The following is a 282065-nucleotide window of genomic DNA, read 5'->3' as shown; positions in this document are numbered from 1 at the left end:
GCAGAGGCACTGGAGGTGAATCTATGGACACTCGGTGACTCTGCAGGGGACTCTCTTTTCCTTCTCTTTCCCTAACAGGAAGAGGCACTTCAGGCAATTTCTGCCGATAGTGAATCTGTCTGCCTTACCGCAGGCAAAAGCAATTTCATGGAATATGACACTGTTTTATTACAATGACTATAAATGTCCCGCATCGGACTTGTCAGCCACAAACGAGCCTGCAGCTGACGTGGACTTTTTACCCCCTCCATAAATCTTCGTCCGCGAAGCCAAGCCAAAGAAAGAAGAAAGAATAAATGTCATCTTGAATCTGTGTGTGAGGACCATGGTCTGGTGAAACATTGTCTTATTATCAAGTTCCACATGAACAATAAGATGATAATGAACTTGACCGATAATAATTTTCTGTTCATTGGTTCTTCTCTTAACTGTCCACCAAAGTCACAAATCGTTCACTTGACACACAAAATGCAAATAAGGCAACTAGTGTCAGCAAGAGTACTGTCTCTCCCGTGTAAGGGAAGAACTTACTCCCAGTCTCCAAAGATGAAGCAAACCATTTCCCTTCTTACTCTGCGCAAGTCAACAATGTATCGGGCCAGGTGTCCTTTCAATATCTCGTCAGATTAGTAGTCTAAAGCCTTTCGTCCTTTCATCGCATGCTTTCTAAAATTTGTGAAGTAACTTGAATTTTTTTTAAAGCCAGAACCAACTCTTCACTTTGACAAGTTAAGCTTAAATAGACATTTCTGAGTGCATACTTTTGGTGTGGCCACCAATGGTTGTCTTTTAAAAAAAGCACAGACTGAAGCCCCCTCATTACATAGCATTAGCCTTGTGAATAAAAGAAAGACAAAAAAAAAATCCATGAGGTGTGATGAAAGGGGATGCAAAAGAGAAGCAGTGATAATGAAAGAGGTTGACAAAGCAAAGGATGTAAGGAATGTTTTATATGGGTGGTTGTTCAGGTGAAACGTACACTGGCATTAAAATAGCAATGGGAGATAACATAAAAAGTAGTTTAACAAAACTGGGTGACATATGTATAACGTTTTATAGTGTGTAAATGAAGATTAAAAAAAGGAGCATTGTTACGGTGAACTTTGCATGACCCAATTCTGATATATGGTTCACTGTGGATTCAACCCCACGTTGCTGGGATGCCAGCTTGGCTGGTTTATCAGTCCTTCCATGGATTTTTTTTTAAGGACAGTAATACTTATGCCCAATGGGAAATATTGCAGGCTTTCTCATCTTATCGCCTCTGTGCAGTCCTCACGAAGATGAAGCAGAACACAGCGCCTCTGGTTCAACACCGACGTCTGGGACAACAGGAACAGTCACATCACCTTCCATTGTGCCGATGTGTGTAAATATGACTGCTGTACGCAACAGAGAGGTTACTGAATTTAGATGGCACAGCAAAGAAGACGTGTTGGTTATGTATCAGATTATAAAGCAGTTGAAGGATCCAAATAGAAATGATATAAAACTGCAGATAATAGAATCTGAAACTAAAACCAAAGTGCTGGAAGAACTCAGCAAATAAAGACTGGGGAGAGAAAGGGGGAAGAATGAGAGGGGACCAATAGACAAAAGGTGCTAATGAATAAGAGGAAAGCTGAGAATTGATTTGGTCTCTGTGGAAAGAGATAGGGTAAAGAGAGAGAGAAAGTAATGAAAGTGTGAGAAACAGAAGTACCTTCACATACAAAAATTGAGAACAAAGAACATTTATTATACAACGATGCAAAGTTGGGTGCTTTCCCCTTACCCTGGGAATACACACACATACTGGGGATCACCCAACTTTTATACAGTTCATTTCAGTGTAGAGGTACCCTCCCCCACCCCTAACATTCTTCTGCCTCCTGGATAAGTTTGGCATTAGACAATCCTGTCTGCCTACGTGCTGTTTCTGTGAACTTAGAGGACCAGGGGGGGGGGGGGTATCCTGTCTGTGTCCCATCATGCAATTGTCCTTATTCACCTGCCTTTGTCCTTATTCACACCTTCCCAACCCTCAGGGCTTACTAACTCATATGCAGAACTTGCTAATTCTGTCTAAGGCTTACTAATTACATATGCTGAACTTGCTGACCTTCTCTAAGGCTAGAAGACCCTTATCTTATTCAGACTAACTTTACTTCCTACATTCTATTATCTACCCTTATCCTATTCATACTGGCTTTATTCATTACACATATTTTCATATTAGTTTTACTCATCTCTCACAATCTTCACTTTTCTTTTAGCTACGCTTTGTGAATTCTCAACTGGAATGTATTATTTGTAAACTTGGTCTTTTTCCCAGCGAGTCAGTAAACGAACTGCAGTCTCAGCATCATCAGACAGCATTTGGGAAACATACATCCTTTGGGTTATAGTGATCTGACGAGGGGTCCGTTGAATTAAATACTGCACACAAGTCTTTAGGCAGGGGAGCACCATAATGGCCAGAATAGTGAGTCCAGCTGCTGTAAGGGCTGTGGGTATCAGACTCCAGTTACCAATAAAAAGTCTGAACCTGGGCATGGGAAGATTTTTGAACCCCTGAAGAAGTGTCTTTAACTGCCTGACCGTTGTGAGCATTGTCCTTAACCAGTCTTTCACAAACGCTGCCTTCAGCAGCCATCGGGTAATCGAGAGCCAGGCGGTTTTGTTGAACTGTGGCTCGTATCTGTCGTCTTTCTTCAACCCATGAATTCAGGGCCATCACTGTCTGTTCGGTGATGATCTCCAAGATTGGAGTTTGATTAAACGATTTAAATGCCAAGCAGCTGTGGTGTTCTGGAGCAGCTTACGTCCCCTTACAGTGGTGGTTCTTAACATTCAAAGGATGATTTACAGGAGACCAAGTTGGGGAGGGGTGTTTCTTGTCACTTAACCTGTGAGTTGCAGCTTGTCTGCGAACATTAGCATAAGTATCACTGAACCTGTGAGTTGCAGCCTGTCTGTGAACATTAGCATATGTATTCACTCCATCTCTGCTACATGTACAATCCTGACTAACATTCTGTCTGTCATTGTCCCACCATCTTCTTTGTGCTATCTCTTTAAAACTCCTCTTTTTAATACCTGTAGAGGCCGAAATACAAATCAAATCTACTCCCCTAGGGCCGTTCTGTTCCCCTGGTCCATGTTGGGATCCTATATTAACCCATACTAAATAAGGTGTGACTATACTCTATACCTGCCCCCTGTCTGCATTCTAAAGGTAAATAATTGTCACCTCTGCTGCCCCTATTCCAGGACTTAATACATTGTGAGCAATTTGGTGATTTCCCAAAAATTGGGAACCAACAAGTAAACAAAACAGCAAATGGTAAAAACAACATTACAGCACTTTTTCCCGGCGTAGTGTAACTTTCAGATCAGAAGGATGAAGGACTGCACGCCAGGTGGAGGGTAGATTATCAATGTCTTTAGTCCGTGGATCAGCAGCTTGTTTAATTCGTTCTATGTGAGTCCATCCCTTTTCTTTCGTTCGCACTGCAGTGTCTGTAATCAAAAGTACACAATAGGGGCCGTCCCAGACAGGTTTTAGTTGGTGATCTTGCCATGCCTCTACATATACCCAATCACCAGATTTAATAAAATGAATAGGATGCTCCAGGGGTGGGTTTTGAGCTAATAAACCCTTCCGTTTTAATTCGTATAGAGAGGCAGAAAGCCCCTTTAAATATTTGGATATGTACTGGTCGTTCGCCTCAGGGGTAGGTGTATTAAAAAGTGACATACAAGGTTCGAGTATACCATCTTTCACCAACTGGTCAATTACTGGCTGCAGCCCCTTTCGGCCAGCCATCGGAATTGGATACTGCTTTCGTCTAATTACTTGCTCAGGATCTTTTAAAGTAACTTGCAGGGGAGGAATATCTTACACCCCTCTATTGCTTCTTTTTGCCCATACTCCAGGATTTATTAGTTCCTGATCCTCCTCGGTTAATATATACAATTGAACCCCGATACCTGATTCCTATGGTCTGGTGCCGATAGCCAATTGGTCCTGTAAATCTCGTCCTAACAAACAAACTCCAGCTTGGGGAACTAGTAGAATGTCCTCCATTACTATCTTCTCTCCCATTTGTATTCTTACATCCCTTAATACAGGGACTGTAAAATCTCTTCCTCCTACTCCCGAAACTATCACTGTGTGAGAGATGGGAAAATTGACCTAAAATTATGAACATGGAAGAAACTAAAGTTCATCAGTAAAATGGCTGAAACCAGTTCAAACAGGATAAGCTTGGGGCTTAGGATGCAGGAAAGCAGAGTCAGCACGATTAACATAAGAATCTTCTAGCCTTTGTGACAAGACCATAGGACTAAGATAAGGAATGGTAAGGTACAATAGAATGTAGGAAGTTGAGGTAGTCTGGATCAGATAAGGGTCTCCTAGCCCTGGACAGAAGTACCAAGTCATACATTTCTAATTAGCTAACCATACACAGATTTATACATATGAAATTAGCCAACCCTAGATAGAATGAGTCAACTCTGCATATCAAGAGACTGTAGCCCAGAGAATCAGGAAGGTGTGAATAAGGACAATGACATGATGGGACACCCACAGGATACCCCCTGGTCCTCCAAGTGTACTGAAACTGCACGTAGGCAGGAAGAATTACCTATGCCAAACCCATCCAGGGGGCAGAAGAATGTAAGGGGGAGGGCATTCTGATACTGAAATTGACTGTATAAAAGTTGGGTGAGCCCCAGTATGTGTGTGTATTCCCAGGGTAAGGGGAAGCACCCAACTTTGCATTGTTGTAGTAATAAATGTTCTTTGTTCTCAATTTTTGTCTCGAGCAATTTCTTTAAAGGTACTTTAATTCCTAACAAATGGGGGCTCGTCCGGGATCACACTCCCTCCACTGACAGAGTGCCCCGACGACGAGAGTAGGTGCACCCCGGCTGATTCAGCTGGACTCACGGGCGACGGGTGGCTGGTCAGTGGAAGAAGCGAGTGATATCCGAGAAGAGGCATTGAGAACAAACGGCGGAAGGACGCGCGCTAGAGCAGTACTGCCAGAACTCGGTAAGAGTATTTTACTTGTTCCTAAGCATGGGAATAGCGGGCAGTAGAGATGAGAGTCCTGACACAGGACGTGACCACCAGATAGCTACGTACAGCCCGCTTGGGTTGATGTTATCTGAGTGGGGCACAGGAAAGACCCGCGGTAAAGACAAACTGACGATGGTCAGGTATTGTTGTAATGAATGGGTAAGATACCCGGTTAAAGGGAGCTCCGTGTACTGGCCAAAATTCGGATCCGAGGATGAATGGATGTGTGAAGCTTTGAACTTATGGCTCTATCAAAACCAGCCAGACAATGTTGAGAGCAGGGAATATGCAGCCTGCTGGCTCAAGGGATCCATTGAACAGCTGGTTTTGAATGAGAAAGAATTCAGGAATAAGAGAGAGGAGGAACCTCTTGTCCCTGAACCACAGGGTTGGGATGTGTTACATTCCCTCCCTCCACCCTATGTTCCTCCTATGCCAACTCCTATCTTTCCTCCCCCTCCTATTGCCTACCCTTCTGCACCTCCCCCTCCTCCTCCCATACCACTAGAGAAGAGAGAGGAGAACCGGAGTGGTATGGTGACTCGCTCACAAAGCGCTCGATTACCACCCCCGTTAACAGTAGAGGTAGAGCATTGTTACTCCGAACAGCGTGAGACCCCTCAGGAAGAAGTGGCAGAACCCTGCGATGTATTCCTCAGGGAACAGGAAAACAAATCAAAGAAACCAGAAATTAGCTGGATGCGACCCCTACGGGAGGTTCCCGTAGGAGAAGGTCTTGGGTTCGTAAATGTGCCCCTGACCAGCACTGAAGTACGTAATTTTAAGAAAGAATTAATCTCCCTGATAGAAGATCCCCAGGGATGTGCCGAACAGTTAGACCAATTTTTGGGACCAAATTTGTATACTTGGGAGGAATTAACAGCCATTTTTAAAACCTTGTTTACCTTAGATGAGCGGGGAATGATCCGACAGGCAGGCATTAAAGCATGGGATAAGGAACACCAAGGGGGACACGAGGCGATCCCTGGAGAAGCCAAATTCCCTCTCACAAAACCTAATTGGGACAAAAATACCAGTGCTGGCCGCACACTGATGGAGGAGTATAGGATAAATTTGATCAGAGGAATCAAGGATTCTGTCCCCAAAGGACAGAACTTTAAAAAAGCCTTTGAGGTTCCCCAAGGTCCTGAGGAGACCCCCTCTGCATTTCTCAATCGACTGCGCACGGCAATTCAACAATACGGGGGTCTCGACATAGAATCCCCAGCAGGGGAACAATTGGTTCTAACGGGTTTCGTTACCAACTCAGCCCCAGACATCCGAAGAAAGTTACAAAAGACAGAAAATTGGCATGAGCAAGGAATTACTCAGTTACTACAGATTGCTCAGAGAGCATTTGTACAGAGGGCAGAGGATAAACAAAAAGGGAAAGCTAAAATTCTATTACAGACAGTTAAAGGAATAGTAGCTGACCACCACCAAAAAGAGGGGAGCCAAGGGTGGGGAGGTGGAGACCCCAGCTGATGGAGGAGTAGAGGAGGATTCCGGGGACGACGTATGCCCCCTAGAAATTTTGGGAAAGATTGGGAAACGGGACCCCTCATTTGTTTTCATTGTAAAAAGGAAGGGCACTTTAAAAAGGAATGCCCACTGCGAGCAATGGACACACATTCCTATGCCTTGATGGAAGCTGATCACGAATAGGGGGGTCACGGTTCTCAATTAATACATACCGTGGGGCTGCAAGGAGAACCGTTAGTTAATTTATGCATAGGACCTCACAGGGATAAGATGACATTTCTGGTCGATTCTGGAGCTGCCCGATCTAGCGTTCTATACCAACCGAAGGGGGTGAAAATAGAAAGGACAGTCACAGTTTCTGGGGTAGGAGGTCGAGACTTTCCAGTCCCAGTATTGCGAGAAGTCAGTATTCAAATGGGAGATAAGATCATAATTGAGGATCTTCTATTACTTCCCCAAGCCGGAGTATGCTTGCTAGGGAGGGATCTACAGGACCAATTGGCTATCGGTACTCGACCTCTACAATCAGGCATTGGAGTTCAATTCTATGTTTTAAACGAAGAAGATCGCAAACTAATAAATCCAAGAGTATGGGCAGGGAAGGGAAATAGAGGAATCCTTGATATTCCTCCGCTACAAGTCACGCTAAAAGATCCTCAACGAATTGTTAGACAGAAACAGTACCCAATTCCGATGGCTGGCCGGAAAGGCTTACAGCCCGTAATTGACCAGTTGATTCAAGACGGTATACTCGAACCCTGTATGTCTCCCTTTAATACCCCGATTTTACCTGTTCAAAAGCCAGACGGCACTTACCGCCTAGTACAGGACATGAGGGAGCTTAACAAATTCATTCTTGCCCGTCACCCGGTTGTACCCAACCCGTATACCATCATGAGTAAAATTGACCCCCATAATCAATGGTTTAGTGTCATTGATTTAAAGGATGCATTCTGGACTTGTCCATTGGCCACAGAAAGCAGAGACATGTTCGCCTTTGAATGGGAGAACCCCTTTACTGGCCGTAAAAACCAATGCCGGTGGACAGTCCTTCCCCAAGGCTTTACCGAATCGCCCAATTTATTTGGTCAAGTCTTAGAGCGGGTATTAGATGAAGCTCCTAAGATAGAAAATTGCCAACTCATACAGTATGTGGATGACTTGCTAATTACTGCAAGAACACAGGAATTAGCTAAAGATTTTACAGTGGCACTTTTAAACTTTCTGGAGAAGAAAGGTCTGAGAGTCAGTGAGTCTAAATTACAATTTGTGCAAACTGAGGTCAAATACTTAGGTCATCTAGTTAGTCAAGGAACCAGGAAAATTAGCCCAGAAAGAATAACTGGTATTATACAGATCCCCCCTCCCAAAAATACTAAAGAACTCAGGAAATTCCTTGGGTTAGTGGGATTCTGTAGAATATGGATAGAGAATTATTCGATTCTGGTCAAATTTCTTTATGATAAGATTTCCAGTATAAGACCCGAAACCCTTGACTGGACGGATGAAGAGATTGAAAAATTCAACTTTGTTAAATGATGCCTAACGAGTGCCCCAGTTTTAGCGTTGCCAGATCTAAACAAAACCTTTGATTTGTACACTAATACCAAAGCTGGAACAGCCACCGGCGTGCTCACACAGAGCAAGGCTGGCTATAGACAACCAGTGGCTTTCCTGTCAAAGCTTTTAGACCCTGTTTGTCGCGGCTGGCCAGAATGTATACAAGCCGTCGCAGCCACTGCAATTTTGGTGGAGGAAGGACGAAAGATTACTTTCGGTGCCCCTATGACAGTGCATACCCCTCATACAGTCCGCAATATTCTATTACAGCGGGCTGGAAGGTGGCTCACGGATTCGAGAATCCTAAAATACGAAACGATATTAATGGACAGCAATGATTTGACCTTAATTACAAACAAAACTCTCAACCCAGCAGCCTTCCTCATCTCCCCAGCTAATGACCAGCCTTTGGACAGTTTAGAACATTCGTGCTCAGAGGTTATCGACTTACAAACAAAAATTAGGGAAGACCTAACCGATGTCCCTTTAACTGAAGGGGAAAAACTGTTTATTGATGGTTCTTCACGTTGTATTGCAGGTACCCGCTATAGCGGGTATAGCGTAGTGGACGGTAAACAGGAACTTGTGATCGAAGCTGGTCGCCTCCCCGGCCATTGATCAGCACAATCCTGTGAGTTATATGCCCTCTGTAGAGCACTCCACGAACTAGAAAACAAGGTAGGAACGATCTACACTGATTCTAAATATGCTTTTGGGGTAGTCCATACCTTCGGTAAGATATGGAAGGAAAGAGGGATGATAACTGGCAAAGGACAAAAGTTAGCTCACGAACAGTTAATCACCCAATCCCTGGAGGCTTTAGCACTCCCGTCCGATATTGCCATTGTACATGTGCGTGGACATCAGACTGGTAACAGTCCTGAAGCTAGAGGAAACAGGCAGGCTGATGCAGCTGCCAAACAGGCGGCATTAGCAGAAAAGATTCATTTATACCAGCTACTACCCACGCCAATAGAGATTAAAAAGAATCCCATCTTTACACGGGAAGAAGAGGTTGCAATGAGAGATCAGGGATTTTGCCAGACTGCCGACGGGTTGTGGTGGACAGTAGACGGACGGCAAGTTATTAACAAAGCCATAGCCCGCCAAATCATAGATCAGTTACATCAACAAACACATTGGGGAACCCAGTCCCTTATAGATGCTTTTACACGTTCCCTTCACTGCCTTGGCATATACAATATTACTAAATCTGCTACTCGATCTTGTCCCATTTGTCAAAGGGTTAATAAGAAATCGATGCGCCAAGTAATACCTGGCGGTCGCGACATTGCCGTTCGCCCGTTCCAGCGCATACAAATAGACTTTACTGAACTTCCTAAGATTGGCATTTACAAATTTCTCCTTGTCATGGTTGATCATTTCACAAGATGGGTTGAAGCTTTTCCTACCCCGAATGATCGTGCCAACACTGTCATCCGAATACTTATTGAATGTGTCATTCCACGATACGGTATGATGCAGACCATTGATTCAGATAGAGGTACGCATTTCACCTCTAAGATTCTACAGGGTGTCTGCAAGAGCTTAGGAATAGAATGGCAACTACATACCCCATGGCATCCCCAAAGTTCGGGGCGAGTCGAACGTATGAATCAAACATTGAAACTCCAACTCACTCGACTTCATGAAGAGACTGGTCTGTCCATGATTAAATCATTGCCGTTAGCGCTGATTAGAATTCGGACAGCACCTCGTAAAGACCTCGCAGTCTCACCGTATGAGATGATGTTTGGACTCCCATTTATGGGATATCACACTGATTCTCCCATTCCTGAAGCTAATGACCAATACATTTCTAAATTTTTACGAGGACTTTCTACTTCCATCCAAGATTTAAAGCAAAAAGGACTCTTAGCCCAAACACCACCCTTAGACTTTCCTATACATTCTATTAAACCTGGTGATTGGGTTTATGTAAAAGCATGGCAAGAAGATCAACTAAAACCTGCCTGGGATGGTCCCTTCTGTGTACTTTTAATTACAGACACCGCAGTAAGAACAAGAGAGAAAGGCTGGACCCACATTCAAAGGGTTAAACCAGCTTCTGAACCACAACACCACGACACACAGATTCAAACCCCAACCTGGCGTGCAGTTCCTCATCCATCAGACCTGAAACTTACACTGCGCCGTGACAAAGTGCCGTAATGTTACTTGTTTTTTTTGATTATTCAGTTATTGTTGTTTTTTATTGCAGTTTTCAATGAGCTTTACATTTATTGTGGTTTTATTCAGTTCTTATTGTATTTTAATGCTGTTTTCAATGAGCTTTACATTTATTGTGCTTTATTCAGTTCTTATTGTATTTTAATGCTGTTTTCAATGAGCTTTACATTTATTGTGGTTAATTCAGTTCTTGTTGTCTTTTATTGCTGTTTTTAATGAGCTTTACATTTATTGTTCATTGTTGTTTACTAATTTTTTTTGGAATATTGTTCGTTAATGTTTTAAGCCCCCCTGGAATAGGGGCAGCAGAGGTTACAATTCAGCTCCTTTAGAATGTAGACAGGGCATAGATTTAATGTATAGTCATAATGGGATATAAGGGATCCCAATACGGACCAGGGGAACTAAACAGCTTTAGTGGAGTACATCTAATTTGTATCATAGCCTACACAGGTATTAGAGACAAGAGTTTTGAGGCGATAGCACAAAGGACATGGTGGGACAAAGACAGACAGAATGGTAGTCAGGATTGTACATGTAGCAGAGAGAGAGAGAGATGATACATATGCTAATGTTAGCAGACAAGCTGCAACACACAGTTAAATCACAAGAAACAATCCCCCCCCAGCTTGGTCACTTTTCATCACCCCATGAAAGGGAGCACCAGTTACCAACAATGTGAGCTGCTTGACACTTTAATATCAGGCTCCAGACAGCCTTCGGAGATCGGTGGCCCTAGGGTGGTTGTAAAATACTAGACCGGGCTGCCCCAGAATCTACTAAAAAGGTCATCTTGTCACTGTGGGGTCCTCTGCTTAAATTTACTAATGGTTCTCCGTGCAGCCCCACGGTGTGTATTGACTGAGAACCGTGACCCCCTCTATTCATAATCTGCTTCCATCAGGGCGTAAGATCGCGTCTCCCTGGCTCACATTGGGCATTCTCTCTTAAAATGTCCCTCCTTTTTACAATAGTAGCAAACTAATGCTCCTGTTTCCCAATTCCTACCAGGAATCTGCCTACATGCTGTTTCTGTGAACTTGGAGGACCAGGGGGGTATCCTGTCTATATCCTATCATGTCATTGTCCTTATTGTCCTTATTCACACCTTCCCAACTCAGGGCTACTAACTCTTATATGCAGAACTTGCTAATTCTGTCTAAGGCTTACTAATTACATATGCAGAACTTGCTGACCTTCTCTAAGGCTAGAAGACCCTTATCTTATTCAGACTAACTTTACTTCCTACATTCTATTATCTACCTTTATTCATACTGGCTTTATTCATTACACATATTTTCATATTAGTTTTACTCATCTCTCACAAAAGGAGACGGGGGGGGGGGGGGGGAAAGATTGGAGGAGTAGGGGGTTTTAATGGAAACTGGAGAAGTTGATGTTAATGCAGAGTGTCCAGACGGAGGATGAGTTATTCCTCCAATTGCCAGGTGGTCTCAGTCTGACAGTGAATGAGAACATGGACAGACATGCTAGCAAGGGAATGGCATGGGAAATTGAAATGGGTGTGCATTGAGAGATCCACACTATTCAGGTGGGCAGAGCCAAGATGCTCAATGAAGCGACCTCCCAGTCTGCACCTCAGATGCAGAGGAGACCACAATGGGAGCATCAGATGCAGTAGATGACCCCTGCAGATTCACAAGAGTTGCTTCACCTGGAAGGACTGTTTGGGGTGGGTGAAAGTGGAACAACTCCTGTGGTCACAGGGGTAGGTGCCAAGGGGCTGATTGGTGAGGACCGAAGAGTGGACAAGGGAGACATGGAGGGAGAGGTCCCTGTGGAAGGCGACTATATATCTGAGATCATGTAGTGGGTGTTGGAAATAGTAGATGGATATGTTAGACATGAAGACTGGTGGGGTGGTCGGTGAGAACAAAGGGAATCTGTCCTTGTTGTGCGTTGGGACGTAATGGGCCAGGGTAGATGTGTGGGTAATGGAGGATATGTGGGTAAGCAGATGGAGGTAGTAGGATCACCACAATGTTTGAAGAAGGTGGACATCTCTAACAATCTGGCATGGAAGACATCGTCCTGGGAGCAGATACAATGGACATGGAGGAATTGAAAGGAATGGAATCCTTACAGGGGACAGAGTGTGAACAGATATAGTTGAGGTAGCAGTGGGAGTAAATGGGTTTGTAGAAGATGTGCCTTGCTCGTGATTGCATTGGCATGGGGATGGGGGGGGGGTTGGCAGGACAGATCTTCACAGATGTTGACACCAAGAAATTTGAAGTTCTTAACCCTTTCTACTGCTGCATCCTCGATGAGGACTGGTTCACTTTCTTCTGATTTCCCCCTCCTGAAGTCTGCTATCGGCTTCTTAGCTTTGCTAACATTGAGTCCAAGGTGATTGTTGTGACAGCCCTCAACAAGTTGATCTATCTCCCTCCTGTACACTTCCTGGTTGCCCTCCATGAATCTGCTGATGACCATGGTGTCATCGGCAAATTTGTAGATAGCATTTGAATTGTGCCCAGCCACTTAGTCATGGGTGTAGAGTGAGTAGAGTAGTGGGCTAAACATGCATCCTGGAGGTGCATCTGCATTGATTGTTAGTGAGGAGATATGGCAGAGGGGGTTGCAGAAGGTTTTGGAGTTTGTTGACCAGCACTGAGGGGATGATGCTGTTGAAAGCTGAGCTCTAGTTGATGGAGAGTAGCCTGATGTATGTGCTGGAGCTGTCTAGGTGATTCAGAGCTGAGTGGAGGCCCAGCGCTATTGCATCTGCTGTGAAGCAATTGTGATGGAAGGCGAATTGCAGTGGGCCTAGATCTTTACTTAGGTATAGGCATTGAGGCAACTCACTTGGCTTTTCTGGTCACCAGTATGATTGAGGTTTCCAATTGTAGCAATGAGAGATTGAAAAAGTCCATGAACACTCCTGCTGGTTAATTAGTACAGATTTTCAGCCAGGTGCGCCATCAAGGCCTGACACCTTGCAGGGGTTCACCCTCCTGAAGGTTGCTCCGCCGGCCACTTTGCATTTGCCAAGCACATGTAGTAACGTGCACCAGTCATACGATGAACAATGACTTAAAAAAGCCAAACTATATTTTAGTTATCTTTACTAGAATGATTGGAAATATTCATTCAACTCTAAGAATTGTAAACACTTTTGATAGTTTATACATTTATAGACAAACGAACAATGAATAAAAGTTGCAAAACATGTTTCATGCAGCAAATATGACATTGTGTACAATAGATACCAACCCAGAACCTTTTGTGCTTTAATGGTTGAATCCATCAAGTCAAGACCATTGTACCCAGAAAGCTGAGTTTACCGCTGGTACTTTATTAACATTTTAATCTTTTATTCTCAACTGCTAACTGTGGTGTTTTTTATACAAGGATATAACTACATACAAAAAGGAATTTTAATTAGTCTCCCTAAATTAAACTGGTGTTGAAAATCCCATTTTCCCTGTAATGCAGTACAGATGGAATACATCTTTGATCTAGCTGACCACTAATGAAAAGCATATCGGCTCTGGGCTTGTTTTCAACATGTGCATTGTTTCAACTGGCCTCAGAATTATTCTCAGCATCTTTTATTCATTATCTGTAGCAACAGGAATTCAGGCCCATATTTTTGTGTATTTATGTCAGCTTAACATTGTGAATGAATAAATAAATCAATGCCTAGCAATTGTACTTCTTCCTTTTTACTTATTCAGAGAGAAAGTTATCTAATTGTTCTTCCAGTAATGCAGGGGATGTCAAACCTACTAGTCCTCAAAAACAGGAGATTGAGACATGCATTAAATGTGCAACTTTTATAAATAAAAATGCTAAACATATACTTGCTACTTCAGTGCATGGGTGTAGAATTAAGCTGGAGCCCTTGCCAGTCTCCATAAGTTAACTAAGTTCATCTTTAGCTGTTCTATAAATGATTGTTAATAATTAACCCATATGAACTGTTTGCCTGCAAATGTCCCGTCACAGCTAGAATGTGCTAAGCATTGCAGTTAGTGCAGCGTTGTTACAGGGCCAGCAACCCAGGTTCGAATCCGCCGCTGCATGCAAGAAGTTTGTACAATCTCCCTGAGCTTGTGTGGGTTTCCCCTAGGGGCTCCAGTTTCCTCCCACCCTCCAAAATCATGCGGGACTTACCGGCGTATTGGGGCAGCATGGGTTCGCAGGCCGGAAGGGTCTGTTACCATGCTGCATCTCTACGGACAGATGGGCAATTTTCATTCAGCCACTTCACTCTCGTCTCAGACTCCCCGTAGATGGAGGCCTGTCTTGTTGTGATGTCTTGGATAAAAAGAGAAAGGAAGTTACCTTTTTTAAAAAACAGAATACTTTTAATTATTTATAGGTTTTCAGTGTTCTTCGTTATCTTTGATATATTTTTTAATTTTAAATGTTTATTTCAATTTAAATACTTTTTTGTAAATGCTAAGAACATTTAAATACAACAAGCGTAAGAAACCTGCAGCAGGAGTAGCCCTGGCCCCTCAAGCCTGCCACCCTCCACAAGATGATATTGACACATGTGACAGTTTATGTTATATTTTATATTGTATATAGATATGTCTGGAAAAACAACCAACTGAAAAACCTCACAAAGATAAGCGTATACAGAGCCGTTGTCATACCCACACTCCTGTTCGGCTCCGAATCATGGGTCCTCTACCGGCACCACCTACGGCTCCTAGAACGCTTCCACCAGCGTTGTCTCCGCTCCATCCTCAACATCCATTGGAGCGCTCACACCCCTAACGTCGAGGTACTCGAGATGGCAGAGGTCGACAGCATCGAGTCCACGCTGCTGAAGATCCAGCTGCGCTGGATGGGTCACGTCTCCAGAATGGAGGACCATCGCCTTCCCAAGATCGTATTATATGGCGAGCTCTCCACTGGCCACCGTGACAGAGGTGCACCAAAGAAAAGGTACAAGGACTGCCTAAAGAAATCTCTTGGTGCCTGCCACATTGACCACCGCCAGTGGGCTGATAACGCCTCAAACCGTGCATCTTGGCGCCTCACAGTTTGGCGGGCAGCAGCCTCCTTTGAAGAAGACCGCAGAGCCCACCTCACTGACAAAAGGCAAAGGAGGAAAAACCCAACACCCAACCCCAACCAACCAATTTTCCCTTGCAACCGCTGCAATCGTGTCTGCCTGTCCCGCATCGGACTGGTCAGCCACAAACGAGCCTGCAGCTGACGTGGACTTTTTACCCCCTCCATAAATCTTCGTCCGCGAAGCCAAGCCAAAGAAAGAAGAACAACTTTAGATCTGTAGGGACGGGATTCCACATTTTAAGCTTTTTTATCCCTTACTTTGAGGTTGAGGTTATCTACAGGAACATTTTAATAAAAGATTCTTCAGCTATTTGCAGCATCACCCACATATTCCACTGCAGATTTTATTGGTAATTACTGCACAAATCAAGCAGCTTCATGAAACCCCACGGGGAGGCTAAGGGTGAGCTTTCATCTTTTCCATGGTGAGCTGTTGCATGTTTACCCAGCAACATGTTGACTCATCTCTTCACAAACATATTAAATGTTAGTAACCACATATCCACAATGAATTCTGACAGTCTTTTAATTTAGAGAGAAAGCACGGTAACAGGCCCTTCTGGTCCATGAGCCTGTGCCACTCAAATACATCCTTGTGGCCAATTAACCTTCTTACCCTATGCATCTTAAGAATGTGGTCAGCACAGTTAGCATAGCGGTAAGTGCAACCCATCCCTGGGTTCGAATCCGGCACTGTCTGTAAGACGTTTGTACAGTCTCCCCGTGTCTGCGTGCATTTCCTCTCACCATTTAAAATGTACCAGTGGTTGTAGGTCAATTGGGGTGGCATGGGCCAAAAGGACATGTTACTGTGCTGCATTTCTAAATTTAAAGTTTAAATTTAAAATCAAAAAAATTAAATTTAAAAACTGAAGCACCTGGACAAAACCTACATGGACACAGGAGGAGGTGCAAGCTCCATACAAGACGGAGTTATATTAAACCCATGACAGTAATAGAGTTGCATTAACTGCTACATTTACCGTGCCACCCTTCTAAGTCCATTTAATAAATGCCCAAATATTGTGGTGGTGTTGGAAACCGCAGTGTTGATAAGGACACAGAGCATGCTCCCTTAATGTTCCACAAATAATACTTTTTATCTCGACCTGATACACATTGCTTCAGCAGCAATTTTTTTAAAAATTGAATTTAGACACACAGCATATAACAGGCCATTTCGGCCCACGAGTCTGCCTGCCCAGTTTACACCCAATTAAACTACATCCCCGGTGCATTTTGAATGGTGGGAGGAAACTGGAGCCCCTGGGGAAAGCCCTCACAGACACAGGGAGAACATACAAACTCCTTACAGACAGCGTGGGATTCGAACCCCTGTCTTGATGGCTGGCGCTGAAAAGGCATTGGGCCAACCATGCCGCCCCCAAGTTATCCAAATATTATCCAAAGGAGAACCAGCTCATCAATATTCTTACTTACATGATTGAGAAGGTAAGCTTAGGAGATAGATTTGTATCCTGGAGTAGTGATCATGTTACAAACTATGCCAAACTGACACAATTACCAAATTACTTCAGACTCAGCTAAACAAGATTGAAATTCAGATGCACTAGAATTCTTGCTGCAGCCAAACAGTTAAGTATATACCAACCATAGTAGTAAAGATTGTTAGCACAATATGTCAGGACAGAAAAAGATAAAACATCAAAAAATATTCACGGTCGCAGTTGATGGAAGAGAAAAGGAGATGTTTCAGTTGTGAAGACAGATTTTTTGGTGGTCCTGGGATAGTTTACGGTTAGGGTAGAAGAGGGAGGTTCAAGAGCCTGATCGTTGTTGGATTAAGAATTTCTGGAACCTGGAGATGCTTGCCTTCTATACCTTCTGCCTGAGGAGAGATTCTGACAGGGTGATGGGGACCCTTTATGATTCTGGCTTCCTTGTTGAGGTGACGGCTCGCATAGCTCTGATGGACTTGGCTAGTTTTGCCAATCTGCATTCTTCTCCATTCTTGGGCACTTGACTTTCCAAACCAAACTGTAATGCAACCTGTCAGTATGCTTTCCACAGTGCACCTGTGGAGATTGGATCGAGTATTCACCGCCATTCCATATCTCCTCTGACTTCTTAGAATAGAAACATTGGTGCGTCTTCACAATTGACTCGATATGCTGGCTCCAGGAATTTGAAGGCACCAAGATGTATTTCTGCCATTGAGAGGTTAAAGTCCGTAAAGTAACTTTATGAGCAAACAGATAGGGAGTATCACATCAGACATAGGCTGGTGGTCAGTAAATGGAGACTAGTTCCACCCACTGTCAATATTCCGGCAGTGCAGGGAGAAGCTGCTTCCACTTTCCACAGCTGCTTCTGTGGGGCAGCAGTTCCTCCCTGCGATGCTGGAGAAACTCTCAGGTGCCACAACATTAATAGAAAGTAAAGGCTCTTCTTTTACATCCTGTTGTGGACATGACGAAATAACCACACAAGTCGTTTTTAGAATGAATCAAAAGGATTTACTCTTCATCCCCCACGCAACCTTTTAAAAACCCGAATCACGTGCTCAACACGCACTGATGTCATCACGCATTGACGTCACATCGCCGGTTCGATGCCTTCTGGGAGTTGTAATGCTGTCACTACAGATGTTGTGTGACCTGCTGAGATTCTCCAGCACTTCTGTGTACTCTGTTGGATCCCAGCCTCTGCATATTTTGTTGTTTACTTCCTCACTTGTTCTCCTGGCTGCACAAGTGAAAGGAAATGGTGAGATCTCTCCTTGCAAAAGCAATGAAAGCCTGAGAAGATTTCACCCGAACAGATTGTGGGAAAATATACTCCAGTGAGGAGTATACCCTAGCCTTAACCCTTTAAAATGTACGGAGGTTAATTGGGGTATCTGGAAAGCACGGGCTGGTGGGCAGGAAGGATTTGTTATTCTTCTGTATATCTACATTTTTAAAAAATTAAAATGCATCTGATTCATTAGTGTCAAAATTTCTGTTACTGTGAACAGTTAAGTGAGTAGAAGATGAACTGATTTCCAAATGCCATAAAGTTAAAGATGCACTTTGGAGCGACCTTTCGCTGTGTTTAAAATATGCTCTATAAATAAATATTCAAAATTCAATTTCAACAGTTTTGTACAATTTTAGAGTGAGATAAAGGGAAGGAGCACCATGCAAAATTTGGGGACCCCAAGAGATTTGAGCTCTCAGATAACTTTGACCAAGGTCTCAGACCTTAATGAGCTTGGTGGGTACAGTCATTGTTAGGAAAGGCAAGGTGGCGCAGATTTCAAACCCTGACTCCTCAAACCTTGTCCCAACAATCAGTAGCCATGGGCTCCTCTAAGCAGCTGCATAACACTCTGAAAATTAGTACATGAAGATATAATTTAAATATAATTGAATAATTGGGGATGATGCTCTGCATCAATCTCACAGCCTGCGGAAAGAAGTTCGAACGCCAACGGCCACTGCTGTGTTCCTTCTGTGCAACACTGACTGCCCCTATTGATTGAAGAAGCAATACCATATAAAGGAAAATGCTTTTCCTCGTACACTTTGTTAGTTAGGAAAATTCTTTCTTCCTAGTCCTTCCAAACCTCCCAGCTGGGCTTGCCTTGTGAAGAAGATGTTGGTTAAAAATGCCTTCTTTAAAAACAGATTTTGGACATCAAGCCCTACAGAGCACCTGATTCTAAATATCGGATATCGTCAAAAATCTACTTTTTAGACCTTTTGAAAGTTATTCATTTTTTTAAAATTTAAACCCAACCAAAGCTAACTCTGTTTCTTATTATGAGTGGATAGGAAATTGGTTGACACAACTTGAGAGAAGATCAGAGCAATCAGGTTCTTCTGATTTCAACTCTCAACCTGTGATCCTCAAGATTGAAATCATTTCAGAAAATGATTTCCCACCTCAATCTATCAATAATGCATTGATCAAACCAACTAATGTAAATTTATACCATCCAATATCTGGAAGGTATACATTTAAATAAGGGAAGAGGATGAAATAATTAAATTTATAATGAGGGTGATTTTGTTGAGGAATATTCTAAATACACGAGCCAAATCAGATTCAGTATTCAAAATCAAATTGAGAGCATTTAAATAAAGAAATCGTTTAAAGATATGTAGGATGAATAGAAATAAGACTGTGTTAATCAGTTTTGAAAGACCTGGCAAGGGTAGTTAAGGCTTTTTCCTGCATGTAATAGTTTTAAAAGTTTAACAAACAGGAGAATAGCAAAACCATACACTTTGTAACACTAAAGTGGGATGGATTAAATGAGTAGTTCTCAATCTTTTTCTTTCCACTCACATACCACTTTAAGTAATCCCTGTGCCATAGGTGCTCTGTGATTAGTAAGGGATGGCTTAAGGTGGTATGTGAGTAGAAAGAAAAAATTTGAAAGCCATTGTTTTAATCGTACCTCATTAACTCGTTATGTGCACAGTTTCATAACTCCAAAGGAAATGGGCCAATGACAATTTTTCTCAAGCCAAATATTTCAGTAACAATTGGGTCTTGAGCAGTGATTCTCAACCTTCCCTTCCCACACACATCCCACCTTAAGCCATCCCTTACTAATCACAGAGCACCTATGGCATAGGGATTACTTAAAGTGGGATGTGAGTGGAAAGGAAAAGGTTGAGAACCACAATTTAAATATCTGGCTATGCCATTAAATAGGATTTTGCAACTATTATGAGGAAAAAAATGTAATATGGTCTAACCACATCGTCTCAACTCCAGCAGGAATGGAACATTTGCTTCCGATCTTACTGCCAATATAGTCTGCTAAATGTGTAAATTCTGGTGGAAGCCAGTCCATTGGAGCTTCTTGACTGTGAGTCAAGACCAAAAACTAAGTTGCTTACAAACTTATTGGCCCTTCAATTTTTCCATATTATGACAAACTTATCAAGTGACGATGGAAACAAAAACAATGCGTGCTGATTCAACATTTCCATGTGGAAAATCGGACGTAAAATGAAAGCTTCTTCCCCTGATCTTCCTGCATTTTATATCTGTTACCTCGTAAAGACACAATTCATTAATGCTGACAACAGCTGGCATTTCATTTGACTCATATTTTATAATTGGTGCTAATGAAGATGGCCATACCATTTGATTGAAAGGCTACTACTTTAATGCATTTCTATTTCTTCGAATTCTTGCTCCATAAATTGTTTTCTTTTAATGGAATGATGTTTTCTCCTCACTGGTTAGTGTCGGGCGATATCAGAATCAGAATCAGGTTGATTGTCCTGACCGTGTGTCATGAAATTTGTTGTTTTGCAGCAACAGTTTAGTGCGTTACAGGTGCAAAAATTCCAATAAGTTCTGAAAATAAATTATTAAGAAATAATTAGTGCAAACAGAAAATAAAAGTGAGGTTGCGTCAAGAGGTTCATTGTCCATTCAGAATTCTGATGGCAGAGGGAAAGAAGCTGTTTCTGTCACCTTAGGCAGGCACTCTTGGTGCCTGCCACATTGACCACCGCCAGTGGGCTGATAACGCCTCAAACCGTGCATCTTGGCGCCTCACAGTTTGGCGGGCAGCAACCTCCTTTGAAGAAGACCGCAGAGCCCACCTCACTGACAAAAGGCAAAGGAGGAAAAACCCAACACCCAACCCCAACCAACCAATTTTCCCTTGCAACCGCTGCAATCGTGTCTGCCTGTCCCGCATCGGACTTGTCAGCCACAAACGAGCCTGCAGCTGACGTGGACTTTTTACCCCCTCCATAAATCTTCGTCCGCGAAGCCAAGCCAAAGAAGAAGAAAGAAGGTGTGAGCATTCAGGCTCCTGGGTAATAACAGTGAGAAAATGGCATGGCCTGGGTAGTGAGATCCTTGATGATAGAGGCTGCTTTCTTGGAGACATGGGCAGAGGGCAGAGGGGCTAGAGACAGGGCTACAGCTTTGAAGTGGTATGATCTGACCTGTGATACCCCAAAATTCTATTACAGGTTGAGAAGATGCCACTGACATCTCACCAGATATAAGCTTCATATGAATTTGGCTTCTGCAGTCCCATTAACATCAAGTGTAAATTCTGACTGTTTGGTGCCACGGCTTCAGTTGACCAGTTTTACTTCTAAACTTCACAATTTGAGTGAATGATTTAACTGAGGTGAGAGATGTCTTGACAGCATAAAACCACAATAGGGGACATTCATTATTGGACCAGATTATGCTGCAAACATTTGCCTTCACCTGAAGTAGGATTTGCAGTCAATAATTAAAGTGGTCTTCAAGCCTGCATTCACCTTCCATCCAAATGCCCATCTAAGGAGGAAGAACTAGAGTGTAAAGGGTGGAGATTTTTTTAAATATATTGCAAGAAGATAAAAAGGCAGAAAAGACTGAGATTCTTTTGAAAAGGCAGCAAAAGACAATATTTGATTCTCTCCCCATGAGATAAACAGATACTGCAATGGAAGAACAGCAGAGAGCTTTCAAGATGTCAGGCTCACTAAATAATATTGGATTGAAATATGCAATCAAGAAGTTGGGTGACAGTATTTGGATAGTATTTGGTGGACTGTGCAGCATCAGGGACTGTGGGTTATAGAGATCAGAAACAGCAGAATGGTTAGCACTGGTGCTTCACGGCCCCAAGAAACCTGAGTTCAATCCTGACCTTCTGTTCACCTTTGCTTCCCTGGTTTCACCCCCTCCACCCACCACCACCCCCACCTCAAAAACAACCTTGCAATAACGTGTTCAATTCTGGTCACCTCATTACAGGAAGGATGTGGAAGCTTTGGAGAGGGTGCAGAGGAGATTTACCAAGATGTTACCTGGATTGGAGAAAGTGTCTAATGATGCAAGGTTAACAGAGGTAGGGCTTTTCGCTTTGGAGCAAAGAAGGATGAGAGGTGACCGAATGGAGGTCTACAAGATGATGACAGGGTGGACAGCCAACACCTTTTCCACAGGAAAACAGTAGCAAACACCAGAGGACACCTGTATAAGCTGAGGGGAGGAAGGTTTAGGGGAGGCGTACATTTTTTACATGGAGCGTAGTGGGAGTCTGCAATGCATTGTCAGGGAAGTGGTGGAGGGTCGTACAGTAGAGACATTTAAAGGTCTCTGAGACAAACACATGGAAGAAATTAAAATAGATGATTATGGGGATGAGGTAGGAAGGTTTCAATCAATGGTTTTCAAACTCTCTTTCCACTCACATACCACCTTAAGTAATCTCTATGCCAAAAGTGCTCTGTGATTAGTAAGGGATTACTTAAGGTGGTATGTGAGTGGGGAAAAAAGGTTGAGAACCTTTGCTCTAGACCAGTGGTTCCCAACCTTTTGTATGCCCCGCACCCCTAAAAAAATTTAATATGTTCTTGCACCCCTTAAAGTAATAATATATTTAAGAATAAAGGTGAAGGTGACCAAAACAAATATGTATAATCAATTTTTAATAATATATAAACAAAAATGAAATATATGGAAAAGAAAAAATATTACAACAAATTAAAAGTTGCATAAACCCTACAAAAAAATTAAATTTCATCCACGTATGAAATTTCTTTAGAAAAATTAAAGAACTAATATTCAAATGTCCATAAGCCAATTTAAATTTAATGACTCTTTTATTCCTGTTTATTGCTTAAGAGTTTTTCAAAATGTGGCACTTTGTTGTTGATAGCAGTCCGCACGTCTGCCTGTGCACCCAAGCGATTTCTAGATTTTGTCTTGATTGACAAAAGGGCACTAAATCCTGATTCGCGTTAGGTATGTCGTTGCGAATGGGATGAGCCCAGTTAGTGCTTTTTCACAAAGTCTTGGAAACATGTCCATGGCCGAACACCAATATTGTTCCAAAGTTTTGCTTTCAAACTGTAGTTCAAGAACACGATTTGTGTGCAGTTCAATAAGATCTTCCTTCAGCTCTTCATCACCCGACATATTATCCAAATTGAAGGAGTAGGGATTTATTAAAAAAAAATGAAATGCTATCACAGACTGAAGAACTGGGGCACAGGCTGAATGGCCGGGACACAGGCTGAGGGGCTGGAACACAGGCTGAAGGGCTGGGGCACAGAGTGAAAGGCTGGGACACAGGGTGAAGGGCTGAGACACAGGCTGAGGGACCGGGACACAGGCTGAGGGTTCGGGACATAGGCTGAGGGTTCGGGACATAGGCTGAGGGTTCGGGACATAGGCTGAGGGTTCGGGACATAGGCTGAGGGGCTGGGACACAGGCTGAGGAGTCAGGTCACAGGCTGAAGGGCTTATTTACATGTTGTGTGACGGTCTGTTGCTGCTGTTGTTAATCACCCATTCTCCAGCCAGATCACCTAGTCATCTAGTCTTTGCGATATAAAGGCAGATGGCTGGTCAGACCAATCTGAGCTCAGGACCCCTCCAAGTTCAAGTTTAGGTTTATTATCAACCAGTCAAAACAGCATTTCTCCACCTCACAGTGGCCACACACAACACATAGTGCATAATAATCACATATGTACAATAAGTATAATTTAAACTAAATATTTATAAATATTTTGGAATGATTTCCTCAGTTGCAGGATACTGTTCATCATTCTCACAGCCTGTGAAAAGAAGCTGTTTCCCAACCTGGCTGTTTTCACACAGGTGACAGGGGCCAAGGGATGTCGCGACACCATTTGCTCTTGATTCTCAAACTTCTCTGTTCCTCTTTCCCTCCTCCATTCTTTTATTGGCTACTGAGCAAGATGATCCTATGCTTTTTCCCTGTGGTGCGTGTCAATTTTGAGACTCTTCAGGTGTGTTCACAAAGTCTTTGAATCCCTTTTTCTGCCCTCAGTCGGCTCTCCATCAAGTTTTGTTATCCTGTCATCAGACATTCTTCTAACACGTCCTGCCCATCTGATGTGTGATTCTTTCAACACTTTGTCGATACTGGACCGACTTGTCTGGGGCAGAGTCTGTGTGTCTGAAATCTGCCCACTTGATCTGAAGTATTCCCTAGAGGCAGGTCACGCGGTAACATTAATCTCTCACGATATGAGTCTCAGCTGCACGGACATTTCTTCTTCGCAATCCACCTGTCGGTTGTAATCTATTTCTCTGGACCTTGGGCAACAGTCTCCTGGAAACTCCTGGCAAAGTATTGAAGTTTTCAAATAGAAATGTTCAATTATATCTATAAGCATCTTAACAATTGTGAGCCCTTAAATTCCACTTTCACTTTTTTTCCAGTAGATTAGAGATTATATGGAATGTTAAGTAAACTAAAAGATAAAATAAAAATGCTGGTTCTGTGAATTTTAAGCAATGGATGATTGTAAAATACTGCAGATACTTTATAAATAAAAACATTGAACAACAAATCACAGCCAACTGCAGCTGAGCAGATGGAATAAAAAAGGTCTGGAGTGGGTGAAATTTGGTATTGGGTCCTGCACAAGGTGCAATGGCTCTAGATTTAATTCATCCATTGATTTTCATGCTGTTATCTTCAATGGGAAGAAAGAAAATCAGGAGCTAGTGGAACCTATGATTTAAAGCCCAGTTATTGATCACTATATTTGGCGGCACTCTGCTTTACATTGAGAACTTAGAGAGAAAAAGAACATAATAGAGGGAAAACTGTACAAGATGTGAATCCGAGCACACATATCACTGTATCTGCATATCGCAACTAAATATTCTGCATTGCTGACAACGAACAATTAAAGTCATGCTCATTTGAGAGACTTCAATTTTATTCCAGTTTACAAAGCTTCGAGAATTCGAGCTTCCATTAGGTGGCTCAGTGACCTTTTGCAGGACCTTTTTATTTTGCCTGAGGAAATTGTGTGTGGTTGGCCTCATATGACCTGATCTCCGTAAAAGGTGTTCTGAAATGGTCTATCTCGACCACCAACTAAGAACTCAGTAGTATGTCATTCTATTCCATTGTCACACAGACAAAAACTCAGAACCACCCACCCCCCTACCCGGATAGGTGTGGAGGTATTTTGACCATCCCACATACAGCACTTGCTTCACTACTGTGACAGATTATAGATATGTTTTTGGGAGATAAATTGGGGCAGGGTTTGTTAGAGTAGGTCACATACAAACACTTTAAAACAGATCTTATTTAAAATACTGGAGCTCTGCTCATGCTAGAGAGTCCAGCTCCGAGCCTTTGCAAAAGCTTTGGAGAGTGCCCAAAAGACTTCACTAATGGATTGTTGTTTTAAAAAAAGGCAACAGATGCAAGATCTTGTTGGAGCCGCAGATTGTCTGGAGCTGCTCTAAGAAGGACATGTGGTTTGGCAAGCAGAGAGAGTCAAACAGGTTTTCTCTGAGAGAGAGAGAGAGCGAGAGAGACAGAGAGAGAGACAGAGACAGAGAGAGAGACAGAGACAGAGACAGAGACCACTTCTACAGTGTTACAGTCAGCAACAGCAGCTGGGACTGGAACAGGACAAGCTGACAAGCTTGTGGAAAAACCCCATTTGGAAGACGGTTTGTGAGTGCTTAGTTCAGCCTGGTCAAAGCCCTTATGGTTCTTACAAGAGGAGAGGACTGGCTGTCTAATGTTTCATCAGAAATAAGAGAAACTAAAAGGAACTCTGTGGTGACCTGAAAGAAAGAAGTTATCATCTGGAGAACCTTGAAGGGGCAAGTTTTGTCAGCAAGACACTGAAGTGGCTGGTTAAAAAGGAACAACAAATCTCTCTGAAAACCAACAAGAACCTTCCTGAGCGGTAACCAAAGCAAGCATCAAAGCCTGGTGAACTTCATAAATGTTCAATTCTGGGCACAGTATAAGAATTGGCTGCAACCAGTAAACTTAGAGGAATGAGAAGTGAGATTGGACTGTGAATCAAAGAACTTTTCTGAACTTTGACGCACATCACACACACGTGCATTTAGAATTAGAAGGGGGTTAAGTTAGGTTAGCTAAGTTAAGTGAAAGTGTGATTCTGTTTTCCTGTTTAAAGATCATTAAAAGCAACTTTTGTTTAAGTAACCATTTGTCTTGGTGCATATCTAATGGTGCTCGTAGAATGCGCTGCATCATGAGGGTTCTGCGTGATACTCTCAAGCGATGTTGCCATCGCTCAGGCTTGGGGACAGATCAGAATTTGAAATTGAAAGTATGGTTTTGAATCATCGTAACTTTGAAAAATGGTAAGTTGGACCATCGTAAGGAGGGGAGCACCTGTACAGTTTTGGGCATTTTTTTTGAGAAAAGATGTACTGGCTTTGGAGAGGGTTCAGAAAAGATTTACTAGAATGATACCTGGAATGAGGAATGATTGTCGGCTCTTGGATTGTACTCGTTGGGGTACAGAAGGATGATGGGGGGACCTCATAAGGGCATTTTAATGCTGAAAGGACTGGACCAACTAGATGTGACAAGGATGTTTCTCATGCCAGGAGACTTTTGTACAAGGCATAACTTCAGGATAAAAGGGCATCAATTTAAAGAAGGGATGCAAACATTTTTTTTAGCCGGAGCGTCTTGTTCCATAGGCAGCTGTGGAAGCCAGGTTGTTGGGTGTATTTAAGGCAGAGATTGACAGGTATTTGATTAGTCAGGGCATCAAAGAGAAGGCTGAGGAGTGGGGCTGAGGATGGATTAGCTCATGATTAGAATGGCGAAGCAGACTCAATGGACCTATTTCAGCTCCTATACCTTGTGAACTGTCAGGAATATCCAGTAAGTAAGTAAATCCTCACATTTGATATACATGACAACAAACAATTCAATTCACTTTGGAAATTTTGCAGACATATTTCTTCTCCCATAGTTTAGTAGTCCTTTAATTCTTACCATTTTTTTTAACTATCCAAAGCAAATGGTTCAAACATTCTTAAAGATTTATTTTCAGATGAAAATCTTTTTTTTTTCCTTATCCAGGAATGATTCACCTTTCTTCAGTCTAGGGTCAGTACATTGAAGTTAAAACACATTCTGTACAAATGTTAGCAGTCAAGGCAACTCAGCAGATTTCCAAATTCTTTTAGCTGGAGATTGTTTTCACTGGCTTAGCTTCTTGGGCAAGGTTTGAAATTTATAATCACATGGGAGAAATTCAATCTTCGTGAAATATTAGGAAAACACAGCAGGATTTTTGTGCAGGATTTTATCATTGAGAGTTTACATGCAACAGTTCATGACAATGTACACACAGAAATGTTATCATTAATGTGGTTGAAGCTTAAACAGATTTCGAAGCATTGTCGCTAATGCAGCTTGCTGCAGATCACTGAAGCCAGCATCTTATTTATCCTTGGGTTCATGTGATGTGAGAAACAAGATCAGTGGGCCTGAGAAGCAATGAGCCTGACCAGAAGTTGATTGTGATGAAAGATCTTAATTTGGCCGCGGGGTAAAATGGCAACACATACGCACACGCGCGCGTGCACACACACACACACACACACACACACACACACACATGCAATACATTTGCATTGGACGCAGCTACAGGTCTGGCAATCACCACACACCATGATTCATATAATATAGCAGAAAGATACAGTAAGGGTATGGCCATCACCTTTCGACCCAATGTAGGTATGGCACCTCAATTAGTAAGAAAGAGCAATGATCGATTCACACATGTGCACCACAATAAAGCCCCCCACCCCTTAGTGGCACACACCTTGTAATTGCCTCTCCAGTGTCATCTGGCACTCCATCCTAAAATGGAACTTGCGTTCGTCCTCAGGGAAAGAGAGAGAAGGCCTTTTATTACGGTGAAACTCCACATTAAAGCCGGTTCAAGTATAAAAAAAAAGGTGACATTATCTTTTATGGCGATGAGAACCCTTGTTCCCTTTATGGAGAGCGGAGTTGGGAGCCGGCTTCCAAAGCTGAGGGAGCTGGGGTGAGTGATGCAGTAGCATCGCCCTCCACCGTGACGCCAAACATACATGCCGGGAAGTTAAAGACGGGTCCAGCATTGTGTGTTTTTATTCTATTGACCTGCTGCGTTTCTCCAGCATTTGTGTGTTTTTACTTTAAAAATTGCGTTAGGGTCATTCTGGTGCTCTCTGCCCTCCCCTTTTCATCTGCTTTCAACAACATTCATTTCATGGAAGAGGTAGAGCGACTACTCTCGCCCTTTAAGTGTAACTCCCCCTAGGTGGATGGAAGCTGAAGCGTATTCCAGCAGTCCATTTGCCTTCAGACCTTGTATGGATGGAGGTAAGTGTAGCGATGTAAAGACGAAGAATCTCTGTCTTTACATTCGCCTTTTTTTTCCTCTATAAAAGGGCCAAGAGTGAGCGAGAGAGAGAGAGAGAGAGAGAGAGGGAGCTGCTCCATGTAGACTTTATGCAGCAAATGGCTGGAGGGGCTTGCTCAGGTTTTCCCAAAACAAGGAAGATGATTAAGTGGCGAGGTGGGTGTACATTCAAAGGAGCCAATAACAAGGTGTGCGCCTACCTTGTGAGTGGGCTAATCTTGATTGACATGGGGAAATGGCTTTAGTCCTGCCTGGTCAGATGACCCTCAAGGAGCAAGCACATGGATTATCCTTTGTTCAGAGCAGTTTTCTCTCTGATCTGTTGGATAATTCTCCAGAGAGCAGTCTATTTAAATTGCCATGTCAGTGCAATCATAAAAGAGAATTGGCTTAACACTAGAGTTTAACATGCTGTAAAAATGCCAAAAACACTCAGCAGGACAATCAGTATCGATGGGGAAGCAGTCCTAATGGTGTACATCAAGATTTTCTGAGTGGACATTGACTAAAATACTGATCCTATTTATCCCTCCACAAACATTGCCTGACATGTAATTCCTTCCAGTATTTATTCCAGGTTTTATGTTGGTATAAATCTAGATTTCTGGCCAACCTGGGACTGGAGCATTTCACTGTAAAACTCCATGGACTGAATGACCTCGTATTCGATAACTCTTGTGTTATATTATTGCAAGAATGAATAGAGATCCATTAGTTAGAGAAGGAGGACATTACCATATATACTCATGTAAAACTCCATGGACTGAATGACCTCATATTCGATAAATCTTGTGTTATATTATTGCAAGAATGAATAGAGATCCATTAGTTAGAGAAGGAGGACATTACCATATGTAAAAGTCAATACAGTACAAAAGTCGACCTCCCCTATTTTTGGCCTCAAAATATGGTATATATCGCATGTAAAAGTCGATCCCCCCCCCCCCATCTATTTTTCACCCTGGCCACCTGCTCATCGGAGCTCCGAATGCCTTGAACGAAGACTCTCATCTAGGCCCCAGCTGCCCCCCCATTGGAACTCCCAATGCCTCAAACATTGGCTTACCACCCAATCCCGGCTAGCCAGTCACCCATCGGAATTCCTTGAACAACACAACTACTTACTGTGGTAAAATTTAGTATCCGTGTAACAGTCGTTAAAAAATTGGTTAAAAATGGCCTTAAAAACTTGAATTTTACCTGAGTATATACAGTATTTATAGAGGAACACATGCTGAGATCTTGAGCTGAAAGGACTCATTGGTGAGTAGAAATGGTCGATCAATGGGTCCTCATTCAAATCATTGACTTGCTATTTCTACCCATAGATTTTGCCTGACTCTTTGAGTCCTTCCAGCTTCTCCATGTTGGTTGGTTGTTTGACCTAATTGTACAACATCCCCATAAGTAGACCTTGGGTTCATGCACATGTTTCTCACATACTGATGCCTTCAATGCATTTTTATCTGGGTGGACCACAACAGTGATCATTACTGGGTGACAACTTTGGGATCTGGCCTGGGCTCATCTAATTTGTGATTTACTTTAGTGAAGTTGGCCCTTCCACAAAGTCACTGAATGAAATAATTGATCACCCACTGCCCAGGTCCTGCACTGTACTGGAGCTTTTGGGTACAATCCACAATCTTCAATGAACACACATTAAGTAACTAATGCACTTTGTGCTGGGAGCATAAACAAGATATAATTAAAGTGTTAAGTTAATCCCTGCCCTGTTGTATCTTAAGAGCATAAGAAATAGAAGCAGGAGTCGGCCACCTGGCCTGTTGATCCTGCTCCGCCATTCAATGTGATCATAGCCAATCTGATAATGGGCACATCTCACATCTGCCATTTTCCCCATATCCCTTAATTCCCTGACTATGGATCTATCCAACCTTGTCTCAAATATATTTACTGAGGTAAACGGTTTTGTACTCAGCATCTGCCACAGTCCTCAGGGAAGGCAACCCACACTGCACACCTTTGGTTGGATTGCAATGTGCTCACTGGCCTCTTCATCAACTGTAGTCCAGAGGCTGAACTTCACTCCTGGCCAAGGGTGTGTCTGAGGGAAGAATATCATGTGGGGGGGGGGGGGGGTCCACAAACTGTGGAGGGCCTCTGCATCTCCCCCATCCCTCATCCCCAGCATTTAAAATTCCATAAGCCTTAGGTGCAGAAATAGACTATTCATTCCATCGAGTCTGCCCCGTGATCGAATCATGAGTTGATTCATTGTCCCACTTGGCCCTACTGCCCGGCCTTCTCTCCATAACCTTTGACACCCTGGCTAATCAAGAATCTGTCAATCTCAGTCTTAACTGCATTCAATGACCTGACCTCGTCAACTGCCTGGGGCAACAACTTTCACACAGCTTTCTGGCTGAAGAAATTCTTCTGCATCTTGGTTCTCAGCAGACGGTCTTAAATCCTGAAGTTGTGCCCTCTTGTTGTAGATTGTCCCATCTCCATGGTAGCCTCTTCCTCAGGTATACACAATACTATACTGGGGACAGTTTGTTGGACCCTGACTAGTTTCCCAGCCATTAATACTGAAATAGTGTGGCAGCTGCACACTCTTTGTGGAGTTCCTCAGGCAAGATTCTACATGCAAATCATCTGAACATTGCTTTCGGATAAAGAGTCCTGGACCTGAAATATTAGCTAGTTCTCTTTCCACAGATAGCACCTGGTTTTCCCCAGTGTTTACAATGTTCTTCTATTACATCATTGCTTTCAATGGATTTAGCCTCAAACAATTAAGAAGGATCCAGGTTTGAATGTCCCAGGAGAAGGGGGATCCAGTTTCTTGGCAAGTTTTCCTTCTAGAAAAAGCACATTGTATTTCTTGGCAGCACATCTTCTCTAGTCTGAAAATAAACACAACCAACACTACTGAGACCAGCTTTGTAACTTAAAAAGAAAGCCTTGGAAGCAAGGAAACAAAACACCTTCCAACCCCAGTTCAAAAGGAGAAGGATTTTCCCCTCTCACCTCTGACTGCTAACATGATTAGTCTAGTCCAACATTCAGATTTCACGTTGTTTTCCCCAGGTAAACATGATTCCTCCTGGCTTGAAACTTAAGTTGTAATCTGCTTCAATAATGGGGACCATCCAGTGGCTAACCGTTTTAATTCCATACCCTTTTCCCAGAGCAACATGCCTTTTGCCTTAGCATTGCTTCATGCCCTGCCTAATATCGACTTCTCCAGTTTCCATTAGGCCTCTCTTTCCCTCTCACACACACACTCTCTCTCTCTCCCCCTCCCTATCCCTCTGTCTCCTTTAATCTAGATCCCCACCCACTTCCCTCTCCATTCAAAGCTACTTCTTCTCCCGTCACCTCTCAGCTTTTTTTTCTCTTCTGCTCTCCCACCCCTATCCACCTATGACCCCCCTCGCCTGCTGGCCTGTGCATCTCCCCTGCTCCTTCTTCCCTCCCCTCCTCTCCCCTCCCCACATTTTTATTCAGACTGCCTGATTTTTGCTCCAATCTTGGCGAAGGTCTGAGGCCTGAAATGTTGGTCATATCCCTTTGCTTGCTCTCGCAGGGCTTCCTAAACTTCCTCGGAACCCAGTATGGGAAACATTGTACTAGACTTGACGTGACTGGCTCAGTTTCTCCAGCATTTTTGTGTTGTACACTGTAATCACAGAGCCCGCAGACTTTCCTGTTTAACTTGAAACTTAAGTGCAGCCTTCTGTCTCATCCAGTTTGCTGTCACTCCTTCATCACTGAATACAACTGATTCAATTTTATTTAATGACACAAAATCTGTTCAGGGCTGAAAAATTAATTCAATCTGAAACATGTGTTTCTCTCTCCACAGATGCAGTGAATTGTTGTTTATTGTCACATGTACTAAAAGATACAGTGAAAGCATTTGTTTTGCATACAATTTTTCTTTTTTTTCTGATTTAGTTTCAGATGATCAATATATAACCATATAACAATTTACAGTATGGAAATAGGCCATATCGGCCCTTCTCGCCCACACTGATTTACGTGAACACTAATTCCACCTACCCAGTCCCTTGCCCATAACCCTCCAACCCCCTCACATCTATGTACTCATCAAACCTCCTCTTAAATGATGGAATTGACCCTGCCACAACTACCTCTTCCAGAAAATCATCCACTACAAATATTTCCAGGAATTTAACAAGACACATTAAACCAAATCACAGAATTGCCAAGGAGATGCAAGCCTCCCCTATGTGCCTCTGTCTGTCCATCATCCTTCCTGTTTCATCAATCTCCTGCTGGACCTTGTCTTACCCTTCACCTTGAACTGGCTATCTCCTCTCTCCGTAATCAGTCTACGGGAAGGGTTTCAACTACCCCTCCCCCCTCACAAATGCTACAAAGGATTGCTTTGTAGCTTGCAGGAGCCTAAGAATAGGACTCTATTGGATGTTCTTGCAATCCCACTAGGAAATTGCACCAGATAAATTACAAGGCTAATGGTGGAAGAACACGATCTCAGGCGTGTTTCAAGTTCAGTTGTAAGAACTGTGCAATGGAAGCATGCCAAACTCTTCCCTTTAGGTTCTGAAACTCTGGAGTTTTTTATGTATTCGTTTGAACATTGCTATTGTGTCAGCATTTGTTGACCATCCGAGTTTAAATCATGGGGTCATAGAATTGTACAGAACAGAAACAGGCCAGTTTCAACCTGTCCCTTTAGATTGTACTTGGCCTTTATCTTTCTAAACCCTTCCGCTGCACACATTTGTCTAAATGTCTTTTAAATGTTCATTTATTTATCATCTGTGATGCGCTGTGGTAGCTGCAAGCAGACACAAAACACAAAAGACTGTACTACAGGCTTTATTCTGCTAAAAGTCTGTACACACCAGTTTCAGCTGTGGTGGCTCCTGAGTGACTGGCACAGGAGGGGCCAGCTTAGGCCTATATTCGGGTCGGCTGATTAACAGTCGGCCAGGTAGATTCAGTCCTTAGGTGGTCTTCTTGCAGGTACAGAGATCAACCCCTGCAGTAGACTAGTGGTCATTTCACCACATCATCTGATTTTACAAGTACAACCCGATGAAATAGCAATCTCCAGTCCTTGCTGCAAATATACAAACAGACGTAACACACATACAAACGATTCATATGCACAGTAATTATCAAATCAGAATTAGAGTTTATGATCATGAACATGTCACAAAATTTGTTGTTTTGTGGCAACATCACAGTGTAAACATTGCTATAAGTTACATTTCAAAAATGAACAGTGCAAGATCAAAGAAAGGAAAATGTGAGGCCGTGTCTGTGGTTGATTGTCCATTCAGAAGTCTGATGGGAGAGGGGAAGAAGATGTCCTTATGCAGCTGAGTGCTTGTCTTCAGACTCCTGTACCTTTTTTTTCCACTGGTAGCAGTGTGAAGAGGGCATGCCCTTGGTGGTGGAGGTCCCTGAGGATAGAGGCTGCTTTCTTAAGACACCGTCTTTTGTAGATGTCCTCGATGAAGTGGTGCCTGTGATGTTGTAGGCTGAGTTAACAACTCCCTAGATTGAAGCAACCCGACCAATGCTCTTTTCAGTACATCCAAGGTCAGTCAAGGGGGAGCATCCACGGACATTGTCACCCCACCCCACCCCAAACAAGGTGCTGTGCCCTCCCAAACAGTCGCAGCCATCCCTGGCCATCAGACCCGCCCCCACTCCCTCCCACATCACTAGCATCTAGGTTGATCCACACTAGCGACTCTTCATCTGTCTGCGGCCCCTTCACTAGCGTGCGTCAAGTGTCAGTAGCAGTAGAATGATCGCCCTCATGTACCACGTCAGAGGGGCGGGGGGATAGGTAGTTCCCTGCTAGCAACATCCCCCTCCCGCCCCCACCTCTGAGTGAGCCCCCACTAACATATGTTCTGGCGCTGACCCTGCGTATATCTGTACTTATATATAAATATTATTGTTAAATAGATAGTTGAGTGATGGAGGATTTGTATGAGCAGTTCATCAGTTGTTCAGCTGTCCTCTAACAGCTCCTTCTATTTACGCTTCACCTTTTGTATGAAGAAATCGCTCCTTGGGTCCTTTTAAATCTTTCCACTTTCACCTTAAAGGGATGCCCTCTAGTTTTAGATTTGCCTCCCCTGGGGGTTAAAAAGAAGCAGCATTCACTTTATCTGTGCCCCTCATCATTTGATAAATACTGACATTTGTTCTGAGGTGTGGAGCCTGGCCAATCACATATGGGCCAGACTCATCTGTTACTTTCGCAGCATGTCCAATTAACACCTTCTTGTGAAGTCCTTATAGGCATTCTTCAAACGTTTTTATGCAAATGTACCCAAGGCCTGGACTGACTGGCTTGAGCAGAGTTCTGGCATTTTAAATGAGATCTGTTTTGAATTGTTTATATCTGTAGGTGACCTCAACTAAAAAAAGCTACCTCAATTTACCTCTATCTTTCTTTGGCTTGGCTTCGCGGACGAAGATTTATGGAGGGGGTAAAAAGTCCACGTCAGCTGCAGGCTCGTTTGTGGCTGACCAGTCCGATGCGGGACAGGCAGACACGATTGCAGCGGTTGCAAGGGAAAATTGGTTGGTTGGGGTTGGGTTTTTCCTCCTTTGCCTTTTGTCAGTGAGGTGGGCTCTGCGGTCTTCTTCAAAGGAGGCTGCTGCCCGCCAAACTGTGAGGCGCCAAGATGCACGGTTTGAGGCGTTATCAGCCCACTGGCGGTGGTCAATGTGGCAGGCACCAAGAGATTTCTTTAGGCAGTCCTTGTACCTTTTCTTTGGTGCACCTCTGTCACGGTGGCCAGTGGAGAGCTCGCCATATAATACGATCTTGGGAAGGCGATGGTCCTCCATTCTGGAGACGTGACCCATCCAGCGCAGCTGGATCTTCAGCAGCGTGGACTCGATGCTGTCGACCTCTGCCATCTCGAGTACCTCGACGTTAGGGGTGTGAGCGCTCCAATGGATGTTGAGGATGGAGCGGAGACAACGCTGGTGGAAGCGTTCTAGGAGCCGTAGGTGGTTAAGAGATGATTAAAAGTTTAACTTTTCAGTATTTTTTCTAGTTTCCATTTTTGTATTCTTTCACTCAAATTGAGATTCCCCTCTCAAAAAGACCTTTATTCATTTTCTGTTTTCTTCCACCACTTAAATTTTGTCTTGGATCCTACTGATACAATTAAATTCCATTTGTCCCAAGGCTCTGTAGGTTTGCAGGTGATACTAAGACTGGTGGAGCTAGGAACTGTACAGAAGACTATATATCAGTTAGATATGGGCAGAGACATGGCAGATGGACCAGGAAAGGTGCTACACTTTGGGAGGTTAAATGCAAGGGGCATTTAACAGTTAATGGCGGGCCTCTGGAATCTGAAGTTCAGGTTCATAAATCCCTGAAAGTGGCTAAGTAGATAAGGTGATAAAGGAAGCATATGATTTGCTTCCCTTCAATAGTCATCATTGATTATAAAAGTAAGGAATTTATGTTGCAGCTGTATAAAACTTTAGAGCCTGGTGCAGAGTTCGGATCAACCCATTAAAGGCTTTGGAAAGAGTACATAAGGGATTAACCAAGATCTTGTCTGGATTAGAGGCGAGATACCAGGAGAAGATAGACAAACTTTGGATATTTTCTCTGAATTGAGAGGTGGCCTGTTAGAAATTTATGAGACATTAGGGTAGAGAGCTAGAATCTGCACCCATTTCCTTCCCCCCCCCCCCCCCCCACACATCTTGGAGGACACGTTTAAGGTGAGGGGTGGGTATGTTTAAAGAGAAGTCAAGTTTTTGTCCCCCCCACACAGAGACTGGTAGATACCTAGAGCGGGCTGCTATGAGATACAGTGTTATAGTTTTATGGATAGACAGATGAACATCCAGGGAATGGAGGTTTTGCGGGCCACATGCAAGCCGAAGAGTTTTAATGGAAATTGGGCTTCATTTTGGAACAAACATGGACCGAGGTGTTTGTCTCATGGTCAGTGATCAGCTTGCCCTTGCAGCAATTTCCAGAATAACTGAAGGCATGTTGACAAAGTGGATGGGAAGACATTTCCTCAAGGGAAAGTTAAGAACTGTGGATCACCATTTAAGAACAGGTTTTTGCCTAGTTAAGACAAAGATGGGCAAAATGTTTGCTCTCATAGGGTGACAAGGGATTCTTCAATTGGAGTTGGGAACAGGTTCTGAGGAAGAGAGAGTGAAAGCTAGAAGAAAGGAGAAACAGGGCCAAAATGTCTGTTATACATCTGATGGACACAGCAAATTCCTCCACATTTCTGTCTTTTTAATCCCAGTTTTCAATGTACAGTCTTGGTGCAGAGGACACCGCCCTCTGTGCTGGAACTAGTGAAGTGCATTCCTAGCTTTGGATGGCATGTAGTCATCACAAAATGCATTTTGTTCACCTCTCCTCCTCAACATTCAAATTATCCACATTTGGTTTGCATCAGTGACCATTCCCAAAACAATCACATTTATCCACCCTCAATGCCAATATAGGAAAATTTAAAAAAAAAACTCAAGTTCGGGATGGTGTGGAGTAATTTGTCTACTGGTGGTTATTTGGTCCACTAGCCTCATTATCAAATGCTTTCCAAAGTTGATGTACTCGAGTTTAATACTGAGCTGCCAGCAAACTAACTCAGAGCTGGAGTCAACATGTTCAAGCAACATTATTGTTCCTTCTGATTTCTAGGAAATAGCTTTTGTCATGTTGTTGATCACATCTTACATAGAGGAATGTCCAAGGCAGATCATGGACTCAGCTCAATACCCAAAAGTGCTGGAGAAACTCAGCAGGTCATGCAGCATCTACAGAAAGCAAAGGGTAACCAGCAGTTCTGGACTGAGCCCTTCATAAAGGTAACTCAAGCCCTCCTGAGATAAACAAGGACCTTTTCTGATTAAACAATTGCACTGCCAAAATTCAAAACCTGTGTCAAGTGATGATTTTGGACCAATGCTTTTTGCACATTGATTATAACTTGTGTTGGTTGTTTTTCCAGACTCTTTTGTGTAGTCTTCCAAAGGCGCTATTTGCCTTGGCGAGTCTGTTGTCTATCTCATCTCACAAAGATAAGCGTATACAGAGCCGTTGTCATACCCACACTCCTGTTCGGCTCCGAATCATGGGTCCTCTACCGGCACCACCTACGGCTCCTAGAACGCTTCCACCAGCGTTGTCTCCGCTCCATCCTCAACATCCATTGGAGCGCTCACACCCCTAACGTCGAGGTACTCGAGATGGCAGAGGTCGACAGCATCGAGTCCACGCTGCTGAAGATCCAGCTGCGCTGGATGGGTCACGTCTCCAGAATGGAGGACCATCGCCTTCCCAAGATCGTATTATATGGCGAGCTCTCCACTGGCCACCGTGACAGAGGTGCACCAAAGAAAAGGTACAAGGACTGCCTAAAGAAATCTCTTGGTGCCTGCCACATTGACCACCGCCAGTGGGCTGATAACGCCTCAAACCGTGCATCTTGGCGCCTCACAGTTTGGCGGGCAGCAGCCTCCTTTGAAGAAGACCGCAGAGCCCACCTCACTGACAAAAGGCAAAGGAGGAAAAACCCAACACCCAACCAACCAATTTTCCCTTGCAACCGCTGCAATCGTGTCTGCCTGTCCCGCATCGGACTGGTCAGCCACAAACGAGCCTGCAGCTGACGTGGACTTTTTACCCCCTCCATAAATCTTCGTCCGCGAAGCCAAGCCAAAGAAGAATAACTTGTGTAACCTGCTTGATTATTGTCAGTGTTGTTATCACAATTGTGGATTGCTGAAGTTCCAAAAATTGCTACTTATTCTGTCATATAGTTCAAAAATTGGTTTGGCTGTGAGGAAAGAGATTTGGCTTACAACCTATTATTGGTAGATCCTCTTCAGGGGTTTCTGCTCCATGGCACGTCATGAATTTTGGTTTTGTGATGCAAAAAGACTTCAATGTTTCCATCAAATGAAAAAGAGAATAGGAGAAAGAATATTTTGGACTTAGAGCTTCCTCCACCATATACTATATTCCCCATCCCTTCCATTCAGGAATTTATCCATCTTCTTAAATATATTTAGTGTCCTTGGCTTGGTAGTCTTCTCTTCACAGGTGATGAATTGCTCACCATCCTCTGAAGAAACATTGCCTTATCCCAATCCTAAATCTCTTGCTTTGTAACTGCAGGTTGTAATCCTTCATTCTAGACCCTTCAATCAGAGGGAATATCATCACCGCATCTAGTTTGAACAATGCAGCTTTCTGACAGAACAGACAATCAGATTCCCTCTCAGTCAATCACTCTACTGACTGGATTTAATCTCTCCTCATACATCAGCCCAGCCACCTCAGAAACCAGACTGGTCACTTTGTATGACAAGTATATCCCTTATTGTAGAAGGTCACACCGTTGTGGTTTCACCAAAGCTTGTATAATTATAGCAACTATATAAATTTTGATCCTGATACTTTTAAAAAAGAATATAAATTTAAAAATCAATACAAATACTATATTTTAATATGCACTTTGGACAAGATACCTGCTTGAAACCTTTGATCTTTCAGATGAACACAGATACTAAGTTATGAAATGCTATGTCCAATAATGCAAAAAAGACCCTTGTCAACATAGAAAAGTAATTTATTGGTATCAGAAGCACTGCCTTAAATCAAGAGGCTGTGTCAGAAGGTGCTGCTTTTGTTGTGTTCCAGTCCTTTATTTCCAACGACCACCAACCTTGCCCTTGCCCCGGGCCGATTTTGAACTGCTGTAGTAGTTTGAAAGCAAAAATGTTTTTTCATCAAGGTCTCATTTTACAACAAATGATAAATATAATGCATACTCATTTCATAATATGGAAACAGTTCTTCCATTAAACACATCAAATATTATAATAAACAATATTTTGTGTACAAGTGCTTAATTGCTTTATTACAAGTTACAGGAACAATCATTTAAACAGACCTGCAGTAAATCAATGGGAACAGTATGAAGATCCAAGTTCCACCTTAGAACTGCACCAACTCCCACCTGATGGTTGAACCCCTCATTACTCAGCTTGATGTACAACTCCTGCTGAGGACAGCAGCTGGTTGGTGAATGCTGATCGCCAGGAGGGAATCTCCTTGACAGCAGCGTGAATTTATGAAATTATTTGTGCTCCAGTATAATCATTAAAGTACACTTCATCTTCACTTACACAGTAAAAGAAATATGCAAGAAAAAAATTCAAATAATTGGAATTTAGATTAATAAATTTAAAAGTATCACTGAAGGACATGATGGTTATTACTTCTTGACAATTTAAGATAGCTAAAGGGGAACTGATGGCTCTAAAGCAAGATTATAATTTTTATTTTAGTGGAACTTTCTGCAAGAGCCATACATGTTGTGCATTTATTCATAAATACCAGGCCAACTTGGTTAAACTTTGGTCAGGTCACACTTAGAATACTGTGTGCAATTCTCATTCCCCCATTATAGAAAAATGTGGAGTGTTTGGAAAGGGTACAAAAGAGATTTAAAAGGATGTTGGCCAGGCTAGAGGGCATGAGATACATGGAGAGATTGGACCAACTTAGCTCATTTTCGCTGGAGCTTTGGAGACTGAAGAGTCATCCTATAAAGTATAGAAGAAATACAAGTGGCAGTCATGAAGCAGACAGTTAGAATCTTTCTCCCAGGACAGGCACAGTACACATGAGTTTAAGCTGAGGGGAAGTTTAAAGGAGATATGTGGGGAAAGTAGTTTTTAAAAAACACACATAAATGGTAGATAACTGCCCTTACAATACAAATATTTACATATGCACAATTAATTGAAGTATTGAAAAATCTACACTCAATAATGCACTTCCTGTGTCCGCTACACCCGGTTCTCCGATCAGGATTTCGGAACTCTTATGTATTACACATCACCTTAAGGGACCACGGACAAAAGGGTTTCGAATTTTGGAGGATTTCAGATTTTTGGATAAGGAGGTACTCGACCAGTATAACAGTAGCACTTAATGTGTCCAGATAAAAACACAAAATGCAAGGAATATATATAATCAAGTGGAAGCAGTAGTTTAAGTTGGGCATCATGTTCAGCATGGACATATGGATTGAAGGGGCTGTTCATTTGCTATACTGTTTGATATCCATCAGTCAAGGATTACATATTATAGATATGTCATTCTTTCTTCTTGATTGACGTGAGATGATTGCACCTTTGAATAAAAGTGACTGTTTCATCAGACAACATGAATAATTCCAAATTTTCTAATAACAAGGAATATTAAGACTGTGAATGGTTGTGAAGGTGTAGGTAGGGAGGGGGCAGATGAGGCATGGGCAGGCAATGGGGGAGTGCGGATGAAATTCTAATTCAAAGGTTATGACAAAATCTCATTTGACTTCATCAAAATGGTTGCTGTTTAAATAATATTTTCATCATGGTATTGATTGGGTTCATTTTTAAATACTTTAATATCAACACTGAGACTTTTGGAAATAGGCTTTGTTCCAACTTAGAAATGTGAAAGTAAATAAAGACAGATCTAAAGACCATGAATAGACCATCAAAAACACAAAATAATTTTTAAACCAGTGTTGGAGCTCTCCAACTTGATTTCTTATTTTGTCAGTCTCTGAACAACCCTCATGGAACTGCACTGACTAAAGGCACATGCAACAATCAACTTCAGGTCTAAATGACAGACAGCGATGGCTCCCTTCTGCATTTATTTTGCAACAGTGAAAACAATTTGCACAAAAGGGCTGGAGTTTACCGCTGAGAAGACAAGTGTTGCGATTAGGTGGCCTGCTTCTTGAGTACATAACAGAAAGTTACTGGACTAAAATTACCGAGACAAACTGAGATTTGCTCTTACTTACAATTTCCCCATTTGCTCATGAACCCGGATCTGCAGCAGGCTGATCTGGAAGCAACAATAGGCAGTGAGATTGTGTACTGTCTCCATCTCTGATCTGGTGATTCAGACCCATGTGAACTAAGAAATAGCAATCTGTATACTTCAGTGCAGTGGTCCTTTGTTTCCAACATAACTAAAAAGTACCCAAAATTTAATGAATGGTCTTCAAACTGAAAAGTGCCCAGTTTTGCCAGCTGCAGTTACTTCTTTCAACTGTTGGTGAACTATGCACGATACCACAGTTCATAACCAGAATGAAAGAACCACAAGCATTAGTGACTTGGTCACTAATTCTAGACCAATTTGGAAAGGAACTTGCATTCCTGCAGATCTTTTTGTTACTCCTGGACATCCTAGGGTGCTTTGGAGCCAATGAGTTACTTATCATACATAACCATCGTTGTTGTGTAGAAAAGGCAGTGGGCAAGTTCCTCATAGCATGGTTTGTCCCAACCAAACAGCAAAAGAAAATACTACTTGAAAAATAGCTTTGTTGATTTTGATTGTGACCAGATATTTGGTGAATATACAAATCTGTTAGCAAAAGTCTTTGTATTTTTTCAAGAGTTCCAAAATTTGTGCCATGGTAGTTCTTCTCACTGACATAATAACGATTTCTAGCTGACACAGAACTTTCCATGTAGCTTGTTGTTCAAAAATCTAACAAGATAGCATGAATTATGGCTTAATACACAGTCTCAAGAATCCTAACGCAACAAAGTTAAGATGGGGAAAAAAATTAAATCACTGGTTAAGCATCCACCAGAGATTAGGGGTAAATTCTAGTCCCGGTAAGAGATAGGGCACAAAAAGATTTACACTAGTTACAGCAGGGATAGGAGGCTCAAGGTTAGAGGTTAGAAAAACTGGACATTTTCTTCACAGCAGCTTAAGGAGAGAAGCAATAAAGGGGTCAAAATGTTCTTGCTTGGACAGAATTAAAAGGAAGTTGTAGGCAAGTTTAGTCACCAGAGGACACTGAGTTCCACTGGCAGTTTGTCTTTTAAAATCAATGATTCAGGCAGCATCTAGGACGAGAAAGGAATTGTCGATGATGTGAGTCAAGGCCCTACACTTAGGCCAGAGAGACAGGAAGGATGCATTTCCATGTTAAATCGTGACAACTGGAAATGTACTGTCTGAAAGATGAGAAGTAACAGATTCTACTGGAACTTGGGGGGGAAAATTGATATACTGTACATTAGAAAATTTTACTGGGTGTGAAGAGCAAAGGTGTGACCCCAAGCAGTTTGCCAAATTATGCAGGAATATTAAGGTGAATGGTACGTAATCATTGTTTTCCCATTAACCTGGAGCATTAATGCTGTAGCTCTGAATGAACACATTTTGCTGTTCACAAATAACTAGTGGGAAAGAAAACTCAAGTCAGCAAGAACATTTAAACTCTTCAGGGAGGAAAGCAACAGAGTCATGACGAATGAAAATATAAAAACCTGCAGATGCTGGAAACTTAAAACAAAAACAGAAAACTTTAGAAAAACTTGGTAGGCCAGGAAGTGACTGTGGAAGGTGAAACCAACAACAATTCTGAATCGGAACTGGGACAGAGAGAGATGCAAGTAGTTTCTCATTTGGAGGGAAGGCAAGGATTGTGTGGAAAAAAGGATGTGAAAGGATGTTGAAATGGCTTGTTATCAGGCACAAAAATAGAGCATGTGCAATGAGTTGTGGTACAATTTGCCTGGCAGACTGGACGTAGGTGGGGGTGAGTATTTCAGTTGACCGCAGGCCTCTCAGCCAATGCTATGGTTTTATAATACGACGAAGAATAACTTTGTCACTAACAGATTTGTGTTAATATTAATCTTTAGTTATAAAATATATATATTTTTAGTAAAGGTTGATTTTAGGTGGACAGGGCACATTTGCATTTTACAGACATGACAGACCCTTGTACACTCAGAGAGGGAAGCCATTTTGCGAAGACCACAAAGTCTGCTAAGCCATTGTTCTGCTGTAAGCTTGTTTGCTTCAAAATACTGAAGTGGTTTCTTAATTGAAACTCATTAAAAATTGGTGTTTGCTTAAAAGCATTTGTGTGTACACACAGCATTCTGGGCAGGCAGCTGTTCAAACAAGCAGGGCTTTTAATTCAATGGTCCGCAAACAGGCCAGAGTCCATGGGCTCATACATTTGAAGTGGCTCTGAGTGGCCAGGGATGCTTTTTTAAGCATATATATGTGAAGTGACTTCAAACAGAATAATGTCACGTGTCAATGTGATGAGAATTTTTGAGAGAAACATTACTGGAACCAGAGGCATTTTGACTTCAGAAGAAGTTGACTATCCTGTGAGTAAGACAGGATTGAAATACAATAACCAGAAAAGGTATCGTTACAGGTTACTCCTGGTCAAAGGAGAACACAGAATAAGTGGCTTTTGAAGGAGGAAGACCACTTCTGACTGTCTATAAGAAAGAGAGCAGTTCAACCATGTCCTTTCCTATTTGGGCACTTTGTTTAACCCTTGTCTAGGTTTGTGAAATGATTGTGAAAAAAAATATAGCAACTTCGCTGTCTCTTTGGAAAAGATGACAGATCCATCGTGTGGAACACAGATCCTAAAATGTCAATGCGAGAGAGAGAAAATTGTGTGAAACATTGCTCTGAAAATAACAATTCAAAAGAAATTTGAGAGTTCTAAAGAGGTCTGATGACTTGATGTTTCAACATAATTCATTATTGCTTTTGAGCAACAATTTAGAGAAGTCTGATGCCTCACACGTACTCCATAATTGCTTTTGAACAGCAGTAAGGACTGAATTTCAACACAAAAGATTTCTGAGACTGAACTTTAAAAATCATCTCTTCAGAATTAAGCCTGAAGTGTAATGGTTTTGGTTTTACCACACACGTATCTAAATTTAGAATTAAGTCAGCGGTGTTATATTGTAAAATAATTAATAAAAATTATTTATTTTGAAAATGCCATGGGTCTTGGTAATTTTCCATTGCTGCCAACTTAGTTCGTAACAGTCAGTACCTAACCTGACACAGAAATCACATTTGGTTTGCAAGGGTGACGACAACTGCAAGTTCACTTAAATGGCTGATTTGAACAGGAAATGGTTACAATCACAATTCACTCTTCACCCCAGGTTAAAAGGATCTTTGATGTACATGCAGCTGAAAATGCGAGCATCGTGCTATGGAATTTCTGTGCACTTAAGCCCTTCCATAGCTGACCCTGGATTCATTCATGGAAACTGCAACAGTTACCGTGCCACATGGCTGGTGGGTGATGGCAATGAGATAGAAGTGACACAAAAATGCCCCTAGTGCAGTAAAGCTAAAGTTATTCAACATAACAGAGTCGGTTTTCCTTGAATCCTCTAAAGAATAAATCACATATCAATTGTGAATGGGAAAGCTTGACATTGCTATCCTGTAATTTAGCACAGGATGTGGGGGGGGGGCGGGGGAAGAGAAGGGAGGGGGTGCAAAAAAAACACCAAATGGAAGATTGGGGGGGGGGGGGGGGAAGGAGGAGGACAAATGGTTGGATGCAAGGGTGGGGGGGGGAAGAGGAGAATGATGGCCAGATGGAAGGGGGCAGAGGAGGACAAATAGCTGGACGTGGGGGGTGGGGGAAGAAATTATGGGCGGATACACAGGGGCAGGGAGAAAAATAAAGAATCCACTTACTTCATATTTCTGTCTCTTCATTTTTTCACACAAGTCGAACTTCTCTCCCTCAAGCTGGAGCAACCAATCTACTAGTTCCTTCGCCTTCTCTCTAAGGAGTGACATAATGGAGATAGACAATGTTTACTGTTATTATCTTGGAGCCATATGGACAGCATGCATCAACATCCCAATTCAACAAAATGGAGTTGCAAAAACTTTATCCCATTTGGTCAGAAATGCTCCCAGCAACCCAGTACCTTAAAAAGCAACATTCCAATTTTCTATTTTATCTTATATTTTGAAAGCAGCTACCTCTAGTGTATAATTGAACAAACATAGCTGTCAGCCTAAATGCAAGGAACAGTTAGATAAGCACATTAAATAGATCAGCTAGTACTCTGTAACAGTTAACAAGGAGGTAGCAACTTAGTGGATCTTGTTAGTGCATGCACAGATCTGCAAAATATCACTATCACAAATCTTTTTGCAAATAACCTGTTAATTTCAGGGCTCTTACTTGAGTTTTTCTTCATTAAGGTTCTCGGTATTGAGAGGTTTGCGCCTGTCTGCCAAGATCTTTTTTTTCTTTTCTCGCTCAGTTTGCTTCCTGCCACCTTTCCGGACCTCATTCTATCAGACAGCAATATGACGGTCAATACTTTGAATCAATGTTTGCTCATCCCCTTTTAACTCTCTGCCAATTTACAGAAATCAAGATTTATTCTTTGATATAAATAAATTCATCTAACCCTGTGTTTCACCCATATTTCACTCATGTATATTATGGGAATTACATTCAAGGGTTAAGATGCAACACCCATTACCTTGTGCAGGTAACTTCCATAGTGCAGCGACATATTGGACAGAACCTTCTTCTTCTTGAAATCCTCTTCTACCTTCTTTCGAAGTTCCTCCTCTTCTTTTCTTGCCTTTTCTTCCTACAGAAAATGGATTAGAATATCCCTACGACACACAACTCTTTATTGACTATAGTTTCACCTTTAATAGTACCAAATAAACTCATCCAAAAATTCTATGCAAATAGATCCACAATTTCCTATCCTTCAGGCTGCAATCAGTGAGGATGGATGACAGCACCACCTCCACAATCGTCTTCAACAATTGGGCCTGCTAGGCGTGTACTCAGCCCCTCCTTTACACCCTGCACATCCACAGGTACCACTCCGTCAGTTCACTGATGACATCAGTGTTGTAGGCAAGATCTTTAACAATTACAAATTTGAGTGTAGAAGAGAGATAGAGGGGAGTAGTGCCTTTGTGCCAGGATAACATTTCTCAGTCTAAGGAAGAACAAGGAGCTGGTCATAAACTTTGGGAAGAGGGGTAGAATTCACCTCCTGGTTCACATAATTGGTGAAAAGGTGGAGATTGTAGAAAGCTTTATGTTCTAGTTGACAACCCATCCAGTCATTTGTCCTAGTTCAATCATGTCAACACGATAGCCAAGTCAGTGCATTAGTGAGCCTACTTCTTCAGAAGCCCGAGTACATTTGGCATGTCACCTGCATCCCTTACCAATGGCTATAGATGCACAATTATCCTAGAGTGTATCACTGAGTCATGCAGGAACTGCTTTGCCCAAGACTGGAAGGAACATGGGTTGGGAACAAAACTCAGGTCATCAATAACAAAAACATACCACCTTGGCCACCACATTAAGAGTCTGTGATTCAAGCAACTTACTGCTGCTCGGTTCAGCCGCTCTTTCTCTTTCTCTGCTCGGAATCGCTGTTGTTCTGACCTTTCTGCTCTGCGCTTTTCCTGAAAGTACATTTTTTTATTTTGAAACTGTTATACAGATTGAAGAATCTCCAAGCAAGACATTTCTTAGGTTAGGCAAGTGATATATTGGCCAACAGCTACTGTTCCCAACTAATTGAATAGCAAGAAACATTTTTGATGTGTTGAATTAAACCAAGCCAAGTATCTCCATTTGATTAGGCTATGGTCAGCAATGTGTAGAGAGACACTGTTGTGTGCATGAAGCTTTCCAAAATGGTTCTTCTCCAGAGGTTTCCCAAAGGAACAGAGTTTCCCTTGGCTTCTTCATCGTTAAAGATGTTTAATCATTATCTATAATATGCCACTTTATAGTTCAATATACACAATTTTCTAACAGTTTACAATTCAAGTATATTGGATAAAGAGCACAGTCTGTCCACGAGTGCTGTTGTGCAGAGCAACTGGAAATTTACATTGCTGGAGTGTAGCACATGACAAATTATTTACCAGTTTACGTTTTACAAAGCATCATTGAATTTTTAAACATCAATTATCCAGGGCAGCATTAAGTTGTGTGTTATGAAAATACATTAATCATGGATTTGGGTTGAGTTGATATTTTTGCATAATTTGACATCTAGCACCTGTATTAGAATACAACCAAGACTATGTGATTTAAAAAAAATCCCGTTTTTCTTGGATTCAAACACCCTGTGGGAAAGAAAATGAGGATGATTCAATTCATGGTGTTAACTTGAGTGAGCTATCGCACCAAGCTTTCACATGTAGATTCACGTTTTTGATTCTGTTTGCATTGAAAGTGGCACGATATTGGTGACAATAATTCCCAACACAAACATTGCTGCCATCTGCCCTGGTGTGTCTGCTGGCTTTCTTTTAATCACACTCAATAGTTAAGTACATGTTGCTCATGCAGTGCAGACAGAATTGCTCATCAAATAGCCTTTTGTGCATTGTTTTTTTCTTGCAGGTGTAGTAATATTCTAGCCTCTCAATTGGAAGGTTCTGGTTTCCTGGAGTACAAGGACCCTCCACTTCAGTGGGAATAGGATGCTGCAGGGGGAAAGATTCCCTTTTGACGGGACGCTCAATCAGAAGCTCGCAGCAGAACTCCATAGCCCTATTTAGAAGATGAGCACACAATTTATCCCTGATTTCTTGCCTCTTAATTATTGTCATTCAATGCTCTTAAAGTAATCTGGTATTACCAAATTGTGCAGATTTAAATGACAACCATTTACATAATAGTGCACAGCAGAAAGCCAATTTTCTAGGAAACAAAGAAAAAATATCAAATAATTTTAGATCTTTATAAGAGACTGCATTTTTATAATCTATACGAATCACTGAAATTTCTTGGTCACAAACAGCAAGTTATAAATATAGACTTAAACGTGCAGCAAATACATGTTAGGATTATTCAACATTAGGCTGGTGATAGATCTATCCACTGAACCTTACAATTCTCTCTTTTAGAGCAACAAGTTCCTCTTCTTCCCTCTTTCTTCTCTCAAAATGAGCCTCAATAAGAGCTTGAAGTTCCACAAGATCCTTTTCCATACGCTTCCTCTGGATGTCCTGAAGTTAAAAGGAACAATTTTTTTACATTTTTTTTTTATACAAACAGAGAAGGCAAAGAGCTTCTACAAATACATCATAGAGCAAGTACTTAGAGGGGCTGCAATATGGTATTTCACTCAGCAGGGAGAGAATCTGACAAGTAGGGCCAGTCAGATTTGAAAAATCAAGCTCTTGAATAATGTTTCTGCTTAAAGAGACTTTATAGTCAGGGGAGAGTTTGTAATATAGGTCTTCAGATCCATTTGTTGCTTAGAATAATCTAATAAACATAAAAGAATAATAAATGGGAAAATCGCAAAGACATGCAAAAAAAGAACTGCAATTATCAGAGGTAATGGATTATGCATAATTTGCATCCCTTATTTAAGGAAAGAATGTGCTGGCAATTACAGTAGTTATAAAAGGTTCTCATTCTAATTCCTGGATTGAGAGGGTTGGATCTATCTTCTTTGGAGTTTAGAAGAATGAGAGGTAACCTAATTGAAATATACAAAATTCTGCTAGAACATGAAAGAGCCATCGCTGAGATGTTTCTACTGATAGGGGAAGATCGTTCAAGATTAGGGAGTGTATTTAAAAGTTGCATTAGATCGGTCATGCAAGAAGTATACTTGCATCAAAGTCAACTTTTTCACCATCGGGCATTTTCGGTGCAAGGTTTGGCATAAATAATCTAAAGGCGAGAAAGAGGGAGAGAGAGATTAATTTATCATCAATTTGGATTTATGGAATAGCAATACAGTTAGTATACAAAATTACTGTTGCCAATTTCAGGTTCAAAATACAACAGCAAACAAGTTCTCGCATTCCTTGGAGGTAAACAAGATGGAAAACTGGAGCAACACACAAACTAGCAAGGTGGTTGTAGCCTGTAACATTGATCCTCTATTCAGCAGGGTTTCCCAACCAGGGGTGCTCAATAGCATTCCAGGGGGTGAGAGATAGCATTTCAGTTTTTTTAAAAAAATCCATACTCCTTCAATTTGGATATGTCGGATAATGAAGAGCTGAAGGAAGATCTTATTGAACTGCGCACAAATCGTGTTCTTGAAATACAGTGTGAAAGCAAAACCTTGGAACAATATTGGTGTTCGGCAATGGACACCAAGACTGTGAAAAAGCACTAACTGGGCTCATCCCCTTCGCGACGACATACTTGCGTGAGTCTGGATTTAGTGGCCTTTTGTCAATCAAGACAAAATCTAGAAATCGCTTGGGTGCACAGGCAGACACGCGGATCGCTATCAGCAACAAAGGGCCACGTTTTGAAAAACTCAAGCAATAAATAGGAACAAAAGAGTCATTAAATTTAAATTGGCATATGAACATTTGAACATTAGTTCTTTAATTTTTTTTAAAAAATATTTCATGCATGGATGAAAATTTAATTTTTTTGTAGGGTTTATGCAACTTATAATTTGTTGTAATATTTTTTCTTTTCCACATGTTTCATTTTTGTTTATATATTATTAAAAATTGATTATACAAATTTGTTTTGGTCACCTTCACCTTTATTCTTAAATAAATTATTACTTTAAGGGGTGCAAGAACATATTAAAAATTTTTAGGGGTGTGGGGCATAAAAAAGGTTGGGAACCACTACTTTATTGCTTCCCATGGATGCTGCCTGACCAGCTGAGTTTTATGTGTTGCTCACATTTCCAGAGCATCTTTGCAATTATTCAACATCCTCCTAATATGGCATAATGAGAAAATAAGGAAGCAAGACAATAAAAAGAAAATGATTATAATTGTGGCCAATAGCTAGGTACAGTAAATTAGCTTTAAAGAAAGTCTTAAGGAGGGAGAGGAGAAAAGAAAATGTTTAGGAAAGGTATTCCAGAACTTGATCTTTGCAAGCATGCCCACAGACATGGGGTGAAGGACAACAATCCAGGATTCAAGGTACACAAAGTTCAAGGGCAGTAACAACGACAGGCAAGATGAGGCTAAGGAACTAGAATATCAGAATTTTAAAACTGAAGCATTTGGGGACCATGAGCTACCATGAATTCATGTGCACAACAGGTAATGGGCAAATCTGAAGATGCGATTTTCACCATCAATAGCCAAAATAATAACACTGAATCTGTAACATTATGGAAACATAAGCATGCAGCATTGGCAATAGAGAGGACAGGGCACAACAGCTCATCAAATACTTTAGAAGGCTTTGGTTCAGCTTTTGGTAGATGTCAGGGAGAGGAAATAAATCCTTTGAAGGAGGGTACAGATAGCAACTATGCTATATTGAATACACAATTGGAAGAAATGCTGTTCAGAGGATTAGAGGTCAGATAAGCAGCCTGGCAACAGAGAAAAGGGTCAGAGCACTGATGGCATTATCAATGTACACAAGTTATTTGATGTGGTTTTAGACAGCTGAAAATTAGAGCTGAAGGAAACGCCATCACATTCAAATGGATAATGGAGCCGAGATACTGTGGTATCTCCTGTATTTAACTGTGTTAAAGAATGCATACAGTCATAAAATAAGCAACGTTCCCCCAGTCACAGCACTGCACAGAATTTACTTCCGGAGCAGCTGATGGAACCTTTGCCCTGAATCAGTGTTGTGAATTCGACTTGTACTAGAAGAATCTAAACCTGCTATTGGTATTGAAGGGGTCCCATCTTTTGCACTGAAATGCTAAGGCCCTGCCTGAAATCCTGTGTGGATATTTTAAAATTCTGCAGCACCATTCTAAAGAGGAAGGATGTCCGTCAAAAGGTCCAGCCTTAATTTTTCCTCAGCCTTCATCCCGATCTTACAGTTTATCCCACCACAATCAAGGGGCTTGCTACATACAAACGGACTCTTCAGCAACAAACTCAAATGACTCATTTAAAGACTCTTGCAATACAAGGATTCCTCCCCCCCACCCCCCTCTCTGTGTTGCACAGTTTGTTGATCTTTCTTTCTTGGTTTACGTGTTTATGTCAAGTACAGTTTTTTGCCACTACCAATAAGTGGCAATTCTGCCTCACCTGGAGGAAAAAATAATTTTAGGGATGCATGTGATGAAACAGATTGTAAATCTGATAACAGATTAAAGCAATAAAGGCCCATGTACTCAAAACTTAAGTGTTGATGTTCAGCAAGGACTTGGTGAACTGAGGGAACGGCTTCTGTGCTGTATGACTAACCTGTCAAAACATTTATTCATGTTCTACAGGTGCTAAAATTCATGACTTACTTTGGTTTAGGCTTTGCCTCTTCTGCAACAAAGGGAAAACAAATCAAATAGCATATTAGTGGCCAATTATACAAGATTTTTTTGACAAACAAAACAGCTTTGGATAATTCAAGAATTACAGATGTGTACAGAATTTCTGTGGCGTTATCTTATTTTACAAAGTAGAGATACGATGTTTAGTGAGACCCATAGCTAATGATCAAAGATAATGTACATGATAGACTAATATTCCAGAGGTCATTATAAAGAACAGGAACAAGAGTTCAAATCCCACCGTGAAATTTGAAAATGTAAAAATCAGTTTAAACATTATCCGGAATTGAAAGATATAATCTAGTATTCCTATTGAATTGGCAGAACACTGGACTTCAGCTGCTACAAAGTGCGTGTGCTCTGAAGCTCCTACTTGCTTTCGGCAGCCATTTGGGAGCGACTTGGCTCAATGTACAGGAAGTGAGTTAACAAAAGGAGAAGAGGGTTAAGCCTCTCTAACTCGCTCTTAAAATTAAACCAAGAATTTTGCGATTTTCTTGAACTCTAATTAGATACTAGGGCTAAACATGGCAGTCATACGGAATCTCACACAGTTCCCTGTGCATCTTCACATCTTCTGGTTTCTTTCACTCCTAACAGGGATTCATCATGAGCAAGCACCTCCAGGATAAGTACCATCAGTGGATCTTCCATTGCATTGTAACAACATAACTGGTATTTGCCTTTTCAATACCACCCCATTCAACTGACTTGCTCCACTTTGCCAATTGGTATAACTGCAGACCTGTGTTCTTAAAGAACAAATCAAATCTATGTTATTATGGAACTTATTTAAGTTTATGTGGTAGAGACCACCTTTTACTTGTAAACTTTCAATCCAGAATGTACAGGTAATCCAATGGCCCATTTTGACATGCATCTTTAGGCTTCTTTCAGATGCATTCTACGCTAAGAATGCGCCTGAAGAAGCAGAAGCGGCCCTTTAAGATGCCGTTCAGGTGGCAGCGTTTAATGCGCAACGCTGGCCACCTGAAGGACACAGCCGCACAGGATGCGGCTCTGAGCCCACTCTGGCTCCTGTCCAGTGTCAGCTGTGATCAGCAGCCTGACCCTTTCACATCTGCTTTCAGCCCATTGCATTCAGGTGGCTGGGGAGCCACTGAGCTGAGCTGATTATCCCTCTTGGAGAAGGGTTGCGTAGCTCACCTCAAGAGCACCTCCTGCACATTCAGGTGGCCTCAAAACAACCACATAGTGCCTAAACATGCGGCTTTACATGCAGGGCAATTGGCCACCTGAAAATGCCTTTTGAAACTGTCTAAAAGGGTGAAATGAAACGCTGCATTTTCTACCTTTCAACACCTTCTCATTTCCCCCTTGTATCTAATTAAATCATTTTGATTTAACTTTATATTTAAAAACAAAACTAATTTGATTGAGCAAAACTAAGCACTGAGATTAAGGACTTTTCAAAAATGTTTCGCTCATAGGATTAAAAATTACAATACCTTCCTCTGCTTCTCCTGGTAAAAAGAGAATAAAAACGGTTAGATTGGAAATGTTTTTTTTTTAAAAATCAACTTTAACTATTCTTTCTAGGTGAAAAATAAAATTTCTGAAAGAGCACTGTGGCTAAATTATTGGACTAATATCCAAAGGCCAGGCTCATGGTCTGGAGTTTGCTCAAATTCCATGATTAATCAGCAATACCTTCCTTTCATTTAACGCCCAAGAACCTTCTAATTAAGGGGTTATGCTTGTCTAATAATAATTCCCCATGAAACTGAATCACACCCACTTCTCAACTAAGGAGTTCAAATTTCCACCGCAACTTAGCCAGCTTTCACCTTTAAAAAATTAATCCAGGAAGACAGGAATGTGAATATTATTCTAAATAATGCATAACAGCTATGTGCTCATTAATATCCAGATCAATTCATACCATTGGTGGTCAAGAACCTTAAATTCCTGAGAGTCTTATCTTCTATGTTCTATGTCTATGAGTCAACATCTCAGAGGATCTGTCCTGGAGCCTCCATGTTGATGATACAATCACAAAGAAGGCTCGCCAGCAGCTATACTTTGTGAGGTGTCTGAGCTGTTCAGTATGTCACTGAAGACTTGTAAACTTCTACAGGTGTCCTATGGAGAGCATTCTGGCTAGTTGCATCACTGCCTGGTATGCCAACTCTCAGGACAAGAATAAACTTCAGGGGGTTGTTAACTCGGCCTGCGTCATCACAGGCACCAGACTTCACCCCATCGAGGACATTGACATGAGGTGGTGTCTTTAAAAAAAAAAAAAGACCCCCACCACCAGGCTAGGCTCTCTTCACTCTGCTACCATCAGGGAAAAGGTACAGAAGCCTAAAGTCAAGCACTCAGCGGCACAAAGGCAGCTTCTTCCCTGCTGCATGAGATTCCTGAATAATCAATGAACCACAGACACTGCCACATGTGGATGGTTTCACTATGACGCTGCCACAAAACACCAAATTTTATGACTAGTTCATGACAATAATTTCCAACAATTTTAGATAAGCAACTTAAATTGGCAAACATCCTGCATTCCCAGGCTAAAAAGGTTTCGTGCCAGCACTCCAACACAGTAGCCCTCCTCTCCAGGCAACACTTCCTGATCATACTTTTACATTTGATTCTTAAAACAGGAAACAGATATCAATACCTTTGTCTGCCAATAAAGGACAGGAATACAGTTATGGTTTTCTTAACGTAGGGATGTGTTAAAGCAACAGATCATTTTGGCTCTTTACGTGGATCAAAGGTGTAGATTTTTACATACACACACCATGTTAGACAGTGAAAAACAAATAAGAAAATACCTTGTGGAGGTTCTGCAGGTTGGATGAAGTTTGAAGAAAAAGGGAGAGACGAGTTAAAATCAGGTAAATTGAAAGCAAATTTCAGCTTTTTACTTTTTGTTAAATTTTTTTTTAGAATCATGACACCTGCATTTGCCCGATAAATTCTTGGTGACCAGGCCTCGAACTGCTGCAGTTGCTTGGGTGAAGAAACTCCTACAGCCCCCATGACAATGAAGGGTTAGCAGCACCCTTCCGTCATCTGGCATGTGAGAGCGAAGGATGGTGGATGGCTTGGAGAACCTGTAGTTATGGTGTGTTCATGTGCCTGAAGGCCTCATCTTTCATTGAGGTAGGAGTTGAGCATTTGGGAGATGCTATTGGAAAGTAATGTATTGCTTTTTGTAACTGGTGCACACACAATTTGTCAGAGTTGGCTGGATGATACTGTGATTGTGAGCTTTTTAAAAAGAGTTGTTGAATATGCTCTCATCCAGGCAGGTGGTGAGTATTCCATCACTTTCCTGACTCATGCCTTGCAGATGATGCAAATGCTTTGAGGTGCCAAGAAGTGCGCATTTCCCGCAGGATACCCAGACTCAGAGTTGTTGATGAATGATTTAGCAGAGCTTTTGAATGTTCATGATCGGGGAACCAGGCAATGATAGGTCATTGAACGTCAAGGGAAGGTGGTTGCAATTACTTGCAACGTCAGCTCATGGATGAATTTTGCCTAGTCCTGCATGAACTGAACGTTATACAATCAACAGCAAATACTGTATCTGACCCGAGGATGGAAGGAAGGTCATTGATGAAGCAACCTGAAGATGATGATGGCCAGGACCCTGTCCTATGGTGACATCTTTAGGCTAAGATGATTGACCCCCAAATCACCCCAAACATGACTCCAATCATTGGATTCTTTTCCTCCTCACAACCATTTACTTTAGTTTGACCAGGACTCCTTGGTGCCACCCTTGGCTAAACACAGTCTTCATTTTAAGACCACCTATTCTCTCCTCACATCCTAAAATCAACTCTCTGATTTATTTTTGGAACAAAACTGTGCTGAGAGTTGAAGCTAAAGGATCCCAGACAAACCCAACCCAAATATTAATGGCAGATTATTAGTGCACAAGTCCTACTTGGGGAACCATCAGCAACTCCTTTTCATCATTTTTGAGTGGATGTGGTTGGATTTGTCCAGTTTATTGTGAACTTGACATAACTGGAAAATTTTACACACTTGGCAAATTGTGAAACTACAAAGCAAATCAAATACAGGTAAAACCTTTCAATTCCAAGCCATAACTGGTTTCCTGTGATATTAAAAAGAGCCAAACACATTAAACCATTCATGACTCTCATAGAACTCACTATGTCTCACTTTTTTTTGTCACTATTACATTTCCAAGTTTATTTACTTTTAAAATGCATTTGATTCTACATTTGAATGAAGACTATTTGGAGATCTAGTTACAAAAGGGCCATCTTGCCAAGTCTCCCAGTTCAGGAAATTGGAAGACACTGACCTCAATTATTCAGGTGTTAAAATTGAAAAGAGGGGAAAACATCAAGTCAAATGTTGTGATTTTCGATCATGCAAGAAGGGGAAAGCAACCCCCCATGCCAAAAAAGACAACTTCAAAATGAGCCTGACAAAGTTATACCAGAATCATGGAAAAATGCTGAATATTCATCATTGAATCTGCCAGGAAGATTAACATGGTCTTTCTTTCTAATTAGTGACATACATTTTACTCAAAGACCCACAAGATAGCAGTGTAGGAGCAACATCTTTGTTGTCAAGACACAGTTCAGTTTTCCTGTAATGAATGTGGTGATAAAACTGTGGCCGTGTTGCTAAGAAGCATTCAGTACATGTTCATTGGAGGACTCTACAATGTGGAAAATATAATCCAAAAAGTAGGTTAAGGTAGTGGTTCTTAACCTTTCTCTTTCCACTCACATACCTCTTTAAGTATTCCCTATGCCATAGATGCTCTGTGATTAGTAAGGGATTGCTTATGGTGGTATGTGGGTGGAAAGAAAAAGTTTGAAAACCACTGTTTTAATCGTACCTCATTGACTCATTATGTGCACGGTTTCAGAACTCCAAAGGAAATGGGCCAATGACAATTTTTCTCTAATGAGATATTTCAGTAACAATTGGGACCAGAGCAGTGATTCTCAACCTTCTCTTCCCACTCACATCCCACCTGAAGCAATCCCTTACTAATCAGAGAGCCCCGATGCATAGGGATTACTTGAAGTGGGATATGAGTGGAAAGGAAATGGTTGAGAACCACTGGGTTAATGTTAACAGCTCAGAATTGGTGAAAGGTCAGAATGCACAGAATGCACGTCAAGAGCTTCCTGCAATTTTTAGTATTAAAAAAAAGCTTGAATCTGAAAATTTTGCAACTAAAATGAGGTTAGAGAAAAGCAAATTAATATATATTCCAATATCATTGAAAATTGCAAAATTAAAGCAATGGATGTTATAAGAAAGAATACTTTGAACCATCAGCTGGCCTGCTGTGTCAGCGCAGTATCTTCTGTCAAGGGAATAATAGAAAATAATACAGATAAGGAAAATACTGTGTTTGGTTGACACCAAAACATGCATGAATTTTAAATTTAGATGTACAACATGGTAACAGGTCCATTCAGCCTGTGCCACCCATCAGCACATTTTTTTTGAACGGTGGGAGGAAACCAGAGCCCCCATGGAAAACCCATGCAGACACGAGGAGAACATACAACCTCCTTACGGACGGTGCAGGATTCAAACCCTGCTGTAACAGGGTTAACCATGCCTCTCTGATTAAAATGATGGTTAAGTATAATATATACCAATGCAGTTCTTGAGATGATCCATGCAATCATTATGGAGGGTGCAATAAAACAACTAAAAATTAACTTAAAATGAACAAGCTGATGTTTCTCATTTCTGGCACTGACGGTCGATTTCAACAATTCACAGACATTTTATTAATGACACATTAATACATGAAATGATTTAAAGTTTTCTTTCAACATTCAACTTCTACCTGTGGCAAATAATACATTTCAAAAATGATTAAAAATCTGCAAATATATAGTAAGAATATGGCCACTGATTGAGGATTGGAATGCATTAGAACAATTTCAGAAGGTTGAAAATTAAATATTACCAGAATAGGTATCTCAATAATCCAAGTATGCAATGATTATTTTGTAATGCTAAAAAAAAAGCGAAATAAATGACAAATGATTACATCCAAGGCAAATTCTTTCCTAATACTTACCTTTTTGTTAAGATGAGAACTGTTGGAAAATGTGCGTGAATCCCCATTAAAGTATATAAATACCAGCAAAGCTTTCCTTTAAAATAAGCTCATAACTAAGTATAGTTATTCCAACGATGCTGGTTTTCATTATAGAATAATTTCTTTTTAATTATTTATTTTTATTATATAAAAGATGCTTATAGCTGACTCAAACAGGCATTCCACAGCAGAAAAGGAATTTAATAGAATAATATTTGGAGAAAAAGGGACAAAAAAAAATTGCTATGCGAATAGGGAAAAAAAGTCAGATTTAGTACACACATATTCCCCTACTATATTCAGTATTTTGTGTTCTGCAAACTCCCACAGAATTGTCGTGTTTTCATTTTATTGACTTAGTTCCATCTGTGACGGTTTAAGTTAGGAACGTTGGTCAGAGCACAACGACTTCAATATAGGCCATTCAGCTCCACGCCAGCTCCCAGCAGAGCAACCCCATGATACCCATTCTACCTTTCAAACTTCTTGTTGCTCTGCAATATATACTCCCTCACGTAGTCATCAAGGGAGCAGATTTTCTGTAATACCTCCATTATGGGATTGCATGCAGTAACCGATCAATCTACCACCACATCTCTGGGAGGTCAAGACTGAACCCAAGTCACCAGAGCTGTGAGACAACAAGACCACTGTGACGCCAGCTAGATTAGGAAAACTACTCATCTTACATGAGAGCTGGAGCATACATGTAAACTCGAGTACAAATAGATGCAAATTCAGTTCAATAGGTAATCCAATGAGTAGTGCCTTTCACAAGGCAATGTCCTGTCACATGACCAAATCGTGCTCAGATCACTACAGAATTAACTGGTCATCATGAATCGCATTGACAAATGCCAATTATCAGCATGCAGCCATTGGGAACACTCAACATAGTTTAAGCACATCTAATTTCTTAGTGGTCAATGGCTTGAGGGAACACAGGAGGAGATAGATAGAGCCATTGGCAAAACTAACTTTTATAAGTAGCAGAGCTGACTGAAATAAATTAACGCATACAGAGCAAAATAGTTCTATTAAGAACACAGACAAGAATTTTACCTTCTTCCAATGTGGCCTCTTCCATTAGATTTTCTTCTTCCTTTATTTCTTCTTCTTTGGTAAATATTTTAAACAACGCATTTAGTTCCATTACAGTCTAAATTCAAGAATATTTACTGACTGTACCAAGTTATTCCAACTATTCAAATCTATAGCATGTTGCAAAAATTTGTCATTTTTTTTGGCATAAATCTTTTTACTCCTCTCATCCATTTTATTACCTCATCACAAACATTTTTGGTAATTAAATAAAACAAGTTACATTCAAAAATATATCTTGTGCCTTCTTTGGCAGATGCTTCCTCCTGCAGGAAGTAACGTGAAAGAAATAATATTTGTCAAAGCAGCAAAAAAAATATTGTTAGTGTCTTACCTTCCTCGTTCTCCCTGTCACAAAAAAAGAAAACAATTTATTCAAAACAATAAAACAACTGTCCTTTCCTTTTGACTGCAATATATTGAAAGATTTAAAAAAAAAAATAAAAACACTTACTGCAATTCAGTCTCAGTTTCTGCCATATTTGCACAATTGACACGTTTCTAAAAAATTAGAGGAAATAAACTAATTTTTTTAATGTGGCTTCCGCAACAATAGCTCAATACATTTTTTGCAGGAAGAAGCGGCTTCGTCTGGCCAACGTGCATAACTTTGAAATGTTTCTACACCTAAATAAATGCCCCAAAATACTACAGCACAACAAACACTCAATTTCCTGTCAGTGTGCATTCTTCTGCCTCCCCACCATGCTTCATGGGGAAAAAAATGTCCACACATTACAAATTTTGATTCCTTTGTTACCCAACAACTTTGCCTTCAAAGTTTGCTATTTTTTTTTAAATTTAGAGCTATAGCATGGCAACAGGTCCTTCCAGCCCATAAGCTCTCTCTTATATGACCAATAATCCTACTCACTCTGTGTCCTTGGAATCAATACCCGAAGAATACCTATACAAACTCCTTTCAGACAGGGCCAAATTCGAACCCCTAGTCACTGGTGCTGTAAGGGTGTTGCTACTCTGTGTAGCAGATTAATATTCTCATACAAAACGGATATCATGCTTAATGGCATCATGGATCCAGCTGACATAATCCACGTTGCCACCAAGCCTGTAACATATGCTGTGCCTGAATTAATAGCAAGTAACAGTTGGCTCTGAACTAATCTGCTCTTTATTTTTTCCCCTCATTGTGATCATGTCCTTTTGCCTTTGAGATTGCACATGACAAGACCCCACCAAGCCTACATCCTACCAAGAAAGAAAAAAACTCTTGCAAAGGAGGAAGAGGACATTGCATCTTCATTCAAGACACCATCCCAAACAATGGTACCCTGGAGTCAGTCAGAGAGCTCTGAGATACTCTAGGTCTTTCATACAAAAGTAGTGAAACATGCAGGTCTGCAGATTCTGACGTTGAAGTAAAAACACAATGCTGGAAAAACTCAACAAGCCAAACAGTGTACTTGAAATGGTAAAGATAAAGATACATAACAAAGATTTCAAACTCCAAGCCTTTCCCCCCCCCCCCCCAGCATTTTGTTTGGGTGCATGTTTCCATACCTTGATGAAGGGCTCAAACCCGAAACATTGGCTTTGTGTCTTTATTTTTGCTGTATAAAGTATTCTGACCTGCCGAGTTTCTCCAGCATTGTGTTTTGCCTTTCATCCAAAGAGTCTGCTCTAGACATCCTCAAGCATGAGTTATAGAGCAGCAGGAGGGGCAGTGCTGCAGGAGTGCCGCACTGGCACCTCAAGGGGCTGGCATTTTTGGTGAACTCCTGCATCACGGTACAGCACAGAAATAGATCCTTTCATTCTAAGGGATAGACGTCAAACATGCATATACATGAAACCTACACTAGTTCAATTTCTTTAAGCCCACAGACAACTACCCCAGAGTCTACCACTCAACCACCAGCTTGGCTTTCAAACAGCGAGACACACACAGAGGACTGCAGACAGATCAAGAGCAAAGGAAACACTGCTGACTCCCTGTGGGGCAGGGTGAAAATTAATGCCTTGATTGTGGACTACGTTTAACCATAACCATATAACCGTTTACAGCACAGAAACAGGCCATGTCGGCCCTTCAAGTCCGTACCGGTTCACTTGAACAACTCCACTAGCTCCTCTGCAAACTCCTGAGGAAGTAGAGGCTTTTTTCATGATGCCATTGGTGTGTTGGTTCCAGGAAAGATCTTCCGAGATAGCGACTCCCAAGAACCTACATTTGCTCATCCTCTCAGACAATTCAATGTGGAAAAAGCCCTCAAATCTTTTCCCTTTCATCTCAAGGAGACAAAATGGGAGAGTGTTTAATTAGGGAAGTGCAAATTACGATGGGATTAGAAAGCAACTTGGAAGAGTAAATTGGGAAGAGTTTTTTTTTTCAGGAAAAAGATAGCCATGGTGGACAAATGACAGGTAATTTACTGTGGATCAGAAGAGGAATGGTTTTCTTCTGACACTGACAGGAATTCAGAACCCATTGCATGGAGTAGTGGTTCAGAGAGGTAATTTCACCATATTATTGCCAAGGAATGGAAATCTACAGGGCAAGTGCTGGTAAACCTTAGATGGTTACTTCAGGGACAAAGTGGACTGAAGAGCCTGATCTGTGCTCTATGAATGTATGAACAGTGCAACTCCAATTATCCAAAATCCTCATTTATCCGACATTTTTTTTGACCCAGAAGTGATGTCTGTTCGGCTCAGAACTTTTTTTTGGATAATTGAGGATTTCAGAAAATTTTCAAATAAATGAGGATATCTGAAACAATCAAAAATCCTCAGTTACCCAAAAAATGTTTTCCCCCAGAGCCAAACTGACCTCACAGGTTGAAAAAAAAAATTGGAAAAACCTCCAAGTAGAATTTTGAGCTTTTGATGTTGGATTTATCTTATTTCGTTCAAGTTTTTTTGATAAAAATTTCATGCTTAAAAAACCTTCCCTTACTTGTTGCTGTTTAAACACTGTTACGTGCTGTTGCTACTGAGCTGTTTTTTCCTTTAAAAAGATCAGTTATCCAAAAATAGGCCATTCTGGATCATCGGAGTTGTTCTGTATATCCCTACAATCTCTGTAAATTGTTAGGTCAGTAAGTATACAGGTCCACATCACAAGGATGCCAGCTTGTTTGTAAAGAGTCCCAGGACTACTGAACTCACAGGACTTCATGACAACACTACAAGAAACATCAGAGGTATTGAACTACTGTGAATCTGTTGGTAACCTTTTACCCACGTCTCCAAATGAAGCAATAATCCTTCATATGAAGTGAGACAATAATCCGAACCTTAGTGCTCCATACCAGGAATGAGAATGCTTGCAGGGCTAAAAGGGGTCACATACTATAGACAGTACTGATGCCCAGATGACAAGGGAGTAAACTATCATCCTCCCTACCTGTTGTTGCACACTGCTATGCCAGGAATCTGGTCGAGGGCTCAGCTGAACATTAGTGCCCCTGGAGCTATGAAATGGTTATTGCTGTTTAGCTCAGCGTGGAATAAGCCACCCCACAAGAGAGTGGGGTGCATAGCATATGCAACCTGTTGCTTGTGAACCACGTACTGACACATCCCCTGGATTCTGCAGCAGCTCTCATCACTTCCAATTGGATGGAATGGAATCTGCTATCTGCCCCTCTATTTGTGTGGCTGTGCAGTTCTCTGGAGCTAAAGCTTTCTCCATGGTTGTCAATGTTAACTCACCTCCACTGGAAAACTCCTGGGTTGTGAACTATTTGCTATCATTCACCAGCAAAGGCTCACATTCAACGCGCATCCAGGACACCTCCTCCTTCAAGGCCTTGTACTTGAGCACTGAGCCACTGCACAGCTCTCCCCAGCTGCTCCATCACTAGCCCCTGCACGTTGCCTCAGCGGTTCACTTCACACCATGCCAAGAAACAATGAGATTGCCATTTAACTTAATGGGAGTACCATCAGAAGGCAGCGGTTCAGAACAGGTACCTGCATGAGCCTGCAGTGTGTGCATGTCTTTTGCGAACTTCAGAGGAGCACGTGTTTAGGCTCCAGGGCCAACAGCACAAGACCTATTAGCACTGCATGGCACAGCATTAACGGAGGTATCAGTGATAATCTTCACCACTTATGTCTTCAATAAATATTTGCTTTGGCATTTCAGTCCAGAAATACACATCACCAAGCTTCACAACGCTTGGTGTTTCAGTTTCATTTAGCCCAGCATCTTATAGTATTTATTTCACTATATTTTGAGTCAGACAACACATGAAGGCATTCAATGGATTCGCAAAAGCCAAATGCAGCGACAAGAATCTTTAACTTCCCTCCAGGCTTGTCATTATTATCAAAACCCAGAGGCAATGAACTCACATTTTGGGAAAGAGTACTTGTCCCCTTAGCGTGTCCCCACACCAAATAAAAAATAGAAAAGGACATATTATTTCAAGTTCAATATATTGCAAAATTTCAGATCTGAAGGAAAAGCTACCCAGAAAAATAATGTTTTTTTAATATATATATAAATCCATTCATAAGATTACAAGACCATCACCTCCCCTTCTGATCCAAGGACATGCAATAAAGTTGATGCATGCTATTATAATACCTAGGCAGTTACAGAGAAAACTAGTGTCTTGGTAGGTGAAAAGGTACAGGTGAAATTACATTGGAATTTTGGAGATTACTTATAAACCTCTCCTGGAGGAAAGGTCAAATCCAATTCCAGGTTCTCACACTGCTGGATTTCCTTTGCGTGGGTAAAAAAACAAACCCATGGTTCTCCTGCTTCAAGAGAGAGTGCTTTTGAATTCCTTGCTGAGATAAATGACAGCCAGACATGAAGCAGACTCCTGCTTTTGTACCCTTCCCCTTTTTAAAGTTCTTGCAGTCATAGTTGCCACCTGATGCTCTTTAAAGACAAGATCTCACTCTAACATTTGCAGCCAAATCCAGACCCTAAAATTACAGGGAGGCAACAATAACGTATTTGCAGCAACTAAACTATCTCAAAAAGTGGAGCTCATTCACGTCCTGCCTCTGGAATGAGCCTCTTCCCCCTCCCGCTTTCTATCCTCACCATTGCCGAGGTACGAGAGCCGAAGGTTTGCACCTCCTGGCTCACCTGCGCCTACCTGTCCCCGGGAGCCCCTGCGCCTACCTGTCCCCGGGAGCCCCTGCGCCTACCTGTCCCCGGGAGCCCCTGCGCCTACCTGTCCCCGGGAGCCCCTGCGCCTACCTGTCCCCGGGAGCCCCTGCGCCTACCTGTCCCCGGGAGCCCCTGCGCCTACCTGTCCCCGGGAGCCCCTGCGCCTACCTGTCCCCGGGATCCGCCGCTCGCTCGCTCGCCTGGAGCACTGCGCGCCCCCCCGCGCGCAGCCACATTTAGCGTGCGCGCCTCCCCCGACGGCTCGTGACCGCGCCTCGCCTTCCCATTGGCCAAGGAGAAGCCTTGGGCAGAGGGGAGGAAGGAGGGAGGGGGCTACATTGGTGCGCAGGGGAGGGGCTTTTTCAATGGAGGGGGAGTTGGAGCCTTTGATTGGCCTTATTCATTGTGTCCTTGGCGCTAGGCTGAGCAGGTGCTCGTCTTTTGTGGCTCCTGGGTCTGGCTGCCCGTCATTGCTTGGTGTTACATTCCTAATCTGCATCAGATTCCATTAGCTGTCAGCACTAGCTTTGTAGAGGCCTTCTTGATTGAATAGAGATGACCCCACCACAGGGGGCTGGGGAGCTGTTCATCTCTGTGTCATTGCGCTGATCGTTGCTGAAGCGATCTAAATTTAATTCCACTGCCCTGCCAAATCCAGAAGCTGTCCATATCTGCCTCGGAATCTTCAGTTAATTCAGGAACAAATCTAGGACTGTGCAATCTGGGTGTGATAACAGCTGATGAACAGTCAACATATTGTTTCCACACCAAGCAACAACCCCCACCCCCACCACCACCACCACCAGCTTTAGCTGCAAACATGGTCAAAGCCTGGCTCCTGTCATCTTCTTGCTGAGTGTTGGGTGTGCCTGTCTCTGGGCATTCTGAGAAGTGGAGTCCCTTCAATAATTTTTATCTCAAAAATCTGTTCATTAAAATACATTTGGGGCAATTTCCTTGTACTGAGTAATTCAATATATTTACCTACTGCGTCAATGGCACTCCTGTTTTATCGCCTAAACTTGCATCAATGATATGCTTCAGAGGCCCCTCACAGAAGTCTAATGGCAATGGGGCCCTCGTCTGGTCCTTTCCCACTGAAACATACTAAGCTGATCTTCAGCGCATATTCCCCCACTTTGTAACGTGCAAACATCCTGCAAACATCTCCTTAAATTGGACGACCAAGGTATCTCCTTCATCTAATTGACGATCTATCTTATAGCAGCAGTTAACATTTCTCTCAGCATGGTCCCTGGGTACAATCTACGGATTGGGAACAGTCCGTAGAGCACAACATTCTGTGCTAACGAAGAACCACAACATAGACAGTTCCATCTCTCTCCACTCCATCTTATCAAACACACAGATGACGGCCATCTCAACCACTGCCCTGAGGGGTGCTGATGGTATGATTGGGACTGATGGTGCTTACTGACTGGAGGATTTGATGATAGGTCTTTCTCACCACCATTTGACCAAGGTTTTGGTGCTTATATGAGAGTTGTTGTTTAAAACCATGATAATTAGAGTTCTTGAAGTTAATTAATCAATAAATAATGTAAATCCAATGACTACAATGCCAGAATATTTCATTATCAGTAGGGCATAGTCTTTATATTAACTAAGCTTTCCAATTTGTTGCTTCAGTAAATGTTTGATATCACAGTCACAGACATGTGCTGTTACTTTCTTTGTAGTAACCCCAGTGAGATCATAAGAACAAAAGCGTTAGATCAAACAGCACTTTCAAGGTTTTGTTTGATGAGGTTTAAAATGGCACTCAATAGGCTGTGACATTAGTGCAAGTATGTAAATATAAATCAAGAGATTTAATCTCCTGGAAAAATTTACTGGAATTTGATACCCTAAGGTACATGAGTTATTTTCATTGGGGAATTTGGAGAACACAAGACATAAAATGAGGCTGTCGAAATATTAATTAATATCTGTTAAGCTCGCTTTAGCAGTGGCCATAAAATGCATAGCAGTTACTTGGAAATCTGGTTCCCAACTCGGTTTAGACCGCTGGAAGATAGAAATGCATCACTGTGTTCCCCTGCAGAAGATTACCTTAGAATTACGGATGCTGTTTTTTCAAGAAAATGGAATTCATACCCAAGGTAAATTGGGGTAATTTTTTAATGATTCCCCCTCCTATCCCTTCCACATGCACCCCCCCCCCACCCTGGTACTCGCAGCACCGAGGACCCTGGATAAGTCAGGTTATTTGTCCTTTGATGGGAGTGGGGTTTATCTTAGATGAAGCCAATCTTCTCCTTTTCTCATTCTTTCTCTTTTCTTACTTTTTCTTCTTTCTTCTTGTTTCTTGGGGGGGGGGGGTTGGGGGTAGGAGGATTCCTCTTATTTTGTTCTTCTTTCTCTCTATCATCTCTTTCTCTCTTTGGTTCAACATTGAATTTGCATTTTTGTAGCATTATTGTAATTTTCTTTCTTTATAATAACTGAATCCACGCTGCTGAAGATCAAACTGCGCTGGGTAGGTCACATCTCCAGAATGGAGGACCATCGCCTTCCCAAGATCGTGTTATATGGCGAGCTCTCCACTGGCCACCGAGACAGAGGTGCACCAAAGAAGAGGTACAAGGACTGCCTAAAGAAAGCTCTTGGTGCCTGTCACATTGACCACTGCCAGTGGGCTGATCTCGCCTCAAACCGTGCATCTTGGTGCGTCACAGTTCGGTGGGCAGCAACCTCCTTTGAAGAAGACCGCAGAGCCCACCTCACTGTCAAAAGACAAAAGAGGAAAAACCCAACACCCAACCCCAACCAACCAATTTTCCCTTGCAACCGCTGCAACCGTGTCTGCCTGTCCCGCATCGGACTTGTCAGCCACAAACGAGCCTGCAGCTGACGTGGATTTTACCCCTCCATAAATCTTCGTCCGCGAAGCCAAGCCAAAGAACAAAGAAAAAAAGAAAGAATAACTGAATCACACATTGGCTCTTTTTTTCTCACTTTCTTTAATATCAACATACAGATCGATATTTGTATTAATTTGTTAAATTATGGATATTGATGTTTATCTTTGATTGTTCTTCATTGACTGCCTGTTGATTGAAAATTCTCAAAATAAAATATTCCAAAAAAAAAGATCTGGTAAGAGTAGTTCTTCTCAGGAACTCCCTCAGGAGTGTCGTGGTCGACATAACGCTATTACAGAGCCAGAAAACCAAGTTCAAATCGCGTACTGTCTGCAAGGAGTTTGTACATTCTCCCTGTGTCCATGTTTCCTCTGGCTGCTCAGGTTTCCTCCCATGTTCCAAAAAAACATATGGAGTGTGTGGGTTAATTGGACACATTGGGTGGCATGGGCTCGTGGGCCTGAAGGGCCTGCTTCCATGCTATATCTGTTAAATTCTGTAGGATCTGTCACTGCTGGCAAGGGGAATGTAGGACACCCAGAGGAATTTATTGTCATGAACAAGTCACAAAATTTGTTGTTCTGCAGCAGAATATTCATTTAAACCACCTTACAAAAATAAGATAAAAAGAGTGCACAAAAAGTCAAAGTCTCAGTGTCTTTGGTTCATTGATTGTTCAGGAATCGGATGGCAGTTGGAGTGCGGAAATGCAAAGCTGTGTTCCCCTGGAGAAAATTACCTATAACTTAAGGGAAAAATATAACATTTTTCTAAAAATTTGGCAACCATATTTAAATTTCATAGGAGCACAGTTAAAATGTGGATCTGTGTATCTTGCTGCCCTATCTTTCGACTGAGGGAGGGACGGGGGTGCGGGGGGGGGGGGGCCATTCCAACCCAATCAAGTAAAGTGGGTGCTTTGAATGTTGTATGTAATTGTGGTCTGTTGAGTGTAGGGAAGGGGGAGGGAGGGTGGGGGAATGGCTCAGACTCAATGGTGAATTTTATATACAAAAAAAATCTGATGGGAGTGGGGAAGAAGCTGACTTTGTGCCACTGAGTGCTCGTCTTTAGACTCCAGTATTTTTTTTCCTGAAGGAAGCAAAGTAAAGAGGGCATGGCCTGGGTGATGGGGGTCCTTGAGGATAGAGGCTGTTTTCTTAAGATACCACCTCTTGTAGATGTCCTTGATGGAGTGAAGTCTGATGCTTGTGATGCCGCAGGCTGAGTTAACAACCCTCTAGAGGTTTTTCTTGTCCTGAGCATTCGCACCTCCATACCAGACAGTGATGCAACCAGCTAGATTGCTCTCCACGGTACACCTGTCGAAGTTTTTGAGAGTCTTCAGTGACATACTAAATCACCTCAAACACTTCACAAGGTATAGCCACTGGCGAGTCTTCTTCACGATTACACTGACATGGAGGGTCCAGGACAGCTCCTCGGAGACGTTGACACCCATGAATTTGAAGTTCTTGATCCTCTCCACTACTGAGCCCTCAATGAGTACTGGATCGTGTTCTCCTGACTTCCTCCTGAAGTCCACAATCATCCCCTTGGTTTTGCTGATGTTGAGCACAAGGTTGTTGGCGTGACACCACTTAATGAGCTGATCTATCTTCCTCCTAAAAGCTTCCTCATTGTTGTTTGTGGTAACTGTGGTGTCAATAGCATTGGAATTGTACCTGACCACATAGTCATGGGTGTATAATGAGTAGAGCAGTGGGCTAAGCACGCAAGAGTTATTCAAGGATCCAGCTGTAGAATAGGATGCAGAGACCAAGGGTTTAAAGCTTCCAGATGGTGTTGAAGGCTGAGCTGCAGTCTATAAAGAGCATAATCTATGAGTGGCTGTTTTCGAGGTTATCCAGACCTGAGTGGAGAGCCCGTGACATTTCGCCTGCTGTGGAGCGATTATGACTATAGCAGAATTGCAGAGGTTTCAGACCTTTGCTTCGATACGTGTCAATTCTGGCCTTGACCAACCTCTCAAAGCATTTCAGTAGATGCTCGTGCTACTAGGTGATGGGCGCTGAGGCCCTTCTTGGGCATCGGGATGATTGATGCCCTTTTGAAGAAGGAGGGAACCTCTGATTGCAGCAATGGAAGTTTGAAAATGTCCACACTCTGGTTAGTTGGTTGACATAGATTTTCAGTACCTTGCCAGGTACACCGTAAGGGCCCGACGCCTTGTGAAGGTTCACCATCTCGATGCTCTGATATCAGCCTCAGAGATAGGGTCTTCAGCCTTTACAAGAATTTGAGTAGACACTAGAATCTAGTAGGCACAGAAAGGGTTTAATTTTGACGGGTTGGCTACCATTTACTCTGGACTTTACATCATCTTTATGTCAAATGCTCCCTCCTCTTTCTGAGTTGGGGAGTCAGTCACAATTTTTCAAGGGTCTTTTGGGAACATCTATCATCGTTCCTTCTGTCCACTTGGTGATCCTTTACCATGATGGGGCTAAGAATAGAGTGTCTGTTTCTGGACTCTGGAGTTGGGCATGCAAACAATGTGACCTATCCATTGGAGTTGGCTGGGTGTTAGTAGGGCCTCAAAGCACTGACAATACAAATGATTGAAGAACAACTTTTGCAAAACTGTTCCTGGACCCAGCTCCAAATTATTCCCACTATTTCAAGAAAACATTACAAAAAATTAACTTTCAAAATTGAGCCATTTTATTGATAGTTTTATCAGATATACAATTTGATAATAAACATTTGCAAACAGCCTGCAGTTAGTTGTTAGATTTATAAATTAGGTAAAGTTGTTTCTGAATCCATAGGGAAAATAGCAGTTGATAGGTGGGTGAATTTATATTAATGGAACAAGGTTTCTTTGCTGCTGTTTTGATAGGGTTGCCCACATTTTGACAATAAAATGAGCTTAGCACGGATGCCAGTGGATGGAAGAGTTTGCCAACTCGGGAAGAAGGTAGTTAGATGACACCCTGTGAAAAATGAAAGAGCTACATGCAAAATAGTTGAGATTTTTGAGGGAACCTATTAAAGGGTGAGAAATGAAAGTGTGACAAATGGCCGGAGATAATACACGGATGTTTAGCATGACTGGCTCAGCTCCATCTGTGAAGGTCACAGCTGTTGTGAATCTTCTTTATTAACAGTTTATTCCAAACACCTGGGGGACTGGAGCTTGCATTTGGAACAAAAGTCAAAGATCCACATCCAGCAGGACTGACGCTCTGATTTTAGTAGGATGAGATTTATGCATTTCCACAGAAGGGGAATCAATACAATATCACAATGCCTAAAAAAATTACTTTAAAAATTGACCTTTTCAGAAATGCCAAGAGCAATTTCATGACTCATATTTATATAAAGGATTTTCCTAGAAATTCAATCGCATTAGTCTGTTTCTTTTTCCAGAATGAAATGGAATGACGATCAATTCTTCATTATCTTGTGTCCCTTTGCAAATCTAATTGGGCATTTCGAGGCATGATTTATCAAGTCCGAATGTGATTTTTGCCCCGCTGGCCCCGATAGCATTTACCAACCAACTCTCCTGTTGAATCATTGAAAGGGCATTGGAACTATGTTGTCTCGGACTGACTGTTCCTGTGTGCTCTTCGGGGACCTTCTGGGTGTTCAAAATGTCTGTTTTATTTTTCCCTTTAATTTTTATGTTGGTCTGGCAAGCTCCACATACTGCCATATGCACCATCAACTGCTGAGATTTCTGTCAACTATCAGAAGACAGCTCTCTCTCTCTCTCTCCTCACGTTGTTCTCCTGAACACCTACCTCCATAATCTGCCAAGTCCAGCAATGGAGGCCTCCAGCCCAATCTCCAGAAAGCCCCACCACTTACTTCATCTTATGACCTCTCTCTGGGCCAATCATAGGTTCAATCCTGCATTCCCTTCCTGGCTTGATTATTCTTTCTTTGCCACCTCCAAATCACCCATGGCACAACACCTGACAGGACCTATACCTATACTGACCACCCACCTCACATTGTCTAAATCCTATCTTGGGCACATCTCCCTGGGAGATGTTTTAAATCACAAAACAACACCGGACAGCCTGGTGGCATTGGCTGACCAGCACCTACTTAAACATCAAAGCCATGGTTCCTTTCTTCATTTCCTTTGCTCAACGGTTTGGATTGAGAAGACAGAAGGCTAAGGTTAGTCAAACCTCCTTCTTACTCATAATGCCACTCTTTAAATACAGACTAGCTAGTAAAGCAGCTCCAGCAACCTGAGTTCGATCCTGACCACAGGCTCTCTGTGACTGTAAGGGTCTCCTTCAGAAGCTCTAGATGCCTCCCACAACACAACGACATATGGGCCCATCAACGAATTCCCAGTTCTGATAAAAAGGTTCCTTTCCACACCTGTGGGTCTCACCTACTGTCTGCTTCCAGCATTTTCTCTTTTTAGTTTCATGTACTGTTGCCCTTGATGCCACAGGGGAGGAAACAATGTGTCCTAGGACATTTGAATGATATGCAGAATCCAGTGACGTGATGCAATATTTTCTGGTTGTGCTCGGTTCCTTGCACTTGGCTTTTACTTTATCAGTTTATCAGAGCATTTCAGCAAATGTTCACTCGAGCTTCACTTTACTAAATCATCCAATATTAAAAGAACAATATAGCCCATGGGCTCTACAGGTTGTTCAGTTTGCTGTCCACTGCACCATTTACCAATTATGGCCAAGGCTAGAAATGTGCCTTTGACTTTGGATATAGAACACTCAGCCATTGCCCAAATATGTTCATTAACTGAAACCTTAAAAATATATGCATTCGATGATCCAGGACACTCAGCCTCTTCTCCTCTTCGATCCGATCGATGAAACTCGGGGATCAGATAGAAGAGTCAGTTCTATTCATGCTCCACTGGGACCTCATCTTCCATTCTGCAGATCAAAAACCAGTGGTTAAAATATATAATCTAAAGGTGTTCTTGTTGTCTTCTTTGCTCTCATGGGAACGTGTCTTCTTTGCAGTCAAACCGTAAACTCTGCAGGTCCTGCCCGGTTCATTTGTTCACTTGCCCATTTTAATGCCAGTTAATCAGCAACTCCTTCAACTCACTGAATTTAGGCCCTTTTTCTCATTTTTATGCTGCTGCTCCTATTCTAATTCTTTACTATCATTATTTTTTTCTCCAATTGTCCCTCACCAAATCTCCTTGATTTGCCTTGTGGAAATAGAGCCATCTCCAAAAAAATGCTGGGTCATATTTTAGTGAGATTCTTCCCTCTCATTACATTTCTATTGTTCAGATTAGATATTTGAAGCCCTCTATTATTGTTGCTTTCTGACACTTACCTGCAAAAATTGGTCTTCCATTTCACTTCCCTGTTGAAATATAACAATTCTTCTATTTTCCTTTGAATCCAACCAAGTATGTTTTTTTTCTTCAAGATTTTATAGTTGGTCTAAATTTTGTTGTCAGTAATGGAGAGGATTTCTACTGTCTAGTGTGCTGGTCGTTCTTCGGATGGTATAAATCGGTTTTTAAGTAGAGTCTTTATATGTCTTCTCTAGTCTATTGGCTCTCTCCCGACGGACAAGCAAAAGTGAATCCCTTAAAGCAGTTAGAATTAAAAAAAAACCTCACTGAAGGACCATGACTTCCCAGCACAAGCTCTGTTCCCACTGCTACCTTCAGGAAAGAAGTTTAAGTGCCACAAGACTCGCACCACCAGATTCCGGAGCAGATGCCAACCCTCCACCATCAGACTCCTCAACACCAAACTCATTTAAAGACTCTTACTTTTGCACTTCTTTGTTTACATTCCTTTATTTGATTACATCTTCTTGAGTACAGCTTTTTTTCACTGTCAGTAATGGTAATTCTACCCGGCCGGCTGGCAGGAAAAAGAATCTGAGGGTTGTATGTGATGCCATGTATGTACTCTGACAATAAATCTAAACTTTGAATTATAAATTTTGATTTTAATGGTAAATGGAAATAAAGATGGGATTTGGGAGTAGGAAAGGTGCCATACAAGGTAACAGATATGAACTTTTAAATCTGCACATTAAAATAAGGAGTAAGAGGTGAGAGTTTTAGAATTAGAATGATTGGAAGAATGGGCAACATGGATCCTAATTTCTGGATTTCTACATTTAGCTGGAGTTTGACAGACTATGTGTTGTTTTGTGATTTATTTCGCAATAAAAGTGTTCACTGTTATTTTTAATGCAGGATCTGGGCAAACACCTTTAGTCAATATTCCAGTGCTCCCTCTTTCTTTTCCTCTCCCGGTTCTTGAAAACTTTGTGATTGGGAATATTGATCAGTTTCAGTGAAAGGTCATGAAGACAATGAGGCTGCCCGACTTGCTTGGTGTTTCCAGAGGATTTTGTATTTTTATTTCAGATTTACGGCATCTGCACATTGATGTGCGGAGCCAGGATTGAGGTGGCCTGGTGGTGAAATCAGGCTAGAGATCAATAGCAATAGTCATCCAAGAGATCAGTGATGGGGAGTATGGAAGGGTTCTTGACCAGGAAATTAAGCCAGATTCCCTAAACTGGACGTGACCAGCTTGGGCCTAGATCTTTTAAAATGAAGCATCATATGGATGTCAATGCATTTCAAAATGTATCTGAACCTGATTACACTAATTAGAACTTAGATCATACCTGGCAATCAGTGCTCCTCTTCTGTTTAGTCTCAACAGCGCTAATGTGGTCTCAATGTTTATAGAAATGCAAAGCTGGACAATATTTATCAACCAGTAAAAAAAGAAAATCTCTCTGCTTCATAAGTGAACAGTGGACGAATATCTTTTTTGCACCATTGATTTCTGAATGATAGTCAATTCTTTAACAGCAAATCTCCAGTTAATAAACATTCTGAGACAGCTTATAGAAATAATCTATTTATTGTGAATTGCCATTTTCATAATACATTGTTTTTAAACACTTTTAATGAAAAATGCAGTTGCCTAATACGCCGTAACTAGTTGTGGTGTTCACAAAAAAAGCAGCTGACTTAAGATAAAAGTTGCATAGTTTTATTTTCAGACCTATGCAATAATTGAGTGCATTTGCATTTGATGTTATATGTAAACCAAAAACAATACAAAATGGTTCGTAGCGTAGCAGTTGTAGCACATCTTTGGGTTGATTTTTCACCTTTACTTGACTTTGTGCAGAGATGACTAAATACAGACGGAGCGATAGGAGTCTCTTTTTCTTTTCAATCTCCAAATTAAACCATTCCAGTTTAACATAATAAAAAAAATCCAAATTCTTTCCAACCAAGACCTTGCCACTCTTGTGTATTTGTCACATATGCAGATTAAAATATAAATAAAAGTGTAATGCATCAAAATGTATGTGGTACAACTCCTGTGACATGCATAGTGGAAGTTCAGTGTTTCAGATAATTCATAAACCCTTTTAATCTCTTAATACCGTGTCTATTGTCCTATATCCATGCAGACGCACACATCATCGCACATACAAACATACGAACATTCATATCTTAAAATATAATGATACCTTTTTTTAAAAATCATTTTGAGGCAGATTCTATATCATTTGTTTGTTTAAGAATTCATTTTGAACATCTAAGGCCTGACCATGGAACTAAATTTCAGCAGAAAATATGTGAACGTTTCAAATACACTGTAATGTAGGCTGCTATTTGGTTTATTGCTGAATATATGATCTAGCATTTTAAGCTAGTTAAAAGCATTCTATTTTATTACACTACAAAGCTAGAAGTTGTGATTGTTATCTGTAATGAGTCACCTTTGCTCTATGTTCTCCATTCAGAGCAAAATGAACCAATTCATAATTAATACCACTAATACAAATCAATTTTAAACCTATTAAAACTTTACCAAAAATTATGACATATTAGGCAGAGCACTCTAAAATGAGGAACAAACCCTATCATAAATCGTAGTGAGTTTAATAATTAACTTGTCAATGAATTCATTATCAAAATGTTCTTTTTACTCGAATGAATTTTGGTTTAAAGTATGTATAATCAATTTTCTAAATGTTTAAATTTCACAGCACATTTCTTGGTAACTTTGATCTGTACAAAGGCAATATTCTTATGAACATCAATTGAAGATACAGATTTTTAATGCAGTGATATCACGCATTGTTTTAACTGTAAAACCATTTGTTAATAAAATACTACATAAATATAAAAAAGCTCAACGAGGTGTCTCAGAACCATGTGGGCCAGTATTCTGTGAAGATTTTGTTAAGATTCGTTTTCATAATGTGCCATCTCTGCTGAGGAACAAAAGGGAAATTAAGTGATAATTTACAAATAGCTAAACTGCGACTATGATCTGCAATTCAGAAATGTGGATGTTATTGGCATTAAGCATGAATCACAGTTAATGTGGCCTGAAAATTCAACAAAGTACGTCCAAAAATACTTGCCAATCAAATCCAGCCTGTCTAATAATGGAACATCAAAGAACCTCCTGTTCCAGTCACTCAACATCCAGGGAGAGCAGAAAAATGGGCTGATTTAGGAATACTACAATGTTCCTTTTTTTTAACTAACTACGTGCAAGTGAGCAGAGGACCACAGTAGCACAGAAATCCTGTTCTGAAGTTCCAATTAGCTCATCTACAACAATGCAAAGGTACATTTATTAAAAATAAGATCTTTTAAAATACGTGGATTTACCTCTGAGGTAATGTCCCTGACGTGGCATGCAATTCTTTACGTAGATTGGAAATATAAGCAACAAAGCTCTTATTTTCCTAAATGGCAAATGCCAGGTTTAACACCTTGCTGTCATTCAAATGCACCAGCTCAGTTGCTGAGCTCTTAAATCGATAAATTAAAAACAATAAATACAAGTTTAACTATTAAGCTGTGATGATAATTTAGAACTAACTATGAATAGGATAAGAAGCTAAATGTTCCAGGCAGATTGATGATTAGACAGGGTGGAGATAATGGGACAAGACAGCTTGCCCTAGTAGCTATGTGCTCAGCCCTTCCTACCAAACGATATCAACTCACACTGACTTCACCATGGCTATCACGAATCTAAGTATTTCTGTTCTTCTCAGGAAACAAGCATGAATCTTAATATCATTTACTTCCTATCAGAAGTAAAATACTGGAAGCATACCTACAAGGGTGGCACGGTTAGTGTAGCGGTTAGCACAACACTGTTACAGCGCCAGTGATCGGGACCGGGGTTCAAATCCTGTGCTGACTGTAAGGAGTTTGAACGTTCTCCTCGTGTCTGCATGGATTTCCTCCGGGTGCTCCGGTTTCCTCCCTCCATTCGAAACGTTCTGGGGCTTGTAGGTCAACTGAGTGTAACAGGCTCAAGAGCTGAAAGGGCCTGTGACCGTGCTATATGTCTAAGTTTAATTACAATCAAATACATTTAAATTAAGAACATAAAAAATGTAAAGAAACAATTGCACAATGAGAAACCATCTTCTCTTTCCCTTTATAATCTGCTGAGATCGTGCAAAGCGAAAACCCCGGAGCAAATTCATAGAAAGAGAAAATGCCATTAAGTTACTTGCAATGGTTATGACCCATATGAATATAAAAAATACTGACAGTGCAGTGGATTTTCAACTCTATCTCCAAAATGAAGAAGAAGGAAAGCCTTAAACCACTCATCTGCAAAGGTATATGGGAACCTATTGTTTTACATGAAAGAGGAATTAGGGGATATAGGGAGAAGGCAGGTAGGTGGAGTTAGGTCATAAATTAGATCAGCCATGATCTTATTGAATGGCGGAGCAGGCTCGATGGGCCATTTTTGGCCTACTCCTGTTCCTACTTCCTATGTTCCTATGTTCCTAACCCTAGCTGGATGCCTTTTACAGCACCTGCAGGTCAGAGATCATGACAAAATACCTTTTTGGGTAACTTAGTAGTTTACATTCCTACTTCATTCTAGGATTGTCAAAGGAATGAAAGAAAACAAATGCTATTTTCCACAGGAGGTCTGTTACATGACCACTTTTATGGAAGAAACTTTTGTTTTGGTGTCTAGGCTCTTTATACCTATAAATATCCAGTTGTGAGCTTTAATTAGTAATCATTATTCAGGAGAAATCATCTGCTGATTATACATTATCTGGATCTGGATCTCAGCATTTTGAAGGCCCTGGGTCATATCTCATTTCAGTCTTTTTTCTCTCTAATGAAATATGAATCAACTTAACTCGAAAGCAAAAATAAATTCACATGAAGTCTAAAAACTGACATTGCTACTCTCTCAGATAACAGTCATAAAATTAATTCCCTAACAAACAACTCTCACATAGACATAGAGTTCCACAGCATGAAAACAGGCCTTTTGGCCCAACTTATCCATGTTGACCAGGCTGTGTTCACTTCATATCCCTCTAAACCTTTCCTAACCTTGTACCTGTCCAAATGCCTTTTGAACTTTGCGATTTTCCATCTTTCCACCACTTCCTCTAACACAGTGATTCTCAACCTTTTTCTTTCCACTCACATCCCACTTTAAGTAATCCCTGTGCTATAGGTGCTCTGTGATTAGTAAGGGATTGTTTAAGGTGGGATGTGAGTGGGAAGGGAAAGTTGAGAATTAATGCTCCAGTCCCAAATGTTTCTGAATTTTGCTTGAAAAAAATTGTCATTGGCCCATTTCCTTTGGAGTTAGGAAACCGTGCACATAACGAGTCAATGAGGTACGATTAAAACCGTGGTTTTCAACCTTTTTCTTTCCACCCACATACCACCTTATGCAATCCCTTACTAATCACAGAGCATTTATGGCATAGGGAATACTTAAAGTGGTATGTGCGTGGAAAGGAAAAGGTTGAGAGCCACTGCTCTAACAGCTCATTCCATATACCCGTCACCCTCAGAAGAAATCATCCCTCAGGTCCTATTTAATTAAATCTTTCTCCTTAAATCTATGCTCACTATTTTTAGATACCCCTACCTTAGACAAACAGATTTGACTACCTTATTTCTGCCAGCACATTTTACAAACCCTTATCGAGCCCTCCATTCATTCTCCTACACTCCAGGGAAAAAAGTCTCAGCTTATCCATCCTCCTTATAATTCAAGCCAATCAGACCTGGTAAATCTTTATAACATAGAGCATTACAGCACAGCACAGGCCCTTCAGCCCATGATATTATGCCAACAAACTGGATTCCATAGAAAGCTGTAGGGGTTTTGTGAAAGAAATGACAATCTGTGTGGGTGAAGCTGGAGACTGTGGGCCGGAGTTGGCACTGTGCCATTGCTGGGATGATGTCATGGTGGTTTCTGGGAGCTGCTGGCAAGAAGGTTTGCACCATATGCGAGGAGGGAGCTCCAAACTGTAGGTGTCCAGCCTGACACCTGCGGTGTGAACAACAGGAGGGGTGCGTGGCCGGCGGTGTCTGATGCAGCGGTGTGTGTGTGTGTGTGTGTGTGTGTGTGTGTGTGTGTGTGTGTGTGTGTGTGTGTGTGTGTGTGTGTGTGTGTGTGTGTGTGTGTGTGTGTGTGTGTGTGTGTGTGTGTACCCCTGAAAAAATCTAAACCCTCCCTATGTCATAACCCCACATTTTTCTTTCATCCGTGTGCCTGAATAGGAGTCTCTTAAAAATGGCCCTGTTGTTCCAGCCTCCATCACCATTTCAGACACCCACAACTTCCTGATGTCTCCCATAAACCTTCCTCCCTTCACTTTATACCGATGTCCTCTAGTGTTTGCTACTTCGATCCTGGAAAAAAAAGGTGCTGACTGTCCACCTTATCTATGCCTCTCATAATCTTGTAACCTCTATTAAATCACCTCTCATCCTTCTTCACTCCAAAGTGAAAAGCCTTAGCTCTGTTAGCCTTGTCTCCTAAGACATTTTCCAACCCAGGCAACATTCTGGCAAATCTCCTCTGCACGCTCTCCATACCTTCCACATCCTTCCTGTAATGAATTGACCAGATTTGAACACAATATTCTAAGTGTAATCTCACCAGTGATTTGTAGAGCTGCACCTTTACCTCATGACTCCTGAACTCAATCCCAACATATCATAGGCCTTCTTAAATATCCTATCAAGCAGTGCAGTAACCTTGAGAGATCTATGGGTTTGGACCCCAAGGTCCCTCTGTTCTTCCACACTCCTAGGCATCCTACTATTAATCATGTTCTCTCCTTCAAGTTTGTCCTTCCAAAATGCACCACTTTACACTTATCCAGATTGAACTCTGTCCAACACTTTTCTGCCCAACTCCGCATCTCGTCTATATCCTTTTGTAACCTATGACAACCTTCAACTCTATCCACAACAGGTCCAACCTTCGTATCATCCACAAAAATCCCTCTACTTCTTCATCCAGGTTCATCCTTTTGTAGAAAATCCTGCCCTGGTTTAACTAATCCAGGAAAATCCCCTGATATCCTGAAATAAGTTAAACTTGACAGACATTATTTATGTGAGCAGTAAATTAAAACAATATTGCGTATCAAGATAGAAAATATGTAGGTCCAAATTATTCCCACCCTTTGAATTAAGGCAAATAGTAGACAAAATTGTAAATGCATTACATTTAATTTTCCAATGCTCCAAAAATAACAGCTTAACCCACTGTAATTGTTTGTAGATGTGGCAGCGCTATGATTTGTTTTGATTGGCAGATGATAAAGAGTGCAGATGAGAGTTAATTTGAAATTGACAAGGCAGGTGGGGATCCTCAGGAAAACAATGAAAAACTGGAAGGGTGCAGCAGTTCAGACGGCACCCATGATTAAAAATGGACAGACTATGTTTCGGCTCGGAATCGCTTTCTGAGACCCAAAACATTTCTCTCCATGGTTGCTGCCCGACCTTTTGAGTCCCTCTATCTTTTCTCTGTTTACTTGTGGTTTCTCAGGGATTCGTTTTGGGCCACTGGCCACAGCAGATAACTTACAGTACATGAAAGCAGATGCAAAGTTAGGAAGTGTCAGGTCATCTGAAGAAAAAAGCAGGTATTTTCTTAATGTTGAGGGACTAAGAAAATCTGGAGGAGCAAAGGGATCTTGGTGGCATTGAATACAAATGACTAAATCCCACCAGGTAAATATAAAAGTTAACCAGAGTGGTTATGAAGACAATCTAGGGAAGTTGTGCTTCCTTTGTACAGAGCTTCATCAAATCTTGTAACACATCACAGGAAATATATTTATTTTGTTCTTGGAAAATCTACTAGCCAAAAAAAAAATCACTCAACTTTTTCAGGAAGAAATAAACCTGACAGATTGCTGAATATGATAAACAACAGGGAAATTCAGTGTTGGTTGGGAAGTTAAAATATAAACCAAAATGCTGAAAATCAGGCAACATCCGAGAGAGAGGAAGAGTTAACATGATCTAAAATGGTTCTCTCCCGATAAAGGTTGCCTGGTTTTCTGGATATGTCCACATTTTAGATTTAACTGTGATAGAAAATTAATTTTGAATGAAAATCCTGAAACTGCAGATGCTGTCAATTTGAAATAACTGCAGCCGGTACTGGAAATATTCAGCCACCTGTTTTAACTGCAAGTCCAGTTCTAATGAAAAGCCGTAAATGTTGTAACGTTAACTCTGTTTACTTTCTACATCAGCTGCTTTGTATCCCCAATATCTGTTCTTACTATAAACATGATTTGAATACAGCTCATAGCAGCTTATTATTAAGAATGAAATGAAAATTCATCACAAAATAATTGCCCTCTTCTGCACAAATCTTACAGTCCTTGCTGCTCAGCTCTCATCAATCCTGTGCAATGATCATGTGCCTGAGAAGTTCCTAACCTTTCTCATTTTGTGCAATGGTCAAAAATACCCAGCTGCTGTCAAGTGCACTCTTGTTTTCTTCTTGATATCCTTTATAAGGTATTTTTAAATCTCACCACGGCCATGGGTGATTAACCATTGTGACGTGCTTCTCATTTTTACACACAGTTGCACATGTGATTCAACAAGCATGGTTCAGATTCCTATCTCATTTAAATTTAGACAATACAATGCAAAGCTGACGTTTTAACATTTTAAAATATTCTCAGAGAGAAATAAACACTTGATTTATCACCTTTTTGATAAAAATAATTTACGATTACGCAGAGAAACAAAAGATGAACTAGCACATGACCAGCCATTTAGTGGAGCACAGTTAGCGTGACGCTGTTACAGTGCCAGCGGCCTGTGTTCATTTCTGGCGCTGTCTATAGGAGTTTGTCCATTCTCCCTGTGCCCTGCATAGGTTTTCCCTGGGTGCTCTGGTTTCTTCCCACCCTCCAAAACGTATGGCCTTGTAGATTAATTGGGTGGCATGGGTCTCAATGGCCAGAATTGGCCTCTACCGTGTGGTAAATAAAATTTTTAAAAATAATAATCTTTTTAAAAATAAATCACATGGCTATTTTTAGTTGCCCTTTGAAGGGTGAGAGTAATCTGTTCTTGATGCTTTTGCTTGCTTGGTTTTATTAATCTGCAGCCTTTCTGCTGACACATGTTAAACATTATTGAAAACACCATAAAAATGTAATGTTCAGCTGCTAGAATTCATTAATTATAACTGCCAACATAGACGGAAATAGCACTGTGAATATATTACAAGTACCTGGCTATGAAGTTAAACTTCCATTTGAAGTGCTTAGTCACTTACCATTAGTGTAGTGAGCTCCTGCTGAACCAGATTTGAATTTACTTCCAGCTGTAATCTAGATGCAACAAAGGACAGTAGTTATCATTTTCCTAGTGTTTAAATTGTACTATTCTGTGTCCAACTCCTCCCCACCTCTACAGATGAAACGTAGTTGGATGTGTTCTCGTCAAAACTAAAAAGCTTAAAAAAAACTAAGATGCATGAGGATGTCAACTCAATAATAACGTTAAATGTTATTACAATCAGAACCTCTGTATGAGATTCTTTTGCTTGTTTGTAATGGAGAGAAATACACCACAGCATTTATGAGCTTGTAGTCTGGTGATAGGTTATTTTGAAAATTATTGAATTATATAAACATTATATAAATCTAAAGTATTTTTACAATCATTTTTGTCTCAGCAATGAACAGGTTTCTCACTTTTTTTAGTGTGAGGAAGAGATTGCTGTTTGGAAATCCATCACTTAATCAAAGGTGGTCACTCTTATCAAAGCAATTCATTGGTCCTCTCACATGGCACTGAAACTACTTGTTTAACCTAGTCCATTGAGCTCCAGCTATTTTTTTTAACCCTTTCAGAGAGACATTAAGTTACATTATTTTCATCCGCTTGGGGTACAGAAGCTTGAAGGGGCATTAAGTTACATTATTTTCATCCGCTTGGGGTACAGAAGCTTGAAGGGGTTACAGGCAATCTTGTGTGACCAGAGTAAATTGTTCACAGATTTTCAATATTAGCTACTGAGCAGCCTGTGCCCAATTTTGCGAAGTTCTGAGGTAAGCAGGAGGTGAGATATTAATTACAGAGAAACCTGCTTGTGTCTTGTCTCCGTAGTCATAACATGGACCTGACTGGTCGAGTTTAATGCTCTTCATTATTTCCAAAGTCAGACAGCCTTAACCTTGGTGCCAGTGGTAAAGTTCAGGGGCGTTTTCATGTTATCAACCCACAAATCTTGACGGGATTTAACTTCACAAACCTTTGACTTGTTGGTTCATATAGATGCTATCCACAAAAAAAAACCTTCTCCCTAAGCACCTCTCTAAAGTTCTCTCCAGATTCTTAATCTACTGTTGGCCCCTTCATTATCACCCATTTTACCCTTTAGTCTTTACCAACAATACCTTCCACGTTAATTTCCACCTTTCTGTTTCATTACGCTTTCCCATAATTTTCCATTCTTCTTGGGTTAGTTTTCCTTCTCTCCGCTGTGTTCCACTTGAACAATCTCCCCTCTTTCACTGCCACCCATTTGCCATGCAGTGCATTGAACCCTACTGACCCATGCATTTTACTCTTACTGTGTACACTGCTGCTCTCCATGCCAATTGTTTCTCCCTCTGCTTACTTGGAAAAGTGCTTTCCCTTCCTTATGCATACAATTTTGCCCCTTCCCCATTGCAAATAATTTTCACTTGCCCTCAATTACACTTCCCTAACCCTTGCTGTCAATTCTCCCCTCTCCCCATCCCCCTCTTCACCTCTTGTCACCATTTTTCACTTCCTCAGCTCCTGCATGTGCCTAATTCAGTGGGAAATTCAGATACCATACTTCCTCATTGCTAATGGCTGAAATTCCCATCTGTTTCAGAAATTCTTCTTCTTAGGGGATGGCTTGTGCTGGAGAGGGAAATCCGTGGCTCAACCAGTGTGCAAACCAGGGGCTCCAGAATAGAGTCCCAGTGACAGCTGGGCACCTCACTGCCTAGATTGTTTTTCAACAAACCGATTGTACCCACATAACCGAATGATACTGATAATTGGCAGGTGCGTTTGATGGACCGGTTTTGCCGAATATTTGCACATTAATGTGTAATGTGTAGGGGTGGATTCACTTTTGCAAGCGTTATCTTAGAATCCCGCTCACAACACACAGACCCAAGCACTTCAACTCGTCAATTCTTCCCAGATTTTACCATTCTCCTGCATCTGAGGGGTACTGGCCAATTAATTTACCAATCCACCAAATTATGCTGACTCCCTGACTTTACCAAAACACTGAGCAAAGCCTAGGCACAGAACTCCAGCTGGCAATTTGAAGGCCATAGGTTAGAAAATGCAACATAACACATTTTAGCATTAAATTGACAGCAGGTGTCACTGAAAAGCTGCTTATTAATGTCCTTTATAGATTTAGAATTGTAATGGCAAGTTTTAAAGAACAGCACGTTGGTCTTCCCTATGAAATGTTGTCAGTTTCAACATTGCGACCTCTACCAATATGCCACAAGTTCTTGTATGTATCAGCATGTAGCAAAACAAAATGGGGCTTAACACAATGCACTCTTCCAGGGCAAGAGAAGGCTGCTACTTTATGATTGGAAGATGTATTAAAGTGAGGGCAAGGGAGAAGGGTGTACCCAAGTGGTTAGATTGACTGGGCCACACTGCCGAAGAACACCTGCAGAAGGCACATTCTCTGTTCTCTCCAGACACAACAAAGCATTTTATAAAAAGAGGTTTTCTACGAGCTTAGACTTTGGGGAACTCTGCAAATACCTTGGTCTAAATGGACAAAAAACATAAAGTCTCCTGCCGTTGAGTGTAGAGTTTGGATGATCTCCCTCATGCAAAGTCAGTAATCCTGAGGTGATATTAATTATGTTTGTTATTAAGACTGCTTTAGACAAAGGGTTGTGCCGCTCATTTGAGGCCATTGGAAATAAGAACAAAGAATATAGTTTGAGCATTAGCCCTTTATATAACAATTTCAAAGTAACCAACATTAGTAAAAACTATTTATTCTGTGACTGATTAGAATTGGAACATTCACTGCAGATTGATTTTTTTTTGTTGCATGACTGTTGACTTATTTGTGAGTTTTTTATGCTGAAAGGAAGTTCTGGTGACCTTGAAAAAACCCCCCAAAGAGACAAACTCCCCAGTTGATGCCAAAACACCCTTAATTGCTCCATCTCAATTAACATAATTTGCAAAAGACTTTTTGTTTTGGAGCAGGGTCCAGCCAAGTGATCCTGGCCAGAGCTGGGATGTTGATAGATGAAAATTTGATGATAATTAGATGGGATTAAATGGCTGTCATGAAAATGTTAACTTTGTTCTGTGGAATGTTGAACTTGGTGAATTGGCGGTTCAACAGGTGTGTGAATGTACTTGCATGAGTCGGGTGGTTGTTAATTGACCACAGTCGCTAATACAAAGCAGCCACATTCAAGTGACAGTGAACACCGAGATTTCAATCCATCTTTTCGAATGAGCATCTGGGTGTCAAGATCTGATTTTGAATCTAGTGCTGGTGAATGGAATTTTTGACTCTTGAAGACCTATTCTGATTTCAATCTTGCTCTAAACTCTCTAATATCAGTTCTTCCTCATTAATGTGAGCTCAAAATACCAATTAGGACCTTTCTTCATTTTGATAAGTTACAGGATGAGGATCAAAAATTTCAGTATAATATTTGGATAATCACTAATAATATTTAAATAGGTCCCTGGTGGACATCTTTGTTTTGTACAGCCGTTCCAGGGATGTAACAGTTTACATCTTAGACAAAATTGGAACAGGATTGAACTTCGATATATCTATATATCTTCTATCCAATTATGACCTTAGAAGGGGTGGCTGATTTTCCATTGGAAGAATCAGTTTTGTTCTCCCATAGGTTGCGTTTGCTTGATACGTCTCCTGGCTTCACATCCTGGAATTAGAAATACAAAAATTGTAAGATATTTGAAACAGAAATTGCAGATCTATTACACACAGGGGAAATTTTAAATTGTGCATCACCTTATTGCAGTAGTCATGGTATCTAATGACAATCATGCTATACTATCGAATTCATATTTTCCCACCCTTTGTGAATTTCGCTCAAAGACGAGACCGAATGAGCTCTCTTGCGTTATCAAAATAGTTTATTTTAACAATGTGGTTTGGGAACTGAACTGAGCTTATTTCAGAGAACTTCAAAGTTAACTTTGCAGCGCAGGCGCCAAATTCAACAGAAATAAAAGTCTACCACTGGTAGTGGTACACTCAGGTCACAAGTTGGAAATCTACCCCAATGGTTTTATAACTAAAATATATGAAGGGATTAAAGGCATACTTGGTAATCAGGTTTTGTGTAGTGAGAATGCTTTAGACAAACTATTTTCTTCTTTGGCTCGGCTTCGCGGACGAAGATTTATGGAGGGGGTAAAAAGTCCACGTCAGCTGCAGGCTCGTTTGTGGCTGACAAGTCCGATGCGGGACAGGCAGACACGGTTGCAGCGGTTGCAGGGGAAAATTGGTGGGTTGGGGTTGGGTGTTGGGTTTTTCCTCCTCTGCCTTTTGTCAGTGAGGTATACTGTGAAGAGAAATAGAAATGACCTAAATTTGCATCATAGAATGAAGTGGTTAAATACTTTAGGAAGGATGTATGCTTTTTTTGTATTTGTTTGTAACTAATTGGATGAAGATTCACATTATCCAGATCAAATAAGACTGAGAAGTTTCCATGACTGAAGGCTGTTAATTAAACACATGGGTTTTTTACAAATTACTCCCTTAATGGCCAATATTGATGGCACATTTCCCCCATAATTATGGATTTAAATATCCACTTGAATTTGAATTCCTCAGCAGTTATGCAGAGTTCTAAGCCATTTCTCTGAATAAATAGTCCATGCCTTTATTGTATATTTTGGCATATGTCAACCCCCATTTTACAGCCTAATTTTAAGGGTTTTATGGTATATCCAGCGTATTTTTGGGCTAACTGGGCCTCCCAGGAACAATTAAAACACCCCAATCACATGTAACAAAGCTGTAAATTAAGTAAGTAAAATAAAACCTCGGCTTAACGGGTAGGAGCGACAATGGCCCATGGAGCTGGAACAGTGATGTCGTGCTCCTGGCGATAGCAGAAACCTCAGCCTACCTGACAGCAATGGTGATGGCTCACGGAGCTGACGCGATATCATTGTGCTCCAGGTGGGAGCAGAAACTTTGGCCTACCAGGCAGGAGTGGCAATGGTGATCTCAGGGTCCCAGGTAGGGGCAGTTATGACGGCACCCTGCAGTGGGGAGATGTCGGGGAGCAGCGGCACTGGCGGTGCTTCCAACATCGACTTATATGCCGAATTGATGTAAATCTGTTTTTTTTAAGTGGATTTAAGGTCTCAAAAGTATATCCGGTGTATAAGTCGAACTCCCTCCCCCCTTTTTGAGAAATTGTTTTGGGTTTCATGACTCGACTTATATGCTGAAATATACAGTACTCACTAAAGGAAAACTATATAATTGACCATCCCTTTCATAGCAAATAAGGGAAACTGGTGATTATCAAATATATTTGCCTCTGTTTTATGAAACATTCAACAGCTTCATTGTTCTGCTTCCCCATACTCCACATCGAAATGAATGCACGGTTTGCCCTTACTGCCCAAGAAGTACTAAAGTAGCATATACTCCCAAACCACTGAAAAAAAGGCAGAACACAACACCTGTAAAACTAAGAAAAAGAAGTTTCTTTCAAAAGAAATCTGTTAACTGGCAAGGATAAAATAATTATCAAGTGCTCTTTCCTCTCTGGGACCAGGGTTAAAATTTTGTGCTGGGAAAGATAATATCAACGTTTTTCTTCAACCTTGATCATTCTCTCTCAGCACGGGGTGTTCTCTGGACTCAACCCACATTGGGTGATTCAGCACCCTTGCTTTTTAAAAAAAATATTAGTTGAATCTCATGACAGAGAAGGATTGGCATACATGCTTAATGTTGAGGCCCTCGTGTTCTGTGGCAGTAGTGACAACAGGAACAAGGTGGCACTCACCATTCTGCATTGGTCTGGAGAAGCAGGACCAACCATGAAGTTCAAAATTTGCTTATTTTTCTTTTGACCTATGTTGAGAAATACCCAATCACCTCTGCATTCTATTTTACACTGTACTTTAATTGGGAGTAATAGATTTTTATCTCATAATTTCCAGAAAATATAACTTCCAGCCTTAAGTTGAAAAAAAAGATCTGAGGGGAGAGAAAATGAGAGTCAAGGATTCCATACACCAATTCAATTTATATAACTGATTCAAGAGGCTTTTAACTTTAGTTCCAACATTAGAATTGGTGAATATTGCAACAGCAAGAGATGAGGGAAAGGTTAGTATAATTAACATCTCATCCCCATTCTAAAGACAATGCTTCTGTGCATGCATTGATTTGAATGTTAGTCAAAATTAAAATTGCATTCTGTCCTTCCCAACACAAAAATAGTCCTTGATAAGCAACAAAAAAAATCAAGCGATTTACCTGATTATTTGACAAGAATCTCTGACCTCAGGGAGTAGAAGAAAGAAGGAAGGAGAAGATATGCCAAACCAGAAAGAAAACAACAAAGGCATGAAGAAAGCAAGTGGAGCTATCAGCTGGGCAAGAAAACAGGAGAGGCGAATGGTTACTAACATTTACACAAGGTCCTTATGCTTTATACACGTGCAACATATTTGGAGTTGTGCAGAATCTCATAATGAATTATGGAAACTTGTTTCAAGTTGCAAAACTCTTATCATTTGTTAACAAACTTTTAAGATCCTTGCAGACCTTAATTCAAAATCTTAAAGTGCATTACATCTCCCTCTTGTGGAGAATACAATAACTAACTACAAAGTGCACAGTTCACCGATAGGATTTGGCTCACTATTTTGTTTTATAGTGCTGTATGACATATACAGAGGTTTTTTTTTAAAATTATCTATGCACGGTTCTATGTTACTATTTCCTCCTCTTCCAAAAAGACAAGTTCAGCCGAGCTTCTAATACTGGATAACAATTTTTTTTCCAAAAAGGTTGCTTCTTGAAAAGAAATTGGGGATTATGATTGATAACTTCAAACTAAACACAAAGATAACTTCAGATTTACTGTATCAAGTAGGGAGTTGGAGATATAGTAAATTAAAACTTTTATTGAATTTAGTATGTTTAATCACATAATGATATTTTGCTTTAGTTCAACTGACCTAAAAATGTTTTGCCACTGATTTTCGTTGGTACTCAGCATCTGATGCCTCTTGTGTCAATGCCCAACAATAGTCAGTCAGCACTGATGGATTCCAGTTGCCCTGATACTGCCCTGGTGAAACCCAGGGGTGCAGTGCTGCCGGAGCTCACTAGAGCACTTCTCTGCCACCCCTTGGGCCCGCTATTGACACCCCGCCCCCACCCCGAATGTTATTCTGGACATGCCTCTTTCTTCTATGACCAGTTGTCCTCTTTTGTAGTCCTATTGTTCGCAGTCAATTATACAATGCCAAAGACAACATGGTGGCTACCAAGGCCAGGTCTCACATTTTTGGTGAGCTCTGGCACCTAAAAATTTAGCATTGCGCCCCTGGTGAAACTTTTCACCAAGTTCATCGCTGACTGCACCAAGATCAGCAGGGAAGTTCACGTGCAAATGCAGAAAATGAATGTTCAATGTCATGTTGCATTTTGTGGTTTTGTAGCTTGAAGAATGTTGAAAAATATGACAGGAAATCCCAAGAATAGGTTATATATTTAAAAAATACTACCTGATAGAAAGTGTTAAGATGAGTTTCGATATTAGCCCAGAATCCATAAAATACACCCAAAAATGTTCAAGAAGAAAATTTTTTTTTGTTATCCAGTTTTTTTTTGATGGGTGCTCTATTTGTCCAGTGTCCAGTGATGGGGGCTCTATTTGTCCAGTGATGGGTGCTCTATTTCTCTAATAAAATGATTCTCTTCTGCAAGGAGGAAATAGTCTTCACTTTCCCTTTCAAGGGCACCCACTGAAAGACGGGGATCTGAACAAGAAAATGTGAGATCTCCATTGATGCTTCAATAAAACTATATATTGCCTGGTCTTACTGCAAGCAACTGTTTGTGCAGCTAACTACCTCCACCTGATGAAACAATATGTTACATAACAACATGGGAAAACTTTAGTCTTACCCTTTTACTCACTCAAAAGCAGTCCACCTGATCCCTGTCATAGTGACAGGTACATTGCATGGAGCCATACTTCTTGTATGTAGATGCTGAGAGACCAGCTGAGTTTCTCCAGCACATTTTTGTGTTGCCCCACTCGCTTGTGTTTGGCCCATGTCCCTTGCCTGTCGATTTACCCGTCTGCAGCCAGACCCCAGATTCAATCCTCCGACATGTTGAGGAAGCCTTCTGCACCCAGGACCCTCTGGGAGCCCATCTTGCCCTCAGGACCTTCTAGAACCTCCCGGTTCTGATACCTGGTTCTCATGAGCCAGTCTCCAGCAGCCTGATGTTAGACCTTTGACCTCAAGTTGCCAGCAGCTCGCAGGTGTTGTGGGCTCCTCATCCGCAAGTAACCAACATCTTGCTGCCTATGTGTGTGTGTGTATGTGTGTCCTTCAGCCGTAGATCCCCTCACTGGTCCACCATCATGCTTATTGTCCTTGGGGTCGTTTCCTTTGCTTTTCCTTCTCAATGGTGGGGGTTGGGGGTGGTGTTTTCCCTGTTACTGGTGCCCTGCACCAATCTGTTGCTCCCCTGGATTCTGAAACCCCTCGAGGCACTGCTATCTTGGGCCCAGACTTGTGATTGCAAGATTTTAAAGAAAACACTGTCAGCTCCTTTAACCGTCCATTAACCGTCTGCAGGGAGCTGTTGGCTGTTGCACTGGGTGGTAGAATTACGTGGGAGAGGGCTGTATCTCTGCTCCCCACTCTCCTCAGATTCTCACCACTGGCAGCAATGCCATTGCCGCAGCTCTGGCACCGCCACCGCTTTGATCCGACACCAAGATTGCAAAGTGCCTGTTGCACCCCTGGTAATTATGGAATCTGAGATCAAACAACACAACTTTGGCAAAAAAAAAATGAACATGACTCTGGATTAAATTGCTGCTTATCCTACCAGGCAGTCACCATCTACTTGGCCCTCCACTCAGCCCTAGAACACTGAGACATCAATGATTCTTATAACTGTAGCTTATTGGCTACAGTTCCACCTTCAATATCATCATCCCCCCCCCCCCCAAACCCCAGCAAACTCTATGACATCAGAACACTCCTCTGCAACTGGATTCTTGACTTCCTGTCTGAAAAGAATATCAGTGAGATGGGAATCAGGACCTTCTCCACGATCACACGCAACACGAGCAAGGATGTGCACTCAGCCCCTGAATGTACTCCTACACCCATGACTGTGTAGCCAAATACTGTTCCAACGCCATCTTTATGTTCACTGGTTACAAAGATAACAACCTTCCTGTCAATGCTACCAAGGCGAAGGAGCTGGGTAGAGGCACCTACCCTGTCCACATCAATGGTGCTGAGCTGAGGATAATAGACCACTTCAAGTTTCTTGACCGTAATGATTTCCAGTGACCTGACCAGGAACAAACACATCAACACTACGGTCAAGAAATCCCACCTCTCGAGAAGGCTAAGGAAGGTTAGGATGTTTCCCCATCTCTTTAATAACTTTAGCAGGTGCACCATTGAAAGCATCCTGTCTGGCTGCATCACAGCGGGGTACTGGAACTGCTCCACCTAAGATGAGCAGAAGCTGCGGAAGGTGGTGATTGCAGCTCGGAACATCACACAAATCTCCCTCCCCTCCATCAACTCCTCCCGCTCCCTCAGAAAGGCGGCCAAAATACAGAAGGACCTATCTTACCTCAGGCACCCTGCCTTCTCCCTCCTCCCATTGGAGTGCAGGCTTCAGAATGTGAAATCGGGCACCAACAGGTTCTTCCCTGGAGCCATCAGGCTCCTGAATGAACCTCGCAATTGCTTATTACAAAGTTTACACATGTAGCTCTTCTACTTTGTACTTCAGGGTGCATATTAGAGTGACGAGCTGGATTACTTGAGAAAATGAACCCTTCTTACTGTACCAGATGTGTGCATAATGATAAACATGAACTTCAAACTAATGAAGGACATGGACACTGACTCTATGACATGCTAAGTATCCCCTGTACTTTCTGCAAGTGCATTGGAAGGGTCATTAATGCACAAGGTAACATGGCACTAAGGCATGACCTATCTTCCTTTCCTTTAGGTCATATCTTCCCATATTCTGCCCAACTGTTTCATATGCATTGCTTAGATATTATGCACAGGAAATTAAATCACTTTAGAAAACAACTCAGGCATCATGCCAGTGAAATTTCCAGAGCAAGGAGATGTGCAATTACGATTGTTTCAGGAAGATCCATTTCCAATGGCATAGGATGGAAAGAGACATCAGTACTCTCCAATCAGTTTTTCAGACAAGCCATGCAGCATTCTCTCAATACTGCAATGAAATGTTGGCCTGGATATTTATGGTCAAACCTCAAAAGTGAGACCAATACACAATCTTCTGATGGTCATGCAGGAATATCACAAAATGAGATACAGCTGACACCATCCTTTAATACTGGTAAAAGTGCAAAGTAAACTTTTAATAAAGTAAGTTTTATTTTAATTTCAGAAACATGGTATCAATTATAAAGAAAAATAGAGCAATCTCAATTTAGCTTCTAACATCAAATGAAACGTATGCAATTATCCTCCAATATGTTTCTGTTTCATATCTACAGAAAACATATCATTATGCAGTAGAGTTTCCTCCTAACTGACATTTCATGCTGGAGGCATTCTTTTTTAAGATAATTATTCTATTAAAGTTGATAGGATGAAAAGAATGTAAGCTTGGATTATTTTGCAATTTCATGAAGGTAAATAATGCCTTCAGACATTGAATTTATGAGCTGAAATTTTCTCCAGTGTTTACTCCCTTCCCAACTTAGACATTTCATTCTACCTGTCTTAATTCGGCAGAGCACCCTTCCACTTTTTCATACGTGTTGTTAATGCTCACTCCTGGCAGACAGATAGAATCTCCGATCATGTTATGCAACCCTGGTCCAGGCAGTTGTTTCTCACCACATAATTTGTCTGAGACCAAAAACCTTTTGGAGCGAAGTCCAGCACAGACCATAACTGCAAGTTGAGCTTCCCTGTTAACCACGAGTGCTCCAAAATCAACCCCAGCAGGTGGCCCTGAGAGAGTACGTGCATTGAAAGGGAGGGAAGAGGTGGGTGACTTACTGAGGGTTTGGATGAAGGTGATTTGTTTGTTTCAGGAGTTTTGGTGAGCCACTGGTTGATGCGACCGGCAACGCCGACTTTCAGACCCGCTACTTCCTACAAGTACAGCCACAAACAGAATCCTGTGAAGCTCTGAGTGAGTTCCAGTCAGATTTCAAAGCTTGCCACCACAACATACGATTTAAAAATAATTTTACCAAAATGGTTTTCCTATAATACTCTCTACAATTAAAATTCAGAACATGTAAAGGTTGAAATGTAAAGGGGTCATTTTCTTTCAAACACCAAAGGCTTGTACATTCCTAATTTAATGATAAAATAACATATTAAAAAATTGAGATCAATCAAATTATTCATGTGAAATTGTCTCAGGGCAGTTCCAGAGTGTTACTTGGCCTGAACCTTCTGCCTGCTTATACCAAAAGACTTTTGGGTGAAGCATCCTAAGAGCATCTGAACATACATAATTTCGGCAGTCAAGAACAGAAAGCCTCCTCAACGGGCGTCACTGGCTATTTAAATGCAGACATAGCTACATTAATGAAAGCTCCTTATGGCAACTAGCAAAAGAATCAGAGGTAAATTTTGTGCATTGAAAGCTGTCATCAAAGGTATGGGTTTATAACACTTCCGTTACTACCCCAAAAGAATTTCATCTTTCAATTTGAAGTGGATTACTTGTTTGTTCCAATCTCAAATACATTGTGTACATCTCCTCTCATATGATGGGAAGCAAATTCCATATTCATTTTATAAAGAAATGTGATAAATATTTGATATGGTCGGGGGATCCAGGTAATAACAGGGAGCAGGATTATTTTATGACTTCCCACTAAGTTTAATGTACTTGAGTTAAATATTTGTTTTTGACATGGTAAACTCTTCTTGCTCGCTGCTAAAAACTAAGGGAGAATCTTAAAAATGTTTCATATTAAACACCTATAAATCAGATTTGATAGCTTTGAGCAATTCACTATTCCATTCTAAATGTATATGCTCTTACTAAGTCTGCTGGGATAAAATCCCTGTGGTGAAAAATTTTCATGGTTTACCTCTCACGTCAAAGATTCCTGCTGAGAAATTTTACGGGCATTTCAAGTTTTTTTCTTCCTAACTGCATGGGTGGGGTTTACCTTGCAATCAACAGTTCAGGGTTAACTCCTGTGTATTTTCAGGAATGTCAAAACCAAGATAATTCTTCATCTTAAGTTGTGGTGGAAGCATTTTTTTGGATTTTGTCTATTTCACAGCAGTGGGCAGATATGTTTTGCTCAATTAATCAGAGCATGAACATTTATCATGCCCAATACAATGAAAAAAAAACTTTTTAAACAAGCTGCTGTGTTATCAAGCATATTTTGAATGTTTTAACTCTTTAACCCAGAGATATTTCAGCACACAGCAGGTTTGCAGTCTTTTGATGCATTGTTGCAAATATGTATGGGACATCATTATAATTAATAAATGAAAGAGGTAGAATATCTTTGAAGTTTGTCTATTATCATTTGTAAAGCAATGAAAATTATATTCAACCCAAAGGAAACCAATTAAACAGGCTTTGTCAAAGAAGAAATGAAAATCAGGGCATATATAAACATAAAACCTCATACAAAACTGAGTATCAAAACATATCCATGGGATAAAGAGTTAAAACACCACCTTAGGGCACAAATCACATCAAGAACGAAAAGAGCAGTGTACAGTAGTCAATTTGTGAGCAGCTTTTAGGCTAGTGTCAGCACAACTAATTTGATTTTGAAGCCATGCTGTTGACCTACCTACGTACTATTTCAGTAGGAAGACTCCATGGGGATACCTTACCTTGTTGGGTGTACCCTTATTAGATGGTGAAGTAGAACTATAGACATCACCAGTTTCCCACATGCTCTTTATGTTCCGCACCCCGTCAGCTGTGAGTGGGAGATCTGAAGCTGAAGACTTGCCTCCTTTGGTTGTTTTGGCACCCTACATTGGAGACAAAAGTTAACAGAATCCCCTCAAAGCATTGGACTATGCAAATATACAAAGTGGCAGCCTCCAACAGTTCAAAGGCCAGAACAACATCAGAGCTGATTTTAAAAAAAGCTCATCAATTCCTGAAGGATTTCTCTGCAATCAATTCAATAAAGAACCCTGGTAATGTCTGTGCACTTAATGAAAGTGAGGGTGGATCTATTCGTGGTCACCAAAGCTACTGATGTTAATTCCAGAGATTACACGGTGAGCCACTGCTTAATCTGAGGGTTTAGGTCATGTGGACAAACTGCTAAAGCTGCACTTTTCATCAACTAACATGATTTATAACTCCAGATTTTATTGCATTTGATAGCTTCCCAAACGCATTTGTTTTATTCATTGCAATAAGTGATTTTACAATATTCCTTTCCGATTTGTCAGAAGTGCTGGCAGTGAAATCATTTTGAAAGTTATTACCCAGGATGCTACTGTTCCAAACTTAATTCGACAAAAACAGAGTGGACAGCACCGTTAGTGCAACACCTTTACAGTACCAGCGATTGGGACCGAGGTTCGAATCCCGTGCTGTCTATAAAGAGTTTGTATTTTCTCCCCGTGTCTGAGTGGGGTTTCCCACAGGGGTTTGGGTTTCCTCCCACCATTTGAAACGTAGCGGGAGTGTAGGTTAATTGGGTGTAAAATGGGCGGCACAGACTCATGGGCTGAAATGGCCTGTTACCGCGCTGAATGTTTAAATTTAAAAAATTAAAATTTTCTTTTAACACCATCTTTCTCTTATCTAACATATTCAGGAAGATCAAAGATTGAGACCTGCTGGTGTCACTGACTGACAACAATTCTGGGAGTGTTTTCATGATACTCTGCAGTGAAATAGACATTAACAAACGATAAATGTAAGCTTGAACTTGCATTAGAGATTACACAAAATGCATGTTGGAAAGTTACAGTGATTCATGATCACTTAAGTTTAGCTTTGCTCTTTCACTCCCAAATGTGTGACCTCTACTCCCACCTGCAGGTTCCTTTCCAAGTCACACACAGTCCTGACATTTGAATATTTTTACAACAGAGAAGATGGCCATTCTGCTCATGGAATCCAGCTCTCCCTCTCCCACTTGTTTTCTTGTCCCCTATATTCTCTCACAGGCCCATTAACTCTCCCCAACTCTCTTGCCACTCAGCTGTACTAGAGAGAGTAACCAACTGATCTGCCCTTCAGCATATCTTTGGGACCTGGAAAGAAATGGGAGCAACTGGGGGAATACCTACATGGTCACAGGGAAAAAGCACAAACTCCAGATGCACCTGTGATCTGGATTGACCCTGAGGTGTAAGGCAGCGTCACTACCTTTTGCCCTGCTGCACCTTTCCACTTGGAATTATATCTCTGTTCTTCCATTAACACTGGAATTTAAGTCCTGGAATTCCCGACCCAGCACTGTACTACCCTACCCTTTACCACAAGAACCAGAGCGGTTCAAGGTAGTGCAGCCACTTGGTGATGGACAATGAACACCAACCTTGCATTGGACCCCCAAAATGAAAATTAAATGCTAACTTACTGTGCTCCCTGTGGTGATATGTAATTACACCACTAGGTCACCAGGGGTCATCCCGGAGACCTTGTATAGAAAGCAGTCCAGAGTTACAGTCTAGTCTTCTGAGTTCGTCTTACAGAGACAAGACCTCTTAGTGTACATATTAGTTTATTAGAGCTGTCTTATACTCGCACTGCTGGTGTGGTTATAGTCAGTACACTCTCCACCAATTGTTATACAGAAACTATTTGTTGAAAGTAGAGCACATTTGAATGGACATGAGAATTACTTAACTGAATAGTGAGGAGCTTTGAAGTTTCAACTTTGCATAAAATAACATATCATTTTGTAAAATTTCCGCTAGCTTTAATTGTTTATGAGTTCTTAAAATTTTAGAGATTTAATTTTCAAGAAGTTATCAATTATTGTATTTCAGTTGTGAATTGGGCTTATTTTAGTATCCTTAGGAATTTCCTGTGTCTTTGAACGTAATTATTTATAACAAGTAAACAGTGTGACCCAGATTTGAATCCAGCACTATCTGTAAGGTGTTTGTATGTTCTCCCTGTGACCAGTGTGGGGTTTCCCCAGGGGCTGTGGTTTCCTTCCACCCTCCAAATTGCACGGGGATTAATTGGATGTAATTGGACGGCACTGGTTTAAATGGCTGGAATCAGCTTCTACCGTGTTGTGAATAAAATTTTTAAATAGCTACATGCTATTGAAGGCCAATTTGGTTTGGGTGAAAATATATATTTAAATCTTATTAATGTTATTGTTGAAGGGCCCCCCAAGTGGGAGTAAAAGTGTAAAAGTGAAAACAATGCAGACTGGTCAATACAATTCCTTTATATTAAGATCATTTCAGTAACTACTAATGTTTAAATTAAAGATAAATGAAACATTTTTTTAATGTTTAAATATTTTCAACTCTCACAATTTCTGGTTGAGGAAAACTGAATGTCTAAATTTTATTATCAGATATATGACAGGACGATGTACAGATGCAGGTGCTTTCTAGGTTCATTACACAGAAAGCACCACACACAAGGGAACAAAAAAATAATATATAAGGAAGAGGGAAATAAATATTCACAGGTGGAAATAAACCATGATGCCAAAGTGTTGAGTCAGCAGTGCAGATAGATCTTTGGTGGTCTTGAAGTAGTGTTATGGAAATGCTCATGCAGAGTGGGGTCAAGACCCTGATTGTTAACATTTAAATTTAGACATACATCCTTGTAACAAGCCATTTCCCTCCCACCGTGTCTGTGCCACCTAATTTACACCTCCTGGTACATTTTGAATGCTGCAAGGAAACTGGAGCCCCCGGGGAAAGCCTACGCAGACACGGGGAGAACGCACAAACTCCTTACAGACAGCACAGGATTCAAACCCTGGTCCAGTCCCAATCGCTGGTGCTGTGAAGGGGTTGCGCTAGCCGCTGTACGAACCATGCCACCACAGTTTCTTTGGCAGTTGTAGCAAAGAACAATGTTCTCAAACCCAAAGCTTCTATATTTTCTGCCTGAGAAGAGAGTGTGTCAGGGTGATAGAGAGGGCAAGGAGTTGTTGAGGGGGGTAGTCAGGGTGATAGAGAGGGGGAGGTTGGAGTGGGGGGGGGGGTCTATTATGATGTTTGTAGCCTTGATGCAGTGCTTCACAAAGATGTCTTCAAGGACTAAGATCCCAGATGGACTGATAGAAAGAGCCACGTCTGTCACTTTCTGCATCAAGACGACATCAGTTAACCTCAATTGCACTCACCTCAATTGCACTGGTATACTGCTCCAATTTACTGTCAATCTTGGAGACACCCAGTAGAGGACGTGTAACTTTGGAGGTGGTGCTGCAAATACAATTAAGTCATATTCATCCCAAGTAACGTGCAACTCCATTTAAAACAGTATCCATTGGTAAAAGGGACTTGATAAAGATTTTACCTCTTTTTCACTGATTTATTCAAAAAATCTGCCCTTTCACCAATCTGAAAATACAATACAGAAAATAGTTTAACATAATGATCAAATGAATTGTAAAACATTGACCCAATTAATTGTCAAACATAAAACGTGGGAAGTAATTCACAGACGCATTGTACTACATAATCCATCACAAACTCACACTTTATCAGTCTCAGCCACAAATCAAACAGAAAACGAGGGAGGGATCGTGCGCCCAAAATTTCCATATCCATGTGTTGTCAAAGTGCTTGGAATCTTTTCAATAACACCTAAACAGGGGGTACAATGTACCCCCTCAAAGTGCCGAAAGTAGAAAAGCATGCTGTGCACTGTAGCATTTTCTCGGATAATTGGGACAAAATTACCTCAGCATTCAAATATTTCACTTCACAAATGAAGTGTTGCATATTTTTGACAATTTTCGTAATGTAAAATTTAAGTTTAAAGCCACAAAATACCAACGGTGAGAACAATTCTTCTGCGAACAGACCAACAGGTTACCTCTGACATCAAATGCAGCCTTGGAAAGGGGCACGAGGTAGCTGTCACAAACCAAAATATACCACGAAGGAGCAGATTAGCTGTCTGCTGTTGGCACACTGCAAAGTCAAAAATTCCTGGAGACATTCAGGCTGACAAAGTTTGACAGCTTGGTATACCTGGTACAGTGTTTTCCATGATGGAACAGTTTTTTTCTAATATTTCCAATGCATGTGAAATGACAAGGATTCAGAATTAGATTGACTCATCAATTCTGGTAGAATAGCTCCATTGTCCATGGATTTTCAAAGTGGAGATCAAAATGAGTAGGGTGGAGGCCGTCCATCCCTGACATGATTTTATGTCATTTGACGCTGGCACGCTGATTATTTTCCTTTTCCACTGGACCCTTACAGGTTAATTCCCCATTAATTCCTGGGAGAAGGCGCCAGTGGAAATTGTGTTCCACCAAACACAATTTCAGATCATACTGAAAGTCTGTAGCATAGAGGCAAATATTTTTTGCAGAAAAGTGTCTCCAAGGTGGATAGGATTTGCTTTATTCAGTGATATCTTTGTGATGATTTAAATTTTAATTTGGGCATACAGCACGGTAACAGGCCACTTCAGCCCATGCGCCCATGCCACCCAATTGACCTACAACCCCCAGTACGTTTCAAACGGTGGAAGGAAATTGGAGTCCTCAGGGAAAACCATGCAGACATGGGGAGAACATTCAAACTCCTTACAGACAGCATGGGATTTGAATACCGGTCCTAATCACTGGCGCTGTGACAGCATTGCGCTAACTGCTGTGCCAACCGTGCTGCCTTCCGATGGTTAGGCGGCAAGTTATTTCCTTGGTTGGCAATGCTACAACACGACAGTTACTAATCTCAAAAGGTGGCACAGTTGGCATCGCGATTAACACCGTTGCAGCACCAGCAATTGGGACTGGGGGCTTCGAATCCTGAGAAGTTTGTTAGTTCTCCCCGTGTCTGCATGGATTTTCCCCAGTGATTCTGGTTTCCTACCTCTGTTCGAAGTATACCGGGAGTGTAGGATAATTGGGTGCAAATTGGGTGGCACGGACTCATGGGCCGAAATGGGCTGTACTGTGATGTTTGCCTAAATTTAAATGTGCTAGAAAATCTCATGCAGCATCCATGTATTGTGATTTTGAAAGTTCCATCACCCCAGGAAGAAAAGGCCGGAATACTGTATCTCATATATTGAATTTGTTTGTTGGCTTACTGTGTTTTCATTTCCTAAATCTTTGGAAGTGGCCGGGGAGATAGTGATTGCATTGTATGTAACGTACCGAAATTCCTTAGATTTTGGAGAGATTCCAGAAGATTGGAAAACCACAGTATAACATCATTATTCAAGAAAGGAGAGAGAAAGCAGGAAACTATAGGCCATTTAGCCTGACATCTGTCATTGCAAATTGCTGGAATTCACGGTTAAGGAGGTAAGAAGAGGGATCCAAAATGGCGGCGCTGCCGCGGGTGTGGACCCACAGGTGTGGACCTGCGGGGAGGAAGGTGCAGAGATACAGTGCTCCTGCAGGGTCCAAACGCCCAGTCAATTGCTGTCAGCTCCGCACAGGCTTTGAACGGCCCCTTAAAGGAGAGGACAGCAGTTTTATTTAAAATCCCGCGACCGCCCTAGATGGTGGCACTTCTGATCGGCAGCAGCCATGAGGGGTTGCTGACTCCAAGGGAGCAGAGGACTGGTACAGGGGACCAGAAAACAGGGAGACCAACCCCCGCCCGAGAAGGAGAAGCAAAGGGGATGGTGACCATGGTGGTGGATTAGTAGGGGACTCTGCAGTTGAAAGACCCACGAATGTGGCGGGCTGCTGGCGACCCAAGGCGAGGAACCCAGAGACTGCTGGAGACTGTTGTCAGGAGACTCGCGCCGGGCTGCGGACTGCTGGAGAATGATCAAAACTGACTAAAGGTAGGTATCGGAACCGGGATGCGAGGGGGCGGACCTGGAGCTGGGGCCGCCAATGGTTTGGACTGGACTTTGTGTGGCTGCATAAGCGCTGGAGGAAAATCTATGGACACCCGGTGACTCTGGCGGGGGGGGGGGGGGGGGGGGAATCTCTTTTGATTCTCTTTCTCTGACTGGAAGAGACGCCTCAGGCAATTTCTGCCGATGGTGAATCTGTCTGACTTCGAGCAGGCAAAAGCAAGTTTATGTAATATGACACCATTTTATTACATGACAATAAATTGAATCTTGAAGTGCATTTATAAAATCATAAAACAATAAAGCAAAGTCAACACGGTTTTATGAAAGGGAAAGTCATGTTTGACAAATTTACTAGATCTCTTTGAGGCAATAAAACAGTGTGTATCAAGGGGAACCAAACAGAGGCATGCATTTGGAGTTTCCGAAGCAATGAAATAAAGTGGCATGTGATGAAGGGTAATGGCACTAGACAGCACCTATTTGGGGATTACACATTGCAAAAGTCAGCAAGAGACAGGACAAATAGATCAGTTTTGGAGTGACAATCAGTGGGGCCTCATCTATTCATTATGGACAACGAAGACTTGGATGAAAGGACTGACGGGGACTGCAGTCAGATTTGCTGACAAGACAAAAACAGGTGGTCGTGAGGGAGTGACAGAGACCCTGCCGAGACACTCAGGTTAGGTTAAATGAGTTGACAGGTGAAATATGACGCATGAAAATGCAGGTTTGGACGCATGAGCAGAAATGTAAATGAGTCTTCAAAATGTTGTGATACAAAGTGAGCGGTGTCCCCCTGTATACGAATAACCAAAGGTTAGCGGGCAGGTCCAGCAAGCAAAGCTAATGCCTTCACTCCAATGGGTATGGTGTAAAAGTAGAGAAACATTACAGGTGACTGGTGAGAATGCACCTGGAGCAGTAGGTACAGTTTTGGTCTCCATATCTAAGATATGCTTGCACGAGAGATAGTGAACAGAAAGGCTGCTTCCTGGGAAGCAGGGTTTGAGTTGTGAGGAAACGTTGAACCTATAGTCACTGTAGTACATTAAAATGGGTGGTGACAATGTTGAAGAAAGCTTTTGAGCGGTGGGGAGGGGGGGTAGGTTGGCAGGGTGGATGCTGAGAGGAGGTTTCTTGCGCTTGGAATCAGAGTTTTAGAATAAGGAGTCACCCAGCTTTGATGTGGGTGAGGAGGATTTTCTTCTTGCAGAGGGTTATGACTCTTTGGCGGGGGGGTCCTCTACCCCAGGCAGCTGAACGGACAGTCTCATTGAACATATGAAATGGTCAGACATTTAAACTACTAGAGTTAAAGAACAATGGGGAGAGAGCAAGAATGTGGGGTTGAGGCTAAGACTAGCTCAGCCATAACCTTATTGAAATGGCAGACCAGACATCAGTGGCTGACTGACCTATTCCTGCTGCTGTTGCCCATGAAATGGTCAGACATTTAAACTACTAGGGTTAAAGAACAGTGGGGAGAGAGCAAGAATCTGGGGTTGAGGCTAAGACTAGCTCAGCCATAACCTTATTGAAATGGCAGACCAGACATCAGTGGCTGACTGACCTATTCCTGCTGCTGTTGCCCATGAAATGGTCAGACATTTAAACTACTAGGGTTAAAGAACAGTGGGGAGAGAGCAAGAATGTGGGGTTGAGGCTAAGACTAGCTCAGCCATAACCTTATTGAAATGGCAGACCAGACATCAGTGGCTGACTGACCTATTCCTGCTGCTGTTGCCCATGAAATGGTCAGACATTTAAACTACTAGGGTTAAAGAACAGTGGGGAGAGAGCAAGAATGTGGGGTTGAGGCTAAGACTAGCTCAGCCATAACCTTATTGAAATGGCAGACCAGACATCAGTGGCTGACTGACCTATTCCTGCTGCTGTTGCCCATGAAATGGTCAGACATTTAAACTACTAGGGTTAAAGAACAGTGGGGAGAGAGCATGAATGTGGGGTTGAGGCTAAGACTAGCTCAGCCATAACCTTATTGAAATGGCAGACCAGACATCAGTGGCTGACTGACCTATTCCTGCTGCTGTTGCCCATGAAATGGTCAGACATTTAAACTACTAGGGTTAAAGAACAGTGGAGAGAGAGCAAGAATGTGGGGTTGAGGCTAAGACTAGCTCAGCCATAACCTTATTGAAATGGCAGACCAGACATCAGTGGCTGACTGACCTATTCCTGCTGCTGTTGCCCATGAAATGGTCAGACATTTAAACTACTAGGGTTAAAGAACAGTGGGGAGAGAGCAAGAATGTGGGGTTGAGGCTAAGACTAGCTCAGCCATAACCTTATTGAAATGGCAGACCAGACATCAGTGGCTGACTGACCTATTCCTGCTGCTGTTGCCCATGAAATGGTCAGACATTTAAACTACTAGGGTTAAAGAACAGTGGGGAGAGAGCAAGAATGTGGGGTTGAGGCTAAGACTAGCTCAGCCATAACCTTATTGAAATGGCAGACCAGACATCAGTGGCTGACTGACCTATTCCTGCTGCTGTTGCCCATCAGATCTGCGCCAGCTCTCAGAGAATTCTGATCAGTACCTTTGCCCCACCCATTTCCCTGTAACTCATTCTCTCCACATGTCCATCAACTCTCTGCCATTCTTTTGCTACCAATTCGCACTCAGGGTAATTAGCCTAACACCACGATCTTTGGGATGTGGAAGAAAATTGGAGCACCCAGTCACAGGGAAAACATGCAAACTCCACCCAGACAGCAGACGAGATTAGGATTAAAGCCACAGAGGAGATACCAGATGCTGGAATCTGAAGCTAAATATAATCTTCTGAAGGAACTCAACAGGATCAGTGGGAGAGAAAGAATGGTCAAAGCTTTGAGCTGAAACTTTTATTGGGACTCCTTGTGGTGTGCTGAGGTAGTAGCAAGCAAGCACAAACACAGAAAAGACTGTACGACAGGCTTTATTCCAGTAAAAGTCTGAACACCAGTTGATGCCTTGGTGGCTCCCCGTGTGACTGGCTTAGGAGGGGCCGGCTCTGGTTTATATTCAGGTTGGCTGAAGTGGAGTCAGCCCCTTAGGTGGTCTTCTGCAGGTATAAAGATCACCCCCCCTGCAGTAGGCTAGTGGTCGTATCACCACAATCCTTAAAGGGTTTCGGCTTGAAACGCCAACCACTGATGTTGCTCACCCTGCTAAGTTCATCCAGCAAACTGACGTCAGAATTGAACCCAACTTGGTGGAACAGTTGGGCATCAGCTTCGCAATGCTGCTCATTTTATTCCGCAGCCCCTTTAAAATGCATCTCTATTGGAGTTAATGAATGCTCCTCCCAAATGAAAGATGTGCATCGAGTTCAGCTGCATTTGACAAGAAAGTGTTATTTTGCTGAAGGTCTCGAGGTGGCACCAGTGTTGTGAAAAATCAGCTCGGCTCTGGAGGTGCACAACTGCGGATCTGCATGCTTGCTTTACACACATCCTCATGTTTGTCACACGTTTCCTAAATTTAAGGCAAGTCTTCCCTCTGCATTTGATTCTTCAATTCAAACTATTTTGAGAATCTAATTGTTCACATTAGTTAGGAAGGCAAATAGCTGAATTAAGATACTTGTTTAGTGCACAATATTCCACATGCATAACTATCAGTTGGAAGCTGCATGACGTTATGAAGTTTAGAATACTCCTTTTCCAGTCAAGTTTTAACAAGCTGAAAAGGCAAGCTATTTTGATTCTTTTGTGTGCCTTTCTATAGCTTTCTTGTTTATACTGTTCTATTATGTGACTTTTAGACTAATATCTGGGCATCACGAATGCAACATAAAAGTTGCACAACATTGTGACAGTGGAGCTCAGTGGGTCTCAACCTTTTTCTTTCCCTCGTCCCTCGGTGCTCTATGATTATTAAAGGGATTACTTAAGGTGGGATGTGAGTGGGAAGGGAAGGTTGAGAATCATTGCTCTAGACCCAATTGTTTCCTGAAATATTTGGCTTGAGAAAAATTGTCATTGGGCCATTTCCTTTGGAGTTCTGAAACCGTGCACATAATGAGTTCATTAGGTACGATTAAAACTAGCCTTCAAACTTTTTCTTTCCACTCACATCCCACCTTAAGCAATCCCTTACTATGACAGAGCACCTACGGCATAAGGATTACTTAAAGTGGGATGTGAGTGGAAAGAAAAAGGTTGAGAACCACTGAGTGTAGCTGAAATCAGTGCATTGACCCAGACGGATTCTTTTACTGCATGTGTTGTACTGTAAGTATGTGTAAAGAGAGGGAGAAAAAGAGTGATTGCATTGTGGATAGTGTTTATCTAACACCTGCTTTCAAATAGTGACTGCCAAATTCTGAGCAACTATGAGGTGTGATGGTTGTGATATTGTTACGACATTCTCTATCAGATTTTCATTTTAAAAAAAGAGTCCAAAAAAATGTACAGATTGATTGGATGAAGGAGCAAGTTCTCTGCTGGATAAAATACTGATGTAATTAGAAAAGGGTTAATTGGGATAATATTCCCAGCATGCATTCAATCCAAATAACTACTTCCTCAGGATGTGGAATTCATGAAACAATCTTTCTTTTGGATTGTTTACATCAATCAGTGGTTTGTCAGCATTAAGCATGTAATAGAGCACACAGCAACTCAGCAAAAGAATTGCACAGCAGACCGGCAGGCACATACGGTAAATAGGATGCACATATACTGGCAGATCTGAAACAGATTGCAGAAAGGTACAGGCATATCAACAATTGATATTGGAGATATCAACAATAATTGCAGTTCGGCAGATTTTTTTAAAAAGCCCAGTTTTACTAAAAGCTCATAATTTATAGAAATGTTTCACTGTGACGCTGCCACGAAACAACAAATCTTGCGACGTGTTCATGACAATAAGTTCTGACTCTGATTCAGACAAGTGAAAATAAGAATTTAGAGTGGATTCTCAAAGTATTAGTAAGATTCTTTTCTTCACTAACATTTGCTAAGCCTACATTATCACATCTAGCATGGATAGAAGATTGGCAGAAGGCAAAGAGTGGTATAGAGGGGGTCTTTTCTGGTTAACTCCCAGACTAGTGGTGTTCCTCAGAGCTCAGTGTTGGGTTTGCTAATTTTCACGTTGTACTTGAATAACTTAGATGACCAAATTGATAGCTTTGTGGCCAGGTTTATGCATGATATCAAGATAGGTGGAGGGACAGGAATGTTGAGGGAGCAGGGAGTCTGCAGAATTTGCAGATGGAATGCAGCGTAGGGAAGTGTATGACCATGCACTTTGACTATTTTCTAAACAGGGAGAGACTTCTGAAAGTGCAGTTTAGAAGGACTTGGGTGTCCGATTGCTAGCTTGCTGGTTGAGCTGGTAGTAAGGAGGGCAAATGTAATATTCCAATTTATTTCAAGAGGACCAGCATATAAAGGCAAAGATATAATGCTGAAGTTTTATAAGGCATTTGTCAGAGCACATTTTGAGATTTATGAGCAGTTTTGGGCCCCATATCTATGGAAGGATGTGCTGGCATTGGAGACAGTCCAGGGGAGGTTTATGAGAATTACCCCAAGGATTAACATACGAGGAGTATTTAATGGATCTGGGCCTGTACACACTGAAGTTAGAATGAAGAGGGATCTCATGAAACCTACCGAATGTTGAAAGGCCTGGATGGAATGGATGTGGAAAAAATATTTCCAGTATGGGACCAGAGGGCACATCCTCAAAGAATGTCCCTTTAGAGCAGAAATGAGGGGGAGTTTCTTTAGCCAGTGGGTGGTGAATCTGTGGAATTCATTGCTATAGTCAGCTGTAGAGGGCACCAGGCCAAATCATTGGGTACATTTAAAGTGGAGGTTGATTGGTACTTGATTAGTCAGGTTATAAGGAGAAGGGGGTTGAAAAGAAAAATACATCAGCCACGATTTAAATGGCAGAGCCGACTCAATGGGTTGAAAGGCTTATACGCTATCTGAGTCATTTTGCCATGGTATACTCCCAATATCAAAAGTAAATGTTCATCTGGTTGGAGCTTTGGAGGATACCAGGATCAGATTCCCTCCCATGAGCAATGAAGGATGTGCAGTTATATGAGGACGTCTTATCTTAAAAGATGGCAGATCATAGATCATCATTGATCCTCTAATTTTTTTTTCCCACAAGTGAGGCACTTCAGATCACCCATTAAAAAATACCACTCTGTTGCTTCCTGAAAACATCCATGATGTTACTTGTGAAATAAAGTTAATGGTTTTAAATTAATTCAATTTCTATTTGGTTCCACAATTCAGCAAGAAAGATAGGAATTGTAACGTTTGCCCATATACCTTTAGGGAGGAGCCTCGGGGGCTTAGACATTTAAATGGCTCGTTAGCATTGGCTGTCTCAGCATCTTCTGGCTTCTGGCGTTTCTCTGCTGCCTCAGCTCTTCGTCTCTCAATCTCTTCCTTCAGCTTTCTCTTCTCCTCCTTAAAGCAAGACCAGAGGTTATAAAGACCTTGCGAGATTTTGGGATTTAGTGGCGGCGGAGTCAATTGTATTATTTAAGAAAAGGTTGGACAGATGGAGGGTTATGGGCATTGTGCAGGGAGGTGGGACTAGAAAGGGGTGTTTGGTTCGGTGCGGACTAGAAGGGCCTAATGGCCTGTTTCCGTGCTGTAATTGTTATGTTATGTTATGTTATTTCATGTTGTCATCAGGTGTCAGCACTTTCACTTCAGGGTTGTTGGTTTAACCCCACATGGAAGATTAAATAAATTATTGTCTGGATTTTCCGTCACTTGCATTCCTCTTTGGCACAAGTTTTTCTGTCTGCATCCATTTTCCTGAACTTGACACTGTCCTGAAGACCAGTAGTGAGGCTGCACTTGAAGTATCAGCAATACCCCCCCCCCCCCAAATCTATTGGTAAAATGCAAAGCCCTGACCCATTACTGATCTCCTCCCAGAACACTGCTCCTCCCCTTATCCAAGAATCCTTCTCACTATCAAGTTAAGTTTATTGTCATCTGATTGCACATGTACAACCTGATGAAACAGCGTTCTCCAGTCCTCGGTGCAAAAACACACTGATATATAACCAGACATAACACCCATACAGACAATCAATACATATGCAGGTCAAGTATTTCATCCATAAAAAAAAATAAATAAATATTGCTTCAAGAATACGAGAGTCTCGAGTGGTTAGTGTGAGTAGTTCTTTTGGTCGCCCTGCTGCTCCCATGAGCCCTGCCGACTGTCGTAAGAATGTTAGAAACAGGAGCAGGAGTTGGCCATCTGGCCTGTTGGGCCTTCTCTGTCATTCAATAAGACCATGGCTGCTCTGGCCATGGACTGTTGAAAAATCTGTCCAACTGTGCCTTAAGTATATTTAATGAGCATCCTCCACTCCTCTCTTGGACAGAGAATTTCCACAGATTCACTCGTCTCAGGGAAGAGCAGCCTGATCCTGTGCTGCCACTCTTCTAAAAATTTGCAACTCCTGATGAACTTTTCATGCAAACAAATAATTAAAAGAATGCAACACTGCATTCAAAATCATTATATGTTGGCTCATCAAAATACAGAAGCTGTGGACTGAGAGCTGGTAAGTAGGATGTGTGGATGTGGGCACTTGATGGTTGGCATGGACGTAGAGAGCAAAGGGCCTCTCTCTCTGTGCGATCACCGTTGATTCACTGATTACCATCTCCCCCCCCCGCCCCCTCCATCAACGTGATCTACCGGGATTGTTGTCTGAAGAGGGCAGGTAAAATCATTGAGGACCCCTTTCACTTCACACACAGCACCTTTCAGCTGCTCCCATCAGGAAAGAGATACAGGAGCATCAGAGCCAGCACCACCAGGCTGAGGAACAGCTTCTTCCCACGGGCAGGGAGAACGCTGAAAGACCAACCATCTAACCATCCGAGACTTTCAGATAAATGAAACAGTATTTATTTATTTATGTGTCTATATGAATACTTGTCCTGCATATGTATTGCTTGTCTGTATGAATGTTATGTCTGATTGTGTGCCTGTGTGTTTTGCACTGAGGACCGGAAAATGCTGTTTCATCAGGTTATACAATCAGATAACAAATAAAACTTGACTTAATCTTCAGGAAAAACAACATGAACCTGTGCTGTTACAGATCTAAAAAATTGTAATCACTGATAAACTCTTAAAGCAAACAAATAATTAAAAGAATACAGCGTTGCCTTCAAAATCATTATATGTTGGATCACCAAGGTATAGAAGTTATGGACTAAGTGCTTGTAAATAGGATGAATGGAGATGAGTACTTGATGGTTGGCATCGGAGTAAATGTAAAGGACCTCTCTCTCTGAACTGTTTGACACTGCAATTCTATCTCTTCACTCTTATGTCTCCATTGAAGTGAAAAGCTTCAGCCTGTGCCAGATCCCAACTACTGCAGGATGCAAGGACAAATTTCCAGTGGATTACTCCAGCAAGCTCCTACTGCATGTAGGGTCGAGTGGGGAAGAGCAGCTGGGAAACCAACAGCAGCCCCCACCTCCCCCCTTACCTCCTCCCCCCTTACCTCCCCCCCCACAATGCTCCCTCTCAGCTCCATTAGCAGCTCCTCCTTCTACTTCATTCTCACCTCGTCCCTTGCTTTCTTCTCCGCCTCGTCCTGCTGCCGCTTCTGCTCTTCCTCTTCTCGTACCTTCCTGCGCCCTTCTCGCTTCTTCTTCAGCTCCTCCAGCTCCACCACGGCCTCCTGCTGCTTCTGCTTCATTTTCTCAAACTCCTCACTCTCTTTCTCGTCCTGGCGTCGCCTCAGTTCTTCCAGCTTCCTCTCAGCCTCCAGCTTGGCTGCGGCCTCCTCTGCCTCTGGGACCGACTTGGAATCTGTGTGGCTGCGCTCCCCCCCACCAAAAGGAAAAAGAGCAGCATGTTATAAGGCAACAAACTGGGGCGCCCTTCACCATCGACCCTGCTCAGAACGCTTTCAAACTACTCTGAATCTACCCTTTTTAATAAAAGCACAAACCCAGCTGATCAAACAGTGCACTTTAGGTACATAAGTAGCATTTTGGGCTTGAGCCCTTCATCAAGGTATGAGCAAACGTAGGAGGTCACCCGAACAAAATGGTGGTTGGGGGGATGGGTTGCAGAGTGGCAGGGGAGGAGCACAGTCCCACAGGTAGGAGGTAATAGGTGGATAAGGAAGGGCTCAGGCCTGAAATGTTGGTTGCCTTTTACTTCCAAAAGATGCTATGTGACCTGCTGAGTTTCTCCAGCAATTTTACGCATTGCACTACAATCACAGCGACTGCTGACCTTCCTATTAAACTGCATTCCGAAGGACAAGTTTTTAAGTTGGTGGGGTGTAGTGCACTACCAGTATCCACAAAGACTATGCTGATGGAACGATAGGCTTTAATGTACAGAAGAACCTTGCTGGCCCGGATCCAGGTATAGGAATGGCGGGAAGGGAGGGGGGGTGGGCTCGACCTTTATGGCCCAGGACCACGGGGGAGGAGTCATAGGGTATGAGTCATCAGTGGGCGGGCCAGCTCCTTAAATACAGTAGTCCACCATAACTACATACAATGGAGGAAACCTATCACTACATGGGGGTATATAAGAGATGTGAAAGGCAAGTTTTCTTTTGCGTAGAGAGTGGGAGGTATCTGAATATCCAAGCAGAGGGAGTGGTGAAAGCAGATATGACAGGAGCATTCAAGAGAATCCTAGATAGACACACGAATATGCAGAGAATGCAGGGATATGTGTCACGTACAAGATGTCGAGATCCAATTTAATTATGCTCAGCACAGACTTTCTGAGACACGCTCCGCTGTTCTGTTCTATGCTTTGCTGTAAAAGACCCAGAGCTTATGGTTTAGAGGAGGGGTGGATTTGGAGAATGAGTGGACCCATTAGTGAATGGATTCAGAGATAGAAGGAGGAGATCCAGGAAGAAATCTAAAGATGGGAGATGCAGTTGAACAAGATTAAAAGGACAATCATTAATCGCATGAGAGAGATGAGCAAAATTTCCAAAAAGTGGCTATTCCAGGAGAAGAGGTGGCATGGGATTACCCAGCAATCCAAGGGAAAAGTCAGAAAATGCTGGAGATTAGAAATAAAATGGAAAACATTTCAAATACTCAACAGGCCACGTTGTATTTTCAAGGTCAAAGGAAAGGTCATCACTCTAAAGCATGAACTATTTTCTCTCGTTGAGATGTTTCCTGATCTACTGAATGTTTTCATCAGTTTCTGTTTTACGTTGCATTCAGATGAACTGACGCGGTATTTTAATTTAATTTAATTTAGACTTCTAGCTCGGTAACAGGCCCTTTTGGCCCGATTACACTCGATTGACCTACAACCTCTGTATGTTTTTTTGGAGGGTGGGAGGAAACCGGAGCCCCAAGGAAAACCTACATACAAACTCCTTAGAGACAATGCAGGATTCGAACCCTGGTCCTGATCACTGGTGCTGTAACCATGTTGGGCTAACTGCTACACTAATTGTACCACCTTAACTATGTAATAAAGAAATTTCATTGCAGATGTTTTGTTATAGACTCCCTACTGGTTTGTTGTTTCAATGCAGAATGTGTGAACAATCACTTTCGATCAATATTAACTTCAAGAGACTCCCCCACAATCCCAACAACGAGTGGACGTAAAAGAATGTGTTACTTTTGCTGCTGTGAAGCAGGAAAGTCTGTAGATGCTGTGATTGCAGTACAATAGGACAAAATGGCTGGAGAAATCCAGCAACATCTATAGGAAGCAATGACAGCCTGAATAGAATGGTTGGGGAAAGAGAGGAGAGAAGAAAGGGCAGGGGGAGGGGTGTGGGCCAACGGTGAAGAGGATATACTTCTGCTCTTACCTTGATACTCTTTCCATCTTTTTATGTTTCTGTGCAATCTCTTCGTGGAGTGCCTCTCCGTTCTCTGGGCCTATCTTTGATATTTTCTTCTCAGTGTGTTCAACAATCTCTTCTTTCCATATCTGGCTTTTCTGGGGTGATGGGAAGGGTTTGAACAAAGAGGGAGAAACTTAATATGCATAATTACGACTAGTTACTTAGATTGCTGTTTATTAAATAGTTTTGACAAGATGCAGTAATTTAATCACTCAAATTCATTGCCGAACAATGCAAAAACACAGTTACCTCCAAGTCATAAAGGCAACACAGGGTTAGGTATCAGGTAAGGGTGCTGGTATTTCATCAAGGAAAACATTAACTAGACACTCATCACTCCACAGAAGTGAAATATTCCTTCAAGGAACCAGCTTTACAGAATCTGTAGACCCTCATATTATATCTTATTAGGCTCTTAAGTTCCTCTTGTGTTAAAATACTGCACATTTGTAAGTGCAATGTGGCTGAGATGCCAGAGGATCTCAGGCTATCTGAATGTCATGAGCACCTTTCCTTGAGAGCTGACCCATACCTGTATTTTTATACCACAAAACATTTACCAGTCAGGTGTATCTGAATCTTTTACTGAGTAGAGGAGTTCTCAATAACTGTCCAGATACTTAAGATTTTCCAGTGGTGATGAGTGAATATTTACTGCATGTTCTTTAACTTTCCCAATCACTGGGTCCTGAAGCTAGGAAACCTTAAATGTCCACTAAGCTGTGTGTAGTTAAGTGCTGAGAGCTCCCGGAGATCAAAAACCAGGGAGACTGAAAATCTGAAATAAAAACAGAAAATGCTGGGAAGACTCAGCAGGCCAGGCAGCGCCTGTGGAGAGAGAAACGGAGTTAACATTTCTGGTTCAAGTCGCCTCAACAGATCTGGGAGTGGCAAAACCAATTAGTGGAAAGTTGCTGAGGGGAGTGAGGAAAGAATGGAAAGGCAAAGAGAAGGTCTCTGATTGAATAAAGTCTTGGTTACCATGGGGGGTTTGGGGGGGCGGGGGTAGGAGAACTATTCATCCACTGATTTCTCTCTATAGCTGATCTTATTTACTTTGTTTGGATTTCTCCATGAAATATAAAGTTTTTCTTTTCAAAGAAAATACAGTATCTAATTTTCAATGTCTCAGAATTTAGCATGGGCAAAAATGAAAGACTGCAAATGTGCAATCAAATTACACCCTGTCCAGCTTTCAAGTTGATGAATAATTGCTGGGCAATAAAGTTACTTCATTAGGGTCACCTGAAAGAACTTCTTGTCCTATGTCTCATTCACTCAGAAGTTAATGGAAAATACTAAGTAATTGCAGGCAGGTTAGTCATTTGCTATCCTCTGCTATTTTTTTCCACGGTTGAAAAAAAATGGGGTAAAAAAAATTTCACCCTGGTGGGAAACAAAGTTCCAAAGCAAACTTTAAATAACATGATGAATTACAAGTGCTGAAATTAATGAACACTCCCCAGCACCAGCTCAGCCCAGAGCTCAACTTCAGTTCTGCCCACATAACAGAGATAAACATTTTCTCTCCTGCTGCCTATTAATGGTTATGAGTGAGTAGTTTAACATGGATCTAATTTGCTGTGGGCACGTTTGTTGAAGTTATTGAAGAACAAACTATCCTGTTTTTGGCACTGAATGTAGGAGTGTGCAGAAAGTGGAAATATCTCTTCATGTCGCCACCAGCAAAAACTGGGGTGAAGTGTTAAGGGAAAAACCGAGCAGTGAATTGATTGGCTTCTATTTAATAGACGGGGATAAACCACTGAATTCAAAGCCTCTTTAAATTAAACTGTGTATAGGTAGTTGAATGAGTGCAAGTTGAGGTGAAATTTCAGAGCAGAGAGATTAAGGAAACCCTCATGGTTCAATCAATAATTTAAAAAAGGTGGCAGTCAGATAGGTTTAGGCAACTCCATGTATGAATGGAGAGTCAATATATTACAGACAAAACATCATCTCCTTATATCTGCATGTGTTGAAATAGAAATACAGTTCTGCAGTAAGAACATGAGAGTAGGAGATGAAGACAACATTCCAAATGGTGTTGGCGAAGCTTCGCAGAATTTGACGAGCTGCTCCTGGCTTATCCTCTTTTTGCATAAAATACAACCTTGCTGTCCCTGCATTCTAACACTTCCCTCATCATGAATATTTCTCTCTTAAATCTCTCATTGTAACACTATGCTCTGTAGCTGTGCTCTTGCCCAGCTCTTTTGAACGGCTGTATGAATGTTAGAGCTGACTTGCCAGACTGCCTTCTGATTGTACCAGGTATAATATGACAATAATCTTGAAACTTGAAAACTTGAACTTGATGGTTGGCTGTAAAGCCACTGACTTTTACCTTTTCAATTTGGTACGGCTTTTCAAATTTTTCTTCTACAATCTCTTCCTTTTCCTCCTTTGGTTCCTCTTCAGGTTCAGGCTCAGGCTCAGGCTCAGGTTCAGGTTCAGGTTCAGGTTCAGGTTCAGGCTCCAGCTCAATTTCCGGTTCCGGCTCTCGCCGCCACTCATTGCACCGGTTGCTCTCCTCCTCCTCTTCCTCCTCCTCCTCCCTCTCATGTCTTCGGATTTCCTTCGAAATGTCTCGGGTTTCTCGAATTGTTGGGTCAAATGCGCTCTGGCGCCCCATGGCCTCTTGAAGACGTTTCTGACGTCGTTCTTCTCGCTTCTGCAACCTCTCTGCCATCTCATCGTCGTCATCCATTATGTTCTGAGCTCTTGAAACTTTGGTCTCTTCTTCCACTGCACTGTATTAGAAGAAGATTTATTCCAATCAGATTTTGGATTACACATTTATATTTTAATGTTCAAGACTTGCTTTTACAAAAGACTACCATGTCCTGGCCTGTGCTTTGAGCAACACATGTAGAAAATCCCATCCCTTTGAATAAACAGTCCCTCATTTACAATACTGCACAATAATGTGAAACAGGTAGGGTCTTAACATTAATTCAAATTCTTGGAGTGGCCTTTAAGTGACCACCATACTTCAATCACAATAGACTTGATGTCCGCCTTAACACGGTTAGCGTAACAGTTAGTTACAGTGCTGGAGACCTGGGTTCAAATTCCGCACTTGTCCATTCTCTTGATTTATCCTTCCAAAGGACGGGACCACACACATGCTCCCCCACATTCAACTCAATTTCTCAGGTTTTAGCTCAGTCACTCAATCCATCAAAATTTTATTGCAGAATTTTAATCTGGCCAATGCTCTTCCGAAAATTTTTGTAACATCAACAAACCTTCATTTGTTCCCCTTTCCAGGTCATTAACGCAAAGAGCAAGTAACTGAGCACCAAGAACTGATCTCTGGGGTACTTCACCAGTTTACTTTATTCGTCCAACATTTTGAAAATTATTGCATGGAGTCATAGAATTACATTCTCAGAACTTGCCCCTCCAAGTGCCCAATAATACCAATCCTAGTGATCTCATTTCTTCTCCCCAGATTCCAACTCTCACCTACACAGTGGATGTTTATCCTCCCAATCCGTATTCATGTCTTAAGGACATGGGAGAAACCATGGCATGCAGTGAAAGCCCACATGATCACAGGGAGAATGTGCAAACTCCAAAGCATACCCATGGACAGGATTGAACCGTGGCTGGAGCTGTTAGGCCACAGCTCTGTTGGCAGGACCATTGAGCTACCTACTTTGTAAAACTAAATGAAACAAATTCTCTGGAAAATGGTGCAAAATTCCCAAGAGTAGAGATTGCAGATAGTGAGACATAGAGAAGATCATGCATGGATGCGCAGTCAGGGGTTGGCTTAGTTAATGACCCAATGGCAGTGAGGTATAGCAACAATGTGGTTCGGGGCAAGACAGCTGAGCAGGTTTTGGGGTACAAGACTGGCTCAGAGTAGACACAGCTTGGGAAGCATGTTGGAAGTCATCAATCACTTGAGGCAAATAATGTCCACGTTGCTTTCAGTAACTAGCTGCCCTTAAAGCCTGTAAATCCATTTTACAGTTTTTTGGGTTCTTCAGCTGAAGTTACAAAGAACAATGTGGAAAGATATTTACATCCAATTGTGAAAACCTTAAGAGCCATTTTCACCTCCTTTCGCCCTGGCTTGTTGTGAACAATGAGGTAGACCCATGCCTCCTCTTGTTCAAAACGTACCAGTCAATTGGGTGTATTTGGGCGGCACGGACTCACGGGCCGAAAGGACCTGCTAAATTTCAATTTTAAAATATGTCCAAATCCTTCCAAGAATAATGTTCTTTTAGTATGCTCATTCCATTCAGCACAGCATCTTTAACAGCCCGCTTTAAAACAGTTAACTTTTTAGCATCAACTCCACGAAAATATGCAAAGATTTGTCAAAAATGTTTAAACAGTGGTTAATTTTAGATTCATTGGTTTAACTCCAAATAGAAATCTCATTGCAAACAATGAAAAATAGATAGCCCATGGGCATTTATTTCACTTGATTTATTTTTCACCAGTGCTAAACTGTACAATCCTGAACTATTGCTCATTTGTTCAAATTAAAATTTATTTCCACCCAAGAAACTTTCAGGTTGTTTTTGATGAATGGGGCTGACTGGACTTGTGTCCTTTTATGGCTTGTTGTGAAGCAAATTGACTGTTAATTAAAAAAGTTCAGAATAAGGCAAAACCAGATCCCAGATCACGACATGCTATTCAGTGACTTAATATGAAACCAATGTTTTTGTTGGCTGTAATGAGGTTTTTGAATGGATTTGTAACCTATAGATGGACAAGCCATACATTCAAATAATCCAGCATTATTAATGTTTGACTTCTGGATATAATATACCTTGCCTTTACCGACAGAGTATTTGTGATCATCTCTTTCCACTTAATTTTCACTAACAGTAGAATCTTTTGTGTTGGAAGCTTGGCTTGGTTCTGCCTATTACAATTCAAAGAAAATTCTGCTTTTGAATACATATCAACACTTCATTTAACAGCAATCTTTCACTAATCTGGGTGTGGAACCTGATGGATTGCCAAAATCGGTTTGTCTTCAACACTATATTCTAGAAACCAAAGCAAGATTCGAACTTAAAATCAATAAAATCAAATTAATTATCCACCTCCCTCCCCTTAAAAGATTATGAAACTGATCACTAACATGAATTCATTGGCTAAAATATTATTTCTGCCGTCCATCTTACAGGGCGGCATGGTTGGCGTAGCGGTTAGTGCAACGCTGTTACCGGGCCTGTGATCAGGCCCGTGCTGTCTGTGAAGAGTTTGTACGTTCTCCCCATGACTGCATGGGTTTTCCTGGGGTCTCCTGTTTCCTCCCACTGATCAAAACATACTGGGAGTAGAGGTTAATTGGGTGTAATTGGGCGGCACGGACTCATAGGCCGAAATTTAGAATTACTTTGTGACTCTCTAGTATTGCTAACAGTAAGCCAACCTCAAGTTGGTTTACTTTATTCGTTCTGTGGTGTCTCCTGCAACAATCCGTCCAATTCTTCCATGGTTTCATGGGTTGGACTGTTGAGTGAGCTTTGGAAAGGGAAATGTCTGATCCATCCCATTTCCCCTTACCCATGAATTCTCTGGTGGATTTGCATTTTTTTCCCGGTGGGTGAAAATAATTTTTATAATTGATTCTTTCCATACGTGGGAGGAATTAATGGAAATTCTTCTGAGGTATCTGTTTATTCAGCTGTAAAATTATACACATCCATTCTGTGTCACATCGTAGACTCATCCAAAACTCAGAGACAAAATGAAAAGCAAAAACTGTCGATGCTGAAAATACAAAACAAATGGAGAATCATTGACCTGAAGAATGATTTCTGCTTCTCCTTCCACTGATACTGACTGACCTGCAGAATATTTCTGGAATTTTCTGTTTTAGTTTCCTGGAGAAAATCAGGAGGTCAAACAGTGAACTTTATACAGCAAAGACAAAGCAACATAACCAATGTTATGGGCTTGAGCCTTTCAAAAGGGTATGAACAAAATGTGGGCAGTTCCTGAACAAAAATGGAGGGGGAGGAGGGTCTGGAGAAGGAGCAGAGTTCCACAGGCAGGCAGTAATAGGTGGATAAAGGAGGGAGGGCACACCAGCAAACAAGGGGAGGTGGGAAGGCTCTGTAAATAGAGAGGGAAGGGGATGGAGAGCTGGAGGAAAGAAAACAGAGGGATGAGGAAGGGAGGGTGTAAACCAGAGAAGTCGATGTTAATGCCATCCAGGTGGAGAGGGCCCAGATGGAAAATAAGGGGTTGCTTCTTCAATTTACGTGTGGTCTTGTTTTGACAGTACATGAGGCCAAGGACAGACATGTCAGCATGGGAGTGGGGCTCAGAATTTAAATGGCCACTGGGAGATTGCTAGCACAGAGAGAAGGTGCTCAGTGAAGTGAGCTCCCAGATTGCATCCAGTCTCTCAGATGTAGGGAAGGCCACAATTGGAGCACCAGATACAGTAGATGACTCTTGTGTTGTTTCACTTGGAAAGACTGTTTAGGGCCCCGAATGGTGGCAAAGGAGGAGGTGTGGGTATGTACAGCATTCTAGCAGCCACAGGGAAGGTGCCAAGGGGGGCAATTAATGGGAAGGGATAAGCAGACAATGGAGTCACGGAAGGTGGAGAGGGGAGGTGAGGGGAAGACGTGGTTGGATCGTGTTATAGGTGTTGGAAATTATGTCGGATAGTGTGTTGATTGCAGAGTCTGGTGGGGTGGTATGTGAGGACAAGGGATATCCATTTTTTGTTGCATCTGCGGGAAGAGGGGGCCAGACAAATGGGAAATGGAGGAGATGTGGGTAAGGGCTGATTTGATGGTGGTGGAGAGGAAGCCACATTTTAGGAAGGAGGACATTTTGGATGATCTGGACTCATCTTGGGAACAGATACGACGGAATTGAGAGTAAGTAGTAGGATCCTCGCAAGGGACTAGGGGTGTGCAGAAGTGTAGTCGAGATAGTTGTGGGAGTTTGTAGGTTTGCAAAAAAATTGTCAGTGGAAAGCTTGTCCCTGAGATGAAGACAGAGAAATCAAGAAAGGGGAGATGGACCAAGTTAATTTGAGGTTAGGGTGAAAAATAGGACGTTGTGTGAGACTGGAGTCAGATATATGCTGGACTGTGTAAGTAGTTTAGTAAACCAGACGGGGTTTTAGAATATTCTCAACTATGCAGTCATTATTACCAAAATTAGTTCCCATATTTTTAAACATTCCAGATTCTTAGGTCAAGTCATTAAGGCTACATTTCCGGAGCAGACTTTTGCTTTGGAGTGAACAAGACCAATGCAATTGGGACCTTGATGTTATTCCCGTAACCCTGACTTACTCTCTAGTGTAACAAGACTTCGGGTGGGAAGCAGGATTGCAGGGAGAGTGTTTATATGATCAGTGAACAAGGAATGACAAAGGTCAAAAGTGTTTCATTCCTGAACACATAACACATTTAGATGACTAAGTGGGAATTTAACCTAGTATTTCTTTAACATTGCAGGTCTGGGTGAGAAATTGGATGTCAGCTTTTTTAGGTGCAGTTAATAAGTGGTGCTTGTAAGATCGGCATCCAGTATGGAAGTTTATCCAAAGAGAGGGCAAGAGATATGTAGATGAAAACATTACCAGCCGTCCTAGGTTTCTCAGCCTCTCAAAGGATCTTTTCCCGTCAATGACCATGGAGCAACTACTGAAAAAGGTTGCTGCAGAGGTGAAGAAAAGTAATGGGAAGGAAGCAGTGTGCCCTCTGCTCTGTAATCTAGCCCCTACATGGCCATCCACGCAGACAAAATTCCCGACTATGACCGTCTCCAGGTTATTGTGAGGCCAGGTCCCAGGACACAGGCAGAGGTCGTGGCACAAGTCTGTGCACTGCATAACGTACAAGTTATAGGACATCTTGGCAGTGCCGTGTGAACCATGCTGAGCAATAAAATCAGAGGCTGGCAGAAGCAGAGAGCAAAATATGGATGGAGCAATTGTATCTCATTCTTCAGTTAACTGTGTGCTTTCTACCTTGCTGTTTGAGGCCAATTTTCACCATCTTTAACTGCTAATTTCTGTTTGCAAATTTTGAAATCAGTAATGCACAGCAGATGATATAACTGGTCATGTTTGATGCTCAGCTAATATCAGACATACTAATGTGAATCATACTCAGAATTATCAGGCCAGTTTTTGTATGGTTGTTAATTGATGTGATGGAATGTGTTCACTGGGCCCAGGTTTAGGAGAGTGAAAAATAGTAAATCCAAGTCCCAAGTAAAATCGTACCATTTGAGGTTTAAATAGGCCAAATCCCCCACAATGATTAATAAATTTCCAACTCTAGACAGACATTCAGCACAGAAGTAGACCCTTTGGCCCAACTTGTCCATGCTGACCTTTGGATCCATCTGCAAAATGGAGTGACTCAATGGGTCAGGCAGCATCCGTGCCAAGAAATAGTCAGCCAACACGTCGAGCTACAGTCATCCGACACTGCCCTCGAGATCTGAGTGGAAAGGATCAGCCCAAAGGGAATGATCAGCAAGAATGCCTCTGGAAAGATGTAGTCAAGGAGATTGGCACTAAGAGTGATACCTTTAAGACTTGCTCCCAGTGCCCTCAGCAATTTAATAATATTGCACGTACAGTCAAAGCAGGTAAACATGTCAGTCCAAAACCATACACCACCAGCTCGAGCCTCCAACACTTGCACAGAAACACTCTTGATCAATCAGCTCATCTTTCTCTCATTCACCGCATGATTCCCATAACTTTCACTTTTGCAATAACATCTGCATCTCACAGCTTACGTACATGGTTAGCTATTCAACAGTAGGAAGCACATCATCCAGAGGCCTGGCAAGGGCCTCCCTATCACTCCAGATAAATGCTTGCTGATGGAGCTCAGGTCCGAAGAGTACTGTCAAAAGCAGGGTTGTCTAAATCTTGATCTGCTTGAGACCATCGTTAAAGGCCACGAGTACTTTTGATGGTGGTTTGTTCATTCACTATGAGCTCAAACAGGCAGCAAAGCATGAAAAACGGTGATGGAAATTTAGGAACGACAGCAGGGAACTGTTCACTCTCAGAATCAAAATACAATAGATGCTGGAAATCTGAAATGACAGTAGAAAATACTGGAAGAGCGCGAGAAGGCTGGTAGGATATGGGAGGGGAAGTTAGGATTAACACTGTATGTCATGACTTTTTAGCTGGAATTAACAACACAGGTGCTGCCTGGTCTGCTGAATAAGAACACAAGAAATCAGGGCTGGAACAGGTCATCTGCTCCGTCAAACCTGCTCCGCCATTGAATAAGATTCTGGCTGATGTGGCACTTCATTTTTAGCTGCAAGCATTTTTTTCAGCCTCATATCTAGCCATGCAATGAAACCTACACTGTTTTTCCAATTTCATTTTCATGGACTTAATTCAAATTGCTCTGATCAATGTTTTAGATGTAACAAAGAGGTAGGCACCTTTTTACATGCAATGAAAATGTAGAAAGATTTGGGGAAGATAATGAGTATTTTACTGGGACAAATTATGAAGATACAAGTTCCAAAAGACCCAAAAATACTATTGTTAGGTGATATTCACGATTTGAAGTTAGATATTTATTGGAGGAAGTTTTTAAGTGTAGCAGCAAAGAAATCTATGGCTGTAGCGTGGAAATTAGACAATAATAGATGGGAAATGGAATTTAAAAAATGGTACACCATCAGAGAAAGTAGCGTATAATTTACGGAATCAACCAGAAACATTTTATAAGATTTGGAAACCTTACATGGATTTCACTGGTAAGAGTTCATCTACAGCTCCTGCTCCAACACATCCTAAGTAATTTTAGGTTTAAGATTATATTGTAAATTTGAAATTTAATTAATCGATGAATGACATGTGATAAATTCAGGTTGGATTTTTTCCTTTTTAATCCTACTTTTTTGGGGAGGGTGGGGGAAAGAAAATATAAAATTATATATTCTTTTTGCATCATTTTATTATTCTGTATGATTATGGGTAAGGATGGATGAAAATGAAAAATATTGATGCAAATGAAAAATACAATTTTTCAAAAAAATTTCATTTTCATCTGATAGATGGTTTTATTCAGTTTACTAACTTTTTTTTAAAGCTCAGCAGCAGCCTTGTAATACGAAGCGTATTTTATCCTTCCCATCCTCCCTTGTAAAAATCAATGGCTCAAGCCCAGAACCAACTCCCAAAGTGCTGAGAGTCTTATCCAAGTGCTGGCTGGGTTTGCTGTTGTCCTCAGCCATCTGATTTAACTGGCTTGAATTCGGCATTTGTTGCTTAAAGTTTAAGTTCCAACGCCTTTTGATTAAAAGGAAAATGGTTCTGAAGAAGCGACTTTTTGGCCAAATTTTTAATGTGGAGCATCAATGCTTGTTAAATGAGAAAAGGAAAAGTCAACACTCTGTCAGTACAATACCCTTCAACTTTATTTCTGTAAAGTGGCAGCCAAGAGGTTGCAATGACGCATGTTAAAAAGCTACCTTCTTATCATTGGTCTGGTGGAGTGAAGGGAATAGAGTCTGAGGATTATACATATTTCTCTGGCCAGAGTACGATGAGAAAACCACTGATCGTACTTTGGTTTATTGTGGATAAAGCCTTAGCCTGTTGAATACACAGCTTGATTCAAAGCACTAATTCACAAAATTGTCTTAATACTAAAGTTTTATGCTTCAGAGTCTTTGCAATGTATATTCCTGCTATTTCTTTGAATGTATCACTCTGGAATTCATCCCCAATTGCTTCTACTAAATGCATAATTAGCTTGGCAGGCAAATGGAACGTTACACCAGCACTGAGCTTTGAAAGCAAAATACCTCAGGTGATTTGAATCACATGGTAAGCTTAGCTTACTGACTGACTGGGGGATTCATTTGTGGGTGTGCTTTTAGTCGCTAGATTCAAACAAATTTCAATTAGTCTGGTTTCCTCCTCAACTCCTGGAGTATTCTTCTATTTTAGACACGTTAGAGATGTGTAAAATAAAAGGCTATCTCCCTAATTTGAAAATAGGACAGGTCCTTGTGTCTCAAATTAAACTTGCACACTTCTTAAACAACAGTGAATGCGACATCAATTTGGGGCATCCACATGCAATCATAGCCCTGGATCTAATGTGGGGAGAGAATAAATACTGTTCTCAGAGGTCCTTTTATGATCGAAGCAGGAGAGACTTGGGATTAATTAGGCAAATGACAGATAAAATAGTAGCCATTAAAGGAAACATGGAAAAATTCAAGTCAAAATTGGATGAAAGGGGAAAATGGATCACAGATTCAAATTAATAAAAAGTCAACATAGCATTCATGCCAAGAAATTCTTCCTTGAACAGCCAGTAATCCATACTTGGAAAGAACTGCAATAAGTCTTTCCTCTTATTATTCCTTTTCATTTATAGTTCCAATTCCCTTCTAAATGATTATATTCTTCCTTAAATTCCCAGTAAAAGGGTGGCACGGTTAACATTGCAGTGCGGCACCAGCGACCCAGATTCGAACCTGGCGTGGCTGTGCAGAGTTTGTACGTTCTTCCCGCATCTGTTGGGCTTTCCCCTGCTGCTCCAGTTTCCTCCCATGTTCTAAAGACGTACGGGGTTGGGAAGTTAATTGGGTGTATTTGGGTGGCACTAGGACATTGGATGGAAGGGCCTGTTACAGTGCTGTATCTCTAAATGTAGTGACAATTAAAAATATTGTTCGAAGGTCTTCTGTTTCATTGAGTGTTCATGAATGAAAGTTTGTTTGCATGAAAGGAAATCCTTCCTTTTTAATGTAATTCATCATAGCACTGTCAGGCTTTCAGCAAATTTATGATCTTAAGGCATCTGGTGAAAGTATTCAACTTTTAACGATCAACGTGGGTGGTCAGCAACAGGAAAATCTAAAGGACAGTGGATGAAGAGATCAATGGTTAACGCAGTTTGTAAAATCAAATCCATTCATCTCAAATCTAGATGAGGAAGAATGGCTTCTCCCAGAGAATTGTGAATCTGGGGAATTTTCTGCCTTGTAAAATGCATTTAAGGCATGGATGGATGACTGTTTGAGTTATGGGGGAAATGGAGAGGTAAATGGAACAAAGTCCATGGTGAGATCAGACATGATACTAATGAATGGTGGAGCAGGTGCAATGGAGCAGATGTAAAACACAAAGGTTACCATGATTGAGGTAAAAACACAAGCAGGTGTGCTGAGAAACTCAGCAGGTCAAACAGTGCACTTTATGTGGTGAAGATAAAGATACATAACCAATGATCCGGGCTTGAGTCATCCATCAGCTATGGACAAAATGCGGACGGGCGCCTGGACAAAATTAATGAACCTTTGTTGATGGTTCCCCAGCCAAAGAAAAAATATCCATCCAATTCTGATCATAGTATTGAGATGGAAGATACATATAAAACAGAAAAACTGGGTGAGGTCTCAGATGTATAGAGTCCTTCATCAGAAATCTTGATTTGGGGTTGTGGTGGGGAGGGGTTATTGACTTGTGTCCACTAACTCAAACCTCACCCAACAACAGCAAGTCTGAACAAGGTTACAGGTTATCGTTTGATTGCTGTTCAGACTAGTTGTGTACAGTTTTGGGCTCCTTATTTGAGAAAAGACATGCTGGAGTTGGCGAGAATTCAGAGAACTAGAATGATACCAGGAATGAAAGGGTTAGCATATGAGGAATGTTTGTCGCCTCTTGGACTGTATTCGTTGGAGTTCAGATGGACAAGGGAGGCATTTTGAATGCTGAAAGGCCTAGTCAGAGTAGATGTGGCCAGTATATTTCCCATGATAGGGGAGTCTAGGATGAAAGGGCATCAATTCAAAACAGAGATGCAGAAAAATGTCTTTAATCAGTGGGTCGGTAGTCTGTGGAACTTGTTGCCACAGGGGGCTGTGGAAGCGAGGTTGTTGGGTCTATTTAAGACAGAGATTGACAGGGATTTGATTAGTCAGGGCTTCAAGGGTTATAAGGAGAAAGTTGGGGAGTGGGGCTGAGTGGGGTGATGGATCAGATCATGGTTCAAATGGCAGAGGAGATCTGATGGGCCAAGGGGCCTACTTCTGCTCCTAAATCTCCTGAAGTTTGTTTCTTCTGCTCCATCTATTTCATTGTATAATTGAACCCCACACCTTCTAGCTTTTCCATCTCACTCAATTTGGAAACCTAAGCTTCATTCTTTATGTTCAATTACTTCCCTTGGCTTTTCCTGTGTTTATCTGGATCACCAAGGAAACATCTCCATGCTCACTAATTGGAGTACACATTCCAAGTTCTGTACACAACCAGTGGCGGGTGTAAGTGTGGTTACCTGGTTCACCCTTCACTCTCCTCTTGAAGAGTTGTGTCGCAATGACCACCTTTCAGTTTGCAACATTTGAAGCCTCACGATAATGGATTGGTCACGTGAGCAGAGATTAAGAATAACGGGCCTAAATGCTCTTGAGATTTAGAAGAACAAGAAGTGATTTAATTGAAAAGTCCAAATTTCTTGCCAGGCTTGACAGGATAGATGCAGGGTAGATGATGAATGATGTTTTTACCCTGGATGGGGAGTCTAGTCCCAGGGGTCACATTCTCACAGAAAGATGTTGGCCATCCAGCACAGAGATGAGGATAATTTATTCTCAAAGATGATGAATCTTTGGAATTCTCTTCACAAGAGGTCTGTGGAGAGTCAATGGCTGAGTATACTCAAGGCTGGAATAAATGATAGGAAGAACAGGAGTTTGGTTGAGGAAAGCAGTGTTACGCTAAAGGATTGGCCATGATCTTATTGAGTAACAGTGACATTGTATGATTATGCATTATAATGGAGTATATAATTTGGAGTTGGAATAGTTAGACATACAAAACCACCAGAGGGCAGCACATAGCAGCTCTAGAATAGCGCACAAAGAATAATGAGACATGAATTGGATTCAAGCTAATTCTGACTCATTCCGTCCGGAGTTTTGCCTGCTGTTACTTGGATGTAAAATGTATCAATTAATTTTTCTTGTGCAAAGTGTTGTGTGATGGGAACATGTATCCAAAGTATGGTCAGGTCTGTTTCACAGCCTATATGGTCAACCAGTTGTATTCAATACTGGGCCACATTCCATTTGTGTCTGAATCCACTATATACTCTCTGCAGCCATACCTCCTAAATACTCTCCTACCTCTGTACTCCCGCAGGAGTGCTAACGTAAAATTGACGCCATTTCATACCACAGCCAATAAATGTACTTTTCATTTGAATGAAATGTATCGTTATATAATCATCTGTTAGGGGCTGTTTTGGCAGAATTCAGAAGTTGGCAGGTACTGAAGACTGGCTCTAGTCAGCAAAGCAATAAAATTAAACATTGGAAGGCATTCCGCTTGGATGTAGCTTCTGCATTTGGGACTTATGAATGGATCAAGGGCTTTGTGAATGGGAAATGATTTGAGACAATGGAATCCCATGCTTGGACAAGGTGAATGTGTTCGTCTGAAGTAAATCGCATTAGCTTTCATTTGTGGCATTTGACTGAAAATCTTATATTCTTCCCCAGTTCTGGACAAAAATTGCTACCCTGATGCTGCAGGCCAACACTTCTTTTGCCCACAATTCCATCCCAAATCCCTCCACTTCTCCATCTGCCTCACTTCCTCATCATGGTGCTTTGAGTGGCTGGATCATGGCTCATATCAATTCTACCTTACTGACCACTTCATTTTGCCAATGTTAGCTAAACAGATCCCATCTCCTGAGCTCTCCACTAGTTCTCCAGAGAATACTGGGATGCCAAGGAAATGGGTGTTAGACTACAGCTCTGCCTAAAATACCACAATCCCTAGCAAACCTTTTCCCAGATTTCAGGATCTAGGCCTCAGTGCCTTCCTTTGCAAATGGATCCTTGACCTTCTGCCTAAAAGACTGCCATAAGTGAAGGTGGGAAACAACATCTCCTCAATGATCACGATCGACACCAGTGCTCCTCAAGGATGTCACCTGTTGCTACCTTGAGCAGTCCACAAATGGTGCTCGTCCACTGAAGCCTCAGCCACCTGGCAGTTCTCATTCAAAATCCCAGGCCAGAATTATCTGCAAATTATTGAACCGCATGAAGCATCACAGTTAAGCTTAATCCTCACTTCAGTATATGGACATCACACAATGACGAATGGGAGTAGAGCCAAAAGTACTTATTGTTTCTGAGCACATTATTTAAAACAAAGGGATTTAACACCCAATATATGGTAGAAAGAATACCAAAGAAGCATTTATTATCTGTTTTCATGTCCATCATAACTTGTCTGTTACTGGGTGAAGGGATGGGAGGCTGTGACTCAGTGGGGCATATTGAACCCTCTTATCATTGTCCAGCTGCATATTGTCAGATGTGATCTCTAGAAAGCACAATATTTTAATTATGGAATGATTAAATAGAGAAAGGAGGCTCTTCAATCCATCTTCCCCCTTATAGCTCTTTGAAAGAGCAGTCTTACTTCGTCACATTTCTTTCCCCTGACTCCAATCGTTGGTTTGATTTGGTGGGAGTGGCTGAAGCCCTGTTCCTCCAACAATCTCTACAATTGCCATCTCTACACGTCCTACAAGGAACTCTACCCCAAGGGGGTCACAGGTTCAGAGAATGGTTCCCTGCTCTTATAGCTCTGCCTCCAGCCCATATTCTCTCCAAGCATTGTTGGGAATCATTCATTTACCAGTTGGTCCTTTCAGCTGAAATTATTAAATTGGAGAAAATCAACCTGTTTAAATATAGACTTTCTACCTGTGCTGGGAATTGAATTCCTGGCTGTCCTGATTGATCGCTGACTCCCGCAGCCGCTCCTGACGAGCTTTGCGACGCCGTTCTTTCGCGAGTTCTTCTTCATCATCGTCTGTCCTCTGACTGGTCATTCTGTTGGCAAAAGAGAACTTGTGAAATTGTTCAAACTTTTCTACCTCAAAACAACTGCTTGTTCCCTCACATCAAAAGTCACATCCACTTCCAACCAGCCTCCATGAACCAAAAGCAAATGGACAATTAGAATTTGTTCCTCATTCGATATCAGTGCTTCCGGAGGGCATTTTTTAAACTTCATCTTGAGTCACAAGGAGTGGCCTTCCAGAGTCCCACATGAAGCATGTAGGTACCGCACGGATGGCAGTCTCTTCAATCTGAGGCGCCTGCAAGCTCACACCAAGACACAAGAGAAACTTGTCCGTGAACTACTCTTTGCAGACGATGCCGCTTTAGTTGCCCATTCAGAGCCAGCTCTTCAGCGCTTGACGTCCTGCTTTGCGGAAACTGCCAAAATGTTTGGCCTGGAAGTCAGCCTGAAGAAAACTGAGGTCCTCCATCAGCCAGCTCCCCACCATGATTACCAGCCCCCCCACATCTCCATCGGGCACACAAAACTCAAAACGGTCAACCAGTTTACCTATCTCGGCTGCACCATTTCATCAGATGCAAGGATCGACAATGAGATAGACAACAGACTCGCCAAGGCAAATAGCGCCTTTGGAAGACTACACAAAAGAGTCTGGAAAAACAACCAACTGAAAAACCTCACAAAGATAAGCGTATACAGAGCCGTTGTCATACCCACACTCCTGTTCGGCTCCGAATCATGGGTCCTCTACCGGCACCACCTACGGCTCCTAGAACGCTTCCACCAGCGTTGTCTCCGCTCCATCCTCAACATCCATTGGAGCGCTTACATCCCTAACGTCGAAGTACTCGAGATGGCAGAGGTCGACAGCATCGAGTCCACACTGCTGAAGATCCAGCTGCGCTGGATGGGTCACGTCTCCAGAATGGAGGACCATCGCCTTCCCAAGATCGTGTTATATGGCGAGCTCTCCACTGGCCACCGTGACAGAGGTGCACCAAAGAAAAGGTACAAGGACTGCCTAAAGAAATCTCTTGGTGCCTGCCACATTGACCACCGCCAGTGGGCTGATATCGCCTCAAACCGTGCATCTTGGCGCCTCACAGTTTGGCGGGCAGCAACCTCCTTTGAAGAAGACCGCAGAGCCTACCTCACTGACAAAAGGCAAAGGAGGAAAAACCCAACACCCAACCCCAACCCACCAATTTTCCCCTGCAACCGCTGCAATCGTGTCTGCCTGTCCCGCATCGGACTTGTCAGCCACAAACGAGCCTGCAGCTGACGTGGACTTTTTACCCCATCCATAAATCTTCATCCGCGAAGCCAAGCCAAAGAAGAGATTACTACACGAAACTACATTAACAGTAAGCTTGCCTCAAAATAATCTCTTCTTGGATTGACTACTATGACCATGCCAAACAAAAGGAGCAAAGGTCGCTCTTAAATGCTATGATAACTCTGGACTACGAAGATTATGCTTTCTGAATACTTTTGCGTGTATTTTATGGATTTTGGGCTGCTGATCAGCTTTCCTATCACATACCGGTTTTTAGATATAACCTATTTTTGTGATTTATTATCATATCCTAAGTCTAATTCAAGCATGCAAACAGCATGTTATTGAAAATTAATTTTCCGCCTTGACACTTGGACTCCTTCCCCGCTGATCTTGGGGCAGTCGGTGAAGAACATGGTGAAAAGCTTCACCAGGACATTGCGACTATGGAAAAGCGGTATCAGGGCAAATGGAATCCATCAGTGCTGGCCGACTATTGTTGGACACTGACATGAGAGGCATCAGATGCTGAGTACAAATGAAAATCAGTGGCAAAACATCTTTAGGTCAGTGAACTAACGCATCATTATGCGATCAAACTGATAAATTCAATAAAAGTTTCTTTAATGTTTCTCCAACTTCCTACCTGACTCCGCAAATCTGAAATTATCTTTGTGTTCTATCATAATCCCCAAATTATTTTTTCAGCAAGCAAGCAAACCTTTTGAAAAATTTATAATCAGAAAAATCACTTTTTAAAGCAAGAAGAGAATGCTACAGCTTGCCCTATTAAACGCCAGTGTTAGTGTGGGTGTTCACCAAAGCAAAATTGACATGACTCTGTGGGATATCACGGATTACGTGCTTGTGATGAGGCATGTATCTTACTGAAATGTACAAGATTGTGACAGGGCACGACAAATGTAGGTGCTGAGAGGATGTTTATCCTCACGGAGAATTGAGAATTGGGTATTTTTTTGGAGTAAAAACACACAGAAGTACTGAAGGAACTCAGCCAGTCTCGCAGTGTCCATGGAAGTAAAGATATATTTTGGGCAGGCCCAAAATGTTGGTTACACATCTTTGCTACATAAAGAATGCTGTGTGACCTGCTGAGTTCTCAGGTGCTTCTGTGCTTTGAATTACAATCACAGCATCTGCAGACTCTCTCGTTTAAACCCACATTGATTTTGCACTTGCTGCTTGACAGGACTTTTCAATTAGGATGCTAACTCTCCAAGTCCATGATGCATTCTTCAAGAAATAATGTTAATCTCCACTGTTGACAGCCAAGCCATGAAGTTGTAGGAGCATTAAAATAATGTTCATTGAGCATTAAAATTTTTAATTAGGACAAGAAAATTGACTCAATGGGCCAAATGGCCTAGTTCTATTGCTTTATCTTGTGAAAATTGTCTGTCATAAACTATGATTAATCCATGCGATTAAGAAAGATTCTATTTGTTTTCCATCACCAAAGACATGGAAAAGGAATGTCCAAAGAGCAAGGTTTTGATGAAGTGTCCAGGATTATACCCATCAAGGGTGGCAACCTTATTCTTCCTGTAAAAACCTCTTCAGCAATACATTAACCTTGGTTGACCTGCGAAGAGCAGCCGGCAAGAATCCACCCGTCCTTGGTAAATGACGAGCAACCATTGGATCACTGGGCACAATTATTGCAGAGGCTTTGGGTTGGGCAAGCTTCTGAACTGGTTTACTCTTTCCAACTACGTGGCATCCACAGGATGAGGGTCTTTGAAGTTATAAAATTATATGAAAAGTTAAACAGTCAGAAATACTTTGTTTTCTGGAGGAATGTACTAATGAAAGAACCAAAAGTACTTGTCTGGCCATCAGGTGTTCGGACATGTTCCATTATTCCATGTTCACCTTGCTCCTCAACTCCACTCTCCTAGCTGGATATCATATCCCTTAATTTCTTTGGAGCTCAAAAGATTGCATGATTGCTCTTAGAAATACCCCACTATCAAGAATCTACAAGTACCTTTGGATAGGAAACTCCTCATTCAAATCCCATCTGCACTTATCCAAGCCATCAGAAAATTAGGCAAACTCTAAAATAAAATTAAACAGTTGGAACACTGTTAAAGTGCTAACGATGTCTTAAGAGTTACATACAGTAAATCCACTGTACTGTGCTGAATTGTCTGACCCAGCAGTCCTCCGTTGTGGCAAGTTGAATTAATTTCAGTCTCGGCTCAATAATAGACTTAAATTGGGTAGGTCAGGCAAAGGTTCCCATATTGCCATTTCTGTGGTCTTTATGTAAAATCACAGCTATAAAACTACCCATGAAAACACAAATGCTGACAGTTTAATTCAGGCCTCTTGAACATTGTACTCTCTCAGTGAATAGATACTTGTGGCAATCCAGTGTGCTTGTTGAGATTGGGCACAGCATCAAATTGATAAATCCCAAAATTCTGCATAAATGCATAGTTAAAAAGATGAATCATAGTCACTTCCCCGACAGCACATAATATAGGCCATAAAGACTAAATTGAATAAAGCAGCTCCTGATATCAATGGACAATTCTACCACAGCCTACACTGTCACGGCATCTGAGTTATCACTGAGGGTGAGTGGCTTTTTAAAAATGGTAATTATTTTAAATTAACTTCTTGCGGCCAGTACAAGGAGCTGCTTCAGGCAGCATTTGAACCCCTCAACAATTTTCTATCTTTGTTTAAGCTGCCCACTCTCTTCAAGTGTTGGTTTTATCTTACTTCTTGTATGCCTATTGTCTCTTTGGCTGTGAAAAAGAATACAAAGGTGTGTGCTTAATATCAAAACCAAGCTCTTATTCCCAATTAGCCTAGAACTAAGGACCACACATAGAAAAAGATATAATCATTAGTACATCCAATACAGGACTGAGGACAATTTTTAAACCCACAGATCAACTTCTGTTAAAGTTTAATTGTACAAACAGATCCCCAGTGCCTGAGAGATGATTAGAATATTCAACTCAGTTACACAAGGAGTGAGAGTTCTGCAAATATTAAGGTAATGCATGACTACATAATCTGTTATGTTGGTTGAAGTATCAGAAGAGGTAAGGATATGAATCTTCAACCTATCCTTTGAGATTTCTTAATAACAACCTGTCAAATAAAACATTCACCACCTAATGGCCTTTGATTCTAAAACATCTCTTTACTTTTACGTATCCATTTTCTCCAAGGAATCTGTATTGGGTTCAAATTAATTGCATTGTCATATTTAATTTAATAAGGGCCGCACGGTTAGTGTAACAGTTAGCGCAATTCTATTGCGTACGACTCTGCACGTTCTCCCAGTGACCACACTTGGATTTTCTCTGGGGTCTCCAGTTTCCTCCTATGTTCCAAAGACATACGGGGGGGGGGGGGGGGGGGAGGGGGTTGAAGGTTAATTGGTCACACGGGTGGATTTGGACGGCACAGCCTCACGGGCCATGCTGCGTCCCTAAAGAATTTTTCCAAAAATGACACTTCAGTGTTAATTTACAATTTTTCACGGACTGGTGATACGATCATTTATTTCAAAGTGTCTCAAACAACTGTTAGGTTGTATTCAGAAACATTCTCTTTAGGTATTAGTGTTAGGTCACTTGTAAAACTGCTCCCTCCGTGCAACACCAAAGTCAAGGAGCCACCTTGCGGCTGGTAAGAATCTGAGGCAGGTAGCAATGATATTCATAATCATGAAGAAGCAGTATTTCTAAGTAGAACCAAACATGACATTACATCAAGTAACATTCATGAAGGTCAATTTCATCTTGGGCAGTATTGCAAAATAGTTGACAGTTTCACACTTCCCAAAAGTGCCCCAGATGGTTTACAACCCTTTGGGAATACTTTAACTCTTAATTCTGAATCATAAAAGAGGCAACAGAAAATAAACTGCATTAAAAATTAATAACCTATTGATTTTCTTTTCTGTACTTGTAATAATTTTGCTATGCTGAGTACATTATTAGGTAAGTCTAGAAAACAAGTTGGGGAGATCTTTTTGTCCAATGAGGTTGAGTTTTCCTGTATGTGCTCTTCTTTTCTGCTTCCTCCGATCTATTCACATAGCAGATTAGAACTCTTGTGAGTCAAGAAGATAATGGAGAACATGTTCTCATTCCACCTACTCTCAATGCTTTTGTAACTTCCTATTTAATCTGGGAGGTAACAAAGACAACTGTACAAGTTAGTTTCCTTACATGAAATTCCTGTGAAGAATTTTGAGACACTTTATTATATTAAAGCCATACATTAATGGAAGTAGTTGCAAGTGGAGCTCATACAATAAAGGTAAAGGAACAAGGTAAAGTTACCATGTACATACAATTGCACATAACTGTACTCCAACTAGGAGTCAAGTTGAATTCAAGAATTCTGCTCCAGATTACAAAGGAAAGCTGCATTATTAAAGGTGCCACCTTCTGCCTGAGCAGGGAATTTTACTGTGTAAAAATAACTACTAATCTTTAACGTTAGTTTCTGTTGTGGAACATGTCATTCAACAGAAAGTTTAGATCCCCGTTTCCATTCTGAGATGTGTTATATTAATAATGACAAAGGCTGTATTTACAGTTAACTTTTAGGCAGCAAGAGTCATTGTTCTTTTATGCAAAACTGTATTGATAGATTATGTTCTGCATTGAAAGATTAAGTGTTCATGCTCTGGACCATTTCTTAAATTCAGCCTCACTCCCAAGTCTCTGACCTTCTACCTTCACTCTGTCTTCCTTCTGCTTCTTTTTTGTCCTTTTCTGGTTCCACCTATCACCTGCCTGCCTCTGTCTTTCGACTTCAACCCCCTACCCCACCTGGATACTTATGTCCATCATACTTTCCCACTCCACTTTATACCGGCTATCTTCCATCTCTATTTGCAGTCTTGATACAGAGTCTTGAACCAAAACATGGACATTTCTTTCCTCCTCTCCTCCACCTCCCCCCAACCACCCCTGCACAGGTACTGCTTGGTTCAGACTTTTTTTGCTCCAGATTCCAGCATCTGCAATCTTGTAAGTCTCTGTGAACAAATCCTCTCTGCTCAAGCTCCTCAGATGCAACCCATGTTACCAATGAGGAAGTATTATGACTTGAATGGTTGTACTTATTTCACTTAATTCTTTGCGGGAAACAGATTGACTTTATACTAATTATCAAGAGTTCTAATAGCCAGTTTATTTTCCATCCTAAATTAAAAATAAAATAAAGGTTATTTCTTCACAGCATAAGACTCAAGAAGGATAAGTTAATAGGTCATTTTCTGAATGTTCACAAATTTGGGTGGCCCTGAGCTGAAATGGCCTGTTACCATGCTGTATCTCTAAATTAAAAATTAAATTAATTTGAAATATAATCCTGCATAAGCCAGTCACAGTTAAAGATGCTTGCTCACATTCATTCTGGTTTACAATTACTGGTCCACACATGTGGACTTGTAGAAGGAAGTCAATGGATGAGTGAATGGTTTACTTCCTATCCTGCGGCAAACTTCGTGGTTTGTTATGATAAGATTTTACTCTGGATCTGTCCATTCATCTCTTTGATCACATGGCTCCTTTTGTTGAGTAATTAATTATCAAGCCCCCTGAAGGAATTATTTGTAGCTGTTACTTATTATAAAACTAAGATGCATTGAATCAGTGGTTTTTAACCTTTTTCTTTCCACTCACATCCCACTTTAGGTAATCGCTAAGCCATTGGTGCTCTGTGATCAGTAAGGGATTGCTTAAGGTGGGTTGTGAGTGGGAAGGTAAGGTTGAGAATCACTGCTCTAGACCCAATTCTTACTGAAATATTTTGCTGGAGAAAATTTGTCATTGGCCCATTTTCTATGGAGTTATGAAACCGTGCACATAACGAGTCACTGAAGTACGATTAAAACAGTGGGTTTCAAACTTTTTCTTTCCACCCACATGCCACCTCAAGCAATCCCTTACTAGTTCCAGAGCACCGATGGTATAGGGATTATTTAAGGTGGTCTGTGAGTAGAAAGAAAAAGGTTGAGAACACTGCATTAAATGTTCTATATCCAGTTTATTTTCCATCCTAAATTAAAAATAAAATAAGGATTATTTCTTCACAGCATAAGACTCAAGAAGGATAAGTTGATAGGTCATTTTCTGATCGTTGACAAATTTGGGTGGCCCAGCTCCTGGGCTGGAAAGGCCTGTTACCATGCTGTATCTCTAAATTAAAAATTAAATTAATTTAAAATCTAATCCTGCAGAAGCAAAGATATTATGCATCAAACCAGAACTAAAGTGGGTACAAATAACCTTTGCCATCGCTCAGCATCGCGAGAGAATAGCATAACCTCATATTGCAAGTGTGGGAACAGAATGGAATTCAAAATTGAAAGTACAGACTCGAACCCTCGTAACTTTGAAAAATCGTAAGTCGGACCGTCATAAGTAGGGGTGGACCTGTACTTTCTGCGGATTGGGAATGGATTCAAAATTGTATTAATAAGATAAATTTGGAATTAAGAAGCTGTCTTGGGTAAACTTATACCTCTCATTTTGTTCATTTTAGATTGGTCACAGTGTTTTAGCTACCGAAAGAAAATAGACACACACACCGAGAGCAGTTCAGTTTATACAAATGTTTATTACTAATTCAAAAGCTGATTTCACACTACAATATGCAAGCCCTTCCCAACTATACTTATCAACGCTTGGACTGGTCCCAACTGCCGAAGCGAGGCAACAACTGCACACTTGTAGTAGGTTGTCAGGGCGCTGGTAGCAGCTTCTCCACCTCCCCCGACCGGGACGTTGCTCGGACTCTGGCTGTTCTTCCTTCTTGACAAGGGGTGTTCCCACCCCTCGGAGAGTCTAAACTTCAGCAGCAGGACCACAGACTTTTATACCCCAAAAACAATTAATCATGCACCCACTCCCTCTAACATTTGTCAGTCAAAATCAAAGCTGAGCATACTATTCTACAATTTAGAAGATTAATTATTATGGAGCAGGATGCTATGATATCCTGGTTTATCTCGTAGATACAAGGACTCATTAAAACTTCTTGAGCAAGACAGGTTGTGACCAATACGTCAATTTCAGAGTGTCGTATTTGACAACTGCTTTCCCTGGGCCTCACGGTGGAATTCCATTTCAAAGTGTATCTTCAGATAAGTCCCCATGGCTGAGTTTAATTACATCTGCTAGTTCTGAAAGTAAGGTGACCTGCGTGTGGACCCAGTGTCGTCAGTTCCACATAAGCAAAAAGCATCTGAGTACATGGTTTTAATCCTCCATTACATTCCACCCCTTGGTCACAATCTGTCATTTGCGAGGCCTAACCAGTATTTGAGTACAGAGGGAGCGAAAAAAGAGAAATCAAAACAACAATTACAAAGATAAGCAATGACGCGAGCAACCAACGGAGGATATTGTGGCCCACTCCCCCAAATGTAGCAGTTAGCCATGAGAAAGGATTCCAACCAAGGCTCAAATTATCCTTGTTGGCCACAATACCCAGATACTGGAGCTCACGAACAGATTTTGAAACATGCTGAACAATAACATATTTATATAAGCTGCACTTGAGGCTGGTGACCGAGGACTTCCTTGGTGTAATGCATCGGACCGTGTTTCCCACTGGGAACTCCCTTGGAACGTCCTCGACATTACAAATCCAATTGCTGGCATCAAAGCAGCTGTTAAGCCAGATCACCAGGAGTGTAAAATGGAGAACCTGGAACAAATAAGCCTGACACATGTCACTCACGATACCATAAGCGTTCAGTGTTTAAACAGACTAAATCATCCTGTCCCTCAATTGCTACCCACCGAGTGTTACCCTGGGCAGGTGTCACTATTACCCCTTTTACAGGAGGGCCACTACCTGGTGGTGCCACCCATACTTTTTGTCCAACATTCTCTAGTTCGGGGATGGGGGGCATTGACTGTTATTCCTCTGGAATAGGCTGTAATTCAGGAGCGTGAAGAAGTCGGTGGAAAGGTGTACCTCCTTTTAAAGGGCGATGATTCAAATTGTCGACTGCCTGCTGCAGCACATGGCACCATCCCTTCTGGGTCCCCAGTGATGTTAACAAATGAATTTGTTCCTTCAGTAAGCCGTTCATTTGTTCAACTAACCCGGCAGCCTGCGGGTAATAAGGAATATGGTGGACCCATAAAATACCGTTGTCATTTGCCCAATCACAGATTGCTTTCCCGGAGAAGTGCGAGCCATTATCAGAGTGAATCTCCTCTGGAACATCATAACGATAAATCAAATGGTTTTGTCCTTGGATAGTGCTAGCTTGGTCAGCCGTCTTGGTGGGAAAAGTAAAAACCAGGCCCGAAAAGGTGTCAACCATTACTAGGACGTAATATTTACCCATGCAGTCTAGCATGGGGCCTATGTAATCAATTTGCCAGACCGCAGCTGAGTGAGCACCCCGTTTTATTCGGCCATGCGGACCAGGTGGAACGGTATGGAACTTCACAAGCTGACATTCTGGGCATGTACATATGACCATGCGGACATCATCCTGATGGATGGATAAAGCATGTGTACGGGACCACATAGCTGATCCCTTCTCCCCCAAATGACCACTCTGTTCATGTGCCCATCGAGCCAGGGGGACGGTATCAGCACAGCTGATAGTGGCAAGCTGATCTGCTACTGCATTATGTTGAGCCATGTTAGTCGCCATATTGGTATGGGCATCAACGTGATAAACGGTTATCTCACGATGGTGGGAAGCATCCCACAACAGCTGCCACAACTCTTTGCCCCATACTGGGCGGTCATGTATCATCCAGTTGTTCTTTTGCAAATCAGGCATCCATACCACAAGTCCATTAGCCAAAGCCCAGGAATCAGTAAACAGGCGAAGAGGGTGATCATGGGGATCTAGTGGTAAAGTGACTGCCTTCAACTCAGCATACTGACTGGAGCCACCATCCCCCTCCTCCGATAACTGAGTTCCTGACCTAGGATGGTAAGCCACCTGTTCGTGTATGCGGCCCACCCCTTCAGGCCCTCTGGTCGCACGACTCTGAATATACCACTTCCATTTAACAATAGAAGACTGCTGAGCCCGCCGGATCTTTAGATTAGCATCATTAGCCAGGACCCAATTCATTATAGGAAGTGCAGGTCGCAATTGAACATCTGCATCACCTGTCATTCTTTCAGTCTCTAGCAGGGCCCAGTAACAGGCTAGTAACTGTTGTTCAAAAACAGAATAACGAGTGGCAGCCTCAGGCATGGTACGTGACCAGAATCCTAGTGGGACTCGGCGACCCTCTTGTTTCTGCCAGAGGCTCCAGGAGGCCACATCATCAATATAATGGTGAATTGAGAGGGAAGGCGATACTGGAAGGTGGGTGAAGGTATACTGGCGCCCCTTCCAGGTAAAGGCGAACTGATCCTGTGAGTCCTCAGCTATAAGAATACTGAAGAAGGCCTTAGCGAGATCAATGACAGCATACCATGTTCCTGAGTTCCCAGTAGCAATGTTTTCAATAAGAGTGACAATGTCCGGAACTGCTGAAGCAAGTGGTGGGGCATGTTTGTTCAAAAAACGATAATCAACTGTCATTCTCCAGGAGCCGTCCAGCTTCTGGACCGGCCAAACAGGGCTATTGAAGGGCGACGTTGCAGGCCTCACTACCCCTTCTTCTTTCAAAGCATCAATGGTGGCGGTAATCTCCTCCTGCCCTCCAGGGAGGCGATATTGCGGAATGCATACAGGTTTTGAGGGGGGTGGCACCACCACGGGATCCCACTTGGCCTGACCCACCACTAATCTTTTTGTAATAGTCCGAATTCCGAATGCAAACCCCCCTTGGCTAGTATTAAGGGCTGTACCGGCCAACATATTAATACCCAGAATACACTCGTCAGTGGCAGCTACCAACGCATGTAACCATATGGGGGAAGGGCCATCACCCACCGTGGCACGGACTTTTATTTCCTTTGCCAGGGTGATTGCCCCTCCCATTCCTTCTATTCGAAATGTGGGTCCGTTCCAGAGGTCGGGGTTACCAGGAATCACCGAGTGCTCTGCACCGGTGTCAACCAAAGCCAAGTATTGGCGATCATTACCCCCACCCCAGTGAATTGTTAATGGTATGTAGGGCCGCGGATCCCCGTGTGTGCGCCGTGTCTCGATGGAATAGACACGGGAATCCTGCCCACACCTTCAGGCTTCAGAAGGGTTCGGGGGTTTCCAGGACCACATGCTATTGTTATCCTTAAGAGCCTGTTTAACCCATTGTTGTACCTCATCACGGGTAACTGGGGCAGGAGAAGCTGACTCGATAGAAGCAGCAGTGGGAGCAGAAGGCACAGCTGGGCCGGGAGGACCCAGCATCTGGGGATGATGTTCCCCTGCCTTCCTCTTATAAAGGGCATACAAGACTGCAGTAGGTTTCCCATCAATATCACTTTTAGGTACGCCTAACTTTAACAAAGTTAGAAAAAGCTCTTTTCTGGTCAGTCCATTATTAACAGCAGCCCCTCTCCTTTCATCCTGTCTGTCTGCTTTAACCTGGGTTGTACGTGAGTGGATTTTACCTCCCAACTCCAGTTCCTGGAGTCCAGATAGGGCGTGCACCGCCTCAGATACGAGGTGCCCAATTAGCGGACTAGTTACAGACAGGACCAGTCCCCGTATAGTAGGTTGGGCTGAACGAACCAATCGGGTATGCATTCCAGCTGTGAATAATTCTTCATCAGGGCTCCCCCCATGCATCCACAGCCTCAGGCGCCCCGCATACAAAGCAGAGGCCACGGCCTGTTGGCGAATCACTGCTATACCCTCCTCTGGTGTGCCCCAATGGTTCTGCAAATGCAGATCCCAATCTACTGGTGACGGATACACCCGTAACAGGGCTTCTCCTAGAGTAGCAAGTAAATAGTCTACATCTCTCCTTCTGCCACGTAATTCAGCAGTGACTCGAATATCAGTAGTTAATGATCCTAACCCCAACAATTCCTCAGGGGTCAGATATATGCTACCTCCCCCTTGCTCCCAAACCCGCAGAAGCCAGGCCGCCAAAGTTTCTCCTGTCTTTTGCCTAAAACGATCTCCAATGGCGGCCAGCTCTTTTATAGTAAAGTCACGTATTGTTGTTGACTGCTCCCGACCCCTGTTACCACTCTGGCACATGGGAGGCTGCTGAGACCATCCCGTTGAGGGGGGAGCCCACCTAGCATAAGCAGGGGTTTGGGAGCCTTCCCCTGGGTCCGCTTGGGAGATCGGAGCACCGGTCCCTTCAGTTTCTACACTTACATCATCCCCCCTCTCGCCTTCATCTGCTTGGACAGTCCGCTGCCTTACGGGGCGGGCTTGAACAGCGGAGGGAGAGGGGAGTATGCCAGGCACATGCCGGGGGGTATCTGCATTATTACCATTATCATCATACCAGATATTCCCGTCCCAATCATCAATTACATCAGGATCATTGCCATTCCTTATCATGGCACGAATACGGTGTGGATCAGGTTCTACCCCTTGCTTTTCCTTATTCGCACAGAGCTGTTGCCGGAGTTTAATATTACGGCAAATTGTTTGAACATGCTTATCCTCCCATTCTTTGGCTCGATCCTGACTGGTGCTAACAATTTCGCTCATCATCGAGCAGCGCTGTCGCAGAGTCTCTACTTCCTCCTCTAGTTGTTTTCTCTTATGTTCAGACTTTACCTGCTGCTGAACTAATTCAACTTCACGCTGAACGGAGTGGCGTAAGGCTGTGGCCAGCAGCCAAAAACCGTCTGTCAGCGTCCCCCGTTTTTTTGGAAATTTACTTTCTCGGAGGAGAGTGGCAACCCGCTCTCCCAGAGGCACACTTAAGGGTTCTAACCTTTCATCCCAACTGATGGGTGGTCCCAACAAAGACAGGGTATTAGCCAGCATGCCAAACCCATCATCTTTGGAAGTCCATCCCGGAATCAAAAACTGCTCAGGGCTCACCTCTTTCTTTCGGCGAAACATCTTGAGACCAATCCTGCTCGCAGCGCCAATTGTCTTGGGTAAACTTATACCTCTCATTTTGTTCATTTTAGATTGGTCACAGTGTTTTAGCTACCGAAAGAAAATAGACACACACACCGAGAGCAGTTCAGTTTATACAAATGTTTATTACTAATTCAAAAGCTGATTTCACACTACAATATGCAAGCCCTTCCCAACTATACTTATCAACGCTTGGACTGGTCCCAACTGCCGAAGCGAGGCAACAACTGCACACTTGTAGTAGGTTGTCAGGGCGCTGGTAGCAGCTTCTCCACCTCCCCCGACCGGGACGTTGCTCGGACTCTGGCTGTTCTTCCTTCTTGACAAGGGGTGTTCCCACCCCTCGGAGAGTCTAAACTTCAGCAGCAGGACCACAGACTTTTATACCCCAAAAACAATTAATCATGCACCCACTCCCTCTAACATTTGTCAGTCAAAATCAAAGCTGAGCATACTATTCTACAATTTAGAAGATTAATTATTATGGAGCAGGATGCTATGATATCCTGGTTTATCTCGTAGATACAAGGACTCATTAAAACTTCTTGAGCAAGACAGGTTGTGACCAATACGTCAATTTCAGAGTGTCGTATTTGACAACTGCTTTCCCTGGGCCTCACGGTGGAATTCCATTTCAAAGTGTATCTTCAGATAAGTCCCCATGGCTGAGTTTAATTACATCTGCTAGTTCTGAAAGTAAGGTGACCTGCGTGTGGACCCAGTGTCGTCAGTTCCACATAAGCAAAAAGCATCTGAGTACATGGTTTTAATCCTCCATTACAGAAGCTACCATCAGTCGTGTTTACTATGACAATATGAATTGATGTAATACCAGCCTCACAAATGTTCTTCAGTTAGAAAATTCTCTGCTTCCTTCGCAGTCTGGATCACATACGAATTCAGTTGCACTATCAGGTTGATGACAAGGGCAAGTTCATAGGTAATTAAGGATGTTCAATAAGTACTCTCCTGTCCCTGCAAAACACTCTTCTAAACGAATCGAACAGGAATCAAGGGAATTGTGTTTTGTGCAAATAATCTTTTTTCATGTACTCAATTTGTATCTTTTAGTGAGAATCTCAGGGTACATGCAAACAAGTCTGGGACTGGAGAGAAAAACAGGAAACAATTCAGGTCCACAACCCTTTCTCAGTACTGGTAAGAGATAACAGGTTTAGCATTCAGTAGCAGAGGAGAATAAGTGGGTCGAACAAATGGGATCTCTGATAGGTGATATCCAAGGAATTCATGTAGTGGTTAGGATCAGATTATGCTTCTTTGTTTGTGCAATCCATTGCTGGTAAAAAGGATGTGGGACATGCTAGACCAGACGATACGATAAACAAATAGAAAACCCAAGCCCAAATAATGACACGCAGAAACATCTAATTCTGATACAGACGGAAAGATTGAGTTACCTAAAGTTGGCGGATTCAACATCATCCAGGAGGCTGGAATGCACCCAGACAGAAAATGAGTTGTTCCTCAAGCTTTCCTTGGGCCTCATTGTAACAAAGCAAGGTCAGAGTGGGAGTGGGGTGGGAATTAGAGTGGCATGCAACCGGTGGCTCAGGGTCACTCGTGCAAACTGAATGCAGGTTCTCTGCACACTTTCCTTCAGATTCAATGACTGAATACTATTATTTCACTTTAGAATCCCTGGCCACACCCAGCAAGATTCAACCTCTTGCTTCACCTCTCCCTTTGATTATCCGAACACCAGATTTTCTGTTGGTGACTCATCAGCCAGAACAAAAAAAAATCTTTCACTGTTCAACATCTGAAACCTTATGCAATTTTAGGATTTTCCATTAATCTTCTCAGTTGCACTGTGCAAAGGGCTAGTTTTCCACCTGAACTGCAAGAATCACATTGCTCATGAACACAAGGCCAGCCAAATTATGTTTGAATGACTGGTCAACGCATGGAGGTTTGATTTTTGTTGAGCTCAATTTTTTAAAAAATAGCTGGGGATTCTCTCGAAAGTGCTCCTTCCAGAAGGCAGCTGGAAGTGTGAAGAAAACAAAATACAACAAAGCAGCAGCTTTAAAATGTTTCTACAACAAATTGAACATTGAACATAAAAGATTACAGCACAGTACAGACCCTTTGGCCAATGATGTTGTGCTGACCTATAAATGACTACCAAAAAAAATAAACCCTCCCTACCAAATAACCCTCTTTTTTCATGTTGTCCATGTGCCTCTCTAAAAGTCTCTTAACTGCCTTATTTTTCCAATCTCTCCCCCACCACCCCTGGGAAAGCAACATCCTGGTAAATTTCCTCTGCACCCTCTCCATAGCTTCCATATACTTCCTGTAATGAGGTGACAAGAACTGAGCACAATATTCCAAGTGTGGTCTCACCTGATATTTATCGAGCTGCAACATGACCACATGACTCCTGAACTCAATCCCTGACTAATGAAGCCTAGCATACCATACTCTCCTATCAACTGATTAGCTCCGATAGCTCAGTGGTTAGAGCACTGTCCTTATAAACCAAGGGTCGTGATTTTGATCTGAGAGGGGCGCTGGACAAAGTGGCAACTCCCTTTCTTCCTTGCAGTAGACAAAGTTAAAGAATTTCATGTATATTACATTCTAAATGTAGTATTACGTGACAATAATGGAACCTTTACCTATAACCTGTGTGGCAACCTTGAGAGATCTATGAATTTGATCACAAAGTCCTTCTGTTCTTCCACACTGTTAAGTATTCCACCATTAACCATGTACTCTACTTCAAGTTTGTCCTTCAAAAAATGCATCACCTCACACTTATCTGGATTAAACATCATCTGCCACTTCCCTGCCCAACTCAGTATCCTGTCTATACCCTGTGGTAACCTAAGGCAACATGTGATTAGAATATTTTAATTAGAGTAATGCTGTAGGGAAGGATCAGGAAATGGGAGACTGAAGATGTTTTGCCGGAGATTAGAGTGCAGCGTGAGGACTGTGCATGCTGGTCAGATTGGTGGTCTTTTGGCAGAAGTTTCAGTTTTGGCCAAAGCTTGGAATTTAGCCAATCTTAGCGTGGGAAGTATTCTGCTTGCCATTGCTGTTGGCAAAAATGGAAACAACTGCAGATAATTGGAAACTTGAAATAGAAGCAAAAAGTACAGAAGGTATTCAACAAGTCAAGTTAAAACGTTGGAAAAAAGTTAATGCTTCAGGACAAAGACCCTTCACCAGGACCTGGCATCAGTGGCATCACTAGGGTTGGTGTCACCCAGTGCGGTAAATCATGGGGTCACCCCTTCCTCCCCCCCCCCCCCCCCCCATGGACCTTCTCCCATACCAGACCATACAGAATCCTTAGTAATGTATTTTGTATTAAAAAGTTACTCGTAAATTGTAATTCCCATGGATCACTGGATGCAATGACAAGAGTAGTGAGATAAACAACAAACAAAATTAAAATTACACCTTTAGATTACAATATCATACACACAACAGCAACAAAAACACAGCACGAGCTCGTAGCCCAGGCAGACAAGACCACGTGATTCGAATTGCCATTGTAATTGGGTAATAATAAATTTGCACAGTTTTAGCCTTGTAGATATAGTGATACAGGTAAGCTGGGCTTATGAAAAATGCTTTTGTTGTTAGAACTAACTACAGGAATATTTTTATAAAATGATAAATTTCTACTGAAACATTGCACAACAGACAATCATTTTGGTGTCACCCCCTCTGATGTTGTCACCCAGTACAGTCTGTACCCCCCTTAGTGATGCCAGTGCCTGACATTTTCCGTGGTGGCCAGGTTGTGGATGGTGAGGACTACAAGACCAATCGGGCCTCTCGCACGGCTGAGGATTGGGTGGTAGGAGGAAAGTAAATAAAAATTGGGGATGAGACTTTGAGGAGCTTGGGATTCAGTCCGAGCAGTTTAGGTGGGGGAGGGGGAGATGGGGAAGTGGGTGGTGGAGCAGAATTCAGGCATATGGTCTGACACAGGCTGTTGGATCAGGCATGTTAAGAGTTCAGTCATAGGGTTTTACAACATGGAAACAGGCCCTTTGGCCCAACCTGCCATGCCAAACATGTCCAAGGTAGTTCCATTTGTCTGTATTCGGCCCCTATCCCTCAGAACCTTGTGTACCATATACCGTTGTAGGGAACTATACAATTAAGAACACATCTCAAATTTGGGGTGCCTGACAGGGATGTGGGTGTTTATTGCAACGTGAGCTGGAGATAGTCCAACTTCAAGGCAGGCAATTAAACTTGCCTGCAGGTTCTTCAGTCTGTTTCTGTGTCTGTGAGCCCGACCACAGAAATTGTTATCCAAGTTTTTCGGCAATAATCCCAACGGAACATTGCTGAGGAGCTTGACAGCAGGAAAGCAAAGAAATAGTCACACTTCTAGAGAGACAAAGCTCTGGAAAGCATGACTTTCTGGTGGCAAAATGGAAAAAGCAGCTGATGTGATTAAATTTCCTGGCATTTACATATTTGGACCTTTTCTCACATGGAATATTTGGGTTTCCCCAGTTTATATCCACCTTTTTCTCATACCGTCAGCTACCTCATTTCTTAAATTCTTGAATTCCTTCCTTAATATTTTTTATTCCCACTCTACCTCTTTGACCTGGCACCTCCTGATGTCTGTGACCATAGGACCATTGGTGTTCTTTCTTTTTAAAATATCTTTATTGAGTTTAATAAAATAAACACACACACATATTAATCCAATACATGGCATGCAATATATGAAAAAAACCAGATAATTTGTAGTTCTCTAATAATACCTTAAGCATACATGATATAAATTGTGTGTACCCTTCTTAAACAATCCGATTTTCAAAATACTTCAAAAGAAAAAATAAACCCCTATTAATCAAACCTCTTCCTCTAAACAAGGTTAACTTGCATAGTTAAAATATATAGGCAACTAAGGATGACACTTGGAGACCAGACAGCGCTGTTCAGAAGCATCCAGACACCCTTATTTGTTAAATTATGGTAATTGTCCATGAATGGGCCCCAGGTCTTATAAAAATTCACCTTTACATCTTTGACATTATGTCTGATTTTTTTTCTAAACTCAGGAAGGACATGACCTCCTGTAACCAGTGAGTTTGAGTAGATGGAGTACTGTCTTTCCATTTCATCAGAATTGCCTGTTTAGCTATTAATAAGGTAAAAGTTAAAATTCACTTCTGAGATGAAGTCAACATATTTCTTCTTCTAGAGAAAAGCCAAATTGTGCAATTAAGGGGCATGGTTCTAATTTGACCTTAAAAATGGCTCATAAAGTTTGAAAGTAATTTTTCCAATTTTTTCTAAACTAGGTCAAGACCAGAACATATGTATCAATGAAGCCTCAAAAATTTTACATTAACTAGGTCAAGACCAGAACATATGTATCAATGAAGCCTCAAAAATTTTACATTGGCGTTCTTTAATGCTGTAAACATTTAACATCTCATTGCAGGCTAAGTATTACTTTTGGAATTAGTTTGAATGCTGGATTTTCAATGTTTGCCTCACCTCAGCCAGTGATGATCTGATATAGAGGACATCCCTTCCTTCCTAACCCTGACAAGTTGCTCTGACCTTTCCTTGGGGTCTTATGCTCAAAACACAGTGAATTTCTAATTTGCATTTTTCTGCCATGTCAAAAAAAAATGTTCTTGGCATGTTTCCCACAACCTATAATGTATCTGGCTGCAAGCTAAAGAAAATACCAAACGTGAATGTCAAATCCCAGAGAGGTGGGTAACTCTGGACCAGAGTCCAGCCTATGTGAGGGAGTAAGAATTCAGGTTGCAGAATACTTGTGTGAGAATTTCCTGGGACAGATAAATAAACAGCAAGGCGGGGGGAGGGGGGGGTGCATGGAGGTGGGTAAGCAGGATGAGTGGAGCGTAGAGAATGGGAAATTTCCCTTGGAATCCAGGCGCCTACAGCTGTGACTCAGGTTTATATGAAGCAGACTCTTTTTTTTTCATAAAAATCTCACCAGTCTTGGCTGGCTCATTTTCTTTTGCCCAAAGGGAAAGTGTGAACTTTTTCCCCATTCAAGACCTAGGTTATTGTTATAGTCTTAAGGCATATATTTAAGAGAGGGGAAAGATTTGAAAGGGGTCTGAGAGGCATCATTTTCACACAGATGATGGAATCCGAAACAAGTGAAGAGAAACTCAAGGGGCTCAGCAAGTCAGGAAGAATTCATGGGGAGAACTGGATGATCAACAACCAGAAATGTTAACTGTCTATTTCTCTCCAACTGTGGGCATGAGCTGCTGAGTTCCTCCAGCTTCTCATTATTGGTACCATTTTCTGCTTGGTACACAAAAGTGGTCTTGGTCTGGAGATTTATACATTGAATCCCTGCAAACACAATCTCTGGGATTTCCAGATGATGACTGGGGGAACAGCTGATGTGCTGGAGTAGGATATTGACCAGACCTTCACCACCAAGAGAACTTTGCATCAGACTAGTGAAGGGGCTCTGGGGTAGGCTGCTGGTGACTCGAGGCGTGGAACCCACATAAGCTGCAGGCTGCTGTCGGGAGACTTGTGCCAGGCTGGAGACTGGCTCAAACTGGCCAGAGGGGTACCAGGTATTGGAACTGGGATGCGAGGAGGTGCCAAGGGTCCCTGACTGTGTCAGAGGTTCAGATCTGGAGCTCGGGTTGCCAACAGTTTGGACTTGATTCTAGGTGGCTGCAGCAGCTGTAGAAACACTGGAGCTGAATCTATGGATACTCAGTGACTCTGGGGGGAGCGGTGGGGGGGGGGGGGGGGGGTCTGTCTTTTGCTTCTCTTTCTCTGACTGTAAGAGGCACCTAGCCAATTTCTGCCAGGAGCGAATCTGTCTGCCTTTCAGCAGGCAAAAGGGAATTTCATGTAATTGGATATTGTTTTATTACTTTGACAATAAATTGAATCTTGAATCTTGAGATTCTTTCCCACCATGGAGAGCTTGCACACTCTCACATTCCCCAGTCCTGTTTCACTCTGGCTGTATCTCATCTGCAGTTTGTGGTGCACATCCTGGCTCCTCTGAACCAAATTCCCAGCACCAGCAGGACATCGGACCTTATGGTACATGAAGCAGTTGCCAAGATTCAGGGACTTGCTCTGGCTCCGATTAACTCTGGTACCCCATCCATCTGCCCCCATTCCAAAGATGAACGAGCTGTGACTACTTGCTTTTACTTATACCTGATGAAGCGCCCAGGCCTGAAACATTGGTTACCCTTTCCTTTTTGTTCATACTGCGTGACCTACTGAATTTCTCCATCATGTTTGTGTATTGCCCTTAACACCAGCACCTGCAGACTTTCTTGTTTAACTCATGTGCTGATGTCACATCTTTTCTATCCATGCCCTTCCCAATAGATTCAGCAAAAGGTTTGAGACAACACACAAAAAAAAAGACAGACAGACAGCAAACATGTCTGACTCCAAATTTGATGAGGAAAGTTTTAATTTCCAAGATTAATTTGGACTGTGCTACTGATGACTGCAGAACTTTATATCCAATTATGGATACCCTCCACAAAGCCAATTTTTGGAGAGCACATCCATCATGTATATGTTCAATATTCTATCAAAGGGTTTCTCCTAGTTCAAGCTGACAAGGAAAGTGTCCACCTCAAGTCTCACACATAAGTAACTGACAGATCAGATGATCACCTGAGTTGATCTATAATATTTAGAGATTCGGTGAAATCAGGGTGAAGTTTCATCCTTCTCCGCCCTGTGAGTAGGAGGTCCTTTGTCCAGCTCTCTGCCAGAGAATGAAATGGGCACTATGTAAATGCAAATGAAAAGTGAAGCTGTTTCTTAAACATGGAAAATGACAGGTTAGAACAATACATTATTAAATTGGAATGTGGTGGGAGTTCAGAGCAGGATTTTACTCATAACATCTGTGGTTTCACTCCATCAAGGACATCTACACAAGACGGTGTCAAGAAAGCATCCTCTATCCTCACCACCACTCAAGCCATGCCCTCTTCACTCAGCTACCATCGAGGAAAAAGGTACAGGAGCCTAAAGACAAGCACTCAGCGGTGCAAGGATAACTTCTTCCCCAATGCCTGATTGATCAATGAACCAAAGACACTGCCTCACTTTGACTTTTTGTGCAATATTTTAATTTACTTTTGTAAGGTGGTTTATATGAATGAACAACAAATTGTGTAACTTGTTCATGACAATAAATTCTGATTCAGATTCTGAATTACGATTGTGATAAGTCTCAACATTGGTAAGAAAAAGCACTGGTTATTACAAGATTGAAATTATTTTGTAGCGCTCATGACAATGTATTCATAATTATATTTATTTGATGATTTACAGTAATCTTAGCTTCTCATTCATTCACCAGAATGCTATTTGAATAGAAGAACATTAGTCGCTCAGTGTTAAGAATAATGTAGTTTCAGCATGTCCTGCTTCTTCATCATGGTATGTCAATAGCACAATAGCAGAGAGCATAATCGGGTTTGGAGAAGGATGTATAGATACTTGTCACAGTTCATTACGAGCAGCTGGGTGACAGTGGACTCTGTCTGATTTGCATGCTGTTCCCAGGAGTGCAAGCAGAGACAGACTTCCAGTGTTACTGGAAGATCATCAACTCAGTGAAAGACACTCTTTGATCTTTCCAAGCCTTGTTGGTCTTCCAGCCCAGCGAGATAGATCCCTGTCAGGGGACGCTGCCAACTTGCATATTCCAGGGTGCTGTAAAATATGCTGGGTGACAGTCTGAAACTCAGTGCAGCCAACGCAAGGGTCCTTTGACTGAGACATGGAAAGGTTTGGTTGGTTGAAGGGCTCTTGTGGGATAGGGCCCTTTCGCTATGAGACATGGAAGGGTCGGGTGGGGAAGCTCCTCAGACAACTGTCTGTCACCCTGAGTGACAATTGTGTTATGTGTGAAATTGAAATGCTTATACTAATTTGTACAAAACCTAAATGAATAGTTGAAACGATAAAAAGAATGTAAAGAGCTTTTATATCATTTTCCTTCTTACATATTTTTATATTGTGAATAAATTTATTTTGAAATAAAATAAAGCAGGGCTCTCACTAATCCCACCACAAACGTCAAGCAAAGCTGAGATAAGCTGTGAGTTGTGTGTGGGTTTAGTCTCTGAATGGATTTCCGCCCCAGCCAACAACAAGCTTACTGTCCATTGACAAATGAGCAGGGTTCCACATCAGGCCAGCTCTCTGTGAATTGTGGTCAAGTAAGTTTCACTGCCACACGACCTTAAATACAGTTCCATTCTTTGCAATATAATGCCATGCATCCATCAAGTGAGCAGCACATATAATGAAGGGCACATGGCTTATTAGCAGTGAACAGAATGCACAAGTAATACTTCTGTTATGTGCTGCCTTGGTTGGGAACTGGAACAATGAAACAACAGGAGCTGTAGCCTGGCACTCTCATCTGTTCTTTTGCAGGGTAAAGGAAGTGATAGAGAGAAAGAACATTGTTTCTTTTATTCACTGAAGACACTGGCTTTTCTACCTCATACACGATTCCCTGCTGTTTGCATAAATCACATTGTCACAAAGTGTTAACCAGACACTTACTTGGAGAAAGCTGACCAGCTTTGTCTGCTGTGTGCTCTGCTTGCCATCTTTGAAAGAGCAGATTCCAGGAGGCTCTGACAGGATTATTTTACACCGTGGAGTGAGCTGCTTTTACGAGCAGCTAGTTTGTTTGGCTGAGTGAAACATCACCTTTAAATACCCTGCCTTTCCCTTTCCAGATGAAGCAACGTTACTTCAATTTCCCATGCAGCAGATGTATCGTGGGCAACTACAGCCCCCTGAACCCACTTCATCCTTTGAGAGGACAGGCTGTAATTAAGCCCTGCAGTAGCCTCTGGGTCACATGATCAGAGATTTCCATAGTAATGTCTGTAATAGAAGCTCCCCCAGTAAAGCTGCTGATCAAATTGCCCTTTTTTCCAGCTTTTATATTTACATTGTATGGTTAGAGGATTAGAATACTGACATTTGTTTAGTTCTTTCAAGATCATCTATGGCATTTCTCCCAATTAACACAGATCCATAATGACTTTTAATTATATGGTGCCTTTAATGTAGCATTCCAAGACAATGATAAAATAGTGAGTTTATTGTCATACATATAGGTACAATGTACATATGCACCTAACTTATTAAATATTGCAGCTAAACTGGTACGTCTTTGAAAGAAACAATAAGATTCATTTCAGTTAGACCATTCATTACACAAAGATAATAAATATAAAAGATAGGAAATAAACATACACAGTTCTAGTTAGTCCAAGGAATAAAGTTTAGTAAGTTAAATAGTGCACGACTTCTTGGGGTCCTGGTGTTGCTAACGTCAGGGAGGTTCAAGAGCCTCATGCTTGTTGGGGAAAGAAAACTCTCCTTGAACCAAGAGGTGCTGGATATAAGGCTTTTCAACCTTCTTCCCAAAAATGACAGTGAGACAAGAATGATGGGTGTCCTTTATGATGTTGGCTGCCTTCTTGAGGTAACACCTCACATAAATTTCTTGAATTGATGGGAGCTTGGTGCCTGTGTTTGCCACCTTCTGAAGATTTCTGTGTTCCTGGGGACTTGAATGACCATGGTGTACACATGCCTCAACGCACGTGAAGAATTTTGGCAGAATTTTCAATGACCAGTGTTATGCACTAACAACCCTTTTAATTATATTTGGGACTAAAGGGTTTTTGTTAGCACTAACACAGGAACAGACAATGGCAAATTCAAAATAATAGTTTTTATTAAACTATTAATGACATAACATCTCTTACTTAACTCTTAACTTAACCCCACTATATAAAGGTATGTGTGTGTGTGTGTGTGTACATGTGTGTATAAATTCAAAGTCCAACTCTGAAAAGTCAATCTTTAAAAGTTCAGCATCATTTTAGTCTTGCTTGAAGGTCTTAAATTCTCAGTTCAGAAATAATTATAAAGCTTTTAAACATTATATCTTCAGGCCTCTTTTACTCACAATGTGTTTTTCCACATGAAGAATCTGCCCTCTTCTCAAAGAAACCGAATGTGGCTATTTTCTTCCTCAATGAATTCACAAACCCAAACAAAGGTAAAATGAAGAAGCCAAACACAAAAATAAACCCAGTAAAATTATGTCCTCTTTTCCAAAGAGACAGCAAAGTGGTCTTCATTAATTCTGTGTTCCCCATCTTCTAGAAGTCTTTTTCTTTCTTTGGCTTGGCTTCGCGGACGAAGATTTATGGAGGGGGTAAAAAAGTCCACGTCAGCTGCAGGCTCGTTTGTGGCTGACCAGTCCGATGCGGGACAGGCAGACACGATTGCAGCGGTTGCAAGGGAAAATTGGTTGGTTGGGGTTGGGTGTTGGGTTTTTCCTCCTTTGCCTTTTGTCAGTGAGGTGGGCTCTGCGGTCTTCTTCAAAGGAGGCTGCTGCCCGCCAAACTGTGAGGCGCCAAGATGCACGGTTTGAGGCGTTATCAGCCCACTGGCGGTGGTCAATGTGGCAGGCACCAAGAGATTTCTTTAGGCAGTCCTTGTACCTTTTCTTTGGTGCACCTCTGTCACGGTGGCCAGTGGAGAGCTCGCCATATAATACGATCTTGGGAAGGCGATGGTCCTCCATTCTGGAGACGTGACCCATCCAGCGCAGCTGGATCTTCAGCAGCGTGGACTCGATGCTGTCGACCTCTGCCATCTCGAGTACCTCGACGTTAGGGGTGTGAGCGCTCCAATGGATGTTGAGGATGGAGCGGAGACAACGCTGGTGGAAGCGTTCTAGGAGCCGTAGGTGGTGCCGGTAGAGGACCCATGATTCGGAGCCGAACAGGAGTGTGGGTATGACAACGGCTCTGTATACGCTTATCTTTGTGAGGTTTTTCAGTTGGTTGTTTTTCCAGACTCTTTTGTGTAGTCTTCCAAAGGCGCTATTTGCCTTGGCGAGTCTGTTGTCTATCTCATTGTCGCACACACACACACAACAAACAGCACCAATTCTGGTGACTGTAACTCAAACCTGTCTTTCACAAGGTTTCCACCCCTGTATGTCACAGGGTTTTGACTTCTGAACTGTTCCAAAACTGAACTCAGATGTCTGAATTCTCCAAGTCATATTTCTCCAAGTCATGTGACAGTTACATCATCAGGGACAAGGTCATCCTCAATTCTTGGAAACTACATGACCAACAGTTAAATTTCTTCCAAAATTCTGTTCCTTTTTCAAAACTTTTCCATATCCATAACAACCTCTGACCTCTGTTCAAGAGGTTTAAATGGCTTTGATACGGCTTCCTCAGCAGTTCTTGAATAATCAAGACCCACTTGAAATCCATTAGCTCTGTCTGTCCAAGACACGTCGACTCCGAGAATGAACACTCTTCTCAGAAAACAATGGTTCTCTATAAATGTGCTGTGACCTGTGTCTGACCTTGTACCAACCCACAGCTAACAATATTTTAACTCTATAATTTACTTTACTAAGACATTTTTATAAAATAAATAAATTAATGATTAACATAAATCCGTTACGCAGGCCAATTCCTCTCAGACTCCTGGAAAGTAAAAGTGTTGGTGTACCCTCTTCATGGTTGCCTTGCTATATTGGCTCTGGGTGAGGTCCTCTGAAAAATGGGCTCCCAGGAACCTGAAGGTACTAATCCTCTCTAACTCCATCCCATCAATGCAGACAGGAGTGAAGTCCTTCAGCCTCCCCTTTCCAAACTTCTCAATAAATCGTTGGTCTTGGTGACGTTCAGAGCAAGATTGTTGTTCTGGCACTGCCCAGCTGGATTCTTGAACTCCATCTTGTATTCTGACACATCATTTCCAGATTTTAGGCTAACAATGGTGGTGTCATCAGCAAATTTATGGATTGGATTGAAGCTGAACTTTGCTGTGCAGTCATAGTCATCCAAGGATTAGAGCAGAGACTAAGCACAGAGCCTAGTGATGCCCTTGGGACAGTGAGGAGGAGGAGGAGAAGGAGGAGATGATGCTGATCCTTCGCTGCCAGATATGCAAGGACTATTTAATGCCAAATATGTACAATAAGTATCAGGGAAGTCAAAAATTTATTCAATATGGCAGATTAATAATCGTCTTAAAGAAAAGAGGGTGGAGAAGTTTAAGTAGTGAGTCTCAAGTATTAGGGCCCAGATGAGTTAAGGCTCAGTATCCGATGACACAGCAACAAAATCTGGGAATATGCAACCAGCGAGAACTATAAAGAATTACATTACAGTCATACATAAACCTTGGAAATTATGGCACAGTTTGCTATTTGACCGAGTCCTCCTGGGTCACCTGCCAAACCCAAAAATGATTTGCACATTTGCTCTTTTTAGTGTTGAAGGGAATCTCTTGGGGAAAATCAGATAGCTTCCATTATGAGCTTGCAATCTGTCATGCTTAAGTTTCTTTTTTTTTTTGCCTTCTGCCCAGTGTTGTTTAATTCCCAAGTGAAAAATCTATCTCAACCTCTTGAAGATGAAAAGGAAATAGAAGCCCATGCCATCAAGTGTAGCAATGTGGCAGAAATCCCACAGATCCTGAGTATGATTAAAAATGGGCACAAAACAGATGTAATCTGGCAACATTTGAGAATAAGGTAAATAAAATTCTAACAACATTAAAACATTTAAAAATCAACCTGAAAGAGGTAGAAAATACAAAACAAAGGTTCCAAAATGTCATCCCTAATCCTAAGTGCAGGCAGTTCCTAGGTCAGTGGTTCTCAACCTTTTTATTTCCACTCACATCCCACTTTAAGTATTCCCTATGCCATAGATGTTCTGTGATTAGTAAGGGATTACTTAAGGTGGTGTGTGGGTGGAAAGAAAAAGTTTGAAAATCATTACCTCATTGACTTGTTATGTGCACGGTTTCATAACGCCCAAGGAAATGGAACAATGACAATTTTTCTCAAGCAAAATATTTCAGTAACATCTGGGTCAAAAGCAGTGATTCTCAACCTTCCCTTCCCACTCACATCCCACCTTAAGTAATCCCTTACTAATCACAGAGTGAGTGGAAAGAAAAAGGTTGAGAACGACCGATTTAGAAGTATTTTCACTTGATCTCATTTATTAATATTACAACAATTTAATTGATTTAAAAGGATTTTTGAATGCTTCGGAATGATGGCAAAGGTTCCATTATTGTCACGTAATACCACATTTAGAATATAACATATATGAAATTCTTTAACTTTTGTCTACTGCAGGGGTTCTCAACCTTTTTGTTTCCCCTCACTTACCACTTTATGCTCGGTGATTAGTAAGGGATTGCTTAAGGTGGGAAGGGAAGGTTGAGAATCACTGCTCTAGACCCAATTGTTACTGAAATATTTTGCTTGAGAAAAATTGCCATTGGCCCATTTCCTTTGGAGTTATGAAACCGTGCACATAACGAGTCAATGAGGTACAATTAAAACAGTGGGTTTCAAACTTTTTCTTTGCACCCACATCCCACCTTAAGGAATCCCTTACTAATCACGAAGCACTGATGGCATAGGAATTACTTAAAGTGGGATGTGAGTGGGAAGAAAAAGATTGAGAACCACTGTCCGAGGTAATTTAGGGGTTATTGCGAAGAGAGAGATTGGGAGCAATAGGGAAAAGAGTTCCAGATGTTTCATTTTGTTCGGATGCCTGTCTACATTTTGCTCATGAAGGGCTTAAGCCAAAAACATTGGTTATGTATCTTTACCTTTGCTATAGAAATAGTTTGACCAGCTGAGTTCCTCCAGCATTGTGTTTTTATTCTCAATTTCTCTTTCCCTGACTTCAAAATTGATGAAAAAATTTCTTACTGAAGCATTTCACTGTTACTTCTGGTCTTGCCAAGAATTGACCTCATCAACTGAAGAGCAGCCGTGGCATTATGCTGAATTAAAGATGCAACATTAATGATGTGTGGTAGGACAGGTTGGATAGGAAGCTACAGCTGCATTCTCCAGCATTCCAGGTTCAATGCAACACGAAGCTACCATTGTGCACAGAGATGGACCTAATAGGCCAAATTAATCAGAACAAAACAAAACGCTTGCATCTGAGAAAAATAATTTAGATTTAACCTAAAGTAAAATGTGGGGCGGTTTTTTTTTCCTAACCTCCTTACCACTAAACTTTTGTGACAATTCTACAATCTATGACGCTAATTTTAAATAGATTGTTACTTGTCACAGACATTTCAACCAAATGAAATAGCTTTCCATGTTCATTCAATGAAAACCTTCATGACATCTCCTATTTGTCTCTTTTTCTAATTCAATGAGCATATTCCCAGTATCTTGTCACTCTGCATCATCAACTGACATGTTTAAAGTATGACATTCTCCTTACAAAATGCCCGGAATTAGCAGGTACATTAATGTGTAGGTACATTAAAGGTCCAGCTATTTTTCAATCTTTTCATTGGTTTTAACATACACAAATTACAAGGTACATGTGATAATAATGATAAAGCAAATTAATATCAAATAACAGTGAACAAAGTAGATATGAACCCATGTTATTAAAATGGAAAAAAGGGAAAGAAAGAAAAATATCAATATATTGCTAACCTAAGAATTTCGTCCTTCCCTGTGAGGGCTGCTGGCCAAGTTGAGGAGGACACTACTAATAATATTAATAACAATGGGGTCAAGAAAAAAAAAACACAAAATAATTAATTGCCAAGTTTTGAAAATAATTGAGAAAAGAGAAAGAAAGTTAAAATCCATTGTAGTAGTAGAAGATCTATTTTTTCTCTGGATTCTCAACCTTCCCTTCCCACTCACGTCCCACCTTAAGCAATCCCTTACTAATCACCGAGCACTGATGGCATAAGGAAACCCATGGAGTATGACTGGGAGGGGCAACAACTTTCCATTGAGTGGGGGGGGGGGCAACAACTTTCCATCTCACCAAAATGGCCCTTCAAGCGATGAGGGAAGCAAAAGCCACTGCGTGGGATTGAGAAAGAGTCAAGGTTAAATCCATTGGCCCACTCACTCCAAAGACAGCTAAGAAAGAGCGAGGAGTCAAGTATGTACCTGGTTAACTAACAATATCGAGAACTTAATGATAAAGTGTGAAATCCCCCTTGCCAGAAGTTAAAGAGAGGAGGAGGACATAACCAAAACATATGATATAAAGTACCTTCCTCAGTTATCACGTTTCTCACTCCTCTCATTGCTCGTCTCATCTAAAGTCATTGGCAAAGTCTATCAAGGGTTTTCTTTCACATTTTCATATATATACTCTTTTATTTTAAAATTCCATTGCAATCATTGAACAATTACTTACTGGGAAATTCCAGAGGGTTGAAAAATGTTCCTTATAAGAAGGAACAATACAAGGCTTAAAATCATTCATTTACAATCCACTTGGTCCAGTTTGCATGGTTTCATCTAAAATGATTTGCAGCTGTTTGATATGATTTCATAATGGTGGCTAGAATTTATTGCAGGCATTCCCCAGGAGAATACGATCTTAATTTGCCTGTTCATGTGGAGACCGTACATTGCCTTTTTTCTCTAGAAGCAAGTTGCTGACAGATTCCATCCAACAATCGCTCTCCCACCCTATCACCATTGTGGCAGCCAACATTGCTATAAGTGGACAAGAAATCACTGGCAGTAGTAAATTGGTAAGCTTCAAAAAAAAACACCAGGTACAATAGCATAGAACCTGGGAAGGTTTCCCAGACTGGAAGTAATCTGGATAATGAACGGGCTGTACAAGGGATGAGTCATTTGAAGTCACCCACTAACGTTCATCGACAAGGTGGGCCCTACTTTCAGGTTTTCCAGTGAAAGCATTACATTCCAAAGATGGAAAGAATTCAGAAAGGAATTGTGAAATGGCCATGATGATGAAGAGTTTACAATTACAAACTGTAACTGGAATCATTTACAGTGGGAGTGGGGAGTGGCAATCCAATAGATATTTACAACTGGGTCATATAAGATTATTTCCTTTGGTTGGTAAACAAGGAACATACAGGAATGCCAGGAGAATCATAGTCATGGAGGGATACAGTATAGAAATAGACCCTTTGGCCCATCCATTCTCACTGACCACCAACTATCCATTTACACTAATCCTACTTTAATCCCACGAGCCACAATTTATAGTAGCCAATTGACTTACCAACATGAAAGTCTGTGGGAAGTGAGCATGGGAAGGAATCTATGTAACCCCCATCGAGAATTTACAAACTCCACACTGACAGAACCAAGGCCAGGAATGAACATGTTGTGAGGCAGGTGTTTACTAGCTCCACCACTGTGCCTCTCATAGACAAGAAAAGAGCCTTCCATTTCAGAATACATCCTGTTATATTCAAACAATGAGAAGCTGGAGGAAGTTATTAGGTCAGAGAGCATCCATGGGTAGAAATAGTCAGTCAACGTCTTGGGTCACGACCCTTCAAAATACTGGATATTCAGTCTCGATAAAGGGTTCCAACACAAAATGTTGACTGGCCATTTCTACCCGTAGTTGCTGCCTGATACCTGGGGTTCCTCCAGCTTCTCATTGTTTGCTCCATGTTCCAACATCTGTCGTCTTTGTTTCCGTTTTATCATCAATACTGTTAAAGCAGAGAAGATAACTTTATTTAAAAGTAACTGAGGATACGTGTTTTTGGAAAGAAAGAACATAACAGGCTGGGTGACATTTGATCTGAGTGGAAAGCAAACATGAGCATTCAAGGGCTGAATATGTTCTTTGTGGCAATTTTTGTAACGTTATTTCATAAGTAGGGAATGACAGGACACTAGATTGATGGTTGGGCCACAGCGAGATGCAGTTAACAAGATTGACTGCATTATTATTTTCAGCTGAGATAAGATTGATAATGATGGAAAGACATTTCACCAAGGCAATAAAAGCCAACAAGATGTTGGACTGGCTCAGTAAAATCTTGAAATAAAATTAGAATGAATGAAAAAAAGCAGGAATGTTGACAAAAGAATACATTTCATCGTCTTATTCAATTCCTCGTGCCCATTTCTTTAATGCCTGTTTTTTTTTGCTATTTTAGTACCTCATTTTTACTAGGTTCCCCCCTTTCAATTAAAGTTGTTAGCTGCTTCTCTGTGACAGCATCCAGCATTCCTTCTTCATGCTACGCCATGCTCATTCAGGCTTGCCAACATTGTTTCTCAATAGTGAATACAGATTTGGGTAGGGCTCCCTTTGCCTTGCTGTTCTCAGAGGGGATTGCTCCACACAATGCAGGCTGTTGCATTGGTTGGGTCACTCCAGAACAAACACTGGCCTAGAGAACCAACATTCGATTTGGTTTGTTGATTTGATACTCAGCACAGAAAAATCTCATGGAAATTATGCTCTCGTATGAGGAAGCTACTATCCTGTTTAAATGCAAGAATCCTGCCCAATATGAGCTTGTTCAAAATACTAACCCCACCCCTTGTTCCTATTTGTTTGGTCTGAAAAGATTCTGGAAGGTTGTGGTTTTCAATTTGACAAAGATTTAAATGTCCTGCACTGTCCAGATGGAGCCAAATATACTTCCAGCATTTTCAGGTGGTACTTTAGATTCTAGCGATTAAAATGTCATTGGAATGTGCTTCCACACTCGTCCCTCTCAGCAGTGTTGTGGTTAGTATCTGAATGAAGGGTTAGAATTTTATCTCCTACACTTTTTGTAATAAAGGAGTTGAAAAAGTAAATTTTATTTGGTGATATAATAGTCTGCAGATGCTGTAATCTGTAGCAAAAAAAAAACCCAGTCTGCTGGAGAAACTTAGAGACTCGAGCAGCATCAGTGGGAGAAAAAGAATTGTCGGCTTTGAGTTGGCGCCTCGAAACGTCGGCAGCCCTTTTCCCACTGAAGCTGATATTTATATCGAAAATTACAATCTTTGAGAATTTACTTTCATTAACTCCACCAACAAATATTCTTGTCTCGGTTCAATGTGGATCATATGTGTATACATTCAAAAGTTTGCTAATACTGTTGAAGTGAACTATTTTATCCATGACCAGACTTTTCAAATGCCTGAGGAAGTTTCAAACCTAACTGGTGGGTACAAGAACCACCCAAGGCCCACGGAAGGCCAAAAACAAGCTCTTTAGTACAACTAGTGCAACATGTCACCCATCCTTCCGTTCAGTCCAATCTATCTCCCAATCTCTGGTGCTCCATTGTCTTTTTACTTCATCCTGATGTCTGTAGTCTTTCGTGCTTTACTCTCATCTCCCATACTCACCTCTTTTTATTTGCCTGGCTACAATCTGTGGCAGCAAATACCACAGTCAAACAAAAGTTGCAAAGGTTTTTTTTCTTCTGAATTCTCTTACATTTCTAGTATTCACCTCAAATGGAAACATCTTCTCTTCCTTTACTCTACCAAATCTATTATCATTTTAAGGACCTCTCATCTGGGCCATTACTCTGTCAATCTGCCTGGTCATTCTGGCCTGATTGCAATATGATCTGTTTTATTACCTAAGACCTCACTTCTACTATTTGTGAGGTTTAAAATAAATGTGTCACAACTTGAAAGACCTAAAATTCAAGGCATGCTGCAGGCATGGGGGAAAAAATGCTAATGGTCCAAGATAATCTGTACTGGGAATCTGCATATCAACAGAAGTAAAACAAGTGAAGTTACAGAAGTGAAATCTAAAGCAGGATTATTGAATTACACATGCCTGGATAGCAGCAAGAATTTGAAACACGAAAGAATTTTCATGGATTAAATCTTTCTGCGTCAAAGCACAATGCTCCAAAGTTTAAGGCTAAAGTCAGGGCATCAGCACAGAGCACAGTGAAAAATGTGCAGTGAAAAGAAGTTCATGGCATGTGAGAAAATATTTGTGTAAGATGTGACTGGGGATGGGAAGAATGTTAATTAATCAGATGTTCTGCAATTTCTACAATGTAAGACCACCACACCGACGTGTACACAAAATTGAAACAATATTGTAACCCATGACTTTATAACATGGAACTTTGAATACCCATCTTTGAGTATCATGAACATTAATCGTAGCTTCATATATGATTTCAAAGCCTATCTCATTTAAAAAAGTGAAATATCAAGAGACATTTAACCTTCCAAATATTTTCATTAAAAGCTGTCAGCATCTACTGCACCCTCAGATGCAGATTGATCTGTTCCTTTCATCAAGCATGGAGAATGAAGATGCCTATTAAGATTTCCAACAAGTAGCACCTACCAGAACACTGGCAAACGATATATGAGAAAGGACGGATGCATTTGAGAAAGGTGCGCATTTTGACAAAACATTTCATGCCCTCAGCTGTGCCACTTAAGTGCTTTTGAAAAACATTCACCACCACAGTTATATGTCCAGCAGTCAGGATGCATGCAGGAAGTGATAGGAGTTTTGTGATGTTGATTGAGTATTAGCAGGATATTGGAGATGGGACCAGTGGTAAATGATACTAGAGGATTCAGAGCCAAGTGCATTAGCTCAAGGGGCACAGTGGGGGAAGAAGTTCAATACACAAGTAGTCATGAATCCATATTTCACTAAATGTCTTTGAAGCTTCACATATTGCTTAATTTACACCTCCTACTGAGGTAACAAGTAGCCTCAACCATTACTAAAACTCATGCCCTCACACGTGATACTAATGCAAACCACACGACCACATCTCAGCGCACTGGCGGCTATTCTATCTTGACAAGCAAGATGCACAATTCATGGTACTCCTCTTCCCACTCTTTTGCAGGATAAAGCAGTACACATTTTGAACCAACAGGAACTAGCACCACTAATTTAGCTGAAGCAATTGAGAATAAGGGAATTCTCATGACACTCACCCCAAAATCACTACTGAAGGAGCAAACATCCAGTCTCATTTCTCCCTGCATGCAACCCGACCATGGGGCTATGCACAAAGTTTGGAGGCCATCTTCACACTATCTTCAGCAGGGAAACTAACCAGAATGCACCATCTAATGAGTGATATTACAGTTTTCATTGCACAAAGAAAACCAATCGCTCCATGTCCAATCGATGCAATAGAAAATCAGCTAGTTTCTATTGAAGCCAATACTAGTGGCATCATAGCCCGCAATAACAATGGGGAAGGAGATTTTCAAGCCATCACATTAATCTAGTTGTCTGATTTCTAACTATCTGTTCTCTATGGGAAAATATCACTTCCTTCTGAGGCATCTCCTTTTATTTTGCTTCCTTCTGCAAGTTTGTTCTGCTCCAAGTGTGCTTGCCTGAATTTCCCATTGAACTCATGGGTATGTTACTTCCAGAAGGAAGTAGATTCATGCTTGGAATCTACAATGCGTGCACGAGCCCATAAGTCATATAAAAACAGTTCAGCGCCAATCAGCAAACTCCCTATAGTGTGTAGACAATTGAATCTTGTAAACCAGCAAGGAAACATCACTAAAATGCCATCACTGTAACAGAATTAAATGGGCAGTAAACCTAGAAAGAATTAATGATCTGTTCAAATGGTGACGTGGAAAAAATTTATGGTTTAATGTTGTGTTTATCTCTGCAAAACCTAGGGTGGTTGTAGGAAAGAAAATAGAACTCCAAAACAGTCGAAATTCGTATTGTTGCTAGCTATAAAACTGCATGAGCTGATTTCCATTTACCCCTATCAATCTGTCCCTATTTACCCCATCAATCTGTGCCCACTTACCCCTTTTTCAGTCTGTCTCCAATTACCCCTTTAACAATCTGTGCATTTACTCCAATCAATCTGTGTCAATTTACCCCCTTAGTGCGGCGTGTGCATACACTACGCACACCATCTCTGAAATTTATAGCACCCAAAGAAAATTAGTATTAACAAATTATCTCTAATTCATGGACTCTGCATCCTGCCATCCTATCTCTGTACCATGAATGTGTTCAGTTGATCAAGAGTAAACTTAACAGAACATTTAGAATGTTCTACTAAAATCAATAGATGCAATGTGATTGCAGAAATGTCTATTTGGAAGTGACAGGTCCCAGTGACAAATGTCATCAATGAATGCTCAATCAGCTGATTTGAATTGGCTGCCGTATTAAGTGCAGCAGGAGGGACAACCGGGGATCTGCCTTTCCAGGAATTATAGATGCTCTTTCAGCCAGTTTATGCTGGCCTTTATGCTTATTCCAAATTGCATTAACGAAACTAAGATTTATTATTCCACAGGCCTTCTTTAACGCACGTTGTTCGCAAGCCACCATCTTCCCTTCTCCATCCCCACTACCTCTACAAAGATGACCATCCAAAATATCTTCTAAATTAGGATGCGAGCACACTCTTGCCTCTCACTGAAATTGTTCTCCATTCTCTTTTGGGATATGAAAATTGCACGTAGCTGTCATCAGCCCTAGTTTTGCTGCCTTTCCGAGAAATTAATAATCAATTTTTCTTCCTCCTTCAAAGAGCTGGCACATTTCATTGGTCTATAACAGGTACACCATGCATACAACCTCATAAACCTTGCTTTGACAGGCAGTCATCTTCAGATGGAAGTAGCCTTTACACTTCACACCTCTCCTTAAGCACAAGAATGGAGTACACTAAAGAAATTATTTCCTTTGACCTTGATAAGACCAACGACTGGAATTTGAAGACAGGGCCTGCTCCTGTTGTATCTGCATCAGAATCCAGAGTGGAACAGGGTTAAATCAATGGCAATGCGACCAGTTAGCAATTGGGTGGGTGGAACAGACGGGAAGATTGCTTGAAAATTCAGTCTCCAGCTGGTAACACTAAATATGTTGCATTGCAGTGGGAACACCTTTGTCTCTGATGTCAGTCTGCAACATCAATCAACAGAATTTCTAAGGCAGAGTACTATAGACTGATGCACCATAAATGTCTGGGATTGATTTCCCAGGCAGGTTTGGTCATGTGGGAAAACAATTCTAGTGGTCATAAGGAGGAAGTAAACTGAGGCTGCAGTGGTGATCTCCATTTCTGCTGGTAATGTTGCACCACTTTAAGTAACTATCCCAACACGTCATCTCCAAGAGTCGCAGCACCAATATCAGGAACCCTGGCAAATTTCTACAGAGGTATGGTGGAAAGAGTACTGACCGGCTGCATCATGGTCTGGCATAGGGACACCAATACGCCTGAGCATAAAGCCCCGCAAGAGGTATTGGACACAGCACAGGACATCCTTGGCAAAACCCTCCCCAGCTTCGAGGACATCTACAGGGAACGCTGCCGTCGGAGTGCAGCAGCAATCATCAAGGATCCACACCAACCAACACATGTTCTGATCTCACTGCTACCATCAAAAAAGAAGTATTGGTGCCACAAGTCTCACACCACCAGGTTCAGGAACAGCTGCTCCCCCTCCACCATCAGACTCCTCAACGACAAACTCAATCAGGGACACATTTAAGGAGTCTTACTTTTGCACTTTTTTGATTGTTTTTCCCTCTGTATTGGTTTACATTTTTCATCTGTTTACAGTTCTTTTATTGTTTACATGTGTACATTGTGTACAGCTTTTTTTTACACTACCAATAAGTTGTACTTCTGCCTGGCCCACAGGAAAAAAGAATCTCAGGGTTGTATGTGGTGCCATGCATGTACTCTGACAAGAAATGTGAAATCTGAACATTGGGGACACACGACAAGAAATTAAAAGGATGAAAACCACCTTCCCTGTGGGTCAGTTCTGCCTATGTTAATGATGTCAGAAGCCCCTGATATCAGGGTGCTTTCAACCCCTTGCTTCATGCAAAGGCAGCATCCTGAACCGAGCACGGGAAGTAGTGCCAAGAGCAGACAATCATGGGGTGATTGGGACCTTTTCTGTGGATGTGGGCTTGAGAAATGGCTAACCACTCATTAATGGGCCAACTCAAGTCTTGGGTGGGAAGGGTATTAAATTTTAAATTAAATTTAGACTACACACGCTAACAGGCCATTCCAGCCCAATTAACCTACATCCCTGATACTTTTCGAACAGTGGGAGGAAACCGGAGCCCACGGGGAAATCCACGCAGACATGGGGAGAACGTACAAACTCCTTACAGACAGCACGGGATTCGAACCCCAGTCCCAAATGCTGGCATTGTAACAGCAATGCGTTAACTGCTACGCCAACCGTGCCAGGAGAGAGGAGGGTTTGGAAATTAGCTCTTTGTGGAAGACAGATGGAACACTAATTGGAGAGCTAGGATGTTTAGAGAAATTAAGGCCATGGTGGGGTTTGCAAGGAGTTGATCGGGTTTATGGAATTGGGGAGAGGAGGGTTCATCAGTGAGAGGCTTGGAAGCTTTATGTAACATTGGTAAATAAAGGGAACATCAGAGAGAAACTTGGGGTGTCACAGTCCAAAGCAACAATATTCCAAGAGTGCCTAGATTAGAACAATGTAAATTAATTTCCCTGGCAGTACATCCTTCGCAGAACAGCACCATTTGATGAATGTCAAATTCAGGAACTGCATTAGTGCATAGGGGCAGTTCAAGAGTGGAGGCCCCTGGGCATATTCTCCAGTGAGCTGCAGTTTGAAAATATGTACTGTGCAACCAAACCCTGAGCCTAAAGACTATTTTGGAACTTGGACATATTTTGAAACAAATTAATCAGGACGAAGAGAAATGATTGAGCCAAGGAAACCAGAGGCTTATTTTCTGGTGCCCTTCCTGGGGGTTCTGACACTAACAAGAATATTTTGGGAATTCAGACCTGGGGGGACCAATATTTAAATTCAAGCTGTTTTTTCATCCATTAAGATCATTAACTACAAAACTGTGTGAGATCACACCCCATGTCTTGGCTGCTCCACAGGTTTGTACTCCTGCAGTCTGAAATTCTGCTGACATCTCTCAAGCGTAAAATTCACCTTAATGAAAGGAAGTAATGCCAGGCATGCAATCTAAAATCAAATAGAGGTGAACAACTACATGCCATCCATTGTATCGCAGAGACTAAAGTAGACCTTGAAGAAGCTGTCAGTGTGGGGATGCTACTGACTGGCACATTCCAAGCTGCAGGAATGCAGGTGGGGGGGCTCTGTGGCCTGGTACAATGTACGCAAGAGTTTTGTGGGGGACCGGCCTCAGTTTGGGGCCTGTGACCAGTGAGGAGGCCCCTCAAGCATTGGAGGGTGAAGTGACCACAAGGTGCATATTAGTGGCAATGGTGCGAGAGAGTAAAATCAAGGCGTATCACTACAATGTGCAGTAGCAGAATGTATCTCCGAATATGGCTCTAAGCATGTGAACTTGGCACTCTTTTCCTCTGGATATATTTTTTATTGTGAATAAAGTGTATTAAAAAGACCCTGAAGAAACATAAATTTGGTGAAAATGGGAGGACTGAATTTAAGCCTGAATCATGAATGCAGAACAGGTTGTGGAACCTCCAAATATTCCACAGATGTGCAAAAATGGCAATGTGCCATTCGGGATTATGAGTATCACATGAAGAAAATAAATCACATGAATAAAATAATTCTTGATATAGCTTTCATACGATATTAATAAGGTACATTTTCAGGTATCGTTGCCAAAGCAGCGAGACCTCGGAGTGTGGTGCATGGTGCTCAGTAGTATTTTTCTGGGACAATCTCTCAGGATTTCCACTTTCACCCTCATTAGCCATTCAGAACAAGTCTCCAGCATAGGCTACGACAGCTTGAGGGATGTGTGCTGCCAGTGTAGGAAAGAGGGGAGAAAAATTACTTCTTGCAAGTTGTAGCATGATCGAAATGGACAACATGTGTTGATGATCGATTAAGCAGAAACCAATGACCCATCTCTATGTTAAGGCACATGTTCAATGAACTTTGATGGTTATTATTTATATGACATTCAAGAAATATAGTTAGTAGGAGGTGAGTATCAGAGTCAACCCAGTCCAAAAGATCCATGTGATAAAGCTCAAGAAAGATTAATCTGAGCTATCCTTTAAATTTCTACTCAAGATGCCTCGTGAGTGCCCTCTCATGGATTATTGAGCAGCAAGGGTACCAAAGTGGTGCTGATGGTACAGCCTCTGCCTCGTGGTGCCAGAGATCCGGGTTCAATCCTGACCTTTAGTGGCATCTGGGTGGAGTTCGCATGTTCTCCCCTGACCGTGTGGGTTTCCTCTGGATGCTCCGGTTTGCTCCCACATCTGAGCACGACCACTGTCAATTGCCCTTTGTAACATGAACAGTAAAATGTGGGGGGAGTTGTTGACAATGCTGGGGAAATTAGGGAAATAGGATTGATGTATGATTACAGTTGATGGAAGGCATGAACTTGATGGGGCAATAGGCCTGGTTCATTGCTGTATTTCTCTGTGATATCATGGCTCTGACGGCTGCAAGAACCTCACTGGATCTGTGCCTAGCAATTTCTAGCCACGTCATGAAGGTTGAGATCCAGGAGATGGCAATCACTGCTTTAATCACCTGAGAATCAATTTTACATTCCTTGTCTCTCATCAAGTAAGTCCTCAAACTAAAAGCAATACAGGCACTGATTGTTAAGGAATGACAGAGTCTTGGCATCTTTTACCTACTTCTGCATTTAAGCAGAGCCCAACAGAGGACTTCAAGTGTGCTGTAATTTGGAAAATGCATATTTTTTGCTTCTATTTTTATTTTTCAGCTGGTTAACCATTTATGAGTGTTCAAATTACTTTTGGGTGACAGTAGCTGGCAAGCCCTTGGTGAGCTGGCACACAAAAACCGAAGGCCAACTCAAAGATAGTATCACCAAAGACAGGAGCCCAATGTTTCTCTGCAAATCCCTGCTCTCTACAACCCTTACAAAAGTCTTAAGCACTGATGAACATTGGGCCTGAGATACCATTCATGTTTGAAGGTACTTACCTAGAATTCTTCTGCACCCTGAGTCCTATTCAAAACATGTAGCCAGGCAGCAGAAAGAGCTTGGGAGGAGGGTGGAAAAGAAAGATGCAAGTACAGGGCTGGGGCAGCGTGAGGACCTCTTGCACATTATTTGGTTGACAGATTTTGCTCAACCACCCCCCCCTACTTTAACATGGGATGAGCCACAACATATAAATATTCAGGCTGGTGAACTCCTGCCTCAATGTTGAGGTTGACTGGAGGTCAGGTTTTAGGACAGCAAGACTCTGCCAGGGGGTGGTCATTCCAAAGGAGAACATGCTCATAGGCTACCATATATTGCTATATAATGTGTGTGTGTGTGTGTGTGTGTGTGTGTGTGTGTGTGTGTGTGTGTGTGTGTGTGTGTGTGTGTGTGTGTGTGTGTGTGTGTGTGTGTATATATATATATATATAAATAGACAAAAGGCAAAGGAAGAAAAACCCAACACCCAACCCCAACCAACCAATTTTCCCCTGCAGCCGCTGCAACCGTGTCTGCCTGTCCCGCATCGGACTTGTCAGCCACAAACGAGCCTGCAGCTGACGTGGACTTTTACCCCCTCCATAAATCTTCGTCCGCGAAGCCAAGCCAAAGATAGAGAGAGAGAGAGAGAGAGAGAGAGAGAGAGAGATAATTTAAACGGTATTGCAAAAACAATAAATGAAATACGCTGTGTGTATGTGTGTGTGTGTGTATAATGTATATATACATTATATATACATGTGTACATATATAGAGAGAAACTTATATATAAATAATTTAAATGGTATTGAAAAAACAATCAATGAAATACGCCGTGTGCGTGTGCATGCGCGCGCGTGTGTTGTAACTTATCACTATGTTCTCCCTTGGAATGGTCTCCCTCATGGACTGAGACCTGTGAACTGTCCATTTCCACACACATTCTAAGGCAGGTACAACTCGGCTCACAGATTTTATTGGAAGGCGAGGGGAGCATTGCTTTGTGTGAGACTAAGCCTCCAAAGGAATCTGATCTGTGTGCATCCCTTCCAAATTACAGGAGAGAGAAACAAAGACTGCAATTCTGATTCTTATCCAAGTTGCTAAAACTATAGTTGTGGTAGTGATAAAGACAAAATCAGATTGCTGCAAACTCCAAGGCACAATCTCACCAAAAAATACCCAGGCATAAATCAGCATTAAAAGCAGATAAACTAAAGAGAAAAATTTACCTTCAAATGTTCTCAGCACAGTTTGAAAGGCTGACTTCCTGGCAGTGTTGATTGGGCCTGCTTCCCATTACTCACTTCCTGTCAAATAACTCAATGCAAAGCTCAATCCCAGCCGGAGTCTCAGGAAACAGACCGCACCAATGGGTATCAACTGAAACATATTTACATACCCACCTGAACTTATATGTAATCCTGAGAGAAAATTCACAAGTGGCAGCGTATATGTTCCCAATAGAAATAGACCTTATAAAATAAGTTAAAAATTGCTTATTTACTGGGTACATGGATTCAAAGTGTCATAAAAACTCACAGCACAGATACAGACCACAGAGTCCATGGTAACTCATTTTTACATTACTCCTGTTCTAAACCATTGTATTCTCCCCACAATCCCATTGACCCTTCACCCAGATTCTATCTCTCATCCACACACTCAGTAAAGCTTACAGTGGCTTAAATAATCTGCATGTTTATGGGATATGGGAGGGAGCCGAAGCACCGAGAGGAAATCCATGTAGTTTCAGGAAGAATGTGTAAATGCCATGCAGTGAGTGCCAGAGGTAAGATTGTTGGAGCTGTGAGGCAACAGCTCAACTAGTTGCCATGTTGTGAGGTCCAGGCAATGGGACAACTGTCAGTATCACTCCCAAATGCCACTGCAAAATGTATTGAAGTGGTCGTCCTATGCAAGGTGGTTTTCAGAGCTTCTACTTGAAGGGGTCTTTACTGATTATGTTTATTTGAATGGGAGTGATGCTAATGGAGTTTCGTTCAACAGCATGAACATTCCTCACCAAAGTTAACAAAAATTAAAGAAAGAGACTTTTTTAAGTTACTCACTTTTGACTGGAATATCAACAAAAGTTATTTGTTGCAGTCAGTATCCCTCTAGACCAGTTGTTCTCAACCTTTTTCTTTTCACTCACAGACCACTTTAAGTATTCCCTATGCCATAGATGCTCTGTGATTAGTAATAGATTACTTAAGGTGGTCTGTGGATGGAAAGAAAAAGTTTGAAAATCATTGTTTTAATCATTACCTCATTGACTTGTTATGTGGACGGTTTTTCAGAACTCCAAAGGAAATGGACCAATGACAATTTTTCTCAAGCAAAATATTTCAGTAACAATTGGGTCTAGAGCAGTGATTCTCAACCTTCCCTTCCCACTCACATCCCACTTTAAGCAATCCCTTACAAATCACCGAGCACCGATGGCATAGGGAATACTTAAAGTGGGATGTGAGTGGAAAGAACCATTCCTCTAGGCTCAGGATATTTCGTCTTGCAGTGTGACAGGTTGAAGGTGCTAAGGTGGTGGTTTGACAGTGGTCACTCCATTCCAATAATATCAATGACAACGCTCGAGTGAGAATTTCATCATGGAATTAGACCCCTAACAATTGCACATTCAAGACCACAGATCCTACAATGCATGCCAATTACTTGTCACTTTGTCAGGTCTTTTCAATTTAACTACCTTCAATGCCATACTTGCTTGTATTTTTTAATTATTTTAAATTTAGACATACAGCACCATAAACAGGCCTTTCTGGCCCATGAGCCCATGCCGCCCAAATCCACCAATTAACCTACTAACCCTGTACGTCTTTGGAACCTGAGAGGAAATGGGGCATCTGGAGGAAACCCACATGGTCGTGGGGAGAACGAACAAACTCCTTACAGACAGTGGTGGATTTGAACCCGAGTTGCTGGCGCTGTAATGGCAATGGGTAATCATGCCACTCTAAACCTGGTTGTTGCTTCTTTCTCCGGCACTGGTGTGAATTTACTGTTAATTGCAGGCATTATTGAAGAGACAGATATAATATCACTGATTGGAATAAACCTCTTTGACCTGCTTCTGATGCTTTAAGTAAAGACACTGATATTTTACACATATGTGCAATCAGGCTTTGTGCAATCTCTTTGTTTTCATAACTTTGCTCTGCAAAACCATCGCTGAGACCAGTAGAATCCACTTAACCCAAAGCAAACTTCTGGAGAGCTAAAACTTGCTTCAGGGTTAGTTCAAGGGGAGTAAAGCATGAAAGTCCACAGACACTGTGATTGAAGTAAAAACCCAATGCTAGAGAAACTCAACAGTGCCCTTTATATAGCAAAGATGAAGATACACAGCCAATGTTTCGGGCTTGAGCCCTTCATCAAGGTATGTTGTTAAAGGGGCCCAGTCTCACCCTGGAGCTGGCATTTTGTCAATTGTTCATTTCCAGCACCCACCACCTGGCTGTGAGTAGATTGAGAGCCCCACCTCCCTGCATGGCCACCATCTGTGCACCACCTCAGCAAGCACCACCAAATCCACGCTGCATTGCTTTAATGCAATCTTGCAGTCATTTCCAGGCCTCTATCCTGGGGCTGATTAACCTCCAACACTCCACCCAGGCCGGGTGTCATAATATTTTCCTCAAAATACAACCTTTTTCTTTCATCCAGAATAGAGTCATACAGCATGGAAACATGCCCTTCGACACAACTTCCCTACGCTGACCAAAATGTCTCACACAAATTTAACTCTCCTGTCTGCATATCATTCCAAACCCATCCTATCCAGAAACCTGTCCAACTTTTCTTAAACATTGGAACAGTAATCACCTTGATTTATTTTCATATCTTACTCTTGTGTTTCCTTATGATATGGAAGGGAGTTATTCATTTCATCTAGTGTATGCTGCCTCTCAGAGAAGTCCAATCCACACTAATTCCCCTATAACCTTCTCTGCTCAGTACTCATCATCTCCCCACTGACTGATTCTCCTCCCACCCACACTCATCCGGAAGGTAAAGATCCAATGAATCAAATTTACAGAAAGACAAATAAACATGAATTAATGATTTGTTGTTCTGAACCTTGAGGTTTGGCGCGACCAATTCACATATTTCTGCAGTTGAAACAGACATTTCATCCAAAGGACGTCCTGGAGCTGTTGTAATGAGCCTGTGCAGAAAGAGGGCATTTCCCTGGGAGTATGAAGAATTTTTTTTTCAGCTTACTGCTGCTGCTCCAAAAGGAATAGCACCATGTGTTGCAGAAATAAAGCATTCATTCTATATAAAAATCTGTGCTGACAGTTTAGTAGGATATCTAGTTTACAGTCTGACATCCTCATGAAACTTGCAGAATTCCCATTAGACTGTAATGTGCCAAGGTTAGCATTTTCTAACAAGGCAGTGTTGAAATGGACTTTCTACAATCACAAATTTTGCAGGAGCTGGGGAAAAAAGAAGTGATCCTCAGAGTGGGAAAATGAGTATCTGAAGAATTTCCTATCATAAACATTATGTGCAGTTAAAAATACTCTCTCCAGAGATTTTGACAAATGCAAATACCAACGTACTATTTATATCTAGCTTTATACAGAACCTAACTGGTTGTCCAACAAAGGACCTGTTTGAATCAGAGGTTATTTTTTAAGATTCCAGAACAAACATCATGGAAAATGAGGTTGGATCGAGTTTCTGGCTACCAAATGTTACTCATTTAATGAGGCAGCCACTATTGAGAAATCATAAGAATTTCAAGAAAGAATTGCAGCTTTTAACTCTTTCCCCATAAATTCACTGAAGGCTTCATAGTTATTTGAAAAAGCCACTCTTCATAATTGTTTGCATTAAGAACAGGTGATCCCACAAGGATCAAGTTTCCGCAATGGAATTCCCCATGTGTTTCTCTCATATCACCCTCTGAATCAAGAATGGTGAATATCAATTAAAAATAAATTCCAATGGTGAAATCTGAAATAAAAACAGAGAAGAGTGGGAGTACAGCATTCGTGGAAAATGAAATATAGTAAAACCCCTGGTATCCGGCACCTCTGGGGATTGGTAGGTGCCTGATAAGTGGATTTGCTTGAGATTGCGTGTTGTGCAATTGGTGAACTAACAACTAGGGGCACCATTTTTAAACCCATCTATTTTATCTAATTATTTTCCACCCTATTTATGCTGCTTTCCTGAGGTTGCTTAAATTCTGGATAACAGGGATTTTACTGTAGTTACTGTTTCAGGTCTGAAACTTCTGAGGAAGAATTGAAAATGCTAACTTTGCTTCCCTTTCCACAGATGCTGCCTGAGCTGCCAAGTGTCTCCAGCATCCTGTGTATACGCTGAACGCCAGGATTGACCCCAATGTCCCACACATGTACATTTTAGTGGGGATGGTGAAATGCTCCCACACATTGATGATGGTGCACAGAATGGCTGTGCTTGAATCAGGCAGCCTTTTACTGCGAGATAGAACACCAGATGTCCTTAAGGTCTTTGGGGATGAGCACCAGAAGACAATCAGGCTTGAGAGAGGGGAAGGAAACAGGCAGAAAGGATGGGCATGCAGGTGCCAGAGGGATGAGAGGCTGCAGACTAGTGGAGAGGGAGCAGAACTAGTGAGAAGTCATGACATGGAGATAGATCAGGGAGTGGGGAGCTGGCAGAACTCACAGATCAGATAAGTTACACGAAATGTAGGAAGAGGGTGGGAAAGATATGCTGCAGGAGTATGGCCGCAGAGCAGTTGAGAGGCAGAGGGACTGAACACAGGACAGGCACAAAGAATAGTGGAGGGAGGGAGAAAGGATACAAATATTGAAGAAAACACAGGGACTGGAAACATGGCAGGGACAAACATGGGAGAAGATAGAAATGGTAGGAAAACACTCTGGGCTGTACAATGGAGCTGATATGATGTGAAGTTTGCATGTTCACCCAATGACTGCTTGGAATCCCTCTGGGGGTTCCAGTTTCTTCCAATATCCCAAAGACATGTGGGTTGTTAGGTTGGTTGGCCACCCACCACCCCCGCCCCCCCCCCCCCACCCCAATCCTGGGTTCTGATAGGATGCTATTTCCAAAGGAGATTTTTACTTTATCAGAAAATTTATTTTAATTTAATTAATTTCAATTTAGAGATTTAGTATGGTAATGGACCCTTCTGGCCCATGAGCCCTCACTGTCCAAATATACCCATGTGATCTATAAACTTACTTAACCCTGTATGTCTTTGGAAAGTGGGGAAACCCATACAAACACAGGTAAAATGCACAAAACTCCTTAAAGACTGCGGCAGTTTCGAAGCTGGGTTACTGGTGCTGTAATAGCGTTGTGCAAACCTCTATGCTAACCATGCCACCACAATGGCAGACCCACAGATCTGTAGTATATTGATATCAATGCTGAAGAAATGTCTCCTTCCACCCCTCTTCATCTAAATATATTGGCAAAAAAAAAGTAGGATCCTGATTGATGCGCTTACATCATCACATGCTCTGATTCTCCCTCCTTTATCCAGTTTCCCAAGAAACACACAATTGTTATTCTTGTCTCTTCCACATGCATAGCGAGTTCCATATTCAAATCCTGCTAATGCTGAAGATTCTCCTGACTTGTTTATCAATTTAGCAATGGCCCACAAGTCGTACCCTTCTTTCTGCTGCGAGAACCATTGTATTGGGAATAAGGCAAAAAAAAAAGCAATCTGATTAAATCCAGTAGCACAAATGAGAGAAAAAAAATCTAAAAAGGTTCAGATTTATATACAGGGATAGCACAGTGGTTAGCAGCGCCACCTATCAGGACCGGGGAATCGAATCCTGTGCTGTCTGAAAGGAGTCTATTTGTTCTCCCCATGTCTGCGTGAGTTTTCCATGAGGGACTCTGGTTTCCTATGTTGGAATCTAGGGGTTAAAACATTATGGAAGAAATGATTAATTAATAAGTTTATATGTACTGCATGAGTCAGGGAAAAAGAGGAATGTGATTAAGTGGCAATCACAGCATGGAGCAAAGTTGGCTGAGCAAAATGGTCTGCTCCCAAATACAGGGAGAGGAAAAGCATAAAACGATTTAGGTGGAACGCTCAAACTGGAGGAGGTGGTGAGTAGCACAGGAGACACAGGCCAGACCAGAACAAAGAATGGCCTGCAAGAAACAAAGGGAATGGAAAACCAGTCTAGGAGATGAAGGCATGAGGAGGTGTTAAAGAGAACAGCAGAAATTGGCCAGACAGGGACAGAATGGTGATTAGAAATATCTGGGGATGAATTAATTTCTGATCCAATCAACAGGATAGTCTGGCTTGGAGGATTAAGATGGGAGTGCTACACCCCAGATATCTGCAAAACAGGAGATGACTTGTGATAACCCTTATGCAAAGAAATCTAGAAAAGGAAGCCAACTTTTGTTCTGTATGTAAAGGTTGACCTATATAAACTGAGCCAACTGGACAATAGGGGTCAGTCTTGGGGAGTAGCTCACTGTGCAGGTGACCTATGAACTAACGACTGACCCAGAGCTCTGTTAAGTTTTATTCTTGTGCTGTGTAATAAATTGACTGTTGAACCGAATACCTTCTCCTATCACTTCATTCAAAGAACACGCTGGACTCAGACCACACATAGACTAAATTAAGAGTAAGGTAAAACCAGAGTCCGACACCTCCCACCCTTCAAAATGTACCAGGGGTGTAGTAATTGGGTGGCACGGGGACCGTAATGGCCTGTTACCACGCAGTATGACTAAACTTAAATAACTGTTTATATAAAAGTGTCCAGTGAATTCTAGGAAATAAGTACAGGTCCAGACGTTAAAACTTTCCTCCCTCAACTAATGCTATCAAAAGCAATAGAAACCCCTTTTGCTGACAGCAGAACCTACCCAACCACTAATTAATTGATTTGTTTGCTCACTAGAGTTGTGTTGAATGCCTTGAGGTACAACAGACAGCAGCACATGAGAAGGTCCTTGGTGACTTTGCAATGGAGTGGTATGACCAAAGTCGGGTGAAGGGCTTTTTGCCTCAGTTACTTCATTGGAACTTTATAAAATTTGATTCAAATTAAGACACAAATGCCTCCCTGAGAACAAAGAAAGAGTTTTGTATGTTTGAATACCTTTCAGTGTCAATTTGAGCTCATATGGTTTCAGCAATTTACAAAGACCAACAAAACGAATTGACTTTCACCAGTGGGAAAAGCATGAATAATGAGCTAATGGTGTGATCCCAGATCCATCCTCCTGTTGCTCTGTCTCCGAGTGTGTGATCTCAGAATTATCCTTCTGAACCATGGCTGCTTGAAAAAAGCTAATCTGAATAAAGTTTAAATGGTGCCCAGTGTTTCATAGGAAACAGACGCAAGCCTTCATTTCTGAGCTTTGAACATAGATTTAAGCATATCATGGTACAAAAATAAATGAGAAAGGAAAGATTAATCCAAGTGCAACCATATCGGGACTCTAGCAGCTGCTGATCTCATGATCAACTTCTGGTTCACATCTTGCCCCAGGCTGACAGCTTCTACTTCACTTACAGCTTGCAGATAGTCACCTGTTTCCAAACCTTTAACAGTGCAATCCCCAATCAAGATTTGCTAAACCTTTCAGTATTGCAATGCCAAAAGATCAAAAGGTGCGCTAATTGATGCAAATCGTTAGCTACTTATCAGAAATACAAACCAGAACCTGCTGGAAATACTCAGCAGGTAAGGAAGCATGTTGCAGGGTAATCACCTTCCATCAGAACTAGTTGCAGTAAAATGACTAAAACGTTAACTGCCTCTCTTTCCACTGGCCATTTGAGTATTGCCAACATTCGCTGTTTTATTGCCGATTTCGCTGATGGCGTAATGATCAATTCTTGATTGGAAATACTGAATTCTGGATTTATTTTACAAATCTCTGCTGACAGTATAATGCTCTTTTTCAAAAAAAAAATTCTAACTTTATCATTATTTCTTCCCTTTTTCGCGGTTCCTCACACCATTCAAGAATCACTTATTAGAATGAAATAAAGCACCTGGGTTTTCATTCCCACCGTACTATTAATGAATAGTACATCTCTGACTTGCAAAGCTTGTATTGGTTGAGTCAATTGAAATGTTTCAACTTAGAGTCCAAGTGTATTAGGTATGAGTAGCATGGAAAATAAGGTGGAAAATGGAACTGCGCGAATAATGGGAAAAATTCAAGGGTCTTCAGAGAATAATTGATGTTGGAGTGTTGGTAATGACATCTAATTGCCCTTGATTCTTTTTTGACTACTGAAACACAGTGATTAGCCAAATAACAGATCATTTGTAAATAAATGAGGCGGCTGAATGACTTTAATGAAAGGTGCATCATTGCCAATGGCTCAGTAGATTATAAATTTTCACCTGAAAGAGTTTTCTGATAAATTATGTCATTAAGGTCACTGGAAATCAAAAGCACTTACAAAAATTTAAGATGGATGATGTTTTTGTCTGTCAAAGCCCATCTGTGTGCAATATAAATGTACCCTAATGACCTGGATAAAGCCAACAATTTTTCAAACCTATTCAGTTTTAATTTTCAAGTCAAGTCACCTTTATTTATTGTTCATACCATGCTCGCATAGTAAAGACGAGATAACGTGTCTCCACAACCACAGAAAATATTTACATAAATACAAGTTAGAATAGAAATTGAACACATTAAAATATTATGACTTAAACAGTAACAGTCCACGGTACCCTATCCCCAGATGTTCCGGGAGTTCGGGAGTCTGATGGCTTGGGGGAAAAACACTGTTGCCCAATCTGGATGTAAGAGCCTGAGTGCTGCGGTACCTCCTAACAGATGGCAGAAGGGGGAACAGTTTACTTGAGGGGTGTGTGGAGTCCTTCACAATGTTTATTGCCTTTTGCCTGCATCGAGTGTTTGTAGATGCCCTTCATGGTAGGAAGAGGACCCCCTCCCCCCCCCGCCAATGATCTTTTCTGGTGATTTCACTATCCTCTGCAGGGTCTTGTGGTGTACTGCTTCCAAACCAGGTGGTGATGCAGTTGAACAGGATGCTCTTGATACATCCTCTGTAGAATGTAGTGAGGATGGAGGGTGGGAGATGAACATTCCTCAGCCATTGCAGGAAGTAGAGGTGCTGCTGGGCTTTCTCATCTATGGAGCTGGTGTTTAGGGACAATCTGAGGTTTTCCGCCAAGTGCACTCCAAGGAAATCGATGCTCTTCACGAGCTCAATGGTGGAGCCATCAATGGTCAGCGGAGGGTGGTCCCCCCCGGGCACTCTTGAAGTTGACAACCATCTCTTATTTTTTTAAGACATTCAGATACAAGTTGTTGGCTCTGCACCAGTCCTTTAGTGACTGCACTTCATCTCTACGCTGACTTGTTAGTCTTATTGATCAGGTCCACCACGGTTGTGTCGTTTGTGAACTTGAACTTACCTTTTTTATGGAGAAGGCCTACAAGGTGGGTCCAGCACTGCTTTCAACACAGCAGAGCCTGGAGCTGAGGGAGGTGGGGGCAAGTGGTGTAGTAGTTCCGTCCATCACTACGATGTCATCCATACGCGCCGAGAAGGGAAAGCAGCCTACACCCAAAATGGCAACCGAGAAGCAGGTAAAAGCGCTGGTGGGAAGAAGTCTTAGGACTCAGGCAGATCTCCTGTGCATCATAAAAATCCCGCTCCTGGTCGCAGGCTATCGTGCTGTCATCAGCCTGCCTCTTCGCAGCCACCTTCAGCGAGGAGGTGGAGAGAGTCACTCCACCTCTGACTATAATCCCCTAGGTGGATCGGTGACACCTCCTGAATCTGCCCTCAGAGCTTTCAACAGGTTAAGTTAAGCGATGTAAAGGTGGAGAATATGCACCTTTATGTTAACCATTTTTGCTTCACTATAAAAAGGCCTGTTCAGTCAAAATCCAAACTCCCTTGGGTTGGACTCATCATTCCATGCTATTTTCTCAGTGGTGCCCTTTCTGATATGTGCTCATACCTGTATTAAAAATCCCTCCAAAGTGAAAGAAGAAGAGAGCAACTGATCATTTATTCAGTTTCTAATTGTGGGATCTCCTTACCAGAACCTATCTACTAAGTTCCTTGCTCAAAAATCATGCTTTTGCCAATTTACAATGTTCCCGGGCGAGCAAGGTAAATATCATCTAATTGTAGGCATTGTCTTTCTCCTATGTAATGTATTCTCTTGACGTTACTGAAGGTTAGAAGTGGAATTTGTTAAGAAGCTCACAAGTGTCTAGATAGTCAATGAACCAAAGAGAAAACTGCAGGTTAAATCATATCTTTATCATTCAGAATAATACTAAGAAGTAGCCTCTATCTACTATGGTATTTTGAAGTAATAGATTTAAAATTGCACCAATTCACTGACAGCTTTACATGTTTGTGATCCAAGGTTAATTTCACATTGCACGTGTAGTTGATGGGAAGGTACCTTGAAAACCCAGGGGTAAGGTGAAACATCTGATCCATGGCAATTTTGCAGTTAGTGAATTCAATCGCATTGACTTCCATGCCTGCTATGTAATAAGTAACTCCATCATGCATCAGAGAGGTTGAATAAAAAACAAACAATTGCCAGCAATGGTGTTGTGAGCAAAGCATTACCTTTCCACTTCCCGGCGCATTTCCTCACGCTTTTTCCTGCGTTCCTCCCTACGGCGTTCAAATTCATCCATATCCATGGTTTATTGGAAAGTGTTCTGATCTTCTTTGTTAAAAATCTAAAAATAATAATTGGAACACTGTATAAACATCGAAGTGATCCAACGTAAACATCTTACCTTCTAGCCTGTACTCCCCCTGCCCCTTCCTCACTCCTCTGTCCATTCCCCTCCCCACCATTCTATTTAGATGTCCGTAAAAACACAACTCAGATGTCTGCCTGCTTTTAGCTCCTACCTTAATGAAGGGGTTAGGCCCTTCATTTCCTATAGATGTTGCATGGTCTGCTGAGTTTCTCCAGCATGTTTGTGTGTTACTCAAACACTATGGCATTTGCCAGATCAGGTGCCTAATAGACAAGTAGGTTTTCCTTTGGTTTGATGAATCAGGATTACCGTATAAACTCATGTAAAAGTCCATCTTGTGTAAAAGTCGGCCCTTTCCTTTTGTCCAGAAAATCTGGAATTTTCCACATATCTCATGTAAAAGTCGACCCCAGCTGCCAGCAGGACAGAGCTCCAGATGCGTCAGTCACAACTCATGGCTCAGCCCCGGCCGCCTGCTCTTTGGAGCTCCTGACACCTCGAATGCTGACCCTCGACTTGGACCTGACCCCCCCGCCGATTGGAACATCCAATGTCTCTGATGACACACGCTTACCGTGGTCCCGACCTCCCTCATGGTAGTATGTATGTTTTAATACACAGACGCTGAATTATTACTTCAATTTTTGTTTAGAAATCATTTGGTTTTCTGCTACTGATATAGTATTTTGGATTTTTGGATATAGTACGGTGAATTTCATCCATGTCATAGGAGACTCCATAAATTTAACATTAAAAAAATCCCTGACTTTTCCACAAGAATATACGGTAAGTAGAACCACTCATTCCAGATGTTAATTAAGAAAGGTTTTCATTAAAAACTAGGAGCATATTTAAAATGCATAGATCTGAGGATTGTTACTGTCCAGTGAGTGACAATAATCCAAACAGCAGGATGATAGACTATACATATAAAGCAGTTATTTAGTCTCTTAAAATCTCACCATTTCAAATTTCTGTTAAGCTGAACTGTTCATCATAAAATGGTAAAATTAAAGCTCAAGTTGTAGCGGCGGCTACACCGCTCACTGAAGGATCGCACAACCGACGGGTTGAGTTCAGTGAGCAAAAACTGATTTATTGCAGGCTGCCTGGCTGGTCTTATGTTCCCAGCCCTGACCTGGCTGAGAACTGCGCTGGGGGGCCCTGACATCACCGAGGCGTCACGTGGGCCCCCAAGTGCGGACTTCTGAGCCCAGTGCCAAGGTCGGGTGGAAACCCACGGCGGCACCATTTTGGCCGGCTGCCCCACCACATGCGTGACAAGTGAGGCCAGTTCGCCTGCCTAATGGCGTACCACCACACAACCCCACCCTCCCCCCCAGAACCGGCGCCAATGTCCTTTTTTGCTGGGCAGCCTCGCTTCTTGGCTTGCATCATAACTACGGTGGGGTCAAGGTGGGCTGGCTTTAACCTGTCCACCATAAACAGTTCCCTCTTACCACCGATGTCCAGTGTGAAAGTGGATCCTGAACGCTGAACAACTTTGAATGGCCCTTCGTATGGTCTTTGTAGAGGTGCTGTGGGTGGGACCTGCTTGATAAAAACTTACTCTGCAGAGTACGGTTCGCTGGGGACCTAAGAGGCCAGTGTGCCATGTCTGGGCGGCGGTGGGGGTGTGAAGGAGTCCAACTGGGCCCGGAGGTGAGGAACTAGACCATGCGGTGACTGCTGGGGGTTGTGAGGTGCGTTGACGAAATCACTGGGTAGGGCTAGCGGTGCACCGTAGACCAGCTCGGCTGATGACGTCTGTAGGTCTTCTTTGGGTGTCGAGCAGATGCCCAGGAGCACCCAAGGCAGCTCGTCCACCCAGTCGGGGCTGGTGAGGCGGGCCATAAGTGCCGATTAAAGTCGCGGTGCAATCGCTCGACTAGCCCATTGGCCTGTGGGTGACAGGCCGTGGTGTGATGTAGCTCGATCCTCAACCTGTTGGCGAGCCGTGCCCAGAGCGTAGAGGTCAACTGGGTGCCCTGATCACTGGTGAGGTGGTTCGGGACACTGAACCAGGCAACCCAACCGTTCAAAAGCGCTCAGGAGCAGGAGTCCTTCGAGGCATCTGGCATCGGGATCACCTCGGGCCAACGAGTGGTGCGGTCTACCACTGTGAAAAGGTAACAGTTACCACATGTATGTGGCCGTTCCCAGACCTGTTCAAAATCTTGTACGGGTGTTCTGGTGTGCCTATGTACCTTGGAAAGCTGGCAATGGGTGCAGGTTCTGGCCCAGTCCGCAATCTGCTTCCGAAACCTGTACCAGATGAAACGTTCTGCCACCATATGGACCATGGACCTGATGGAAGGGTGGAAAAGGTCATGGATATGGTGGAAGACTTGCCTGCACCACTTCTGAGGAACCACTGGTCGTGGGGTGCCCATGGAGACATCGCACAGGACGGTGCCCTCACCGTGAGGAGTCAGGAGGTCCTGGAACCGCAGGCCCATGATGGCAGTCCTGAAGGCCCACGTCTCCTCATTGGACTTCTGACCCCAGGCGAGCTGGTCGAAGTCAAGGCCGGGTGTCAGCGCACAAATGGCCGGTCATGAGAGTGCGTCGGTGACCACGTTGTTTTACCCCTCCTTGTGCCGAATGTTGGTGGTGAACTCCAAAACGAAGGAGAGGTGACGCTGTTGGCAGGCCGACCAGGGATCTCTTGCCATACCGAGCGCCTGAGTGAGGGGTTTGTGGTCGTTAAAATGGTGAAAGGCCTCCCCTCCAGGAAATAGTGAAAATGACGCACCACCAGGTACATGCCCAGCAACTTGCAATCAAAAGTGCTATACTTACGCTCTGGCGGTAGAAGAAGTAGGCTAAAGAATGCCAGTGGTTTGCACTGTCGGTTCACCTGCTGCTCCTGGACGGCGCCGACGGCTGTGACAGAGGCATCGACGGAGAGCGCCATATGCAGGTCGGTGCATGGGTGGATGAGCAGGGTAGCCTTCACGAGGGCATCTTTCGTAGCTTTGAATGCCCTGCTGGCCTCTGGAGTCCAGGCGAGTGTCTTGTCTTTGGCTTCGATGAGGGCGAAGAGCGGCTGCATGATGCGTGCAGTGCCTGGAATGAAGCGGTTATAGAAATTGACCATACCCGCGAACTCCTGTAGCCCCTTGAGGTTGTTCGGGCATGGGAACTCCCTGATGGCAGCAATCTTCGTAGTGCCAGGTGTGGCTCCTTTGGCCGTGATGGTATGGCCCAGGAATTGCATGGACTCTTTCCTGAACTGGCACTTGGCCGGATTGATCGTTAGGCCAAAGTCGGCCAGTCAGGAGAAGAGGGTATGCAGGTGAGACTTGAGTTGTGCCCGATCTCTGCTGGCGACAAGAATGTTATCCAGGTAAATGAATATAAAATTCAAATCCTTGCCCACTGTGTCTATGAGGCGCGAGAAGGACTGGGTGGTGTTCTTGAGCCCGAACTGCATGCGCAGGAACTCGAACAAGCCAAAGGGGGTGATGATGGCCGTTTTGGGTATGTCCTCGGGGTGCACCAGGATTTGGTGATACATGCGCACCAGGTCGAACTTGGAGAATACCCTCGAACCATGCAGGTTGGCCATATAGTCCTGGATGTGAGGGATCGGGTAACAGTCAGGTACTGTCGCGTCATTAAGCCATCGATAATCTCCGCAGGGGCGCCAGCCATCAGAGGCTTTCGGGAACAGGTGGAGCGGTGAGGCCCAAGGACTGTCGGAGCATCGAATGATCCTCAGCTCCTGCAGATGCGAGAATTCTTCCTTCGCTATCTGGAGCTTATCTGGCGGGAGCTGGCGTGCCTTGGCGTGGACCAGTAGGCCTTGGGTAGGGATGTAATGAAACACCCTGTGGCATGGTGAGGTGGCTGAGAACTGCGGCTTGAGGAGAAACAGGAACTCGTCCAGGATATGCTGAAACTCGTCCTTGGGCGTGCTGACTGTGGCCATCTGCGGCTGCTCTGTGCGGGAGGTGGGAGGCATCTACCAGTCGCCTACCTCGAATGTCGAGCAGGAGTCCGTGGGCGAGGAGGAAGTCGACACCCAGGATGGCGTTTGGAAGGGACGTAATGGTGAACCTCCATGAGAACTTCCGCTGGCCAATCTGGAAGTGGATGATCTTGACTCCATATGTTCGGATCTCCATCGAATTGGCTGCATGGAGGGGAGGTCCTCGAGACCGGTTCCGGGACTCGATGGCTGTGGCCGGGACGATGCTGATATGGGCCCCGGTGTCGACGAGGAAGCATCGGCCACTGACTGAATTCCACAGGTCGAGAAGATTGTGTTCTTGGCCAGCCGCCGCAGCCATTAACAGCATCCGGCCTGCTCATTTCCCAGGAACGAGCAGAGCTGACGACTCTTCCGAGCCTTGGCTCCCCAGCGCTGGTGGAAGAAGCAGAGGCCTGAAGCGGATGGCTTGCTTCTTTCTGGCTATGCTCTTTGAGGCCCCTGCAGGGGCCAGGTGTTCCAATGCAGTGCTGGAGAAGGGCTGGACGTGGTCATGCCCATGACTCATAACCTGCTGGACTGCTGAGCCCTCCGGGAATCGTTCGAGCTATAGCTCCTGAGCCTTTTGAGCGACCTTCCTGGGGTCGACGAAGCTCTCCTGGGACAGTAACGGCCAGATGTCTTCAGGCAGATGGTCGAGGATGTTGTGCTCAAAGAGTGGGTAGTTGGTGTGATCGCCTATGAGCGCAAGTATCTCGTTCATCAACTCAATTGGTGTTCTGTCCCCCAAGGCGTCGAGGTGCAGCATCCGAGTGGCACGCTGGTGCTTGGAGAGGCCGAGGGAGCCGGTGAGCACCCGCTTGATGATCCCGTACTTATCTTCCATGGGTGGGTGCTGAACAAGGTGCAGCACTCATTTGGTGGTGGACTGGTCCAGGACGGTGACCACATGGTAAAACTTGGTGAAATCTGATGAAATCTGGCGGAGGTGAAACTGAGCCTCTGCGTGGCTGAACCAGGTCTCCGGCTCCTGAACCCAGAAGTCAGGAAGCTTGATGGCTATAGCGTTGATCGAAGGGTCATTCATGTTGGGTTCAAAGACATTTGAACCTGTTGGGGTCACCAATTGTAGCGGCGGCTACAATCCTAACTGACAGATCGCACAACCAGACAGGTTGAGTTCAATGAGCAAAAACTGATTTATTGCAGGCTGCCTGGCTGGTCTTGTATTCCCAGCCTGGACCTGGCTGAGAACTGCGCTGGGGGGCCCTGATGTCACCGGGGCGTCACATGGGTCGCCAAGCGTGGGCTTCTGAGCCCGGTGCCGAGGTCAGGAGGAAATCCCCGACAGCGCCATTTTGGCCTGCTGCCCCTCCGTGGGTGTGACAAGCAGGGCCAATTCACCTGCCTAATGGCGTACCACCACAAAGTATAAAATGCTAGAAGTATTTTTAAAAATCTGCCTTACTGGTAACTAAAGTTTCCAGTTGAATAAGCTAATGAGAAAGCACATGTTGCATCACTGGGACCACCCAGAAATCTTAGTTTAATTCCTTCCGTGAATTAGAGCTTTTCAAAGCAAGAAAGAAAAGGCTGGCAAGTCCCTGTTGTTTAATCAAACCGTACGCCTTCCTGATATCTACGAGTCCGTTAAATAGCTGATCACTGCAGATTTTGCCTCAGCCCTGTCCACTTTCATTTGGAGAATTCCAGAGAGCCGGCATCTAGAAAAGGAAAAGCTGCCTCCTCTTTCTGCTCCAGTCTTGTTTACAGAGCTGTCAATGGTTAGCAAAACTCTGAAGGGAATCTGGCATTTAAGGCCAGTTAGATTGTTTCCTGTGCTGTGCCGGAGGCCTCCACTTCCTTTGGAATCCCAGCTTTGGCCGTTCAAGTGAGGACTGAAAATATTTTGTAAACTGTGTGCAGACAGTGGCTGCTGGATGCTGCAGTGCCTGTTGCCTGAGGGTCATCTGAGCTTGGCTTCGAGTGCATGTTGTTGGTTGTTGCATTGACGAAAGTTGCAATAAAAATGCAACAGTGGAGAGAAGTCCCCTGAAGTCAATCAAAGCTAGACATATTTTTCACATGAGTAAAGTTTTACTTTTGTCTGTTTAGACTTTGCTACTTCACAGCAAAATAATTTAATTACTAAAATAACCATGAAGGGTATAGAAGCCACTGTAGTCATAATTGTAATCTAAGAAAAGAAGCACGGCAAGATCCCACAAACTGCAATCTGATAACAAGATAATTGTTGTTAAGGACTAAATATTGTCCAGGACACTGATATTGTTTTATGTTCATCTGTGAAAGGAGATGGGCTCGTTTTAAAGAGAGAATTCCTAACAGTTTGGCACTCCTTTCTTGCTGTCCAGGACTGTTTGGGTTTTTGTGGAAATTGAAGCTCAAGCAGGAGGTTTTTAAAATTAATTTTTGCAATCTAGGCCTCCCTGGCAGAGTCAGCACTTATTGTAGATCCTTCATTGCCTTTGAGAAGGTGGCGGTTGAGCTGCCTTTTTGAATTATTGTCTTCTTTCTGATGAAGATGATCCCCCAGTGCTGCTAGGGGGAGTTCATGAAATAAACCAAGGACAACTAGGGAACTGTGATATATTTCTGTCAAGTTTTTTGACTTGGAGAGGGACCTGAAGGAGGTGATGTTCCTATAATGCCACAAATCAAAAGTACTTCTAAACTAGGTCATCGTCATTATATCATGTAACCTATCTAGATGCATCTATCTAGCTACATTATGTAAACTAGAGTATGGGGATTCTCATCATCACTTGTGCAATCTACAACGCTACTGCACCATTTAAATCTTTTTCCCATTAATATTCAAATGTCCCAGGTTGATCTTGATGCGTTGAACATGTGGGAAATGGAAGAGAGATTGGCAGAGGATTACACCTCTTCCCATATTGTTTATATCCCTCTGGGGCTATGGGATCTATTCTAATGTAAGTAAATCCCCCTCTCTCTATTCTATCCCAAACTTACATCATTATACAGAATAGACATAGTGGTGCCATTAAGAATGTCAAATCAGCAAAGAGATCAAAGCAGAATTAAGAAAGTCTTGAAGCAACTCGCATGTTCCAAGTGGAAAGGAAATAAATGGTGCTGAATGGGAATGGCATCCCCGAAATGTTGAAAAAAAAAGATGAAGTGATAGTCTTTTGGCAATGGGCTGATGATATGGGGATATGCAAATTGCCTGTCAATAAGCACCAGACTCAAACCGTGCATCTTGGCGCCTCACAGTTTGGCGGGCAGCAACCTCCTTTGAAGAAGACCGCAGAGCCCACCTCACTGACAAAAGGCAAAGGAGGAAAAACCCAACCGCTGCAACCATGTCTGCCTGTCCCGCATCGGACTTGTCAGCCACAAACGAGCCTGCAGCTGACGTGGACGTTTACCCCCTCCATAAATCTTCGTCCGCGAAGCCAAGCCAAAGAAGAAGAAGCACCAGACTAAACAGAGGAAATTAGGAGATAGAAGAAGGGGAGATTAAGAAAGTTAAATGATTCACTTAATGGTGATAAGTTTAGGGATGCAGTGGAGAAATTGAGTAGAGGTCAGCAAATTGACAAGAGCAGAAGAGAGTATGAAGCAAAACACATAAATGGCATTTCAGCTGATATTTACAGGGTCTTAGAACAAAGAAAGTAATTTTCAATTATAAGTGGTGGGGGAAAACTACACTTGGCCATTAAAATTGGAAAACAGAGCAAACACAAGAAAGCGCATCTTCCTTAGGTTGAAATTGAGGCTGGAAGTTCAGCAAATGAAAATGATGCTAATGTTGTGCAAGCTCTCTGGGAGGATCTTGGAACATTGTTCAAATACGTGCATGAAATATATGAAAAGGCACAGACTAAAATGAGAGAGAGTCACCAGGAAATGGCCACACCATTTGGATGCATCAATGTGCATTCAAAGGGAGCTCAAGGTATGTCTAATTGATCGTGCACAACTGCAGCTCCATTATTCTAATACCCAAAAAACTGTACAAGCAGCACGTTCACATTTCTCTGGTGTCTTGCAATTTCTGTGTCCTCCAGTATATAAAATATTTCCCAAACAGCCACGAAAATAAAGCTCAGGTTGAAATTCTGAGAGATCATTAAGAAGGTAAAGTAGAAAATGGATTTACTATATGTCTGCGCAATATCTAATCTGTTTTATGCTGACACTGGGAGCAATATGTGGATAAAATTGCATTCCAAAGCATTGGCATGCTATGTCTTCATGGCTATAAAAGTTTACCAGAAGGTATCATATTAAAATATAGTATTAAAGAGTCACAGATTACTACAGCATGGAAACAAACCCTTCAGCCCATCCTGAACAAGCAAGACCCTTGTGCCTGTGCTCTACACAAGGATGATTAAAATGAGTTGATTTTTTTTTCTTTAACTTACCTTACATAGGCAACCCTTTTCATTCTCTACCCAGTTCCAGAATGATTTTCTTCTTCATTATATATATGGATAAGTATAGTCAACTTATGAAATAAAATTAATGACATCCTCTCTCTCTTTCTCGATGCTGCCTGATCTCTCACTCTTTAAAGTATTCTTTTAGCATTTAAGTTCAAATATAATAGTACTTAAAGAGTGCTTGACCAACAATACAATACAACATAACCTGAATAATACTATAAGTGTTGGGATCCAAGTGGACAAACAAGGCACTGTCCCAATCTTCAGGTTTTTAAAAATCTTCATTCAAAAGGAACATCTACCTTCTTTTCTTGATACCCAGTGGCAGGTAGGGTCTGCAGGCAGAAGTGAGGTATATTCACATTGCTGTTCTATTTAAACTCTGGATTGAAACAGGTGGCTATAGATAAGGTCTAGTCTACAGTAAGCACAGTGGTTCTCGATCTTTTTCTTTCCACTCACATCCCACTTTAAGTGATCCCTATGCCATTGGTGCTCTGTGATTAGTAAGAGATTGCTTAACGTGGTGAGTGAGTGGGAAGGGAAGGTTGAGAATCACTGCTCTAGATCCATTTGTTACTGAAATGTTTTGCTTGAGAAAAATTGTCATTGGCCCATTTTCTTTGGAGTTATGAAACTGTGCACATAACGAGTCATTGAGGTACGATTAAAACAGTGGTTTTCAAACTTTTTCTTTCCACCCACATACCACTTTAAGCAATCCCTTACTAATCACAGAGCACCTCTGGCATAGGGATTATTTATTTGTTTGGCAAATTACACTACATGGGTCACATTGATGTGATAATACAGATTCCATGCAGTACATTCTAATGTCCAGAGTTTGGAGCTTAATAACCAAGCAATCCCTGCTTTTAAATTTTGAATTCTCTAAATAGAGGGTCATGGAGATTCATGAGAGGTATTTAAGTAGGAGGGAAATATTTTTTGAAATATTGAGCAATAAAGGGCTATGGGAAAATAGCACAGAAGAGGTGATGCCTGGGGCAGATTAGCCATTATTATATTGAATGGTAGGGTAGTTTCTTTCCCATTGTTATCAGACAACTAAATGAACCTCACATGAGCAAAATTATGCTGCCTTTGCTTTGTAATAACTGATCTTTCTCTGTAGCTGTGTACTTCTATCCTGTGTTTTACTTGCTGTACTACGTATGTGGTGTCTTGCTAGACAGCTTGCAAAACAAACTTTCTCACTGCATCTCGGTACAAGTGGCAATAAACCAGAACTTGGGGACAGGCTTGTGCAACCAAATGGTCTGCTCCTGCTCCTATTTTCTAGTGTTCATTTTGAGGCTAAATTGTGATTAAACAATGGCATGAATTCCCTTCCAGGTTGTCGATTACTTGTTGTAAATCTATATATTTATCTGCATTGTGGTAAACCACTATTATGCCACGACTGGCTGTTGCTGGCTGGACATGTCTCCCGAGACTAATCCTACCCATATCCCTTTCTCTTTGCTTCAATCAGTCAATGAAGTTCATGGCACAATCCTTTATCTGGCACCCTTGGGGGACAGTGTGTTCCGAATTTCAGATTTTTCCGGATTTTAGAACAAAAGTCAGCTGCCCCAGATTTAAGCCCACCCGAATTGTTCTGCCGTATCCACCCACACCCCCTTCCAGTTGCGCTGCCGTCTCTCTCCCTCCCTTGCCCACCCGAGTCGCGCTGCCGTCTCTCTCCCCCCCCACCCACTCTAGTCACGCTCTCTCGCTCTCTCTCTCTCTCTCTCTCTCTCTCTCTCTCTCTCTCTCTCTCTCTCTCCCCCCCCCCCACCCCCTCCACTGTATCAGCACCAGGAGCTTCCGCTGGTACAGTACTTTCATCTACATGGGGCATTTTGGGTAACAACGACGGCCATTGAGCCAACTGAAAGCGCCAAGTCAGTATAAGCAATCCGGAGGCACAGGTATGCGTCGGGATACACAGGAGTTGAGCGAGGGTCACATCGGGTCATGTTTGATGCTAAACTCCATCTTTGATGAGCAGATGTCATCTACCGAAAAAATGCCGGTTTTTGGAGGTTGTCGATTTTTGGAATTCCGGATAAAAGGTTGGGTACCTGTAGTTCCTGCCTTTAGTTAATAAAGACCTGATAGTATCACAATATCATTCTTTTGTGATTATTGCTGGTACATCATGCGTTATCTACAAAACTTCATGTGATGCTTTCTGCAGAAGTTTCAGATTACTTTTGTCATCCAGGAGTATGGTACCAAGTACAACATTCCTCAAAATGTGAGACAGCCATCCTTCCATAAGAACTCTTTCACCAAGATCCTTGCTGCCAAAGAGCACTGCATTGTCAAGATTGTCAAGGCGAGAGTAGCAGTGAGCTTTCTACACGTGATTCCTTCCAACAGTGGCACAGTTAGCATAACTCCTTTGCAGTGCCAGCAATCGGGACCGGACCTGGGATCGAACCCCGCACTGTCTGGAAGGAGTTTGTGCGTTTTCCCCTGCCTCCTTGGGTTTTCTCCGGGGAGTGGGGGGGAAGGCGCTCCAGTTTCGTCCCACCCTTCAAAAATGTACCGAGGTGTAGGTTAATGATGTAGGGTAAAATGGGCGGCATGGACTTGTAAGGCCATATTGGCCTGTAACAATGCTGTATGTCTAATTTTTAAAAAAAATTAAAAGTGGAGCTAGAGATTTTAAACATAATGCATTTTGTCACCAATTACTAGATAAGATAAGACCAATCCACCAAAACTCCTTCTCAAACATAACTGGCTGAATTTCATTCTTGCTTGCCAGCAAACCAAGAGGTGCTGGGCTTATCTAACACAATGAGTTTCCCTCTGGTGTAAACAGCCACTAATTGTAAGCAGATTTCTTTATGGATGCTGCCTGTCAGCTCTTCCTTTGACTGAAACTGCAAAAGATTACTCTCTCATAAAATCTAACTGGAACATGGGAAAATTTAAAAAAAATAACAAGAATTACCACACTGCCTCTGCTCTTTACTGAATTAAATGTATTCTGATGCATAATCCTGAATTAGTTATATTAGTTTGTGCAGCAAAAACAAATGAAGACCGTTTATATCATCCTTGGAAGAGATGTAATCTAAAGGAGCCAGAAAAGATTGCAAAACTCCCTGGAGCACGAGTTGAAGCATCCATGAATTACATTCCCGAAGACTGCTATTCAAACATAATTTTAAAAAGAGTACTGAATTTCTATTGTACATTTTCACAGAATGTATTCTATCAATTTAGAGATGGAGTCGTTGTTGTAAATAAAATTACTGAGCAAGTGCCCATAAGTATTTATATAATAATCATGATCCATTCCGTTTCACTACTGCCTATTGGGGATTAAACATTGCTGACAAAAGATAAAGGAGGAAAAACCCAACACCCAACCCCAACCAACCAATTTTCCCTTGCAACCGCTGCCTGTCCGCATTGGACTTGTCAGCCACAAACGAGCCTGCAGCTGACGTGGACATTACCCCTCCATAAATCTTTGTCCGCGAAGCCAAGCCAAAGACCATTCAAAAGAGCAGACAAGGCATCAATATTGCATATGATGTTGAGTAGTGACTCAGTACTGCATTGGGATATCCTTGGAGCAGAAATCTTCTGCTTCAGCGACCGAGTGTCTTTCCAACTGCACAACATTGGAAATGGTCATACATAATGATGTTTCTTTTAAAGTAAATGTTTGTACCCAAGGATTCGGAGGGGGAAAAGAAATCATATGTAACCATGAAAGAAAACAAAAAAATCTCACTGTTGTTGCTGGATAGTATCAGATTATGTTGTAATTATACAGAGAGGATGTTTTTTTCCCCCCCTTTGATTATAAAACATTGTTTATCAATGTATAAAAATAGGATCATTGCTTCATTTATTGGCAAACCAAATATTTGAATGTACACTTGTCATGAGCTCAAAGCACTATTAAAAAACTGGCTCTTATGTTAGCATCTCTTAATCACTCCTTTCCATAAGCATCTTATAAGGAAAGCTACTACAGTCAATAGTATCAGTTTAAGGGGTAATAGAAGTTATTGGAGTGATGTGCGTTAAACTGAGATAGATTACAATGAGGAGGATTAAAGTAAGGGAAAATTTGAGAAGTGAAATGGAGTCCATGAAGAATATTTGAAAGGATCTTGGAGTGAAAAATACCAGTGAATAATATCAGCATGGCCTGTTAGTCCAGTGTTAAATATCAGTACAGAGTATATGATAAACTTCTTATCTTCAATGTTGAACCAAAAATTGTTTTTTATTTCAGGGTTTGGGCATAGCCATGGATATCAGCCCATGAGTCTGTGTCACCCAATTTACACCAAATTAACCGACACCCCCGGAATGTTTCGAACGGTGAAAGGAAACTGGAACCTCTGGAGAAAATCTTCGTAGGCACGGGGAGAACGTACAATCTCCTGACAGATCGCACAGCGTTCGAACCCCAGTCCCGATCACTGGCTCTGTGAAGGCATTCCGTTAACCGCTATGCCAACTGGGCTGCCCTGAAGAGAAGCAACAACTCATTACCTGCAATACAAATACACACACGACCCAACTCTTGTCTATTTGTTAATGATACAGCCTTTTTTAAAAAAAACTCTCGAGTTTCTAATCATGCATCAAAGAACTTTTCATGCCCTCGGCCATCCAAGTTTCAGCAATCTTGGCCAAAATTAAGCATTGTCCCATTCATTGAACTTTTGTACTGTAATTTTTCAATGCTAACTCTTTTTTTAAAGTAATGGCTTCACTGGGAGATTGGGTTTTGTAAGCATATTAGGTCATATTAGGTCATATTAGGTCATATTAGGTCATTCTGAGTTAAAGGTTGGTGTTTCAAATATTACCTTAACAGACTTCACAAGATTACAATGATACCAAGTTGAAATCATGAGGGATCATTTTTTTTAAGTCCCTCCCAGCCCCCGCCAATCCCATCCCCACCCAGTGCTGGGAATCTCACCACACATTGCACATGACTATTCGATAAAGTCAATAGGTTTCCCATGTGCAACACTTCCTATCAATCTCATCCGGATGGAAATGTGTCAGTGAAGCTCAGCAGCTCATGTACCTGACAGAGGGCCCAGGTCCCAAACCTTGGGCACCCTTTACTTCCTATGGATGCTGCACGACCTGCTGAGTTTCTCCAGCTTACTTGTGTACTGCACTCGACCCCAGCATCTGCAGACTTTCTTGTTTAACTTCATCTGGATGGAAAATTGTTCCCACGGCCTTCTTAAATTCCATTTTTTATTTTATATATGAAAAAAAACACTTGTGATGGTGATGTTCAATGCCTATCAGTAGTTCTGAAATGATTGAGTAGCATTTAACTGGTAATGATGACTGCTTGGCTCACTGGACCACTTCAGAGGTCAGCAGGGGTCTAGGTTTTCTCATGCTCATTCTCCATGACTCTTGGAGATGTGTTTTTTTACATCAAAGTTCCAGCAGCTGACTGGAGAACATTGGTTGAAGTCTACTCATGTAGGAGTGTAAAATTGGTGTTAGACTCATCAGACTGGTGGCAGGCTAAAAATACAGAAGCCCTTGCTTTACAATATTCCTAGAAACTAATGGTGAAATTAAAATTGATCCTTTCTCCAGGCCAAGACTAGTAAGTGACTGTTGTGGGTGAGGGTATTGGTGGGGATAAGGTGTCCCAATTATAGGTCTGAGAAAGTGAGGTCAATGGATGGGGCGAAGCACTTAAGTGTGCTTTTACATAGAAATATAGAAAAATAGGTGCAGGAGTAGGCCATTTGGCCCTTCAAGCCTACAACACCAATCATTATGATCATGGTTGATCAGTAACCTGCCTTCTCCCCATACCCCTTAATCCCCTTATCCACCAAGGCCATATCTAACCTACTCTTGAATATTGACAAGGAACCAGCCTCGACTACTTCCTGTGGCAAAGAATTCCACAGATCTACCACCCTCTGAGAGAAGAATTTTTTTCTCATCTCAGACCTAAAAAAACCCCCTTATCCTTAAACTGTGACCCCTGTGTGGTGCGCTGTCAGCCAGAATCAGACACAAACAAGGTAAAGACTGTACAACAGGTTTTAATCCACAAAGACTTCCACAGAGCCAGGATGGCTGTGGCTGCCGCAACTCTTGCGAGTGAGGCCTCGGGAGGCTGGCACAGGCTTATATCCCGGAGGGAGATTGACACCCGACCAGGTGGGGCTTGATCCATTCAGGCCGACTGATTGACAGCCGGCTGGCTGTTGTCGTGTCCCCTTACACTCCTGCAGGTACAGATGTTTCCCCCTGGAGTAGGCCAGTGGTGTATCACCACACCCTGGTTCTGGTTTATCCCAGCATCGGAAACAATCTACCTGCTTCCATTCTTGCACTGCACTGTTAAGTGTAGAACAGGGACTAAACCCTTATCACTGTGACCCAGTAACTACATGAAGTGAGCCACCACACAACAATCAGCATAGGTGATGATAAGGGAATGTTGGCCACTGTTATCTGAATGGTTTTTTCATACAATTTTGGAGACCATTCAACCCATTGAGTCCATGCCAGCTCTCAGAGCATTCCTGTCAATTCCAGCCCCCATTGATTTTCTTGTATTCTCTCTCACTTGCCCATCAACTCCTCCCCACCCATTTGTCCTACCATCCACTCATGCTAGTTGCAACTTACAACAGTCAGTGAACCAATTAATCTTGGGCAAGGGAGTGCAAACAAGAGCATCAAAGAGAAACACATGCAGTCACAGAGAAGATGTGTATTGTCCATGCGGGCTGAGGTCAGAGGTGAACACAAGTTACTGAGACTGCACAGCTAAACACCGCTAGCTGCTGAGCCATTGTCCTGTGACATAGTAACGATGACAAATGAAATGACACAAACCCAAAGCTGCCTGTAGTTCATGATTTCTAAGGTTTGTTATATTACATTTCACTACCTGCCATGTTGCGACTGAATTGCTGACTGGGTTGCAATGTTTTGAAGACAAAATTGATTTCCTGAGGCAATCAATGTTCAATGCTAATCCATAGCAGTATTCTGCCTTCATATCCTTGCTGAATAAACCTCCCACACTGAATGCTCCGCTCACACTTGGACCACAGGATTGGGCAGTTTACCATCTAATTTTTTTCACAGTACGGCTGAAAATTTTTTTTGAAGTATTTTTATTTCAAAACAATTTAATTAGTTTGAACATGACTCACAGTGCTTGGAAATATACCGGGAAATGAGGCCAACAGTCTGTGTAAAATCACATTGTCACCAAAAGGAGGATAAATTTTGCAGATGTCAATGCATAAGTTTCCTTTGCAAAACTGAGACTGAGATAGATTACATTTCAGAAATGTTAAATAGGAAAATAAACTACAGATGATTATGAATAATTCCCATGTGGGGTTCCATCCATGCTGATCAAGGATAACATTAACAAGATTAAATATTAACATAGTGTGCTCTTGGTTTTCAGCCACTTTATTGTTTAAAATAGCAAAGGACAGCCAGGCAGGGATCTGTCCCAGTTTTCAATTTCATTTCCTTGCATTACCTTTTCAGACAATGGTGTAAATGAACTGTGCTCTTCAGTGTCCCAGTAGCCTTGGCATTAGCTGAGATGTTTGTTACTGATCTACACTTCAACTTTATAACCATTCCCTCACAGTTTGTGTGGAGTCTTCTGATTTGATATCACTTAAGCAATTACAGACTTCTTTCCAGCACAGGTACAGTATGAAAGGTTTTTGCTTAAATGAAAAACCTTAAATACTTACAGCAGATGCAAAGTGAACATTCTGTGTCCTCAGCAGTTGATTATTTGAATGTAAGAAAGCAAAGAGGAACAAAAGCCTTTTATCTCTATTCCTTCTCCAAACTCTGCACATTGGTAGGCTCCATGGCAATACCTAGCCCTTAATCTCTGGAGGAAAGGTAGAAAGGGTGGTCTCCAGACTTTACTCTCCCACAGAGAGTCTCACATACTGTCTGCAAGTATTGAAGTTTCAAAGAAAACATTCTGGTTATGTTTTCCCAATCAGAATATCAGGGACCAAAGCATCCAGTCTCGAGTTCAATTTTCCAACCGCTAAGAATCCCTTGAACTTGCAAAATTAAAAGAAAAATCTGTTCCTAAAGCACAGCAAAGCAGAGAATGTGTGTTCATCTCTCCTGACTTTAACCCTGTTCATCTCCAGATATTTTCCCTCATCGAGAGGCACCAGATCAATAAAATGACACGGAATATGTCACCACGCAACTCGATTTTTCTCCTTACAACTACCAACACATTCAGTTCTCATGATAAATAAGGAACAGTTCATTCAATAGGATTAGAATTAAATCTAGCACAGGGGTTCTCAACCTTTTTCTTTCCACTCACATACCACTTTAAGTAATCCCTATGTCATCACTGCTCTGGGATTAGTAAGGGATCGCTTAAGGTGGGATCTGAGTGGGAAGGGAAGGTTTGGCAATCACTGCTCTAGATCCATTTGTTACTGAAACATTTTGCTTGAGAAAAATTGTCATTGGCCCATTTCCTTTGGAGTTATGAAACTGTGCACATAACGAGTCAATGAGGTACAATTAAAACAGTGGCTTTCAAACCTTTTCTTTGCACCCACAGACCAATTTAAGCAATCCCTTACTAATCACAGAGCACCAATGGTATAGGGATTATGTAAAGAGGTATGAGTGGAAAGTAAAAGGTTGCAAATCTGATCAGTGAATTAAAAAATATTATGGTACTTCAGAGATAGTTGTCCTTAATTTAATTCAGTGCTCATTAGGTAACCCAAAACCAAGCACGGCTGTCTGTGTCATTTCTTTCTTGCTCAGTTTCCTTTTGTATTTTATAGATGGTGTTTTGTTAACTTTATAGCTCTTGCTTCATTTTCAGATAAATTCTATGTCAGAATAGTTTGATCTATTAGTTCTAGTAATATAAGATAAATGAAATGAATAGAACCTTGAATATACTTCACATACAGGCCCTGGAATTCCAAAATACCTATGGCCATAGTCCAGAAAACCAAACATACTGTGTAAAATCTATGCTAGAAGTCTACACAGCCAAGGCCCCTCAATTCTTCCTCTGCTACATCGACGACTAATTTGGTGCTGCCTCATTACCCATGATTTTAACCAATTCCAGTTGCAGCTAGCATCGGTTTAAATGAAACATTGCAGCTGAGATCACGTTTACAGCGGAATTCTCAATGGTGATGCCCTTCCTCAGTAAGCTTGTCATCTTCCAATTTGTGTGACCATAAGACCATGAGACATAGGAGCAGGAATGGCCCATCGAGTCTGCCCCGCCATTCATTATTTTCCCACTCAGCCCCACTGCCCAGCCTTCTCACCATAACCTTTCATGACTTATAAGAACCTGTCAATCTCTGCCTTAAATAGTTACCCTTACTATTTTAGGTCAAGTTTACAAATAATTAAATTTTATTCAATATGATTCCTAATTATATTATTAATAGATTGCTATGGTACAAATGTGCATTTTATTAGCCTTTCATAATCAAGCAAAGGTTTTTATATAAAAACACACAGAAATGCTGGAGGAACTCAGCAGGTCTCACAGCGTCCAAAGGAGGTTAAGATGTATTACTGAGGTTTTGGGATTGAGCCCTTTTTCGAGGAATAAAGCAAAGAACTGGAAGGCATCAGAGTAAAAACTGTAGACTGGCAGGGAGAGGAGTTCAGACCAACAGAAGATAAATGATATGAGGAGAGGTGAGAATTGATTTTTATTCCATGAAAGGACACAGAGAGAAAATGAGAGAGAGAGGAGGGGAGAGAGAGAGAGCGAGCTGGGGTAAAGATGATAGGGAGAAGAAGGGAGTGGGTGGGGGTTTAACAGAAACTAGAGAAGTTGATGTTAATGCCATCCGATTGGAGGGTGCCCAGGCGAAAGATGAGGTGTTGTCCCTCCAGTTTGCAGGTGGTCTCAATTTGGCAGTACATGAGAACATGGACAGTCATGTCGGCAAGGGAATGGGTTGGGGAATTGAAATGGGTGGCCACTGGGAGATCCCCGCTATTGTGGCGAATGGAACCGAGGTGCTCAACAAAGCAATCCCCCAGTCTGCGCCCATCTTTCCGATGTAGAGAAGACCACAACGGGAGCACAGGATACGGTAGATGACCTCTGCAGATCCACAGGCAAAATGTTGCTTCACTTGGAAAGATTGTTTGGGGCCCTGAATGGTGGTGAGGGAGGACTTGTGGGAATAAGAGGACCATCTCTTGCGGACACAAGAGTAGATGCCTATGGGATGATTAGTGGGGAATGGGATATGGAAAAAGGAGTCATGGAGTGAGCAGACCCTGTGGAAGGAGAGGGGAAAATGGTGTCTAGTGGTGGGATCACATAATAGATGGTGGAGGAGGATATGGACACGGAGGCTGGTAGGGTGGTAGGTGTAGGCAAGGAAAATCCTATCCTTATCTTGCATGGGGGCAGAGGGGAGTAGGGCAGATGTGCGGGTCATGGAGGATAAGCAGGTGAGGGCTGAGTTGATGATGGGAGAGGGAAAGCCATGTTGTTTGAAGGACATCTCTGATGATCTGGCATGGAAGTCCTCATCCTCAGAGCAGATACAGTAGAGACAGAGGAATTGAGAGAAAGGAATGGAATCCTTACAGGGTCAGGCTGTGTAGAGTCAAGGTAGCTGTGGTAATTGGGTGGTTTTTAGATGTCTGTCGAGAGTTTGTCCCCCAAGATTAAGAAAGAGAGAGAGAGAGAGAGAGAGAGAGAGAGATTGAGAAAAGGGAGAGTATTACCGAGATGGACCAAGTGAATTTAAGGTCGGGGTGGAAGTTAGCAGTAAAATGGATGATTTTAATGATATAATTAGGAATCATATTGAATAAAATTTAATTATTTGTAAACTTGACCTAAAATAGTAAGGGTAACTATTTAGGGCAGAGATTGACAGGTTCTTATAAGTCATGAAAGGTTATGGTGAGAAAGCTGGGCAGTGGGGCTGAGTGGGAAAATAATGAATGGCGGGGCAGACTCGATGGGCTGAATAGCCTATTCCTGCTCCTATGTCTCATGGTCTTATGGTCACATAAATTGGAAGATGACAAGCTTACTGAGGAAGGGCATCACCATTGAGAATTCCGCTGTTAACGTGATCTCAGCTGCAATGTTTAATTTAAACCGATGCTAGCTGCAACTGGAATTGGTTAAAATCGAACGGAAACCAAAGCCAAAATTTAAAAAGTTCATATCAATGGTCTAGGAATAGTCAGAATCAGAAATGGTTCACAACAATATATTTTTGCATCAATATAGTGATCCCATGATGCTCATAATCTCCAGTAGATTCCAATAGTGACAAATGTACATCCTGAGGCTGTTAGATATAATTATCCACAGAATTCTCCCTCCTGGCGAGCAAAGCCTTTTTTAGATTTATAAAGTATTTTCATTCCAAACCTTTGTCAGATAATTGTGAGCAAGTTAAATTTGAAACAGATACATTAATGCACAAGCTAACCATAAGACAGTGTTACATTTGGGGAAAGTGTCCAAGGGAGTGGGGAATGTCTGAAGAATCATTGCACTGCAGTGTTCATCAATGGTTAAAGAGCAAAGGCATGGTCAACTTAACAGTCAAAGGGGGAGGGAGGTTTGGATATGTTTGCCAAATTAAATAAATCTGCTTCAGAACAATTTCAGAATGTTTAAAATGGAAACATTATTCATCAAACTAAACATCTTTCGATATGTTCAGTGAACTACACTGAAGTGATTTTATGATAAATTTTAGTTTCTAACATGGATCCAATGAGTGTAAAACAAATTGCCTCTTGGAAACAGAGGCAAACATCAACACAGGGTGTCCATTGGAAGCTGTCTATGTGAAGATGTCATTTGATACTTCAGGAAATTGCTGAAAGTCCCATAAAAACATGAGAAAATGGAGGAGGATGAGGCTATTTAGCCAGTTGAGCCTACTCTGCCATTCAATAAGATCATGGCTCATCTAGCTGTGAACCCTGGCAAATTTCTACAGAAGTGTGGTAGAAAGTGGGCATCACAGTCTGATATGGAAACACCAATACCCCTGAGCATTAAAGCCCTCCAAAAGGTAGCCCAGGACATCACAGGCAAAATCTTCCCCTCTGTTGAGTACATCTACAGGGTACAGGGATCTACACTACCATACACCGCCCAGCACACATTCTGTTCTTGCTACTGCCATCAGGAAAGAGGTGTAGGTGCCACAACCGGGGTCAGGAACAGCTGCTACCCCTCCACCATCAGACTCCTCAACAACAAACTCAATCAAGGACTCATTTAAGGACTCTTACGAGCTCTTTATTGATTTTCTTTCCTCTCCCTGATTGCACGGTTTCCTTACATTTGTTATCTGTTTACAATTCTTTATTTGTTTATATGTCTTACACTGGTACAGTTTTTTATTGCTCTATTAATTAGTGGTGATTCTACCGCGGCTGCAGGAAAAAGGAACCTCAGGGTTGTACATGATGTCGTGTATGCACTTTGACAATAAATCTGAAATCTGAGCTCAGCTCCACTTAGCCCTCTGCTGTCTGAAAGAATAATGGAGGTGAAGATACTTGAGGGGTTCTAACCTGAAACATCAACAATTCTTTTCCACAATGATGCTGTTTGATCGGTTGAGCTCCTCCAGTAGATTGTTTTCTGCATAGCTTAGAGTTTTGTTCAATAAGAAGAGATCAGATATGTGGATGCAGGTCCAGCTGTCACGCATTTACAAGGAAAGGCAAGAATCTCAGCCAGGAAAGCTTATCAGGAGATCAGGCACAGATCCAAAAACCATCCAGGACTTGTTGACCTCCATGCCTGAATTCCAAGCAGGAAGCTTAATGCAAGGAAAAGTTCATGCACAGAGGATACATATGGTATGAATGTCTATTCCCCCCCCGTAATGAGGTCTGCGAGGATATTACTGAGCCATTCCCTTCCTTAAGCTCCCCCGTGAGCTATTCAAAAGAAAAAAAACATGAACACATGTCATCCTGCTCGTGATAGGGACATGATCTTAGAGAATTTCGAGCAAAGTGAAGCTTTCTTGCTCTTCAACGCTCGGGTTCATCCCTCACATTCCCACCCCCCACCCCTTGAATGCAGGAAGAGGAGTTGTTCCAGTTGCCTTTGTCTCTGTGTTTCTCTTTGAACACCTTTGAGGACAAGGAACCTCTTGATGTTCTCCTCGGTGACTTCCTACCACTTCACCAGGGAGGCAAAGATGGGTTTCGTGGTTCTCCAACCTGTGTAACTGCTCCTTAGTTCCTCAGCTTTCTCTGGTGTAAGTTGCATTCAACTTCCATGTTCTCCTGCCTGATCTATAGATGTCAGGGTGTGTGAATTTTAAATTTAGACATATGGAATGGTAACAGGCCATTTCGGCCCACGAGTCCGTGGTGCTCAATTTACACCTCATTAACCTACACCCCTTGGTACATTTTAAGCAGTGGGAGGAAACTGGAGACCCTGGAGAAAACCCATCTAGACACTGGGAGAACGTACAAGCCCCTTTCAGACAGCGCGAGATTCAAACCCCGGTCCAGTCCCAAGTGCTGGCGCTGTAAAAGCATTGCGCTAACCACTACGCCAAATGTACCGCCCCTGAAGGCAACCATGAAGGATGCAATGGTCAGAGAAGAACACTGGCGTGATGTCAGAGGTTCTATTCATGAACGCTTTCGACATGAAGAGGGTCTATCTGAGACTGGGCTGAACCATCCAATCTCAATCAGGTGGGCTGTGGCTGTGCTCCACCTACCTATAGCATTGTTGAAATCGCACAGCTGTGAGTCCTTTACTGTCTCAAGGAGCTGACCAGCCTGCTATTGGTACTCCTGGATCCTCCTGTCGCATCAATGATGCAATTTGTCAGCAGCTGGAAAAACAGGCCACAACATCACCAGCGACGAGGGAGATGCTGGAGCAGAGCCCGCCGCTCACTTGGCATGGGTGAGCCAGACACATTCACCAGCCAGAGTGGAGTGCTATGCTACACTGGCCACGAACAGACCCTCCAAACCACCTCTGTAACTTCAATAATTTTGAAGGTACTTCCCTGCAGCAAGATACCCAGTCTGGAGGAACAATAATCATTCCCCTCTTCGCCCCCCCCCCCCCACACCACCACCAACCGCTGACAACCCATGGGGCAACCATGACAACTACCTCCCACTGATTATGACAAACCAATTCTGTCTCTCAATCCTATCTATTATTTATGCTTCTTATAAGGTTACATACATCTCAGGTATTTCCCCCCACCATCAACCCTTTTTTATTGTAGGGCAAACAACCCAAGCTGCTGGAGGAGAGCCAGCTGTTCACTTGGCATGGGTGACCCAGACACATTCACCAGCCAGAGTGGAGTGTTATACTACATTACATTATCCGATCTCCTCCAATCATGCAATCCTTTGGTGAATCACCCCTGTGCTGTCTCCAGCACAAATCTATGATTCCTATTGTGTGGACATCAGAACTGCACACGATACCAGTGTTTTGACGATACAGCAAAATGTTCCATCGTTTTTATTCTATGCCCCAGCATTCGAGGGAAAACATGCTATATGCATTCTTCACCACACTATCTACCTATATAATCAGATTAAGAGAACTATGGCCTTGAACCCCAAGATGCCTCTGTTGACATATCCCGGACACACTACATCTCCTCACTTGTCAGAAAGGTTCAACAGCAACTGCACTTCCTGAGAAGGCTGTGGTGGGCAAGGCTACAGGCCACCATTTTATCAACTTTCTACTAGAGCTCTACTGAGAGAATCCTTGCATCACAAAGTAGTGTGATTACTGTAGAGCATTCGATCAGAGGTCAATCCACATTACCATAAAAGCAGCAGGAAGGTTTACTGGGTTCAATCAAAGCTTCTAATGCCAAGGGCTCTACTGAGCTTCATATTGGGAGACCCACAACCAAACTGGCCAGTAGTGGATATATTTCATGCTGGCTCGCAGAGAAGATGCAACCCTCCACAAACATGCTCCTGATACTGGTGCTTTCTGATTGGTTTATCTGACAGGCTTTCAATGGAGACAAGTTTTGCTTCCTGAGTTCAAGTTCATACAAGGTCAGAGTGGAGAACTCTACTGATTATTGCACCATGTTCATTTCCATTTGTAGCTTCTCAGCAAGTGAAGGGGACTATGCCTGGATGCAGCCAGCTTGTCGACAACTTTCAGGCACGAGCTGAGAAATGGGAAGTAGCATTTGTTACACAAAAATGCTGGGTGACGATAACTTCTAAAGCCGCTTTCAGGTGGAATTGCTGGGAGAATGCGGCTGTTCTGGCACCTGGCAGGTCTGCAGCAGGGAGAGGCGCCGCGGAGCAAACGCCGGCTCCTGTCGACTGTGGCCGTAGTCCTGCCCGCCTTCACGTGCCTGGGGGAGTGCTCGGAAGTGGAGAATACAGCTTCCCGAGGAGGGTTGGGTAAGTACTTCTTGGGTCAGGGTTCTCCGCTTTCAGGTGGCTTCCCAACAGCCGCATTTGGGTATTTTAGGCGGCTTTACCTTGGGGTATTCTGGCCACCTGAAAGCAGGTTAAGAGAGTGAAACTAGTTGACCTTGACATTTAGTGCCATAATTACATGGAGCCACTGCATCCCCACCTAGGGGGTCACCATTGACCAGGACCTCAACTGTACACTTGACTATATCAGAAGGTCAGAATTTGCAGTGAATGACTCACCCCTTGACCTGGGAAAGTGTTTCCACCAAATCAAGAGCACAAACGGATACTCTCCACTCATCTGAATGAGTGCAGAGACACGGCTCTTAAGAAGCTCCACACCATCCAGGACAAAGCCGAAATTTAGTTGGCAGCAGACAGTTTTTCTGGGGTCATACCTTGGAGAAGGGCTTAAGTCCGAATCATTGCTTATGTATTTTTGCTACATAAACTGATTTGCTGAGTTTCTCCAGCATTGTGTCTTTACGTTGCTAACCCATCCAACCACCTTGAACATTCATTCCCCCCACCATCACTGAACTCTATGTGAATAATCTACAACATAAAAAAGTGAAGAGAGGAAGGTTTAGAGGAGATGTCAGAGGTAGGATTTTTTTTACATAGAGAGTTGTGGGTGCCTGGAATGCATTGCCAGAGGTGGTGGTAGAGGCTGGAAAATAGTGGCATTTAAGAGACTCTTAAGCACCTTTCACACTGCCACCTTGTCCTAGTAATTGATGGCCAATCTACCAATTAAGGGTCCAGTGTGAAAGCTCCTTAAATGGTATGCAGGCGTCAAATTACACCAGAAATGATACAACCTAGGAAGGTTACATCATCCCTGGTATCAACTGATGCCTGCGTACTGATTAACCCAGTGTGAAAGGAACATGGACTATCTAGAGACAAAGTAGTGACACGTTATTGACGTTTTTGTGTGGGTCCAGGAACATGAAGGAAACAAAATATTAAAAAGGTATTTTGGCGGTATGCCATTAGGCAGGCGAACCGGCCCTGTTTGACACGCACACGGCGGGGCAGCCGGCCAAAGTGGCACCGTCGGGGGTTTCCTCCCAACCTCGGCACCGGGCTCAGAAGCCTGTGCTTGGCAACCCATGTGTGACGCCCTGGTGATGTCGGGGGACCCTAGCACGGTTCTCAGCCAGGTCTGGGCTGGGAGTATAAGACCAGCCAGGCAGCCTGCAATAAGTTAGTTTTGCTCACTGAACTCAACCCATCTGCTTGTGCGATCCTTCAGTTAGCGGTGTAGCTGCCGCTACAATTGGTGACCCCAACAGGTTCAAACGTCTTTGAACATGACATGAATGACTCTTTGATCAGCGCTATAGCCATCGAGCTTCCTGACTTCTGGGTTCAGGAGCCGGAGACATGGTTCAGCCATGCAGAGGCTCAGTTTCACCTCTGCCAGATTTCATTGGATTCGACCAAGTTCTACCATGTGGTCGCTGCTCTGGACCAGGTCACCGCCAAATGAGTGCTGCACCTCATTCAGCTCCCACTCACGGAAGATAAGTACGGGACCATCAAGCGGGTGCTCACCGGCTCCCTCGGCCTCTCCAGGCACCAGCGTGCCGCTCGGATGCTGCGCCTCGACGCCTTGGGGACAGAACACCAATCAAGTTGATGGACGAGATGCTCGCGCTCATGGGCGATCACACCAACTGCCCACTCTTCAAGCGCATCTTCCTCGACCATCTGCCTGAAGACATCCGGCCTTTGCTGTCCCAGGAGAGCTTTGTTGACCCTAGGATAGTCACTCAAAAGGTTCAGGTTCAGAACAATTCTCGGAGGGCTCAGCAGTCCAGCAGGTTACGAGTCATGGCATGACCACACCAAGCCCTCCTCTAGCGCTGCAGTGGAACGCCTGGCCCCTGCAGGGGCCTCAAAGAGCATAGCCAGAAAGAAGCAAGCCATCCACTTCAGGCCGCTGCTTCTTCCACCAGCGCTGGCGAGCCAAGGCTCGGAAGAGTCATCAGCCCTGCTCGTTCCAGGTAAATGAGCAGGCCGGCTGCTGTTAATGGCTGCGGCGGCTGGCCAACAACACAATCTTCTCTACCTGTGGGATTAAGTCAGCGGTCAATGTTTCCTTGTAAACACCAGGGCCCAGATCAGTGTCATTCTGGCCACAGCCATCGAGTCCCGGAACCAGCTTCGAGGACCTCCCATCCTTGCAGCTAATTCGACGGAGATCCAAATGTATGGAGACAAGACTGTTCACTTCCAGATCGGCCAGGGTGGAGGTTCGCCGTTTTGACCCTCCCAACTGCCATCCTGGGTGTCAACTTCCTCTTCCCCTATGGACTTCTGGTTGACATTCGAGGTAGGCAACTGGTAGATGCCCATACCTTCCATTCCATTCGCCTCCCACACAGAGCAGCCGCAGATGGGCATAGTCAGAATGCCCAAGGACAAGTTTCAGTGTATCCTAGATGAGTTCCTGTCCCTCCTCAAGCCGCAGTTCTCCACTGCCTCACCACGCCACAGGGTGTTTCATTGCATCCCCACCCAAGGTCCACATCAAGGCACACCAGCCCCTGGCGGATAAGTTCCAGATAGCGAAGGAAGAATTCTCGCATCTGTAGGAGCTGGGGAATAATTCGACGCTCCGACAGTCCTTGGGCCTCACCACTCCACCTGGTCCCGAAAGCCTCCAGCGGCTGGCTCCCCTGCGGAGATTATCAACAGCATAACGATGCGACAGTACCTGACCGTTACCCAATCCCTCACATCCAGGACTATATGGCAAACCTGCATGGTGCGAAGTTATTCTCCAAGGTTGACCTGGTGCACGGGTATCATCAAATCCTGGTGGACCCCGAGGACATACCCAAAACGGTCATCATCACCCCCTTTGGCTTGTTCAAGTTCCTACGCATGCTGTTCGGGCTCAAGAACACCGCCCAGACCTTCTAGCCCCTCATGGACACAGTGGGCAGGGATTTGAATTTCGTATTCATTTACCTGCACGACATCCTTGTCGCCAGCAGAGACCGGGCACAACACATGTCTCACCTCCGCACCCTCTTTTCCCAACTGGACAACTTCGGCCTAATGATCAATCCGCCCAAATGCCAGTTTGGGAAAGAGTCCATGCAGTTCCTGGGCCATACCATCACGGCCGAAGGAGCTACACCTGCCGCTATGAAGATCGCTGCCATCAGGGAGATCCCACACCCGGACAACCTCAAGGGGCTGCAGGAGTTCGCGGGTATGGTCAATTTCTATAACCGCTTCATTCCAGCCGAAGCACGCATCATGCAGCCACTCTTTGCCCTCATCGTGGACAAAGTCAAGACACCCGCCTGGACTCCAGAGGCCAGCAGGGCATTCAAATCCTCAAAAGATGTCCTCGCGAAGGCTACCCTGTTCATCCACCCACGCACCAACCTGCTTATGGCGATCTCCATCGATGCCTCTGCCACAGCTGTTGGCGTTGTCCTGGAGCAGCAGGTGAATGGACAGTGGAAACCACTGGCATTCTTTAGCCGAATTCTTCACCCGCCAGAGCGCGTATAGCGCTTTCGATTGTAAGTTGCTGGGCATGTACCTGGCAGTGCATCACTTCCGCTATTTCTTGGAGGAGAGGCCTTTCACCATTTTTACCAACCACAAACCCCTCACTCAGGCGCTCGCTATGGCAAGAGATCTCTGGTCAGCCCGCCAACAGCTTCACCTCTCCTTCATGTCGGAGTTCACCACCAACATTCGGCACAAGGCGGGGAAAGATAACATAGTCGCCGACACACTTTCATAACTGGCCATTTGCACGCTCGACTTCGACCAGCTTGCCCAGGACCAGAAGTCCAATGAGGCGACGCGGGCCTTCAGGACTGCCATCAAGGGCCTGCGGTTCCAGGACCTCCCGACCTCACAGTGAGGGCACTGTCCTGTGTGATGTCTCCATGGGCACCCCATGATCGGTGGTTCCCCAGAAGTGGTGCAGGCAAGTCTTCCACCATATCCATGACCTTTCCACCCTTCCATCAGGTTCACGGTCCGTATGGTGCAGAACGTTTCGTCTGGCAGGGTTTTCGGAAGCAGATTGCGGACTGGGCCAGAACCTGCACCCATTGCCAGTTTCCAAAGGTACACAGGCATACCAGAGCGCCCGTACAAGATTTCGAACATGTCCGGGAACAGTTCAGCCACATACATGTGGACATTGTCAGACCCTTACCCCTTTTCCGATGTAACCGTTACCTTTTTACAGTGGTAGACCGCACCACTCGTTGGCCCGAGGCGATCCCGATGCCAGATGCCTCGAAGGACTCCTGCTCCCGAGTGCTTTTGAACGGTTGGGTTGCCCGGTTCAGGGTCCCGAACCACCTCACCAGTGATCGGGGCACCCAGTTGACCTCTACGCTCTGGGCACGGCTCGCCAACAGGTTGGGGATCGAGCTACGTCACACCACAATCCATCACCCACAGGCCAATGGGCTAGTCAAGCGATTGCACCGCCACCTTAAGTCAGCACTGATGGCCTGCCTCACCAGCCCCAACTGGGTGGACAAGCTGCCTTGGGTGCTCCTGGGCATTCACTCAACACCCAAAGAAGACCTACCGAGCTGGTCTATGGTGCACCGCTAGCCCTACCCGGTGAGTTCGTCAACGCACCTCACAACCCCCAGCAGTCACTGCACGGTCTACTTCCCTGCCTCCAGGCCCAGTTGGACTCCTTCACACCCCCACCGCCACCCAGACATAGCCCACGGGCCTCTTATGTCCCCATTGAGCCGTAGTCTGCAGAGTACGTTTTTATCAGGCGGGTCCCGTCCACAGCACCTCTACAAAGACTATACGAAGGGTCGTACAAAGTTGTCCAGCATTCAGGATCCACTTTCACACTGGACATTGGTGGTAAGAGGGAACTGTTTACGGTGGACAGGTTAAAGCCAGTCCACCTCGACCCCACTGAGCCAGTAGTTGTGGCCCAACCCAAGAAGCGAGACCGCCCGGCAAAAAGGACATTGGCGTCAGTTCTGGTGGGGGCTGTGTGGCGATATGCCATTAGGCAGGCAACCCTGCCCCACTTGTCACGCATGCGATGGGGCAGCCGGCCAAAATGGCGCCGTCGGGGGTTTCCAGCCGACCTCGGCACCGGGCTCAGAAGCCCACGCTTGGTGACCCACGTGAAACCCCAGTGACGTCGGGGCCCCCCAGCACAGTTCTCAGCCAGGTCCAGGCTGGGAGTATAAGACCAGCCAGGCAGCCTGCAATAAATTAGTTTTGCTCACTGAACTCAACCTGTCTGGTTGTGCGATCCTTCAGTTAGCATTATAGCCGCTGCTACAGTATAAACTTTGCCAACATATATAAACTTTTATAAATTTCTAAAGGATCATGGGAAAGTTGCAATGAGGGTGAGAGGTGGTGGTGGGAAGAGAGAGAGAGAGTGTGCACACGTGATGGTGAATCTACCCTCCCAGAATTCTATGCTGCAGAGAAACTCCTCCTTGAGTGCCCCATGTGTGCTCTGTGCACACAGCTCTTTCTCTGCGGCATGGAATTGTGGGAGGGCAGGTCTGCCATTGCTCTTTCCCATGGTCTTTATTAATTGTGTGCTATTGCTGCTAGAACTTTCCCATGGTGTTTATAAATTGCGCGGCTATATTTTCCCACAGTCTTTTATAAATTTAATACAAGATCATAATACATGGATATGGATTTTGGGCAGGTGCATCACTCAGACGTTACCAGTGGAGGATAGAATTCCCTGTCCTCGGGAATGCCTTGTTGTGAGAACATGGTTAACAGTGGTCGAGAGCGAAAGGCAAAAACTGCTTCCTTAACTGGTTCACTAGATGGCCAATCTACTGGTTAGCCAGTGTGAAAAAGGCTTTAGACAGGCGCATGGATGAAAGAAAAATATAGAGAGAGTTTAGCTTTTATTAGGTATACTACATATAGGTCAGCATAATATCATGGGCTGAAGGGCCTGTACTGTGCTGTTCTGTTCTATGTTTACATCAAAACTACTCATCCAGGATACTTTCAGTTTCTATAACTTTCAATCTCTACAACCATGAAAGATATGGTCAGCAGGTCTATGGAAATAGTATCACTGGCAGGTTCCCTTCCAGGTCGCAGACGCTAATCAGTATTAGGACCAAACTCTGGAATTCTTTCCCCAAAGCACTGTGGGGGTACCTTCAACCAGAAGGACTGCAGCACTTCAAGAAGGCAGTTCACCACCAACTTGTCAAGAGTATTGAGGGATGGTCGAAAAATATTGGCTTTGCAAGTGATAACCAGATACAAATATTTTTTTTTAAATAACAACAACACAGCAGAGCTGGAAGGAGAATCAAAGTCGAAGCTGCAATCTACATATCATATAAAATGAGCCCAATTCACTTAAATAAGAGTTAATTTTCTGACATTGTCTTTCAATCTGACACAAGGTCTTCATGCCTTAAATTTGTAAGAAAACAGATAGACCATTTACAAATGAATAATTGTTGTTGAAATCTGTGAAAAATAAATGTTTTTATTACATAACATGGACAGAAATCTAGTCAGTCAGAACAACCTTTATCATAAGCTAGTTAAACTTCTGGCAATTAAAAAAAACACACGAACAAGGGTTGATTTTGTGAATCAGGCCCCCTCCAGTTCACAGCGTTAGAGACTTGGGGTCCACAGCTTAACATCTTTCAAGACTTGCAAATATTACTTCCCATTTGTTAAACCAATGCAATATTCAGCCATAAAAATATATGAGAGCAATTTAGTCATTGGAGACCATCTTTGGGTGAAACTTACACTGTAAAGTAATACTTCGCTAAACTTCTCCACTGCTCTCTCCCCCTTTGACGTTGGTACCACACCTCTCAAACTCTCATCCCATTCCCATGTCTCACCCATCGATTCCAGCTTCCACTCCACACCCTGTAATATTTTCTCCCTTGCTTCAGTCTCCAATTTTTTTCCACATAACTTTATCTACAAGCCTCAGCAATTTTTTCTCCATTAAAAGCACTATTTGAATGAAAGTAGTTTTGTCCTTCACTATCTTCTTCTTTCTTTTTTTTGGCTTGGCTTCGCGGACGAAGATTTATGGAGGGGGTAAAAGTCCACGTCAGCTGCAGGCTCGTTTGTGGCTGACAAGTCCGATGCGGACACGGTTGCAGCGGCTGCAGGGGAAAATTGGTGGGTTGGGGTTGGGGGTTGGGTTTTTCCTCCTTTGCCTTTTGTCAGTGAGGTGGGCTCTGCGGTCTTCTTCAAAGGAGGTTGCTGCCTGCCAAACTGTGAGGCGCCAAGGTGCACGGTTTGAGGCGAGATCAGCCCACTGGCGGTGGTCCTTCACTATGCGCAGTCAGGTTTATATCACTCTGACTTTCTTGTTGACATTCACCTTCTGTACCTTGCCTTTTTAAAATAATTTGTTATGATACCTTAAAATCACTTTCAACTTATCAGCTGAATGAGTTTAATCCTATTAAGGTTTAATTTGACAAAAGCAGAGGTGCCAGATTTCTCCCTGCACTGCTGGAACCAATTTTGTATGTCTCCACAATGACAATTTATAATATTATTAGGAAACGAACAAGAGCAGACCACACATAATAATTGCTATGCTGTATAAGTTTTGAAAGTCACAGCAGTTCTGACAGGAGAAATACTACAGGTATGCACCACTTAATGTCCATGATACCTTTTGTGAAATTGGGCTTTACGTTATGTGGACGTATTGTGCAAACACCATATTATATACTTAGCAAAGCTATATGGGATACTGTTATGTATCTGTAAACTTTTTTATTTGTAAGTAGGGATCAGTATGGGGACCGACACGGGGCTGTGGGGAGAGAGCAGGGCAGTAGGATCAGTGCGAGGACAGTGGGGAGAGTGCGGACAGTGGGATCAGTATGGGGACTGCCACGGGGCTGTAGGGAGAGAGTTGGATCAGTGTGGGGACTGACACAGGGCTGAGGGGAGAGAGCGGGGCAGTGGGATCAGTGTGGGGTCCGACACGGGGCTGTGGGGTCAGAGTGAGGCAGTGGGATCAGTGTGGACACTGACATGGGGCTGAGGGGAGAGAGCAGGGCAGCCAGATCAGTTTGGGTATATAGTATACAATCAGCCAATGACAAGGATGGGAAGGTGAATGGAAAGTTGCCATTCTGAAGGCATCACTTGAACTTAACACTAACAATGGGTAACATCAGCCTGAAGGGCCTCAAAGGATCTAGGGATCTTGGATAAGAAAAATTTAGCTGACAGGTTGGGCAAGGGGTTGGGAAGGCAAATGACTTATTTTCCTTTAATGCAATGAATAAGAATTTAGAAGTAGTGTAACTGATGAGACCTGTAGTACTGTGCATAGTTTTAATCTCTTTATTTAAAAAGGATATATGGCATTGGAGGGATCCATTAGCTAGGTTCTGGGATGAAAGGATCATTCTATTATTCATGACCCCAAAATATAGTCTAATGTTCTTTAGATTTAGAAAAATGTGGGGTGGTTGTATTGAAACATACAAGATCGTTAAGTGGTCATGACAGATATGTCAAGGTGCTCCACTAATGGGAGACTCTTGAATGAAGTGTTATATTTGTAGGATTAGAGAACAATCCTTTAAAACTGCGGTGTGCAGGAACACATGGAGTGTTGTGAATCTCTGTAATTGTTAGCCCAAAGGCTTGTGAGGGCAAGAACATTTGGGGTATGTAAAAAGGAACTCAGTAATTTTTTTTGAAAGATAAGGAATAGAGGCTTGTAGAAAGAGACAAGGGCTGGGCAGATCATCCATGATCCTTTGCAATGGCAGATCAAGTTTGAGGATCTGACTGGCAGGCTCCTGCTCTTATTTTCTTCTGTTCTTAATTCTTTAATAGAGCTGGAACGTGGTGCCCATTTTAAGAGGAAAAAACATTACAAACAGGAGCCTGTTGGTTGATTAAAGCACCAAATTTGATTTCAATAAACTGCACAAGATTCCAAATTCATATTTACTTTAATAAGGCACAATAAAGTTTCTTTCACTATTGCTTTTACTCCTGTTGCTAGATAGGTAGAGAGCCTATGGTTATTAATATAACCCTTTAGGAGTTTAGTATACTAACTAATGGCCTTTCAGACTGAAACTGTAATTTAATCTTTATTCAGACTATACAACTTTTTCAATACATTAATTCAACCAAAGTTTTTAAAATGCAGTATTCTTCTATCCTGCTCCAAGTTCCTTCAAAATAGATCCATTATATTTCCTCTATTGGATTTAAAAATCTCAAATTAATTCAAGGTTCAGATTCTTCAGGATCATCATCTCAAAAGCCCAGTCAAACTCATCTACCCTGATGAAGGATGAGTTTCCTGGATATGGTCCTGCTGCCTCTTGGATCAGTAGCTCAGTTTTACCTGACAATTCACTCAGGCTATGGATAATGTTAACTCATCACCCCAAAGAATTGGCCTGGCCAACGAAAGCCATTCAGATCATCATCGATTATTTCCATCTGACAGAATTTCATTAACTCTAATGTTGCTTTCTCTTGATAGTGGGAAACTATTTGCACAAAAAAAACAAGAGTTCTAATATGATTTTATCTTACAGCTGCTGTTCTGAAAAGTGAAATTGTCCCTTTACTAAAAGTACCTTCTAATATTGTTGTCTTAGCTTTGTGGTGAAATGTTAAGAGGCAAAATCCTGCAGATTGAAAGGTTTAGACAGATTTAAAAAAAAACAAATGTTAGTAAAAAAAATTACTAGATTGTATTTATAGAAGGGCTGAGAAGAAACTTTAAACAAAGTCAGTTTTAATTTCAGGCCTCCAAATCAGGAAGTTGTCACAGTCCCTATCTCAGAACAAGATCAGGATCTGGGGAAACTTCTTATCCACTCTTTTCAGCCAGCACAAGAAGAAGAAGCTAAAGCACTGCACTCGTTCCCATCATGCATGGCACGGGGCAATCATCACCCCTCTTTCTGCAATGCTCTGGAACATCTGCTCACAATGTATTACATCCTGGCCTCATTGTGGATGACTATATTAACATCATGGCCTTGGTTGAAATCTGACTAATTGTTTCCTCCTCATATCTTGGTTAATAGATCAGGTGCTTAATTCCACCTCTGTTACATTGTTGGTTCACCCCCATCTACAGTAAATACCTTAATTTCTCCCTCATTTGGATCCCCACATGGGTCGATGTATTTGTAGAAGGCTAGAGTGTTCACGCAGTTCCCGAGAAATATTTCTTGCCTCAGACAACACCACCAGGAAACGTTATCAGGGTGTTCCATTTTTGCGTTTCACATTAGTGAAAATTGATAATGTCTTTGTTTAAATTAACGATATTTGAAAAGTCAAACGGCTGTGCACTTTATTGGGTTCCACCCACAGGGTGGAGAACTGTATTAGCACACATTATGTCTTTCATTCCCTGTACAATGCAGGGCATTCCCCAACACTGAACACAGATCTAAATGTAGTACATCAAAAAATCTAGTGTTTCGGTTGAACACTTTTAAATAGGATTAGTTAGAAATCTTATTGTAAACTATGTGGATAATTAAGGATGATAAGTCATTAAGAAAGCATTACTGAAGACAATGTATAAATTAGTCTCTTTGATTATACTCACAGAAGTAATTGAATTGTCAATGGCACTCCTGTTGATCAAACACTGGCCCCTCTTTTCCACTGCACAGATAGAGCAAACCAACGTCCTTGCAGTGTCTATGGAAGGAAGAAAATGGTCCAAAGAATCTTAGTTAAATATGGCAAAATTTGTCAGTGTCACTAGATATTCTGCATAGCCTCAGTTGCCTCATGATTTTGACAATAACAAATGAATCAACATTCAAATAATAAAATCCACTTTGATTGAAGCAGTCACCTAACTTCCTGGATACATGCTGAAAAGGAGATAAGTTACAGAAGAATGATATTTTAATGCATCCCAACACTTTTAGCACTATTTCTGGTCTAGTGGCAGCCTGTGTCAGGATGGTGTTGATTAATGGCTGATAGCATTACACATACACACACACACACACACACACACACACACACACAGACACACACACACACACGTAACAGTATGAGACATTATTTAAATCAAGTCCATTGCAAAAGGATTTATCCTTCACTCAGTTAAAGAGGCATCACTTTGGAGAGTGAGACCTGAAACCTTTTGAACAATGTCTGTCAATCACCAAAAGTATATCCTATGTCAGTATTTGCGGTGATTGTTTGTAGGATATAAATGTACATTTCTCAGGACTAAAGTAAGGTGCGGTGAGATGATTATTACAGAATATTATCCTTGATTATAAAAAAATTCAATGAATATTTTCATTTGAAGTATACCTATTTCTTCACCAAAATGAATAATTGTCTCTGTTGATGGGTTTCTTGATTATAATTATAATAGAAATGCTTGCAATTTCTATTATAATTTCAGAAACAATATTCCATTTATTTATTAATCTGTTTTTTATCATAGTAATTTGTGGTATTGCAGTATATTTATGGGCACAATTTAGACAAAGCTTCATAATTTTGAAATATTGCAGCCGACTCCTTAAATTTTGTGATTTTGTACTTGCATCACAAGCAGAAAAGGAGCCTTTGAAGTTTCTTTATCAGCGAGTCCAAATATTTAGCAAATCTGTTCAGTTGTTTATCCACAAGTTAGTGAATAGATTTATAGCTGTGTTATGATTTGTTTTTATTGCACAACCAGAAATGAAGACTTTATTTTATGGATAAATTCAAGCAATTGGAAACATTCTTCGAGATGCACACAGGCACAATGCATTGGTTTATCCACTGATGGCCCAAATACACAGAGGTACTTTCATTTCAGCAAGTGAGGAAAGTGCCATGAACAGGGTTCACTTTTTCTTCTGAAAAAAGCAAGATTCACTGTAAAATTCATTATGCTGGCCTTCAAATGCATCAAAATCATTGCTCAATATGAAGTTTAGTTATAGAGATGTGGCGTGCAGCAATATAACCAAGAAAATAATTTGTTAAAATGGGGGAAAAAAGTAAAAAAAACTGTCTCTTTTTTTCTTTAGATAATCCCAATTTATCACAGTTTGGTGAATAGTTTTTATATAATGAGGTCTTCAAGCCTAGATGGAATCTTTATAGCCTACAATAATCACACAAAAAGCCTTATATTTCTCAGGTACAATACTTTTCTGCAAACATTTCTATCAACCATATTTTCCTCCTGTTCTGTTTAACATGAAATCGTGCAAAGAAATTGCAGTTACTTTATTTTGTTTAACCAGCTAGTACTAATTTCTCAAAATGTACCTGAACTAGCTGAACAACATCTGATAACATTGAAGTGTGTAAAGTGAAGTTCAGATATGTAAAATTTGAAAATCCTGCTTTCAATTAACAAATCAAACATTAATCCAAAAGGTTCATCTGGTTCTGAAGGCACAAATTTGGTATTTTGAACTGCCTAAGCAATAGACAATGTGAAGTTCTGCGCTTGTTGAATATTCATTGTGTCAGTAGGTAAAATCTTCTCCAAAGAACTGCCGTGTCTTGTCCAGCCATTGTTGAAGTTAAACATATATATTTTTTACATAGAACTTGTGTGATTTTTTTTTTCCATTCTGATGTGTCTTCAGGGAGTAGCCATTCACACAGGTATGACCAAAACTCCAAATATCCGTATCACACCCCAAGTTTAGACAGAATACCTGAAGTGTGGTATTTCAGGAGGCTGGACATCCTATTCATTAGCCCGTTGTTCATGGATCACCTGCAGTTCAGTTCAGGTGATCCATGAAATGAACTAGGGATCGAAGAGGTAAAATGTTGGAACGGGAATGAATCCTTATTTTCGTTCCAATCCTTTTACACAAACTGCGTTCTGGCTGTGTAAAAAAAAATTAACTATTTATTTTGTATACAGGTAAATAGGTTTCTGAGAAGAATCTACTGTACTTTATCTAGTCCATACCAGTTCTATAGCTGATTAATTATACATTTGCAGCAATATTATACTAACTCATTAGTAATCTTAAAGAGTTCAATGGATATATATAACGTGCTGGGAGACCATCCAGGCCACTTTTTCCAAGTTTTGCTGCTTTTTGTGGTGGAAATCTATATATCTTTTAATATCCGAAAATGCCTGGTGGGTTATACAAATGCAGCAGCAATGGAATTGTTTTATGGTCAAACTTCCATAATAGAATTGAAAATGGCATGGGAAAGAGATCCAGATTAGGCTATAACCCACTGAAAAATTAAAGTGGAGTGTCACAGATTATACTCTTTTTAAAGAATAGATTTAGAAAATTCCTGCTGCTAGAGTCTCATGAAATGGAAACATGAATCAAGAATTCAGACATCGATGAGGGGAACATCTTGCACCAGATTCCTGAAGTGTGCCCTGTGGAGAAAGAATTTGTAAAATCTACTAGGGTGTTCATGGGAACGGTAATGCATTCTTTCAAAAGGCCACACAGAAGGTTTAAATTCATTTTCCCACTCATTTACAGACATTATATTTCTGAGTCTGGCAGAATGTGATAGACTGATTTAGAACAAATGATCCACCGACTTTAAAAATTGCCCTTTCCGTATCTTCAAGAGAAGATCACAAGCTTTAAATGGGACCGTCCAGTGCATTCATATTCTAGTTACAGATGCTAGCTGCTGGGTGAGATATAAACATTATTTACATTTTTTCACTTTTTCCTGATGTCCATCTGAGGAACACGTCAGGACCTCATGATGATCTCAGAAGTAAATGCATGGGAAGCAGAGAAGATGCCTAAATTGAGGTTAGGTGAGTTGAGATAACATGTACGAGGTTCAGCGTACCCCATGAAGCATTGGGTTTGCCATATTCTGTGTAAACTATGCTTTAAAACATTTCATCTTGGACCAAAAATAATAACCCACCTTAAGAACCTCTTTAGAATCTAAAGGCTCTCCAAGCTGGATCTGGACATTTTTATTGAGGCTAATTAAAATTAATAATGGGAGTCCAGTCATATCAAGAGACTTCAATTGACATGGATTAGTCAATTGATGGCCACTCTGTAATGTTGGAAACAGGAAAATCTAGGCAAATTTCTAATTGTGGAAAGAATGCAGCATTTTGCCTGGACCTCTGCTTAAGTTTCCATCAGCTGAAATCCACACCTACCATCAGTCCAACTAAATTAATTTGCACCAGCAAACTCATTCTGAAAAAAAACCATCCTTTGAAGTTGATAGATAAATAGTAATGTTTGCAGAGCTGCTTTGCTCACAACACCAGAATTCAGGAAAGCATATGGCTCCTTCATTGCAGTTTAGGCACCATGGTTTTCGGACATAATAGAGTTCCATCTCATTTAAACTCTCAATTTTACTTTGTGCCTGTATCAACATTTCTTTTTATTGTTTTTGAGTCACTTACAACATTACTCCAAGCAACATTATCATCTGATTGGGGCCAAAAATAACCTATTACTGAGCAAGAGTTCCCATATATGTCAATGCAGCCTTGTTGTTGAAATGGCAACAACTGATCTTGGGAAAGTTTGGGGGTAAAATAATCTAATGATACCATCTACACACAGTAATCAATTCTGCAAGAAACCTTCTAGGTTCAGGGATGCCAGATATTACAAAATGTCTGCATCAGCATGCATATGTGATTCGTGACTGTTCTGACCACAAGCTAACTCACCAATACTGCAATGAAGGCATTTGGTAGAAAGAGGTCTAGCAGCTCATCTTTTACTAGATTAAGTGGATCTCAACAAATCATGGTGCAGATTCAGTATCCGTTGATCACTGTAATTTTACTTTGGATTTAAACTTGGTAATAGGCCTCTGGGATCATAGCAGAGGCACCAAAAATAGCCTAGAATTGACTACTGATGGAAAAAGAGGGCATGAAGATTTTACTTTCATGGCAGGGACATTACTATGTTAAAACATAATCTTCACCTCAAGTCAAGGCAACCGAGAGTCCAGTCTGGTTCCAGCCAGCTCCTTCAGGCTGGTCTCAAAATAGGCTAAGGGTTTATAAAGGATGCCCTTGATAAAGGATAAAGGATGTCTATGAATACCACCATTGAGCAGATCGACAGATCAGTTCAAGTTTTACTTTCCAATATAACACTTCAAAGTTGAAACCTATCATATATTATAATCATGTGGAGAAAATTCTCCCCTTTACTCGCAAGTTACAGGGCTAGTATTTTGTTCCTGACATCCAGGAGTTACAAGAGGGAAGACCACAACAGATGAACTCGTAACTTCAACAAGGAAATCTCTCCAGCAAACTGACCATTCTATCCAGGTAGTGCTCAATAGCCAAGCCACTCTTTAAAAAAAAATGAGGAGCCCGAGCGATTCAAGAGAAAATTTAGACTTCTTTATCCAGTATACATAGAAAATAGTTTTGAAAACAATAAATAAATAAAAATCAGCAGAAAAAAGCTACTAAGTTTATAAGATGCTTTTTCATTGGGAGGATCCATATTAAGACCACAGTTTCAACCAGTGACCACCACAAACACTTTTAAAATTTAATTGAGAGATACAGCACAATAACAAACCCTATGGGCCCACTCTGTCTAAATTACACCCATGTGACCAATTAACCTATTAACCCTGTACATCTTTTCAATGAGGGAGGAACCACAAATGGATATGGGGAGAATGTACAAACTTTATACAGGTAGCGCCAGCTTCAAACCCAGGTGGCTGGGACTATAATAGTGTGGTACTAATCTTTACACTAACCGTGCCGCCCATAACAATTTGAGTACCAGCCAAAATCCAACTCCCCAACTGGCCCAGTCTAGTTCAGCTCCACTCAAGTATTTCAGTCAAGTTGCATAATTATTTGAGTTAAGGGTGCTGCAAGAGAAGATAGCCAATTCATTTTTCCAGTAACAGCTTAAATTAGACAGGGGATGTGCACCAGAAAATATATGTTAACATCAAAACAGAAAAGCAAGGAATTTAGCAATGAAAAATAATGCAAATGTAAAGCAGGAGAGAACTTCCCTCCTCGAATCAATATTTTACAGTTGTTTACATAGATTAGAAACTACAGCTGGGATTTAAAAAAAACCTCAAAATGCAGCTTTTTTTTCCAACTTGAATTTTCTGGAAATTTGAAATTCTTTGGGAAAATTTGACCAGTAAGTGTGCAGTGACATGGTTTTCCAAAGACATAGACTGGCTGTCTTTTTTGTTTAAACTGGTTGATGTTGCATTTTCGGTTAAATTGCACCAGCTGTCCTCTTTAAAAATAACAGTACATTATTAATTCTCTGATGCTGGGACCTGATAAAACAACTGAGTACAATCAGACCATTTAGCTTTGATTTGATCCAGATTTAATTTAATATTTCAGATGAATAAATACAAATCTATTTCAGATAATCTTTACAAGGTACAATATGATTTGAGGCTGAACATATTTTTGGTGTCCATGCCCTCCCTCACTGCCAATCCACTTAAGCTGTTAAATTCAAGTGTAAATTCAAGTGTTGCCTCTTTTCTGCTTCATTCTCCAGTGATCGTGTCGAGTTTCATCGATTCAATTCTATAGTAGAAGAGATAGTAGGCAACTGTCAATGTGACGTCCTAAATAGGATGTGAAATTGGTGAAATTAAGACCGTTTCTCTTGGGTATATAAAGCCTGCACTCAGCTTTCAGAGACGCTATGATTGTACAAGCTCATCAAAGAGGAAATCATCTCCCTGAACTCACTTCACAATGTATGCACTAAAAAAAACAGTCTTACAAAATGAGCATACTGTTTTCACTCTTGTTCACAGATGTGGAAGCCACTGACATCCCTCATTGCCTGTAAGGGATGCGGTTAAGTCAACCACAGTAGGAGGCCTGGATTCTCCAGATCATGTAAAGATGACAGATTATCTTCTCTGTGACCCAACATAGGAACAAAGGAAGTAGGAACAGGAGTAGGCCAAAAATGGCCCATCGAGCCTGCTCCGCCATTCAATACGATCATGGCTGATCTAATTTATGACCTCACTCCAGCTACCTGCCTTCTTCCCATATCCCCTAATTCTCTAAGGCTCAAGGTGGACCCAGATAAATTTGTACAGCAGCTGAGTTGCATCATTACTGGGACAATCATTTTAAATTTCCTGGCTACCAAGGTGGGGTTAGAATTGTCTCCAAATTAGTAGTCAGCACTCTGGCTGCCAGTCCAGAGACAGAACCACCGTGGAGCCTGACGTGCTCTGAGTAACCTACTTTTACAAAGAGACTCTCTTGAGAATGATCCTCATCCATTTACATCCTCATGGCATTCAAAACCAGCAAATTACTTGGTTGCATTTTAAGCCCCTTACAAGTGACCATAGCATCAATCTTGTACACAGCAAAATCCTGTGAATGATAAATTAATGAACTGCCATTTTGCCTGTTTTGCCACCACTGGTTGTGGAAGAAATGTCAAACACTTCATCTCCGAATTTGCCATGAGATCAAAAAAAATCCCACTTCTTATGGTGAAGAATTCTATGACAAAGAAGTAGCAGTATTTAGTTATGAACCATCTGAAATTAACAATGACTCACGTACAAACGTACACCTATGGAAAAAGCTGTCAATTGCAAGAATGAAGCCGACTATACTCAATTGAAAGCCTTTTATAGTTAGTGTCTTTAACATGTATGATTGACTAAATGAGATCTTTAGAAATGTTTTCTGATATGCCAGTGAGTGAAATAAATTTAGGATATGATTTGTTGCTAATTGACAATAATTCACCCTTGGATTGCACCCCTATGCTGGGAGATGTTTCTGGCCATATTATAATAAAGTGGCAGAAATAAAGTCGAGACCGAGGTTTTCAAATATTTTTCTTCCCACTCACATACCACCGTAAGTAATCCCTTACAAATCACAGAGCACTGATGGCAAAGGGATCAATTAAGGTGGTATGTGCGTGGAAAGAAAAAGTTTGAAAATCACTGGTCTAGACCAAGTAGAAGAGTTGGAGGTACAGGTGGAGGATCAAAGGTAAGGACAAAGAGGACCAGTCTCACACTGAAGTGAGATTGCCAGGTTCAGGGTCAAGGTAAAAACAGAGCCTCCATTTCAAGTGAAGTATTTGCAAGAGCATCCCTTGAACACATTTAGGTCAGCGGTAACCACTAAAAATTTATTGCAATATCTGAACCAAGTCAGGATCATTGGATGGAGGATGAAGAGCACAGATTTATGAAGAATTAGCATGCTTTACTGGTCTTGCTCCTTTTCTTTCCATTTCAGTCAAAGGATGTGGAAATCATCGGCTGGGCCAGCACTTGCTGCCATTCCTTAATTCTCTTGAATCTAGTGTCAGTGATATTGCTCTATATCTGGAGTCAAATATTGGCCCAAGGAAAGCAGGTTTCTTTCTCCAAGGCTCATTGGAGATTCAGATGGGATGTAACAACAGTACGGTGCTTACTGGGGCACCATTGCTAATACAAGTTTTCTCAAAAATATTTGACATAGTTAATTAATTTGTAATGTGTGTATATATATATATATATATATATATATATATATATTATATATATAAAGGCAAATAGCGCCTTTGGAAGACTACACAAAAGAGTCTGGAAAAACAACCAACTGAAAAACCTCACAAAGATAAGCGTATACAGAGCCATTGTCATACCCACACTCCTGTTCGGCTCCGAATCATGGGTCCTCTACCGGCATCACCTACGGCTCCTAGAATGCTTCCACCAGCGTTATCTCCGCTCCATCCTCAACATTCATTGGAGTGACTTCATCCCTAACATCGAAGTACTCGAGATGGGAGAGGCCGACAGCATTGAATCCACGCTGCTGAAGATCCAACTGCGCTGGGTAGGTCACGTCTCCAGAATGGAGGACCATCGCCTTCCCAAGATCGTGTTAAATGGCGAGCTCTCCACTGGCCACCGAGACAGAGTTGCACCAAAGAAGAGATACAAGGACTGCCTAAAGAAATCTCTTGGTGCCTGCCACATTGACCACCGCCTGTGGGCTGATATCGTCTCAAACCGTGCATCTTGGCGCCTCACAGTTCGGCGGGCAGCAACCTCCTTTGAAGAAGACCACAGAGCCCACCTCACTGACAAAAGACAAAGGAGGAAAAACCCAACACCCAACCCCAACCAACCAATTTTCCCCTGCAACCGCTGCAACCGTGTCTGCCTGTCCCGAATCGGACTTGTCAGCCACAAACGAGCCTGCAGCTGACGTGGACTTTTACCCCCTCCATAAATCTTCGTCCGCGAAGCCAAGCCAAAGAAAAAGATATATATATATATATATATATATATATATATATATAGACTACAGCATAACCAATCCAGTAACAGAACCAGGATGCTATGGTTCTGGTTTGACTCACTCCCCTCCTTAGTTCCACCAATAAATTTCCCAGGACTACAAAAGAAATGAATTTTTAACCTTGCTGTCATGCTGAATCCTTCAAATAAATTTGCTGGACAAGGATGTTACAGAAAATCTGGCAGTTCAGATCTTTAGAGAAAGAAAGTAAACTGTCGACTACAGGGGTATGTGGGACTGTAAACAAAATGTCAAGCATTATTTTAAATATCATGCATCTGCAATGGAGCTTTTTTTTTTCCTTAAATGTACGTTTGTGCTATCACCAAAGGGAAGAGAAGATATTTATTTTCTACAGTCAGCTATATATTTAGCACACTGCATGCTACTTCTCCAGTTATAGGCAGCCACAGAACTGGTTCGATAATAAGGAATACAGTGGAACTTGGATAATGTGGTGACTTGAACAAACATAGACATTATCCAAATATGGAATTTTCAATATCATTCTCATTTACTCCCATTATTAAGTGTTTTAGGGGGTTGGCTTGTTTTCAGTAAGTGAAAAAATGAATCATCGAGCATATTTTCAAAAGTTTAAGGTACAGCATATATTTTGTTGGTGGAAACACTAACGATTGTTTTGACTCAACTGTAACAAAAAAATTTGTTCTTCTTTGGCTGAGAAAGCAAAGATTTGAGGAAATTGCTCAGGGGTATGGGGGGGTGGGGGGAAGCTTATCCTTATACTGTAGATACAGTGTGTGATGTCCAACTCCAGATAATAACATTTCTAGCCAACAGCTGCGGACTGATTTCACAAGGGCTCACAGAGCACGCAGGAACTTTGGCCATCCATAGTGCCAATGAGTTGTGAAAAACTGCTCAGCACGTTCCCCGTCACACCATATACCCCACCCACCACCCGCATCATTGATTGAAAATAAACAATTAATTCCTTTGCATTCACTGTATCAGCACTGGCAATTTGTGTGAATGTTTATCCATTTCTAAGAGCACACACAAATCAAATTTCAATCTGAATGCAAACCATGCAGTAATGTGAAGCAAGCAATGTATTAGTTTATGATTCATGCATTTCTTCATGCTGCATTACTACAGAATTAGATCATTATTTTTATTTAAAGAATGAGTTTGGAAAACTATCGGTCCAAGCACAGCATTTCTTGGTAAATTACCTCTCATTTATCAAGATTCAATTGTATATTCAAACATTGAAAACAGGGCCACAGAATTGCATGAATTCCCACGCGAAAGACTTCACTTTTACGATTTTGATGGAGGATAAAGCCACATGTACACGTTGCCAGACAATAGGGGCAATGGTATATCCATTTGGCTCTCATCCTGACGACCACTTTCGTGTGTGGCTGCATCAGGCTGTGTGTGGAACCAAAGTACGAGGGGACCAAGCACTGATACATGCTGAGGTGCCACCTGTCCCAGGTGTTGTGAAGGATCGGCCTGGCCCCATTGCCATGCAATGTCCCAGTCAGCTGGAATTTGCCACATCACCTTTCCTTGGTGGAAGGGTTTTTCCAGACAAACACCTTTGATCACAAGTCCATTTGGCAGTGGTCAGCACAGAATGTCCTGCAGACACTGAGACATGAAGACTTGATGAACACAGTGTGATAGTTCACTGAGGAAATTGCCCAGGTCATCTGGAAGAACATCTCATTATCAGTACTTACTAATAAGCACCAGGACTTGGCTTGAGAGGAGCCTTCCCTGTCAGATCCTTCTTGTACAACATAAATATCACCTAGAGTGCATGTTGTTCCCGAGATGACTGCAGTGAAGTGGAAATGGTCACCTACCTCTTTGCAGAATGCAGATTTGCTAAGAGTGTGTGGAAAAGGATGCAAAGGTCCATGCCATGGTTCATCCCCAATGACTTTATAATTTATGGGCTGTTCCTGGGAACGCAAGCAAAGGCAGATATTCAGAGCTGCTGGTAGGTCATCAATTCAGTGAAAGACATTATTTGGTCTGCCCAAAACCAGTTGGCCTTTCAGCACACAGAGATGTTAGTGAAGGAATGCTGCTGACTGGCTGAAGGAGTACAAGGTGAGGGATGCTCTGAGGCTTGGCTCAGCCAGCATGAGAGCACTGTGGGAAAGGACCCCATCAAGAGCCTTTCTGTAATCAGGCATTGAGAGACTGAGACCGAGGGGAAGCCCTTCAAACAACAGATGGGAGAGTGATGACAAGGTGCCACGCTGGTGGCAATAGTGCTAAATAGAAATTAACTTAACAATGCACATTGATGGAAATGTATGTAATCAACACTAAGGATGTGAAGAAACTTTAAATGGTTTTATTTTTTGGAAATAATTTGTTGTGAATAAAGTTTATCTTTGCAAACAATATTGCAAAACTTGGGATAAGAAAGCTTTCATAAATGCAAGTTTATTTGCTCCTGTCATTAATGATTGTCAGAAATAGACAGCTTCACATGAAATCTAGTTCTACAAATATCAAGAGTACAAGGATATAAGTTGGAGGTGTTGGAGATGTGCATATGGTTCCTCATCCTCACAGTGGGATTTCACATTGATCATGGCAATTCCAACTTAACAGCACTTTTCTCTCCAGACCTTGGACATGTTGCTTCCAGGTGATTGCAAAAATCTATCAGTTTCAGTGACTGGCTACCCATGACTCTTCAGAGTAGAGAAGCCCAAACATTCACAACATTTACGTCAGAAATTCCTCTTGATCTCAATCCTACAACATGCGATCCTTTATCTGAGGATCATGCCTTTTTATTTCTAAACTCCTATCACACCAATTCAAGAATCAGATTCCTAACTCCTCCTTGTTTATTAACTGTCTATATTTCAAGGGCCAAGCCATGGACATCTCTCTGAATGCAAATGTTAACCATTTATTTATCAAGCAAACATGTTTCCTTCTCCCTACAAAAGTAAATAATTCCTTACTTCTCCATGTAAAATCTGTCATCTTCTTGCCCATCCAATGAACAATCTTTGCAAGCTTAATCCAAATACAAGTTCTCCTTGTCTGAGCTTCTCAGGGACAAATGTGTGTTTTCATTAATCTCTTGCTTTTGACATACTTATGATTGCTCCCAGGATCCAATTTTCATTGCCAATAGGAAAGGGCCAACAACTGATTGGGAGAGCTGCCAATGCCCAAACTTAATCGAAAACCACCAACTGAATTTATCTTCCCATTTTTCTGAATTCTTGAACCACGTCCTGAAGTTTCCCCAAGACTGAAGCACCATTTTTTGGAAAATTTTATTTAATTTCACATATGCATTAAAATGTATACATAAATTTCTTGTTCAAAAATCTAAAAAATTAATACATAGCGATTTTTTTTTTAAATCACCCCCTCACCCCCCCACCCAATCCTCCAACAGTCTGATGGAAAAGAAGGAAAAACAAGAAGAAAAAGAGAATATCTGGTTATTATCTATAAAAACTATCAAATAAAATCTAACATATCTTTATTTTTAGGAGTCACAAGATTCAGGTTGGGCCGTTACAACTTAATTCCTACAATTTTAAAATATGATTTCCAAATCTTTTGAAAAATTTCAAATGTATTATGTAAATTATATGCAATCTTTTCAAGTGGTATACAACTACCTATTTCAGTATGGCCATTGACCTATTCCCAAATACGTATCTGACTTCCAAGTTACTGCCACACATTTTCTAGCTACTGTTAAGGCTATTTTAACAAATTCTTTTTGATGTTTATTTAATTTCAATTTCAATTCTGTGACAAAAGTATTTCCAAGGACTGAAGCAAGTTGAAATATAAAGACTGTTCCAATTTAGGAAAATGAAGAGCTCATTTGCATGCATCAAGTTTCCTTGCATGGACTGATAATAATCTGATAATCAATCAGTGAAATACAGGACTAATCTCCAAGGATGATCTCCTGTTTATCTTTCACATCGACCTGAAAAGATGATGAAATGTTGGTTACAGTCCCATCAAAAGGACGGCTTCTTTGATGGATTACACGCACTAAGTACACATTGGAGTGATGCAACTCTCCTATTTATACTCATACAAAGGCGGGATTTCTATCTAGAAGGCGGCACATTTGTGTCGCAGATATCTTAACGCCATTGCAACTCTAGCAATCAAGACCGGGATTCCAATCCCACGCTGTCTGTAAGGAGTTTGAACATTCTCTCCATGCCTGCGTGGGTTCCACCAACTTCTTACTTTGAGGTAAAAGTGCTCACAGGTAAACATTTTAACCTGTCCTTGCGTTTTCTGCGCGACAGTAATCTTGCAGTATCAATCGTGTATCCTGGAACTCAATGTCAATATATGAAACGCTATAAAACCCATTTTCTTTCAGAGCACAATATAATTTAATTAGTACCATCTTGTTGAAGTTAACTGATGAAAAAGAGGCTCTAAAAAGAAAAGATTAGTACTTTAAACTAATTAAATTAGATGCCCTCTCTTTGATCCATAATGTTAAGCTTTGGACATCACAACTGGCAAACCACTTGATATGAATCTCTGGAATGCTTCTTCCTGTAATCATGATCACTCACATCTAAGCAAGAGACACTGATGTGTAACATATGATGGCTATGTTTCCACTAAAACAAATAAGATCTATGTCAGCATAATTTTAAACATGAACTAAAAGGCATCGTAGTAAAGGTATTGAAAGTCTCGAGGTTTACTCAGGCTTTTTAACATGTTCAAGGAAGTTCAAGTACTTAGACCTAATCCTGCCTTATTTTCAGATTAATTATTCTTTGCTCCTCAATCAAGGCTCATGATAAACAACTCACATCCATCAACAGCCTGGCACTATTTCAAATGCCTTACCGATCCAGTTTGGGTTAATTTCCAATTGCATTTGATAGTATTCTGCCAAATCTGTGTGATCTCTGATTTGGAAATCTGAAAGGTGAAATCTTGAGCCAACAATTTTAGTGGAGATCCTAGTTTATGCACCATTGTGGCATCGAAAAAAAACGGCGACTTCAAATGAGCAAATTGCAGACCATATTTGAAATCATGGCCCCGTTAGATCTCTTAGGTAGAAACAAAAGATCTCACAGCAATCTATCATGAAAGAGTTTCTGAAAGACAGTTAATCTCCCCTGCCTCTTGATTCATCCAATCTTTGAAGTTGTCAATTTGCTTATCCAAACATCCAGCACAGGAATGCAGAAATTCCCTCCAACTAAATGCTGGTATAGCTGAAGTCATTGTTTCCATTACTGCAACAAACCTGGTTCTCTTTTTATCGACGCTATCCCACTCCTTAAACAGCGGCTGAAGTGTATGCAATCACATCTTACCCCAAATGAGCTTGGGGCTGCAAATGCAGTATGTGCACCAAAATACAGTATGTGCTCCACTCTTGCTCAGAATCAGAATTAAAATTTACTGTTTTGAACATCACGAAATTCGCTGTGTAGCAGCAGTATCCTAGTGCAAACATTCAAACTATTATATACCATCTTACAGCAATAATACATTAAAAATTTTTAATAATAGAGCACGAAAAGTAAGGCAGTGTCTTTGGTTCATTGATCATTCAGGAATCTGATGGCAGCGGGGAAGAAGCTGTCCTTGAGCCGCTGAGTGCTCATCTTTAGGCTCCTGTACCTTTTTCGGGAATGGTAGCAGAGTGAAGAGGGTATGGCCTGGGTGGTGGAGGGCGTCTTTGAAGAGAGAGGCTGCTTTTTTAAGGCATCTCCTTATTTAGATGTCCTCGACAGAGTGAAGTCTGGTTCCTGTGATGTCGGCAGGCCGAGTGAACAACCCTCTGCAGTTACTTTTTGTCCTGAGATTTGGCACCTCCATCCCAGATGGTGATGCAGCCAGCCAGAATGTAGAAGTTGTTGAGAGTCTTCGGCGACATCCAGAATCTCCTCAAACACCTCAAGCCTAGTGTGTTTTACTGAAAACCTCATCCATGGTTATCCGTGGAATGGGCGATTCCAACAACCTTTGCCAAGATTCCAGCAACTCAGCCAAAAACTTAAATTTGAGCTTATCTATTACTCAGTGGCAAAATTCCTAATCTGCATCCAGTCTTGTCCACCTCTGTGCTCATTGACAAGCAATAGATTCCATTTAAGAAATACCACATTTTTAATTCTTATCCATGTTTCCTCCATCCCCATCGCTAATATTTTCTAGCCCTTTGTATGCTTCGCATTTCACTCTGCCTTGATCAGTCAAAGAGGTTAATGACTTTTCCAGTCTATAGTTAATGAAAGCCTATTAGTTTCACAACTTCATTCTTTTTGTGATTATTGATGGTGCATCAATATCCACACTTCCAAAATTATGCCTTCTGATTATTCCCCATTTTACTTGCAGTTGTCAAGGTTAGAAATTCCCTTTTCTGTGGCTTTAAATCCTACCTATTAACTCTTCAATGGGTGCCATTGAATTTTATTTAGTACAGTCTTGTGAAGGGTCCTGGGAAGTTTTGGTCCATAAAAGAGGCAAAATAAATCCTAGTTATTTTTATTAAACTTACTCATAATTTTGATTTAAAGCAATATATTTTTTATTTATTCCAAAGAGAATCTCAGCTCCTAATTCTAAAATAGTGACCTGCATTCAGCTCTACAGTGGTCAGTGAGTAGCTATTCAACTGAATGCTTGGCGCTTTAGAGTAACTTGGCTATTTAACAACCTAAAAGGCCTCCTGAGGATTTGCTATTGCTGCTTGGCTGGTTTGAAGGCCTTGTGGTTTTCAGCATGTTATTCAAATTGAAGTTTACAGAAGTAAGGAAGTTTACCAATATGCACGAATTGTGCTTAAGGTGAAAAGGTAGAAGATACAGAATGAGTTTACTCTCTGTTATCAATGGGAATGTGGTTGTTGGTTATTTAAGAGTTAAACACATTTTAATTAAATCTACTGAATGTGGCAGAAGAATGGGAGTGAAATACAGTCAAGTCATCTTTATTTATCATTCATACCATGCTCACACAGTAAAAATGAGATAGCATTTCTCCAGGACCATGGAGCATATTTATATAAATATAAGTTAGACTAGAAACATAGAAACATAGAAGATAGGAGCAGGAGTAGGTCATTTGGCCCTTCGAGCCTGCTCCGCCATTCAATGAGATCATGGCTGATCTTAAAGTTCAGTACCCCGTCCCCGCCTTCTCTCCGTAACCCCTAATTCCCTTATACTGAAGAAATATATCTAATTCCCTCTTAAATATATTCAATGAACCTGCCTCTACTGCTCTCTGTGTCAATGAATTCCACAGATTCACCACCCTCTGGATAAAGAAATTCCTCCTCATCTCGGTCCTAAATGGTTTGCCTATTATCCTTGAACCATGGCCCCGGGTTCTGGACTCCCCCACCATTGGAAACATCCCTTCCACATCCATTCTGTCCAGTCCTGCCAGAATTTTATAGGTCTCTATGAGATCCCCTCTCAATCTTCTAAACTCCAGCGAGTACAATCCCAATTTGTGCAATCTTTCCTCATAAGTTATTCCTGCCATTCCAGGTATCAGCCTGGTGAATCGCCTCTGCACTCCCTCCATTGCAAGAACATCCTTCCTTAGATAAGGCGACCAAAACTGCACACAATACTCCAGGTGTGGTCTCACCAAGGCTCTGTAGAGCTGCAGTAAGGTATCCTTATTCCTATACTCAAACCCTCTTGATATGAAGGCCAACATACCATTTGCCTTTTTAACCACCTGCTGTACCTGCATGCTTGCCTTCAGTGACTGGTGCACAAGAACCCCTAGGTCTCTCTGCACTTTCCCATCTCCCAATCTATTGCCATTCAAATAGTAATCTGCCCTCCGGTCTGTATTACCAAAGTGGATAACCTCACATTTATCCACATTGTAGTGCATTTGCCATGTATCTGCCCAGACCCCAATTTATCCAAATCACACTGGAGCTTTCTGACCCTCTCTTCAGTGCACACAACCCCTCCTAGCTTAGTGTCATCTGCAAATTTGGAGATATTACCACCAATCCCCTCATCTAGATCATTAATGTAAATTGTGAACAGCTGGGGTCCCAGTACAGATCCCTGTGGCACCCCACTGGTCATTGCCTGCCACTCAGAAAATGAGCCGTTTATCCCAACTCTCTGACTTCTATCTGCCAGCCAGTTCTCAATTCGCATCAATACCTTGCTCCCAATCCCATGAGCCTTGATTTTGCATGCCAGTCGTTTATGTGGGACCTTATCGAAGGCCTTTTGGAAGTCCAGGTACACCATATCCACTGGCTCACCCCCATCTATTTTACCTGTCACCATCTCAAAGAATTCCAATAGATTTGTCAAGCACAATTTACCTTTTGTAAATCCATGTTGACTCTGTTCGATCCTTTCTCTGCTAGTCATATGCTCTGCTATTACATCCTTAATAATGGATACCATCATTTTGCCCACTACTGATGTAAGTCTCACCAGCCTATAATTCCCCACTTTTACTCTACCCCCCCCTTTTTAAATAGTGGGGTAACATTATCTACCCTCCAATCCATGGGTACTGATCCTGAGTCTATCGAGTTCTGGAAAATATTTGAATGTCCACTTCCTTAAGTACCCTAGGACGTAGATTATCAGGCCCTTGAGATTTATCTGCCTTCAATCCCATCAATTTCCCCAAGACCATGTCCTTAGAGATTCTGATTTCTTTCAGTTCCTCCCTTGCATTAGTCTCTATGTTTCCCAACATCCTTGGGAGGTTATTTGTATCCTCTTTTGTGAAAACTGAACTAAAGTAAGAATTTAATTGGTCTGCCATTTCCTTATTCTCCATTATATATTCCCCTGATTCTGACTGCAAGGGATCTACTCTGGATTTCACCAATCTTTTCCTCTTGACATATCTATAAAAGCTTTTGCAGTTGGTTTTTATGTTTTCCGCAAGCTTACTTTCATAATTTATTTTTGCCCTCTTGATTAATCCCTTTGTCCTCCTTTGCTACATCTTGAACTGTTCCCAGTCTTTGGATTTGGTACTTTTTTTGGCCAATTGATATGCTCTCTCTTTGGACCTAATGCTGTCTCTAATTTCCATTGTTATCCACAGTTGAGTCACCTTTTTTGGTTTATTTTTATGCCAAACCGGTATAAACGATTTCTGAAATTCTTCCATTAGATCTGTGAATGATTTCCATTGTCTATCCACCGTCAACCCCCCCATAAACACCACCCAATCAATCTTACTCAACTCCCATCTCATTCCATCATAATTCCCTTTCTTTAAATTCAGGGCCTTAGTCTCGGTTTTAATTTCTTCACTCCATGTCAAGTGAGAATTCGATCATACTGTGATCAACATGTTAAAATATTGAGACTCATACAGAAACAGACCACAGTATACTATTCCAAATTGTTCTGGGGGAGTTTAGGGGTCTGATGGCTTGGGGGAAAAACATTGCCCAACCTGGACAAATGGTATGTTGGCCTTCATATCAAGAGGGTTTGAGTATAGGAATAAGGATACCTTACTGCAGCTGTACAGAGCCTTGGTGAGACCACACCTGGAGTATTGTGTGCAGTTTTGGTCGCCTTATCTAAGGAAGAATGTTCTTGCAATGGAGGGAGTGCAAAGGCGATTCACCAGGCTGATACGTGGAATGGCAGGAATAACTTATGAGGAAAGATTGCGCAATTTGGGATTGTACTCGCTGGAGTTTAGAAGATTGAGAGGGGATCTCATAGAGACATATAAAATTCTGGCAGGACTGGACAGAATGGATGTGGAAGGGATGTCTCCAATGGTGGGGGAGTCCAGAACCCGGGGCCATAGTTCGAGGATAATAGGCAAACCATTTAGAACCGAGATGAGGAGGAACTTCTTTACCCAGAGGGTGGTGAATCTATGGAATTCATTGCCACAGAGAGCAGTAGAGGCAGGTTCATTAAATATATTTAAGAGGGAATTAGATATATTTCTTCAGTATAAGGAAATTAGGGGTTATGGAGAGAAGGCGGGGACGGGGTACTGAACTTTAAGATCAGCCATGATCTCTTTGAATGGCGGAGCAGGCTCGAAGGGCCAAATGACCTACTCCTGCTCCTATCTTCTATGTTTCTATGTTTCTACAAGGGCCCAAGTGCTACAGTACCTCCTGCTAGATGGCAGAAGGGAGAACATTTTACTTGAAGAGTGTGTGGAGTCCTTCACATTTTATTGCCTTCCGTCTGCATCGAGTGTTGTAGATGTCCTTCATGGTAGGAAGAGAGCCCCCAATGATCTTTTCTGCTGACTTCACTGTCCTCTGTAGGCTCTTGTGGTCCGAGGTGGTACAGCTTCCAAACCAGACAGTGATGCAGTTGTACAGGATGCTCTCGGTACATCCTCTGTAGAATGTAGTGAGGATGGAGGGTGGGAGATGGACTTTCCTCAGCCTTCGCAGGAAGTAGAGGCGTCTACTGCAGCATTGATCAATCGGCAATACCCAGCAGACAAAGAAATGATGAGGAGTGGCAGGGGGAATACTCAGGCACTACCTCAGTGTGGTTCCACTGTTAGCCCAGGCATTCACTCGGTGGTGCCCTGATACGGAATGCTCCCTCAGAGCTTCCCCTACATTAGTGTGGCACACCCTCAGTGCTGTCCTGATATTGATCAGGAGGCTCCTTTAATGCTCTCCCAGTAAGGTCAGGTGCACATTCAATGCTCCTCTGATATTGAACAAGCTTCTCCTTCAGCGCTGCCTGATATTGCCCCATGTACTCCTGTGATGCTCTCTAATAACATAATGGCAAAATTGACCAAGATGTTCCCTCAGTGCTGTCCTGATGTCAGCCCCAATGTCCCTCTGAAGTGAAGGTCACCTGAGAGCACTAATAGAAGTTTACTGCCACTAATGTCATGCTAAACTCAGGAATGAACCTCAGCCTATATTTACACAGCATTTTAAATAAAGTAAAATATGCCAAGACAATTCATTGGAACATTATCAAACAAATTTTGACATCCAGCCACAAGGAGATACTGGAACAAAGTGCAAAATAATACATATTCTGGAACTAATTAAAACCAGAAACATTCATCAGATTTGGCAACATTTGGGGAGAGCAGATTAGAGTTTGCATTTCTAGTCTGATAAAAGCTTATAAACCCAAAACCTCTTCTCATGTCATCGATGTTGACTATTTCCAGCATGACTTCTAGCTATGGCTTTCTGTTAAGAGACAGCAAAACAGGTAACCATAAGCTGTCCACATTTTACATAGTTCCTTAAAGGCAGGAAACAAAGGTGAGGACATTCAAGAGTATTAACGGCGGGCGTTTGAAGGTAGGGTAAGTGAACGTGGAGCAGTTAAATTTAAAGATGTGCAAGATACCAGGATTATAAGAGTGCGGAGATCTCAGAGGGCTACAAGGATAGGGATCATGTGTGGGTATACACTACTTGTTCTCATTCTTGTCAGAAGTGAACTTGAACAGCAGTGGAAATTTCAGATCACAGCAAAAAACTGACAAGATAATATACTCTAAAGATTTAAATAAATGATTTAATATGAACACTCTGTCTATAGTTTTTTTGCAACTGATATTCAGTGGTAATCTTGGACATTCACATCCCTGACTTATTCTCTGCACTAAACTCCATTTCAAGTTGGAAAACAGAACAGTAACTTATTGCCTGAATGATACTGGCACACTACCACACTCCAGCAGGGAGTCAAACAGGGTAGATGATCCCATCTGTCCAAAACTAGAAATCGCACCACAACCTGCAGGGTAGAATCTTCTAAATAATCTGATTTTTTCTTGGACAGGAATCATGCAACCCTGGCACAGGATTTTGAAATGATCAACTAACCAATGTCCACACCATCCATCATCCAAGTTCAAGTGGTTTTGTGTAGCTGCATTAACCCATACATGTGCCCAGTATTGGGAGGAGGGTATTGATTCAGGAATGTATCAGAATCCAACAGTGTAAGAATGGATCGATTCATGATGAAGACAAAATGAACAATAATCATTAGCTTTGTGAAACATTGACAGTTTATTAAGACACAGATGACTCTGACTTCAGATTGTCCCTTTCTTTTCGGTCTTCTCCATGTGGTCCTCTTCTATAAGTGAATCTTTCTTCCACATCCTTGGCTTTGTTTCTCTATCCTCTCACAAAAAGACTATTCAGTCAATGGCCAAAAGAGAGACACAGCAGATTGTAGATGCTGGAACATGAAGAGGTCACCAGGTTGAGCAGCATCAGTGTGTACCCACACATGAGGAATGGTCAATGCTAGCAGCTGAAAACCTTCCAAAGCTGGGAACAATGACCATTCTTTCTCTCCCACTGGTGTTGCTTGACCAGCTGAGTTCATCCAGCAGACTTCATTTAGCAATGTCCAAAAGAGTTCTCTTGATTTCACTCATTCTCGTGATCAGATGCCATAGGGCACTAAAACAGTGGTTTTCAAAACTTTTTCTTTCCTCTCACTACAGCTTTAAGTAATCCCTATGGCATTGGTGCTTTGCGATTAGTAAGGCATTATTTAAGGTAGGATGTGAGTGGGGGAAAAAATGTTAAGAACCTCTGCTCTAGACCCAATTGTTACTGAAATACTGTATTTTGCTTGAGAAAAATTGTCATTGGCCCATTTCCTTTGGAGTTGTGAAACCATGCACATGACGAGTCAATTAGATTAAACAATGATTAAAACAGTGGCTTTCAATCTTTTTATTTCCACTCACATACCACCTTAATTAATCCCTTACTTATCACAGAGCACCTATGGCATAGGGATTACTTAAGGTGATATGAATGGAAAGAAATAGTTTGAAAACCACTGCAGTAAAGTCAAGTATATTGTCCTCTGATTGTACAAGTACAACCCGACAAAACAGTGTTCTCCGGTCCTCGGTGCAACAACATACAGACACACAACCAGATGTAATACACATACAGACAAATAATACATATTCAGGACAAGTATTATTGTATATCTATAAAATTAAATAAATACTGCATGCCTCCCCCCTCCCATTAACCCAATGGTTCTCATCCTTTTTCTTTCCACTCACATACCACTTTAAGTAATCCCTATGCCATAGGTGCTCTGTGATTAGTAAGGGATTGCTTAAGGTGGGATGTGAATGGGAAGGGAAGGCTGGCAGTCACTGCTCTAGAGCCATTTATTGCTGAAATATTTTGCTTGAGAAAAATTGTCATTGGCCTATTTCCTTTGGAGCTATGAAACCGTGCACATAACGAGTCAATCAGGTACAATTAAAACAGTAGTTTTCAAACTTTTTCTTTCCACCCAAATCCCACCTTTAACAATCCCTTACTAATCACAGAGCACCGATGGCATAGGGATTATTGAAAGTGGTTTGTGAGTGGAAAGAAAAAGGTTGAGAACCACTACATTAATTTTCATGATCCAATCAGGTCAGCACCTCACAATACTTCAGTCACTGTTTACCATGAACTTCTCATTATTCCAGTAGACACCTTATTTCATTTTAAAAATGGAATATTTGCTTGCCTCCACCATTTGGTGACACATTTAACCTGGACTGGCCTGGCTTCTTTATGTTTTTTAAAGCAATGTGGCAAACCAACACACAACATATTGCAACAATGGCCATTGTCTTGAAAGGGCATTTCAATGAAGAGGTTATTTACACCTTGCTTCAGTTCTGCAGCTTCTCCCAAGTTAATTGTGGAACCAAAGATCCTTATTAACAGAGAGTCCAGCACATATTAGCTGTCTGTTCTTTAAACAAACTAAGCCAAATTCCTGTTTTGCTTTCTCATTACAATTCACTGTTCACAAGTAAAAGTTTGTGGGGTTTATTCTACACTGTAGCAGAGGCCATTGCTTGTAAATTGTGGGATTGCAATAGTTGCAGTAAGTACAGATTGGTGTTTCATTTCAGCTTGGTTGCAAGCCCTAATTCAGAGAGAACATTGTATCTCGGTATCATTTGATCAATCCAGAGAGTTTATTTAGTTATTAGCTGTGGTTTATTTTGTAATTAAATCGGAGAGCCATGAATTCAAGTTGCTGCGTAACTGCAAGAAAAAAAAGATAAAGTTGGTGACATAATAAAGTCAATTTTTCTCCCTGTGGAAGTTGTTGCTAAATGATGCAAATCTTATTAGTGCAGGTAATGCACAAATGGACGTTTGATTTTGTCCGTCCATTAATTTGCAGAAGGATTTGCCATTTGTGGTGCATAGCTGAGTGTTTTCAAGAGCTCATTACTGGAGGGACAAGGAAATAGCTGAGCAATAAAATACAATTCATCAAGGTTGGAACACAGAACAAAATAAGGCCATTCAACCTCTCAACCTTGTGCACACATTCAATTAAAACCCCCTGTAGCAAGTGGTAATATAAAAGGACATCTTGTCATTCAGTTTCAGGGCCAGCATTACCCAGAATGATCAAGTAAAAACGAAGAATGATTTGTTTTCCTTTTGCATTAGAGCCAGAGGTACATGGAGACCTACAGCATGGAAACAGGCACTTTGGCTCACCAAGTCTACACCAACCATCAACCAGCCATTTACACTAATCCTGCATTAATCCCTTCTTATATATCCGCTGGGGTCTCCAACAGCAAGGTGAAGTACTCCAAGCTTGCAGACAGTGATGACGGCTACATTGACCTGCAGGTTAGTGCTCAAGTCCAAGTTAAGTTTATTATCATGCAAATGACCAGGTACAACCCAACAGAACAGCATTCTCTGGTCCTCAGTGTAAAAGATGCAGACACACAACCAAATGTAATGCATTTATAGACAAACAATACAGGGCCAATATTCGTATAGACAAATAAATATTATTTGAATAGTTCGTGTGAGCAGTCATCGTTATTGAATGAGGATCTACTGGGACCAATGCCTGAAGAGGGCGCACAAAATCTGTGAACCGGTGCGGACTCGAAAGGCCAACATGGCCTGTTTCCGCTCCGTAAATGGTTATATGGTTATGGTTATTATTCTTCTCACATTCCCATCTGCTCCCTCCAATTTCACCACTGACCTACACTCAAGGGGAAGCTTAGAGGGGCCAAATAACCTTCCCATGAATTTTGCTGGAAAAGCCAGCATTTATTGCCCATTTCTCAGGGCAGTTCAAAGTGCAGTTAATAGCAAATACACTGGTGTGAGACTGAAATCATTATAGTCCAAGCCATGTAATGCCTACAAGTTTCCTTCACTGTACTCATTAGTGTATTACTTGAAATTAATCCAACACTTTTACTCATTTCTGTTTTTGAATTTTTAATGAATTGAATTAATTTTACAAACTGCCACAGGGTGATTTGAGCACATCTAGTGGATTTGAGGCTCTGATAGCTTGGTCTTGTAAACTAGGGGTTGCGAGTTCATTCCTCACTGGGCATCATTTCTGTGAGGAGCACTTGACAAAGTGGCGACTCTCTGCTTTCCTTATGGTAGAAGTTGAAGAATTTCATGTATGTTACATTCTATGTTACGTGTAGTATTACATGAGGATAATGGAACCGTTATTTTTTACCTTTATTCTCAAACCATGCCCTTGATTACTAGCGGAACTGTACAAGGAAGTCACCATAACTGTAGTGAAAATTTAATACCTAATGTCAACACTGTCTGAAATTCATACAATTGCCATTTTTAAGTTCTGCCTAAAATCTGTTTCATTTTAAAATGTATTTTGTGCAAATACAGAAACATTTGCTATAACCAAGCAAATCGTAGCTTGTCCAAAATAAATCGAGTTAAGGATTGCAGGTTCCCACATTTGACTGTAGCTGTATTGACTTTGGACTGAAATAAGAGCCATTCCTTTTTATATTCAACAACCACAGTCATTTTCTGATGTAAAACCACATTTCGTGAAAGGGGAAGAAGGGGCACATTATTCCAGATATGTTGGTTGATCAAAAGAAACTCATTAACTTTAATTATTGTTGTGTTAATAGGTTAGACACATCCCCTGTGTGAAAACAGATGTACATAACCCTCTTTCTGATCTAGGACCGTGATTGAAACTAGTTGGGCAGTTGCAGCTGTAAAGAACTTTATATCCTATTCAAAACAAAAAGAAGATCCATTCGAAAGCTCCTCATTATTGATAACTGAATCAAGAATTCTGTGATTACAAACTGCAATAAAATGAGCTATTCCTTATTTTTAACAATAAAAATGGGCTGAACATGATATGTCCAATCATACTCTCAACTGCTCTTAATGGACAAATAACATTTCAATTGCAATTACATATGGACAAAACAGAAACAACAGTAAAAAAATTATTAATGCAAATTAATTATTCGTGACAAACTTTTATGATGTTAAGGATACTTTATGAGGGAAGGATATTAGAGTCCTAGAATGGCAATCCAGAAAGACAAGTTCAAATTTAATTTAATTTAATAAAAAAGCAGTGTCAACGACATTGGCTATAACACTACCCAGCCATCAGTAAAACATCTAATTCCAAAAAGCCCTTTTTGAACAGCATATTTCAGTCCATATTTGTTCTAGCCCAATGGTTTCAATCTTTTTCTTTCCTCTCACATCACACTTTAAGTATTCCCTATGCCATCAGTGCTCTGTGATTAGTAAGGGATTGCTTAAGATGGTATGTGGGTGGAAAGAAAAAGTTTGAAAGCCACTGTTTTAATTGTACCTCATTGACTCGTTCTATGCACGGTGACATCACTCCAAAGGAAATGGGCCAAAGATCATTTTTCTCAAGCCAAATATTTCAGTAACAATTGGGTCTGGAGCAGTGATTCTCAACCTTCCCTTCCCACTTACATTCCCACCTTATTAATCACAGAGCACCGATGGCATAGGGGTTACTTAAAGTGGGATGTGAGTGGAAAGAAAAAGGTTGAGAACCACTGTAGCCCATATCTAACAATTATATAAGGCTCATACACAGAAAGCCACTCAGTTCAAGGACAATTCTGTTCCTGCCATCAAGGAAAAAAAACATGTAGGGCAGATCCATGATCCATCACATTGCACAAAACTGAAATAAGGCACATGATCTGCTTTTCTTTATTGCATATCTAACACACTGAGCAGGGTACACTAATCCCACTGGAATTAAAAAAAAACCCAGTATTTGAATGATAAACATTTTTAATAGCTTCAGCACTTTGAAGTGAAAAGGGCGTGTTGCCATCAAGGGGTTGTTTGACAATTTACAAGCACTCATCAATGGGAGTAATCAGGGACTTCCCTAATGCTCCGAAACATTCTCCAGTCTCCATTATTACTCATTGATGGTGGACAGAGCAAGCAAGGAATTACTTGGTAGCATCTGTGAGTAGGAATCGTCGGTCAATCTTTGGATGTGAACCCTTTCTCAAGATTAAGATTGAATAGGTGGCATTACATACTCAAAAGTTCAGTTCTACTGAAATACCACAGCCCTATGACCATATTCTCATCAGGACTTGCTGCAAGAGAGTCCCCTTGATCACCTTGGTCCCCTTCCTTAACTTCTTTCCTCCTTTGCATGTAATTTTACCTGTTCTATCATAATCTTGAATGGTCCAGACACAAAATCATTACTGATTTTCTGCTACAATTCTTTGTTTGCTCAAGATTACAGCATCTTCAACTTTCGAGTTTCTCTCTTGATGGATAGATATTGATTTCAGGCAATTCAATCAATCCTTTAAGAATGTCATCCTTTATGATTATGGCATTCAATAGACTTTAATAAGTGATTTACTAGAGAAGGATGTATAATTCAGGTCACAATGATGCAAAATGTGTTTTTTTTACGTTACACAATGGTAGATATGTTGGCCGAAAGAGCATCTTTGAATGAACAATCTCCTCCAACCTCATGTGGTGCTCAACAATTGCATGGACAATCTAATCGCTTAAGGTTGCACAAGATGATTTGACAGGGTTTAGTTCATTGCAAACAATTCTTTTGTTCTTTAACACAGATGAGCAAGTTTCTGTGACAGATATTTCTTGGGCATTATTGGCAGGATGATAATTGTCTTTGCATTGATTTCTCTAAATATCAGGCCAATTGTTCTTCTGACAGATGATATGATCAGGAGTATACATCGATCATTTAATCACTGTTCACTTACCGACACGCAGCTTACATTGTTCAGAGGACTACAGCTGGGAGAATTACATCTCACATTGAGAAACTAATGGCACATATTTTGTAAAGATTTCGGACAATACAAGTCACAACTTCTTTCACATGTAAAAATAGCAATTTGGTGAACTGTTAGATGAAGATTCTTGTGTGGGCACTGATAGATGGATGTGATAGCAGGACATGAAATGATAAAACCACAATAAAATACATTAATGTTAAAGTTTCAGTTAACACTGACATACAAAACAAATGCAAAGTAGGAAACGTGTATTATATGACACACAAAATATATCATATTATAAATAGAAAGATATCTGTTATGAATGCTGGTCTTTTCCTGATCTATTCACTACACCAACTGCAATATAATAAAACCCCTAGTATCCGGCACCTATGGGGATTAGTAGATGCTGGATAAGTGAATTTTACGGTTGCTTGAGATTGTGTGTTGCGTGATCAGTGAACCAACAGCGAGGTGAGCTTATTTTAAACTTCCACAGTTTTAATTATTTTCCGCAAATTTTTTGCCAGTTGCTTGAATTCTGGACAATAGGGGTTTTACTGTATTAACATAAGATGAATAGGGCCAGCTTGCTCAAGCAATGCTGATTTAATTTGATAAGAGGTGCACTGTGTGCACCCGTGACCTCGTGTGATTCATGGTGTGATCCCAACACCAAACTCTCGTCCAAGAGAAATTTGCAGAATAATCAGTGTCCAAGTTCAGGAAAATCTCAGGAAAGTAATTGTCCAACTCCTTAATCTAATTGAGTAGGCTCCATGATAAGGCATAAGCCACACTAGTTCCAAAGTTTTTAAGTTCTTACCTCTCCACAATGATAGCATCACAATCATTTAAAGTAATTTCACAATTTGGGTCTTTTTATATCCAATCTGCAAACAGTCCTCCATGTTCTATTGGATTATGAATCATGAAAATTTATAGCATCCTTTGTTTCCACTTGGCAAGATATACCACAAAGAGAGCCCATTAGACTTGAGGCAGACGCCTTTAAGGGATTTGTATACAACTTGATAAGGCCAGAATGAAAATAAATACTTGGTGTCTGGATGACAAGTCTCATAAATGCATTGTTTCTTGGAAATATAAGTCTTGGCCTTGTGGGTCCATCTTTGCATTGAGTTTAGTTGAAATTAAGTCAAGGCACCAGATTTTGTTTGTTCTTTATTTTGTGGCAAGGCTCCAGATTTTTAGAGATATGCACCCAATGATGCATCCATGAAAAGACACAAATAAGATTCCATTGAAAGACAAATGACAATAATGAAAAGATGCTGTGATAAACTTTTATTAAATGTCAATCTATATTATTACTGACATTAAAAGCATTACATGTAATTAAAACTCTGTTATGCCTCTTTACAGACATCATCCTTTTTGCAAGACTGATAAATTGAATAAAGTCATATAGAGGCCCTTTGGGTCTCTTAAAAACCACAGAAATTATCTTGACATTTTTCCTTGTACTTGGAACAACAGTGTCTGCCAGATGTTGATAAATCTGCTATGATCTCATATTTGAAGATATGTTTTGTTAGGATAAGATGTCTTCAACCAATGTGAAGTGTTAAAGGTCAGATGGGTCAGTGCCAGTGAGCTGCCTGCTTATGGCATCAAATTAAGTCACTTTAATAAACAGCATGGTTTAGAGCTAGTTTAAGGCTCGTTCTAACAAATGTACATGATGAATATTTGAGATAGCTCCTCAGTTTGGGTCCTTTTTATATCTTATGTACTGCCATTCCTCCAAGTTCTAATAGACCACAAGTTATTCAAATTTATTACATCCTTTGTTTCCTTTCGGTCAGCCATTCCACGTATACTGGGCTCAGCTGGGACCGAAAGTATAATGGAAAGTGTTGGGTCAAGCATTTACAGTGGCCTCCATAATGTTTAGGACAAAGACACTTTTTTTTTTCCTTTATTTGCCCCTGTGCTCCACAGTTTTGCATTTGTAATCAAGCATGAAATTAAAGCACATATTCCAGATTTTATTCAAGTTTATTTGTATATATTTTGGTTTGACCATTCCAGGGCACCATAATGTTTGGGACATATGGCTTCACAGGTATTTGTGATTACTCACTATTGTCTAATTGCTTCATTGGTGCAGGTATAAAGGAGCTCAGCTTAATTCTAAGCTTTTTATCACTTTTGGAGTCGTAGTTGCCATTTTTCAATGTGAGGACCAGAGTTGTGCCAATGAATGTCAAAAATGGCATTATGAGGCTGAAAAAAAAGTAATAAAACAGTAAGAGACATCACCCAAACCTTAGGATTATCAAACTCAACTATTTGGAAGATCATTAAGAAGAAAGAATGTATTAGTGAGCTCACAAAGGGACTGGTTGGCCAAGGAAAGTCTATGCTGATGAGAGAAGAATTATCATCAAAATGAAGAAAAATCCCCAAATCCTTGTCCAACAGATCAGAAACACCCTTCTGGAGGCATGTGTGGATGTGTCAATGAAGTGGATACGAGTGGAAAGAGAAAGGTTGAGAACAGAAGACTTCATGAACAAATATACAAATATATACAGAGAAAACGCTGCAAGATAAAAACCACTAATTAGCCACAGAAACAAGATGGCCAGATTGCACTTTGCCAAGAAGTAGAATTCTGGTTAAGGTCTTGTGGACAGATGAGACCAAGATTAACATGTATCAGAGTGAATGGCAAGAGCAAATTGTGGAGGCGTAAAGGAACTGCCCACTATCCAAAGCATACCACCTCATCTGCTAAACATGGTGGTGGGGGTGTTATGGACTAGGCATGTATGGCTGTCATAGGTACTGGTGCACTTGTCTTCATTGATGATATACCTGCTGATGGCAGTAGAAAAATTATTTCTGAGGTGCATGGAAACATCTTATCTGCCCAGGTTCGAGTAAATACCTCCAAACTCAATGGACGGCACTTAGACCAAGACAATGATCCCAAACCAAGTGATAAAGCAACAAAGGAGTTTTTCAAAGCTAAAACAAAAATAAAATTCTTGAATGGCCAAGTCAGTCACCTGATCTAAATCCAAATGAGCATGGTTCCATTTGCTGAAATGAAAACTTAAGGGGACAAGCCCCTGAAACAAGCAGGAGATGCCCAGCAGAGCATCACCAGAGAAGATACTCAGCACCTCGTGATGTCTATGAATCACAGACTTCAAGAAGTCATTGCATGCAAGGGATTTGCAATAAACAGGGCTACTTTAATAGACATATTATTGCTATGTCTCAAATATTATGGTGTCCTGTATAAAAAGTGTTGTAATTTCTATATGATCAAGCCAAAATGTACACAAATAACTTTGAATAAAATCTGTAATGTGCACTTTAATCCATATGTGAATTGTTCAATTACTAATTTAAAATGGTGAAGCACAGGATCAAGGAAAAAAATTGTCTTTGTCCCAAACATGATGGAAGACACTGTATATTGAGGCCTTCAGTGGTTCTCAACCTTTCTCTTTCCACTCATATCCACTTTAAGTATTCCCTATGCCATGTACTCTGTCATTGGTAAGGGATTGCTTAAGGTGGTATGTAGGTGAAAAGAAAAAGTTTGAAAACCACCTAATTGTACCTAATTGACTCGTTTTGTGTACGGTTTCCTAACTCCAAAGGAAATGGCCCAATGACAATTTTTCTCAAGCAAAATATTTCAGTAACAATTGGGTCTAGAGCAGTGATTCTCAACCTTCCCTCCCCACACACGTCCCACCTTAAGCAATCCCTTACTAATCACAGGTATTGGGTCAGTCTGTATTTTCAGATTTTCCGGATTGTCTTTTAAAATACAGATTTAAGGAGGAATAAAGAAGAGGTGAATAGATACATTTTGATTGTTTATTCATTAGCAATTGCAACATGGTTTATTTATCGAAACGAGCAGTTTTAAAGAAAAATAAAGTCAATGTATCCTTGTTGACGCCGAGCATCTGTGGCGCATGAACACAAGCAAACAAAATTTAGCCCACTAAATTTAAGAAGTTTGAGATTTTGCCAAAATTCCAGATTCTCAGGTGGTCTGGATTTCTAGCATCCGGATTTTTGGACTTCTACTGTGCAACCTATTTACGCAGAATCAAGCATGAATATTATTCATCTATGTTGGTGCAGAAGAAAGGTTGCCTGAAGCAGGCAGCAATATGTCCAGGTTCTACTGTGTGCAACAGCAAAGTTTGAACTTGCACCCACAATCTCAACCTACAGACAGTAAATGGTTTGTTGAACTTGCACCCACAATCTCAACCTAGAGACAGTCAAATGGTTTGTTTCTTCAGGTGTTCAGCCTACCTGTCAGTGCTTAATAAACACTGATATATAATATATATGATTGGAGATTATTTCCAAGAAATACATTGGAAGTGACATTTTAAAAGAATCTAATTAAGAAAAAGAAGTACTTTCCAATGTCTGAGCCCATCAATTCCCCATGGAATGAGCATTCAGAATAACAAAGAAAGTATTAATTTAGATGTAAACAGTGAAGCAATAAGATTGTGATGCCAATGGAATATTAAATATTCACTGGGAAAATGTTACTAACAAAATATCAGCTCCACTAGTTAACATTGAATGCAGATTTGCTTATAACGTCAATTTTCATTATGCAGTCTTCACGAATCCAGAATAATCATCCAATAAATTATTTCTAAGATGCATCTTGCAAATGGTCCAAGCAAACAGGCAGTATAATTGTGCTAGAAGAACTATACATTAATCTTCATGTCTAAATGTCAGCATATGTTTGGACAGAAAACTGAAAATACATTTAGACTGAGTATCACTGTGCAAAACATGCCACATACCACAAACATCACAGAGGAAATGGAGCCACTTTGTTTGCTTGAAAATTAAATGCTAACGAACAGGGGGAAATAACATTCTAAAACATTATTTTTTAATCTTTGAAATTATTCTATTCAAATTTGAATTTAGATTAAAACTTGAATTTAACGGGATTCATCGTGATTAATTTAAATTAAAATTATTATTCTTTAAATCACAAAATTCAATGGAAGTATTTCAATTTCAATTGGAAAAATCTGCAGGACCAATAGAGCCTTCATAGTTCAACAAGCTTTCCTCCAGTTTTTAACAAATCTCTCTCCTTTAACAGGATTTATTATCTTGGAGATTGACTGCTTTCTTCAATTTCAACCTTCTTGGACAAAGAATCTGCCAGTTTCCTCACTTTCTTACTCCATCTATTCTTTTTGCAAATGATCATTGCACTCCACTGTTACCCTGATAAAGGGCTCAGGCCCAAAATGCTGCTTATTGACCTTTGCTTCCTGCATAACCTGCTGAGTTTCTCCATGTTGCACTACAATCACAGCATCTGTAGACTTTCCTGTGTATCATCATTGCACTCCATTATTCTTTCTTTCCACTGGACTGCACCCGTCCCCACTATGGTTATGCACCCGCCCCCACTATGGTTATGGACCCGCCCCCACTATGGTTATGCGCCCGCCCCCACTATGGTTAAAGTGTACCTTGATGAAGGGCTCTAGCCTGAAACATCGGTTATGTATCTTTCTCTTTGCTATATAAAATAGACCATTTGACCTGCTGAGTTTCTCTAGCATTGTTTTTATTTCAACCATGTTGTCTGCAGACCTTGGTGTTTTACTTCTCTCTACAGTTAACCACTCTTCAGACAACCTGTGGATATTTTAATTTCCCAATTCATGATCACACATTTAACTGACATGAATAAAATTGCATCAAAATTCTACCATTTTGTTGCACTTGGAGCTTCTGTTATTTTAACATAATAATTTTATCTCAAGCCAATTTTCTTCATATATAACACCTAAACTTTTATGTTTCTCTTTAGCAGATACCACAAACTGTGCTGGCACACCCCAGCTGAAACTAAAAGAAAAATACCATTGCATCTATAAAAATAACAAAATAGCAAACTAGACATGTCATGTCCCAGTCAAATTGGCATAATATAGTGCTCTCCAACTGAGCAGAAGGCTAATTCAGACCTCATTTACATAATGCAGGACGAGATTTAGAGAACTATGTGCTCTCAGAAGTACTTTCTTTAGGAAGAGGTATTATATCAAGATTGATGCAAAAGACTCTATCTAAGCAGTAACCAAGCTCTCGCACTCTTTTTCCCCCAAATTCCTTCTTGCACATAAATAAACTCTGGATATTTTGTGGAACTTGGGAGTCCTCAAAATGTCTGGCCTTGATTAATTTAGAGCAGTAATTTTTAAACTGCCCCCCCCCCCCCTAAACTCACATTCCACTTTAAGTATTCTCTATGCCACCAGTGCTCTGTGATTAGTATGGGATTGCTTAAGATGGTATGTGAGTGGGAAGGGAAGGTTGAGAATCTCTATTTTAATCATACCTAATTGACTCGTTAAATGCACGGTTTCATAACTCCAAAGAAATGGGCCAGTGACAATTTTTCTCCAGCAAAATATTTCAGTAACAATTGGGTCTAGAGCAGCGATTCTCAACCTTCCCTTCCCACTCACATCCCTTAGCAATCACAAAGCACATAGGGATTGATTAAGGTGGAATGTGAGTATAAGGGGGCAGTTTGAAAACCACTGACTTAGCGAAAAAGGGGATTTAATGAAGGCAGTCAGCATTATGAGGTTTCATTAAAGTAGATAGGGTCAAAGTCCTTCTGTTGGCTGAAGGAATGATGACCACGTGTGGAAGATGACGAGTGATATCTTGTTATAATCTGAAATTGAGCAGTGCGGTATAGGGGGTTTCAATTGCATTTTCAAAAGTGAATCTACACAATTCTGTAGGGCAAGACTGCAGGAGTGGGGCTAACTAATGGTCATTTCACTTATTCAGCGTATGCATCATGGGCTGCAATGTGTACTGTGAAGTCCACAGTACTATAAAACCATGAGGAGCTAGCATATTCCAAAGATCCAATAAACACTACGTTAATGAGAGTTCTTCACTTATGATTAAAATTTCATCAATAAATATCAATACAGGAGCCTAAAGATGAGCACTCTATGGCACAAGGTCAGCTTCTTCCCCGCTGCCATCAGATTCCTGAATAATCAATGAACCAAAGACACTGCCTTACTTTTCATGCACCATTATTTTTATTTTTTATAGTAATGCCGTAAGATGGTTATAATATGAATGTTTGCTCTATGTTGCTGCCACAAAACGCAGGGTGGATTCGTGGATTAGACTCAATGGGCCAAAGGGTACCTTGATCTTATGTGATATTGTGTGTGAAAACACCATATTTTATGACTTTTCGCGTCAATTAATTCTGATTCTGATTCTGAAGTCATATTTTCAAATCTGCATGCTTTTATAAAAACAAGGTCCATATTTACAGACAACAGTTAGCAAACAAGATATTCTGTGTCAAGCAAAGTAGTGGAGAGTAGGTTATTTCAACAGCCAAATATCTCTACACTTCCTAATTAGGCACTGGTGTGGAGCACTTAAGTGTAACAAATGCCATTGGCTTCACAAATATCTTGCTGTTATAGAACAGAAATCAGTACCTCATTGAACCAAACTTTTCAATAATCTTAATCTGTCTGAATTTGATCACAGAAGAGAATCATAGAATCACAAGGTCAAAGGGGAGAGGGAGGTAGCCTATTTAGATTTTTTTTAATGACTCATTAATCCAATTCCTTACTAACCCCAATTTTTACCCTTGAAATCTAATTCTTCTTGAAAGCCATAAAGGAAACTGAAATGAATTGCCTGAGATTTTTTTTATTTACTCCAAAGAAAACTAGAATCTTGAGAAATCAAGATGCCTGTCAGTTGGACAGGCATCATCAATGGAGAGAAATGGATAGTCTATGTCACACATGTCAAACTCTGGCCCGCGGGCCAATTATATTTGGCCCGCAAGATCATATTAAATATATATTAGAGTTGGCCCGCTGGCCGCCGCGCCAGTATAGCGCATGCACACTGAAGGTGAAAATGAAGACGCCGGAGGTGTGGAGGGATCTCAGAGTCCCGAATCCCGTGGATCGGAGCGCCGCACTCAGCCCGCCCGGCTCCCGGACACACAGACGTGGCTGGAGTTGGGGACCATCCTCGCTGGGTCTGCGCTTCAGCGGCGACGCCGGACCGAATGTCTCGTTGGCGATGCCATCCCCCTCGCTCCGTGCGTGGCAGACCCTGCCTCCCGCTCCTTTTGTTGGAGACGAGCCCGGCGCCGTGAGATCGCAGTTTAATCCCTCTCCAACCATGGGAAGGGGGAGGGAGCAACGTGCTCTTCTCAGCCAATTCCTCCACCGCCCCGGACGCCGGCGTTTCAATGGGGGGGTTCGGGTGCCTTCGTCAGGCGACCGACCTGTTGGTCCAAGACAAGGGGAGAGCGTACAAACTCCACACAGACAGCACCTGAACTCGGGTGAACGTGGAGCTGTGACCCCATATTCCACATCAGGACTGTGTGTAAGATTGGGAGCAGTGAGACGGAAGCTTATTTTGTTCCTGTGATTTAAGCCTTTCTTGGGGTGGGGGGTCCTTCTCTGACCACTTGCCTAACAATTAACCTAATCAGATGTGGAGTTACCACAATACAACAGTTATCAACCTTTTTCTTTCCACTCGCGTCCCTGTGCCATTGGTGCTCTGTGATTAGTAAGGGATTGCTTAAGGTGGTCTGTGGGTGGAAAGAAAAAGTTTGAAGACCACTGCTTTAATCATCCCTCATTGACTCGTCATGTGCACGGTTTCAGATCTCCAAAGGAAATGGGCCAATGACAATGACAATGAAAGAGTTTATCCAAAACTATTATTAAACATTTATTTTAATAAGAAAAAGTTTAACATTACATATGTTGAAAGAAGAGAAAACATGCAGATGTTGTTGAAAATTTTCAATAAATATTTAGTTCGGCCCTCGACTTAGTCCAAGTTTTTAATTTTGGCCCCCCGTGAATTTGAGTTTGACACCCCTGGTCTATGTGTTGGGTCAGGACCCTTTCTTGAGAATCACTTTTGAGATTCATTTCAGATCTCCATTACATTGCCACAAAATAAAAATCCTCAGTCTCATTTGATTGTTGAATGCCTTCATAATGTTCCAGATGAGAGTGTGTATGAGAGTGTGTGTGTGTGAGAGTGATAGTGTGTGTGTGTGAGAGTGATAGTGTGTGTGTGTGTGAGAGTGTGTGTGTGTGTGTGTGTGTGTGTGTGTGTGTGTGTGAGAGAGTGAGAGTGTGTGAGAGTGAGTGTGTGTGTGTGTGTGTGAGAGTGAGAGTGTGTGAGAGTGAGTGAGTGTGTGTGTGTGTGTGTGTGTGTGTGTGTGTGTGTGTGAGAGTGAGAGAGAGAGAGAGGATCATCCTTTGGTTTGTTTGTTTAGCTTTTTATGAAAAAAAACACTTTTAAGAGAGAAATTATTTACGATTCTCCTAATTGCACTCACTAACACAAGAATTTATTGGATAGCAGCCACAATTAATTATTTATTATTCGGTTCATGAGCGTGGAATTTATTCAGTATGTTTGTATAACTCCAGGCTGATACATTCCACTGTCATTCGTTCATTATTGACATCATGACTTCTGCAGGACATACCACTTCATTGCCACATACCTTTCATGCCGCAAGTTGGTGGAGCATTCTGAAACAAAAGATACCTCAACAAAGTGTATAGTTTGCGTACAGTTCCTGAGGTAGGAGCAAAGAAACATTCTGCACAATAATTGTCAAGTGTGTAACCAAAAGGAAGGTGATATTGAACTCCTAAAGGCACTCAAAAGCTGGAGGGAAGCAGCAGGGCAGGTTGGTTTTAAAGAAGAAAAACTGTTTTCAAAGAAAGTTCCAAAGAGCGTGGATTAATAGTGATAGTGGAGGAAATGGAGTGAGGATAAGATCAGAGTGGATGTCAGAGAAGCGGAAGCGGTACGTGGGATAATAGATCAACAAGGTAGGGTGGAGAGAATAGTCACAGCAAAACCCATAAGCTTGGCACATCTATGCTCTTGCAACTCAAAGTTGGTGTAATGCTGAGGAGAGGTTCTAGCAACAAAGGAACTGACAGATCGGGTGGCCTAGTTCAGAAAAAGGTTGGTTGATTCAGGTGTATCACTATTAAATTGTTTGTGAATATTACAGAGCACGGTGCAGTGAACTGGAACTCACTGTCGATGTATTGTTCAGATGGCTGGCTCTTCCTCTGGCTCCACCCTCACCTACCCCAATATAACCCCTGGTTTTCCCGCCTTACCTCAGATTAACCTGAGGACTATTGTGTCTATTGGCCATTAAAAACGTGTTTGTACCCCTCACTTGTCTCTGAGTGCATTCAGTCATGTTACAATTTTAATAGCTTAGCTTTGAAATGGGATGGAAGCCCTGTTGAAGCCAGGTCAACCCTCTGTCCCCTGAGGCCCCAGAGGGATTTGCCTACTGGCTGGAGTGCTTCCAGTCCTACCTGATGGCCACACAAGAAGTCTTCAACTCAGATGGTCTATGGTGATTGGCACTTCTCTCTCGAGTTGGCCCCAAATGGTACGCTGTGCTACCTATGAGTCAGCCTTAGAAGGCTTGAAGGCCTGCTACATGAGGCCCCAGAATGATGTGGTGGTGAAACATTGACTCTCTCAGCATCGGCAGCGTCCAGGTGAGTCACTGTATGACTGTATTCTTGAATGGTGCGCTGTGGTGCAGGAAGCAGACACAAAACAGAAGACTGTACTACAGGCTTTAATCCATGTTAAGTCTGTTGTACACCAGTCTCGATGGCTCCACGTCTGACTGGACTGAAGGGGCTGGCTCAAGTCTATATACAGGTCAGTGATTGATAGCTGGCCAGGTAGAGTCAGCCTCCCAGTGGTCTTCCTGCAGGTATAGATGTCGCCCCCCTGCGAAGGCTGGTGGATATGCACCCTAGCGCTGTGGATGTATCATCACAGGGCTCTGACTAGAAAATGACACTACGAAGCGGCCACAGCCCAGGTGAGAGAGGAGGAACGAATCAGGGTCACCCTCGCGGCAGGAGTGAGGTCAAAGTACTCGAGGTAGAGTTGGGGATGAAAGACTTGGCCACCACCCTGAAGCTGGCGTAAGCACTCAAGCAGGCCCAACTGGGAGCTGACGACCTCACAGGCAAAAGCGAACCCCTTTCAGAGGACCAGGTCAATGGAATACCTGTGACCCCCCACAGTCCCAGTGCCGACCGCTACAGCCACGCACGACCAGGGATGCTACTTCTGTGGACAGGCACAGCACCCCCGTGCCTGATGCCCCATGAAGGACTCAGTGTGCGCAGGATGCGGTAAGCGAAGGCAAGTGGGTGAAGGTCTGCTGGGCGAAAGGGAACCCAAAGAGGCCGACTGGGTGTGCAACCCCTAAATCATCGCTTGGCCCGTGCTCGAGTCCTAAAGGACCGGCTCCCACCTCTCCATACTGTTTGCCGCCAGTGTCTTGCTGGGCCTTGTGACGGGACTCACCACCAGAAGTGAAGCATCGCAGGAAGCCATGGTGGCCATCTTGCCGCACTCGAGGTCAGCACCATTTAGTCAGTCAGCGGATCAAGGTGGAGGGCATCCATCTTGCCGCACCTCATGGTTGACGCCACCTTGTCTACCCACAGGCCAAGAGGAGAGAGTTGACATCAACATGGGGAGAAATGGGGTTTCCGGAGCACTGGCATCAGTTGTCCTGGATCAGCCAATACCTCATCAATTGAATAACTCGACGATGGAGGTGAGAGTAAATGGACATTTGACTGATTGCTTAGTAGACATTGGCTCCACAGAGAGCTTTATAAACTCCGCGACAGCTCTTCGGTACAACTTAAGAGTGTACTTGTCGGACTATTATATTTTCCTAGCTTCGCACTTGCAGTCTGAGACAATCCAGGGAGTATTGTACAGTACATGTAACTGTAAAAATGGGAGAATTTTGTAAGTTCTGATTGTGTGTCCTCCTGCGTTTCCGAACCCAACTTACGATTGCAAACCGATAGCTACAAAGAGCAGGCGATACAGTGCGGGGGCATCGTGAATTTATCAAAGCTGAGACACAGCGACTGCTCAAAGAAAACATAATTGAACCTAGCAACAGCCCATGGAGAGCCCAAGGGGTAGTCATGAAAGGGGAAGAAAAGTCCAGGCTAGTGATTAACTACAACCAAACAATTAATCGTTTCACACTCCTTGACACGTACCCCCTCCCTCGAATTTCGGACATTGCACAGTGCCGGGTCTATTTGACCATCGACCTGAAAGCTGCTTACCATCAGTTACTGATCCGTTCTGAGGACCACCCCTACACAGCATTTGAGGCAGATGGAAACCTCGATCAGTTCCAGAGGGTCAATTTCTGTATCACCAATGGGGTCTTGGTCTTCCAGAGACAGAAGGACAAAATGGTCGACGAGAACAGGTTGAAGGCCACCTTCCCTTCTCTTGACAACGTTACCATTTGTGGACACTCTCTGGACAACCTCCAGAGGTTTCTCCACACAGCCAAGGCATTGAACCTCACGTACAACTCCAATAAGTGTGTGTTCCAGACAAAACATCTGGCGATCCTGGGCTATGTGATGGAGAATGGCATAATTGGCCCTGAATCCCGAAGACCATGAAAGCCTTAAGGAGGGGACTGGGCTTCTTCTCCTACTACGCACAGTGGGTCCCTCACTACGTAGATGATGTCCGCCCTCCCACCTTAAAGCCCACCTCTTTCACCATTCCCAGCCGAATCCCAGGCAGCTTTTGACTACATTCGGAGCTACATTGCAAAGGCCACTATGCATGTGGTGAACAAGAATGCACTCTACCAGGTGGAAAGCGATGCCTCCGATGTAGCTCCCTTAACCAGGCAGGCAGGCCGGTTGCCTTTCTCTCACATACCCTACAAGGCCACAAGCTTCGGAACCCATCAGTGGAGAAAGAGGCTCAAGCCACTGTATAGGCCATCAGGCACTGGAGGCATTATCTGGCCAGCAGAAAATTTACACTGTCCACCATCCAGTGACATTTATGTTTAATAATGAAAAAAGGGTAAAAAAAAATAAGATCGCTAGGTGAAGGATCAAACTCTTCACCTATAATTATTACATAGCATACAGGCCAAGTACTCTCAATGAATCTACAGATGCCCTTTCAAGAGGAAGCTGTTCCTCTCCACCCACTGGACAGTTGTGGTCACTGCACAAAGAGAGCTTTGCCACCCCGGTATCAACCGTATGGCTCATTTCATCAAGACACACAACCTGCCCTACTCCATTGAGGACATCAGGGAAATGACCAGGTCCTGCCAGGTCTGCATGGAGTGCAAGCAGTATTTCTATTATCCTGACAAAACCCACCTGATAAAGACATCCCATCCCTTTGAATGACTCAATGTCGATTTCAAGGGTACCCTCACTTCCACCAACCCAATGTATGGCATACATGGCATTCCCTGACGTCGGAGAGGACACCGTCTTCGATCAGAGACCTGGCAACCACTGGAACTGAGGATCTGAGGCCTCAAGTGAGCCAGGAACTACCGAATGCCCCACTAAGGGTCCCGGAGGACACTGCTCAGGAAGCGGTCCAATTCACCCCATGACCTGAGCCGGAGCCCTGGAGACCCACTTACCCTGTACCACAGGGGGTCCAGGAAGTTTGGGAAGCCCAAAGTCCTCCAGTACTGCGGCACTCGACCTGAATTACCAGACCCCCGATACTCAACTTGTAAATATTTGTAAAGTATTCATTTTTTAAAATGAATGGTCTCTGTTTTTCACACAAAGGCTCAATTCTGAAAGAAGGGGTGAATGCAACGAACTGGAATTCACTGTTGATGTATTGTTCTGATGGCTGGCTCCACCCTCAGCTACCCCAAAATAATCCCTGGTTTTCCCACCTTACCTCAGATTCACCTGAGGACTATTGTGTCTAATAGCCATGGATTGTAGGCTATTAAAAGTGTATTTGTACTCCTCACTTGTCTCTGAGTGCAATCAGTCACATTACACACAGTTCTATATTATTCTATCGGGCAACAAGGTTAGCGTAGCTGTTACGGCGTCAGTGACTGGGGCTTGAATTCAGTGCTGTCTGTGAGGAGTCTGTACATTCTCCCCATGTCTCCCTGGTTTCCTCCAGATCCTCTGGTTTCCTCCCACCCTTCAAAACATAATGGGGCTGTAGAACAATTGGATGTAATTGGGCGGTACTGGCTCATGGGCCGAAAGGGTCTGTTACCGTGCTGTATGTCTAAATTTAAATTTAATCAGTCCCATAAAATAAAAGCAGGATTGGTCATTATCCAGAATCCCAGAGTTATACTTCATAGAACCAATATTTCCACAGCAGTGACTTTGGAAAGTGCTTTGGTTAAGTGCCCATGATGTCTAGTAGGTATTAAAACCATTACTATTGTCTTGGGGGGTGGGGGGGGACCTGCTGTCTTTACTCAACATGGCTCAATTGTATCTTCAGTCCCTTATTAAACATATTACTTACTGTATTTAATAGATAACAACTCAGATGATTAACAAAGAAACCAGCCCATTAGCACTTTCACTGTAATCAGATGTTATCAATAACACCAACATTATTACAGTCCAGTTCATACAATTAAATTTACAAGATGAAAATTTGATTTGGTTGATCAAGAGGTAATGGAGTGATAGACAACTAACACATACATTGCCAGAGGCAAGAATAACCCATTTAAGTGTGCATTGACAAGAGCATTATGTACCTAATAAGTATCACTGTGTTACCCATGTCTCATCCACTTAAAGCATTTTAAACACTTAACTGATTGCTTGACTGTTGTGCTTTGACTAGGATTGTTAAAAATGCAACTAATTTGCCAGCTGGTAAATCTTTGGACCACATCTTATATAAGCACTGACTGTATAACTCAATTCTCAAACAAAACCAACAATTAAAATTGTTGCTGGAAAAATCTTTGGCTTGGCTTCGCGGACGAAGATTTATGGAGGGGGTAAAAAGTCCACGTCAGCTGCAGGCTCGTTTGTGGCTGACCAGACCGATGCGGGACAGGCAGACACGATTGCAGCGGTTGCAAGGGAAAATTGGTTGGTTGGGGTTGGGTGTTGGGTTTTTCCTCCTTTGCCTTTTGTCAGTGAGGTGGGCTCTGCGGTCTTCTTCAAAGGAGGCTGCTGCCCGCCAAACTGTGAGGCGCCAAGATGCACGGTTTGAGGCGTTATCAGCCCACTGGCGGTGGTCAATGTGGCAGGCACCAAGAGATTTCTTTAGGCAGTCCTTGTACCTTTTCTTTGGTGCACCTCTGTCACGGTGGCCAGTGGAGAGCTCGCCATATAATACGATCTTGGGAAGGCGATGGTCCTCCATTGTGGAGACGTGACCCATCCAGCGCAGCTGGATCTTCAGCAGCGTGGACTCAATGCTGTCGACCTCTGCCATCTCGAGTACCTCGACGTTAGGGGTGTGAGCGCTCCAATGGATGTTGAGGATGGAGCGGAGACAACACTGGTGGAAGCGTTCTAGGAGCCGTAGGTGGTGCCGGTAGAGGACCCATGATTCGGAGCCGAACAGGAGTGTGGGTATGACAACGGCTCTGTATACGCTTATCTTTGTGAGGTTTTTCAGTTGGTTGTTTTTCCAGACTCTTTTGTGTAGCCAGCCTGAAGAAAACGGAGGTCCTCCATCAGCCAGCTCCCCACCATGACTACCAGCCCCCCCACATCTCCATCGGGCACACAAAACTCAAAACGGTCAACCAGTTTACCTATCTCGGCTGCACCATTTCATCAGATGCAAGGATCGACAATGAGATAGACAACAGACTCGCCAAGGCAAATAGCGCATTTGCTGGAAAAATAATGCAATATTAAAAGCACAAACCATTCACAGCATGAAGCAGACCAACATTTCAGGGGAGTTGCAAATGCCTCCTCGCCAGTTGATTTTTCTTTGCTCTCTATTTGACTCATACTATAAACCCTTTGTCTTCATTGGTTAACATTAGATATTCACTGTCTTTGAACAACGATTGTTCCATCCAAAGTTAACTCATATCATTAGCAGTGTGTAAGTGTCTATTAACAATGGAATCATTCTGATGCAATGCCCATCAATCTCTTGGACTCAGAAATTGAATGTAAGTTGTAAAATTATCAGGTGGTAGGAACATAGAGATCTTTAAAATATCACAGATTTTTTTATCTGTTTACTTTTTAATCTTGTCCTTCTGTCCCCTTTGTCTGTATCTGATCGCTTCTTTGTATCTGATTGGGTTTAATACACCTCTTTCCTTAGTCAATTGTTTGATTTGATCTCAGACCTTTTTGCCCTATTCTGCCAGTTATCCACTCACACTGTTAACAAATTGAAAAGATAAAACAAAACTTGGATACAGAGAAATGCTTACCAAAAATCAAAAGTCGTCTCATTCCAGCAAAACGACAAATATTGCTGCTTGATTGGGATTGCAGACTCTTAAAAAGAGAAGCTTCTATGTAGTGGAGGCCAACATTTGTTGGAACAGGAAATCTATTCGACGGCAGCGAATACAATATAAGCAAAGTCAGGTAGCCTCTGAGATTCACTAAACGTACTGGATATGGGTCCTGTGGTTACAATTGTACACGCTTTTATATAAATTGATGCTGAGAAATCCACACACTTTATGATTTAACATTGTAAGTGTGGGATCAGAAGGGCTATTTGTCATCCACGTGGAATGAGCCATTGTGCCTGGTGTTTGACGTGAACACTTCTATAAGCCTGCATTTAAAACCAGAGCTGACAGTGGGATATAATGCTAAGATTACCATCTGTAATTTCCTTGCTCATTTTAATACTTTCATGAGAGGCCTTGAGCACCAATGAGCAAAATGCAACAGAACAAAAATGTTAATTTTATTGACCGCATTATCATTTATTTTACAGTTTCTAAAGCCTGTCCTGCACAAGGAATGAACAGTATTGTAGAGAATACAATCCACAACAAATTTATTGCTTCAAATAAATGTCCAGCCCATACAAGTCTGAGCTTGCAATCCTATTTTTTTAAAAATCCCATTGGTTCCTGCAACTCGATACTCACACCCAGAAAGGCAACATACATTAGCAGCTGATAGCACTTTAACTATGTCTGTACTTGGTCTTACGCTCACTTCACATCCATCTAAGGAGTGCAGAGCAACTTGGCAAATCTCCCCTCTCCTACTACATCTTTCCATAATGGCCTCACAGAAAAATGCCTGTTCACATTTGATTGGCATTGAGTTTTTAACTTTGATTTGTCATAAAAAAGGAGCAAAAACCCCAAAAGGAATGTTAACAGACTATCATGTTACTTCATAAATGTCTGCAAACCACTAATTGCATATTCTTTAATATTGAACCAGATATCTTCTGCCTTTACTATTCTGTGACTCAATATTTTGGAATGTGAAATTACTTTACCTTGAACATTACTAGCATTTTTTTAATGGTTATGTTTAATGCAGTGAAAGGAAACAGAACATTATGTGCAATGGCTGCTCGGTAGGTGAAAGCTTGTTACCACTTATGGAAATTGAATATTCAGTTTGCTTAAAATTAACTATCATGGGTTGCCCTTGAATAACATTGGAAATAATGAATGGAAAAGTATTGTGTTTCAATCTTATTTGTTTTCTTGATTTCAACCTATGGATAGTAAATTCCAAAACATACACTTTAGAGCTCCTGATGTATCTTAAAGGGTGGCTTTAAAATACATTGGTGAAGATACAGTTTTAAGCTCGATGAGAAACTGTGGTTTCCCACATCCCACTCTATGCACTGGCAGATAAAGTATTACTTGACTCTCAAGAGTGATGGAGTAAGTTCTGCCTTCGTCAATGGGTTACAAACATACAAGGATGTGTCCAAAGTCACCATGAAAAGCTACAACATCCCCACTAACTCATGTGCATCCCTGGTTCATTAACTGCTCAACAAAGAAAAGAAGAATTTGGGGTGTTCTTGAGGCTGTCAAACAGAAATGCGCAGAACTTTTGTGTAAGTGACAGGAGTGCCAACATCACACAAATTATCCAGATACCTGTCTCATCTGGCACTCCCTGCTCCAGATTTTTAAACATAAGATTTAATGGAATATAAAAGGAAGATAGAGGGACTAGTGACTTAGTGCCAAGACAACAACCTCTACCTCAATGTCAACAAGACCAGGAGCTGGTCATTGATCATGGGAAGAGGTGTGGAGCTCACTCACTGGTCTGCGTCAACGGCACTGATGTAGTCATAGTAGACAGCTTTATATTCTTCGGAATAAACATCTCCACAAACCTGTCCTGGTCCACACACATTGACACAATAGCTTAGAAGGAGCACCAATGCCCCTGCTTCCTCAGGAGCCTGAAGAAATTTAGCACATCACCTCTGTCTTTTAACAAATTCTGTAGATCCGCGATTCAAAGTACTCTGTCAGGGTGCAGAACTGTGTGGCATCAGAACTCGTCTGGACAATTGGGTCCATGATTAGTGTAGCAGTTCTTTGGCTTGGCTTCGCGGACGAAGATTTATGGAGGGGTAATGTCCACATCAGCTGCAGGCTCATTTGTGGCTGACAAGTCCGATGCGGGACAGGCAGACACGGTTGCAGCGGTTGCAAGGGAAAATTGGTTGGTTGGGGTTGGGTGTTGGGTTTTTCCTCCTTTGTCTTTTGTCAGTGAGGTGGGCTCTGTGGTCTTCTTCAAAGGAGGTTGCTGCCCGCCGACTGTGAGGCGCCAAGATGCACGGTTTGAGGCGATATCAGCCCACTGGCGGTAGTCAATGTGGCAGGCACCAAGAGATTTCTTTAGGCAGTCCTTGTACCTCTTCTTTGGTGCACCTCTGTCACGGTGGCCAGTGGAGAGCTCGCCATATAACACGAACTTGGGAAGGCGATGGTCCTCCATTCTGGAGACGTGACCTACCCAGCGCAGTTGGATCTTCAGCAGCTTGGATTCGATGCTGTTGGCCTCTGCCATCTCGAGTACTTCGATGTTAGGGATGAAGTCGCTCCAATGAATGTTGAGGATGGAGCGGAGACAACGCTGGTGGAAGCGTTCTAGGAGCTGTAGGTGATGCCGGTAGAGGACCCATTATTCAGAGCCGAACAGGAGTGTGGGTATGACAACGGCTCTATATACGCTAATCTTTGTGAGGTTTTTCAGTTGGTTGTTTTTCCAGACTCTTTTGTGTAGTCTTCCAAAGGCTCTATTTTCCTTGGCGAGTCTGTTGTCTATCTCGTTGTCGATCCTTGCATCCGATGAAATGGTGCAGCCGAGAGAGGTAAACTGGTTGACCGTTTTGAGTTTTGTGTGACCGATGGAGATGTGGGGGGGCTGGTAGTCACGGTGGGGAGGTGGCTGATGGAGGACCTCAGTTTTCTTCAGGCTGACTTCCAGGCCAAACATTTTGGCAGTTTCCGCAAAACAGGACGTCAAGCGCTGAAGAGCTGGCTCTGAATGGGCAACTAAAGCGGCATCGTCTGCAAAGAGTAGTTCACGGACAAGTTGCTCTTGTGTCTTGGTGTGAGCTTGCAGGTGCCTCAGATTGAAGAGATTGCCATCCGTGCTGTACCGGATGTAAACAGCGTCTTCATTGTTAAGGTCTTTCATGGCTTGGTTCAGCATCATGCTGAAGAAGATTGAAAAGAGGGTTGGTGCGAGAACGCCATTGTTAATGGAGAAGGGTTCAGAGAGCTCATTGCTGTATCTGACCCGACCTTGTTGGTTTTCGTGCAGTTGGGTAACCATGTTGAGGTCCATGGTTAGTGTAGCAGTTAGCACAATGCTATTATACGGCCAGCGACCTGGATACATTGGAGCTTGTACATTCTCCCCATGTCTGCGTCGGCTTCTTCCGGGGGCCCGGGTTTCCTCCCCACAGGAATTGTAAGTTAATTGGGGTATTTGCACAGCACAGACTCGTGGTCCAGAAGGGCCTATTACTCTGTGTGTGTGTGTGTGTGTGTGTGTGTGTGTGTGTGTGTGTGTGTGTGTGTGTGTGTGTGTGTGTGTGTGTGTGTGTGTGTGTGTGTGTGTGTGTGTGTGTGTAAATTAAATAAAAAATGCTAAAAACTAAATTGAAATTAAAGACCGGAAGAAACTTCAGAGTGGTCAACAAGACTCAGATCATTACATAAACTCCACCCCACTCCATGTTCTTCACTTGTACTTTCCAATGTCTTGGAAAGGAACCCAACATATTTAAAGGCTCATCCCACTCCCACATCAACACCTAATCCCCACCCATCACAAAGATCCACAAGTGTGAAGTCATGCACCACCAGATTCAAGGGCAGGTTCTTCCCTGCTGCTGTCAGAGTCCTGAATGAAGCCTAGCCCTAAATTATGTTGCTTTTTTCCCAGTAACAGCTGATCTCTTTCCATTGGGGTTTTTTATGGAGGGGTGCCGCTCCATCGGTAGAGAAATGTGCACTTACCTTTTTATAGAGAAGGCCTAAAAGGCTGCTGTTGCGTTGCTTTTATGAAGAGTGACACCTCGTTGCGACCTCTGGTGCCAAAGGAGGTGGGGCGACTGGTGCCGTGGGCGGCATGACAGCATACATATGCTGGAACCGTCTGGGAAATGCAGACCGGTTCCAGCTGCATGAGGGATTATGGGAAACGAAGACAGCCATTGATCTTTCTTCTGCCTGGCGCTGCCCCTCCGGCACGACAAGGGACTCCGACATCCAGCACTTACGCAGGGTTGCTGTTTCAATGACTGGGTCCCGGGTTGCAGGCTGACGGCATCATCGCGATCTCATCAGCCCGCCCCTAGCCAGTCACTTGCATTTAAGGAGCGAGGCGGCGTGCTCTGCTCCACCTGTGTGACCAGCCTGAGGAAGGATTGGATTCGGTGTCTAGGAGCCGCGCACGGAGGATTTATGGAGGTAGGTTCAGCGATGTGAGGGCGGAGAATATTCACCTTTACTGACATATTTTTTTCTCTATAAAAGGGCCTCATTCTGTCCTGTGTTTTACTTGTTGTATTACAAATGGGGTGTCTAGCTGGACTGCTTGCAAAATAAATTTCCTCACAGCATCTTGGTACATAAGACAACCTTGAACTTGAACAAAGGCATGTTGTTACTTTTTAATGTGCTGTGCTATATTTGGATTAAAAGAATCCAACAGCATAAATTTGGTGAAGAACAGTATGTTCCCACAGTGCCCTGGGAATAACCTACCCCTCAATTAAATTTCCCAAAGCAGATTACCTGGTGATTTTCTCAATGTTGTTAGTGGGCTCTTGCTGTGCACAAATTAGCTGCAATATTTCCTACATGACAGCATTTTACAAGTAATGGTTTGGCTGCAACATATTTTGTGATCCACTCGCCTTTTTCTAACCCAACCAGGAGGCATTTACAGAAATACAGAAAGGATGACTTACCTTACTGCATGCATCTAGGAGACAGATATATTGGGCAGTGTCACGCAAGTCGTCCTAAGGTGGATAGCGCATTGGTCTGCGTCAGCAAACTATAGCCCAAACCTACATCAGGATATATACCTGGCCTGTCCTCAGCCCAACATATTCTCCTGAGTTTGGATCAGACCTGGGAGTTGCTCCCCTAATGAACAGCTTTGCAGGAATGCACTTACCACATGGACTACAATGGTTCAAGGCAATGCCCACCACCCCTCTCTTCAGAACCCCAGGGCACTGCTTTTTGTCATGTCTGTAACTATGTCTTTGGGCTGATAAAATTGGCCATATAGAATTGTGTTAGGCTCAGTATGAGCCAGTGAAATGTTTCTCCTTTGATTCTCACAAACTTCAATGGTACAGGGGCTCTGTGATACCTCACCTGGTTACTGCCTTGTCATTTCTTTCAGAATTTGGCTGCAATTTTTTCCAGAATTTGGCCACCCTTCAGTTAACAAGACAAATTATCTATGATTTGGCAACTCCAGCAATGACAACTCTAATGCACAGTCTCTGTGGGCTGAATGGCCTCATTCCCTCTGTGATAATAGTACATCCTTGGATATGGAAAAGTTACATAGTATCCAATAATTATCCAAAACATTTCAACCTTTTAACTCACTGTAGTGCACCTGAACTTGTTCCCACTTCTCTGGTTTTATTAAACATTTGGACCTCAAACTGCACAGACACTGATGCAACAGATGGAGGTGAAAGTAAAAGATCCAGATGGGTGCTGCTGGTTGACAATAGGAAGCAATAAAATTTAAGGAGTATTAAACATTTCAAGGAGTGGAAAGGAACTATGTCAAGATGAGCAGGTTAGATAGTTGTGTCTGAATTTATTTAATTTAAAAAAACCCAGATAATGTTGAAAATAGAACAGTTCCTTCAGCGTGGAAAAAGTGTGAGAATTCAAGTGAATGTGGGAGAACCCTCCAGTGATACATTTCAACAGTATTAAGGCCAATTTATAAACAAAACAGGAATTGACTGCAGCAGCCGTGCGTTTATCAGTGTACAGAAAGAACATTTAACAAACTGCTAGCTCCTGGAAAACTCATTATAGGAAAACTATTTTTAAATTAATTCACGCACGCCTTATCAGCATAGAACAAAGCAGGGTAGTCTTGAAGACTGGTGGAAAATAACAATGAGGGATCCAACTTCTACATTTAAAGCTATACTGTTATCTAGGCACCTACTCTGAGTGTAGACACTCATTGCTCTTATCTGCTCCTTTTGCTCCCCGAGGACTGTCAGGTATTCTTTGACAAGTCCATCCATTCATTGTGCTCTCCCCAGGGTAGGTCTTGACTTATGGCTCATAGGGAAGAGTCTGTTATTAAGGAAGTGTGGGTGAGGGGGTTTTCTTCTTTGTTTTTGTCAGGTGGATCTTCAACAGCCAGAATTTCACCTTCCCCTTATGAGGAGTGTGGACTATCCAATCAGATCGAGTGATTGAGCAGGTGCTGGTATGATGGAACCATAGAATCTTTATAGTACATAAGGAGGTCATTTTGCCCTATCAACCTTTTGCTGGTCATTGGTTGAAGAATCCGGATGTCTCCCCTTCCTACTCTTCCAACGTACCCTGAAATGTGTTTTCTTTTAAATTCATGTTAAATTCCATTTTGAAAGTTCTGATGCTATCATTCTTTTTGGCAGTGGGTTCTACAACATAACCACTATCTTCACGAACCACGTGAAAATATTTCCCCTCACGTTATCACTGCTGGTCTTTGAAATATCAGACCTGAGGTAACAATGACAAATACAATTTTCCTGGTTAACGCCCCACTCACAAGGCAGCTGAAAGGATCTGACCCATTCACCGTGTTCCTAAATCAACAGGGTCCCTGCTCTACCTCAGAGGTAGTCAGGGAACCCAGTTAAATGTACCTAGGTCTCGTCCAGCAGCAGCTTGAAAACGAAAATGGCCGACCCAATTATTCCAGTGACGTCAGTGCTTGCATTCGTGCGTCACTGGGCAGTGTGTTGGCACCAAGTTCAAAGTAGGGGAGGAACTCAGCAGTGTAGGTCAGGAAAGGGGATATTATAACGTGGTTTAAAAGTGCTTCCCCAGAAGAGTAAGGTTAAAATCTTTTACTTCATTTCATCCGGTGAGTGCGTGACGCATCACTCACTGCGTCATCGCGGGGGCGGGATCCCCCTTAAATCGCCAAGTTGGCAATTTAATGAGGCGATCCCCTGCAGGTTAGAAGTACTGGGAGCGCCTCCAACCCATTAAACGTACCTGGGTCCGGGAGGGCTATCCAGGTGTGGCAGTTTAAAAACACCTAATATATCCTGACTAATTTAAATGCGTCTCCAGACATATCTACCAATTTTCCTCCCAAACTTCTTGGTTCCGAGCAGAACAACTTCAGTTTCACCCTCTTTTTCTTGCAGCTGAAATCCTCACCTCTTAAATATTCTATTGTGTGTGAAGTGAAATTTGAACCAATTCTTCTAGTGCAAGAGATGAGTATTCATGGACTCCATTGGTTGGTTGGTAACTGAGAAATGCCATTCAGCTACAGGGCGTAAAATCGTATTGTCAGGGAAGGGCCTGATTGCAATCCTCAAACAAATTTCCACTAGTGACATGTAACCAAACTTTTTGGGATCAAATATCCTGCCAATTTAACCAGATCTCTACTTTACTACATCAGCCCAGGTACTTCTTCTCACAACCAATATCCATACTGCTCCTTCATTCAGATACACGGGCGTATCCTTCAAATCCAATTGGCTTGCATAATTTCCCCACCTGGAGAATCATGAGTTTCCCATTGGGCTATGTATTTAATATCAACTGCTTTCAAACACATTATAATGAAGATCCAAACCAACATTTTGGTGGGTCCTGTGCCTGCCCCATCCTGCTCAACATATTCCTCCATTTGAAACTAATTGCATTACGGCCTCCAACAAGTCTCAGCAAAGGAATATCATTCAATTTTTTTTTCCAAAGATAGGACTATCATTGTTCTAAAACAATGGGACTTCTTAAAGCAGGGCACAAGGCCACATTGCTTCCGAGTCCAAACCATTAATCAGAAAGCAGACATTTTATTCCTGAATTACAATTTATATTTAATATATTTTGAAAGTCAGAGCCTCTATCAAAGAAACACTGATTGGTTGCAAAGGTTGCTTCATTTTATAATTTTAAGTACAATTTCTCCAAAGCACCCATATAATCAAAATACTGTAGGAACCAATTGTAGTCCATGGATGATCTTTCTCATTTTCATGTGGAGACCTTTGTAATACCTGATTCAGCCTGAGATGATAATTAGTAGTCACAAGTTACCACATTCCACAAGTTCCTTTCTGCGTGCATTTTTTGCTGGTATGAAATGTTCTTTCCACCTCTTTCAACCCCCCCCCCCCCCCTTCTTATTGGAAGGATCTTGCCTCAGGTCGCTGTTTGTTCAGACAATTCTGACATGGACAAGGACTTGAAAGATCAAAGCCTTCATGTACCCTTATATCAAGACTGTGAATAAGTAACCCCAGATAACCTCTGGGTGTGTTTGCAATTCAGCCAGAGAATTCATGCAAATACGGTTTTGCCCTGATGGTATAGTTATGATGTAAATGCAGCCTGAGGCTTTACAGAATGGAATGAGATGTCCTAGGAGAATCTCTCTCTCTCTATTAAAACACAAAAATCTGTAGACATCATGGCTGAAGTAAAAACACAATGCTGGAGAAATTCAGCAGGTCAAACAGTTTACTTTATTTAGCAAAAAAAAATATATATAACTGACATTTCAGGCTTGAGCCCTTTACCAAGGTCTTGAAAAATGTTGGCAGCCGTCTGAATACAAGAGGCTTAGTAGCAAAGCCAGGAGTTAAAAGTAAAGGTAAATGGTAAAGTTTCCATTACTGTCACGTAATACTACACTTAGAATGTAACATACATGGAATTCCTTAACTTTTGTCTACCGAAAGGCAGACAGAAAGTTGCCACTTTGTCCAGTGCCCTCTCAGAAAACTAAGGCACCTGGTGTTCCTAGGTGGTCTCCCCTCCAAGTACTGACCAGGCCTGAACTTCTGAGGCAATCTTGGCCATATTCAGGCTATTAGGTTTCTGTGGAGAAGGGGGGGTGGGGGTGGAGGGGTCAGCAGCAAGCAAGAGGAAGAGGGAAGTCTGGGTGAATAGAGAGAGAAGAGAGGAGGAGAGCTGGAAGCGGGGAGGGAAGGGGAGAGCAGGTTAGCAAAAACCAGAAAAGTCAATGTTAATGCCATCAAGCTAGAAAATCAGGAGTTGTTCCTCCAATTTACGGGTGGTCTTGATGGGATTGTAAATAAAGAATTGAACAGACGTGAGTATGGGAGTATAGCACAGAACTGAAATGGTTGGCTACTGGGAGGTTTCTGCCACTGGTGCAGGTGGAGCAAAGGTGCTCAATGAAGCGATCTCCCAGTCTGCACCCAATCTCAGTGAAGCGATCTCCCAGTCTGCACCCAATCTCAGTGAAGCGATCTCCCAGTCTGCACCCAATCTCAGTGAAGCGATCTCCCAGTCTGCACCCAATCTCAGTGAAGCGATCTCCCAGTCTGCACCCAATCTCAGTGAAGCGATCTCTCAGTCTGCACCCATTCTCAGTGAAGCGATCTCCCAGTCTGCACCCAATCTCAGTGAAGCGATCTCCCAGTCTGCACCCAATTTCAGTGAAGCGATCTCTCAGTCTGCACCCAATCTCAGTGAAGCGATCTCCCAGTCTGCACCCAATCTCAGTTGAAGCGATCTCCCAGTCTGCACCCAATCTCAGTGATGCAATCTCCCAGTCTGCACCCAATCTCAGTGAAGCGATCTCCCAGTCTGCACCCAATCTCAGTGAAGCGATCTCCCAGTCTGCACCCAGTTATTTTTTTCCTTTAAATTTTAAGTTTGAAATGTATTTGCATTCTGAATTGGCCTGCGATGACGTGAGATGATCTGAGTAATTTAACTACAGCTAGTTAAATAATGGCAAACACAGTGGCTGTTCCTGTTTCCCCGCCCGCCCCCTCCCCCCCAGTCTGTGCCATTGTGATCACTCAACATCATCAGATATGATTATGTAATGTCATCATTATTGTGAATGAATAAAGCAGGCCAATAGCTTGCCTGCAAAGTGGTCTAGAACCCCATTGCCATACCAGGCCCATCCATATCCAACCAAGCCACTAAGGGCATCCTCTTCCCGGGTATCTGAAACCTAAGATGCAGGGGGAAAGTCCATCTGCATGTCTTAGTATGATTACAATTAATAAATTGGGATTAGAAACTAAAGTACCTTCAATATTGTTCTGGTCCACAAAAGCCCTGACTTTGGAATGTAATCAGATTCCTAGGATGAGGGATTATCGTTGCAAGGAAAGATGAATGAGTCTTGGATTTTTTTAAAAATCAAGTCTTAGGGGAGATTTGAATGAAGCATATAAGGTCTGGACAGAGTGAATTGTACGAGGCAGTTCCCATTAGTGTGGAAGGCTCACTGGTACAAAATAAATGGGAACAAAATTAATAGGAACAAGGAGCATTTTTTTTTAGACAGAGCGTGGTTGGAGTCTGGAATGCAGATGTGGCAGAAGAAGGTTCCACTGTGACCTTTAAGAAGGAATTGGATAAATATATGGTGAAGAAGAAAAAAATGCAAGGCCATGGAAAAGTGACTAGGGGAGGAGAACTAGTAAGTTGCTTTGGCACATGGCTAAATTAGAAACAAGGGGCTGAATGGCTTTCATCTGATTCTATGATAGGCATTTGTTCCAATGTGATCAAGTAAATTCCACATAGTCATGCTTTCTTTCACCCAGAGTATAGCCATGTCTACCGAGTCATATAGAGACTATAATCATTGCCCTGATACACAGCAAAGCTAATTCACACCAGTGGTGTGGTTGTGGTCTAAGATCACCCTTAATGAGAAGCTGTCAAAGTGCCTAAGTGATTTCCTTTACCCTTTTACAGCCCAGACTTTTCACATAATTAGGTTTCGTCACTTCAACTTCTCAACCATATGCAAGGATTCAGCAGGAGCTCCCTTGAGTGAAAAGCCCAGACATCTATACAATCCTGACTAACATCACTATCAGGTAGATCTAATGAGATTGAGCCACTTTGTAGTGGTCTTCACTAGAATATTTTCAGCTGCCAAAGTCAGGAAGGCTCAAAATTACTACTGGTGAATACCAGACTCAAATCAGAGAATGCTTACACCCTGTCTAATTAACGAAAGGTCTAATCAGCAAAAGAAAGGCAAAATACAGCTACAGAGACTTGCATTTCATTTGTTTCTTTAAGATTTGCAGAATTCGTAAAACTTAAGCATGGAGAGGCGCGTTATTAAATGACGAGTTTTCTGAATTGGTGCAACAAGACTGCATTACTACTAAGGAATAACAATTAAAATCCACATCGTAATCAAACAGAACAGCGACCAAAAGATTCAGGTCAAAAATAGCCACAATTCAACGTACTTAACAGCATAGACTTGCAATATTCAGAGAAGTACAATACAGAGAATGCAGAGGACAAACCACTTGGATTTTTCTCCTGCTCACCGTGCATGTAAAAATCCCACAAGTTTTTTTTTCAAATGCCTTCTTACATTCCATAGGTCAAACCCATCATCTGTCACCAAGTTACATTTGCTCCTTATAAGGCCTATGCATTGAGTGCATTCCCTTCATTTTTTCCTAACATGGATTTCTTATCAGATGTGGTTCCAAAGAAGGCCAGCAAATATTCAGCTAACCTTTCTATTTTTCAAAATACTGGCACATTGCCATCTTTCCTAACCAAGTGAACTGAGGTGCTCTCCGAAGCAGATGGTTCCCAAGTTTGCCTGACGAATCTTATCACTTTGTTGTGCAGGAATCACATTAACGTGTCCACTACCCCCCCACCACCCCTTCCTACCTCCCTTCACAACATTATCCTACCCTTCCCTCCCCCTCTCCCTTCCTCCCAACCACCCCACCACTCCAAAATCAGTAGGAGCTCATCAACATGGCATCACATTGATTTGTGAAGACTCTGTTCAGATAAACTGCTAGGTCGTGCAATTGTAGAAATGTTTTCAAAAAGTTCTGCCCTGCCCCCCTCCCCCACCACCACCCACCCACCCCCGAAGAGTCTCAGGATATGGAAAAAATTAGGTGCTGGAATATTTAATTGTACGAACATTGAATACCAATATACAAGGCAAAGGAGAGACTTTAAGGAGCTTTCTTGTGGTACACAAAACATTGTAGCATTCCACAAGTGACGATAAACAGGTTTAAGCAAAACCAAATCAGAAATCAGATATCGACTTCAACGACATTTAAATTGCCTGAACATGTCAAGCTGACTATAATAAAAAAATAATTCTTCACTCATGAGAAAGCAAAGAAGAGATGAATACTATGCATCTGTCTTTAGAGTAGAATGAGTCCACATTTTGTTCTTCTCTCTGGATCATTTTGACTGACATGCAAGATTAAATATTTTCTCTGGAAAAGGCTTACACACGGCCACCTTGCACGAAAATGGTCACCTGAGTTTTATACAATAGGTACATTGCTTCATTACTTGTTAGTCCCTAATGAAGATGTGGCACAAAGTAGACTATCTAAAGAAACGTTATCAAGTCAAAAAATAAAGCTTCAAAGATTCCCCCTTAAGATTCTGTCTGTACTCCACATCCAGCTTTGCAAAAAACTTCATTGCCTTCATTGCCCAGTCATGCTTCTAATCCAAACTTATTCAAATGAAAATAAAACTTAATCAAAAGGCTGCTCAAAGTAAATCTTTCAGTTCTTTGAAGCATTGCCTGCTACATAGAATACCAGAAGTACATGCCTTACCTCTGTAGCTGAAACGCTGGCTGGCTTTCAAAGAATACAAGCTACGATGCAGCAGGACTGCAGAGAAGTACAGGCAGTCAAAACACTCATACAGTTCTATTCAATAAAACTCCAGTCATGGCTAGCCCCTCCCAAAGTCAATGCCAAGTGAACATATCTCCCCCTATGTTTACAGTTGACAGCCACTCGCATGCATTGTCTGTAGCTTGTTCTGCTGAGGAGCCAATCACAGAATTTGAAGCCGATTTGAGACCAGCCTCCATCCAGGAATGCCTATCATTCCCCAGGCCTGCTCAGGAAGTCACTCATCAAGAAACAAGACTTAAAACTCCTGAAAACTGTTACTTGCTGCCAAAAATGTCCTGCAACATGCCCTTTTTTGGTTATCCTTAGCAGGACCTCTGAAAGTAAATAGCCTGTCATGTATAATCATATGAAATGCTAATCCCAGGGAACATGCATCCATTTGAGCTTTCATTTGGCTGACCGAAAAACTAAAAAGAAGCACAGGGGATTGAAGATCTGTGCATATTGACTTAGTGCAACAGCAGAACCGAATAAAGTTCTGAATGTTACCCCAACGTACCTATTTTCTGCAGTTTATTGAAAACACATGCAGGAGCTAAGAAGTCGCATACATGTTACCCTAGTGCAATGTACTCGGGAACAAATTAAAAAAAAACTTCTCAAGAAATACAGCGAGAATATGGCAGTTCATTCCTGCTGTTTGCTGTGTGTTCAATACTAAAGACTGGGTGATCTTCAGTTGCAGTACAAGCCAAATTTGACTATTTTAGTTTACTAAGGGGCACCATTTTCCATAACCCTTTAGAGCCCAATGTCTGTAACAAGAAGGCCAAAAAGAACATCTGGAACTCCTTAGCTCATTACTAGGCATTTGATGTTTCCACAGCAGTCCTTGGTCTCTAAGAGATAGATGTGTCATGACTTGCAGCTGTGTAGGGTGGATGTGAGATGTGGCAATGTAAGAACGATAAAAGCATATTTAAATAGTTAATAAGACCAGCTTTTTTGTGCCTTGTACATGATATACTTAAGAGGGATGGTGTGCTAACTTTTATTTTCACTGAATTATTTTTCAGTAATGGGTAATAAGAAATTATGTATTAGTTATAACTCGGCCCCCTCTCAGGAACATCAAATGGACAGATAATAAAGTCACTGTAGGAAAACACGGCAGCTAATTTATGCACATCAATTCCCACAAAACACACAATGACATCCAATAATAAATCATCTACTTTTATGAATTTTTGTTCAGAGATAACCGTTGGCCTAGGACACTAGGAACAATTTCCTCGTTCGTCTTTGAAACGGTGTAAAGGGATCCTTTTCGACTTCATAAAGGCCTCAATTTAACATCTCAACATTAAGACAGCACCAATTCCACTGGCATGAGAAATGAGATTAGAGGGTCATCCCTGAAATGGGGTTTAAACTCGTAACCATCTGACTGAGAGCTGAGAGTGAGCCCCACCTCAGGAGAAATCATCACGGTTCTCAGACTGCAGGCATGTGACGGCACCATCAAGGAATTTTGCCACCTCACGGGCAGTCTAAAAAAGAATGTGCAGGAATTTTGAGTCAATTCCTGCACCGCGATTTATCCTGCAGGACCCCCTCAACATTTTGGAGGGAGCCTGCAGAGTAAATCGTACCCGAAAAATTTGTTGTCGGTCATTCACTCTATTGCACGTCCAACCACCTGGACTGTTGCACTCGGGTACCTCCAGTCTAAAAAGACACCCATTGTGAACGACCACATGGGCAGTAATCATGTTAATTTTTTTCCACGATTTTCCTGACATTGCAGGCTAAAAGCCATAAATGATTCTTTGCTTCATATGATCCTGATGGTAACTCAATCAACATATGTTAATCCACTGGAACTGATGACTTGCAGCTAGATATTTGGAGGGAGGTAAACTGAGAGAGGTGGCTGGTGTGGAGTGCCTGGAGGGAGATATTCCAACTATGAGTTAGGAAGAAGGTGGTGCAGGTGAGATGCTGGACACAGCAGTGTCTGAGGTGGGTGTCTGAAAATAGGTGTTGATAACAGGAGTGAGATGGTGCCCTCTATAGAGTAGGAACCAGAGGATACTTTATGTTATGCTTCACATCTTGAATTTAGATAGCATCATTGAAATGCTAACGCCACGAGAGCATGCTCAAATAAAATGTGATGCTCAGCCATATATAAAGACAGTTAATGCAGTACTTAAGGAGCATCTTAAATGAGAAGACAAAAATAGAGCAGCATCTACCTTTACTGAATACAGTCAGAGCCTGCAGACTGTCAGCTGAATGTGTGCTAATTGATGCAGAATGCAAAGCAGGCCAGAATTGGATAATTGTATGTCTGATATGGGTGGGCGGGCTGGAGGAGGTGACTGGGATTTGAAAACGAGACGGTTAACAATTCTAAAAATAATGTATTGTCAGAGCCAATGAGGATAAATAATCACAGGAGTAGAAATAAAGTATTCTTTTTACATTTTTTTTAAATTGGAGATACAGCACAGTTACAGGTTCTTTCGGCCCTCAGCCTTTTCTGCCCACAAATATACCAATTAACGGATAAACCCCACATGTTTTTAGAGGGTGGGAGGAGACCAGAGCACCCAGAGGAAGCCCACACAGTCACGGGCTGAATTGGAACTCCTTTTAGATAGCGCTGGATTCCAAGGTGGTTTACTGTTGCTGTAATAGCATTGCAGTAACCGTGCCTAACAGTAGATAAGCTCGAGTCTACCTGGCTGGCCTTCAGCAATGAAGTATAATGTGGAATACATACAAAAGGAAGCAACTGAGATTACAAGCAGGAACTGCTGGGAATCCTCAAAGGATCAGGAAGCATGTGTGGAGAAGGAAACAATTAATGTTTCAGGGCAATTACCCTTCCTTGGAGCTGGAAAGAGAAACACAACATGAACTAGGATGTGGGAAAAATGAAAGAATTTGTTTTAAATAAAGTCTGTTATGGGAGGGGAGTAGAAAGAGAGCAAGATGTTATGGTTTTCAAGGTCACAGATAATCAGCAAGTAACAAACAAACATAAGTGCCCAAAGTCATAAGAGGCTACAGGCTCAGCTGATCAGAGCAGTATCGGCGGAGACCTGTTACAGGGCCTCAACCCAATTGTTGACCATGCCTTTTTCTTAACAGTTGCTGCTTGAACGGCTGAGTACTTCCAGATATATATTTTTTAAAAAAACACAAGTGCCTGCACTGCTTTCCATGTCAAAATTTAGGTTACCTTCATACCCAGAAATCTCACATCATGATCCAGGGTCAGGTGATTGGAAGCTCTTGACTTGTACCTGTGAACTGAGCACAGATGCTCCACAAAGCCATCATCCAATCTAGACTGGGGTTCTTCACTGTGGAGCAGACCAAACCATGAGCCTTGAATGTTACCTGATAGGCTGAGGGTTTCCAGCAATTCCGGTTTTTTCTATTTACTTGGTGAGAGGTGGGATGGTATTGTGACTCCAAGCTTTGGGGACACTTTGGACTTTCACTGAATTTAAGAATAGTTTTCATCAGAGACTATTTTTGTTCCAAACTTCCCTTCCATTATAGTAACTTGCTGCAGTTTAATCCAATGGTCTAAACTAAGCTGTAAATAATCTTTGCAATTTGAAGCCACAATTCTTTTTTTTGTCTGGAAGAGAAAGCTCCAAACTTATTTCAGAGAACAATACACTAAAATATCAAATTGCCAAGGATTTTTCTCGTAGTACTCATTTAAAACTAAGAACTCAGCAAAAAAAAAAGCACTGAAAGAAAGGCCTACTGAAAAAAACAGCACTGACAATTACTACAGCTGTATTTGAAAATCCAACAGCTGCAAATTTTGGAAGTCTGAAATAAAGCAGAAAATGCTGGAAACTCTCAACAAGTCAGACAGCACCTATGGAAAAAGAAGTTGAAGTAAAGGTCTATTGTATTCCAAAAGCTGCAGAGATAATGAGCTTAATTAAAACTTGGAAAGAGAAAAAACAAGTTCGTTTTAAGCATCAGATAATTTGAGGGGTTGAAGAGAACATCTCCGATAGGGTGAAATCTGTTTACAAAGTTGACCAGTGAACACATTGACAAGGTGTGTGTGTGTAACAGACAAAGGACATTTTGGTTGGCATGGGCAAGTTAAACTGAAGGACCTGTTTCTACAGTATATGACTATGGTATTTTAAAGCCATGGAACACAGGTTAAAGCTTCTGCTAAATAAATGATAGCAGGGTGGAAATGAGCATCAAAGAAATGTCATTTTCAAATTAATGTACTGTAGTTATTAATGTACTGGAGAAAGAGCGGAGCAGAACTGAAACAACAAGCATCATTTGTACCCAAGTGTGTCCCCATAGCTACACTGTTGGTCTGGAGAAAGAGAATGGAGTGAAAGGAGAAGTTATTCAAAGAGAGAACAAGTTCAATAAGGCAAATGAGCCTGTGGAGGAGAACAAGTTGGATTTCAAAGGAAGGTGGGAAAGGCCCTCAGACCAAGCTGATGGTGTAAAGTGGATGTTCAGGAATGGACAGGAAACTAGGAAATGTCAAAATAACAGAAGGAATCAGGGGTATTGCAGATGTAAGCAGGAAGGAACTGAGCCAGGACCGAAAGAATGGAGTCAAGGTGAGAAGAAGAGTTCAGTGGAACAAGACCAAGTTCAACCAATGGGTTGGCCTGGACATTCCTGCTTGTGAGTTCTGGGAATGAGATAAGAAATCAGCTCTGTGGGGCAAGGAAATGGTAATGCTGGAAACTCACCTGAACGGATGAGGAGAGTGACTGCCCTGGAGACGATAGCTTGATATCTACTGGTAGGCTCATGGTCCATAGGAGGTGTTTGAGGGCAAATATTTGGCCTTTGCAAGAAAAAGGTCAGGTTGCCAAACCACCACAGTGCTGCCATTGTCAGCAGGCAAAGACAGCACTAAGTGTCTCCACCCTTCCTGTTTGTATCAGAACTGGGTAGTTCTGTTGCACAGCAATCCATTAAAATTTTTGTTTCTTTCTCTCACGGACAATCCTGAAGAAACACTTTTTTTTCAGCTTGAAGAGTCAGTAAAGGCTCTGAATGTGACCTGAATTTTGCAGTTTTAACTCATCTCCCTGTTTGCTTTTCCTCTCTCTAATCATCCTCTTTAATCTATTAATCAAATTCCTTTATAAAATGAACTCTGGCATCACAGATATTCCCTGAGACTTATCCTGCCCTCCCAATGACCCTACTGCAATTTAAAATCAGTTTGATTTTCCAATGTTAAAATGTGTTCCTTTCTATGCCAGTGCTGCCTGACATGCTGAGTGTTTCCAGCAATTTGTTTATTTACCAAGGTATGGTTACTTGGGAAATGCATCAGTATCTGTGCCAAACTGAAGGCTATTCTATCTACTGGTCAGTTTAAAACAATGGCTCTCAACCTTTTTCTTTCCACTCACATACCACTTTCAGTATTCCCTATGCCATCAGAGATCTATGATTAGTAAGGGATTGCTTAAGGTGGGATGTGAGTGGGAAGGGAAGGTTGAGAACCAGTGCTGAGAAAAATTGTCATTGGCCCATTTCCTTTGGAGTTATGAAACCATGCACATAACAAGTTAATGAGGTACGGTTAAAACAGTGGCTTTCAAATTTTTTATTTCCACCCACATACCACCTTAAACAAGATGGTGGTGGAGGCTGAAACATTAGGGGCATTTAAGAGTCTCTTAGATAGGCATGTGGATGGAATAAAAATAGAGGGTTATGGGGTAGGGAGTTTTTTTTAAAAAAAAAGGAATATATGGGTCAGCACAACATCGAGGGCTGAAGGGCCTGTACTGTGCTAGTGTTCTATGTTCTAATCCATCACTAGTGTTTGGATGGTTTGGATGAATTGTGCTTGATATGAGACCAGAAACTCTGGCAAATTTCCACAGAGGTGTGGTGGAAAGAGTGCTGACCGGCTGCGTCATGGTCTGGTATGGAAGCACCAATACTCCTGAGCATAAAGCCCTCCAAAAGGTAGTGAACACAGCCCAGGATATCACAGGCAAAGCCCTCCCCACTATTGAGAACATCTACAGGAAGCACTGCCATCAGAGAGCAGCAGCAGTCATCAAAGGTCAGACCACCCGGCACATGCACTGTTCTCGCTGCTGCCATCAGGAAAGAGGTATAGTTCGTGTTTCTACTGGGGCACCTCGTATCACCCCACCTCACCGCAAATTTTTGTCCCCCTCATCACCGCGTATTTTACGACTACCAGAACTGTTTCTACTGAGCGATAAATACACGGTGATGCGAGGCGATGCGAGGTGACCAGGAAGTTGCCTATTTTAAGGTCACATATCAGGTCGTTTTGTTTTCCCATCCAAAATGCCCTTCACCATCATTCCCTGCCATTTTGTGATCAAGAATCGCTGAAGATCAAATGTCCAGTTGATACTGTCCGACATATTCCAACGAAGAAACGAGAAAGTTATTATAACGACAGACAAGCTTGATATTTGTCCAGGGAAATTATTCCAATTTAACGATACACAAAGGAACAGCGGAGGCGATATGAACGCAGTATAGCTAGCTAGTAGGTAGCTTGTGCAGTATATATATACGCAATAAGATAATGCGCTGTGCCGGTGCGTGCATGCGACGATCAATTGAAAAGCGCGGGCGAAAAATCGAGACTTCCGGTACACCGCGAATTCGTTACTCGCTGTGTTTCTACTGAAAAATCGTCCCTCGCATCACCACGCATCGACCACCTCAAAAGGTGGACGACGGAGCACCTCGCATCACCGCGCATCGGCCACTACCCGATGTGTTTCTATTGAGGAAAAATTCGAGGTGTTACCTCGCATCACCGCACATTGCCCCGAATTTTCATCGCTCAGTAGAAACACGGCCATAGATGCCACAAGACTCGCACCACCTGGTTCAGGAACATCTGCTACCCCTCCACCATCAGACCCCTCAATGACAAACTCAATCAGAGACTCATTTAAGGACTCTTACTTGAGCACTTTACTGATTTTCGTTTTGTTTTCTCTGTATTGCACAATTTATTTACATTTGTTTCCTGTTTACAGTTCTGAGCTTGTTTACATGTTTACGCTGTGTACAGTTTTTCTTTTGCACTACCAATTAGTGGTAATTCTGCTGTACCCACAGGAAAAAGGAATCTCAAGGTTATATGAGATATCATGTATGTACTCTGACAATAAATCTGAAATCTGGATCTCGCCCTGAAGTCTTGTTTAGCTCTGCCTATACCTTTGCTACCAAATATCCAAAGTACCTGAGGTATTTCTACCCAAATATGTGGTATTGCTTCAATCCTCCAGACCAACAGGTAGCTCTGAGAAAACCATTAATTGATATTTAGCTGGAAGGTCAATGATCTTCTTTGCTTGAGGAACTGAGCACATGAGTAAAGGATGCCTTGCTGCAATTAAATATGGCTTGGGCTGGGGTCACATCTGGAATATTGTGTACAATTTTCATCTCCGATCTCCTCAGGAGAAATTCCAGGGCCTCACTTAGTGCTGAATATTAGAGGAACCAGCGGATATAGGGATAGGGCAGGAAGATGATGTGAGTGGAAGATCAGCCATAATCTTATTGAACGGCAAACCGGGCTGGAGGTGCTGAACGGCTTGCTCCTAGCCATTAAGGCTTTATTCTCTTCATCTATTTATTTGCAATTGCCACTGGAAAACGACAGTCTTTGAACTTTTTGTTATTTAGAATAAATATGTTGTAATAACTGTTTCCATTTCTTCCTTTACTTTTAACAGAATACAATTTGATTTTACACAATTATTGATTATGAATGGGGAACCCAATATATAGTCATAAAAAGAGCTGTCCATTTAATATCACACATTTCACATTGTAGGGCTGCAGAATGGAATGAACCACTCAGCTTCTCAAGTTCTAAAACTGTCCTCATTCCTCCACCTCTCTTTTGCTTATTCATAATCTGTGCTAATAACATTGTAGAGCAGTTTTGGCAGCAATAATAGCTCCTCCAGTTATCGAGCAAGTTGTTGTGCTTTAACAAAAGAGTGAAAATTTGTGGTGCCCCTATACCAAATATTCAAGGAATTTTTTAAGCAATGATTTCCATAAAAATCCTTAAAATTGCAATCTTGATAAATCTTATGTCACAAACTGCTATCTTATTATACTCCCCATTTTGATTGAGAATATGTTCTCCCAGTTTCCCTCCTTACAGTTAAACCCTTCTGCATTGTTTTACATTTTCGTTTTCCTTCAGTTCTCAAAATATTTACTGCCCGAATGGTCTGAACAAATTGCAACATAAGCAACGAGATCTCTGACGTAAAAGTTCATTTGTCACATTACCCATAGTTCTGGCTGAGATCAGCTAATTGAATACAGAGAAATACATGTTTAGGTCTTTATAGGATGTATCTCACTGCCAGGGTAAGCCCAGTCATCAGAAAAGTGAAATCCCTGCTTAATGATGAAAAGGAGTTTTTATTTGAGAAGACGTGTGCAGTCTATTTTCTATAAACTGCGCATACTTAATTACTTTTAAGGCAGTTGTAACTTTAGTTGAACTCTGAGGTGAACCGCAGCTGTAAACTAAACAAGTTGAAAACTGTAGGGTTATATCCAACATATTTATATATTTTTTTGGCTATCAGAAGATGTCCACAGAATGAAGTCCTGACTCTGAAAGGATGGAAATGGTTTACTTTGACAAACGTGAAAAATCGTAGTGGAGTTTCAGAAGATCTCGCTGCATTACTTCCATATCCCCACAATCAGTCTTTAATAGAAAACCTGATACATACACTCGTGTGGAATCAATAACATTATTACATCTATTTTGTGTAGAGACAAAAGTTGGAATTAATTTGTCGATGGTAGAATAAAAATATCAAACTAGAGCACATGTTATGGAGACAAAGTGTTACTTAAAGATACACTGTGGAAATTGGCCCTTCTGTGTACCGAGTCCACGTGCAGCATCAGCCACCCAATGGCGATCTGGAATTTATTCCTCCCAGTAGGGTGGTACGGGTTAGCTTAGCAATTAGCACAATACTGTTTCAGCGCCAGGGACCCGAATTCAAATCCGGCGCTGTCTGTAAGGAGTTTGTATGTTCTCCCCCAGTCTGCATGAGTTTCTTCCGGATTTCCAGTTTCCTCTCACCTTCCATAATGTGCGGGGGTGGTAGGTTAATTGGGGTATTTGGCCGGCACAGGCTCATGGGCCATAAGAGCCTGTTGCAAAGCTGTGTGTCCACATTTTTAAAAAAAATACATGTTCCAAACTTTCCATTGGTACCCTTGTGACGAAAAATGTGAAGACTACCTCCACTTGTTATCTAGAGTGAAATCCTGAAGAGATGTAAAAAAAAGCATTGACAATCTAATGCCAAATTTTTAAAAAGATCTGCATAAAACTGTGACTATGAAACACGTGGTTCAAACACAGGCATGCACATGTCTGAACTTCGGCAGTGACAACTGTACTTTGCTAGAACCAGAGTGTATAAGCAAAATGCAGCAGTTGATGGATATCTGTAATTGAATAGCTTCAATAGAAGGCAATCGACCTGAAACTTTAACTCTGTTTCTCTAGTCACAAACCTGATGCTTATTTCAATCATTTCATGTTTATTTCTAAATTCTGGTCCTTGAAAGTGGACTTCCAGTAGAGAGCAGTGCCAGTGCTGTCTGCAACTGGTTCAAAATGCGGCAGCAAGGCTCCTTACAGGAGCCAAGAAAAGGGACCATATCATCCCGATGCTCGCCTCCCTTCACTGGTTGCCAGTAGGGCTCTGGAAGGATTTTAAAGTTCTCCAGTTTGTTTACAAAGCCATCAATGGACTATCCCCCTCCTACATCAACAATCTCCTCATGCCCTACTCCACTTCAAGAGCCCTCATATCGGCCGATTTAGGGTGCTTGATTATTCCACGCGAAAATGACAAGCTTCACGATAGCAGCCTCCAAACTGTGGAACAACATTGCTCCCTCCATCAAATCAGTCCCTTCCTTTAACTCTTTTAAATCCAGGCTGAAGTTTTTACTCACAAGTGTTTTGAAGAGATTGTTGATTGTTACCATGTTGAATGCACACTTCTGAACCTTGGATACCTGTTTTATACTGCACTTTAAATAGCTGCTTAAGTTAAGATGTAATTTATGATCTGTACAGCACTTTGGTCAACGTGTGTTTCACTGTAGAAACATCTGTACCAGGATCTAGTGGTGTGCCAAGGTTTGAAGGAATTGACACAATGCAGCAAAGACATCAGATTTTGGATTTCAGATTTATTGTCAGAGTACATACATGACATCACATACATCACCAAGATTCCTTTTTCATGTGGGCACAACAGAATTAAAATGACCTGTACACAGTGTAAAAAAAAATGTAAACAAACAAATAACCTTAAAAAGATAATGAATGTAAACAAACTGACTGCAATACAAAGAGAACAAAAAGAAAATTCATAAAGTGCACAAGTAAAAGTCCTTAAATGAGTCCCTGATTGAATTTGTCGTTGAGGAGTCCGATGGTGGAGGGGTAGCAGCTGTTCCTGAACCTGGTGGTCTGAGTCTTGTGGCACCTATATCTCTTTCCTAATGGCAGCAGCGAGAACAGAGTGAGTGCTGGATGGTGAGCGTCTTTGACAATTGCTGCTCCCCTCCCTGTAGATGTACTCAATAGTGGGGAGGGTTTTGTCTGTGAGGTCCTGGACAGTATCCATTAGCTTTTGGAGGGCTTTTAACTCATACCAGACCATGATGCAGTGATTCCAAAGACCTCATGTTCCCTCCATCATTCCCCAATGATCACTGACTTTCCTTTCCTGAAGTCAACAATCAGCTCCTTAGTTTTGGTGACTCTGAGTGCAAGGTTGTTGTGGGTGCAACATTCAGCCAAGTTTTCAAACTCCATCCCGACTCATCCCCTTCTTTACATAACCTACTACCGTGATATTGTCGGCAAATTTGTAGATGGTTTTATTGCCCTACCGAGCCACACAGTTGTAGGTGTAAAAGAGAGCAGAGCCAGGGACTAAGAACACTGCCCTGTGATGCTCCGATACTGCTGGATGTTGTGGAGGAGTTCTTACCAATCTTCACTGATTGTGGTCTGGAGGCGAGGAAATTCATGATTCATTCACACAGTGGGGCACTGAGCCCCAAGTCTTGGAGTTTGCTGATCACTTTTGAGAGGGGATGATGGCGTTAAATGCCCATCCTTTACAGGGACAGTTACAAGCTCAGCCTGAAGTGAAACTTAGCGTTTGCATACCCAAACTTGATGCAACCACATCTTATGTAGCCATAAGGATGACGATTTACATTGGATATCTTTATTCTCCCTTTCTCCGGAGACTTGCAATAGTATCTCCAGTGTGCTGCTTTTATTTCAGAGTTCCAGCTTCTGAAGCTTACATTTTCATAAACAAGCATGTGGCGTCTAAGAATTTCTAATCTGTGTACATCACAATACACCGCTGAGAATACAATTCGCTGCACTCTGGGTTTGTACAGATACCAAGGGACTTAAGAACTAAGGGGTGGGCATTATGCCAAGATCACAATGTTGGCCATTGCATTTTACTTCAAGACTTCACAGGATCTGAGCACAGTTAGAAATGCGAGAATTCATTGTCCATCCCTGAACTGAGCAGGCAGTTCTGAGACAAACCATTACACATCATTCCTTTGAGCTGGAGAGGAAATCAATAATATTGAAAACTTTCTCTCAGGGCGACAATGTTAGCATAAGGGATAGGATGGTTTGCACAGTGGTTAGTGTGACACCATTTCAGTGCCAGTGACCTGGGTTCAAATCCAGCGCTGTCTTTAACGAGTTTGTACATTCCCTCCATGTCTGCGTGGGTTTCCTCTAGGTGCTCCCACCCTTCAAAACACATGGGGGTTGTTGGTTAATTTGGTGTAATTGGGTGGCGTGAGCTCATAGGCCAGAATGGTTTTTACCGTGCTTAATGTCTAAATTTTTTTAAAAACTGCTTTGAAATTCATGCGGTTAACTAACCCAGCTGAAACAAGCTAAATTTTCTAAAATCATTTTCATTCTGCTGATTTTTCCCAAATTTATATTCCACAATTGTCACAGGATGGTAAAGCATGTTGTCCTTGTACATTCTGGCATGAGGACCATTGACCTTTGACCACTAACAATGCTATTGATAGGATTCATTTTGGATCGCCAGAAGAAATGACTTGGATAATCGTGAGCTCAGGAGCAGGGTTGGGGGCACAGATGCATCACACTCAGCAAACCAGTCACGCCTTATACCTAAAAGTCTCTTGGCAGAAGGTACTGCTGGAATAAGAGAAATCAGTTGTCGTTGGGCCTCCAGCATAAGCTGTTGCCATAGCGAGAGAAAGAAAAATATTTACTGGCAGCCACTCCAACTTCGGATGCTATCTGTGTGGAGTTTTCAGGATTCCCCTGTGGGTTTCCTCTAGTTTCTTCCCATATCCCAAAGATGTGGGTCAGTAAATTAGTTGATCACTATGAACTATGCCGGTGGATGCAGGAAATCTGGCGGGAGTTAATAAACATGAAATTGGAATGAATGAAAGATTACTGTAAAT

The 282065-nt window shown here is 42.1% G+C and overlaps 2 protein-coding genes across 12 annotated transcripts; both read right to left on the bottom strand.

Annotated features, from left to right (window-relative positions):
• Window positions 1-39107: 39107 nt before the first annotated feature.
• On the bottom strand, window positions 39108-64168 carry LOC138748518 (troponin T, cardiac muscle isoforms-like). Of its 6 annotated transcripts, none has more exons than XM_069908863.1 (13): window positions 64086-64152; window positions 59277-59323; window positions 59157-59170; window positions 58784-58837; window positions 51595-51616; window positions 49013-49070; window positions 48278-48394; window positions 46757-46834; window positions 45877-45990; window positions 45570-45682; window positions 45071-45161; window positions 41367-41410; window positions 39108-39255 (listed from the first exon to the last, which is right to left on the bottom strand). In XM_069908863.1, exons 2-13 carry the CDS (start codon window positions 59300-59302, stop codon window positions 39204-39206), a joined length of 783 nt encoding a protein of 260 aa, XP_069764964.1. In that variant the 5' UTR covers window positions 59303-59323; window positions 64086-64152; the 3' UTR covers window positions 39108-39203. The 6 variants fall into 6 exon arrangements, with proteins under 6 accessions (XP_069764964.1, XP_069764962.1, XP_069764965.1 ...); XM_069908861.1 differs by lacking the exon at window positions 64086-64152 and adding an exon at window positions 62498-62554; XM_069908864.1 differs by lacking the exon at window positions 64086-64152 and adding an exon at window positions 60344-60426.
• Window positions 64169-73655: 9487 nt separating this feature from the next.
• LOC138748864 (non-muscle caldesmon-like) lies at window positions 73656-269581 on the bottom strand. Of its 6 annotated transcripts, XM_069909694.1 has the most exons (16): window positions 269439-269580; window positions 223919-224017; window positions 213372-213466; window positions 178752-178867; window positions 126990-127118; window positions 113596-114001; window positions 111213-111343; window positions 108963-109218; window positions 106681-106821; window positions 97891-97934; window positions 97715-97796; window positions 94254-94397; window positions 92433-92528; window positions 84968-85057; window positions 81397-81451; window positions 73656-75046 (listed from the first exon to the last, which is right to left on the bottom strand). In XM_069909694.1, the coding sequence occupies exons 4-16, from the start codon at window positions 178826-178828 to the stop codon at window positions 75015-75017; spliced, it is 1683 nt and encodes a 560-aa protein (XP_069765795.1). In that variant the 5' UTR covers window positions 178829-178867; window positions 213372-213466; window positions 223919-224017; window positions 269439-269580; the 3' UTR covers window positions 73656-75014. The 6 variants fall into 6 exon arrangements, with proteins under 6 accessions (XP_069765795.1, XP_069765794.1, XP_069765796.1 ...); XM_069909693.1 differs by lacking the exon at window positions 223919-224017; XM_069909695.1 differs by lacking the exon at window positions 223919-224017 and having other exon boundaries at window positions 73656-75043.
• Window positions 269582-282065: the final 12484 nt, after the last annotated feature.

The sequence above is a fragment of the Narcine bancroftii genome, chromosome 13, assembly GCF_036971445.1.
Source record: "Narcine bancroftii isolate sNarBan1 chromosome 13, sNarBan1.hap1, whole genome shotgun sequence".
Lineage (NCBI taxonomy): Eukaryota > Metazoa > Chordata > Chondrichthyes > Torpediniformes > Narcinidae > Narcine > Narcine bancroftii.
The sequence above is the reverse complement of the archived record's forward strand: the minus strand, read 5'-3'. Positions and strand labels throughout refer to the sequence as shown.

Excerpts from the sequence above, each read along its gene's own strand:
- LOC138748518 (XM_069908859.1), bottom strand. The coding sequence starts at position 54,639 with ATGGGGGCTGTAGGAGTTTCTTCACCCAAGCAACTGCAGCAGTTCGAG. Across the intron at positions 51,617-54,431 it reads ACCTGCAGAACCTCCACAAG|AAGAGGCAAAGCCTAAACCA; the intron begins GTATTTTCTTAT and ends CCTTTGTTGCAG. Across the intron at positions 45,683-45,876 it reads ATGGAAGTTACCTGCACAAG|AATGAGGTCCGGAAAGGTGG; the intron begins GTAATGGGTGTT and ends GCTGTCTGATAG.
- LOC138748864 (XM_069909694.1), bottom strand. The coding sequence starts at position 178,828 with ATGGATATGGATGAATTTGAACGCCGTAGGGAGGAACGCAGGAAAAAG. Across the intron at positions 114,002-126,989 it reads GAATTCAATTCCCAGCACAG|TGCAGTGGAAGAAGAGACCA; the intron begins GTAGAAAGTCTA and ends CTTCTAATACAG. Across the intron at positions 109,219-111,212 it reads AAGATGGAAAGAGTATCAAG|CCACACAGATTCCAAGTCGG; the intron begins GTAAGAGCAGAA and ends GGGGGAGCGCAG.